General features: G+C 37.9%; 2 protein-coding genes across 5 annotated transcripts; one reads left to right on the forward strand and one right to left on the reverse strand.

Moving 5' to 3' along the window:
* Nucleotides 1-60,229: 60,229 nt before the first annotated feature.
* On the forward strand, nucleotides 60,230-151,323 carry SMARCAD1 (SWI/SNF-related, matrix-associated actin-dependent regulator of chromatin, subfamily a, containing DEAD/H box 1). 4 transcript variants are annotated; one of them, XM_036762778.1, is made up of 24 exons: nucleotides 60,230-60,443; nucleotides 60,978-61,253; nucleotides 76,344-76,521; nucleotides 79,076-79,226; nucleotides 82,906-82,969; nucleotides 92,895-92,998; nucleotides 99,795-99,896; nucleotides 102,310-102,394; nucleotides 103,681-104,072; nucleotides 110,783-110,982; nucleotides 121,285-121,375; nucleotides 122,432-122,531; nucleotides 129,529-129,588; nucleotides 131,259-131,334; nucleotides 132,909-133,044; nucleotides 133,607-133,744; nucleotides 134,531-134,626; nucleotides 134,721-134,838; nucleotides 135,027-135,148; nucleotides 137,687-137,875; nucleotides 140,225-140,343; nucleotides 141,588-141,770; nucleotides 149,159-149,268; nucleotides 149,959-150,369. In XM_036762778.1, the coding sequence occupies exons 2-24, from the start codon at nucleotides 61,025-61,027 to the stop codon at nucleotides 150,018-150,020; spliced, it is 3,105 nt and encodes a 1,034-aa protein (XP_036618673.1). In that variant the 5' UTR covers nucleotides 60,230-60,443; nucleotides 60,978-61,024; the 3' UTR covers nucleotides 150,021-150,369. The 4 variants fall into 4 exon arrangements, with proteins under 4 accessions (XP_036618673.1, XP_036618671.1, XP_036618672.1 ...); XM_036762776.1 differs by having other exon boundaries at nucleotides 60,389-60,443; nucleotides 102,310-102,463; XM_036762777.1 differs by lacking the exon at nucleotides 60,230-60,443 and adding an exon at nucleotides 60,624-60,707 and having other exon boundaries at nucleotides 102,310-102,463.
* A 684-nt stretch (nucleotides 151,324-152,007) lies between these two features.
* Nucleotides 152,008-194,375, reverse strand: HPGDS (hematopoietic prostaglandin D synthase). The gene is made up of 6 exons (XM_036762779.1): nucleotides 194,296-194,375; nucleotides 174,652-174,793; nucleotides 172,542-172,634; nucleotides 170,253-170,362; nucleotides 158,963-159,061; nucleotides 152,008-152,344 (listed from the first exon to the last, which is right to left on the reverse strand). The coding sequence occupies exons 2-6, from the start codon at nucleotides 174,782-174,784 to the stop codon at nucleotides 152,180-152,182; spliced, it is 600 nt and encodes a 199-aa protein (XP_036618674.1). The 5' UTR covers nucleotides 174,785-174,793; nucleotides 194,296-194,375; the 3' UTR covers nucleotides 152,008-152,179.
* Between the last annotated feature and the right edge of the window lie 93,983 nt (nucleotides 194,376-288,358).

Genomic DNA, 288,358 nt, shown 5'->3' on the forward strand with positions numbered 1-288,358 from the left:
TTTTTTCTTAGTAAGCTTATTTTTGGCTGGTTCAATTTCTTTTTCCAAAATAGGTTTATTTAGGTATTCTATTTCCTCTTCTGTTAATCTTGGAAGTTTATATTTTTGTAAACATTCTTCCATTTCACTTTAAATAGTTAAATTTGTTAGCATATAATTGGGCAAAGTGACTCCTAATTGCTTTGATTTCATCTTTGTTAGTGGCATATTCACCCTTTTCATTTTTCATACTTGTGATTTGGTTTTCTTCTCTTTTTAAATCATACTAACCATTTATCTATTTTATTGGGTTGATTTTTTTTCATAAAACCAACTCCTAGTTTTATTAATTCAGTAGTTTTCTTACACTGAATTTTATTAGTCTCACCTTTAGTTTTTAGGATTTACAATTTAGTGTTTAATTAGGGATTTTAAGTTTCTTCTTTTTTTAGTTTTTTTTTTAAATGGTATACCCAGTTCATTAGTCTGCTCCTTCTCTAATTTATTGCTATAAATATTCAGAGATATAAATTTTCTGCTAATTATTTGTGCTGTATCCCATAGGTTTTGATATATTGTCTCATTATTGTCATTCTCTCTAGTGAAATTATTGATTGTTTCTATGATTTGTTCTTTAACCAAATAGTTCCTTAAAATTCGGTTGTTTATTCTCCAATTAGATTTAGTCTATTTTTCCATTTTTCTGTTCTATTTTTCCTTTATTAAATATAATTTTATTGCATTGTGATCTGAAAAGGATGCATTTAATATTTCTGCTTTTAACTATGAAATTTTTATGCCATAATATATGCTCAATTTTTATAAAGGTACCATGTACTGCTGAGAAAAGATGTATTACTTTCTATCCCCATTCAATTCTCTCTAGATATCTATCACATTTAGCTTGTCTAAAATTATATTCATCTCCTTGACTTCTTATTTATTTTTTGGTTAAGTTTATCTAATTCTGAGAGGGGAAGACTAAAGTCCCCACTATTATAGTACTATCTATTTCTACCTGTAATTCATTAACTCTTCCTTTAAAAATGTAGATGCTATAGTATTTTGTGCATATAGGTTTAGTATTGATATTGCTTCATTGTTTATGGCACCTTTTATCATACTGTAGTTTCTTTGTTTATCTTTTTTAATTAAATATGTCTGAGATTTGTCTGAGATCATGATTGCCAACTCTGCTTTTTTTTTTTTTTTGCATCATCTGAAGCATAATAAATTCTATTCTGGCCCTTTACTTTAACACTGTGTGTATCTCTCGTTTTTTAAATGTGTTTCTAGTAAATGACATATCGCCACATTCTGATTTTTAATACATTCTGCTTTCCCCAATCTATTTTGTGGGTGAATTCAACCCATTCACATTAAAAGTTTTAATTACTATTTGTATTCTTCCCTCCATCTTTTTTTCCTCACTATTATCCTTCTCAGCCTCTCTTTTTGCCTTATCCCTCCCTATGTGTAATTTACTTCTAACTACTACCTCCCTAATTTTCATCCTTCTTAAAAATCCTTCCCTTATGCTCTCCGCTACCCACCTATTCCTTAATCTACTAACTCCTCTGAGAGTCTTCCCTTATCCTGTCCCCTACCCTCCTAGTTTTTAATCTACCCACTTCTCTAAAAATTCCCTCCCTTCTCCTGTCCCCTCTCCCTATTTCTTTATAAATTTAGAAGACTTTTATAACCTTCTTGATGCATACATTGTTCCCTCTTTAACCCAATTCCAATGAGAGTAAGGCTCCAGCATTACTAGCCCCCACCCTCACCTGCTACCTTTATATCAATTCTTTTTATACCTGATTCGCATGAGATAATTGTTCTTTTTTACCTCTCTCTGCCCAGTTCTATTTTTTAGAATATCTCATGCTCAACTGTAATGTCCAGCCCAAGCCTTTCTTTCAAATTACCCAAGTAATGATGACAGTCTTAAGAGTACTGGTGACATTTTTGCATGTAAGAAGTAAACAGTTTGTTTACTTCTTGTTGTTCTTTAATGTTTACCTTATGTTTTTCCATTCTTTTATATGAAAATTTCCATTGTTATGGTCTATTTTGTCACAAATACCTGAAAATCTTTCTGTTCCTTAAATGTCCATTTTAAAAATTAAATTTATTTTTAGTTTTCAACATTCACTTCCATAAGATTTTGAGTTCCAAATTTTCTCCCTATCTCATTTTTTTTAATCATTCAGTATTATACTCAACTTTCCTGGGTAAGTTATTTTTGGTGATAACCCCAGCTATTTTGGTCTTTGAAATATAATGTTCCAAGACTTATGGTCTTTTAATGTAGAAGCTATTATTCTTGTGTGATCTTGATTGTAGCTCTGTAGTATTAAAAAAAAAAATTGTTGTTGTGGCTTGTAATATTTTTTCCTTAACCTGGGAGCTTTAAAATTTGGCTGTGAAACTCCTGTAAGTCTTCACGCTGGGATATTTTTTCAGGTGGTGATTAGTGGAGCTTTTTCTATTTCTACTTTATTATCTCATTTTAGAACTTCAGGGCAATTTTTCTCAGTGTTTTCTTGTAATATTGTATCAAGAATTTTTTTTTTGAAATTTCATTTAGTCCAACAATTCTTATTTTGTCCCTCCTCAATATGTTCTCCAGATCAGTTGTTTTTCTAATGAGATGTTTCGTATTCTGTCCTATTTTTTCATTCTTTTGATTTTGTCTTATTATTATCTTAATATGGAGTTATTAGCTTCTCCTTGCCCAATTCTAATTTTTAAGGTGTTATTTTCTTCCATACATTTTTGGATCTCTTTTTACAATTGGTTGACTTTCTTTTCATAATTTTCTTGATTTTTTTTTTTGCATTACTCTTAGTTTTTTCCCTAATTTTTCCTCACCTCTCATTTCATTTTTAAAGTAATTTTAAGCTCTTCCAATAATTCTTTTTCAGCTTGTGACCATTTCGCATTTTTCTTTGAAGTAGAAGTAGCTGTTTTGACTTCACTATCTTCTGAGTTTGAACCCAAATCTTCTCTATCACCATAGTACCTTTCCATGGTTGGCTTTTTTTCTTTTGCTTACTCATTTGGGGGGGGGGGGGGGGGGGTGGATTCCTTGGCAGTTAACTTTATGTTAGAGTCAGGCTCTAGTCCCAAGGTGTGAGGGATAATGTCTCAAGATTCAGGTTGTTTTGTACTGTTGTTTCCCGAGCTCCATCAGAAGGCCTGACCTCAGGTATTCCTCTATGTCTCTGAGTTATGACCAGGGCCCTCATCAATGCTGTCATCACAAAGCCTCTTACTCCCTACAATCCTGTAGCTGTAAACTTCAGTTCACTCCTCTGCCCTGGAACCAAAACCAGGGATTCTGCTCTCCTTTGAATGCCCAGAGTCAATAGGGCCTCCCCCTCTGGGGGGGCACTCACCATTGTGTACTTGCTCCTCCTTACCCACACCCGTAGCCTAAGACCATGTCTGGTCAGCACACCTGGACTCCTATCCAGTGACAGTCAGAGAAGTACCCCTGTAACCTTTCTGTGATCAGCTGTGTGACCCCCATCTGACCACCATCCCCCTTACTGTCATGAGGTAAAAATTCCTGAAGCTGAGGCTGCTGGCAACACAGCTGCCCCCAGGGCTTGTTATTTGTTGATTCAGCATCTGCCCCAACATATCTGCACTTCAATCAGACCAGACCACCACCCCAGGAGATCAGGTCTTTCCTAACATCTTCCCAAGTTGTCTTAGGCTAGACAACTGCTTTAAACTAACTTTTAATTATTTTGCAACTCTAAAGTTCACTTTGATGCATTATTTTAAATTATCTGTGGAGGAATTTAGGAGAGCCAGGTAATTTCCTGCCTTCCATGATTTTGGATAAATCACTAGGAGTACTAGGTGGCACAGTGGATACAGCCCTGGGCCTAGAGTCAGGAAAACCTGAGTTCAAATCCAACCTCAGATACTTACTCTGGGTAACTCGTCTAACCTTTTTTTTTGTTTTTTTTTTTTCGTTTTTTTTTTTTTTTTTTGGAAAGCAATGGGTTAAAAGACTAGCCCAGGGTCACATAGCTAGTAAGTGTCAACTGTCTGAGGCTGGATTTGAACGCAGGTCCTCCTGACTCCAAGGTCAATGATCTATCCACTTTGCCACCTAGCTGCCTCAATCATCTAACCTTTGTCAGCCTCAGTTTCCTCAACTGTAAAATGAGGAAAAGGATAGTATCCATCTACCAAGATTGTTGTGAAGATCAAGTGAGATAGTGTTTGTTTAGAGGGGGGAAAAGTGCTTAGAACGGCGCCTGGCATATAGTACAAATGCTTATTTTTCCACCTTCCCTCCCCTCATAAGCACTAGTACAAGATATGCTTTCCAGGACCTTTAGGAAATAGGCTAATGGTTTGCTCCTGGGGGTTTGATGTTTGTATTGTTGAATAGTCAATAAATTTTCATTGCATCTATTGATGAGTTTAAGTTTTATTAGTTCACCATCAGCCCTATAAGAATACAATGAGGTATATTGGTTTTTACAATTCAATATATGTTACAGAGTGTAAATTTTTTCACCTGATGCAACACCCATACCTGTCTTTAGGAAATTAACTGGGGTTCAATTGGCACATTTTCCCATGCCCCCAATTCCAGAAATATCTCTTTGTACCTAGGAAGAATTAAGCTTTATCCTTTCAAGGGCCTCCAGATGTCTTACACCAGAGTCAAAATAAAATACATGTGTGTAAAGGCAATCAGTGAATGGAAAGATCTTCCCTGCCCATTTGAGTGGGCTTCAGCGGCGGGGCTCTCAGGGTCCTGGGGGAAGTGGCTAGGACTGGAGCCAATGGAAGCCTGTGGTGGGAGGAGCTTGCTGAATGGTTGGAGCAGAGCTAAGAGGCAGTTGGAGAGAGCAGTTGAGAGCTGAAGGAGAGAGGAAGCAGTCAGCTAGCTGGAACACAGCTTGGAGATTGTGGCAGGAGCAGTGGTGATGGCAGCAGGCACTACAAAAAGGCAGGACTGACTCTCGTGGATCCTGGAGAGTGCTGAGCAGGGGCTTGAGGCCAGTGGGTGGTCTTCTTGCTGGAGGGCCCTGCCATTGCAGGGGTGGGGGGAAGCACCAGTATGGCTTGGCTTGCTGCCATAATGTTTTTCTGTGGCCTCCTGGTCACTATTGTGAGATGGGCATACTGGTTTTGGAAGGTTCTTGCGAGGATGTCGAATTGGAGACACAGGTCCATGGGTCTGCTACTTTTGAGTTTCAATAAATGCTTTAACTCCTCTGCCTTCTACTTAGAGAATTCCTTATATCCTGCAATTCTGGACCATTCAGGCATATTCATGATTATCTTTGAAGTCATGAATTCTGCCTTACTGACACAATGTGGCCCTTGGGATGGGTTCTCAAGAGAAAAATTTTTTTAAAAAAATTCACTTTCTTCAGGACAATTGTTACAGTCCCAAAATTGCAGGGTTCTGCATTGAGTTGCATTTTCTTACTGTTGAATGTCCTCCTGCTACCTCTCAACAATCTAGTTATGTCCACTCACAGTTATATAACTGAGGACTACTTTTTCAGTTGCATTGTCACTTTTAAAAAGCCATTCAAAATAAAATGGTTCTTTCCGCAGTCACTCACAAATGTGATTCCCTTAAAGCTAGGAAGACCCTACTTTTAGCAGGCCTCCACCTAGGCAAATAGTTGATGATCACCATTAGCAACACAAAGACATCCAGTTCCAGCAAGGAAAGGGCATTTGCAGTTCTCATTTGTCTGTTTCTAGTAGGGAAAATTTACTTTCAATCCCCCGAATACAATTACTCCTCAAATTCCTTCTGGTAAACTGAGTTCCAAGGAAACTCCTTAGTAGAAATTGGAGAGGGTGAAAGTATGGGGCTGGAGGGCTCAGGGATGACACAGCTGTGTTTTTGTCCCCCAAAATCCAAACTCTCTTTTAAATCTCACCTATTTCTGTTAAGAATACTATCATCTTTCTAGTTACCTATATTGACCACCTCAATCTCATAGTCTACTCCTCCATCTCATTCACTCTACACATCCAATCAGATGCCAAATCTTATAATTTGTACCTCCAAAATATCTCTCATATCTATCCCCTTATTTCTATCCACACAGCCACTACTTTAATTTAGACCCTCATTGCCTCTTTTCTCATCCATTGCAATAGCCTTCCAGTTGGTGTCTCAGTCTCATTTCTCCATACTCCAATTCACTTTCCACCCAGCTGCCAGCATGATTTTGTATGTTACTCCCTTTTTCAATAAACTCTGATGTCTCCCTATTGCCTATTATATTGATCCCTATTGATCTTCTATTTGGAATTGTAAGTACTTCACAACTTGGCCCCAACTTACCTTTCTAGACTTATGCATTATTATTCACCTTCATGCAAAGGTCAGCCTTCACATAGAACAAAAATTCAATGTTTAATTCTTTTTAAAAATCAAATTAGTCAATGGTATATCTATTTTATTGTTTTTTTTTCATAAAACCAGCTCCTAGTTTTACTTATTAGCTCAATAGTTTTCTTCCTTTCAATTTTATTAATATCATCTTTGGTTCTCAGGATGTCCAATTTGGTGCTCAGTTGAGGATTTTTAATTTGTTTTTTTTTCTAGTTTTTTTTTTTTAGTTGCATGCCCAATTCATTGAACTGCTCTTTCTCTATGTTATTGATGTAAGAATTTAGAGAAATAAAAATTTCCCTAAGTACTTTGCTTTGGCTACATTTTTTGGTATGTTGTCATCATTGCTGTCATTCTTTTTAATGAAATTATTGATTATTTCTATGATTTGTTCTTGTTGCACTTATTCTTTAGGATTAGATTAATTTCCAATTAATTTTTAATCTATCTTTCCACTGCCTTTTGTTGAATGTAATTTTTATTACATATCATCCAAAAAAGATGTATTTAATATTTCTGCCTTTCCACATTTGACTTTGAGGTTTTTATGCCCTAAAACATGGTTGATTTTTGTGTAGGTTCCATGTGCTGCTGAGAAAAAGGCATATTCTTTTCTATTCCTATTCGATTTTATGCAGAGGTCTGACATATCTAACTTTTCTAAAATTCTATTCACCTCCTTAAATTCTTTCTTGCCTATATTTTTGGTTGGATTTATCTAATTCTGAGAGGGGAAGTTGAGGCCCCGTACCATTACAGTTTCGTTGTCTATTTCCTCCTGCAACTCACTTAGCTTCTCCTTTAAGAATGTGAATGCTATACCACTTGGTGCATATATGTTAATATTGATATTACTCCATTGTTTATGGTACCTTTTAGCAAGATGCAGTTTCCTTTCTTATCTCTTTAATTAGATCTATTTTTGCTTTTTCTTTGTACGAGATCATGATTGCTACCTCTGCTTTTTTTTTTTTAATTTCAGCTGAAGCATAATAGATTCTGCTCCAGCCCCTTACCTTTACTCTGGGTGTATCTCTCTGCTTCAAGTGTATTTCTTGTAAACAAAATATTGTAGGATTCTAGCTTTTGATACATTCTTCCATTTTATGAGACAGTTCATCCCATTCCCATTCACAGCTATGATTACTGTATATTTCCCTCCATCCTATATTTCCTCCTTTTTGTCTTCTCTCTCTTTTTACCTTTTCCCTCCTCACCAGGGTTTTGCTTCTGATCACTGCCTCCCTCAACCTGCCCTCCTTTCTGTCAGTGGCCCCCCCCCCAACCCCTTACTTAACCTCCTCCCCTCCTTCTTCCCTATAGGGTAAGATTGATTTCTATACCTAACTGGTTGTGTATGTTATTCCTTCTATGAGCCAATTTTAATGAGACTAAGTTTCAAGTGAGGCCCATTGCCCACCCTCCTATTTTCCCCTCCACTGTAATAGGTCTTTTGTGCTTCTTCATGTGAGATAATTTACCCCATTCTACCTCTCCCTTCCTTCTACTCCCAGTGTAATCCTCTTTCTTACCCCTTAATTAATTTTCTAGGTCATCCCATCAAATTCATCTTAGACCTGAACCCTTTATCTATGTATAGTACTTCTAAGTGCAATATTAATGATACAGTTTTTAAGAATTACAAATATCCTCTTTCCCATGTAAGGATGTCAACAGTTTAGCCCTATTGAGTCCCTTATGTTTTCTCTTTCCCTTTTTTTTTTTTAATTTTTTATGCTTCTCTGAAGTCTTGATATTGAAAATCAAATTTTTTGTTCACTCTGGTCTTCTCCTCAGGAAAGCTTGAAAGCCTTCTATTTCACTGAATGATCATTTTTTTCCCTCAAAGGATTATGCTCAATTTTGTCAGGTAGGCAATTCTTGGTTGTAGTTCTAGCTCCTTTGCCTTCCAGAGTATCATGTTCCATGCCCTCTGGTCCTTTAATGTTGCATCTACTAAATCCTGTATAATCCTTACTATGACCCCCCAACATTTGAATGGTTTCTTTCTGGCTGCTTACAATATTTTTTCCTTTACCTGGAAGTTCTGGAATTTGACTATAATGTTCTTGGGAGTCTTCATTTTGGTATCTCTTTCCAGAAATGGTAAGTGGATTTTTTTTGTCTATTTTAGCATCTGGTTCTAGAACATCTGGGCAGTATTCTTTGATAATTTCTTAAAGTATGATGTCTAGATCTTCCTTTTGATTATGGCTCTCAGGTAGCCTAATAACTACGTGATCCATTTTCCAAGTCAATTGTTTTTCCATTGAGGTATTTTACATTATGTTCTAATTTTATATGTTTTTTGATTTTGATTGATTCTTGATGTCTCATAGTGTCATCATTGCCCAATTCTAATTTTTAAAGATTTTCTTCAGTTAGCTTTTGAAATTTTTTTTCCCATTGGGCCAGCTCTATTTTGTAAAGAGTTCTTTTCTTTCTCCAAGCTGTTCACTCTTTTTTCATGATTCTCTTGCATTACTCTCATTTCTTTCCCCAATTTTTCTTCTACCTCTCTTATTTGATTTTTATTTTTTTATTTTTTTTTATTTAACATATTTAGTTTTCAGCATTGATTTTCACAAGAGTTTGAATTACAAATTTTCTCCCCATTTCTACCCTCCTCCCCCCACTCCAAGATGGTGTATATTCTGGTTGCCCTGTTCCCCAGTCAGCCCTCCCTTCTGTCATCCCAGTCCCCTCTCATCCCCTTTTCCCTTCCTTTCTTGTAGGGCAAGATAAATTTCTATGCCCCATTGCCTGTGTATCTTATTTTCCAGTTGCATGCAAAAACTTTTTTTTTTGTTTTTGAACATCTGTTTTCAAAACTTTGAGTCCCAAATTCTCTCCCCTCCTCCCTTCCTACCCACCCTCCCTAAGAAGTCAAGCAATTCAATATAGGCCACATGTGTATCATTATGTATAACCCTTCCACAATACTCAAGCTGTGAAAGACTCACTATATTTTGCTCCTTCCTAACCTATCCCCCTTTATTGAATTTTCTCCCTTGACCCCTGTCCCCTTTCGAAAGTGTTTGTTTTTGATTACCTCCACCCCCATCTGCCCTCCCTTCTATCATCCCCCCCTTTTTTTTATCTTCTTCCTCCTTTTTTCCTGTGGGGCAAGATACCCAACTGAGTATTCCCTCCTCAGGTCAAATCTGATGAGAGCAAGATTCACTCATTCCCCCTCACCTGACTTCTCTTCTCTTCCTACAGAACTGCTTTTTCTTGCCACTTTTATGCGAGATAATTTACCCCATTCTATCTCTCCCTATCTCCCTCTCTCAATATATTCCTCTCTCATCCCTTAATTTGATTTTATTTCTTTTATTTATCTTCCCTTCATCTTCAACTCACCCTGTGCCCACTCTCTCTCTCTCTCTCTCTCTCTCTCTCTCTCTCTCTCTCTCTCTCTCTCTCTCTGTCTCTCTCTCTGTCTCTCTCTCTCTCTCTCTATATATATATATATATATATGCACATACATATATACATACATACACAGTCACATAGACATATATATACATAAACATATATATATATGCATATTCCCTTCAGCTACCCTAATACTGAGGTCTCATGAATCATACACATCATCTTTCCATGTAGGAATGTAAGCAAAACAGTTGAACTTTAGTAAGTCCCTTGCAATTTCTTTTTCTTGATTACCTTTTCATGCTTCTCTTGATTCTTGTGTTTGAAAGTCAAATTTTCTATTCAGCTCTGGTCTTTTCACTGAGAAAGCTTGAAAGTCCTCTATTTTATTGAAAATCCATATTTTGTCTTAGAGCATGATACTCAGTTTTGCTGGGTAGATGATTCTTGGTTTTAATCCTAGCGCCATTGACCTCCAGAATATTGTATTCCAAGCCCTTCGACTTATTTGATTTTTAAACTCCTTTTTGAGCTCTTCCATGAGTTCTCTCTGGGTTTGAGTCCAATTCCAGTTTTTCTTTGTGGCTTCATTCATAGGCATTTTGACATTGTTGTCCTCTTCTGATTTTGTGTTTTGCTCTTCAATGTCACCTTTTTTCTATTGTTGGATTTTTTTGGGGGGGGGGAGGGGGTTTGCTCATCTTTTCCAGCCGTTTTCCTTACTTTTAAATTTAAGCTCTGTTCCTGAAGTGGAAGGGGCACTATCCCTTTGAGCTTTTCCATGAGTTCTTTCTGGGCTTGAGTCCAATTCCCATTTTTCTTTGGAGCTTCGCTCACGGGCATTTTGACATTGTTGTCCTCTTCTGATTTTGTGTTTTACTCTTCCCTGTCACCATAATAATTTTCTATTGTTGGATTTTTTTTTTGTTTTTTTGCTCATCTTTTCTGCCCTTTTTTCTTACTTTTAAATTTAAGCTCTGTTCCTGTAAAGTGGCCAAGAGAATTAAACTTCCCAAACTCAAGAAAGATAAAGAGAGACAGATCCTGAACCAAAAACCTACTCTCATTTGTGCATAAAGAAACAGAAGTCACATGTGTGCAACAGGGCAGATGATTGCTAGTCTTGCCCAACACTGGGTTGCTAAGGAACAGAAAGGTCAAGGGCATGCCAGTATCATTTTGGGATCTGGACAGAATAAATCTCCTGCTGATCCCCATTAAACAAGCTGTTAAATTCTAGGTCAAGGGGAAACTGTCACTTCAACCTGGAATGTCCAAAACTTGAGATGTAGTGCTCAGTTTAGATCAGACTCAGTACTTAGATAATGAAGGGGAACAAATTAGACCAAATACATTTGACCAGATAAATATGAGACCTTGGATTATTGTAATCTGTGTATGCTAAAAACCAGACTTGAAGAGCCTAGGCAAAAGGATTACTGGTACTGTGGGGTGCAACTTTCAACCCCCTCATTACCATGTCTATTAGAGGTACCAGTCAACCACAACAGATTCCTCAGAAACAAAGAGTATGGTACCCTTAAGAACCATTTTTGTAGGGAATAATCAGAGGAGAGTATGTGTTCCCTTTCTACCAGGAGACATTGTATTATAGGAGCAAGCAAATTCATCTCCTCAGATGGACCTAGTTACCATCATTAAGAAAATTAAGATCATCATAAGGGGCCACAACCCCACATGAGAAGATACTGATGAGTTATTAGTTGCCTCTCTCACAAAGGATGAGAAGACAAAGCCCTGCGCTATAAAATTAGAGGATGAACATAACAGCCCAGAACATGGCCCAGAGTGGCTTCTGATTGGAACTGTAAAATTGAGGGGGACTAGAGCTGTAGAGTAAGCAGCACAATAACCAAGAGGTTCGGAAAAGTTCCAAGAAACTACTCAAAATTCAGAGAAACACCCCAATGCTTTCTATATGTTTGTTTACTTCCACCAAGATTTGCTCAGTTAGATGCAGAAAATAAGAGAAATCCAAAGATCATTGCTTCAGCTTGTCAAGATATTAGGAGACTCCCTGTTTTCCATAGCTAAGGCCCAGCCCTGAGCTTGGCATAACAACAATCCCTTGTGCTTACCCTCTGGATGATCTCACCCTCTGGCAACATCATATAATTACGGTATTGTTTTGACCAGCACCAGATATTCCCTGAGCTCAGAAAAGTACCAGACAAGTACTCATGTTCTGGTCATGAAGCCCCTCTAAGAATCAAACTTGTTTCATTGATTACCCCTCATTGTCAGGGCTACAGTCCACTGCATAGCCATTGGTATAATTATTGAGATTTCCCCATACTGCCTCAGATCCCCCCACTAAGGGTGGGGCCCAGCACATGTGTCTAGATCCCCTCTTTGCTTGCAAGCTATTTTCCTCATTTTGAAATTAAACTTCTGTTTAATTCCTGACTCTGTCTCTAGTCTGTTCTGTTCAGCTCCAGCCATCCCCAGGCTACAGGCCAGCTTGGTCCAGTTGATATTAATTGGTGTCAGAAGTGGGATTGGACACTCAGGAGAATTGCATCATACATGTGTGATTAGGTGGAAAGAGAAGGACCTTAGAAAAGGGAAGGAAAATAAGGCTAAGGGAGCAAACATGTTGGTGGCTACCATGGAGGAGGTGATGAAGGCAGATTGAGGACAAAAGACAAAGGGCCAAAAAGGGAAATTTACAACTCAGAGCAGGAGAGGCTGTGTGTTTTTATGGTAAAAGAGGGGCTTTAAGAGGTATTGCAGGTAACACTAGTAGGATGAGGTCTCCAGCAGAAAGCAACATACCACAAGTTATCCAAAGTGAGGCATGAGGAATCAGCTGCCGTATGGAGTACCTCCCCTCACGTTGGTGCCCCCATCAGTATGGACATCTAACATTCCATACCCTGTTGGGGATAAAATTAGAAGTATTTCTTGGGAATGTTGAAGGGCACAGCAGTGCAGGTAAGGAGCCCTTACTCAGGATCACTGTTAATGGGAAACCTTTTGTTTGTTTGGTGGACACAGGGACTGCTTTCTAGGTCTCTGTGTCCCCCTGAGGGTTTCCTGGTGTTAAAAACTGAAAGATAATTGGCATCTGGGGGAAAGTGAACTGTGAGTCCCTGCAGCTTAAAGTTGCTATTGGACCTTTAATATGTTTTCACTCATTTCTATTAATGCCTAATTCCCCTATCTCATTGTGTAGAAGGGATCTGTTATGTAAACTTGAGGCCATTATTCATTGTGATCAAGGAAGGATTAGGTTAGAATACAAAGGAGTTTATTTGGCTTTTGGGGTGACTTTAAAGGAACCTAAAAGGCTTATGGGACCCCTAATATCTGATTGGTCTCCTTTGTTATGAAATTTAGCTGCCATTTTTGGGGGATGGAATCCCATGGACATAGGGTTCATGAAATCAGCTGAAGCTGTGTGAATCCAGACTAAGGACTAAGTGTTCCCCTGTATACAACAATATAATATTAATTTGGAGGCTGTTGAACCCACTAAAAAACTCATCAATGCTTACATTCACCTTGAGGTAATAGTGCCATACCAATAATCTTTTAGTACCCCTGTGCCGCCAGTGAGGAAAAATAAGGTGGATGATGAAGGCCTGCCTTCGTAAACCATGTTATTCAGGATCTGAGGGCTATCAATAATTTTATCATCCTGAGATCACAGTGGTCCCAAATTCTGTTTCTATTATCACCAACATTCCTCACCATATAAAAACATTGTTATTGAACTGTGTGCTGCTTATTTTTTAAGTGTTTAGGTTGACCCACACACACACACACACACACACACACACACACACACACAATACCTCTTTTTCTTTAGAAAGGATGCCTATACACGTGGACTAGGCTACCTCAGGGTTATTGTGAACCTCCCACCCTATTCACATTAGTGTTTCTCAAAGATCTAAGAGATGTGCATCTGCCCCAGGGGTCTGCCTTAATTCAATATGTAGATGGTTTGCTCCTTGCCTCCCCATCCCTGAGAGGCTACAAGGAAGATTTGGTTTTCCTTCTACACTGTCACTATGAAAAGGGTCTTTGAGTCTTCCCTCCAAAGTTATAATTTGTCCTTTCCACAGTACAGTACCTGGGATTTGAACTAGGTCCTAGGGCCTTGACAAATGATAGGATCCAGGGTATCCTTTAAATGCCAATACCAAAAACAAAATGCCAGGTTTGTGCCCTTTTGGGGAGCCCTTTTACCCTTGGAGCCTGAGCCTGGCCACACAGAATGAAAGCCTGATAACATGTGTGATCTCTCGGTCTAGTTTTCTTTCACCCATCTGAAAGGAGTCAGTCTTGATGCAAACTCTGCCTTTGAAAGAGACAGTGTATCTATTTGAGCTAGGAGACTACCTATTGGATCTGCAACTTCCATAAGATCTCCAGCCTACAGCCCTCCTGGAATGGACCTTTCCAGATGTGTGAGGTAAATAAATGAAATGTGAAGCCTTCACAGGGGAGGATCTGTATAGTATTCATATCTATTCATATCTATATACAGGAGTGTTTAAAAATCAAGATATAGGGAAGGGGAAGATTCTGAGGCCATGAGAGTCTGATGGCTCAGCCTCTGGGAAAGTTTACCCTAAAACTTTTTGTTCTTTCTTCTGGTTCTGGTTTAAAGATTTGCCCAGTGAGAACAGGGTCATAATTGAAGACGGTTTGGGGTGAGGGGTGCTCGACACCCCAAAGTACCAACACACCGGGTCCTGCCAAAAGAATTCGACTCAAGCTTTCTCAGCCAAGGGAAAAGACAAAGTTTATTAAGAGTTAGCCAAATAGGCCTGCCCCAAGAGATCCCACCCCTTGCAACGCCTGTAAGGAAAGCGGGCCAGATCAATCTGAGTTAGATTGGATCTGACCAACTTCATGGAGGCAAGATGGAGATTATATACACAAAGATTGTGGGAGGGATTGAGGGGTGGTCTGGGGTGATGGAAATGACAGACAATAAAGGGCTAGGGTAACAGAGCTAGGGTATAGATATTTTGATCAGGGTTAAGGATGGGAAACAGGATTAAGGGTGGGAAACAGCTGGACAATAGAGGACTGGGCAAGGTAGGCATTTGGGCTTAACGGTTATAGCCTCAGGCCAAGGCCAGGTCGAGTGGGAGGATCAAGGTAGGCATTTGGGCCTAATGGTTATAGCCTCAGGCCAAGGCCAGATCAAGTGGGAAGATTCAAGGAGAGTTCAAGGGGTTCCCCAGAGACTGTGCCCTCATCAATAATGACCTGTTTTTCTCTACTGTAAAGAATGAAGAGGGTCTCCCCCTCCCTTTATCCTATTCTCCTTTAGATTTATAGATGTCACCTCAGTTGTAATCATTAACTAAGGGAATGGGAATTGGAGTTTCTGTGCCTCAATTTCCCTGTTCTTTGTTTAGCTTTCATGCTCAGATTGTAAGCCCATCTCACAGCCATTGGTGAGAAGGGTCAGAGGTGGGCAGGAATTCTCTTGTGTTAGGCATAATTATGGGTGCCTAGCCTCTTGTAAAGCGCTTCCCTTGCTGGATTTGTTCTAGCAGGGGATGCCCAATTCTCGAGAATTGAATAAAATTTATTTCTGTTCCCACTCTGAGATGGCTCCTTATTAACTTTTAATTTGTGAGGGTCTTTCATCCCACACACAGATTCTGCCAACTAAACATACTGCCATTAGAGTTGCCAAACAGATAACCTGGTTACATCACTCACATGTGAAACCTCCCATGATTGACCTCAGCCCAGCAGAGGAGGCAAGCCCTGATCAGCCCCTGGACCCAGTTAAGCTGAAAAGGGACCTCAACACTAATCAGTGGTCTTTGGTTACTTATTTGTTTGAACCTGCTAATTAGGACCAAATCCCTCATCTGTTACCTATTATGCATTTTTTTTGTTCGCACTTTATGCCTTGCTTTGTACCCTTGGGGTTGGGAGAACAGGAGAGCCCAATACTTATGTGCAGCTGATCCAACATGCCAGCTGTATCTTTAATTGGTGTGACTGCTGGATATGTGCTAATGCCCCTTTGTCTCTGGGTGAAGGGATGCCCTTGGTGGGTGTGGGGGCAGACAGCCAGGACTTGTGTGATTATTATTTTGCAATCAATAAGACAAACTTAGACACAACACAAAATTGTACTGCCCTGGGCTGGAAGAATGAGTCCTCCCACTCATTTACTTTTAATTGGGAAAAGATCACTAACCTTTCTCAGTTCTCACCTCACCTTGAGCTTGTGACATATTGTCAGGCCACTGGTCCTGTGTTGTGAGCAGAAAAGGGCACAAAGTCAGCAAATGGGATGACAAATAGGATGCAATTATGCCCTATCCCTGAAATGAAATGTGACCATTTAGGAGGGAAAAGGGCCTTCTGAGAATTTTTCTTAAGCCAGGAGGCCTGGCACACAGGAGCAGATTTTTTAGGGTAGCCCCACAGGGATTTTATTTCCTGTGTAACAAAAAAGCTCCTCTCAAATTGGACCTGAAGATGTGGATTGAGGCAGGTGCTTTTTGACCTCTGGTGTACACCTGCCCTGCTTCCTAGCACATATTTGTGAAGCAAATGTGTAGTCATCCAAGTTTCTGCTACACTTCCCCTTTAGGAAGTGAGAGTCAATGTGCCTTTCCTATCATACTGCTGATGTGTGAAACAAGCCAGTCTGGCACCCTTAAATAAAATGAACAAAATTTTACAAGTATTTGTTAATGAAACCATAGGCAGAGTGGAGGACCTTAATGCTGAAGTCAACACACTTAGGGTGGTGGCCTTACAAAATAAGCTTGCTCAAGATTTTCTCCTGGTAGAGAGGGCAGGGATGTTCACCTCTGGCTCATCAGGAGTGCTGCACCTGAGTTCCTGACAACTTCGACGACATTCATACACATATGGACTTGGCCAGAATCCCTGGAACAAGTTCAAGCAAGATGCTAAGGAACCCTAGTCCCCATGGGAATGGCTAACGTCTTAGCTCATAAATCTCTCATAGCTGAAGTATCTATTGTAGGTTTTCTCTTGAGTGTCCTCATATGGATCATGTGTTGCTACCTCCCTTTGTGCAAAGAACTGATTCTCAAGTCAGCTCTCAAATTATAAGCAACAGAGATTATAACAATACAGTTGAGGATAGAGGAACAATTTAGGTCCAGTTATGGTCCTATACCATGAGTATAGTTAGCACCAAAGTGGGGATTGCAAAAAGGTCAGCCTGAATGATTCCATGTTTAAATCTCATTTAGGCTTTGGGTATATGCACAGCAGCCTGCAAGGGATGGCTGTTCAAACTACCTTCTGCACTAACTCAATTTCCTTATGACACTGTAATTGAGGAGGAGTTGAGGCAGCACTAATTTCATTTCCTAATTAGAATCTGTGTACCATTATATGGAAGTTGTTTACTCTTGTTTATGACAGTTTGAATTTGGAGCCACCACACCCAATGGCTTGCTGCCTTGATATGCTAAATAAAACACTTTACCTTTCTCTTCCTGAATTTACCTCATAGACCCGGACAGGGCCCAGAATCAAGATTTCTTTCAATAGTTCAGTCGAATTGGCCTTCTGACTGTTCCTCATATGTGGCATTTTATTTCCAGTCTCCATGCCTTTGCAATGGCTGCTTTCAATCTACTCCCCTTTTTCTTCTTCAAATTCTTGCCTCTTATAAGACTCACATTGATTGTCACCTTCTAAATGAGGACTTCTCTGATCTCCCAGCTGCTAGTGCCTTTCCCACCAAAAACACCTGGCATTTATTTTGTATATAATTTTTAGATGTCTATATATGTTGCCTCCCTTGATAAGAATGTAAGCTTCTTGAAGGTAAGGATCACTTCACCTTTATCACCTCAAACAACACAGGACACAAAGCAGGCATTTAATAAATGCTTGATCGATTATTTGATTTCTTTTAAAGTGTTTTACTTAATAGGCCAAAATGAAGGCTTAATGTTTCTCCTTCAACAATTTGTTTTCCATAAATATTGTTATACAAGATTATTTGGTTGATGCAAACACAAAGATTTCTTTCAATGATCCTCTGATTGTCAATATCAAATAAGGCATGAAGGAAGACAGCATAAACTCACCAAAAGTGTTTAGCTGTGTCAAAGAGTATGTCCTTTATATACTTCCAGATTAAAGAAGAATTCCCTACAGAAGGTGATAATGTCCAGATACTGCTGTTTGCAGCTAACATTGTTCTGATTGCATTGATTCCTAGAAAATTGTTGCATCCTCTCAGTGAGGTATATTACTGCTCAGAAAAGAATGGTTTACTAATCAATGTAGGTAAATTCAAAAGGATAAAGACTGTATATTGTCCAGATTATTAAATGGAATTGAATGTCCAGTATATTGACTTAACAAGCTGCAAATGGGTTATGAACTAGGTCTCGCGTAGACTGAGCAGAATTGGATCATGATTTTCAATTTTAGTAGTGCTTCAAATTTTACCAAACTAATCCCTGAGATAAAAAAGCATGTTTTAAACATAAATATTCTTCTAATGATGCTGAATAGATTGTTGTACAAGAGAAGCAGCACAGAACATGTCATGAGAAGGTGTATGACTGGGGAAAAAGAGGCATAGTACAGGAGACATAAAATTTCACAAAAATAACAAACTAATTGTTGCTGTTTTTGTTGTTCAATCATTCAGTCATGTCCAGCTCTTCATGAATGATGGGGTGCTTGAGTGCCTGTGCTTGGATCCCAATTCCAAAATCACATTTCTCCCTTGGGTGCCTGTGCTTGGACCCCAGTTCCAAAATCACCTCTCTCCCTAGCCTCAAAACACTGTCTCTAGCAATTTCTGTCTAGCAAAACAGGACAGCATGCCCTAGCAAAATACTTATCTCTCTGTTCCCAATACAATGACTATAGAATTTATTAGTTTGAACTAGCTGTGTACTTGCTGAACTGGCTGTGTACTGGGTCATAACGATATTTACTACTCACTGACCTCTCATATGCATGCTACACCTAGACGTATGTATATTCCCTTACATTTATCTGTTCTAACAAGACATTGATGGGAGCAGCCTGGGTGTTTCCCAGTCAGCCCTGACTATTGGTTGACTTAGTGATCTTTTAGGCTGAAAACCACACCTCCATGTAGCCCCACCTTGGGCTATTTCCCAGTGAACTCTGGGTAAGATACCTGCACAGTAGATACAAAAAATGTATGTTCCTTTAAGAACTGACCACTCCTTAACCACTCCCCAGTCCCACCCTGAATCACCTAATTATCATATTTGGCACATGTTTTATTAAAGTTTAACCTATATAAACTTTACCTGTACCTCTGTAAGGTTGCAGGTTCCCTAAGAACTCTTGCCCACTGAAAAGCATAATAAATCTTTGCCACCTTGACTTAAAGAATGCTTGAGTCTGTGAATTCACTCCAGATGGCCCCAACCTTCTCCAGTACTCTGGTACTTGAGGGGTACTCCCCCCAATGACCCTGGAGTCTGGGAACCCCAGTCTTGGGGTTCCTGGACTTCGTCCCACTCTCAACATGACCATAGCACATCAGGTCCTTCTATCCTCCACTACCTCTTGAAGTCTGTTCAAGTTCGTGTTTGTTGTTTCCATGACACTATCTGTCCATCTTATCCTCTGCTGTTCCCTTTTCCTTTTGCCTTCAATCTTTTCCAAATTCAGTCTTTTCAAATGAGTCCTGTCTTATTATGTGTTAATATTATTATTAGTCTCATTATGTGGCCAAAGTATTTAAGCATCAACTTCAATATCTGACCTTCCAGTGAAAAGCCTGAATTAATTTCTTTAAGTATTAACTGATTTGACCTCCTTGCTGTCCAAGGGACTTTCAAAAGTCTTCTCTCTAGCACAACAATTCAAAAGCATCAATTCTGTGGTGCTCAACTTTCCTTATAGTCCAAATCTCACAGCTATACACTGCTACCAGAAAAACCATATCTTTGACAATCTGGACCTTTGTCAGCAAGGTGATGTCTCTCATTTTTAGCATGCTGTCCAGATTTGCCATAGCTTTCCTTCCAAGGAACAAGCATCTTTTAATTTCATGGCTGCAGTTGACATCTGTGCTGATCTCTGAGCCCAAGAACATAAAATCTGACACTGCTTCCATTTCTTCTTCTTCTGTTCATCAGGAAGTAGAGATGAACCAAATATAAATAAATGACTCCTTGAGAAAATGAGAAATATTAAAATTAAGTTAAAAGACTGGAAAAAGAATGAAAATATAGGATATTTCTAATAAAAAATTACCCATAAAAAAGGTCAAAGGAAAAATAATCTAAGAATCACTGTACTACCAGAGGACCATGAAAACTAGAGGCAAAGAATAGAAAGAATAGACAGGAGCCACAGTCAAGATGACCCAAGACTTGGCTGCTACCACTATAAAGGACAGGAGAACCTTGAAAATTACATTCTAAAAGACAAAAGATAAATAAAGGTTTTAAATAACTTATCCAGACAAGCTGAGTATAATTATATAAGAGAAAAAATAGACCTTCTATGAAATAGAAGACTTCTAAGCATTAACAATGAATAGGTGAGAGTGGAATAGTCTATGAAATACAAACACAGGAGTCAAGAAAAACCTAGAAAGGTAAATTCATTTGAGCAGTTGGAAGGTGATTAATTATATTATGAGAAAGTATTCACATTCTAATGAAGGGAAGGAAACAAACAGATCCCTCAAAATCCTAATTTTGCTGAGGATCATAAAAGGATTTAAATGACAAAGGTTGTGGGATGGTTTTGGTATGCTCTGGTGATCTCAAGTGAATAAAAACAAAGGAAAGAAAAAGAAATACTTTAAGGAAGAAAGGGGGTCAAATTTACTATTTCAATTAATAAGGGTGAATAAGAAAAAGACTATACAAATATGGAAAAAAGGGTGTGGGGAAACAGTCATCACATGAACCTCACTTTCATCTTAACCAAAGAAGACTGTGTGTGTTGGTATGCGTGCGTATGTGCACACACACGCACGCGCGCACACACACACAGAATATTTGGTGTAGAAAAACTATCAAACTCAACAGGGAATCAAGAAAGAATGGAAGGGAAGAGGAGGTATTAAGAAATAGGGTAGAATAAGAAACAGATTAATTATAAGCAAAACAAACTCCAACTGTGGAGGGTGGATTATAAAAGAGAGACTACAAAGAAGGAAAGAGAAAGCAAGGGTAAAAAATGTAATTGAGATTTGGGCAAGGGGAAGAAAAGAGGTACAGTAGAGTAGAAGCAAATCACTTATTAGTTTCAGCACACTCTTCTTTTCCATTATATTCGTCTTCCTTGTTTTGTTAGAATAAGCATATTTATTATGTGGATTTTCTTTTTTTATTGTTCACTGAGGGATCTTTGGAGGGAGAAATAATAAATGCCAGTAAAAATAAACAAAATTTGGAAAATTGATTTTAAAAAGTTTTAAGTTGAAAAAATAGTGGGGTAAAGAATAAGAAGATAGAAAAAAAATAAGGTTTAGGAGGGAAAGATACAATTAATAGTCATTACCATTAACATGAATTGGATGAACTACCTTATCACAAGGCAAGAAGAATGAATTAAAATCAAAGTCCAACAATATGTTGTTTATAATATTCTTGTGAAACAGAGATTAACTGAAAATTAAAACAAAGGAAAATGAGAAAAGGCACTCACAATAAATGGCCCCAATTTTTTCAGTCCAAGTGTTCCATGGAGAAAGAAGGAAGTAAATAAACTCATAGAATGGGAAAATTCTGAAGTATATGACTGTCATTCAGCAGCTGCATGGAACGGGTATCATGGGAAACAAGGCACATTACCATTTTTCTCAGATCTCTGGAAGTGCCAGTCCATGGCAGTCCCACCCTTCCTCAGGGTCTGGGTAGGTGCTTATAGCAGCAAAAGCATCTATTCTAATGCCAAATGACACTAACCACTCTAGTCCCCTGATCCATCCTTCCCTCTCCTCCCCCTTGAGCACAATCTTGCTTGACTCTTATCCCCAACCATAAGGGAAATTGAAAACAAAAATGCAGCCTTGCTGATTTGCAGTTCAAGCTCCCAGGTTCAGCATCTTTAGGCCTCAGTTCATACTTCCTTGCTCTGAGTCTCTTTTCCTCACAAAGGTATGACATTACTATAGCAACAACAGGCAGAATCCACATCCCTCCTCTCATTCTTTACCACAGATGAGGGTGGGGGGTAGGGGTGGCAAGTTTAGACATTTCATAGATTTCTTTCTTTTTTTTTTTAACTATTCAAGTACAAACCCATCTTGTGCCTGAGAGTGCATCTGGATGCTCACAATTTATAACAATCCAGAAATACTTTCCTCTAGTGCTAAGCAGGCCCTGACATATGTGTGTCATGCACACAAGATCTGGTAGATTTCACACTTTCATTGTACCCAGGTTTATTCCAAACAAGAACCAACTAGAATCCAACCCAGAGAGTCAGCCACCAGGATAGTAGGGCCTATTCTGCATGGGCATCTTGCCATCTACTCTCTTATGTGGGTACTCTGCATGCAGACACACAATTTCCACTTCTTGCTCTTGCAACAATCGAATAATCAAATAAATACTAGTACTGTTGCTACCACTAAAAACAGATGTGACAATCTAATGTCCAATCTGACATCACAAACCTTGTGACTGCCTACTTGAAAATTCTCTTCTTTGGTCATGCTTCCCTATGTGTGTTGTATTCCCATCTTAGAATATAAGCTCCTTGCAGACAAGGATTGTCTCACCATTGTATGTGCATCCCTATACAAATCTAATGTAATGTAATGTGTTTAAGAAATGTTTGTTGATTCTTCTGGGAGAACAAAAGGTCAAGAATATCAAGGGAATTAATGAAAAAAAAAATGCAAAGAAAGGTGGCCTAGCCATACCAGATCTAAAACTATATTATAAAGCAGCAATCATCAAAACTATTTGGTACGGCCTAAGAAATAGAGTGGTGGATCAGTGGAATAGATTAGGTACACAAGACATGGTAGCCAATAACTATAGTAATCTACTGTTTGATAAACCCAAACACTCCAGCTTCTGGGATAAGAACTCACTATTTGACAAAAATTGCTGGGAAAACTGGAACATTGTCTGACAAAAATTAGGCATAGACCAACATCTTACACTGTATACCAAGAAAAGGTTAAAATGGGCATATGATTTAGATATAAAGGGTGATATCATAAGCAAATTAGGAGAGCAAGGAATAGTTTATCTGTCAGATCTATGGAGAAGGGAAGAATTCATGACCAAACAAGAGACAGAGAACATTGCAAAATGCAAAATGGATAATTTTGATTACATTAAATTAAAAAAGATTTTGCATGAACAAAGCCAATGCAACCAAGATTAGAAGGAAAGCAGAAAGATGGGAAACAATTTTTACTACCAGTGTTTCTGATAAAGGCCTCATTTCCAAAATATGTAGAAAATTGGGTCAAATTTATAAGAATACAAGTCATTCCCCAATTGATAAATAGTCAAAGGATATGAACAAGAAACTTTCTGATGAAGAAATTAAAACTATCTATAGTCATATGAAAAAATGTTCTAAATCACTATTGATTAGAGAAATGCAAATTAAAACAACTCTGAGGTACCATCTCACACCTATCAGATTGGTTAATATGACAAAAAAGGAAAATGATGGGTGTTGGAGAAGATGTGGGAAAACTGCAACACTAATCCATTGTTAGTGGAGTTGTGAATTGATCCAACCATTCTGGAGAGCAATATGGAACTATGCCCAAATGAGCTATAAAATTGTACATGCCTTTTGATCCAGCAATGCCATCTCTTTTTGCGGTGGCAAAGAAGTGGAAATTGAGAGGATACCTTTCAATTGGGGAAAGGCTGAACAAGCTGTGGTATATGAATGTAATGAAACACTACTGTTCTATGAGAAATGATGAGCAAGCAGATTTCAGAAAAACCTGGAAAGACTGAACTGATGCTGAGTGAAGTAAGCATAACCAAGAGAACATCGTATACAGTAACAGCAACATGGTGCAATGATCAACTTTGATTGACTTGGCTCTTCTCAGCAATACAATGATCTAAGACAATTCCAAAAGACTCATGATGGACAATACTAACCACATCTAGAGAAAGAACTATGGAGTATGAATGAAGATTGAAGCATATCATTTTCACCTTTTTTGTTTGTTTTTTCCTTCTCTTGGTTTTTCCCTTTTGTTCTGATTCTTCTTTCACAACATGACTAATGTGGAAATATGTTTAATATGATTGTACATGTATAACCTATATCAGATTGTTGCCATCTTGAGGAGGGAGGAGGGGATGGGGGAAGGGAGAAAGGGAAGTAGAAAAAGTTTGGAACTCAAAATCTTCTAAAAACAAATGCTAAAAAAAGATTAAGATTGGAAAAAAAAGAAGAGAAAAAACAAAAAGAAACAAAAATAAATTTAAAAAATTTTTAAAAATAAATATAAAGAAATGTTTGTTGATTGAACAACTTAGAACAGTCATAGCCAAATGACCAAAAAAATGATCATTTGAAAGAAAGAGCACCGATTATATGCTAGCGAATAGTAAAGTGGCTTTCTTTTTTTCTTAGTTATTCTGGGATACTGAACCATAATGAATTGTATTTTGAAATATTAAAGTATCTTCATTTTAAATAGTTCAAGGTGCTTTTTCTAAAATTAGATTAATTTCCACAACATTCCTTTGGGGGAAGGGGCAAGCATATGAATATATGGGAAGGAAAGTAATTTTGTTTGTGATAAGGTAAATAGAGGTACAAATAGGTGGTAAGATTTTCATATGGAAAAGCAGTTAGTAACATCTATACATTGTCTTATATAGCCATAGACTAGGAAAAAAATTGGGAAGATAAACAGGACCTCAGAGCTCACCTAGTCAAAACTTCTAAGTTTACAAATGATTAAACTAAAATTCAGCAATTAAGAGGCTGGACTAATAGTCCAGCCAAAGATTATACAATCATATTCCTAGAATTAGAATAGATCTCAGTACCTAGGTTTATTCCAAACAGGAACCAACTCAAATCCAACCCACAGAGTCAGCCACCAGGATAGTAGGGCCTATCCTGCATGGGCAACAGTCCAATATTCTTTTCATCTTTCAGATGATGAAATAGAGACCTAGGAAAGTTAAGTGATTTGCCCAAGGTCACCCAGCTAGGATTTAAAAGAGATTCTAGTGATCTCTGTTTCCACCACAGCATCCATTTAACCAACAGCCATATCACACAGGAATATGCAAATGTTGAGTAAGTGTTTTAATCAGTGTCAGAAACTCCTTGTGATAGAAACTCTTTCCATCAACACAGGATGTAAGTTATCTATGATTTTGTAGATTATAGAATTAATATTATTTAGAGTCTGAAGTGAACTTACAGTTAGTTATCTAGTTCAGTTCCCTCATTTTACAGGTAAGGAAACAGAACCAGAGAGGTCGAGTCACGTTGATGTTTGTGGCATTTTGGTCAAATGATTTGTCCAGGGTTACATAGTAACCGTGTAAGGAAGGATCTGAATCACAATCTTCTTGACTGCAAGCTCAGTCCCCGATACTTTTATAGACATATCATATCTCATGTAAAGAAATAAAGGGGAATATGAGACAGTTTGGCTTGCAGAAAGAAAAAAATTCTTCTGAGTAACACTTTAAATGTGTAGTAGTTTCCACTCACTGCCTTGAAGAATCAGTTCTCTCAACTTAAAGTTTTCACATTTAATTTCATGGTTAGGAACTGGAATTATAGCATCATTAAAGCCAGGGACAGTAAAGACCTGTCCTGGTTTGTTTCTCATAACAAATTCTAGGCTTTGGGTGGTTTGTTGCCTTTGGCTGTTCAAACCTGTAACAACAAAGTCATTGCTGAAATAATGATTTTTCCACCGTTGGAAGCCTTCATCAAAAGGATAAATACATTTAAATAGCTTAACTTCATTAGGCTGATCATTGTGTGAATAGCTTGTAGGATTAAACTAGTATATACATTGCCCATATTTTTAACGATGATATTAGGTATTTGGCCATTTATTTTATGATTATTTGTAATTTATATTTTAATCCCTTAATATTTTTCTTCTAAGAATTTCAGTTATGAGATAGAGCTCATTGTTAAGAGAGCAGTCCTCCTAATGTAGTAAAAAGAGCCCTGGAGTCAGAACACCTAGGTCAAAACCCCCCAAACCTCTGCAACTCTATCTGTTTGACCTTAACCACTCTAGACATCAGTTTCAATAAAATAAAGGTACTAAACTAGATGATGTCTAGAATTCTTGCATCTCTAAATCCTATGAACAAGTCCAGAAGAAAATATTAGATTTAGAGTGAAAAGGAGAAAAAGGATAGAAGGAACAGTATAAAAGGTAGCACTGGATTTGGAATCAGAAGACCTGGGTTGAACTTCTGACTTTGCCACTTATTTACCAGTGTGACTTTATATAGTTTCCTTAACGGTAAAATTGGATCACTCATATGCTAGCCCTAAGCCTGATTCTGTGATACTTGCTTTTCTGTATTGCATTTTGAAGAGGTGAGTACCTTTCTAGAATCTCTCTGTACTTAATTAAAACCTTCAGTTTCTCCATGTCTACTGGCTCATTTCCCATGCCTATGAACAAGCGAGGGTCTCAGTGAATGTGAATAAAAAAGGAAGATGACCAAGACAGTAAAGGACTCAAGATGATGCCATGACAAGATATACTGAAGAAACTAAAGATAGTCTGAAGAGATAACTTGGGGAAGGGTGGGGGGAGGAAGATGGGTATGTATGACAGCTATCAAGGATTTGAAGGTCTGTTCTGTGGAAGAGGGATTACACCTGTCCTGCTTGGCCTGAGAGAGCAGAATCAGGATCCAAGGATCATAGATTTAGAGCCAGAAGTCCCTTGCATGAAATCCAACTCCATTTTTCAGATAAGAATACTGAGGAAAGTTCACACAGATAATGAGCTCTCCCTCATTGAAAATCTTCAAGCAAAGGTTTGATGACAATTTTCCTCCAAAAAAAAAAAAGGCCTTCCCTTGACACTACTAATCTCTTTTCCAACAATGTCCTCTCTTTTACTGTATATTATTTCCACTTTTTACCATTTTTTTCTCTGTATTTGCAATGTCCTTCCTATCTTTACCATTCTATTCTCCAAAGTCATCTTTTAAATGCCAAATTCATAGACACTTTTTCAGACTTCACCCTCCTTTACCTTTCTAGCATCCTTTAATGCTGTTTAACACATTCTCCTCAATACTTTTGCTTTCCTTGATTCCAGGTTCTCTTGCCTATTTTCAACCTACTTAATCGATCCCCTTCTCCAGTTCAACTTCGTCCTCCTTCCTTCTAGGTGTGGGTATCCCCAAGTCCCTATTCTTTGCTCTCCTCTCTGTATACCTTGTTTTCTCGGTGATCTCATCCACTCCCACAGATTCAACTACTACTTCTATATAGATGACTCCCAAATATACATCCAGTCCATGTATCAGCTCCTCTGATTTTTCAATTTGCTAATTGCCTTCCAGATGCCTGGTTGTCCCACTGGTACTTTAACTTCAACATGGTTAAAATTCCTCATCTTTGTTGAATTTGACCCCCTTAACCATCCTTGCTCAATATATCCACAACACTGATTTCTCTTTGTCCTCCTACTTGTCTTACCCTTCCTTGTCAGTCTTCTTTACTAGACCATCATCCTCTCTTGGGTACTCTTCTCTATATATCCTTTCTCCCAGTGATCTTATTAGCTATCAGTTTACATGGTTTTAATCATTTCTCTCTCTCTCTCTCTCTCTCTCTCTCTCTCTCTCTCTCTCTCTCTCTCTCCTCTCTCTCTCTCCCCCCCCCCCCTTACCCCTACTCACCTCATTTTCATATCCAGTTCTAGTATCTCTCTTGACATTCAATTCCATGTTACCAGTTGCCTAATGGATATTTCAAAGTAGATGTCCCACAGAATTCTCAAATTCAACACATCCAAAATAGAACTCATCTTTATTCCAATACCCATTACCTTCCCAAACTTGCCTATTTCTGTCAATAACATTATGGTACTTTCCTAGGTTCAAAATCTCAAAGTCATTCCAGACTATATATACACTTTCCCTTATCCCACATATCCAACTAGTTACCAAGTCTTGTTGATTCTACCTTCATAATGTCTCTTATATCCATCTTCTCTCTATTCATATAGTCACCTGTATCAGTAGGCAAGATTCATGACCTCGAGGATGACCATGAACATGCTATATCAGTAAGGCAGAATTCATGACTTCAAAAATAACCATGAATATGCCTGAATGGTCCAGAATTGCAGGATACAAGGAATTCTCTAAGTAGAAGGCAGAGGAGTTAAAGCATTTATTGAAACTCAAAAGTAGCAGACCCATGGACCAGTGTCCCCAATTCAACATCCTCGCAAGAACCTTCCAAAACCAGTATGCCCATCTCACAATAGTGACCAGGAGGCCACAGAAAAACATTATGGCAGCAAGCCAAGCCATACTGGTGCTTCCCCCCCACACAATGGCAGGGCCCTCCAGCAAGAAGACCACCCACTGGCCTCAAGCCCCTGCTCAGCACTCTCCAGGATCCATGAGAGTCAGTCCTGCCTTTTTGTAGCGCCTGCTGCCATCACCACTGCTTCTGCCACAATCTCCAAGCTGTGTTCCAGCTAGCTGACTGCTTCCTCTCTCCTTCAGCTCTCAACTGCTCTCTCCAACTGCCTCACCAACTGCCTCTTAGCTCTGCTCCAACCATTCAGCAAGCTCCTCCCACCACAGGCTTCCATTGGCTCCAGTCCTAGCCACTTCCCCCAGGACCCTGAGAGCCCCGCCCCCTGAAGCCCACTCAAATGGGCAGGGAAGATCTTCCCATTCACTGATTGCCTTTACACATGCCTATATGGTTCAGAATCGCAAAGTATGAAAAACTTTCTAGGTAGATGGCAGAGGAAGTATAACATTTATTTAGACACCAGAGAATCCAATCCCAAGACCAATGACTCTAATTCGATATAGCAGTAATTCTATTCCAAAACCAATAAGCCCACCTCAATGTAGCAACAAGGAAATTATAACACAGTATTACAGCAAGGAACCAAGTCATCCTGTAACCTTGCCCCTGCTAAAGCCTTCCCGTAAACAATCACTCACGAATCCTAACTGTCTGCTTGCCTGAGTCCTCTCATGCAGTTCTGAAAGCCCTTTCAGTTCTCCTGAAATCTCTGGATTCTCAGTTCTCCAATCTCTGATGCTGTAGATTCTCAGCTCTTTGATCTCCACAACTCTCTGGTCTACACTCTGCTCTGCAGTCTCTCTTGACAATGGCTCTCTCAATGTCTGCTCTTCAATGCCCTCTTGATGTTTGCTGCCTCAATGTCTTCTTGATGTCTGCTTCTCAATTCTGCTTCTCAGTTCTGCAGCTCTCAGTTCTGCTTCTCTCACACTCTGGGCTCTCTTTATATACAGTCCTAGCTGGCATCTGATTGACTAGAATTCAGTGCACATACTATTGGCTCTAGCACCTCTCCTTAGGGCCCTGAGGGTTTCACACCTCTCCTGACCTAAACAGCAAATGAGTGTGGGCCTGGGGCCTCCAACCTAGTAAGTAATCAAGCCTTTCCTACTCAAGTTTCCCTTAACAGGCTCCACCTGAGAAACTTCCCTTAACTAGCTCTACCTGAGGCCTATTGAATGGGTGGGAAAGATTTTAATCACATTATCACCACATTACCACTCTAGTTAAGGTTCTCATCACATCTTGCCAGGAATGCTGCAATAGCCTCCTTTTGGAATTTTACATCCCCAAATTTCCTTTCCTTTATATTGGTAGGTGTCAAGGCTTACGTAATCCTGACTCTGGTTCCTTGGTAATTGAATTCATTCTTTGTGCCTGCTGCTTGTATTATGTTTTTCTTTGGCCAGGAAACTCTAGATTTGAGTTATGACATTCTTGGAGTTTTTTGTTTTGGGGGTTCTTTTAGGAGGTGAAAATGTAGCTATAAAATGAAAGGCTTAGATATTGAATCATTCAGATGCCAGCTCAAAGTCTAGAATTCTGTGATTTTTCCTTTTCTGGACTGTGTTTTGAAGAAGTGAGTGCCTTCCAATATCTATGCTTAATCAAAACCTTGTTATATAAATTGTTCTTTCGATTCTGCTCACTTCTCTATCAGTTTATACAAGTCTTCCCAAATTTCTCCAAATCCACAATTTTTGTCATTTTCTTATGGTGCAATAGCATTCCATAACCATAATTTGTTCAACCATCCCTCAACTGTTTGGAATCTGCTTTGTTTCCATTTTTTGTTATAACAAAAAATATAGCTCTCATTTCATTTAAATTACATTTTTTATGTCTTCCACCAGTTCTTCTCATCTCATGATTATGCCCTTCTTTACTCTGAGGCACTACTTGAACTTGTGGAATTATTCTCTTCTTAGAAGTTTGCCTTTTGGGCTTCTCTCAATCCACACTATTTCTTCATTATGTTCTATATTTTCTTCTGTTTACTCAAATCTCTAGTCTATACTTTTCTAACTCTGTTTTGTCCCATTTTTGTGGATAGGGTTGGCAGGTTCTTGTTCGTTCTGGAGGTGGTAGTTAAGAGTAGGCCCTGCCTTTGCAGGAATCGCTGGATTTTAACTCAGTTTTACTTAAGTTTGGCTTGAGCCCCTTCTCTGTCTCCTTCCTCTTGCCCAGACCAGAAGTAGTTGGTGGTGTGGCCCAGCCACCTGAGCTGGGTATAAGTATAACAGGTATCAACTGTTCAGATCTTATACTATCTGGGCACTTGTTTGGCTTTATCTCCCACTGTAGTTCTCTGTAGGTTGTGCTTTACATCTCTCTTGTGTTATAATTTCTCAGAGCTTGGCTGTCTGTGTGTGAATTCCTGTGGAACAAAGAAGCCAACCTAAAGGATACAACAAAGGCACCCTGATGGGGAGCACCCTGAGAAAGTAGCATGTTCCAGATAATTCTAATTACTTTCCCCACTACCTCTTCAGGACCTGATCAGATGGTCCACGACCCTCAGCCCAAGAGCCCTTCATATCACCAACTCTGCTTCCAGCAGTCATTATCCACAGAAGCAATCTCTGTGAAATGCAATCTGGATGATGCTGCAGCCTCTGCCTCCTCAGCATCCACAGTGACTGAAGACTGGGGAAAAAGTTGTCACCCCCAAAGTCCTTGGTTCTGTCAAATTTGCCACCCTCAGAAATAGACCTGACTTTATGAGTGGTAATGACATTGTTGCATTTCTTACTGCTTTGCCACTGTATCAAACTATCTTGTATTAAACTATGTTGCAAATATTATTTTATGTTTGTGTCTTATATACATATATATTTGTTTAGACTTGTTTTCTTCCCTGTGAAAAATATAAACTCCTTGAGAGTAAAGATTGTTTCAGTCTTTGAAATTGTATCCTCAGCATCTAAGATATAGGAGACATTTAATAGATGCTTGATTGATTACACACACACACACACACACACACACACACACACCTACATGTAATATTTCAAGACACCATAAATGAAACTGCCAAGAACCATTAGAACCAGAACCAGAAGGCAAAGTGGAAATAGAGGAAATCCACCAGTTTCATCTTGAAAGAAACCCCAGGAATGTCATGGCCAAAATCCAGAGCTCCCTAGGTCAAAGAAAAAATAGCAAAAGCAGCCAAAAAGAAAGAATTCAAGTTCCAAGGAACTATAGCCATGATCACACAAGACTATGTTGCAACTTTTATAAAAGAAAGTCTTGGAAATCAATATTATAAAAAGGCAAAGAGAAATGCCCACAATAAAAAAATTTACTTTCAAAACTGAATATAATCTTATAGGGAGGAAATGGACATATAATGACATAGAATACTTTCAAACATTCCTGATGAAAGGATTAGAGTTGAGTAGAAACTCTGAACTGAAAACACAGGAGTCAAGAGAAACCTAGAAAGATAAACACATTTCAGCAATTAGAAAGGGCTAAACATTTAAGTCATGAAGAGATTCCATTCTAAGAGACATTCTAAGAGTTTCTTCAAAATCTTAGTGTCTTCAAGGTCATAGAAAAAATTAAATGAGAAAAGCAGAAGGAATGGGGATGGTTTTGACCTTGTAACACTGACTACCATGGCCCCTACCAATGATGTTTCCTCAATTTGTGCAGTATAGATCTCCTGCACCCAAGTTCCACTAAGCCACCAACAGTTGGATTTGCTTACACAAGAAATACCTACTTCACAAGATATGATTACAACTCTAAAAATTTAGTGCCCAAAGCACAAGCTTTAATCTCCCTTGCCACTTGTAGCATCTCAGTGGTGGGCAGGGATTAGGTTCATAGCTTAGCTCAGTTCTTATAAGGCAAAATCCCAGTTTCAAGTCCAAAACTTTCTTGGGCTTGAGTACCAGCCACCCTAGTTTCTCATGGTTTCTTGCTGGGTGGCTGGCTGTACCATCTTGCCTGCAATCCTATCTCTAAGGTTGCTATGGCTCCAACTCCTTGGTTCAGTGGGCTTTGCTACCTGTACTTGAAACTGAGGACAAACAACACAGAATAGAAAAAAAGATCCCTAGGCCCATTTCTCAGTCAAGGTAAAAGAAGGAGTACAGGAAGGTCTTTTTTCTCACTGGTTCAGTTCACAGAGCCCAAATTGTGGGTATCTGTGATCTTCATTTTCTGGGTACAACAGGAAAGAGTATAAGGCACAAAAAGTGGCAGAAAGATAGAAATCATCTCAGTCTCACCAGTTTTGAAGATGACACCTGGTTCAGTTAAACAACCAATAAAAAGTGGCTCTGCCCACCCACATGTCAGGGGATGCAGAGGCCTCCATATTAGGCATCTGTACATCTTCCAAAGGCTCTTCGGGGTGCCTCTATGTTAGGTGATTAGTGCATGCCCAGACAAGCCCAGATTATATTCTGTTTTGATGGGCTTGAGAGGAAAGAAAAAAAAAAAGAATACATTAAGGAAGAAATGAGTAAGAAAAGAAATAGGACTTAATATGTCTCATAATATGTGAGAAGATTAGAACTCAAAAAATAGAAGAGGTAGGGGATTCAGAATCACATGAACTTTACTCTTATCTAAAATAGACAAAGGAGAACTAGTTAGGCAGTCAGTTAACTAGCACTTATTAAGCACCTTCTACCTTCCTTGCAATGTGCTAAGCACTGTAGATATAAAGAAAGGTTGGGTTTGAATACACACACACACACACACACACACACACACACACACACAGCGAGACACACATAGAACATAGCATACTCATACGTTAAATTCAATGAGGAAATATCCAAGGATTGGGAAAGGTAAGAGAGATATTTAAAAGGGAGGGTAAAGTGAGGGAAAGAATAGTCACAAACAAAACAAACTTTAACCTTGGAGAGTGGATCATAAATCAAAGTTTAAAAAGAAATAAAGAGTAAGAACCACTAATTAGGTCACGGTGAAGGGGAGAGAAGAACAATGGAGCAGAAGCAGAACACTTCAATTATGGATCATTAATGTTAATCACATTCCTTCTCTTTTATCATCCTCTTCTTTATAAATTGAGGGAAAGGGGGAAAGAGAGGACAAAGTATGAGAGAAAATGATGTGAGGAAATAAAAAATGAACAATCATAACCAAAAGTGTAAATAGTATAAACTAAGTCTTACAAAGGAAGTAGAATACAAAAATATGTTTACAAGAAACATACTTGAAACATAAAGGTTCACATCGAGTTAAAATAAGGCATTGGAGCAGAATTTATTATGCTTCAGGTGAACTAAAAAAAGCAGGAGTAGTAATCATGACCTCAAAGTAATCGTAAAAATAGACATGGTTAAAAGAGACAAATTTTTAATGCTGAGAGATAAGCTACATCTTGCTTAAAGACACCACAGGTAATGAAATAAAATCAGTTTTTAAAACATACACACTCAGTGGTATAGCATCTAAATATTTCTAGGAAAAATTCAACTAATTGGAGAAATGGATGGAAAAATTGTGCCCCTCTCAGACCTAGACAAATCTAATAAAACATAAACAGAAAAGAAATTAAAGACCTGAACAGAATTTCAGAAAAGAAATACAATAGATCTCTAGCAAATACTGAATGGGATTTAAAGGAAATATTAACATTTCCTAGCTATATATGGCATCATTACAAAAACTGAGGCCTAAAACCCTGTTTCAACAATCCAGCTAGCAGCTATTGTGGGAGGGTGAAAGACCAACACAAGCCCAACAACAGGCATGCTGCCAAAGCCCAGTTTCTTTTGATCTGCTTTACTAAGGAAAGCAACGTTAAGGGGTTGACAAGCCTATTTTAATCCAGCATACAAATATCACTCACTTAGTTCAGGGGAAAAAAGCCAGCACACTGAACTTCATAGCAAATACAAACAAATTACAAAGAGACCAAATACAATTCACAGTTACCAAGAAAACCAAGTCCAGACATCCAGCTGCCCGGAGACTCCATATCAGCACACCACCAAGAGTGAGAGCCCCAAGCAAAAAGCTCTCTCTTCTCTTCTTATACCGTTTCAGACATCATCAAATGTCATCTGAATGACCAGAACTTAGGCTGCTATGATTGGCTCTTGAGTTAGCACCTCCCCTTAGGACCCTTGGAGCTTCAACACCCACATAGGCTTAGCACCTTATAGGAGTTTGGGCCTGGGACTTAGTACCTAGTAAGACTCAATGAAATACACTGAATTAATCAAAGGAAACAAAAGCCAAACTCTTCAAGGGCACTTGGTTGAACCGAGTGCTAAGAGCCCATTTTGCTTACCAACACAAACCCTTACAAACAAATGCAGAAAAACATAAATATTAAACACATACTTTATTAACCACAGTTCAAAAAATGTCATAATCAATAAAAGCTCTTAGAAGAAAGGACTCAAACTGAATTGAAAACTAAATAACTTAATGCTAAAGAATTCATGGGTTGAAGAACAAATTATAAATATAATAGATAATTTCATCAAAGGAAATTACAATGAGGCAACATACAAAACTCTTGAACTGAGGTGAACAGGGATGAGAGAATGGGAAATAGCAGCAGAGAAATGAAGTTTTCATCCTTGAAGTCTGCAACTCAGAATCATAAGTATACAGAGGCAAGACAGAGAACAGACTAGCGATAAGATGATAGGACTTCCTTATTCTCTTCAATAGGCAGCCCTAGCCTTGCCCCAAACTCTGTCTCTGATATCATGGATAAGTATAAGGTTGTCGATTTTTTTCACCTTCTTTGGTGGTTGAGGCTTTGTAGCATCAATGTGATACCCACAGTGGCTGCGGCTGCTATGAATATGCCAGTGTAGTTGTAATAATAATTTGGCTAGCAGCTACTGTGGCTGTGTAAAACCAACAACAACCAGCAACAAGAGCTGCCAGGACAGGTCTTTTTGATCTGCTTTACTAAGGAAAGTAACTTTAAGGGGTTAACAATCTCACTTTAATCCAACATACAAATATCATTCACTTAGTTCAGGAGGAAAAGCCAGCAACCTGAACTTCAGAGCGAATACAGACAAATTACAAACATACACAATATAAACAGATCAAATCACAATTCATAGTTACCAGGAAAGCATCAACATCTGGATTTACAAGCAGGGGGCTCTTAAAATGACTGCCCAGAGTCCCACACCACTCTTACAGTGACTGTGAGCCCCAATGGAGAACGCCAACCTTTGGGTTTATGTATCTTATTCAGGGTCAAAGGGCGTCACAATGTGCAACTCAAACCCACGTGACCCAAAAGTGTCACAAACCTGGGAATCAAACTCACATTGCCTAAAGGCCTCTGGTGTCACAAACATGTCACTCAAACCCATGCAAACCAGGCTTTCCCTTGAGGCAAGGAGGTCATAAAGACTCCTAATTTAATCAATGAAACAAAGGCTGGACTCATCAAGGGCACTTGATTAAATAAGTGCTCCAAAAGACAAAGCAGTAAAAAAAAGTCCCACCTTAATTAATAATACAGTAGTTCTTAATCACAAAATATAACAGACTCTCTCTATGTCAAACAAAACCAAAACATTTATTCAAACATCAGAAAGCCAAATCCATCATAGCAACGAAGAAATCAGTACACATTATCAATGCGGGTGGCACCGAAATCCCCAAGCCTTCCCTCTACTGGGCCTTCCCACAGACAAATTCCCTTAAGCAAAATCACTCCCTCTCTCACTCATGCTAGCGGCTGCTCTCTGTATCTGCCTCCTCTCTGTCCAAGCTGCAACTCCCACAGTCTCTCTCCTAGCTCTGCCGCACTCCAATTTCCTGTTCCACCCATTCAGCAAGTTCCTCCCACCACAGGCACCATGTGACTCAAACTCATGTGACTCAGACAGGTCACATGGGTCTATTAATGTATGGGAAACATTTTCCCATTGCATTAACAACACAGGCTTTGATCCTGGATTGGAACCACAGCTTGAGACCTGGCATCTAAGGTGCTTAAGGAGGGCTGAGATATTGTAAATCTCTCTTTTTTTCTCTCTTTCTCCCTCTTCCCCTGCCCCAATTTTTCTCTTTTTTTTTATCACATTACCATATTAAAATGTGTATTACAGTTATATGTATTTGTGTCTTTTCCCCTCATGTGACTATAAGCTCACTGAAGGCAGGTAATGTTTCACCTAAACTTTGTGCATCCCCCAGTACCTAGTACAGTGCTCTGCACACAGAAGATGCTCAATAAATGTTTGTGTAGCATAGGTGTGGTACCAATTCCATTTCTCTCTACATTTTCTATGCTAGCTTACTCACACCAGCCTGCACTTGCACTCTAGTAGATGGGGGATCCCAAGAGGAGCCAACCATGGCTACACCTCACTCTCTCAGGGGTAACCTGGGTAGGGAGAATGCTCCTAAACCCCTATCTGTATGTTTTTCCACTTAGCAAGTCAGACAAGATGAATTCTATTAATTCCTAATGAGAAATATTTGCTAAACAGAAGACAAAGCAAGAAAAAGAATAACAGCATTTCACCAAAACTTTGGATACATTCACCCAATGACGTACACAGCATTCATGGGAAGATAGTAGGCATAAACTTACAGAATCATAACAGAGAAGAACATATGCAGGGAAAACATTTTCCCAAGCAACTTACAACTTGCCTGCCAGTTTTGATGTCCTGTGTCCTTTGCCACAGTTTACTCGATTTGTTTCCTTCTCCAATAGTTGCCCTGTTCAGACCACTCATCTTCTGGGTCTCTTTGGTCTCCTATTGGACAAGGCCACTCCTCTTTTGGACTGCTGGGGTAGTATTACACTTTTTCGGCAAAAGCAGCAACCCTCAGTCTGGGATCTGAAGAGCATCACCAGTTCTTGGCTGGCCTCTGAAGGGTTTCTAAGTAAGGATAATGAAGGATGCATACTTGTACAAAAGATGAGGAGATGAAAGATAAAAAAAATTAGACCAGGGGTGAGGAACATGGAGGTTTGGGCCTCTAGGTCCTCAAGTGTGGCCCTTTGACTGAATCTGAGTTTTACAGAAGAACAATGTTCTATGAAGTTTGGATTCAGTCAAAGGACCACACTTGAGGACCTAGAGGGCCATACGTGGCCTTGAGGCCCCACTCCTGGCTTAGACATATAGAAGAAAGAATAGAAAACAGAACCTTTTAGGGGTGGAGCCAAGATGGTGGCTGGAAAGCAGGGACTTGCCTAAAGCTCTCCCCAAGGACCCTCCAAACATCTATACAAAATGGCTCTAAACAAACTCTAGAACTGCAGTATGAATGAAATAGCAGAGGGAAGGTGGGCTCCAGCCCAAGAAAGCCTAGATAGTCACTAAGTAAGGTCTATCACACTGAGCTGGGAGCGGAGCAGAACAGAGCCCAGTGTGATCCGCTCCATGTGAGTGGAAACAACCAGATCAGGACCCGGGCAGAACAGGCCCTAGCGCCCTGAATCAGAGAGCTGTGGTACTTACCAGACTTCTCAAACCACAAACACCAAAGACAACAGAGAAGGTTAGTGGGAAAAGCTGCTGGGACAGAGTGAAAGGAGTTTGCAGTTCAGCCACCACCCCAGGAGCAGCAGAGGTGGTGCAGCTCTGAGGACAGAACTCCCGCTGCAGTTGTTTCTGGCCCCAGGGCCACCTGGTGGGAGGAATGAAGAGGCAGATCAGAGTGGGAGTGCAGAGCCTGCTCAGATCTGAATTGCGGTCCAGATTGGAGGTTCTTGGGGGAGGAGGAGTGCTGGTGTGGCAGAGCTTGCTGTGTAGAAAAAGCTCTGAAAACAACAGTGCAGCCCCTCGAGCTTGGGACAAAGTATTCTCTACTCTACAAGCAGTCATACCCTGACAAAAAACTCAAGGGTCAAGTAGTTGGCTGGGAACATGGCCAGGCAGCAAAAACAGACTCAGATTCAGACGTAGACTTGGGAATCTTTCTTTGGTGACAAAGAAGACCAAAACATATAGCCAGAAGAAATCAACATAGTGAAAGAGCCTATATCAAAAGCCTCCAAGAAAAACATGAACTGCTCTCAGGCCATGGAAGAGCTCAAAAAGGATTTGGAAAAGCAAGTTAGAGAAGTAGAGGAAAAATACTGAAAAAAAAAAACATCTTAAAAACTAGTCTAACTCAAATGGCAAAAGAGCTCCAAAAAGCCAATAAGGAGAAGAATGCCTTGAAAGGCAGAAATAGCCAAATGGTAAAGGAGGTCCAAAAGATCACTGAAGAAAATACTACCTTAAAAATTAGAGTGGAGCAAGGGGAAACTAGTGAATTTAGGAGAAATCAAGATATTATAAAACAGAACCAAAGGAATGAAAAAATGGAAGACAATGTCAAATATCTCATTGGAAAAACCACTGACCTGGAAAATAGATCCAGGAGAGATAATTTAAAAAGTATTGGACTATCTGAAAGCCATGATCGAAAAAAGAGCCTAGATATCATCTTTCAAGAAATTATCAAGGAGAACTGCCTTGATATTCTAGAGCCAGAGGGTAAAATAGAAATTGAAAGAATCCAATGATCACCTCCTGAAAAAGATCCCAAAAAGAAAACTCCTAGGAATATTGTTGCCAAATTCCAGAGCTCCCAGATCAAGGAGAAAATACTGCAAGCAGCCAGAAAGAAACAATTTGAGTATTGTGGAGACACAATCAGGATAATCCAAGATCTAGCAGCTTCTACATTAAGGGATCAAAGGGCTTGGAATATGATATTCCGTAAGTCAATGGAGCTAGGATTAAAACCAAGAATCACCTACCCAACAAAACTTGGACTCATGGTCCAAGGCAAAAATATGGATTTTCAATAAAATAGTGGACTTTCAAGCTTTCTCAGTGAAAAGACCAGAGCTGAATAGAAAATTTGACTTTCAAACACGAGAATCAAGAGAAGCATGAGAACGTAAACAAGAAAGAGAAATCAAAAAGGACTTACTAAAGTTGAACTGTTTTGTTTACATTCCTACATGGAAAGATGATGTGTATAATTCATAAGATCTCAGTATTAGGGCAGATGAAGGGAATATACATACATACATGTATACTACACATACACACACACACACATATTGACAGAGGGCAGAAGGTGAGTTGAATATGAAGGGATGATGTCTAAAAAAAAATTCAAATTAAGGGATGAGAGAGGAATATATTGACAGAGGGAGATAGGGAGAGATAGAATGGGGTAAATTATCTCACATAAAAGTGGCAAGAAAAAGCAGTTCTGTAGGAAGGGAAGAGGGGGCAAGTGAGGGGGAATGAGTGAATCTTGCTGTCATCGGATTTGACCTGAGGTGGGAATAACATACACACTCAATTGAATATCACCCCACAGGAAAGAAGGAGGAAGGAGATCAAAAAGGGGGGATGATAGAAGGGAGGGCAGATAGGGGGAGGAGGTAATCAAAAGCAAACACTTTCAAAAAGGGACAGGCTCAAGGGAGAAAATTGAATAAAGGGGGATAGGGTAGGAAATAGCAAAATATATTTGGTCTTTCACAACATGAGTATTGTGGAAGGGTTTAACATAATGATATACATGTGGCCTATGTTGAATTGCTTGCCTTCATAGGAAGGATAGGTGGAGAGGGAAGAGAGGAGAGAATTTGGAACTCAAAGTTTTAAAAAGAAGATGTTCAAAAAACAAGTTGCTTTTGCATGCAACTAATAAATAAGATATACAGGCAATGGGGCATAGAAATCTATCTTGCCCTACAAGAAAGTAAGGGAAAAGGGGATGGGGGGGAGTGGGGTGACAGAAGGGAGGGCTGACTGGGGAATGGGGCAATCAGAATACATGCCATCTTGGAGTGGGGGGAAGGGCATAAATGGGGAGAAAATGTGTAATTCAAACTCTTGTGAAAATCAATGCTGAAAACTAAAAATATTAAATAAATAGAATGTCAGATCTGAAAAAAAAAGAAAAGAAAACAGAAACTTTTGCTTTTTCTTCTGTAATACTTGACTAACCTGACCTTAAGGCAGTGGAGGCAAGATAGGTTACATTCTCCCCCAAGGTTCTCCCATAGCCTTAAAGAGGTTGGAAAGAGGGTGTCTAGGTTCTCTGCAAATGTCTCTAGTCCCTTACTGATGGTGTTCTCCCAATTGTAGGGTTGTGGGTCTCCTGTACCCATTTAGCCATTAACAGATAACTTTTACAAAAGAATATTTGCTTCAAAGTCATATCAACAAAGAGAAAAACATACTCTAAAACGTATAGGAGGCATAATCCCCAACTCCTATTCCACCTCAATCTCTGAGGAGGGAGAAAAGATCAGGTTCACAGTTTAGTTCAGTTCTCATAGAGCACAGTCTCAAGTTCTAAGTCCAAAATCCCCTTTGTACTTGAGATCATGGTTTCTCCAGGTAGCTGACTGACAGCAGCATCCCACCTGGAATCCTGGCTCCAAGGGCTCCATGGCTCAAACTGCTGGGTCTGGTGGGGATTGCTACCTGTACCTAGAAACTAAGAACAAATGAAACAGAACAGAAACCAAACTACCTCAAGCCAGGTAGCCGAAAAAGAGAGTGGGGGGAGGTATCTCCCCCTTCCCATTTCAGTTCATGGAGCCTATGCTGTATATAAGTTTTACCCTCTGGATGCAGCAGGAAAGAACAATCAGAAAAAAGGTGAGTGTCCCAGTTTGTCAGTTTTAAAGACATAGCCTGTTCCAGTTACACAGCCAAAAGATGGAAGCTACTCCCTCCTACGTGGTAGGAAAATGAATAGAAGCAAGGAATCTCTGTGTTATTGATCTGGCCCCATTACAATTCTGTGAAGCTATTAGAAAAAAATAGGGAACATATATTAAGCAATACAGCTTCAAGACAGGGAAAATATAATCTGAATACATTTTTTCTTGGCAATGACAGTTAATGAGTTTGACAGTTTTGAAAGAAAATATATATGGATAGAACAGGTACAGATTCCTTCAGAGTTATGAGGGCAGAATCCCTTTTATGGAAACTGGTATTTACTTGCAAATAAATAATATTTGGCAACCAGGGAAGAAAATAGTATTTACTTTGGTTTTATGGTATCTAGGTCTTTTCCATTTTGTGACTCATCATAGAGGCTGTATTACATTATATTTCTAAGATATCAAGCAGTTGTGGAATCCATTTTCAAAACACATTTTTTAATTTCCATCTTGCTATTTTCCACCCACAATCATAACACATCAAATATGGGGTATGGGAGGAATTGTCCACCCCCAGTGAATTGACTCATGGTTTTTAAAATTAATTACAACATTTTTCATTTGAAATCACAAGGCACACACATACAAAATTCCCTCCCCCCAACCAGATCGATTACTATACTTCAGCACTCTAGCAGCTATTTTTTTTTCACTGTCATTCTCTGAAATGCTAATAACTACAAGGTAGGCACCTTAGCCAAAGCACCCTTTCAAAAAATTGACCCCTTTTGTTTTTACATCATGTTTTTATTTCTTTTTTATAATCCTAATATGCTGAAATCATTATAATTCATTATCATAACCTACTTAAGAAATTAAATTGAGAAAAAAATTGGTTTCAATTATAGTTTAGGTGTGGGGAAAGGAGCATGGGGTACCCATTTTTAAGAAGCAAAATGCTAGAGTTCTAGGAAACTATTCTCAAGTAGCACAGGAGTTTGGAAAAGGGAAATTATAGTGCTTCTTGTTCAAAGTCGTCAGCTAAGTTACCTTCATCTTATTAGAGAAGACTGATGTTTACGCATGTAGCGACAACACATATTTGGTTGACTTTTCTGAATAAAATGGAGTTCACTTTGTTTCAATGCTCCAATGTGTCTATGTAGGTAGTGTTACATCATCTGAATAACCCACTATTTTATAGTATAACTATCAAATAACTTGATAGTTGTAAGTATCAAGATAGGCTTAGCATTTTTTTTCCTCCTATACCTGAGCAGCAAACACCTTTTGTAGTATGAGATCCTTGAGAGCAGGAACTGTCTTTTTTCCTTTCTGTGTAACCCCAACACTTAACACAATGCCTGACACATTGTAAGCACTTCCTTATTAATAAAAGCTTGATGATTTGATTTGATTTCAAAACCAAAAAACAATGCACTTTACAACTTTATAATTTTAATGCAACTTAAATCTAGATCATCTAGATAAATGAAAATGGACTTCGTTTTTGGTTCATTAATAAAGACATGCTATCTGGAAAAGATTAGACATACAGCAGACAGAAGCAAATAAGCACAATAACCTAGTGTTTGATAAACCCAAAGATTCCAGCTATTGAGGCAAGAATTCACTATTTGACAAAAGCAATTGGGAAAACTGGAAAGGAGTCTGTCAGGAACTAGGTATAAACCATCATTTCACATCATATACCAAGATAAGTTCAAAATGGATGCATAATTTAGACATAAAGAGTGACATCAGAAGCAAATTAGTAGTGCATGGAAGAAATTACTTATGAGGGTTATAGATAGGAGAAGACCAGACAAGATATAAAGAAGTTCATAGCAGGTAATAAGGCCAATTTTGATTACATAAAATCAAAAAGGTTTTGCAGAACAAAACTAACACAGCTAAAATTCGAAGAGAAGCAAGAAACTTGGGGGGTGGGAAGCTTTGCAGCAACTTTTTCTGATAAAGATCTCATTTCTTTTTTTTCCTTCTTTATTTAATATTTTTAGTTTTCAGCATTGATTTTCACAAGAGTTTGAATTACACATTTTCTTCCCATTTGTACTCCACTCCAAGATGGCATATATTCTGATTGTCCCATTCCCCAATCAGCTCTCCCTTCTGTCACCCCACTCCCCACCCCCATTCACTTTTCCCTTACTTTCTTGTAGGGCAAGATAGATTTCTATGCCCCATTGCCTGTATATCTTATTTCCTAGTTGCATGCAAAAACAACTTGTTTTTTGAACATCTTCTTTTTAAAACTTTGAGTTCCAAATTCTCTCCCCTGTTCCCTCCCCACCTACCCTCCCTATGAAGGCAAGCAATTCAACATAGGCTATATGTGTATCATTATGTAAAACCCTTCCACAATACTCATGTTATGAAAGACTAACTATATTTTGCTCCTTCCTATCCTATCCCCCTTTATTCAATTTTCTCCCTTGACCCTGTCCCTTTTTGAAAGTGTTTGTTTTTTATTACCTCCTCCTCCTATCTGCCCTCCCTTCTATTGTCCCCCCTTTTTGATCTCCTTCCTCCTTCTTTCCTGTGGGGTGATACTCAATTGAGTGTGTATGTTATTCCCACCTCAGGTCAAATCCGATGACAGCAAGATTCACTCATTCCCCCTCACTTGCCCCCTCTTCCCTTCCTCAGAACTGCTTTTTCTTGCCACTTTTATGTGAGATAATTTACCTCATTATATCTCTCTCTTACTCCCTCTCTCAATATATTCCTCTCTCATCCCTTAATTTGAATATTTTTTTAGATATCATCCCTTCATATTCAACTCACCCTCTGCCCTCTGTCAACACACATATATATACAAATATACATATATGTGTGTGTATATACATATATATGTGTGTGTATATATGTACATATATAGTATAGTATATATATATATATATATATATATATATATATACACATATTCTCTTCATCTGCCCTAATACTGAGGTCTCATGAATTATACACAGCATCTTTCCATGTAAGAATGTAAACAAAACAGTTCAACTTTAGTAAATCCTTTATGATTTCTCTTTCTTGTTTACGTTCTCATGCTTCTCTTGATTCTTGTGTTTGAAAGTCAAATTTTCTATTCAGCTCTGGTCTTTTCACTGAGAAAGCTTGAAAGTCCTCTATTTTATTGAAAATCCATATTTTTGCCTTGGACCATGATACTCAGTTTTGCTGAGTAGGTGATTCTTGGTTTTAATCCTAGCTCCATTGACTTACGGAATATCATATTCCAAGCCCTTTGATCCCTTAATGTAGAAGCTGCTAGATCTTGGATTATCCTGATTATGTTTCCACAATACTCAGATTGTTTCTTTCTGGCTGCTTACAGTATTTTCTCCTTGATCTGGGAGCTCTGGAATTTGGCAACAATATTCCTAGGAGTTTTCTTTTTGGGATCTTTTTCAGGAGGTGATCATTGGATTCTTTCAATTTCTATTTTACCCTCTGGATCTAGAATATCAGGGCAATTCTCCTTGATAATTTCTTGAAAGATGATATCTAGGCTATTTTTTTGATCATGGCTTTCAGATAGTCCAATAATTTTTAAATTATCTCCCCTGGATCTGCTTTCCTGCTCTGATGTTTTTCCAATGAGATATTTGACATTGTCTTCCATTTTTTTATTCCTTTGGTTCTGTTTTATAATATCTTGATTTCTCCTAAATTCACTAGCTTCCCCTTGCTCCAATCTAATTTTTAAGGTAGTATTTTCTTCAGTGGTCTTTTGGACCTCTTTTTCCATTTGGCTAATTCTGCCTTTCAAGGCATTCTTCTCCTCATTGGCTTTTTAGAACTGTTTTGCCATTTGAGTTAGTCTATTTTTGAAGGTGTTACTTTCTTCAGTATTTTTTTGGGTCTCCTTTAGCCAGTCATTGACTTGTTTTTCATGGTTTTCTTGCATCACTCTCATTTCTCTTCCCAATTTTTCCTCTACTTCTCTAACTTATTTTTCCAAATCCTTTTTGAGCTCTTCCATAGCCTAAGACCAGTTCATGTTTTTCTTGGAGGCGTTTGATGTAGGCTCTTTAACTTTGTTGACTTCTTATAGCTGTATGTTTTGGTCTTCTTTGTCACCAAAAAAAGATTCCCAAGTCTGAGTCTGAATCTGAGTCTGTTTTCACTGCCTGGCCATGTTCCCAGCCAACTACTTGACCCTTGAGTTTTTTGTCAGGGTATGACTGCTTGTAGAGTAGAGAATACTTTGTCCCAAGCTCAAGGGGCTGCACTGTTGTTTTCAGAGCTTTTTCTACACAGCCAGCTCTGCCACACCAGCACTCCTCCTCCCCCAAGAACCTCCAACCTGGACTGCAATTCAGATCTGAGCAGGCTCTGCACTCCCACTCTGATCTGCTGTGGCCAGAATGGCCTTTGTTTTCTTTGAGTGACTCAGCTTACCTCACTGAGCCTCACTGGGCGCTGGGGTTTCTCTTCTGGGGCAGGAAGCCCAGAGACCATGCCAGGAAGAAGAGAACTTCCTGTGTGATGAGTCATGGGGCTGGCTGAGGGGAGGTGTTAACTCCAGAGCCATGCCCTATTGGGTGTTAACCTAGTCTCCGCTAGGTGGAGGGGCCAACTCAAGAACCAGTCAGCCCTGGTCATTCAGGTGGCGCTTGATGATGTCAAGAACTCTATAAGAGGGGAGAGGACAGCTTGAAGAGCCCTCTTTCCTTTTCCAGTTGCTGCGGGAGCAGTGGCGCGTGTGACTCTGGGCCAGCCCTTGCTCTCAGGCTGAGCCCAGATGTTGGTAACTATGAATTGTATTGGGTCTGTCTGTTGATATTTGTAATTTGTTTGTATTTTGTTCTGAAGTTTAGGGTGCTGGTTTTGTTTTCCCCCAAACTAAATGAATGTTCTGAACTTCAGGGTGCTGGCTGTTTGTCCCCCTGAACTAGCTGACTATAATCTGTATTTGGTCTGTCTGTTGATGCTTGTAATTTGTTTGTATCTTGTTCTGAAGTTCGGATGCTGGTTTTGTTTTCCCCCGAACTAAATGAATGTTCTGAACTTCGGGGGGCAGGCTTTTTCCCCTGAAGTAAGTGAATGAATCTGTATTGGGTCTGTCTGTTGATATTTGTAATTTGTTTGTATTTAGTTCTGAAGTTTGGGGTGCTGGCTTTTTCCCCCAAACTAAATGAATGTTGCCTGTATGCTCCCCTGAACTAACTGAATGCTGGATTAAAGTAAGCTGGTCAACTCCTTCACCGTACTTTCCTTGTTTAAGCAGATAAAAAGAACCTGTGCTTTCCCGGCGTACCGGCAGCCTCCTGGGTGCATCTTATGCCCCCACAGAAGCTGCTAGCTGGATTGTTAAAACATCTGCCACTTCATTCCTCCCACCAGGTGGGCCTGGGGCCAGAAACAACTGCAGCTGGAGTTCTGTCCTCAGAGCTGCACCACCTCTGCTGCCCCTGGGGTGGTGGCTGAACTGCGAACTCCTTTCACTCTGTCCCAGCAGCTTTTCCCACTAATCTTCTCTGTTGTCTTTGGTGTTTGTGGGTTGAAAAGTCTGCTTCACTGCCAGTTCCGTGTGATAGACCTCATGCAGCGACCATCCAGGTTGTCCTGGGTTGGAGCCCTGCTTCCCTCTGCTATTTCGTGGGTTCTGCAGTTCTAGAATTTGTTCAGAGTCATTTTGTATAGGTGTTTGGAGGGTCCTGCGGTAGAGCTTTAGGTCAGTCCCTGCTTTCCAGCCACCATCTTAAAGATCTCATTTCTAAGATATAGAGAGAACTGACTCAAGTTTATAAGAATAAGAACCATTCTTCAACTGATGTCAAAGGATATGAATAGGTAGTTTTCAGAGGAAGACATCCAAGCAATCAATAACCATATAAAAAAAATGCTCTATATCAGAGGTGTCAAACCTAAGGCCTACAGCACTCCCAGGTGTGGTCTGAATAAGATTAAATGTACTGTAATTGGGAAATATCTAATAAAATTAATTTTAAAATATGATAAAGCAGATAAGGGTAATATATTGTTTTCTAGGTCCTTACATAAGTTTTAGCAGTCGCTCTTTCTATTTGAATTTGACACCACTGCTCTAAATCTAAGAGAAACACAAATTAAAATAACTCTAAGGTACCACTTGACAACTACCAGATTGGCAAAAGTTAACAAAAAAGGAAAATGACAAATGTTGGTGGGGCACAATGGGAAAACAAGTACTTTAATGCATTGTCAGTGGAGCTGTGAACTGGTTCAACCATTCTGGAAGGCAAGTTGGAACTATGGCCAAAAAACTGTATTAATCTACACATACCCTTTTATCTAGAGATATTGATATAAGCTCTATATCCCAAAGAGATCAAAGACAGAGAAGGGGATTAATATGCACAAAAGTGTTTATAGCAGCCAGCTTTTTTTTTTTTTGGTGGTGGCAAAGAATAGAAAATTGAAGGGATGTCCATCAATTGGGGAATGGGTGAACAAGTTATAGTATGAAAATATGATGGAATATTATTGTGCCATAAGAAATAATGAAAGGAATGGTTTCAGAAAAACCTGGGATGACTTTTATAAATTGATACAAAGTGAAATGAGCAGAACCAGGAGAGCAATTTATACAATAACAATAATATAATGAAGATAATCAATTTTGAAAGACTTAGTAACTCATCAACAGGATGATCAATCACAATTCTGAAGGTCTCATGAAGATTCAAACTATAGATTAAAGCATATTTTCTTCTCTCTTTTTTTTGAGGGGTAGGGTGGCTAATTCAGGAATTTGCTTTGCATAACTGTGCTTGCAATGTGTTTTGCTTTTCTTGGCTTCTCAATGGGTGGGGGAGAGGGGTAGATGGAGAGAATTCAGAACTGAAAATAAAATTGTATTAAAAAAAATAAAGACATGAACTTGAGTTTCTTCCTTCTTTTCTCTTGTTCCCTTTGTTGTGTAGTTCCTGATGCCAGTGATAATGCCATAGGTAAATCAGTTTCTGAAGATGAAACTTTTCTTAGCAGAGGGGACAGTCAGTCTAGGTGTTTTATCATTCAGTGATTAACTCCTAGTATAATAGGTGGCCACAAACTATGACTATTACAAATACACACAGAACTCCTAAAAACAGATTGCTTTTCCATGTGACTCTTCTGGTAGGAGAGGTTGTGGCATACTTTGCATACCTTCCATGCCCTACTGCCTTAGATTAAAGACATAGATTTACACCCCGACTTAAAGCATCAGATGCAATAGAACACCATTCCCAGGAGCTAATTACTTGAACTATGGTCATCTCCAGGAAAACCACACACATGTGTAGCCAGAGTGGCCTTTGTTTTCTCTGAGTGACTCAGCTTACCTCATTGAGCCTCACTGGGCTATACCTGGGAGCGGAGAACTTCCTGTGTGACCTCTCCTGGGGCAGGAAGTCCAGAGACTCAAGGCCTGTGAGCAGAGAACTTCCTGTGTGATGAGTCATGGGGCTGGCTGGGGGGAGGTGTTAACTCCAGAGCCACGCCCTGTTGGGTGTAAACCTAGTCTGCCATAGGGGGAGGGGCTAGCTCAGGAACCAATCGGCTCTGGTCATTCAGGCGGTGCTTGATGATGTCAAAAACTCTGTAAGAAGGGAGAGGACAGCTTGAAGATCCCTTTTCTTTTTCCAGTTGGAGCCAGAGACACCTATAGCCGAAGCTGAGTTGTCGGTAGCAGAGCTGACCCACTGTGGAGCGAAGACTGCTGAGCAAGGACTGGAGGCCAGTGGGTAGTCTTCTTACCGTAGAGGGGAAGCATGTATACGATTTTGCCTTATACCATCTGGCTTCTCTGTGGCCTCCTGGTTACTCTTGTAAGACGACTTATTGAGCCTGGAAGCTTTTGATCAAAATATCAAAATGGGGACGTTGGTTTGCGGGCCTGTTACTGTGGAGTGTAAATACATGCTTTAGTTCTCCTGCCTTCTGCCTAGAGAATTCCTTATATCCTGCGGTTCTGAACCTTTCAGGCACATATGAGATTCTCTTTGAAATCATAAATTCTGACTTCCTAATATAACATGGTGACAAATAATTTTTGTGAGGTTTTGCCAAGGTGATAAGTGGTAGCATCAATGTAGACTGTGGCAACGTATAGCTAATGCTTACTTTTTAAGGAATATACCAGGCACAAGAACGCTCATATAGGAGTCTGACCCATCTGCAAACCCACTGCAATGAGCATTGACCTACTTTGGAAGTACTTTGGATTTCTACCTGCAGTTCTTTTTTTTAAATAATATTTTATTTTCCTCTAATTACATGTAAAAACAATTTTTAACATTTGTTGTTGTTTCTTTTCTCAAGTTTTGAGTTTCAAATACCATCCCTCTCTCCCCTCTCCCTGAGAAGGTAAGCAATCTAATTGGTTACCCATGTGCAACCATGAAAAACAGTTTCATATTAGTCACTTTGTGCAAGAGGACTCGGAAAAAAAAGAGAAAAGTAGTATGCTTCAGTCTGTATTCAGACATCAATTCTTTCTTCGGAGGCAGATAGCACTTTTCATCATGAGTCCTTTATGATTGTCTTGGATCACTGTATTGCTGAGATCAGCTAAGTTATTCATAGTTAATCATCATACAATATTTCTATTACTATGTACAATGTTCTCCTGGTTCTACTCATTTTACTTTGTGTTGGCTCATGTAAGTCTTTCCAGGTTTTTCTGAAATTATCCTGCTTGTCAAGTCTTATAGCACAATAATATTCCATTATAATCAGAAAGCACAACGTGTTTGGCCATTCTACAATTGATGGGCATCCCTTCAATTTCCAACTGTTGGTCACCATAAAAAGAGCCAATATAAATATTTTTTTGTACAACTAGGTTCTTCCTCTACCCTTTTTTTTAATCTCATTGGGATACAGACCTAGTAGTGGTATTGCTGGATCAAAGGCTATGCACAATTTGATAGCCCTTTGGGTATAGTTCCAAACTTCTCTCCAAAATGGCTGGATCAGTTCACAACTCCACAAACAGGAATGAATGCAATTCTTACTCTAAATAAATGTACTAGGGCCTTATCAAGCACATAGGGCACAATGGTGTGAAAAGAAATCAGCTCTACCCAGAGAAACCAGAAAGATTTTCTTCTTGGATGGGTTGCCCTAGATGGTGTCCACATATTTGTCACCAAGAGGTTGCTGTCTTAAAAATGTGGTAAGAGTAAAGAATACTATGTCCTACAGTATATTGATTTCATTCCTGCATTTCAACCACTTTTTAGCATACTCTGTGCTGTGCAGGCTACTCTGATCATCTCATCCTTCTGAAGTGGATAGTAAAATTTACCTGGGTGGGCTTACAGGCAAAAGAGCCATGGCCACAGGTTATTCACAGACACATACACTACTTAGTACCCGGGATAGCAACTCGTCCATGAGGCAAGATCTGTTTCATCACATTATTTCCAAATGCACCCCTCTCTACCCACCTTGCATAGCAAGCAAATCTTGTAGCAAACATTTTTTAAAAGAAAAAGGGAAAAAAAACAGTTCAGCAAACTGACAAATCAACCATATCTGATAGCATATACTTTATTCCACGTGAATAGTGTCCCACCTCTGCAATGAACAAAGGGAGGGTCATTTTCTTAACTCTTCTCCTAGACCATACTCACTAATTACACAAAATTCAGTTGTTTTATGTTTTTTCCATGGATACTGCTGTTATCATTTTGTAGTTATTTCAGTCTACATTAGTTCATATAAGCCTTCTCATGTTTCTTTAAATTCTTCATGATCTCTTAATTACCAAATCAAATGGCTTCTTCCTAACCCTTATCAATCTTGACTTCCCTACTTGTGACCACCCTCTCAATACTGAATACTTTCCCTTCTTCGGGTTTTTATGACACTATTGTCTTTTGGTTCTCCTTTTACCTGTCTGAACAGTCCTTCTCTATCTCCTTTGCTGAATTATCATCCATGGAATGTTCCACTATGGATGTACCACAAGACTCCATCCTGGCTGTCTTCTCATTGCTAATTATATTTTCTCACTTGGTTACCTCGTCATCTTTCAAGGGTTTGATTATTATCTCAACACTAATGACTTCCAGATCTATACTATCTTATACTTAGTCTCTCTCTAAAGGTCCAGCCTCACTTCGTTAATTACTATTGGACATTCTAAATGGCATGTCCTGCAGATATCTAAATCTCAAAATGTCCAAAACAAAACTAACATATGCCACATTTTATTGTACAACACTTTATTGCACTTCAGAAAAATTGCTTTTTTTTTTTAACAAATTGAAAGTTTGCAGCAACCCTTCATCAAATAAGTCTATCAGCACCATTTTTCCAACAGCATATGCTCACATCTCATGTCTTTGCATCACATTTTGGTAATTCTTGCAATATTTCAAACATTATTATTATTATTGTTATGTCATGGCGATTTGTGATCAGCGATCTTTGATGTTACTATTGTAACTGTTTTGTGGCACCACAAACTACACCCATATAAAACAGCAAACTTAATTGATAAATGTTGTCTGTGTTCTGACTGCTCTATTGACTTAGCCATTCCCCCATCTCTCTCCTTCTCATTGGGCCTTCCTATTCCTTGAGAAACAACAATACTGAAGAATATTACATAAACTTGGTTAATACTGCAGCATCAGAGTTTGAAAGGATCGACTCCAATATTGAAAGAAGTTCTATTGTGGGTAAAATACTATCAAACAGCATCTCATGCTACAGAGAACTTTTTCGTGGAAGGAAGACTCAACTGATACGGTAAACTTGATTGTGGTCTTATTTTAAGAAATCGCCACAGCTTCTCCAACCTTCCACAAGCACCATCCTGATAAGTTAGCAGCCATCAACTTAGGCAAGACCCACCATTAGCAAAAAGATTACACCTTGCTGAAGGCTCAGATGATGTCTAGCATTTTTTTTGGCAATAAAGTATTAATTAAGGTATGTACATTTTAAAGATATAATAACTATTGTACACTTAATAGAGTATAGTGTAAACATAACTTTTATATTTACCAGGAAACAAAAAAACTAGTGTGATTCACTTTCTTGTAATATTAGCTTTATTGCAGTGATCTGGAACTGTACCCACAATATCTCTTCTGAAGTATGCCTGTATTCTTCTCTCCTAAACTCATCCCTTTCCCATGCTTCCCCATTTCAATCCAGGGTACCACTATCCTTCCAGTTATCCAGTTTTGCAACTTCAGTATTATCCTCAACTCCTCACACTTACTCACAGATGTCTAATAGTTGTCATATATACTTGTTTCTATCTCTACAACATCTCTCACATAATGATCTTTCCTTTCTACTCACAAAAGTCAGCACCCTAAGCTCAGGCCCTCATCACCTCTCACCTGGATGATTTATAAAAGCCAACTAATTACTACCTTTGCTCTCTCTAAATGAGCCTCCACATAGCTGGAAAAGTGATTTTTCAAAAGTACACATCTACTCATGTGGTCTTCCATACTCTGTAAACTCCAATGGCTCCATATTACCTTCTGAATCAAAGCTAAATTTCTGTCACTAAAAGCTCTTCACAATCTGGCCTCATCCTATCTTTCCTGCCTTATTACTCATCACTCCCCTTTCTGTATGCTACAATCCAGCCAAACTGCTCTTCTTGCTAATCTTCCATCTCTAAATATTTATAGTACAAATGGTCTCTTTAGGAGAAATCTAGAGGGTTTTTTTTTAATATTCCCAAATATGCAAAAATGTTTAAAAAAAATAAGTTTACAAACTTAGTCAAAAACCCACACCATTTTAATCCTAGTCTAGAAGCAAAGATCAAGCATGAACACACTCCATCCCACCCACCCTTGGAATGTCCTCCCTCCTCATCTCTACCTTTTAGAATCCCAGATTTCCTTCAAGATTTAGCTCAAGTACTATCTTTAGCATGAAGCCCTTCCTGATCCCCCAACTGCTAGTGCCTTTCTCTCAAGGTCACATTGTATTTGTTTGGAATATACCTATTCGTGTGCAAGCTATCTTTCCCACTAGATTGTAAGTTCTAGCAAGGACTTTTTTTCATTTTTGTCCTTGTATTCTCAGTGTTTAGCACAATGCCTGGTACATTATAGGTTCTTAATACATGCTTGTTGATGGATATTCAAACTCTAGTAATATTTGATTTCACTCATATGTCACAATTTGTCCAGCCATTCCCCATTTGATGGGTATTTATCTTTTCAGTTCTTTTCTATGATAAAAAAAATGCTGTTTTGAATATCTTGCTATATATGGTATCTTTCTGCCTTTGACCTCATTGTAGCATAGCAGTGGAATCTCAGAGGGACTGATTTGATTTTGGCAATGGACGTTTTAACAGTTTTTTTAAGTGCAATTCCAAATCTAAGCACTGATTTTTATTGAGGATATGACTCTTGTCCTCATGGTTATCAAGGGACCAATGATCTGTTCTGGAATCCTGATAACCATAGGCGAGGTTTTGCCTGACATGACTTCCAGATATTTGTCAGAACTGCATAACAGAAAAAGCACCCTTATACTGAATAGTTAGGTAAATGAATGTTTTTTTTTAAATAAAGGAGAGGGGAAAAAATACTGTTTTCTTATATCTTAATTATTTGTTGAGGATCAAATTAAATGTAGAACTCCAGTTGTGTTTCTAAGGAAAAAAATAAGTATTCTTGGAGAAAATTATTTTTCTCTTAAAAGCAGGAAGGGGAGTGGAGAAAGGAGAGGAGAAATAACTCTGTTTAATACTTTTAAGACCCTATGATCATAAATATCAGGTGAAGCATTAAACAGGAAACATCAGCTAACTGAAGATGTTAGCTAGTTTTGGGAGAAAAGAAGTGGGGAGAGGATGTCTAGTGATAGAAGAAAAGGAAGGAGAAGGAGAAGGAGGAGGAAGAGGAGAAAAAGGAGGAGGAGGAGAAAAAGGAGGAGGAGGAGAAGGAGGAGAAGAATGAGGAGAAGGAGGAGGAGGAGAAGAAGAAGAAGAAAAATTAGAAGGAGGAGAAGGAGGAGGAGGAGAAGAAGGAGGAGGAAGAGGAGAAGAAGTTACTAAAGCTTTTTTTAATGCACAGAAGAGAACAAGCTAGGACAGAAATTAACACAGATACAACTACAACAGTTTAAAAAGTTACATATATTACATACTAAAAGGGGGAAAGCAAGTTATACCTAAGAGATTCAGTTTTATGTACTAACTTCCTTTTATTTGGAAATACTCATTTTATTTAGTGTTTAAGTTCAAAATAAAAATGTTTTTTTACAAAAGAAAATAATAGGTTATATTAGTTGGCATGCAAGCAGAGCTATGCAAAGGGTAAAGACAAAAGTTTGCTGTTTCAAATCAAATATATTCTGTAAAATATGAATTTATATCTCAAATCCTTTGACTTCCTAAACAATAACAAGAAGGCTCTTAAGATTAGTGAAGGCTTCCAGGGGGATTTGTTCTGTAAAACTTGGACTCAGTCAAAAGACCACACCCAAGGACCTAGAAGGCCTCATGTGGCCTGGAGGCCACAGGTTCCCCACCCCTGGCTAGCTCAAAGTATTTGGAACTTCAAGGTAACTTTATGGTTCTGGTCAGGTGCCCAGTTAATAATCTGATCCCCCTTGGTCCTGGACACCAAATGTAGGTTCAGGATACTGAAGTTGGGAGCCCTAGCCAATGATTGAAGTATACTTGAGGCTTTGCTGAAATTAACCTGGCCCCCTTCAGAGAGAAACTTTACCACTCAGTTCAGGGAACTAATGCCCAGACTTCTCATCAGCAATAATGGTAATGCCCATCCACTGACAAAAACGTCAAGATTTCACCAGGGCATAGAGATCAGGAAGATAAGCCAGGATGAGAAAAGCTCCAAATATGGCAGTGATGTGCATGTTAATGAAACAATTCTGAACGATTCTAGAAATATTTCACTTTGCTCCACCCTCATTTTTCTTTAGTTCTCCAGATGATCTAATTCTGTTTTCTCCCAAAGAGATTCTTCTTTCTAATTCTTAGCTTTTGGGTTTTTTTAACATTACTTATAATAGGTGTGACTCAAAATCTACAATAGACATTGAGGTTGAGTCAGTCATCTACCAGGCGAAAGCACTTATAATACTAGGTAATGGGTGCAAAGTCATGAAGTCAGGAGATAGAATATCCTGGATAGGGAACAACTAGTAGGCCATTATGGCTGGAATGTAGATTTCTTGAAGGTGAATAGTAATATGTAATGTGGGAAAAAAAATAAGTTTGAGCCTAAATGCCAAAGAGAAGTTTGTATTTTATTATGGAGGCACTTTAGCCTTTTAAAAACAATTAAGACATAGTCATACCTGTTCTTTAGCAATATCACTTGAGGAAAGAGGCTAAAGACGGGGAGATCAATTAGGGAAGCTACTGCAATAAATCAGGTGAGGGCATAAACTGGTGGTGGCCATGTGAATGGAAAGAATGGGTCTGGAACAAGAGACATGGAAGTAGAAATAGGAAATACTGTCATGGTAGACGTGACAAGACTTGAAAATTGTTCGAAATGAAGGATGAGGGACACTGAAGAGTGGAGAATGACTCAAAGCTGCAAATCTGGTGACTGGAAAGATGACAGTGCCTTGATAGTGATAATTATTTCAGATCATTTGAAGCCCAATAAGGGCCAAAGCCTGAACTAATCAACCAGACATGCTTTGCTTTACTCTAAAAATGCCCTTTCCTGTGTCAGCAACTTGAAGACCAGATGAGGCTGAACAGAAGCATGCTTCCTGTTTCCAACCACCAAAGGACAGGATGCATAGGATCAGACTTTGTCTCGAATAGTGGAACTTCTCTTATCTTGGTATCCTATGGATATATGCTATACAGGGGAAACACAGAATTGTAATTTCCAATTGACACTTTGTCAGTTGTCCTGTCTTATGTATTTACAACTTATTCAACTAAGAAACTTTCTCTCTCATGGTGTGGTTAAACACATATGGAGACCTGTAATGGTAAACAGAATGGTAATGTAAATGGAAAGATCTATCCTATCCATTAACAGGCTCATGTGACCTGCTTAAGTCACATACAAGCCTGAGTCACATAAGTGTGTGGTGGGAGGAGCTTGTTGAAAGGGTAGAACCAGAACAGGGTGGAGTAGGAAGAGTGGAACAGAACTGAGGAAGTTGGTCAGAACAGTTAGAGCTGAGAGAGAGAGAGAGAGAGAGAGAGAGAGGAAACAGACAGCTAGCTGTGAACGTTTGTGGGAAGGCCCTAGCAAGGGAAGGCTTGGGGATGGCGGTGATGGGGTGCTTGTGCTTGGACCCTAATTCTAAAATCACATTTCTCCTTAGCCTCTGCTTGGGTGCCTGTGCCTGGACCCCAGTTCCAAAATCACATCCAGTTCAAAATCACATCTCTCCCTAGCTTCAAAACATTGGCCCTAGCAGTTTCTCTCCAGTTCAAGCACAGCATGCCTTAGCAAAACACTTCCTCCTGATACTGCAGCCAGTTGCACACATAGAATTTATTGGTCCAACTCCCTGTGTAGTGCTAATTGGCTGTGCACTGGGACATAATGATATTGACTACTTACTGACCTTACTGATATGTATCCTAGACATAGTCAAATGTATACTCCCTTACATTCATCTTCTCTAACAAGACATTTGATGAGAGCAACCTAGATATTTCTAGTCAGCCCTGACTGTTAGTTGACTTAGTGATGTTTCATAGTCAAAACCACACCTCCAGGTTGCTCCCTCTTGGGGGCAGTAGATACAAAAAGCGCATGTTCCTTTAAAAACTGACCATCCCTTAACCACTCCTTAATCCTACCCCAAAACACCTAATTAACATGTTTCACCCTAAAATATCATATAAAAACTTTACAGGCACCCCTCCAAAGTTGCAGGTTCTCTAAGATCTCTTGCCTGCTATAAAGTGTAATAAATCTTTGCCACCTTGATTAAAGAATGCTTGAGATTGTGAATTCATTCCAGATGGCCCTACCCTCTCCAGTACTCAGGTCCTTGAGGGGTACTCCCCCTCAACGACCCCATCTGGGAACTCTAGTCTTAGGGTTCCTGGACCTCGTCTCCCTCAACCCTCAACAGCGGTGCCCCCTCTATCGTTATTGTGTATATATTTCTTTGTTGCTATGATGGATTTAGCTTTCTGGTGTTCGAATAAATGTTTTGGTTCTGTCTTCCATGGAGAGAGTCTGTTATATTTTGTGATTCAGAACTATGCCAGCATATACATAGCCGCTGTAGGCACTGTCAATATTTGTTGGCGCTGCAAGACTATAAAGCTGAGGGACATAGACATCCTTGGATTGTCCTAAAACATATAAAAAGCTTGTCATCCTTTTATCAGACATTTACAACTTATGTTTTGGCTTCCTGCATGCATGTATCTGCTAGCTTTAAGGGAATAAACTATGAATTTATATATCACCTAGCCTGTTTGCCTCTTTTAACCAAACTTTCAGGTCAACGATAGAAATAAATAAGTCTAGAGAGGGGACCCACTTGCATTCCTAATTTCCTGATTTCCGTTCTGAGTGCAATCGCCCTTTCAGCCCTTCCAGTTTGCCTATACCTTAGAATTCCTCAATTTTTTCTAGGCTCAGTTCCAGGAAAAATTGGCTGCTGTTTGTCCTTCATTCTCAAAGAGGACCATGACATCAGGGACGTGATGCCATGATGACATGCAAGTTGTGCAAGGCAGTAAGAGAATAAAGTGTGAAGACTTTATAGGGAATATGTATATATGTATTTATATCTAAAATGTTTGAGAATCAATATTTAGGTAAAAGGGAAATGGGATAAATTTGAGTCTGTGGGAATCTGATTATTTAGCCTTTGGGAATGTCTTTCTCCCCCTCCTTCTTTAGATTTATAGGTGTCACCTCAGCTGTGAATCTTGTATTAGATTGTGAAAGCTTCCCTATGAATAGATCAGGCAAGGCAATATTCAAATAGAGATAGTACAAATTTAGTTAGGATGTGAACCTCACCACGCCTAAGTTTCATTTTCCTGTAAATCATATGATTTCGGGGAAACCAGGCGATATTCCCCTCTCCCTCTCCCCTAGCCTACTTACAAATGGCCACCTTAGCACTAAAGTTTCCCTATAAGATAATTCTGCAGTTTCTGTGCTTGTATTGGGTAAAAACTTATTACTGGTTGGATTGTATGGCCACTTGTCTCCACAAATGGGGATGGGGGTCCAGCCTCTGGGGTGGGATTTCTTAGAATTGTTTGTACAAGGGTATGTATCTCCCTCCTTGTCTTCTCCCCCTTGCCTCTCTTCACTGCTATCTCTGCCCTGGTAGTGAGAGATGCCCAATTCTCGAGACTTGATCAAATAAAGCTTCTTTTTTTTTTCTGCCTTGAGAAACCAAGACACCTCTGGTTTTTTTTTGTCCCACACAAACTGAACTGCATTTAAGTGAGGGAGGGCTGTGCAAAGTCACCAGCCTCACTTTCTCCTCCAGAGCCATCTGGGTCTTGTGGCTAGATAAAGCTCAAGTGGACTGGGCATGGCCCCTGGATGCAGTGGGGAACCTTGGCCTTTTCAAGTTAAGGTCTTTAACAGGTCTCAGTTTGACTAAGGCAAGGCCTATGCAGTGATTAAGGTTTAATAAGAAATGAGGCAAAGAATGGCTTCTTTAAAAAAAAAAAAAAGATCTGGGAGGGGAAGACCCTCAGGATTTTTGGCCAAAACAACAATTGCTACTTGAATTCATTCTGAGCCAAATAGGGCTCAAAAACTTACCAACTACAAGAAGCCTTTTTGGATCCCTGCTGCAAGTATTCTCCCACTTCTAATCACCTTTCATCTAATTTGTATATACCCACAGAAAACATGCTGGCAGCTAGATCGCAGAAGGGTGAGTCTCGGGAAGCATTTTCCTTAGTCCCAATCTGGCCTCGGTTACTAGCTGTGTGACCCTAGGCAAATTACTTATCCCTGTTTACTTCAACTTTCTCATTTACAAAATGAGCTGGAGAAGAAAATGACAAACCACTCCAGTATCTTTGCCAGGAAAACCCCAAATTGGGTCACTAAGAGTCAGACACCACGGAAAATGACTGAACAACAAAAACAACAGAAAAACATGGGTAGCTAGCTAGGTGGTGCCGTGGATAGATCGCTGTGCCTTCAATAGGGAAGAGAGTTGTTCCAATTCCATCTCAGACACTAGCTGTGTGTGATCCTAGGTATGTCACTTAACCTTGTTTGCCTCAGTTTCCTCATCTGTAAAATGAAACACTCCAGTATCTTTGGCAAGAAAACCCCAAATGTGATGAAGAAGAATCAAACACAACTTGAAACCACCGAATAGTAGATAAACTCGTCTCCCTTCACTCTTTTCCCCACCCACCCTAACAAACTTCGTGGAAGGTAGGGGTGGAGAAACATTGTATCACTTTTGCCTTTGTAGCCCCCGGGGCACAGCGGGGAGCTGATATAACAAACCACACACTTGCCTTTCCTTAGAGAATCCTTCCAAGGGATCAGATAGCTATCTTTTTTGTGTGTTTGTCCTAGCTGTTGGCTGGTAGACTTCCCCATTAGAGAGTCAGTTCCCTGAGGGTAGGGATTATCTTTTGCTTTCTTCTCGCTCTCAGCTCTTGGCACACGTGCCATAAGCGTTTAATAAAAGGTATGCCGACTTGACTGCATTCTTTCTATTTGTATCCCCTGCACTTGGAACAGCTCCAGATCACTGGATCATCGCTTTAGAGCTGGAAGGGGCCTCGGAAGTAACGAGTTCAAACTCTTTTAAAGACCTAGGCCCACGGACGTTAAATGATTTGTTCGAGGTCCAACAGTACGCGCTTAATGTGCATTTGACCCCCTTTGCGGGGGAGGGGAGGGGAAGGGTGTCACTGAACAGTTAAGTGAGCTGACCTCGAGTCCATGGTCAGTAAGTGTTAAAGGGGCAGGATTTTAAACCCAATGGGTTGCCTAAACACGGAGACAGGCGCAAGTGGTGTTACTATTATTTCTATAGATGAACAAACCGAGGGTCAGAGAAGCCACGGGCCTCGAAGGCACCACGCGCCTGGAGCTCCTTCCACACCCACAGACTCTCAAGATGAAGGAAATCAGCCCTAACAAAGAGCATTAACCGAATGGCTTTCAGCAGAGTCGGGGTGCGGTGATCCCCCCACCCCACGAGCCCCAGTAGCCGCAGCCACCCCGGCCAAAGCAGTGATTGTCCGGGAGGGAGCAGCGCCTGCGCTGACCGTCGCGGAGGTGGGGTGGAGCGGGGTGTGTGAGGGGAGGGGGGGGGGGGCGGTAATAGTGTCATGGCAACGGCGCGCGCTCGGGACTCTTTCCGCTCGCTGTCGCGGGTGAAGCGGGACGCAAGGGCGGCGCGTTGCGTCATCAGGACGCGCACGCGGAGCTCCTCACCGCCTTCGCCGTTTCTTTAGGTCCCCTCCCGGCTGCCGTCGCCTATCGCCTTCGGTGTTTTAATCTCCCCATTCTGCTTTCTTTCCTCCCTCTCGAGGCTCCGAGACCCCACATAGTGCGGTCCGAGAAGGAGGACACGGCCCCCGTGCCTCCCTCGCCCGTTCCCCGACCTCCCCGGGCCAGCCTCATGTAGGTCTTCTCGTTCCTGCCCGCTTCCTCTCGACCGGGTTTGCGTTGCGTCAACTTCCGGGCGGGTCCCCGCCAGCCGCCGCCGGGCCTCTGCCGGGCCGAAGCCTCTTTGTGTCCCCGCGGCCTGTGGCGGCGCGGGCCCGGCACGTCCCGCGCGGGGCGTAGGGAGGCCGGGGCGGGAGAGGTCGCGCGCTCGGTCTCGGCTGGGAGTCCGAGGGGAGGTCGGAGCAGGGAGCGCGGCGGCGGGAGCCCGCGGGGCCAGAGGTGCACCGGGGTCAGCGAGCGCGTGCTGCCGGGGAGGGTGATGAAAAGAGGTGTGCCCGTCCCCTCCCTTGTTCCCCAGTCCCCGGCGAGGCCCGGGCGCGAGGCGGTGGAGGCGGCCCCCGCGCCGGCTTCGCGTCCCCTCCCCCCAGGCTTGCTGCCCATTGTCCCGCGCCCCGGGGGGGGGCGGGGGGAGGGATTGCTGGACCGCCCTGCGGGCTCTGGGTCTCACGGCCTCTCTTTGTGTTGTGGTGGTGGTTTTGTTTCTTGTAGATTATCCGGGCTCGCTCCCGCAGGGTGGTCGGTAGCTCCCCATCACCATGAGCCTCTTCAACCTGGACCGGTTCCGCTTTGAGAAGAGGAATAAAATTCAGGAACAGCCTGAGCCGGCCCCCCAGCCGCCGCCTCCTCCTCCTCCTCTTCCTCCTCCTCCTCCTCCTCACGTCGAGCTTCCTTCACCCGTTTCCACTATCATTGACGATGACGATCTCGACGGGGGCAAAGGGAGCAGGCCAGGAACGCCAGATTCAGATATAACAGAAAAAACAGGTGAGTCACACCTTGCAAAATTATGTAATGTGTTGAAAAGAATGGGACCTTAAGCAAAGGAAGGGCTGCCATTTTTGTTTAATTTCTTTCCATTGACCTTAGTTAAGTACATCATAGACCAGACCTTGGTGCTGCCTTAGGAGTTGCAGATCTGTTCATGATTGTCCATCTTCACATTGACCTCTTGACTTGACGCAGGGGGTGAAACCCTATTCAGGAGAACTGCCAGATCAGTGACAGGGATGTGTGTTCTTGCTTTGTCTCTACTATTTGGGTCCCTTCGTTGAGAGAGCGCTGGATTTGGAGTCTTGAAAACCTGGTTTCAAGTCTCTTCTATCACTCTAATTTCTAAGATTCTTTTCTCACCTGTAAAATGCAAATGATGATACTGCAGGGAAATACTTGGGGAGAAAGCTCCGTAGAGGAGATGACGTTTGAGGTGTCACAGACTACAAGCCAACCCCAGTTGTGAACCAGAGAGGACAAAAATTCAGTCCTAAAACTATCTTTCCTCCTAGACATCCTCTAGAATGCGAATGAAGTATATGGTCCCTTGTTGGATTTTTTAGGGGATATAAAAGAAAAAAAGTCACAATATTGCTAACTTAATATAGATGACTGTGAAAGAATGGAAAGATAAAAGCTGATGTTTTTCTTTATTCTTTTCTTCATTGTCCTGAAAATCATCTCACACCAGGCGAGAGGGCTCTTCTGGTTAAATCTAGATGGCAGAACTGGGATCAGTGAAAGTTGCAGGGAAACAGACTTTCCCCCCACCTTACCATAAAGAACTAATGAGTATGTAGTTACTGGACATGTACATACGTCCAGAGACTGGATGAATAACATTCTACTAAAGATGCTGTAGAGAGGTTTCTTGTTTTGTGTTGAAGTGGGACAGGATCACTTCTGAGATCTCTCCTAATTCTTGATTCTATGATTCTCTTGTTTTGGAACAATACGGTTCTGAAAGGAAGGAAGCTAGAGGTGGAGATGGGTTTTTAGTTGGATTGTAGATTGGATAGAAAACGAAGAAAGAGATGAAAGCTTTCTTATTTACAAGAAACTCAGATACTAAGAGTAAGCTTCATACTGCACTGACCATTAATAATGCTGTATACTTCTTCAGGACTTGTATCTTTTTTTTCTATGTGTATTTGTAGCCAGTGGCACTCATTGGGCCTATTTTAGGCAGCATTAGCACTGAAGATTTTGGTTTGTTTAAATTATTCTCCTAGCCTCACTTTTCAGTACTCAGGAATAGATGATAACAGACAGATAAAATTCAGTAATAAACGCTTGGTATAGTTATAGGGGCAAATTATTTTAGACTTAGGATAACAATTTCAGAACTGTAAGAGCTCTCATGATTCATTTAACCTAACCTCCTCTTTTTATTGATGAGCAAACTGAAGCCCAGAGAGGTTAAACAATGTATTAAAGTCAAGTATTTACTCATGTGGAGAACCAGGACTAGAACCCAGGTCTAGATTCAGTTATTTCGCAATGATTTATTAAGTCTCCGCTCTATTTAAACACTGGGAAAGTGATGGTAATGATAAATAAGACACTGTTGACCAGTCTTGTGGAGCCTATAGATGAGTTAAAGATTTAGCTCCATTGCTTTTTTCATTTATCTGTTTACTACACTCACTGATATAAGTGACTAACTTACTTCCCATCCTAGTTCCTAATTGATAGTTTTTTCTTCTATCAAACGTTTGTCAGAAATGTTTCAGTGATTTCAACTTTGCATCTCTATGAAGGTGAGTATCAAGGCAGCTGGTTAGCTTTATCTCTTCATTGACGACTCTTTACCTTGCTAAAGACTGTTGCTTAGTTCTTCAGTTTTCAGTTCAGTGTTTATGTTTGTTGTGTGTAAGGTACTGTGCTAGATTCTACAGACAGAAATAAGCAAAAGTTTCCACCCTACAAGATGCTTAATATCAAGTGATATGGGGAGTTGTATTATATTTTTTATACTATGTTGCTATTTGCTTTATTAATGGTAGTCTTAGATTCCAATAGAGAAAATTTTCAAGAACTGTTCAGGCTACTTCAGTAGAGACTTGTTAATATGGTATAGCGGGAATCACTGGATTTGGAGTCAAAGGATCTAGGTCCAGTCCTAGCATCTGTGTGACCTTGGTCAAGTCATTTTCCCCTTTTGGCCTTAAGTTTCGTAGTATGTAAAATGAGGAGGCTGGACTAGAGAATTGCTTTTCCAATGCTAAATATGTCTGTATGTGTGCTCTTTATGTGGTTGACAGCTAATATATGAAAACAAGTAATTTATTTAAGTTAGAATGCTCTGTGTTCCACTCTCTCATATTTCTCATGTCTTGGAAGTCACCAGTAAATGGAATGTTCTGCAGCTAGAGGACTTTGGGCACATACTGTGGGACAACTGAAGTGACTGGGCACAATATCTGTAGTAAATGTGATAGAGACAGGGAGTGGACCTACAGTGTCGTTGGCATGGGGAACTTCCCAGGTGAGCAAAACTTCCTTCACCAGTGCTGGTCAGTACCTTCTTTATACTGAGACGTGAAGTGGATTGCCCATGGTTGTGACCAGGGTATGTTAGAGACTGGACTAGGGGCTTCTTGGCTTTGAAGCTTGCTCTATCCGTTAGACCACACTGCCTAGATGTGATGGTTGGATAAAATGATTGTCATCCTTGAGGATATGGTGGTAATCCTGGATTCTTCCTGTTTTACATCTGCTGACATCCCAGGTGTTTTCCCTAATCTTTCCACACCAAGTTGGTGACTCCAATATTCTCATTCCTTTCTAACACCTTGAGGTTTCAGTTCCTTAAATCCTCTCAGCTTACCTCTCATGCTAGCTCCTAATTGATACAGTTGATGCACAGGGATGGTCATACTTGATGTTACCATGGCACTAAACTGTTCCATGTCCAGGATATAGTACAATGGAAAGAGCACTGGATCTGGGGTTGGAGGCAAGACCTGGTCTCAAATCCTGACTCTGCCACTTAATATCTTATCATGTTCCCATGTTCTTGCCCTTTCCACACCTTAGAGTTTCTGATTTCCTTTAAACTGAGTTTGATTGACCTTTTCTGTTTCTAATACTGCTTTCTGTACTCTGCTTCTGATAGTGCCTTACACCCAAAGTTTATCTTGTATCTGTTTCTCTCTCTCTCTCTCTCTCTCTCCCCCAACCCCTCTCCCTCTCCCTCCATATATGTGCATATATATGTAAAATACATTGTACATGCACATATTATGTATGAGTGGGTTCATATGTATACATACATGCACACATTTTTGTTTGTATGTTTTCTTTCCCATTAGGATGTAATTTCCTTGCAGGCAGGAACTTGGACCTTTGTTCTTATACCCCCATCACCTGGCAGGGGGCATCTTGATAAATGCTTATTGATTGATTTATATGACTAAGGGCAAATCGATTAACTTCTCTGGGTCTCAGTTTCCTCATGTGTCCCCAGCCCTTTTCTCCTTTACTGTCTCACTGAATGATCTTATCGGCTCCCATGGCAGTTCATCTCTATGAAGAGTGATTCTTAGATCTCTTTATCTAGCCCTAATCCCTCCTGAGCTCTGGTCTCACACCTCCAGTTACCTTTAGAACATCTCATAGGCATCTCAAATTCAAATTCATCTTGTCTAAAATAGAACCTATTCACTTTTTTCTCAAATGCTTCCCCTTTCCCCAACTTTCCTACTGTTATTCAAAAGGGTACCCACCATCTTCTCAAACTCATCTTCAACTCTTTACTGTCACTCACTGCACATATCAAATCTGTTGTGAATTCTCGTCATTTTTACTTTTACAACATCTTACATATCCTCTTCTTTCTCCTCACTTAGCCCCCACCCTTATACCTCCCTTAATGCCTCACATCTAGACTATTTTTGTGCCCTTCTGCTTGGTCTCTTATCTCAAGTCCTTCCTCTACTTTTTGCTGTCAAAATATTTTTCCAAAAATGAAGGTCTAACCTGTCAGTCAACAAGCATTTGTTAAAAGCCCTTGTTATGTACCAGGGATGTTAGCCGACTACTCAGTAAATTGAAGCAGTTCAGTGTTACATCCAGCAACCAATTTAAAATTGTCTACTTGGCATTTAAAGCCTTTTACACCTTTGCTCCTTCCTCCCTTCCTAGTCTTCTTAAACTTGACTCCCCTCCATATACTCTGATCCAGATATTCTGGCCCCCATGCTGTTCTTCTGGTGTTATTTTCCATCTCCTTACTCCCTGCTTTTTCACTAGCTATCCCTGATGGAACAGAATGCTCTTCTTCCTCACCTCCATCTCTTAGCTTCCTTCAAGACTCAGCTCAGTTCCCACCATCTGCTGGAGTCTTTTTCCCCTTTCTAGTTCCTTCCTTTTGAGATTACCTTCCATTTACATTTTATTCATAGATCGTGAGCTCCTTAGGTAACTCTAGTGCTTAGCACAGCACTGTTTGGGACATAATGCTTGTTACTTATTGGAAAAATGAAGAATTTGGATTCCATGGAAGTCCCTTCCATCTCTAAATGTATGTGCCTCTGAAATTCTCTTGTCTTCCGTTCTACCATTTCCCCCCCTCCATCTCACTTTGGAGCCCACTTTTTTACATCATCATGATCTCTAGTCCCTGTTCTGCCTAGTTTTCACCTCTAGTCTCACTTCATTTTTTTAATAGTCTTGACCATGTAGTCACCCATTTCAGAAGACACCTGACTTCTTTTGTCTTTGGAAACTCTTGCCTTCTTGTGTTTCAATCTTGGACCACCACTAGCACACACTTTCTCTACTACTTGCAAACTCCCAAATGCTACTGGAGAAAGATACAGAAACTGCTGAGTGGGTTCGTTACAGCTTTATCCTTTTTTTTTCATTTATTTCTTTTTTTATCTTCTTGCTTGGCCATTCCAAGCTCCTCTGGAGCCAGCAACTCCACCCTTATTCACCTATCTTTGAGCAGGTGAGAAGATTGAGACAATCCTTCTCATTTCTTCTCTATAGCTCAAAACTTTTTTTATGTCCTTGCTCAACTTTTTCTGCAACCTCTTAGGATCAAGTAGGCCCCCTTGAAAAATATACCGTTACTTGTGTCCTGTACCAGTCAACAAGCATTAAATACCTACTGTTGTCAGGCATTGTGCTAGACTGTGGGACTACAGAGACATAAGGGAAATAGTCTTTGCTTTCCGGGAGGTCGTTCTGTTAGGGAATATGTGTATGTATTTACATATATAGAATAGACATAAGATGTTTTGAGGTGGGGTGCGGGGTTTGGGCGGGGTGTTAAGAAAAGCTTCATGGTCATGCTTTGAATTAAGTCTTGAAGGAAATTAAAGAATCTGATTTGAGAAGGGAGTTCTTTCCAGGCATGGAGGCATCAGTCCAAAGACAGAGGTGGGAAATGGAGTATTGTAGAAGAAATAATCAATTAACTGGATGATAAAAGAGTGCCAGAAGTGGCATAATACATAAGTCAACAAGCATTTATTAATGGCTTACTGTGTTCCAAGCACTAAAAGATAAAAACAGCTCTTGCCCTCAAGGACCTTAATCTAATGGAGAGATACATGCAAACATGTATTTACAAGAAAGAGATATACAGGATAAAAGTGGGAAAGGTAGATTGGGGCCAGGCTGTGAAGGACTTTAAATGCCGCATAATTTATTTTTGTTACTAGAAGTAATGCATGGCTTCAGGAGTTTTAGAACATGGTTGATAATCATCATACCTATGCCTTAGTGGTATTGCTTAGCCAACTTTGGAGAATAGATTAGAGAGGGAAAAGATGAGGCAGGGAAACCAATTTGGAGGCACAGAGAGATGTTATAGAACTGAAAACCACAGGACTTGACAACTGATTAGATACATAAAGTGAGGAGTTAAATGAGGAGAGATGAGGTGAGTAGAAGGATCATGGTGACCTCAGTAGTAATGGGAATGTTTGGAAGAGGAATGGGTTTTGGTAAAGAGATGATAATTATTTTGAAGAAATTGAATTTGAGATGGGTGGAACATCCAGTTTGAGATGTCCACTAGGCAGTTGAAAATGTGAGACTGCAGCTGAAGAGAGAGAGAGTAAGGTTGGATATATAGTTATGGTAGTCATATGTAGAGATGATAATTAAACCCATGGGAACTGATGAGGGCACGAGGTGAGGAAGGTCTGTACCAGAGTGGTGGCAGTATTAGAGTAGAGAAAGGGGTGTATTACAGAGATTTTGCTAAGGTTAAATCAACAGACCTTGGCAACAGCTTGGGTATAGGAGGTAGAGGTAGTAAGGAATCTATGAGGACTCCTAGGTTGCAAGCCTGAGGGACTGCGAGGATGGTGTTGCCCTCTACAGTTATAGGGAAGGTAGGAGCAGGGGGAAAGATAATGAGTTCTGTTTTGGACACATTGAGTTTAAGATGTCTACTTGACATCCAGTTTGAGGAGATTTTGAGATTGGAGGTTAGCTGAGAGCCTGGGACCTGAAAAGTAGATTTGAGAATCATCTGCTTAGACATGGTAATTTGGTAATCATGGGGTCTGATGAGATCACCAAGCAAAGTAATTATATAGAGAAAAAAGAGGGCCCATGACCAACCGAACCCTTATGATTAGATGACAGGATCTGGATGAGAATCTAGTAAAGGAGACTGAGAAAGAGTAGGTAGAAGAAGGCCCAGGAGGAAGTGGTGTCCTGAAAACCTAGGGAGAAGAGAGTTTCAAGGAGGAGAGAGTGATTAAAAGTGTCAAAGGTTGCACAGAGGTCAAGAAGAATGAGGATTGAGAAAAGGCTGTTGGATTTGGCAACTCTAAGATCACTGATAACTTGGGAGAGCAATTTGAGTGTAATAATAAGGTCAGAAGATGGATTGTAAGGGGTTAAGAGAGAGTAGAAGCACCTGTTGTAGACATCAAAGAGTTTAGCTGTAAAGGGCAGAAGAGATAGAGGACAATAGTTAGTGTGGGTGGAAGAAGGATCAAGTGAGTTTCTTCAGGAGGGGGGCTGTGTACAGTAAGGAATGAGCTTAGTAGATGGGGAAAGAATGAAAATAAGTGAAAGACTTACAGTGGGGAAGATGGGGCATTCAGTTGGAGGAGATGGGACGGAATAAGATCACTTGAACAGAGTAAGCCTTTGATAAAGAGTAAGGACACTGTCACATCAGACAGAGGTGGAGGAGGAGTGACAGAAGGCATCTGAATGATAGGAGGTGAGGAAGGGAGCTCATTTGGCCTCATTTTTTCCTGTAAAATAAGCCTCAAGGCTATCACCTGAGAGTCTGGGGTTGGAGCAGTCATGTTGAGTTTGAGGATGGATGAAAGTAGAATTGTCTAGCACAGTGAGGGCCTAGTTGAGGTTGTGTACCATAAAATACTTCACTTTCAATATAACAAGCTCACTTGTTTTGTGAATCTTATCTTTCTAGCTGAAATCAATCTTTCTCCTAAAAGTTTTCTTACAGCACTTTATCTGGTTTTTTCCTTTATTACCCTCATTAGATTTAGACTATAAGGTCTTATATTTTTCACCCCCATGGTCTTACCCATCATAGATATTTAATACACAGTTGAATGTTGTTATAAAGCTATGTGTTTTATTGATTTAGTCAGGAGGGGCATTTTGAATTATGGCCAAACATGATGATAAATTTTTTTTTTAAAAAGTTTTCATTGGTGTCTTTTTTACATCACTATAATTTCCCCTAGTATCTCCCCTCTCCAGTTTTTAGCAGATGGAGGGTAGCTGTTCTAATCAATTAAAAATATACTTTTTGCCTGTAACTATTTGACATTATGGAGGTAGAAATGCTTCTGAAAAGTTTTTTTGCATTTGAAGTTAGTATAGAGATTTAGGTCTGTAAGATTATTTCTCATGGGTATTATCTTTGCTTACAATTAGAGCAAATTTTTGCCAGGTAAATAGTAGTGCCTTGTTTCTGAGGTTCATGGTCAGAGCAACCTGACCTCATAGACGCACTTGAGAAATATCAACATGTTTTACTATTCAAATATTCTTTTTTTTCCAAAAGGAGGTCTTTATTAAAATAAATATATCAATAACCTGAAAAATAAATGACATTGTAGAGCAGGGGTTTTTCTAGTTTGTTGGGTTTTTTTAAACTTTGAAAATTAGAAATTTCAAATGATTTCAAGTTGCCCTGAATCCTTATGTTGAATCCCCTTCTTCCTTAGGTGATTGTTAACAGTGTTAAAGTCCAGCTTTGTGCAGAAAGCCTTTTTCAGTGATTTTTAGCACTACAACTTTTTGGCCTCACCTTTAGTCCTCCTGTTTACTGTCCCTGGGGACAGCTAGGTAGCTAGGTGGCACAGTGGATATAGTTGGTCAGGAAGACCTAAGTTCAAATGTGGCCTCAGGCATTTACTAACTGTGTGACCCTGGGCAAGTCACTTTATTCTGTTTGCCTCAGTTTCCTCATCTGTAAAATGATCTGGAGAAGGAAATGGCAAACCACTCCAGTATCTGCCAAGAAAACCCCAAACAGGGTCACAGAGAGTTGGATGCAACTAAGAACAACTAGACAACAAAATTACCCTCTGATTCAAGCAAGCTGTTAGGGATTTTTTATTTACTGGCTTTTTCCTTCCTCATAAACAGGAGGTGCTAAAGAGGATTACATTTTTATTAAGATTTGGAAAAAATACACTAAGAGTATTTGTAGCTTGGAATTAGTCAGTTTTCCACCATTCCACACAACTTCCTTTTTGGACTTGGAAGTTAAATCTGCTTAGACTTTGGTGCTGACTAGGTATGATGTAAGGCAAGTCACTTAACCTCTGGGCTTACCTTTCCTCATATAAAGTGAATTATACTAAGTGTTCTTTCAGTTTCCTGCTATAAAATTACAGTTTTGTGACTTATGGAATTAGATACAGAATTTGATATTTCTCTACTACTAATTTAATAAATCCATAGCTCAGTCTTTATACAGTGTTTGTGTTACCCACTTTTGAAGATAAATGTGTATATAGGATCTGTATACAAAAATATTGAGTTGTCATTTTTATGGGGAGGTGTTATGATTTCATCTGTCAAGGGATCTCCCAGTGAGAAAAATTCCCTCTACATTCTACACATTAGTAACTTCTTTGAAATTTATAATCTTAGAGAGTTACCTGGGGAATTGAAAGGTTATGTATCCTGTATATGTCACAGGTGAGAACTCAGGGTATTGTGATTCGAAGATAAGCTCTATCCATTTTTCCATGTTGCCTTTCATTTTTAGATTTCCTTGAAAATAGTGTTGCTGCCATTCTGGTTTTTATATGTACTTTAATCTTGGTCACAAAATAGTACTTAAATAAAGTATTAATATTGATATGTAAATGTATTTAAATGTACTTTTTGTCTCTGTTTTTATTTTCATTTGCAATTCTTCCTATACTGAGATCCAGTAATGTACCTGAAAATGAATTAATCTTACAAACTAGATAAAATGATTTCACATCTTCACAGTGATGCTTCACGTCGTTGCTTTTTTGTGTTGGTCAGGTCACTTGGTGATATTTGAATGGTTACTTCTTAATAATCATCCCCCATAAGCCACTAGTCTGGATAACAGTTCTAATTTCCAGAATATGATTATAACTCTTACCTTCTTCAGAGTTTTAAAGACTAAGCAGTGTGTTAGTTTTAGGGTCTTTTACAAAAGAGAAACTTAATTTATTTCACTTCTATAGTTACATTCAGATATAAGCTAGTCTGCAGTTCGGATATAGCTAATTATATTCTTTTTATGGCTGTCTTCTGAACATGTTGCTAAAAGGGAGAATTAATGTCCTCTCTCATTTGGTATTGCCAAACTGCCTGTGAAGAAGCCATACTAGAGAACCAGATCATGGAATCCTAGAACCTTCAAGTTGGAAGTGACTTTAGCAGTCATCTGTTCCAGCCCTTCTTATTTAACAGATTAGGAATTTACAATTTAGAAAACAGACCCAGTGACTAAAGATTAAGTGACTTGCTTAAAGCCACACAACAATTTTAACTGGAGAACCAATTCTAGAATCCATGTTACCCAGTCCCAAACTAATATCCTTTTCACTCCCATAACTGCCTTATTTGAACCCAGTAGTGCATCTGTCATCTTCTGGGTAGTCCTGGAGACCCTCCACATTCACATAATTTGCCTTTTGTGTTGTCATAACCACCTACTGTCTAAGTAATGACTTAATAACTCTTTGTTTTTACTAAGCCCCGAGGGTTACAGAGCTCTTGGAAAAGCTTGGAGGAATGGGTGTGGCTACCTGCAGCTAAACTTTGCTTAGTTCAGGTATTTTTTTTCCCCAGCAGTTTGGTGTTTGGGGGGCAGCTGGGAAGGATTTATCTAGGAATCTAGTAACACCAGAAAGCCTCCTGTCCAAAAAGAGTATTTCAGTTTGAGGTTCATTTATTTTGAAAAGCTCCCCTCTTAGGATTGGCTTACCAAGTGTTCATCAGTCAGGACTTTCTGTCTCTTTCTTTTGTATAGATAAGACACCCTCTGTCTTTGGTTCGTGCTGCTTTCCTTACGCGTATTTTAGAATCCCTAGCTGCTTTCATTGTTCTGTTCAGATGCTGTCCCCCAAAATGAAGCTTTTCTTGATCTTGTCCCATCCAGGTTGTCAGTGTGCTGACAAATACAAATACTTTGTATTTATCTGTGTACCTGCTGTATCATGTTCCCTTTTCTCCTCATCCTCTGTATAACACTTTCCCTCCCCCACCGCCTTTAGAATCAGGTCCTTAAAGGTAAGGAAGGTTTCTTTTTTTGTCTTTGTATCTCTTTGCTGGGAGAGGGGTGTTGATTGCTCTGTTGAATTGAATTTTTAATTTATATAAATTCTCTCTGAAGTGTTAAGTTTATTATCATTCATGCTTTAAGTTGGTTCTAGGTCTACACCTAGAAATCTACTCTAGTTTTTAGTTTTTTGAGGGGGAGGGAGGTGCAGAGTAAGGAGAAAGGTAGGAGATATTTTCCAATTACAATACCACATCTGCTTTAACCAGTTACATAGATGTGAGTTATGTCGAGCTTCTGCTACTTTGACTAGACCAAGCTAAAAAAGTATTTTTATAATCTCATCTCATTTTATAATCTCATGTTTATAATTTCATCTCATTTATAATCTCAGCAGCTGTTTTCAACATGACCAAAACCCAAAACCACAACTTAATTTTGGCCTTTTTTTTCCCTTAGCAAGTACTGATAATACTTGGGCTCTGCTGTGAATATTACAGTTCTTAATGTTTCTCAACTTAGATACTCAGATGGATCTGTGATTTCATTGATTCTAGATTTCTCTTTATAATGTCTATAGTAAGGACTTTGTAGAAATCTTAGCAAACTCTAGAAACTGAAGTTTAAGGTTCTCCATCTAGTCTAGATTTGCAGAAATCACTCAAAACCTCCATTCTATCAGATTGTATATTTCTTGAACTTCTAGTAGTTGGTCATATTGGGATTTAGGTGAGAAGCAGAAAGAAATGTTTCATCGTAGAAAGAGCACATTGGACTTGGAGTTAGAACTGAGTATGAGTGTCTGCTAGCTGATGGGCCTTTTTGGATCTGTATCAGGTTTGGGCTAGATGATCCTTCTAGGCTCTACCATTCTATGATGCCAAGAAAATGAAGATTTATGTTGTGAATTAACCAGTGTTAAATGATGCTTGAGTAGCATCTTTTCTGACTCGTGTTGGGTTTATTGGACAAAAAGAAAGGATGACTTTATATACTAAAATAAATAGACAAATCAAAAGAAGGAGATGAAGGAAAAGATAGCACATAAAATAAAGGATTTCCTGAATTAATCAGCTCTCTCCAGTTTGAAAGGTTTTGTTAAAATATAGCACTTTGCTTATTATAAAAAATAAAATGCTTATGTGCAACCATTGTCTGGAAATTAAAAAAAAACTGAATTAACTGAGCTTTAAGTTTTGAAAAAGGAAGTGAAGCAGGGAGCGTATATACTCCTGATCAAAGAGACATTGGTCCCATGTTGGTCAGCTTGAAACAAATTGGTGCTACCTGCTTGGGTGGAAGACTTGTTAGTCTCTTCTTCAGTGGGGAATCCTGTACAGCTGGCCTTGTCTATAGTGTTCATAAACAGGATGGTGCCTGTGGTCTGTTTTTGTACTTTCTTAACTGTATGGGATGAGACCACCCGACAACAATTAATTAAGAGTCAGAGGTCTCTCGAAGTACAAACAGAAAACTTCTTTATTATGGTCTCACAAGAAAGGACGTCATCCCCGCTAGCAGCGAGCTAGTAGGAGAGGCCTGGTACAGGAAGTGAAGCATGATTATATACCTTAGCGGTTCCATCCTCCTCCCACCACTGACCTTCACCCTCATTTGTGGAGTTCAGGCTCACAATCTCACGAGAAATCTAACCCAGGAACAAGGAAGTGAAAAACATCTTTTTCCTTATTTGGCAAGGCTTCTGTTGAGGTGGTAGGGGGGAGGAAGTGGGTCCAGCCACTCTAAGATCTGGATTCCTATAAGTCAGGTGATTTCTCAGTAAGTTGAGACTTAGGCCTAGATGCCAACCAGAAGCCCTGAGCCATGCTGATTCCATTCAGTTTACAGAAAGGTTGAGATTTAGATTTCATGAGAGGTCTTCACAATCCCACTCATTACCTTAGAATTTTTAGTAGTTTAGAACTACTTCTCTCAAAAAAAAAACAGTTAAAATATATTTTGATAGTTGAAGGGCCACGTTTCAGATAAGTAGAAAATTTGGTTACATGGACCCCAAAGAGCATCCTGGCTCTTGATTTGTAATCTTAGCCTTTTCTTTTTACACACACACATAGAACCACCATTGCCTAGTTGCAGTAGTTGGTGGCGTCCAAAGTTTTCTGGTCGTTCCCCCCCCTTTTTTTTTTAAATCCAGAGGGAGACCATGAAAAAGGTCTGCCTTTGGTTATGCATAAACTAAACCTGATTGAGTGAATGTAGGGGATGGTTTGCACACAAAGCCCCATCCTTTACTGGTCAACTCACTTGGTGCCCCCATAGAAAACACCTACTCTTTTATGCCCTTACTTCCTTCCAGAAGTCTGGAGGCTGGGGTTCCAAGCCCTGCCTTAGATTCTTACAACTCTGGCCAAATACTGAGGTGGGGGGGGGGGATAATGCTTGGATGTCTTCTTAGGGCCCTTTCAGCTATTAGCTAGGAGAAATTTCTCTATCTTCTATTTATAAATCAAAGAAAGACCTTTACCATGACTGATAAGGTAAAGTGGTTGTCATTTCAGTTTTCTTGTGAATCAGGCTTGAAGCACTGCTGTGATGTTGAAATTCTTGTCCTTTTCCAGAAGTCTCTTGAAACTTCACATCTACCTCTTTCTCCTCCTCTAATTAAATTTTCTTTTCCTCAAGCACCAATATTCAAGTTGAATTTTAAAAAGTCATTTTTTTTTTGTGGTTTAATGAATAGTATGGTAATGTTTATAGTTTTTTCATTTCTAATATATAGTAAATATCTTAGATTATGGATTAAATAGTACTTTTTGTACCAGCGTGGAAACCTAACCACCATAACATTGTTTCTTTGGGAAAATATGTTCATTATTCAAAATAGCTGACTTAGAGATGAACTTTGGAATATATAACCCGTTTATAATTTCCTATGTACTGGATTATGTGATATGGAACTTCCTGTATCCTGAACATAATAACCTGTCCTTTTCTTGTTGATTCATGGTCACCATTTTGAAAATGTTGTACTTGTGCTTGTTGCAGATATTATTTGTTACTGGGTAGTGGTGGGACATAGCTGACCATCATTCCTTTATGTGCTTTGCACACCACGTTGTTAGAGAATCTCTTGGGCATAGCACAATTTCTGACTGTTGTGGATGCTTAACAAATGTCTTTTCATCTATGAATAGATTGATTTTATTAATTTGGTAAAACTGTTTAAGGGACAGAGTGTGTTCAGAAATTCACTGGGCAAAGGACCCATATGTTCAAAGGTATAGTAGCTCTTTTGTAGTGGCAAAGAATTGGAAACTGAGGGGATAGTCATCAATTGGGGAATGTCTGAACAAGTTGTGGTATATGATTGTAATAAAATACTACTGTACTATAAAAAATTATGAAGGGGACAGTTTCAGAAAACCTGGAAAGATTTATATGAACTGATGCAAAGTGAAGTGATTAGAACCAGGAGAAAAATCTATACAATAACAGATCATTAACTGTGAAAGACATAACTGCTCTGATCGCTACAGTAATCCATATCAATTCAAAAGAACTCGTGATGAAAAATGCTTATCTACCTCCAGATAGGAAAAGAGATGACCTGAGTGCAGATTGAAACACATTTTTTTCCTCTTTATTTTTCTTGCCTTTTTTTCCCCCTGCGACATGGCTCATGTTGAAATATGTTTCATGTAACTTTGTATGTTTAGTGGATATCATTTGGATCAAAGTTGGGTGGGGAAGGGTTAGTGCTCTCTATCTGAGATCCTATGACCTTATGGTTCTCTTCTTAAATGAATCTAGTAGAATAAATATAGTTTTAGAAACCTTAGTTTTGAGGTGGAATTTTGACATACATGAAGAGGTCACAGAGCAGGAGGGCTGGGAGTTTTCATTGTAAGGAAGGAAGAATAAAAGGAACTGAGAATTTGGGAGACAGGAGATGTTGGTGAGGTGCCATAGTAGAAGGTTTGGGAACATTGGAGTACACCATAGTTGCCAAGAAGTAGAAGAGTAATACAGAAATGGGAGGGTTTCAAGGACAAATTTCACAATTTTGCTTAAGGCAAAAAAATAATCTTTGCTCTCTTTTGTGATATGCCCAAGTCCTGTAATTTCTGTTTTAGTAGAGAAGCAACCAAGTGAAGTTTGGGAAATATTTTAATCATTATTAAATAACAAGGCTCTTGGAGACCTTTGGACACTATCTAGCCCCCACTCATTCTGTAAATGAGGAAATGGTCTCAGATGTGAAATAATTTGCCAGATGCCACAAAAGTAGTGACTTGGATTTGAATGACTACATTGTGCTGTCTCATTTTGTTATAAATAGAAATGTAAGCTTTGGGATCTAAATGTCCTTAGTAAATAACTTTCTTTTCTTCCTCATACAGAAGACTCCAGTGTACCAGAAACTCCAGAGCCTGAAAGAAAGTCAGGTGTATCATATTTCAAGAATCAAAAAGGAATACAGTTTATTGATTTATCTTCTGACAGTGAAGATTTTGGCTCCCCAAATTGTTCCAATAGAAATCAAGACGAAATTTCTGGAAGAGAACCAGTGATTATAGTGTAAGTAGAATATTTTATTTTACAGTTATGAAATATTTGCAGTCAACTGTGAATGATCCAGGTGCCACACATGTCCTTCTTTTTCTTAGTTTGGCCATTTCTTTGATTTAAGATAGACATTAGACCAAATTTCACTTTTCTTATTTTAAGTAAAGACTGCATTTCCCTACCTCACCCAGGCTGCAAATACAGAGGCCACTTATGGGTCCAGTCCCACTATTAATCCATGTTGGAGCTTTGACTTTCCCTTTTTCTGACATGGGCCAGTTCTCACTTCCTAGGGCAACCTGAAGCCCTATTCTCATGGACTTCATCATATTGATGACAAATTTAGTGAGGACACTCCATCATCTTAATCTACTGCAGCTTATGACTCCTGAGTTTGAGACATGCTGTACTCAGCCACTCTGGTAGTTGGGATTGCAGATGTGCATTGCTGTGCCCAGCTACAAGTTTTACTTTTTAGGGAAGTTTCATGCATGTAGTCTCTGAAGAAATTTAATTACATATTTGGCTTAAAAGTAAATTTCATATTTAGTTTGAACATTATAGTTACTTATTTTACTCTGCATGTATGTAAAATAAGCATTTTAATAGACATTCTTTAGGAAAGCATTAAAGTGATAAAACAGATCATGAACTCATTTGGATTAATTGGGGAGGGGGGATGTATACATGCACACATACTTACGTTTTGTTGTTTTTGTATGTTTAGATGTAGACTAGGATATCCCTTCAGCTCCTTTTAAGAAGAGCTAGGTTTTTCAATAGAACTTTTTGTGTCCATTGAATAATTTTTATTAGACTATTAAATAAAATCTCAGTGATTATCTTTAAAAATACTCTAGTAAGAATACTTAGATAAAGGAAATATTTCCATATGGAGAAAAGTTTTCAATTGTGAAATCTGATATTTGGGGATAATTGTTACTTAAGTTTTTTTTTTTTAAATCTGTTTGCTTTGTATACTCAAGTGAAAATTTGTAAATTTTTTGTGAAAAGACATGTTATATTTTACTTTTCTGAAATAGATATCAGTTTGTTGGCCTGAGGATGTCATATAAAAATAACAGACCGTAAGAATTGGACTTATTTTTAGGAGGCAGAACTCTCAACATTTAAAGTTAAGAAGAGCTATCTGAATAGAGAACTGTTTTAAAATAACATGGTAGTGAGGCCTACTTTACCAGAGTTGTTTCTGCCTCAGAGGCTGGGAAACTAGCTATGAGTGCTATTGTAGACTTGATTCTTATTTTTGGTAAAAGTTAGACTGGTGACTTGTGAGTTCCCATCCCTGCAACCTGGGATTCTGTCACTCGCCTTTCACTAAGAAGCAGAAGTAACTGTCCCAGGAAAAGAAATGATGGCAATTTTTTGGCCAAAAGTTTTTTTAAAGCCATATTTTTGTGGGATGCTTTTCTTAGTTGTTTTATATTTCATATTATATATTATAAGAAAATCTGATTTCCATAAAGAAACCTTCTTATATATAGGAAAATGTTCCTGACCCAGTATTTGATGCCTTCTTTATAGAAAAGACCTCAATGGATTCATTATACTCCATTATATGTTTTATATCTATATAACTAATTGGTTAGACAAAAAGAAGTAAGATGACTTGTGGTTGTTTTAAGAATGAAGGTTCATGTAGCAAATAACAGGCTGACCTAGGGAAGTCACTGGGCTTTGGTTGCCTCTTGTAAGATAATGAGTTTGGACCATGTGATCTCTGGGATTCTTTCCAAGTGCTAATGTTCTTTGGTTCTAAATGCTGTCACACTCCTTGTCTTCCACCCCCCAGGCAGACATAATGTCTTTTTCTTTTGTCAATGATTCAGAATGAAATGGACATTCAGAGTGAGCATTTGAACCAATCAGGAAATCTTCAGCTTAGGTAGACTTTACTCATCTCCCTTCTAAAAAATCCTGCTATCGTAGTCTTAGTCTCCTCAAAGCAGTAGGACAGGAAGCATTTTATATAGAAAGCTTGAGGGGAAGGGGAGGAAAACATGCTGGAGGTAGGCAGCATGGTCAGATTGCATAGGCTTATTCTTCCTCCTACCCTGCACTTCTAATGAGCAGTTTAGAGAGGGAAAGAAGATTGAGAGAGAACACTAGGCAGAGTTCTATAGGCCTCATTCACTATTCCCCATAGACGAGCAAATTGAGTCAGTTTTAGTAGTGGGGGGGCAGTGTTGATTTATACACTTAACTGTTCATTTATGGAAAAAGTTCTTACCATGTTTCTGTTAAGTATAGACTGATTTTAATATTGGCAAAAAGAGAATTTTTTTTGTATTTTACGGAAAGCATTATAGGGAAAACTCTTTTCTTCAACTGCTAATGCCTTCGCTTTCAGACCCTTAACTATGTTACACATATTTGTATTTATTCTCGTTATACCTGTAACTATCCTTGTTGTCGGGAACCGTTAGCATGTTTCATTGTATCTCTAGTGCCTGGCACGTAGTAGTTCATTGATAAATACTTGTTTATTATTTGAAGTAGCACTTTTAATGAATAGAAATGTCTTCTCTTCTGAAAATGATGCCAGTTCTGAGCAATCTGAAGATGAACAGACTGAAGAGTATCCTGATATGACACGAAGAAATGATGATATCTCAGAATTGGAAGACCTTAAAGATGCAAAGCTTCAGACTTTGAAGGAACTATTTCCACAAGGAAGTGACAGTGATTTAATTAAGGTAACAATTAGTTTCCTTGAAAAAAAGGCCTCTCGCATGACTGTTAGAGATTGTTGCTGACCATTTTTAAATATCTTATGTTTGGGAAAGGCAAACAATAAAATTTATTAACTTTTGTATTTTGGGCAGATATCATTGCATTATGTAATAATGCTATCGTGTAATATATAATGGGTTATATTGTAACACACAATACAATATCGTGAAATAATAAGTGCCAATAATGTACTTGTCTACAGGTAAATTATCTATATAATCCCAAGTATTTTTGGCATATATAGTGTTCCTTTTTGGTCCAGTTGTGTGATTTCACTGATGTAGGGAAAACCTGGTGAGAAAATACCAGCTACGGACTTAGATCAGTAACTTGTGCACCTTGGAACACTGAGGGGCTTAGTGACTTGCCCCTCCCAGAGGGACATATGGCCGGGTGATGTTAGATACGAGGATGGAAAAGCCAGGTGGTTCTGACTGAGAGTGGCTCCCCATCTCACCCTGCCCCCACTGCAAGTACACTGCCTTCTCAGTGAATTGGTTTAGTGATTTCATTATATAGGTGCCCCTCATTAGACAAATCATTTCACTTCTTTGGGCTTCAGTTTCTTTATCTGTAAAATGATAGCATCGGACTAGATTGCATCTAAAATTCCTTCCATTTCAAAAGCTGTGATACTAGGAATCAATATGTTTTAATGGACAAGAGTTAATACAAGTATCTCACATTATAAGAAAAAGCAGAAGTCATAATGAAGTCTGTTAAGCAGGGAATATATATTGCAGTATAGTGGGGAAAGCCCTGACTTCGGACCCAGAGAACTTAGGTTTGACTTCCAGCTTTGCCTCTTTTTATCTGTGTGACCCTGGAGAAGAGACTCTTTACTTCTTTCGACTTTATTCTCCATATCTAAGATGATGGCAGAGCTGAGGTGGAGGATGTCAAAGCTTGGCTTGATGACGTTTAAGTCTCCTTGAAGCCCCAAATTTTTTTGATTCTGTGTTATATGTTAAATGAATCCTTGTTACTGGAACTTTTTTCAGGTTCCATCAGTGTTATCTTACTGCTGGCTCTGAGAATGATGGCAAAGTAATTAGTGATAGGAGTGTGGTTGTTTAGACAGCGCTGCGCCGCCGCACCCCCCCCCCCCCCCCGCCCCCGGTCTTGTCTTTAGCTATTTGATGGTGCAGCAGTGATTCAGAGGCAGCCCAGCTTAAGACTCCAAAGTAAATTTCTGCATGAGCTCCAGCTTTCCTATATGACTAATGTGTGGAAAAAATAGTATAAAGCATAATAAAGGTCCAGGCCCCCTCTTGTGCTGCCTTGCCAAGGTTTTATATTGGTTCATTAGAGGGATTTGTTTTCCATTTCTGGTTTTATAGTTTGTTGGTAAAAAAATAGACTTTAGTGGATGAAATTCCAGTTCACATAGGATTTTTAGAGTACTCTTTATTTTAAAGATGAGATAATGTACATGATAAAAGAGCAGAGTCAGTTATGAAGGCCTCAAGATCGTGTAGTAGATAGAGAGTTGGGCCTGGAGTTAGGAAGACCAGAGTTCAAATCCTGCCTGGGACACACTGGCCATGTGACTCTAGGCAAGTCACTCAACCTCTGATGACCTGAGCTGCTTCATCTGTAAAACTGTATCTACTACCTATTGGCCTTGATTTGAGGTTCAGGTGAGATAATTGTGAAGGGCTTTTAAACCTCAAACTGCTAAGCAATTCCAGCTATTATGTTAATGTTTTAGATGGGTGCATTAACCAAGTAACCTGTATATCTGTAAGTGGCCTTGGTAGATAGAGAGCCACCTGGCCAAGTATCTTAGGAACTGCAGCTGCAGAATATGTAGAGAATGTCATGGGTTTATGTTAATGGTTTATATACAATGATAAAGCATTCAGTAAGAAAGAGGTTTTCTTTAATTTTTAAACAGAATGCCATATACAATACAATAATTCAAGACAATTCTGAAGAACTTATGAGAAATGCTATCCATCTCCAGAGAAAGAGTCATGGAGTCTGAATGCAGATTGAAACATAGTTTTTCTTATTTGGTTTTGGGTTTTTTTTTTTAGTCTGTGTTTTCTTTCACAACATGACTAATGTGGAAATATGTTTGCATGACTGTACATGTATAATGTAGATCAAATTGCTTGCCTTCTTAATAAGGGGAGAAGGGAAGCAAGAAAAGAATTTGGAGTACAATTTTTTTTCAAAGAATGTTAAAAATTGCTTTCACATGTAATTGGGAAAAATATTAAATAAAAGAAAAAATGCTTTATATAAGTAGAAAATTACTCAAGCTGACACAGCAGGAAATTTGACTTTTTAGCATTTTTTGAAGGTGGTAAATAAGGTGGTAGGTTTCAGTATCTTTTAAAGGTATTTTGAAAGGCATGGGCTATGAGATTGAAACAGAACTGATTATGCTTGTAATAAAGAAAAAACTGCCAGGGGTATTTCATGGGTTTTTTGGATTTCTTTTCTCTTTATGCCACCTTCATTTCCAAATATATCCTTTCCACCTCTCCTCCTGCATTCCCTAGAACAGAGAACGAAAAAGAAGGAAACGAAGTTCTATACCAGACTAGCAAATCCCCTGAATCCGATGGTATAGTCAGTGTTCCCTAGCTCTGCAAAGAAGAGGTGGTGCTTATGCCATGGGCATTAAAGAGATGGGGAAGTACTTAAGACAAATCCTAAAGTTGAACATGTAGAGTTTGAACTAGTTGGGAAGAGATCGGAGCTTAAATTTGAATCTTGACTATTTCATTGAACACAGAATAAACTGCGCAGATAAATAATTTTTTAAAAAGCGTCTCATTAATGTTACTGTGTGGATAAATAAAGCAAAAATCTTAACATGTTGAATCTTTTAAAAGTCTAAAATATTAACTGTGCTTTAAGAATTAGTTTGGCGTTTTTATTATTATCAAATCTCTGCACTGGTGTGATTCTGACCAAGTCGCTTCATTTACCTCGGTCTATTTTCCTTATCTGAGAAGTAAAGAGATCGCACAAGAGTTATATATAAGGGCCTTTCCTTTTTTTAAATTCATGATCCTATGTGAAAAAAATAAGTACATTGAAATATTTAAATGATCAGGAAAAAATAAGATTATTGACTTTTTTTCTCTCTCTCTCTCTCACACACACACACACACACACACACACACACACACACTGCTTAGGCACGAGGCAGAGGGGTTTTGGTTTTGGGTTGTGTTTTTTCTTTTGGTTTGTTTTTAATACAATAGAAAATTTCTCATGCTACCATGGTAGACAATTTCACTTTTAAAGTTTTAACTTTTATGAAGATAGTGGATAGTAAAATGGGTAGTTTTTGAGGTCTTTGTGTTTTTGTTGTATGGCCCATCACCTAGCATAGTAGCACCATGTCTGGCATATAATAAGTTGCTTCCTAAATGCTTAGGGACTGAATGACTATTTTTGAACATTTTTTTCCCTCATTCTTGAAAAAGTGTCAGGAACCAGTAAACTCAAAGCTTTGGCTTATACTGTATATCCATATGCTTTTATCTGTCTGTGGTGTTCATTCTTTTTTTTTTTTTTTGGTGTTCATTCTTTAAACATCTCAAACGCTGTTACTTAGTAAACTTGACTTTAGGACTTCTGCTTAATTCTCACAATTAACTTTTTCTCTCATTTTTTTATCAGTTGATTGAATCAACAAGTACAATGGATGGAGCAATAGCTGCTGCATTGCTGATGTTTGGTGAAGGTATGTCTGACTTGCTGTTAAGTTGGGTCAGTTAATAAACTGTGTAGGAGTAAAGAGCTCTTCTCTGAAAGGATCTGTCATGGCCGCAGCTGCCATGCTTTGAATCCTGTTACTTCTGTCAACTCCCCTTCCTTAGACTTACGGTCTCAGCTTTTGCTCTCTTCCTTGTTTTCCAAAAGGTCGTACTCATTCCATATCTCTGAAACTTAGAGTGTTCTCAGAACAGTAGTTTTGCATTTATTTTTAATCAATTGTTTGCTTTAAAAACAACTTGTTCTGTTGTAAGAATTACTTTATTCTTCTAGTGTCATCTTTAGCTTTCAGTATTTGGGGGGCTTTGGGAAATCTTACCATATTAAAGCCTCAATTGACTGAAATATTCCTAGCTTCCACCTGTCCTCAGCATATATACATATATATGTGTGGGCGTGTATACACATTTTGTTTTTGCTTTTTTATGCAGAACAATGTAGATCAAAAGGAAACAATCTCAATTGGATCACAGATTTAGAGTTAAAAAGGACAGTAGGGATCATCTAAACTAAACTTAGATTTTACAGATGAGGAAATATGGGCTGAGGCCCAGAGAGATTAAGTGACTTCCCAAGGTCGCATAGATCAAATTCTTTCAGATGCTGGCTTTTTTTTTGAGGGGGGAGGGGGGAGGGAGAAGGCAAGTGGGCTTAAGTGACTTGCCCAGAGTCACACAGTAAGGGTCTGAGGCCAGCTTTAAACTTAGGTCTTCCTGACCCCAAGGCCAGTGCTATATCCACTGTGCCACCTAGCTGCCTCCAGATACTTATTTTTAAGCAAGAAAGGTGGCCAAGGAACATCCAGGGTCATGTTTTATACATTAATTGTCTATATCTGCATTTCAGATTGTTGTTTGCATAATGATCTTGAGACACTGAAAAATCATCAAACCCAAATTGTTATTCTCATTAAGTAAAGATAATGCACTTGACATTTTATGAAGATTTTCTATGAATGGAAGTAAAACAAGTTTTTCGGCCTCAATGGGGCTTTGTGGGCTGTATGATAAATTTCTTTAGATTTTGGTCATCATAAATTACATAAACCATAGCAAAACATTGGTTTCAGGCAAACATTTATTAATATCTGCTTTGTACTAGACCCTGCAGTAATCATTAAGGATACAAAGAAACGGAAAAGATGATTCCCTGCTTTCAAGGAGCTCACTCACAGGACAACAAGCAAACAATCATGTCCAAACCAGATATATGCATAGTAATGGGAGATAATCGCCAGAGGGAAGACGCTAGAGTTAAGGGGAATTAGGAAAGGCTTCATGTAGAAGGAGAGCCTTTAGCTGTTCCAGAAAGGAATCGAGGAGGTAGAGATAAGAAGGGAGAGAATTCCTATTATAGAGGATAGCTTGTGAAAATGCCAGGAACAGTGTCTTGTTCAAGGAGCAGCAAGGAGACCGTGTCACTGGTTCACAAATTATATGGGGGAAGAGGAAGTCTGAATGGTCTAAGGGGTAGGAAGATGGTAAGAATCTTTAAATGCCAAAAGATTTTATATTTAATCTTAGTGGTGAGTGACAAGGAGTCAATGAGTTTATTGAATAGAGGGTTATGTGGTTGGATGTGCACTTGTGGAAGATTATGTTAGTTGATGAGTGGAGGATAGACTAGAGTGGGGAGAGATTTGTGCAAGGAGACCAGGCAGCAGACTCTTGCAGTAGTCCAGGCTTGAGAGGAAGGCCTATACTGGGGTGGTAGCAGGGTGGGAGTAGAGAAGGGAGGCAAATAGGAGAGATGTGATAAAAGATAAAATCTGCAGGCCTTGTCAATGGGAGTGAGAGAATGATGGATCAAGGATGACACCTAGATTATAAGTGTGGGTAACCAAGAAGCTAATGTTAACAATAATGGGAAATTTAATAAGAAGAGGAGACTTTAGGGGAAAAGATAATGAATTCTGTTTTGGACAAGTTGAGACTTCAGTTCAAGAAAGAGGTGGTTGGAGATGTGAGCCTGGAGGTCAGCAGAGAGGTTAGAGCTACTGTCTAAGTAGATTTGAATTCACAGGAACTGAGATCATGAAGTGAAAAGTTTAGAAGAGAAAAGGGCCCAGGTTAGAGCTGTGGGGGACATGTATGACCCAGATGAAGCTCCAGTGCAGGAGACGGAAGGGGTGATCAGATAGCTATGAGGAGAACCTGGAAAAAAGTGCTGTCACAGAATCCTAGAGAGAAGAAAGTGTAAAGAAAAGAATAGTGGCCTCTTCTTTGATAGTGTCAGGCAGTATCAGGCTGCAGAAAGGTCACGAAGGAAGAAGATTGAGAAAAGGCCATTAGATTTGGCAACTAAAAGATTGTTAGTAATTTTCAGAGAGCAGTTTCATTTGAATGGTGGGGTCAGAAGCCAGATGGTAGAGAGTTAGAAGGGACTGAGAGGAAAGGGAGTGGAAACATCTGTTATAGATGGCCTTCTCAAGGGAGGAGAGCTGTGAGATGGATCAAGTGGAGGGTTTTTGAGGACTAGGGAGACATGGGCATGTGCTTAGGCAATAAGGAAGCACCTAGTCTACACTAACTAAATTGGAGCACAGCTTGAAAAGTGCTGTTGTACCTTAGGTAGAGTGTATGTCGCTGTTGTCAGCATGAACCTCCTCCAGAGAATATACTTAACACCATTACAGTGTCATCATAAACTTTTCACTTAATATTAAGGATTCACTAAATTTATAGACTTATTCATACAATGAGATTAATTATGCTTTTTCTTTGTAAGTTAACACTATGATTTAGTTGTAGCAACTAGTGTGTTTTTTTTTTAAATTTTAAACTCCTAACACCAGAACTCAAATACGGAATAAAAAAGGAAACGTATCTTAAACTTAATATTGAAACTTAAATACAAAGTGAGAAAAGAAAAAAAAGGGTGTCTTGTGCACAGCAGAACATGAGAGGATTCAAAATATGTAGCAGTAAATTTTCATTTCCAGAAGGCCTGTATGATAAATAACTACATGTTATGTTGAGAGTTTTCGTCTTCGCTTCCTTGTGAGTTTTCTTTTGTTGTCTGCTTGCACTTGTTACTTTGTTCTTTTTCTCCCCTTCTTTTCTGCCCTACCCCACCACAATTAAGTGTGGATATAGTTTTATGTATACATACGTACATAGATACATATGTACATATATAGACACATACTTTCCCTAACAAATTCTACACCTGATCTTTGTTTTTATGTTTCTGCATCTTATTTCCTTTTCCTCCTGACTTCTAATTTGTTTCTACCCGCTACTTCACCCTCCTATTACTTAGCCTACTTCCCTTGCCCCAAACTAGTGTTTTTAAAGTAAAATTCTGTGCGTGCTCATCTTTGATATTTTTATACTGAGATAATAATTTTGAACTTTGTATATAGTACAGATTTTGCTTGTTAGCCATTTTTATGTACTTGGAGGAATCGGGCATCATACCATTCCCTAAACTGCTCTGAGAGCAGATGTTTAAGGCAGTAAAACTCTTTATGAACAAAAAATGCAGCTCTTGCTTTTTTTAGGCAAGAGTAAGCATGTCTAGGTGAATTGGCATAAATCATCTGACTTGAGGCACGTTTTTTAGACATGGAAATGACAGTGAACACCTGCCTTCTTGCCTCAACAGATATATTTCTTTTTATAAGAGGAATTCAGTAGATGAGGTGACGAAGAGGTGAAGTCTCCTTTAGTAAATTTTCTTTTTATCACATGAAGATCAGGAATATATCTCAGTACATTAATTAGGTTAGTGCAAGAGCCTGTAACAGTCTTCAAAATTATCATGGTATATTGAAGTGAACAGTAGGTAGTTCCATCAAGAAACATTTGTTAAGTGCCTGCTATGTGCCAGGCATTGTGCTAAGTGGTAGGAATAGACAGAAATGCAAAAACCAGTTTCTGATCTCAAGGAGCTCACAGTCAAATGGAAAAGGCATCATACAAACAATGGTGTACAGGTTTTAGAGTTTAAAAGACCCAGGTTCTAGTATTGATTGTGTTAAAACCATTGTGACCTTGGCAAGCGAAAAGAGGGACATATGAAACTGAGTTGGCTAAGATCCCCTATAACTCAAAAGTTCTCTGGTCTGATAAGAAATGTTATTGAATTAATAGTAGGGAATATACTCTTCCTTCTCGTAAGATTACATTGTGGAGCCGGGGAGGGTGGACCAGTACTGTGACCATATTAGGAGTTCTTGGTGATTACATATGATTCTGAAAAGTGTTGTATAAAAAAATGCTTAAAAATTTTGCAGTTCATTCTCCTTATATAATGTTGCTACGATATTTTTTTTAAAATGTCACTTTTTAAAAGGTCATCCATATATATCACATTGTGCAATTGTTCATTCAGCATATTTCTTTCGGTTGTGAATTTTAATAGGAGATGACAGTTGGGCTATTAATAACCTCTTTCTATTTTAACATGGTGCTTCTGTTTTAGCACAGCTAGGACTTGTGGCAGTCTTTGCCTTTATCAGGCAAAAGTGAAAACTTAGATACCCCATATTCAAAAGAAGAGCAATTATATAGCACTTATTAGCAAATTAAGATCTTACTTTTCTGTCTTCAGTGATTCTTTATTGGTTGCATTACTCTGCCCTTCACTCTTGAAGTATTTCTATTACTGTTGACACCTTCCACCCTCACCCAATGTAGCAACATTCAGACCTCCTCTGTTTTAAAAATCAAGCAAACCTTCCCTCTACCTTATGATACATTTAAGCTCTTGTTTGTGCTTCTAAATTTTGAGGAGTCTATGCTTACTTCATTCTGCCCACTTCTATTTTTTTTAAATTTTCAATCTATTATTTATTTTTAGCGTTCTTCTTAAATTTTGAGTTCCTAATTCTCTCCCTCTCTCCCGCTCCCACTGAGAAGGCAAGCAATATATCAATTATATGTGTGAAATCATGTAAAACTTTTCTATATTAGCTGTATTTTTTTTAAAAAGCAAGAAAAATAAAGAGGAAATTATGCATCATTTTGCACTCAGTTCACTAATTCTTCCTCTGGAAGTAAGTAGCATGTTTTCATCATGACTCTTAGAATTGTCTTGGATCATTGAGCAGAGTGGCCAAGTATTTCACAATTGATCATCATTAAAATATTGCTGCTACTGTGCACGGTGATCTGGTCTTTTCACTTCACTTTGCACCCATTCATATAGGTCTTGCCATGTTTTTCTGTTATTATTCCCCACAACACAACGGTACTCCATCATAATCATATGCCAGAACTTATTCAGCCATTTTCCAATTGATAAGCATCCCCTCAATTTGCAATTCTTTGGCACCACAAAAATTGCTGCTAGAAATAATTTTGTCTACATAGGTCCTTTTCCTTTTTCTTTCATTTCCTTGGGATACAGACCTCCTAGTGGTATTTCTGGACTACGGCTTTGCTTCACTAGTAGTTCATTAGTGTGCTTATTTTCTCCTCCTCTGAGGTACTACCTCAGAGTTGTTTTAATTTGCCTTTGTCTAATCAGTGGTTACTTTTAGAGCATTTTTTCATAAGACTATAGGTAGTTTGATTTCTTCTGAAAACTGTCTACTTACATCCTTTGACGATTTATTATTTGGGTAATGACTTATTTTTATACATTTGATCCATTTCTGTACTTAGTACCTTTTTGAGAAATGAGGCTTTTATCAGAGAAACTTGTAAAATATTTTAATATTGCTTCATTTTCTGTGGTACCATTTAGCAAAATGTGGTTTTTCAGATTATCCCTTTTAACTGGATCTGTTTTTACTTTTGCTTTGTCTGAGATCGTGGTTGTTACGCCTGCCTTTTTATTTTTTAATTCAGCTGAAGCATATTAGATTCTGCTACACAGCCTTTAATTTTAACTCTGTGTGTCTTTCTGTTTCAAGTGTGTCTTTTATAAACAGCATCTTGTTGGGTTATAGTTTGTAATCCATTCTGCTGTCTGCTTCCATTTTATGGGTGAGAGCATCCCATTCCCATTTATAGTTAGGATTAGTTTCCCTCCATGTATTTCCTTTTTTCTCTTTTTCTTCTGTTTCTTCTTTTCTCACTCATCAAAAGTCTGTTTTCCTTCCAACCACTGCCTCCCTTAATCTGTCCTCCCTTTTTTTTATTTCCCCCTTTCTCTTATTTTCTTCCTTTCCTATCTCCTTTTAGAGTAAATTAAATTTTTATACCCAACTGAGTGTGTTTTTGTGTGCGTGGGTGTATTTTCTTTCCTCTTTGAGCGAATTCCAGTGAGAGTGAGGTTCAGACATTGCACACACCCTCTACCATTTTCCCTTCCACTGTAAAAGCCCTTCCTTGAGTGACTCATTAATGTAAGAAAATTTTCCCCATTCTACCTCTCTGTTCTCCTTTCTCCAGTACATCCCTCTTTCTCACCCCTTCATTATTTTGGAGGTATTTCCAACATAATCGACTCACATTCATGATCTCTATATACATTCCTTTTAACTAATCCAATAATGATAAAGTCTTTAGGAATTACATTTATCATCTTGACCATACAGGTATGTAAACAATTTAACTTTATTGAGACCCTCATGATTATATTTCACATTTACCTTTTCATACTTTCCTTGAGTCTTGTGTTTGAATGTCACATTTTCTAGTTAGCTCTGGTCTTTTCATCAGGAATTATTTTTTCCCTAGAAGGATTATACTCAGTTTTGCTGGGTAGGTTATACTTGATTGTAATCCATACTCCTTTGCCTTCTGGAATATCATATTCCAAGTCATCCCCCCTTACTCCCCTTCTTTTACTTGAAAACCCCTGAATAATGTGTTGTTCTCACTGTGATTCCACAGTATTTAAATTATTTCCTTCTGGCTCCTTGAAATATTTTCTTTTTGACCTGGGAACTCTGGAATTTGACTCAATTATTCCTGGGAGTTTTCATTTTGCTATCTCTTTCAGGAGGTGATTGGTGGATTCTTTAAATTCTTATTTTACCCACTCATTCTAAGATACCAGGGCAGTTTCCCTTGATAATTTCTAAAATACGATAGTTCTTTCTTTGATGATTGTGGCTTTCGGGTAGTCTAATAATTGTCAAATTTTCTCTCCTTGATCTGTTTTCTAGGTCAGTTATTTTTCTGATAAGATATTTCACATTTTCTTCTTTTCATTCTTTTGACTTTGTTTTACTGTTTTCTTGATGTCTCAAAGAGTCATTAGCTTCCACTTGCCCAATTCTAATTTTTAAGGAATTAATTTTCTTCGGTGAGCTTTTGTACCTCTTTTTCCATTTGGCCCAATTCTTTTTTTTTAAAGAGTTCTTTTCTTCAATGAATTTTTGTGCTGCTTTTACCTTTAGGCCAATTTTCTTTTTTAAGGTCTTATTTTCTTCATTTTCTTGTACCTCTTTTACCAAGCTTTTGGCTCTCTTTTCACAATTTTCTTGCATCACTTTAATTTCTTTTCCCAATTTTTCCTCTGCCATGTTTTTCTTTAACTCTTCCAGGAGTTCTTGTTCAGCTTGAGTTCAATTACCATTTTTCTTTTTAGATTTGTTTGTATCTTTTTTCACATTGTTGTATTCTTCTGAGTTTATGTCTTCCCTGCCAGCTTAGTAGCTTTTTTTGTTGTTGTTATTTTTGGGCAGGCCAGTTGGGGTTAAGTGACTTGCCCAAGGTCGCACAGCTAGTACATCGGTCAAGTGTCTGAGGTTGGCTTTGAACTCAGGTCGTCCTGACTCTAGCACCGGTGCTCTACTTGCTGCGCCACCTAGCTGCCCCGGCTTAGTATCTTTTTATGGTCAAATTCTTTATTGTTGTTTTTTTGCTAATTTTTCCAGCCTGTTTCTTGACTTTGAACTTTTTTTTAAAGTTGGGCTCTCCTTACCTAGAGGTGGGGAGGCATTGTCCCCAAGCTTCAGGCTTTTTTGTACTACTGTTTTCAGAGCTAGTTCCGAAAGGTGTTATGATCATGAAAAGAGGTGTGGTCACTGCTCTCCTGATCTGTATTCTGGTCTTTAAGCAGAAAGCACCCCTGGCCCCCTGCAGTTGCAAGTGCTTTGGAACTGTGAACAAAGTCCTTGCTTTCTGGTGACCAATCACCAGCATCTCTCTCCACCCTGGGACCGTGACCCAGAACTATGTAAGGGCAGTAGCGTTGCTAGTCAGTGCCAGCAAAGACTCCCCTAAAATCTCTTTCTAACCAGTTGTCCTACCCCTCATCATCTCTGGCCTGAGAACCTCCACCCTAGTGTCACAATCTTCTACTGAACTCCTAATATTTCTTAGGCTGGAAAAGTATGCCACCCTGACCTTTTATTGGCTCTGGCACTCCAAAATTTGATGTGAGGTGTTATTTTAGAGTTGTTTGAAGAGCCATGCTGAGAGAGTTCAGCTGTGTTGCCTCTAATCCTCCATCTTGGCTCCAGGGACTCTGATCATTTACTTCTTAGTCCTTGGAATCTGCCTTTTAGCCTTAATATTTTATTGAAACTATTCTAAACACTACTGAAACTTTATTTTTCCCTTCATTGACTATAGCGTTCCTCAAAGCTTTCTCTCTCCTTCTTCCCCTTCCCCCTTTTCCCTTCCTTTTCTGCCTCCTCTCCTTCTTCCCAAATTCCTCTTCTCCTTACCCCTCCCTCTTTGTTTTCTCTTCTCCACTGTTTGCTGATTCTCCACCTGAATGTCCCACCGCCATCTCAAGCTTTACATCTTTACTATGTAACTAAGCTTTCTTCTGCTTCTTTGCTGAACTTAATACTCGTCAATAGTACTGCCATTCTCCACTCATCTATTCCAGTAACATAAGACATCCTTAACTCTTCTGTACTTCCTTTCATATGTCCAAGTCCTGATTTCATCTCTGCCATCTCCCATCCTTCTCATTATCATCCTTAATGGAAGTAGCTTCTAAGCATATCTCTTTCCCCATCCATTTTATCTTACGTATTGTTGCCAAATTAACTGCCCTCATGCACAAACCTAATAATGTCAGTCTGCTCTTCAGAAATCTTCAATTCATTAAATTTATTGTTATTCCTTATTGTCTACTAAATAAAGCCTAGATTTCTGGCATTCATGATTTGGTTCCATCCTGCCTTTCTATCCTATATTACATCACACATCCTGTGCTTTTCCACTTACCAGATTTGGTCATACTTCTCTCTATACTTAGAGTGGTCTATCCTTCTGCTCAAATGCTTCTGTGCAGCCTTCCATAATTCCCCCTACCAAAAAAGATTTCTCCTTTAACTGATCTGATCTCTTTTTGTCTTAATGTCATATAGCAGTTAGTTTGCAGTGTTTCATCTCTCCACATTAACATCCTTGGACTCTGGCCAAGAAAACACAAAACACTGAAATGAACCACAAAATGGCCCCAAAAAGTAGGAGAGAGGGCGGGGAAGTGGAATGTGTTGCTGACATCTCTGTTTAGATACTTCTTTTCACTTTATTAATTAACCATTAAGGTCAAGAACTGCAGACAGGATATTTTTAAAAAGACCTATCTAGTTAAAAGGTCTAAGTTAAAATTGATCAGTGTCATGGGTAGAATGTTCTATTCTTAGTGTTGAATGTTATGAAATACGTTACTAATTGGTTAGTGACTTCACTTGTCTCTGTTATAATAGTAATTTAAGATATGTATACAAATATACACACATACGTACAATTCATAATGGCTTTTTTAATTTTTTTTTTTTAACTTTAACCGGTTTCAGGGATTTTATACGAGCCTTTGTTACTCAGGGGCTGCTTGTTGGCCCGTCTTATTAAGAGTAGAGAGGAATTAGAAAAAACATTATTGTATTTATCTGTTACTTCTAGTAGAGGGAAATAGTTTTAATAAAGAAGACCCTTAATTGTAATGCAATTTTACTCATGTTTGATAGTGTTAATTGTGTAGTTTTGTTACAGCATTACAAGGTTTTAGTGTGGTTTTTCTGTTTCTTAAAGGTATACCTCGGAAAAGAAAATTAGATTCATCTTCCTCATACACCTCTGAAGATGATGAGGATGATGATGATGATCAAACTGTAAAAAGGAAACGGTTCAATCCTGTAAGTTATATTTTACTCGTATTTTTTTGGCTCAGAATACTATAATAGCTTTTGCTATTTTTGAAAACATACCAAGTCTGAAATGAGCAATTCCTTAGTAAACCTTTCCTTGGTTAATAATCCCATAAAAAAGTTTCCCTTTCCCCCCCCAATCATTTGTGAGACTTTTTTATCGTGTATTTTTTTGTTGACATTTATTTGTTTAGAATTCTACCAGTATTCTGAGTTACAAAATGTTTTGAAGACCCCATAGTGGTTAGAAACATGGCAACAATTCATTTTCAATAAATATTCTTTGGGAAACTAACCACAGTTTTGACAGATTGTTTTTTAAATTGGAACTATGAATGAAGACATTAAACGGCATCTTGGAATGATCCAAAGTGGTCTGAGTCTTGAAAAAAATTCTGAAGCCTAACTGATCAAATATCTTAACAGGTATAAGAGCACAGGTAGCAGCATTAACATGGTACTCCTGTTGTTCCTCATTAACCAGTCATTATGTTGTGCATGGCTCTCACTTTTCTAAGTTTATAATGTAGCTGCCCCCACCTGGTAACTTTTCTTTGCTTTAACAGACTTTTATGAAGTAAGGCTTTAGCACCTTCAAACTTGTATTTTTTCTTAAGTTTGTTCTGAATTTAACAAACATCAAATGAAATGGGCATTTTCATATATATGTATATTTTTGTAGTAGAGCAGAAAAAAGAATTACATGTTTGTAAATGAAACTTCAGATCACTATTGTGTATAGATTTTTTTAAAATTTATAATCAAAGCATCCTGTACATTTACAATGCATTAAAAAAAAAGGTGCCTCAATGACCCACTCATTTTTTCCCTGACTTTATCCATTTCTCTCCATTACTCCCTGCTCCCATTGAATAAAAAAGATAAAAACTTTTGTAACAAATATGCATCATCAAGCAAAACAATTTCCCACATTTTCTGTGTTGGAAAATGTGTGTGTCTTAAATCTGCTTCTTAAATCCATCGCCTTTCTTATGTTGGGTACCATGCTTTATCATCAATACTCTGGAAATAAAAGTTTTCTGTTCTTTGTGAAATCAGTTCTTACGAGGTATCTGGTAAGATAAGAAAATAGCAATTTGATCCTGTGATTTTAATCATAGGACACACTGAGTTAATTAAAAAAAAAGATTAAAATATTTAGAAATCAAAACATAGAGCAAAGTCTAATATGCTTCCACTTATTTTCATCCTAGTAAAATTTGTTGTAGAGAAGAAAAACACTCCTCAGTTCTTACTCACTGTGTGCAGTGGCTGGTGACAAAGGGACAAAGGAAAATTGTCATCTAAAGTCTGCTTTGTCTTTTTGAAATCTTCATTGAGTTAGGAAATGAAAACAAATGTCCTGATTAGGGCATAGGTATTTTTAGGCACACTATTAGAAAGTCCCATCAGTTTATTTTATAAGAATTGAATTTTGAATTTGAGGTCTATAGGTCTTTCACTCCTTTCTAGAGGACACCTAGTAAAGGATTAATCAAATGTTGTGGATCTTGATCAGAAAAATAGCAGTCTTACTCTCATTGCTTGATCTTTATTGGAGGAGAGTGATTTGCAGAATTGTACAAATTCCATCATTAAATAACCAGTGGAACTCCTCTCATCAGTAATAATGATAATAAAATGGTTACTGCTGAGGCTGTGTAAAGTCTGCTTTTGAAGGATAGCTAATAAGTTTATATTTGTGTAGCCAGACTTTTTTGTTGCCCATACCATTTGTAGGCATTTGTGTGTGCAGTTAGTCAGATCAAAGAATGGAATAAGTGGATAAATTTAATTTTCTCTTTCTTTGTGATCATGATTAAATTTTGAGCCAAGACTTATGAAAATCTACCACAGTTTAGGGAATTCCCTCTTCCTCTGCTTCCCAAAAGCTGAATTCAAATAAAGCTTTTACAAAGTGATATGATTAGAACTAATAGCCTGTTGAATGTGCCTTCTTAAAATGTATAACAGATTAATTATTTCCTATTTTCTTTTTGATTAGATTCTTTTGTTCTCCAGAAACTATTGGATTTCCTGAAATAATTAATAATACCAAATATTCTGAACAACAATGTTAAATTTAAAAACCTCCGATAATACTCCTAACTTCCTTCATGTTCTGTGGGTGTGTGAATGATATGTGGAGAGAGAGAAATATGCACACACATTTATATGTATATTTTAAATCAAGTATCAATTTATACCATTTTAAACCAACACTGTTCTAAGTGCTTTGGAAGGCAAGAGAAATATAGTATAAAATAGATGCCTAGTTCTGGGACTACTGGTTCTCCTAAATCAGAGTGTACACTTCACAGAATCGAAAAATTTGAGAGTTGGCAGGGGCCTCAGTGGCCTTCTAGCACAATCCACACCTGAAAGAAATCTCTACCATAACACACCTGACAAGTGGACATGAAGTTTCTTCTTAAAGATTTCCACTTAAGTGAAAACTACCACCCTTGAGGCCTGTTTAACCTTGGCACGGTTCTTGGTGTTATGAGGTATTTCCTGATATCTAGCCTAAATTTGTCTCCATGCAACTTCCACACATTGCTGCTGGTTCTGCCCTATGGGCTAAAAAGAACAAATCTAATTCCTCTTCTACATGACATGCATCCAAATACTCAGACAGTTTTATATCATCCCTGAGTCTTCTCCAATCTGAATATCCCCAGTTGCTTCATTCAATTGCATATGAAATAGAGAATAAAATCAACCTCTTATACTAGTCTAAAATGGCTGTACCTTTCGCCAAATTATCTGTCATATAAAATTAAAATGCAGCATTTAATTGATAGTGTATATCTACACTACACTACACACACACATACTCATTTTACCTTTGAAAGAAATCTCATTTTAATGGAATAGACAATATAAACAATATGTATGTATATACACATATATACCTGTTATTAATATATCTGTGCTGTGGATTTTCAGGAGAGGAAATGAACATTGTCATAGGATCATAGATTTAGACCTGGAAAGGTACATTAGAGATCTCCTTGTCCAATTCTCCTATTTTCCAGAGGAGGAAATTTGGATCCCAAGAGATTCAGTGACTTGCAGTACAGGTAGTTAAGTAGCAAAGCTAAGATTGGAAGCCAGAGCTCAGATTGGAGAGTAGGCATGTATTAAATACGCTTTTAAAATGGTATTTCTTTGGGGGATCTGTTTCCTTCTTTGACTCATCATTCCTTTTGTCCTCTTTGTGAACATTCTCCAACATTATGTTGTAAGTCCGTCTTACTCTCTTTACTCTCTCTTGGTAATCTCATCAGTTCCCATAGTTTTAAGTCTTCTAGGCCCATAACCTTGCCATAACTCTACCTTTGCCCACATATCTAATCCAAATCTTGCTGTTTCTGTTCTATAACATCTCTCTCTCTCTTCTGACCCCATTTCTCCTCACAAAGCCACCTCCTTAGTTCATCCTTACCTCTGACCTGTATCATTGCAACAGCCCTCTAGTTCCTAGTCACAGGTCTCTTTCCACTTCAGACTATCTCATGTGATGCTGCCAACAATGAATTTCACTAAGGGCAAATCTGGCCATGTCACTCCCCTATTCAGTCAACTTTAGTGAATTCCCCCTTGCCTCTAGGATAAAATAGAAACTCCTTTGAAACTGGCCCCAACCTATTCCCCACCCTCCACCCTCTAATGAAGCCAAACTGTTCATCTTTTCTTACACACAGCACTCCATCCCATCTTCGTGCCTTTGCACTGGCTTTTTTCCATACTTTGAATACTTTCTTTTTTCACTTCTGCCTTTTAGAATCCCTTTCCTCCTTCAAGTTGCAACTTAAACACCACCACCTCTATAGAAGTCTTTCTCAATTCTTCCAATTCCTCTCCCTCCCAAAATAACTTGTAATTGATTACTTTGTACTTAGTCTGTATATACATATATATTTTTTAAAATAATATTTATCCAATTACATGTGAAGACACATTTTTAACATTTTTAAAAAAATTTGATTTCCAAATTTTCTCTCTCCCTCACCTTCCCCTTCCCCTGAGAGAATAAGCAATATGATAAGAGGTTATACATGTGCAATCATGCAAAACATATTTCCATATTAGTGATGCTGTTAGAGAAGACACAGACAAAAAAAAAGGCAAAAAAAAATAAAGACAGTGAAAAATAGTATGCTTTCCTCTGCATTCAGACTCCCATCAGTTCTTTCTCTGGATGTGGATAGCATTTTTCATTATGAGTCCTTTGGAATTGTCTTGGATCATTGTATTGCCGAGAAAAGCTAAGTCATTCATAGTTGATCATTGTGTGGTATTTATTCCTGTGTAAAATGTTCTCCTGATTCTGCTCATTTCACTTTGCATCAGTTCATGTCTTTCCAAATTTTTCTGAAATCAACTTGCTTGTCATTTCTTAAAGCACAATAGTATTCCATTGCAATCACATGCTGTAACTTGTTCAGCCATTCCCCAATTGATGGGCATTTCCTCAATTTCCAGTTCTTTGCCACCACAAAAAATGCTGCTATAAATATTTTTGTATATATGTGTCCTTCTCTCCCCCTCCCCCTTTTTTATAATCTCTTTGGGAAACAGACCTAGTAGTGGCATTGCTGGGTCAAAGGGTATGCACAGTCTTATAGTCCTTTGGGCATAGTTCCAAATTGCTCTCCAGAATTGTTGGATCAGTTCACAACTCCACCAGCAGTGCATTAATGCCCTAATTTTCCCACATCCCCTCCAACATTTATCATTTCCCTTTTTTATCATATTAGTCGATCTGATAAGTGTGAGGTGGTACCTCAGAGTTGTTTTAATTTGCATTTCTCTAATCAATAGTGATTTAGAGTAGTTTTTCACATGATTATAGATAGCTTTAATTTCTTCATCTGAAAACCTCCTGTTCCTATCTTTTGACCATGTATCAATTGGGGAATGACTTGTATTCTTACAAGTTTGACTCAGTTTTCTGTATATTTTAGAAAGAGGGCTTTATGAGAAACACTGGCAGTAAAAATTGTTTCCCATCTTTCTGCTTTCCTTCTAATCTTTGTTGCATTGTTTTGTCTCTGCAAAACCTATTTAAATTTAATATAATCAAAATTATTTTACAACTTGTAATACTCTGTCTCGTGTGGTCATAAATTCTTCCCTTCTCCGTGGATCTGACAGATAAACTATTCCTTGTTCTCCTAATTTGCTTATGGTATCACCCTTTATGCCTAAATCATGTAGCCATTTTGACCTTATGGTGTGGATGTTGGTCTACATATGTATTTGTATATATATTAAGTCTGTATGTACTTATATATTAGAGGTAGGATAGGTGGTGGATGAATGCATGCTTCATGCTTTGAATGCATGAATATCTGTGTTCAAGTCCCATCTCTCTGGCACACCCTAGCTATGTGACTTAGAGAAGGACGGAAAGAAGGGAAGAAAGGAGCATTTATTAAGTGCCTGCTCTGTGCCCTCACCATGCTAAGTCCTTTACAAATATTATCTTAACTGATCCTCACAACAATCCTGTAGGTAGCTGTTATTACTATCCCTGTTTTTCAGTTGAGAAAATTGAGGCAGATAGAGGTTACTTGACTGGTCCAGGTCATAATAAGTGAGTGAAGTCATATTTGAATTCAGGTCTTTCTGATCCCAGGCTCAGTGCTCTATCTACCATGCTCCCTAGTTGCTCAGTACAAATTTCTTAACCCATCTGTAGGAATCTCTTTAAGATTATAAATTGCCAAAAAAAAAAAAGATTATAAATTGCACAGAAGGTGCTTACCTACATTGGTAGAAGGAGTTTTCTCATCTGGGATATCCTATACCAGTTTAATCACAGGTTCAGTCCTTATTTAGGTTTACATATATGCACACATGCACTCCTCCCCCATTAGAATGTAAGCCTCTTGTGAATAGAGATTGGTCTATTCTTTGCACTTGTATCCCAGTGTCTAGTATGGTGCTTGGCACATAGTAGGTGCTTAATGAATATTTGTTGATTGAGTGCTAATTGAGTTTAAACACCCATGATAAAATCGAGCAGTTGACTGCAGTTTTTGAACATTTTCTTTCCTTTTCTCTCCATTGACACTGCCTACTTTAGTCTGTCATTAAAGTAAAAAAAATTATAGCCACTTTGCTTCTCTCTTTCTCTGTCTCTCTCTCTCTTTCTCTCTTTCTCTCTTTCTCTCTCTCTCTCTCAGTGTAGCATTCTTTGAATCATTTATATGTGTAATTAAGTCCCATGAAAAAATAGACAGAGGAGGTAAAACTGAACTTAGTTTCATGAGTGATTGAGACTGAATGGAGGATTCAATTATGAGTAAAATAGAATGTTTGTAATTGTAGGTTTCATTTATCCATACTGATTTTTTCTTGTATTATCATGGATCTTCAAGAATTTGTTGTGGATTGGTTTGTTGGGTTTTGTTTGTTTTTTAAGAATATCTGAAGGCTTATCATCATACAAAATATATCAAATTAACTTCCTGTAAAATAATCCAGTTGGAATTATTGTAAACATCTAAAAGAACTGTTGATAAATAAATTGATATTTTTATAAGTAAATTGATATTTTTAGCACCTGACCAAGATATTCTAGCAATTTTTAATTACCCACTTTGTTTTCATTCATACATTAAAAAAAAGCAAAAATAAACTTATATTATCTTTACCATTTCTGAGATCTCTAAATGTTATGATTTCCTAGGCAGGTGAGAACATTAATGCCCTTGATTAAAGGCCATTACATGCCTGCTTTCTTAAAAACCTCCTAATTCTTGATCCCAAACAGCTTGAAGAGTCTAAGGATTTTGAAGAATCAGAAGATAAATGGGAGAAGCAGGAAGCAATAGTAGCAAAGCTGCAGACTGAGTTTCCCAGTTTGGCTAAAGAGGTGAGTAGGCCTTGAAGGAAATATAACAGATTCATGTACCACATGTTCACATTTAAATTTTAGAGGGTTTTTAAAAATATCATTTTAATTCAGCTTCTATAGATTACATCATCTTTATCAGTACCGCCTCCCCAACTGTTAGTTAGAACCAAGTATAAAAAAGGGAAAAAACCCAATTTAGAAACATCAGCCAGGTCTGACATACACAGTGAGAAATTGGGAGTTTGAGGTTAACTGTGGTACAGGCTTTAAGGAGTGAAATCAGCATGTGAAATGTATATTAGCTTAGCTATTGGTATTATTGTACTATTAAATAATTTTCAGTATGGCTGAATACAATATTTATCTGTATTATGTAAATAACAAAGAGTTAACTAGAATTAATAGTTAGAAATCATTGTGGATTATATTACAGGTAAGAAACTATTAGTGTCTTCAAAAGGCATATTTTCCATTTAGAATCTCACTGTGCAGAGTAAGAATAATTTTGTTAAATCAAGAAATAGTGGAATGTTTTATGAATGCATACTAGTAGTTTATCAGGCAGCTAGGTGGCATAGTGGATGGAGCACTGACCTAAAGTCTGAAAGATCTGAGTTCAAATATGACTTAGACACTTAACTAGCTGTTTGACTCATGGCAAGTCACATAAATTTTGTCTATTTCAGTTTCCTCAACTGTAATATGGGTATAATAATAGCATCTACCTTACAGAGGTGTTTTAAGGATCAAATGAGATAATATTTATAAAGTGCTTAGCACAGTCCTGGCACAAAGCAGGCATGTAATAAATGCTCCCCTCTCCTTTTTAGATTCATGAGAAGCAGGGACTTTCATTATCTCAGTTTTAGTACTCTCTCAGTGCCTAGCAAAGTGTATTTCCCTGAAGTTGTAAGAAAATGTTTTTATTTATATTTGGGTGAAGATATGAAGTAATTTTAATAAATGTGCTAATTATTGCTTTAAGTGGACCATCTTATCATCCAATATGGAAATTAACCACTTTAGCATACATTTATAGATTATGATCAACAAATTTATCCTAAGTCAGCTCAACTTTACTATTCCTATGCCAGTATTTGTAACACCTATCTGGGTGGCATTTTAGAAATAAATTCAATGTAAGTGGAGAAGTAAATCATTTGTGGAAATTATGTAACTCAGTCATGGCATTATAAGTTTTTATGGGATTTTGCTTGTTTGGGATTTTTTTTGGCATTGTGAACAAAGAAAATGAAGCATAGATGTAAAGTGATTGTGTAATCATTACTATACAGCTAGGTTTTGATTGGTGCCAATAATGAATCCCAGATGTTATACTATTTAGAATTATAATTATGTAAACTATGGTAATTGTTTCCAGCCCACTGGAAATATGAAGTGTGAATTCATGCTTCAGGGGATACATTATTTGCATTAGCTGTAAATGACCGACAGAACTAATGCTGTTTTCTATCAAGTTACTGATGATACTCATTCCTATCAGAGAAATCATTTCAGTGACAAGCGCAAAAAACAGATGGCTGTATTTTTTTTAGCTGTGTCTGTATATATATTCATACACTTTAACCACACACACACACACACACACACACACACACCCACCCACACACCCCTCCCCTGCCCCGGACTTTACTCTGACACATTCTTCAGGGTATTATTACCAATTAATTATGTTACTCCTAAAAAGGATTACAAGACTTACACACAGTATCATAACTTTGGACCATCTGTCTGCCATATGTGTTGAAATATGAAGTAAGATATGGTCTTTTCCTCCCCATGCAGTGAAGGCACTCCTGAGGACCATTCACACGGAAGTTCCATGTGTGGGGATTGCCTGGGCCTAGAGAGTTCTCTGTCTTTCAACATTTAGGCTAGAATGGACCCTTAGAGTTTTCGGTCTACTTCCTGTGCACAGAATATAAACTAAATTTTAATTCATACCTTCAGCAAACCTTTTTTTTAAGTGTGCATTTTATGCAGCATGATATTAAATGTTCCATGGGAATTTTAAAGATCAAAAAAATAATACTTGGTCCTGAGGAATCCTTTGCTTTCTCCTTAAAAAGAATTTAGATGTGAAATCCTGCTATGCTTTTTCTTTAAGCTTTAAAAGTTTATCCTTTTATCTATTGTCAGTTTTTAAATGTCTGGACAATTACTGAACTTAACTGAATGCCTTCTTTAAGTATAATTATATGTGAGGTATACAAAAATTATGTATAAGGTATATAAAAGTTAAAAGCATGTTTATTACTCTTAGGAGCTTACCCTTTCTCTGATTTAAAACTAACATGGGAAACAACCCTTATAAACATCAGAAAAGTAAAGTTAAAAAGTCAAAGATATAAGCTGATGTTTGTAGATTTTATAATTAGGATTTTTGAAAATGCACATGCATTTATTCTAGGAACTAAGAGAAGTACTTAAGGAACATGAATGGATGTATAATGAAGCTTTGGAATCTTTAAGAGTATTTGCTGAAGATCAACAAGGTAAAAAATCTCTGCCGTATACCATGATGAAGCATACAGATTTCACAACTACAAATAAGGTTGCAATGGGTAAGAATATAAGAAGTAGTTTATTTTTCATAGGGTTCATTCACCTGTGTAAAGTTTTTTTTACATCTTATAAAATCTCTTTTCTACTATAGAGATAACTGGTATTAAAACAAATTAAGCAAACACAATTTTCCTCTTTTCCCACATAAGCTGTTAGCCTACTGTAGCAGATGAGTAAAGTACTGCTTCCAACAGAAGCTAAGTGAATAGAATAGCTGATGCCTTTTCATCTGTGCTGTTAAATCTTATAATTCCTTTATAAGGGAGTAGAGATGAAGCTGTCACTATAGAGTTGATCTTGGGAATAGTACTCGTTTTGTTCAGACAACTGCTGCTTTTTCTTCAGAAGTAGAAGAAAGTTCTCTTATTCCCATCAACGACAGCAGTAATCATAAGTGATAGCTAGCATTTATATAGCACCTACTATGTGCCAAGCATGGTGCTAAGTACTTTATTATCTTATTTCATCCACACAACAGTCCTGAGAGGTACTTTTTATCATCTCCATTTTGCCATCGAGGACACTGAACAAACAATTTAAGTGACTTGCCTGAGGTCACAGAAGCTAGTAAGTGTCTTGAGCAGAATTTGAACTCAGACCTTTCTGCCTCCAAGCTTAGTGGTCTATTTACTGTGCCACAAGCTACCTCAAGACACTATTATTGCTTGACATCACAGATAGTTGGGAGGGAAATAGCTTGTGGGAATACTGGCACATAGATACCATTTCTCTGCTGCTGGATCCATCTGCTGCCAGTTGAAAGCAAATGGAAAGTAAATAGGGACTAAAAATGGCAAAGTGGATCATCTTGTTTTACAGAGAATTTCATTGGTTTTAGTTTGAGTTGCATGACTCAATTTCCTTTACGTTCATTAGCCAATTCAGCCCAATAAAATTATGCCTACTATGTGTGAGGCACTTTGTTTATAGTATTTATCTCATTATATTACAGAGTTGTTACCTAAAATATTTAACACCATTTAATATTACTGAATTATTGTTCATATTTAGCAAAATTTTGCTCATCCTTCACCTTTAAAAACATAGGTTGTCAGAACTCAACAATAATAATTTGAAGTAGAATCCTTTTATTCAAATGAAAAAATTTATATTTAGATGTTTGCATTCTTATTTCTGAAAAAGCTAAAGTTCAGTGATATTTGTATTCTTAGTTTATAGTGTTTCCAATAGTTGTTTGTCTTTATTACATTTACAGATGTTCAGTATCCTTCAAAAAGTGAAGTTTCAAATGGAAAAGCCGTCTCAAGAAAGAGTCAGAATCACCTTAAAAATACTCCTAAAACAAAGATGAAACAAAAATGTGCTGTTAAAGCACAGAATGGTTTTAACAAGAAAGGCAAAAAAACTTTTTTCCATCCTAAAAAGGAAATGCAGGACTCTGAATATGATTCCGGCTCTGATGCCGGGAGCTCTTTGGATGAGGACTATAGCAGTGGTGAGGAGGTGATGGAGGACGGCTACAAAGGTAAAATACTTCACTTCCTGCAAGGGGCTTCCATTGGTGAGCTCACTTTGATTCCCCAGTGTTCTCAGAAGAAGGCTCAAAAGATAACAGAGCTCCGGCCCTTTAACAGTTGGGAAGCTCTGGTAAGTCTACATTCTTTTTTTTCCTGCCTTTTTTTTTATTCACTGTACATTTATAGTCAAGGTATCTTTAGCCCAGAAAAGCATAGATGGGTGGCCTTATCCTGAGTAGATTCACACACTACATTTGTTTTAAGCCAATAGCATTTCAAATAGTGTCATATGACCTAATTTTGAATGAATTAAGGGGTGATTTTCCTGAAAAACCCAAGCTGATTGGCCAGCAACACTGTCACTCATTCTTTTGCATAGAAACTTGGTTCATTTCACTGCAGAAGAAAAAATTAGAGCTTACATTTAGGAAGGAGTTGTTTGCTAGCCTGTTCTGATCTGTTTCTGCTAAAGAACCATACAGAAGGCAAGAATGTGGCAGAATTTTTACAGCAATTTCTTGAGGAGCAGCAACAACACCCAGGGGATCTCCATGATTCAAAATGCCAGCCTAAGTGTTTCAGGCTTCACCATAAAAGAAGCAATTGTTTATTTTATTTTTCTTTATAAAGCAACTCAATCTTTAATATGTTTTTCCTGGTTAAACAATACAGCCATTTAATGGAGCCTAACAAGCTTCAATGTTTTTTTAATTCAAAAGATAGGAAAAAGTGTGTGGAAGTCTAGAATTGAAACTTTAGGTGAGGAGAAGACATAACCACTGGTAAGTACACTTTACATTTTCATTTTCTGAAATTTCGCTTCTTTTTCATTTGTTTTATACATTGTATTTGTGCTTTTGAGCTTCATGTGTTTCAGCAAAATGTCTTCAAATCTTATTCATGGCAGAATGCATAAAAGAAAATCTTAAGGCTTATGCTAGGTTTTGCTTAAATTTTTGTGAGAACTTGGAGTCCTGTAACATTTATCTTTTAGGCCTATACAGCAATAATACATATGATTCAGTGAAAACTTACTATCTTGTAATAATTTAATTTTTTTTTTAAAAAAAGAAATAAAGCTTTATTTTCTAAGATGGAAAGCAAAAGTTATAACTATAATTATGTCTAATCCATGTGAGCACAAGTATTCTGAGGGGCTTTAAGGGGGAAAAGTGATTATTTATGTGGGAAAAAAATGGAAAAATAGTAAAAAAAAAAAAGTATTTGAAAAATACAGAAATGCATCATTATAAGTATTTCATAATGAAATTCGTTTTGCCTGAAGCCTTAGCTTTTGAACAGAACATCTGTCAAAGCAGATCCTTTCAAAACTTGTTTGGTTTTGCCTGAGTGATTTCTTTACAAAAGTATTTGCTAAAGGGCTCCCTTTCCTCTCCTTTACTGTTTTCTTTTTCTTGAGAGTAATAGGTTATTATAGACCTAAGTTGCTTGGGCTTGTCAGGCCATTATTCATTATTTAATAAAGAATGCAATTGTCAGCACCCATATGTTTAGTTGTTGTAGCCACATGCCCAAATATACCAACACAGAAAAATAAATCGTACTATTGTGGCAGATGTGGACATGCCAGATACTGTTGTATATTTAAAAGATACACAGCAATCCAAAAAGTAGAAAGCATCTCTTCCTTACCAATTAATTGGCAATATTGATGCTACAAGAGAATTAAGTAATGCTTTAAAATTCTGTGTAATACTTTCCCCCTGTTTAAAAAATTGAATACAAAGGGTGTTATATTACATTACGTATCTACTTAGGTTGTGATTTTCTTTCCTAATAATTTTTAATCACCTTTATCATAAAATTAACATTATGCTTCAAGGGATAATACTGTATCTGACCAAAGTCAGCGCAAAAATGTTAATGATTATTTCTGCATGTATAATTATTAAGGTGAAATGTGACAATTTCTAGATTTAGGCAGATTAAACATCTTCATATTGTAGAAAGCAGTGGGTGAAAATCTAAGGGGTTCTAGTTTGTTTATAACTTTTAGAACCACCTTAGGAACACTTGAAAAAATTATCTCATTATTGAACTTTCATAGAACAATTTAATCTAATAAAATCATCAAGAGATTTTTTGTTTGTTTTAGTTTGGACTGATTTCATCAGTACAGAAACTACTTCCAGTGCAGATAAACAAGTCATAGCATATAGAAAGCACAGAGAGAGTTCATATAGTATGGCTTGAAAGTTCTGAACCTAGGGTTCTGGACTCATATCTGCCTCTATGCAGTGTACCACATGTCTTCTCTAAGAAAAATGTAAACTACTGTATGGCTTTTCTAATGAGAGCCGGATTGGCATAAGAGAGAGCTGTTTGTGTGACCCTGGACAAGTTACCTTTGTCTCTTGGGGTTCCCATGCAAGTTTGGAGAAGAGTTACCAGTCCTTATTGATAAAGGCAGATCCCTACGGCAATAAAATCAAAAGTCCAGCTTTTCCTTTCTTTTCACTCCCTTCCTTATAGCTCCCCTTAATCCCCACAAAAATCTTTTTAAGTTCTGCATAATTATAGTCCCCTTCCAGCTTTAAATCTTATATTTTATTACTTATAAAAAGGAGGGTGGAAAAGCAACTTGTTACTCCTATTCCATAGTTGCCATAAAAGTATATAAATTAGAGGCCAGAGCTCTATTATTAATTTTGATTAAAACAGTACCTACAGTTTGATTTCATGCTTGAATCATTTCTGTTTCAGTGAATAATAGAAAGCGCTTCATTTCAATTCAGTTTTTTTTTATTATTATTAAAAGGTATCACTGAAACTGAGTATTAGTCATTTTGAAATCTGCCAGACCCTTAAACTTGTAATACTGCTAGGTTCTAACTAGGAAAATTATTTTCATCCTCTTGTTTCATATTTGTGTACATATACTATTCCCCTTTTACCAATTCTGAATACACATTTTTAAAGTAAAAATTTAAATTAGTATATTGTGTTAATTCTTTTGTATAGATTTTGTAAAGCTTATTGACCTATATCCCTCATTTTAGAAAAATACATGAATTATATGTTGTCTTGATCCCCCTTCATGATTACAGCTCAAAGTATTTCTCAGAATCATGAAATTTTAAGCTAGAAGAGACATTAGATCATCTAGTACAACTCATTTTTTAGATGACAAACTGTGAGCTCTTTATTGGAGAAAATATGACACGACAATAAGATGCATATTTATTTTAATGATTTTTTAAAAATTCCGTTGGTTTGCTGTCTTCCCCAAAATCAGTAATTCATTTTAGTGCCTTCATAATATTTAAGTGCCTTTTTTATGATGATTCACCATTAAAAATAAATTTTTCTTAGTTTTGAAAACTGAATTGAATTTCTTTTGTCTCAGTACTCATTTAAATGAAAACAAAGCAAGCTATGTGTCAAAGAATTTTGAATCATTTTACCACATGGCAAAATTTAAATGGAAATTTTTTTTTGTAAATTTAAGTATTTTAAATCATTATTACAAATTTTAGTAGGGCTTAGATAATTTCATTGGAAATGAGCAGTCTTTTATATTTCTAAAGGTCTACCAACTTCGTACATCATGCTTGACTTTAATGAGTTTCGAGCTTTCTCTGCAGAATCTTTAACAAACTATGTGTTCTTGGTCATTGCTCATTTATGAGGATTCATGAACTAATAAGAATATTTTGAAGGGTGCTAAGTTAATATGAAGCATTTTCAGTACATTTAATGTATTTGTCAATATTTAAAAATGAGTTTGCTTTAGAAATAAACTGTGTCCAGAACTGTTGGTTTACTTTTTTTATAAATTAAAATGTTCTGTTAACTTAGTAGAACCATAATTTTAATCTTTGATTTCTTCTAAACCACTGTCAAAAGATGAGTTCATTGAGAATATAATCAGGTTAAATGTCTTTTATCAAGAAATAACTAGTGATTAGCTCAGTTTGGTAACTTCTCATATGTTTATTTAATGACCTACTCTTTTGACCAAAGTGCTTTAAGTCTTGGATAGAGCATTTGGTAAACAGCAAGGCCACTTCCAGTGACTCATATTTGACTCACATTTGACTCACTTTATACTGTGTATTTCATGCGTACCAGGTTGAATTGAAATTCAGCACTAATCCCAACAACATATCTGCATTTGCTGTGGACTGACATACAACCAAAAGTACCTTTTCCCAATGAAACTATGTAGTTATTTTTGTTCTAGAATCATAAGTACTATTTTTATACTTGTTTAGCTCTGGATTGAAAGGTTTAAGAAAGGACCATATTTTTTAAGAACAGTTCTTTCTTAGAGATACTCGATATTTTATGTAGAAATAGTGACACTTTGTGGCAAGAAATGAGTATTTCAGTTACTTGATGTTACACCTGTGTCTTTTCAGCCTTAAAAGTTAAGTGAAGTTTGTTGCAGTTGTGTATATTTTTTTTTCTTCACAGCAATCTTTCGAATTTGGAGCTTGGAGAAGTTACATGGGTTAATGTATTTAAATACAAAACTGTAGAATTTTAAAATTGATAGAGATCTAATCCAACAAGGGTTTTCAGAGGAAAATTAAAGTGTTCAAACAAGTAGTTTTGGACTAAGACTGGAGTGTTCTGACTTGGCTTTCAGTCCAGTGTTTTTAGAACTATGCCACATAATGCCTCTGATTTCACTGGTGCTAATAATGGTCATTTCTCAGCTCTTTATGGTAGATTTTCATGTTTAAAATGGCTGCCAGATAAATTTTCATAAGGGTAATATGCTTAATAAATATGTTACTAGACATTAAAATTCTATCATTTGAACTTTTGCATGAAGTTGGCCATTTCATGATCGTGGATTACTCTAACCCACTAATGTGCTTCTTGCTTTTTCTTGAAGGAATGTGTTAAATGGGCTGACATGAATCACAATGTTTTTATCACAACAGATGGTTTCATTTTACTTTCATTTGTGCAGTTATAGATTATAGGATTTTCATTTTTGCCAACCAAGATTCTTGGCAATCAAGCCTCTTTTGGGTCTTTTTTAATTTTGTATCATAATAATGTTCTTTATATTATTTTTGTTTTCAGCTAAGTTGCTCAGAAATTTTTTTTTTTGCAAGTATCTACATGCAGGATCTAGGATCTAATAAGTCTCACTTAGCTTTCATAAGGTTTTCATCGTCTGTTCTTAAAAACAAAGTATGTACTATTCTTGTAAAAAGAATTTTTAAAACTTATATTCAGTTTTTTCATTTAAACAAATACAGATTCAAATGTTATCTCAAACTTGGTAAAACAGCTTATCTATTTTATTATTCAGTGATTCTTCATTTTTACTATTAAACTGATCCATTGCACCACATTTGAAAGCTATTTTATCAACCTCAAAGCAAAATATAATAAATTGAAATGAAGAATAAATTTAAGATTCATGAAGAATCATGATCTTTTCATAGCATAGATGTTTTAGAGTTCCATGCAGCAATAGGAAAGAAATTAGCAAACTCATTTATTACAGTTGAGCTTATGCTCATTTTGAGTGAAAATTATTTGTCAGTCTAAAAGACTTTCTTGTTTTAATTAGAGGTATCAGCATATGAACGTATTAATTTTTTGGGCTACCCAATGTAAGATGCAACAAAACACGTGAAATTCAGATGCATCAAATTTATTAGCATGATCTCACTGTGTTTTTTTCCTCCTTTCACCAATGTATGTAGTTAATTTGAGCTTTTTGTTTTTGCTATTAATCATGTAATTTTCCCTTAGAAAAAGGGTTGTAGGAGGAAGGACAAAGTAACTGTTCTGACAGTTGAATCATTTTGAATCCCTAAAGGCTTATGTTAGTTGAAAAGGTGTGAATTCTTTTAGAATTAAAATGTTTTTGCTCTTCGATACATTTCTAGTTAGTAGAATTTGATGTGAGCATTAACCTAAGTCATTCAGCCAGTCACTATTTTTATATGCTTACTGAGGTGTTTAGTATTTTCTGTGTTTGATTCAGCACAGATTTATTCTTGGGAGATATGAAACATAATAAATAATCTTTGGTCTTGAAAAGCTTATTTATTTCCAGAGGGATTGCTCATTTCTTTTTACCTGCCCAAGAATCGATAACCTGGTTTCAAATCCTGTTCCTTTACCTTATGCACTTATTCTCCTCAGACAAATTAGGCTATATGTTAGACATGAACGTTTTTTGCTGGTTCTTGTGGAGAAATTTTAATTTAGAAGCTAGGTGTCTTAGTATATACAATAAAGGCTTTAGGAAGTCATAATAGACAAATCATTGTAGGCTGGAAGGCTTTATGGAGGCAGTGGGACTTCGCTTGGGCTTTGAAAGATGAATGGATTTAGCTTAGTTTGTAAGCAGAGAAGGGGAAAGGTCATTCACTAGGGAACAGCAGGAGCATGGGAATGTGTTGTATGGGGTACACAGTAAGCAGAGCTGTTAGAGAAGAGCATTTGTGTTAAGAGGAAATTAGGTTAAACAAGTAAGGTGATACCAGATCACAGAAGCCTTGAAAAACCAAAGAATGACTGGGAGAGAAGTAAATGCGAAGACATTTTTGAGGGGAAGAGTTCAGTTTTGGACATGCTGAATTTTATGACAGTTGTGTATCTAAGTATATGTGTCCAGAAAAAAATGGAAATAGGAGAACTAAAGTTGAGTTGAAAATTTGGGATAGGAGTTTTTGTAAGTCTTAGAAAAATCTGTGTCATTGCACTTTAGGACATAATGAAAGCTGAAACTAATAAAAGTACGAAAAGTACTTTGTTATTCCTGGTAAGGGAAATAAAATAGAATTTGCATTTCTTCTAGTAGTCAGACTGTGCTGTTGAATTATTTTCTCTTATTTCCCCCCACAGTTCACAAAAATGTGCAAGACAAATGGGCTGTCAGAAGATTTGATATGGCACTGTAAAACATTGATCCAAGAAAGGGACGTAGTTATAAGACTTATGAACAAATGTGAAGACATTTCAAATAAATTGACAAAGCAGGTGACCAGGCTTACTGAAGGTGGAGGTGGATGGAACATAGATCAACCTTCCATTTTAAACCAAAGGTAATATCTGTTGTATGTTGCAGTCTAATTGAGAGTTTTAGAAATGCAATTTGAACTTTCTGTTGTTGGCCCCAGAATTAGAATAATGATGCTTGAAAATAAACCTAATACTGAAAACTTTATAGTAATTATCCCATAATAATGTTTGCAGAATAATTATACTAACTCACAAATTATAGTGCTTTAGAGTTTACAGAACTCTGTATTTCATCTTATCTAATATTATCTTTTTAAATTGAAAATTAATTGTTGATATAGCCTAGGTAGAAGACCTGAAGAAAACCTGTTTCCTGGTTCTTCTCATCTACATATGATTTGTATTTTTAAAAAAATAAATAATTGCATCTGTTTGAAAACTTCTCATATTGAACCTACATTTTAAAAATTCTGTTACATATAAATAAAAACTGAGGTGCTGAAATAGCATTTATCTGTGACTTTAAGCCCTTTAGAAGTAAATTAGACTCATGAGAAATAGGGGAAACAGGACAAGAAATAGTGAGGAAAAATAGGATAAAGAAAAATACATAACAAGTAACTAAAAATTTGAACATGAATGGGATGAACACACCCACAAAATGGATAAATTTGACATTTTTTATATATGAAGAACAAGACCTTTATCTGAGATACTATCTAAAATTTTTCCCCCAATTTTCTGCTTTCCCTCTAATATTGGCTACATTGGTTTTGTTTGTACAAAACCTTTTTAACCTAATGTAATCAAAATTTTACACTTCTCAACGCTCTTGATCTCTTGTTTACTCATAAATTATTCTCCTATCCATAAGTCTGATAGGTAATGTTCCATGTTCTTTTGATTTTCTTTGTGATATCTCCCTTTATATCTAGGTTATATATCCATTTTGACCTTGTCTTGGTAAATGGTGTAAGATATTGGTCTATGCCCAATTTCCGCCAAACTGCTTTCCAAGTTTCCCAGTAATTTTTACCAAATAATGAATTTTTATCCCCAAAACGTAAATCTTTACATTTGTCTAACACAAGTTTTTACTATAATTGTTTACCACTGTGTATATTATATGTCTATTTTCTACTGATTTACCTTTCTATTTCTTAGCTAATACCAGACAGTTTTGATAATTACTGCCTCATAGTATAGTTTAAGATATGGTACTGCTAAACCACTTTCTTCTACCTTTTTAAAAATTAAACTAGTTTTTTTGAAATTCTTGACCTTTTGTTCTTCCAGTTTGTTTGGGTTTTTTTGCTTCACTTTCTTCTTCTGAGTATGAACCTGAATCTTCTCTGTCCCCATAATAGTTATCTACGGTTGGATTCTTTGTCCTTTGCTTTCTCATTGTTGTTGTTATCATCATCATCATTATTTTAACAGCTTATTACATTGTTATTGTTATCATCATCATCATTATTTTAACAGCTTATTATTATCATCAGGTTCTAGTCACAAAATATGGGGGATGATTCCTCCAGCTTCAAGTTTTATGTACTGTTCTTTCTAATCTTTGTCTGGGAGCTGAACCTCAGGCACTTCTTTCTGCCCCTGAGTCATCGCTGGGGCCCCTAGCTATACAGACACTACAAATGCTCTTGCTCCCTGCAGTCCCTCTCACACTTGTGAACTTTAGTTCACAAGATGTGCTTTGAATAGTAAAATACAGTTTCTCTCTCTCTCTCTCTCTCTCTCTCTCTCTCTCTCACTCTCACTCTCACCATAAATACGGTAGTGTGGGATAATGTAGAAAAATGTGATTGACTTTCCAAGAGAAGTTACTGTCTCTTTTGACTAGAAAGAACTGTAGCTGTATCAGCAAACTTGCCTTATAAAAGTGTAGTTTGCACCGCTATGTTTCCTTTTTCTACAGCAATTTGAGAATGGAGAGTCCTTCATTTGCCTAACCTCCCCAGTTGACTCTACTCTGTGATGATTTGTCACCAAAAAACCCTCATATAATTTGAAAAAGTTTAACCTTTAAAATACTTAAAGTTCTCTAGCTGAAAATAAAATACCAAAGTAATTAAAATGTCCTTTTGGTTTCATGGATGAACTTTTTTACACTCTGCACCTATCTCTTAGGGTATATTTTTCTGGTTGCCTAAAGCTTCATTTTTTGGCCTGTTATCTCCTCTTAGTCTTTCATGCATCAAAAATTTTTCACCACATATTTCTGTTCAGTTAAAACTACCTTTACTTAAGTGTAGCTGATTTTAGGGATTATTGGGATCAAAAGATTGAGAGCTGAAAGGGACCTTAGAGATTATCTTAATTTTACCAGTTAGGAAATTGGAGCCCAGAGAGATTTAAATAATTGCTCAAGGCCACACAGTAACAAGGTCTGTATTCTTGCCCAGACTTTAACTCCAAATCCATTGCTCTGAAAGAAGTAACCTTATTGAACCATACTGTGTGAATGATTTAACCCTTTTACCTTTAAAAAAAAAACACAAATTCCACATTTATTCCAAATATAATCTCTCTTTGGTGGAATTTCAGGTGGCATAAAAAAGGAAGTTAAAAAAAAATTAGTTAAAAAAAAAATAAAAAAAAAATTAGTTATTGTGGGACCAAGACAGGCTACCACTAAGCAGTCCAAACTTCCCTGGGTATTTACTCAGAGTCATCTATCGTAAGTGGTTGTTTATTTTCATAGGTTTTATTTCTGAAACCACAAATTTTCTCAAAGTACCAAGTGTTTACAAAATAGATCTCATGTTAGGGGTGAATGAGCACCGACATTTGATGATGATAGCAGAGAGAGTGGAGGTAGTCAATGGTGGATGTGGGGATGTGTGTGTGATATGTTTACAGATTTGGTGTTAGGAGCTGCCTGTTGAGGTAGCCCAAATCTCTGGGATAATGAGTTGGAATTATTAAAGTACACTTTTGGGGTATAAAATCTATCATATGATTTTATTTTACTGGCCTTGGACGTATGAGTGGGTCAGTGAAGTCATCTTGACTTAATTTTATCCTGTCAAATTTTTTTTTTATCTTAGAGAAAATTCATTCATTCAGGTTTCTAAGCTGCTTGTGTTTTTTTGAGTGGGTATTTTATGTTGACTCTTATGAATTATAAGATCCTCCAAGACCCTCTGAATCTTTTTCATGTAAACTACTGGTCACCTGTTTTTCATATTCTCTTTGAAACATGTAGAAATTTACATTTATCCCTACTAAACTTACTTTAGATCTTCTGTGAGTTTCAGTACAATTTTCCAAGCTATTCAAGATTTATTTGAATCTTGATTCTGTAATCTGATATACTAGCTCTCCTGAGCTTTGCATTATCTACACATGTGTTGTGCGGGAAGATCATCAGGCAAAGGATAGAGCCGTTTTGCCTGCTCTCTTTCTCCAGGTTGACCAGCAGGGCCAATTGTCTAGGGTTGTCTAGCCAGACACAAATTTCCTTAGCAGTTTGGAGTTTACTTTAATAGTTATACCAGGAGGAAGAATGAAGGCTAATTGAGACCTTGGCAGTGTAGCACAGTTCTGGAGAGTTGGATTATTTAAATAACTTTCCATGAGTGTTACTCATAGGTTGGTGTGGGTTTACATTGCTAGAGAAAATCCTATTCATTGGCTTAGTCTCTAAGCTCCTCCCAGGCATTCTTGGTGAAGGGTCGCAGGTTCAATGGCAGCTGCATCCTTATTGAGAGATGAGCCATTCCCCTTTGTCGTGAGTATGCAGTTGTCACAGGTTACAGGTGTGGTCTTGTAAAGGTTGTGAGACTTTTACAGATAACACCAGCATGTAAGGTATTTTCAACTTTACTCTGTCTTCATACCCTTAAATCCTATGTCTTATACTCTAAGAGACATAATAAGCAGACTATTTTACAGGCTGTAACAAAGATGTCCATTGCTTGGCAGGCTGTCCTGTTGATGGGGGATTGAGTTAATTTGTGAAGAATCATCTAATATGTTTCTGAAACTTAGTTTGCCTGATATGCCATAATCATTCATCACCCCTCTTGAATTTGCTGTGTTCTGTCTTCCATGTAGTGCAGGCTTTGGCTATGGACCAAAATCCTGTAATTCCTGAGAGAAACACAGATACACCACTCAAAAGTCTGATGGGTCTTCCAGAGGCCACATATAACACCAGGGAAGACAGAAAGGGAAAATCAAGGCTACCCCTGGATGAGTTTCTCATAAATTCCTCCTCAGTCTTGTATGTTGTCTACTTCTCTCTCTTCCATCATGCTGAAACTCACAGGGGTTGGTCTGGTCTGGTTAGGATACATTTCAGTGCTATTGAAGACCATGCAAGTTGGTATTAATATCTCCTTGAACCTGAATGGAATCCCTTATGCTCAAAGTAACTGCACAACTCTGGCTAAGCATCTTGTATCTCCTGCTTGTTCACAGCACTGTAGAGCAAGAACTGAAAGTGATTCTTGATAATGGGGTTTTTCAGGAGGGAGGGGGTTGGTATAGAAGGAGCTTCCCAAACAGTTAAATGAGTCAGGTTCTCCCAATAGCAATCTCCAACCGTGATAGTATTCCTTTTGCCTGAACTTGTTATTTTTTCCACTCTTCAGGGTCCCAGCTTGGGGGAGCAGTATTTTTTCTAGACCATTGTAAGCTAGCTTTTCTAGTCTGTCTAAGCTGCTTTTCCAAAAGACATGGTGAGGATGGTCTATATTTTGCAAAAAATGGTAGGGGTGACAACCTTTGGTTGAGCAGTTCCTTTGATATAAGGAAATCCTTTCTTTCTGAAAAACTATAAGTAGGAGTCCTGATTTTTGGCAAGTGGAATGTACATACCGCATGTTGTGGTTCCAAATGGGAGGATAGTCTTTTATACCATATAGAAACTTGGCCAAGTATAGAGGCTTTTTCCCCACAGAGGAAACATTGCTCATAGAAGTATTTTTAAAAGGCTTAAGTGAGAACTCAACCAGAACTGTTTACCCACAGTATTCTTTATCTAGGAATCTGTTGGTTTCAACTGATATCTAAGTTCAGTTGAGTAACTGCCTGCAAGGCAGGAAGATGAGATGGGCTCATCACCAAAGAGATGAACAGAGTCTGTGGAGCAACAAGAGATCTCCTGATCTGTGCCATCCGTGGGATAGCCAGAGACAACTTTCTCAAAGAGGGAATGGATACGGCTAGGCCTGGGGGGAAGGATGGAGAGAAGTGGAAGGGGAGAGTTCTGAGCTCTCTGTAGCCACTGCTTCTTTCCTAGAGCTGTGATCAAAAGTGGGGTGGTGAAGTGTAATGGATTTTCTCATGATTTGTTATTGAAGTAGATGCTAGGTAAATTAGAAATGTTATAGAAAGGATTTTTTTTCCCATTGGATTTGGTGATCTCTAAGGGTTCTCTTCCAATTCTGATGCTTCATCTACTATTCAGTCTTTTTGCTAAATCATCATCTATTTCTCCAAAGCTGTGTCTTTGGTCCTCTTGTATTTTCTCTCCACGTACCATTGCTCTGAACTCGATCAGTTCTCATGGGTTCAATTACCATATCGATGGATAAGTTTCAGTTCAGTATATCAGATCTTAGGCTTGTCTCCTGAACGTTACCAACTAACTACCTTTTAGACATTTTCCACTGGATGTCCCATAGCAATCTCAAATTGAGTATGTTCAAAACAGAATTTACTATTTATCTGTTCCCTGGCATGACCTCACTCTGTGGAAGCCCCATTTGTTTTTAGTTACTTAGGCTTACAATCTTGACTCATCATGCTCCTTGGCCCTGATCAGTTGCCAAATCTAGTTGATAACATCTCTTGCATAGGTCTCCTTTTCTCCATTCGCACCTAGGTTGTTGCAGTTGCCTAATTGATCTCTTACACCTCTAGTGTCTCCCCTCTCTAATACATCTATAATCTAACTTCCAAAGTGGAATCCATAAAACACCCCTCTGGTGAGGCCACTCTCTTAAGTTTCTTTGGCTCCCAGCTGTAACCTTGAGGCAAAAACAAAACCCTCTGTTTGATATTTCAGACCTTTCACAGGCTACTTCTACTCTGCTCTTCCAGGCTAATAAGCCATTCCTTTCTCTCATGCATCACATGTTCCAGTTATACCTACTATCCATAGTTTTATTCCAGCAAGACAGAATTTAGTTAAAATAACACTTCTTTCTTTTAATTTGTTGCTTTTCTAAGAACTAATATTTTCAACAGATTAAGTTAAGGATATTTTAGGTGCTTTACACTTAGTAAAGTTATTCTTTGAGCATGTGATGTTCATCAGCATATATAAAAATCTATATTATATTTTATCTACATGTTTTATGGGTTTTTTTTTTCCGGAAGAATTACATGCTGTCTACTCCCCCAGACACTGCTAGTTTTGTTGTTTTATTCTGTCCCCCCAAATAAATACCTTCCAACATTCTCAGGCTGCTAGGCATAAGGAATAAGGAGCTGGCCTGCAACCAGGAAGACCTGGGTTAAAGCGCCACTTACATATTAGATATTGCATAATTAGATATCACATATACTAGATATATGTGATATCATATACTAGATATATGATTCTGGGCAATTTAAGCTCTTAATCTCTACTTCAGAGGTGGTTCATAGGCCACATACAGCCCATAGCATTCCTGCATTCAGCCCAAATCAGATTAAAATTTAATTGGGAAAATATTTAACAATAAATAAAAAAAATAAAACATAGAAAATATTACATTTTAAAACTGAGTGATTGTATGACCAGCAGAGATCCTTATTTAGCTTAGTGGTTTATTGGTCGCCATTTTTATTTGAGTTTGACACCACTGTTCTAATCAACTGAAGATGACTATTAAGATGCAAAAGAAGGTGCTGATTAGTAGTAATAATAGAAGGAATTTTTCTACTGGAAGTTTCCCATGCTAGTGACATCACAGGTCCAGGCTCTACCCCTGTTATTAATTAAAAATGTTTTTTGCAAATGAGAAAACTGAGGCCCTGACAAGCAACCTGCAAGAAATGGAAATTAGGCCTACAAATCTGCTCTTTCCACACTGTCTATCACTTAACAGAAATTAGTTTTAAAAGAGTTTCCAATACAGTTTTTTTTTAAATTGTCTCAAATTTACTCATACATAGAGAACTATTTTAGGAGTACCACATATCAGGAACAGATTGGTGGGATGAGTGCATCTTTTATTCAAGTTTTTGCAACCCTGGCAGAACAGAAAGAGATATTCTAATCAAATAAAATCATTCATCTGAGACTTTTAAAATGTCTTTTCCAGCACATTGCCACTGTTTTCTTTGCTATGGGGATACGTTAAATTCAGTTTGAGAAATCACGTTTAATATGCTTTCAAAATGCCTGTCTGATAATTTAACCTGAAAGGCCTCATTTCTCAAATACATATAGAGAACTGAGCCATATTTATAAGAATATAAGTCATTACCCAGTTGATAAATGGTCAAAGAATAAGAACAAGCAGTTTTCAGAAAAAGAAATCAAAGCTGTCTATAGTCATATAAAAAATGTTCTAAATCACTGTTGTCTAGAGAAATGTAAATTAAAACAACTCTGAGGTATCACCTCGCACCAATCAGTTTAGCTAATATTACAGAAAAGGAAAATGATAAATGTTGGAGGGGATGTGGGAAAACTAGTACTCTTTTGCACTGTTGGTGGAGTTGTGAACTGATCCAACCATTCTAGAGAGCAACTTGGAACTATGCCCAAAGGGCTACCACACTGTGCATATTGATCCAGCAATGCCACTTCTAGGTCTGTATCCCAAAGAGATTAAAAATAAAAAAGAAAAGGACCTATATGTACACAACTATTTATAGCAGCTCTTTTTTGCGGTAGCTAAGAATTGAAAATTGAAGGGATGCCCTTCAATTGGGAAACTGGCTGAACAAGTTGTGGTATATGATTGTAATGGAACATTATAGTGCTCTAAGAAATGACAAGCAGGGTGATTTCCAAAAAACCTGGAGAGAGATACATGAACTGGTACAAATTGAAGTGAGCAGAACCAGGAGATCATTGTACACAGTAACCCCAGTATTGTACCACAGTCAACTGTGAATGACTTAGCTATCTCATCAGTACAGTGATCCAAGATAATCCCAAAGGACTCATAATGAAAAATGCTGTCCACCTCCTGAGAAAGAACTAAAGTTGTCTGAATACAGACTGAAGCATACTGTTTCTCTCTCTCTCTCTCTCTCTCTCTCTCTCTGTGTACACGCACACACACACACACACGTTGATCCATTGTGTCTGTCTTCTTTTTCAAATCTTCTTGTACAAAATAACTAATATGCAGATGTTTTACATAATTGCATATTTTTAACCTATAACAGATTGCTCACTGTTTCAGGGAGTAGGTAGAGAAGGGAATGAGGGATAGAATTTGCCATTCAAAACTTTAAAAAATATGTATTAAAATTGTTTTTACATGTAAGTGGGGGGAAATAAAATTTTTTAAATGCCTGTCTATTTTAATAGTCTATGTAACCAGCCGTGCTTGCTTTTTATGTATGTGATTTTATAGTATAAGTGGTTTAAATTAGGTGTTTTTCAGGCTTTGTGGATTAGTAGGTGTGTGTGTACCTATGTGTTTTGGTGGGAGGGTACACAAATACATAAACATGCTTAAGCATGGTTGTTCATGAACTTTTTTTTGCCTTTTGTTTATAGATTATTGTCTTAGAGAGTTGCCTCAGTGCTCAAAATGACCTGCCCAGGGTTGAGCAGTGTGTAGAGGAAGTAGAACTTCAGCTCAGGTCTAATTGATAGCACAGCTGATTCTTAGTCCACTGGGCCATTGCTGCCATTCTTATTTAGAAGTAGGGGAAGCTCAGTCCTGAGCAAAAGGACTGTGAAGTTACACTTATGCTTTTTGAATTTCTTTTTTTTTAATTAGTCAATTTTTTTTTTTAGTTTGCAACACTCAGTTCCACAAGTTTTTGAGTTCCAGATTTTCTCCCCTCCTCCCCAAGATGGCATGTGATTTGATACAGGATCCACATATACCTGCACATTAAACTTATTTTCTCAATAATCAAGTTGTAAAGAAGAATCATAACCAATGAAATGAACCATGAGGAAGACGAAACAAAAACAAAAATTAAAAAAAAAGAGAGGCAGCAAATAGTTTGCCTTAATCTGCATTCAGACTCTATAATTCTTTCTCTGGATGTGAATAGCATTTTCCATCATGAGTCCTTTGGAGCTGTCTTAGAACCTTGCATTGTTGAGAAGAGCCAAGTCTATCAAAGTTAGTCATCACAGAAGCAATGTGTCTGTGGGTGTGGACAATGTTCTCCTGGTTCTGCTCCCCTCACTCAGCATCAGATTATGTAGGTTTTTCCAGGTTATTATGAAGTCCATATCTTCCCCATTTCTTAAAGTACAATAGTATTCCATTACATTCATATACCACAACTCATCTAGCCATTCCGCAGTTGATGGGCATTCCCTTGATTTGCAATTCTTTGCCACCACAAAAAGAGCTACTATAAATATTTTGTACATAGGGGTCCCTTTCCCCCTTGTATGAACTCTTTGGAATACAGCCCTAGAAGTGGTATTACTTGGGTCAAAGGGTTGAATTTCTTGCATATGTTTAACTATTAGATTTGACTTCGCAAGTAATCGCTTTTTGACCTGCAGCTGGAAACATAAATGCCTTGGCCCCCAGAATGTTTGAAAGTGGCTATCAGGGCTCAGTCCATAATGTGGGTGTAGACAAAGTAGGCTTTGTCATTCCAGTTTTTTTGTAGCAGCTTTATGACTTTATTTTGAGCCTCCAAAGTTTAATGTACTTGATTTCAACTTCATTACCATTCCAAAATGTATTTCTTCATAATCTTCAGACAATTCAAAGAAAATGTTTTCTTTGTTATATAAAAATTAGTAAGTTAAGAGTACTTATGATAAGTGCATTTCAGTGAACAATCTGAATGTCTATTCTCAATTACTTTAACTGTGTTAATAATTAAGAAAATCAGTGGCAACTCCCATCATTATCCTAATTATTAAATTAATCTGGAAATGTGATATTTTGTCTTTAAACATTCCATATATTTAAAATTAACTTTTTAAGGATACCATCTTAGGTATAATGACTGAACTTGTTATTGCTAGTGCTGAAAACAAATTGTTAAATAAGCAATAAAGCTTGTAAAAGATCCTAATGAAGACTGTTCTTTTTTACTTCATTTTCTTTATTGTAATTGAAGTATTTAGAGAGGGAATTACCCAAAGTAACACAAGTATTTGAGAAACAATAAATTAAAAGTTAGAGAAGGATACACTACAGGAATAGATGTGTCTGAATCTAAAGTTTATGTAAAGAAGAGATAGTTCCATTATTAATCACTCTTTTTCTTTTCAGTTTGTCTCTCAAGCCATATCAGAAAATTGGTTTGAATTGGCTAGCACTACTACATAAACACGGACTAAATGGTATTTTGGCTGATGAAATGGTAAGTAGCATGGTGGTTTTTACTTTTAAATTTTATTATGAGTTGAAATAGTCATTTGAAGCCTGTCTTTCCCCATAATAAGTATTTATCTCCACCTTAGAGAAATTTATTTTTTCATTTTGCAGTTTTCCTCCTATTCTGTCACTAGATTGAAATTAATTTTCTGCATCTTTTAATATTCCTGGTTTTTCAGGTGGCCATACCAGTGGGTTTGAGCTCTCTTTTGTTTGACTCTTCAGCTAACTACCTATGCACCTACTCTAATCCCCTCCCTTTTTGTTTTGAGACTACTGACATCTTAAAAATCAAACTAAGATTAGTCCTAAGCATCAGTAATAATAATCTAAGTGCTAATGATCAGAGAATACTCCATGACATTTTCTTAAGGTTGGAAAAAAGGAGTGAGGGGAGGATTATATAATTTTGTAGCTGGACGAGTTTTAGTGATAGTGTAGTACAAACCCTTTCATTTTACGGATGAGGGACTGAGATCCCAAGGTTATAAAGCTAGTTAGTGGCTAATCTACAACAAGAGTTGAGGTCTCTAAATACCCAGTGAGATGAATTTTTAAATTATTACTCTCATCCTGTGAAACTTGCCACATTTATCTTCTTCTTACAACAATCTGTATATTTATACTGTAGAGTACATTCGGTCCTGAGATCAGCATTTGTAAAGGATATATATTTCTGGTACGAAATTAAATGAAAATATTCAGATGTACTTGCAGACTAAATAATGAATACTAACAGAGCAGATAGACATGGAAACTTCTAAATACAGCATTTGTTGCTCCTCTGTTTATTATTTGAAAATATAACATGGGTCTTGATGTTAATGACATTTGACTGCAATAAAGCAATTTTTATGTCCTGTTAAGCTCTCTACCTTGATCATTGTTGAAAAAGCCATTACCAATTAGATTTATCTAACGTGAGGAAAAAGTAGTTAGTTTGTTTCTGATGACTTGATGCACTGTAAGGAAAATGAAGTTAATACCATGCATACTAGAAAGCTGTATTGATAATTTTTCCTTTTTAACTATTACCTTATAGGGATTAGGGAAAACAATTCAAGCCATTTCCTTCCTGGCATACCTCTACCAAGAAGGTAATAGAGGTCCTCATTTAATTGTTGTGCCAGCTTCAACTTTAGGTACGTATTACTGGGGGAAGGGAGATCCACCATTTTTGTTTATTAGCCATCTTGGTTTTTTAAAAAGTCTTTAATATAAAGTGATTAAAAGTGGTGCTGTTTCTACCTACATTCTCTTGTTGTAAAATGAATCTTAATATACTAGATTTTATGATTCTACCTTTTTGTTTTCTCATTTCCTTTTTCCTTTATCATGTTGCTCCTGGTATCTTTGAAACAAAATAATTACCATTTTTAAGACAGAAGTACTTAGGATTTCCATACTTTGGTATCATTGTTAAATTAAAAGTTAGTTTTAAATACATAATTCTTTTGATTTAATTGCTTTAATCTTAGTTCCCTGGTTGGCTAAACATTTTCTTTGACAAATACTTATAAACACTAGTTTTGGTTTCTGGTTTAGTATCTAGTAATATCCATCTTTTTTGATAATTGTCTAAAAGTAAAAAATAATTTTATTGCAGTAGTATCTGAATTATAGGCTATCTATAATGGATATGTATGGATATGACATATACATGTATATTATGTATATATGTATATATGTATGTATGTATATGTATATGTATAATAAGATATATAGAATAAATGGGAAGTAAGCTCAGAGGAGAAAACAGGAGCCCTGGAGGGTCCAGGAAAGTATAACATGGTTAGAACTACACTTAAGGAAGATTACTTTGATAGTTTTGTGGAAGACTGGTTAGATTGGTTTGAAACCCCTGAGGCAGGGGGGAGAGAAGAGGTGGTGAGAACCCGAGGTAAGGTGGTGGCTGTGTGAGCAGAGGGCCAGGCATCAAATGCAAGAAATGTTGTGGAGGAAGGAATGTGGGGGTTTATTGGCTATGCAGAGGGAAGGCGAGTGAGTAGTGAAGGATAACACTGAAGTTACTAACTTAATTAGGGAAGTCTGGCTGAGGGGTGGGTTTGGTCAGAAAGATAATGAGTTGTTTGGATTCCACGACTTTGATATGTCTGAGGCATCTAGTCTGAAATGTCCAAAAGTCAGTTGGTGATGTGGGACTGGAGGTTAAGAGAGAATGGGACTATATATACACATACATACACATAGATATATACACACAGACATACATACATATATATACATACTGATCTGGGAATCATCTGCATAGAGCTGACTGCTCAAACCCATGCACCCTGAGAGGGAGTATAGAGAAAAGAGGGCTCAGGACAGAGCCTTGAATTATACCCTCCTAGCAAATGAGAAGCTTTCAGTAGGTAGAAGGGAGGCCATTTCACCCCCCACCCCCATTCTATCAACTCCAGTGATTCCCTGTTGCCTTCAGGATTAAATATAAAATCCAGCCCCTTCATAATCTGGCCCCTTCCTACTATTTATACTTTGTATTCCCCAAATCCTCTGCAACCCAGTGAATACTGACCTCCTTGTTGTTCTTTGAATAAAATACTGCATCTCCCAACTCCAGGCTTAGTCTTTGACTGTCCTTCACCCCTCTAGTCTGGGAATGGAGCAGTGGTCTTGGAGACAAGACAAGACAAGACCAGGCTTCAATAACAAGTGGTCATGTAGCCTTTACTCGAAGAGCTTCTTTGAGAGGAAGCTTTTCCATGCATCAAGACTAAATTTGCTTCTTTTAAGCTTCCAACTGTTTCTCCTAATTCTGATCTCAAGCCAACTATAACATAACAAGACTCTTCCATACAATTAAGCCCTTCAGAGATTTGAAGCCAGCTATCATATCCTCCCTCCACTTCACCCCATCCCCTACATTTTCAGTTTTCTTTCCATCTTATGTAACACTATTCTCCTAACTGCTCCTCACACAAGAAGCCCCATCTCTCAGCTCTAGGCATTTCCGCTAACTACCCCCATGACTAGAATGTATTCCTTCCTCTGCTCTACCTGATGACCTCCTTGGCTTAAGTCTCAACAAAAATCCTATCTTTTGGAAGCCTTCTCTCTAGTGCCTTCCCTCTGCTAATTGTTTCCTATGTATCCTGTACATAGCTTGTTTTGTATATATTTGTTCGCATATTGTCTCCCCCATTAGATTGTAAGCTCCTTGAGGGCAAAGTTTGTCAAACTCTTGTCCCTTTTTGTATTCCCAGCAGTTAGCACAGTCAGTGCCTGGCACATAATAGGTACTTAATAAATATTTATTGACCAACTAATAATTTCTCTTTAGACCCAGTCTCTTAAAAAGTTCTGATCGACCTGGTTGTGTTATTATCTAGCTTGCACTCCTTTGTACGTAAACTATATCTACAGCATACCATTGATTCACCCATTTCATCACTTTTTTCCAAAAAAAGGAAATAAGCATAGATTGGCATGACTTGTTCTTTATGAAATAGTGTAAGCAATCACCTCGTCTCTATAGGTGTTCTTTAACAATCCCTTTGATAATAATTCTAGAATTTTGTCACAAAAACTAGGCTCACAGATCTGTAGTTTGCAAAATCTACTCTCTCCCCTCCCTGAAGTCAGTATTTCTTCTACCATGTCATCCATTTATCTGTGGCTTTCCATAAGTCTTCCGTACAGGATCTTCCCAGTACAGTAGAAATTGAACTGTGGTGGTTTCAGTGTTTGTGACTACCAGTAAATCATCTGTTATTCTTGACCTTTGCTAAATGATAGCTTACATATTTTTTTCTCATCGTATACTTTCTTTATGGCATATTTTATGTAACTTCTCTTGGTGATGTATTTGTAGCCTGTTTATACTCCCATGTGTTTCCACCATCCTTTGGGTCACCAGTAATGTTGAATCTCTTAGAGTGTATGGTTTCGTTATTTGCAACCATATATCATCTCCAGGAATATATTGTTGATGAGCTTTTACAATAGAAACAGTTTGAAATTAATGAAAATACTGCCACTTTCGGAATGTAGTAGAGTCCACTCTCTTTTCCAAGTTTAGATTCAGGTCACTGTTCATCAGTGCTTTTCCAAGAGACATGTACTCAAGGGATAAGTCAGTGAACAGCCCATATGACTGCTTGTCATATTGCCAGTAACATACATTCTTTATTCTCATGGTATTTTCTGTGTGCATTGTTAGGCAGATCTTTTAAGTGATCATGGATCTCATTGAGAAACCCCGATAGCATTTTAGCACTTGCTGCAGTCCAGACAAAGCCATCTGCAACCAAGAGCATTTAAAGATTTGCTACCTAGTTTGACATTTCTCAGAACCTTTGAACAAAGCTCACTTTGGTTGTGTTTTTCAAGGAATCTTCTGTGTTCTAAACATCTGCCCAGAAGGACATCTTGGTGGAAAGAAAAGACTTCATGTTTTACTTTAATACCCCTTTACTCCCTTTTTAAAAATCATCAAACACATGCTGTAGGTTCTTTATTCTGTTTACCACTCCATCAGTTGTGTGCTGACAATTGTGAAAGTGACTATTGCTTGCACAATTACATTGGTTACTGAGGATAAATTGGTAGAGAAATCATGTGAATTTTATAAGGCCCTTCAATATTTTTTTAAAAGTACAGAGGTAAGAATGCTGAAAAGTAAAGTGGGAAAACGTAGTTAAGGAAGAAGAAATGTGAGAAGGCAAAGACCTATGGATAACATAGAAACCTCGTGCCTTTAAGTCATGAATTTAAAAAAAAAATTGGAAAAGAATTAATTGGTAGACCCTGACATGGTGAGTACCTGCTAACACCATAACAGATGAAATAGATTATACTTTAACTGACAGGGAAAAACATGTTAATGGTGTGGTATTATTACTGAGCCAGCTGTACTTTTTAGAGCTGAGATCAGAATTAGTTAAAAAAGAAAACCTAGAAGAAATAACAATGAGAAAAAGATATGGCATAAATTGAAATAACCTAACCCTGAGTTAAACAAGTAATTAAGAATGAAAAATGGACAACAGAACCATTGACACATCAGTGACATTGACTAATTTTATTGAGACATTTAACCAGTAATAAATTAATTGCCATAGCTGGGAGACCAAAAGAGCCTAGAGAGGGCTTTATTCAGCAAACGTCTGACTTCTTTGCTACACCAAGATGTTTGCCAAAGACAACAGCAGGTCAGAACATAAATTTGTTCATAAAATCTTATGATGAATAATGATGCATCATTATGAGTAGTATTGTTTCAAAGCAGAGAAAAACAAGGAAGGATAAAATGAGTTTAAAGCAAGTTTAGCAGGTGTCCAACTAAACAGCCACTCCAAGGGCATTTAAGGATGAAAATGGAAGCAGGACAACAACCGGAAGAAAAATGAGGAAAAAATTATAACAAACTTTTTTCCTTTAAGGACAGTGGAACTCTAATGTCACATTGGTTGAAATGGCACTAAAGAGAACAAAGACAAGAAGAAGAACTATATTAGACTACGTATGTATAGAGAAGATCTGTGTTGGAGGTGACACAATGGTGAACATGTTGAGGGACTGGTATATACAAGGTTTCTCAGAAAGGAGGGGAAGATACCAAAGGTATATTGGACCTTATTAATACTGAAAAGGGCTACTGAGAGAATATCAGCAACTACTAACCTTTATAGCTTCTCATCTAAACAGAATCCTTGAGAGTCATCTATGTGAATTGAGGGAATCCTTGATGAGAGTATTAATAAGGAACAAGCAGATTTTTGCAAATGATGTTCAACAGTGTAGCACATCTTTACCATTTTATAACTAGAAGATGTAGAGATTATAAGATCTTATTGTTTGTTGATTTTGAAAAAAATATTTCATTTGGTAGAACTAAAACACTGCTTTACAAATCCCTACAAGGTCTTTTGTTCAGCAGAGTCGTTCATAATTCCTTGAAAGGTGGAATAGAACCTGGGTGTGGCTATAATCCCTGCGGCCAGGGCAGTTAAGACTGGTGGGTCTCTGAGTTCTGAGCCTATTAGATGTCTGTACCTAGGCCCCAAATAGTGAATCCCCAGGAGTAGAGGGCTGCCAGGCTACTAGCCCATGAGTGGACTGCACTTCCAGCAGGGGCTACCCAAGGTAGAAGGAAGAAGGGGGAATGACTGATTATAAGCATCAGGCAAGGTATAAAGCAGGGAGATGAATATTTGTCAAAGATGTTGGCCACTGTGGTGGAGGAGGTCAGCACAGATACCACATTTTAAAACAGATTTTCCTACACAGTGCAGTCCTCCAGATGCTCTTTTTCTTGCAGATGACATCATGCTGATTGCATCAAGCCTTGAAATATTGCAGTCTCCTGTAAGATCTGAAATCACTCAAAAGAATTTAGCCTGACTTTTCACATAGAAGTACCAAGGTGATTAAGACTCTCTGTTGCCTGTATATGAATGGACATCCTACAGAACTTGTCTAACATTAAATCTTGAGGCAGACAGCACAAATGGACAAGTTGGGCCCAGAGTTGAACAGGAAGAGAATGAGCTGAGATGCAAAACTTCATATTGAGCAAAGGACCATCTTTTCAATAACATTCTATTATTGTTACTATGTAGTATTCTCCAAAGAATGAAAAGGATGTATAACTCAGAGGACAATAGAGAGGCCCAGGGTGAATATGCAAAGACTGCTACATAAGTAATGAGGATTTCTGAAGAAGAATAAGAATAAAAAATGACACCAAAGAAGTGTGTAATTACAAGAAAAGATGGGCTGCTCAGATATTGACAGTGAGGGATGATAGGTAGATGACCAGAGTGTCTCACTAGCACCCTTGCAATATCAGAAGAAAATGAAGATTGCAGCACATTGGATGAATGTGGACAAACACTGAGTAGGAAATGACAGGCACCAAAAGTTTGTGTGTACTCCATTGGGGGAGAAATCCTGAATGCATTGAGATTATAGACACATATGAATTGAGTACAGAGAAAAGTTTAAGGTCAATATGAAGTAATAAGAGTAAAAACCTGAAGAATCAAGATATTATATGCTAACTTCTACCATATTTAGAAATCCATCAAGAAAATCTGAAAAATACACAGCAGTAAAAAAAAAAAAAATGACATGTTTATTTGTTTAAATTAATATACATGTTTTTAAAAATGAATTTTAAATAATGGAGTTTGTGGTTTTGTTTTGTTTGTATGTTTGAATATTTTGGGTTTTTATAGTTATAGAATTTAGAATTGACTAGTGACCTAATAGCATAAGCATCTTAGTAGTATACAGACCTCTTTAATACCTTATTCTCGTACCATATGTCAACCTTTGCATTTAAATCACTGAGTAACAAGGTACTTTCAGTTAATTTGCAAGAACTTTCCACTTTATTTCACTATTTCTACTATATGCATTACAAAGGGTGTTAGTGATAAGTTGAAATTAATCTTCATTTTTAACAGTTTTTTTTTGTTTGTTTTACGCTCATCAATTAGCTTTGCAAGGCATAGTTCTACATGTCCAGTGAAATTATTTTTCTTATCTTTGAAAATCAATTGCTTTGTCACTAAAATGTAATTGGGTGATTATAAGTACAACTCACTTACAATAATCTTGTATCACAATATTATGTAAGTTAATTGTGAAACTTATTACTGAAAGTAAACAGAGTCCAAGTTTATAGACTAGTGTGTTCAAAATTGGTTTTTCTGTATTTTCTATCCCTTTTATGGTCAACTTATTGATATGATTAGTCTGCTAATGAACAAAGCATACAAAGTTCTAGGAGTTCTGCTTTAGTCCCTGTTAATCTTGACAAGATTCCTAGAACTTTGGTTGAGAGAAAAGTCTTGAAGTTTTGTTATCTTGAAGCACTAATGATTTCTTTTGCAAGGCAAGTCTTTATGTTGTCTATCTGATACATTAAATTTAATCACCTATTTCTTGGTAAATATTTTAATCATAACAAAATTCAAACTTGTAAACTACTTTTATAGAATGAGGTTAATAGTTTTCATCTGTGTATAGTAAAAATTCCTATTTGATTTCATATTATGGTAGAATGACTAGTTTGATGACTTCTTAAATTAAGTGGTAGTTAGACTTGAATTTCTTCTATGCATATCATGTGGCCGGAACAACTAACAGCTACTTTTTTTTTTATAGACAACTGGATAAGAGAAGTTAATTTATGGTGCTCTAACCTAGATGTCCTCTTTTATTATGGTAAATATACTTTTATATTGCTTCTAACACCCAGAATGAAAACTTTGAAGCCACCTTTGACTCTTCCCTTTCTTCCCCTCTCCCTTCTATTTCTGCTGCCGCTTAGCATAAGACCTTGTTACGCTTTGCCTGGATTATTGTGGTAGCCTTCTGTCTCCAGCTTTCACACAGTTGTCCAGATAATACTCCTGATGTTCATATATAACTACATTACAGTCAAACTCCAAGCTCTTCAGTGTTTTTCTTTTGTCTATATGACAGTACAGAAACTTCTTAGACCATTCCATTTGAAGCTCACTGCAGTCTGGCTCAGACTTGATTGCATTTTCATTCCTGCTCCTTTCCATGCGCTATATTCCAGCCCAGCTGGACCAATACCTACTCCCTAACCTAGTCCTGCACTTGCTTGCTTTTAAGCATTCACCAGCCTGGCCCTGTGTCTAGATGTGCTCCTTCCACATCCCTGTAAAAATCCTTTTTGTTTTTCAAGGCAATGTTGCAGTGTAATCTCTCTATGAAATTTTCACCAGTGTCCCAGCTCAAAGGGGATTTCTCCCAACTCAGACTTTCTTGCAGCACTTTTGTCTAGAATTCTCATGGTAAAGTTTACCTTAGCTCACGCTTGCTGGTATACATGTCTTCTCTCTCTCCCTGATCCCATAATCAGATTCTAAGTTTCTTGAAGATAAGAACTGCCTCAGCTTTTTATTCTTTGCATGGTACCTCTTATATTTTTGAGTGTGTAAAGTGGGGAGGAGGTCCAGACCTATAATTTAATTAATATAGGGAATTTCCCCAGGAAGGAAATTGATTCCACCAAAGTAGATCAGTAGCTTATCTCTAACTGCTAAAAGATTAAGTGCCTTTGCTTTCATTCCCACAGGCAATATTTGTACATGGCGTGAAAAGAACTTAGGCCTTCCTGATTCAAGCTCTCAATTATATGCTGCTCCCTCTCATTAAGCTCCATATAAAGTATTTAATAAATTATTGTTGAATTGAAGGCATGGAATCTTTTTATAGTCTACCGTAACACTACCTGTTGCCTGGACTATTCTAAATTTCCTAACTCATCTCACTGCTCCTGTGCTTTCCCCTCTCAAACACTTTCTTCATTGTTGTTGTTAAGTCATTTTTCAGTTGTGTCCCATTCTTAGTGACCCCTTTGGGGGATTTTCTTGGCAAAGATATCGGAGTGGTTTGCCATTTCCTTCTCCAGCTCATTTTACAGATGAAGAAACTTAAGTGACTTGCTGTGGGTCACACAGCTATAAGTGTCTAAAGCCACCTTTGAACTCAGGTGTTCCTGACTCTAAGCCCAGTTCTCTATCTCTCAGAAACCTTCAGCCTGTGGGCTGCCCCTTTCCATGAAGACTTAACTGTATGCCTCTCAGTTGTTAAGTCTCCCTCTTCGTATTCCTTCCTCCCTTACTCTGTATTTCTCTATTTTTGTCTCTGTCTCATTTGTATGTGTTATGTCCCCCAGTAGAATTCCCTATTGATTCCCAAGGGCAAGGACTCTTTGATTTTTGTCTATCTCCAGAGCCTAGCACAATACCTTGTACAGCCTTGCCATTTAATTGAATATAGGGAATTAATAATATTCATAATTTATATCCATTGCATACAATTTGAAAAGATAATTTTTCCAAACACATTTTTATTTCTAGGTTCTCAAGAAGATCGCAAACAGCTTAGATATGATATTCATAATAAAGTTGTAGACTTCAATGTGATTGTGACTACGTAAGTACTAAAATTATTAGGGAAATTGACAAGAAATAAAATATTTCTTAGTAATATCTAATAAGAGCAGCAGCAGTTGCTGTGTTTTTGGTTTATTTGAGAATTTGAGGTCATTCTCAGTTGTGCTTTATCCATTCTGGGTAGGACTTTTTAACCTCATCTTTCAGGTCAGCAATTATTTGGTTACATGGATATTCATTCAATCAACGGCAGACAGCCTATTTCACTTTACTCATTGGACTACAATTATTTTTTGTCTGTCTGCTCTCATAGCTCATACACTCACTTAAGGGCATGTCTTTGAATAGATGTTTATGCCCAGTAATCAGATTTTTAAAAAAAAATGCAAATAAAACATTTAAGGCAGTAGGAATTATTAAGCAATGTGGTTATTAAATATATAACATTACTTTTTTCATTGATTTCATTAGTGAGTATATTTCTCCCACCAGATTTTAATACTTTTTCATCTCATTCAAGTCCTATCTAGTTTTCCATAACAACTCTTTCAAGGTTCTACCTAATATGCCAGGGACATTTCTCTTAATAATTTTAGTAGACAATACCTGGCACACTAGTGTAAAAAATTAGGCTTTTAGTAAATTGTTGGTTGAATGTTGATGATCTTGGGGTGCCAGTGTAGCATTTGAGTCATCCATCTTTTGTTAACCAAATATTGAATATTCATTTATTTAATTTAACTATTTGGTGCAATTTTGTTGTGTTATATTTACTCCATCACTTGATGCCCAGCTGTATACTTTCTCATAATTGGTTAGAACTCACTCAGTTCTTTAAACAATTGTTCGTTTTTATCATAAAAAATATTTTGTCATTTCTGAATAAAACTCTCCTACTCAGTAGAAGGATGTTCTCTTCTTGTCAAATTCTGTCAAAATTTTTTGAAGTAATTCCTGTCAGTTTGTCCTTAGAATCAAACAAGAAATCTTCTAATCTGATCCTGTATTTTGTCATTTCTGAATAAAACTCTCCTACTCAGTAGAAGGATGTTCTCTTCTTGTCACATTCTGTCAAAATTTTTGATGTAATTCCTGTCAGTTTGTCCTTAGAATCAAAAAAGAAATCTTCTAATCTGATCCTGTAGCAGTATGCTCCTATTTTCTAGGTACCATATGATTTAAAAATTGTACATAAACACTATTAAAATGTATATTTCAAAGAAACAAAATCTGACTTTGTCACAGAAATACAGAACTGTCTTTACCCTGCCAGATAAAGCCTTTAAGTTGTTCAAGTTTTTTTTTAAGTTTGTTTTACGTTGTCCTTAGTTTTTTCTTTCCATTTCAGACTGACTACTCGTAGCAATATACTATATAATTTGAAGCATTATTGAACAAATTGTGTGCCTAGAATTTTCTTTTTCCCCTTTTGTTCTTTTATTAGTATTTTTTGTCTTTATCATAGTCACTTCTGAGGGGAATCCTTCCAACTCCTTTCTTTCCTAATTAATGCAAATTAGTCATTGCTTTTGAGTGAAATGTTTTATGGGATTTACAGATCTCTAGATTGTCTAAACTCTTAGAATACTATCCTACAATTTTTATTTGCAATAGGTACAATTGTGCAATTAGCAGTTCAGATGACCGCAGTCTATTTCGACGGCTGAAACTTAACTATGCAATCTTCGATGAGGGCCACATGTTGAAGAATATGGGCTCTGTGCGCTACCAGCACCTCATGACCATTAACGTATGCAATTCCTTCTCTGTTCTTAACAAATTACAAAATTTTAAAACTTGCAAATCAAATGTATGAACTCTTATGTAAGATGTAACATAAGAACATCAAATATAAAACCTCTTCCCTCAGTACATGACAGAAGTGCCATACCTCCTTGGAAGAAAAGTGCAGAAGTGGAAATGTTCGATATTTCACGTGGTCAGCTTAAACACAGGACAAGTTTAGACATAAAATGTTGATCTGAATGATTTCTATACTGACTCCTTTTAGCAGAAAAGGAAATATTTATGTGATGGTAGAAAAACTACTGGCCAGAGAAGCTAGAGTCTAGAGTTTTTCGAATTGTCTGTACTACCAATTAGTTGTATGACCATGGGTAAGTTATATAATATCTTTTGGAAGCTGGAACTAGGTGATCTCTGATGTCCCTCCTGAAACAAATTACTAGCATATTTACTCATGAGGCTTTAGGGGGGTGGTGTTTGTGCATGTGTTTAGTAGGAGGAGGGGGGAAATCTCTGTGTGTGTGTGTGTTTAAAATGCCTTATTTCCATTTCTCTCTTTGTCATAGGCAAAGAATCGTCTGCTACTTACAGGCACTCCTGTTCAGAATAATCTATTGGAACTCATGTCTCTGTTGAATTTTGTCATGCCCCATATGTTCAGTAGTAGCACCAGTGAAATCAGAAGGATGTTCTCTTCCAAAGCAGTAAGCAGAGAGCACATAACACATACACACATATATATCCAGGGCCAATTTTCATTCCTTATCTCTCTTAATTTGTTGGGGGGAAAGCTTAAACCATTTAGAAGTGGTTCTTGGTGAAAAAGATCTATCAAATTGCACTGTTAACTATGGTTTTTCTGCCTAGTATGAACTGTAACTGGGAAAATGTTGGCAAATGAGAAGTCTCTAGCTAGAGGAACAGCATATTTTTACCAATAATATGCAGAACCAAAAAAAAAGTCCTCGTTGCTTGTCCTTATTACTGAAGAAAAGTGCTGAGTTGGCACATAGATTTGAAACATAGGTTATATAACGGAAATATCAATTGCTTGTGGTTCTTGAAATATAGTTACTCAGAAGTTCAAACTATAGGGGCAGCTAGGTGGCGCAGTGAGTAGAGCACCGGCCCTGGAGTCAGGGGGACCTGAGTTCAAATGCGGCCTCAGACACTTCACACATGTACTAGCTGTGTGACCTTGGGCAAGTCACTTAACCCCGATTGCCCTGCCAAAAAGCAAAAAAAAAAAAAAAAAAAAGTTCAAACTATAATACTTAACCAAGTCCTCTTCAAGAAGCAAATTACAATCTAAAAACTAAGTCTTGCCTGTGATCAGTTTAGGGTACTTGGAGAAAGGGGGAAGGCCCTCTTAAAATGTAGGTGTGGGAGAAGTCAAGAGGCTTATATCCATGAGTATATTTTGAATGCTTATAAATAAGCTACCTGTATTGTTGGGATTTTCTAAAAGTGATTATTTTTTCCTCCATTAGAAGTCAGCTGAAGAACAAAGTATATATGAAAAGGAGAGAATAGCACATGCTAAGCAAATTATAAAGCCATTTATTCTGAGAAGAGTAAAAGAAGAGGTAATCTCTTCCTGTGTATATTGGTTGGCAGTATTATATTTTGTTATGTTTAAATTAGGAAAAACTTTTCTTAAATTCTGTTTTATTTTCTTAGGTCCTTAAGCAGCTACCTCCCAAAAAAGATTGTGTTGAGCTGTGTGCAATGTCAGAAAAGCAGGAACAACTGTACTTTAACCTTTTTAACAAAATGAAGAAATCCATCAATGGCATGGGTATAACCTGATTTTGACCGTGTACTTTATATACTGGTTTATGGATGTTTGTTGCTTTTATAGTTGCAAGATGGCTCTTTTGGTTTGTTCTTTATCTCGCTAAACTAAAAGTATTTTTTAAAAAACTGAATATTTGCTATCATTTAATTATTAGATTTAAATTTCAGTATGCACTTTTTGACTTGCAGAGAAAAGCTCAGAAATGGGCAATGTGATGATGCAACTAAGAAAAATGGCCAATCATCCTTTATTACATCGTCAATATTACACAGCTGAAAAGCTCAAAATAATGTCACAGCTGATGTTAAAGGTAAGAACGAATGCATGATCCTCTTTGCTCTCCAGCTCGCAGCACTTAGCCTAAACTACAGATCCCAAATTTGTTTACTCTGTGATCTTAGGTAAAAAATAAGCAGATGAGCCACTAAAGCTTTATTCTGCTTCCCTTCCCCCTGTAATTTAGATGCCCAGTCAGCCCGAGCTCTAGCCTTCTCTCTACTTCATACAGCCAACTATAAAATTTTTAACAGATTTTTATTAATATCTTTGGATTTTTGGTAATCACTTTGATTCTCTTGGTATCCCACCTCTTCACCTTCCCCACAGTCATCCCTTATAACAGAAAATTTTGAAAAGAAAAAAAATTCAGCAAAACTAATCATTACATTGAAAAATCTGATTTATGCAGCGTTCCAGACTTGTGGCGCCCCCACCCCATTTCTGCAGAAGAGTACGGGAGGCATGTTTTCATCTCTTCTTTCGAGCCACCCTTGTTCTTGATAACTTTCGTAACCTTCATTTTTGGTTGTTTTGTGGTGGTTCTTTACATTTACGTTGTTGTCGTTGTTTGCAAGAACGGCTCTGCTTACTTCACTTTGCACTAGTTCATTTATTTTCCTGCTTCTCACTATTCAGTATGTTTCTAGGCAGCTAAATGGGTCAAGGGATAGAGTCAGGAAGACCTGTGAAACCAGCCTCAGACACTGTTTGCCTCAGTTTCCTCAATTGTAAAATGAAGGCTACAGCACCTGCCTCTCAGGATTGCTGTGAGAATCAAATGAAATAATATTTGTGAAGCACCTAGCACAGTTCCTGAAACATAGTAGGTGCTACGCAAATGCTTATGCCCTTCCATCTTCCCTTTCCTTTAGGGTTTCCTATAGAACAGTATTACTCTGTTACAGTCATGTATCACACTCTGTTTATCCTTTCTCCTTTTGATGAGTATCTACTTTGTTTCAAATTTTTTGCTACCACAAAGTGCTACTGTAATTATTTTGATAACATGTAGAGCCTTTTTGTCAGTGACTGTGGGACAAAGGGCATAGACATTTTAATTTATTTTGCTTAATTCCAGGATGGTTTTATTAATTCACAGAACCATCTACAATGGATTAGTGTACCTATCTTTCAGGAATTCCTATAGAATTGACTATTAACATATTTTTTGTCATTGCCACTTTGCTGGGTGTAAGGTGAAACCTTAAGGTTATTTTCTCTTGTTATTAGTGATTTGAATTTTTACATGATTGTTAGTAGTTTTCAGTTCTTTTGAGAATTATTCCTATCCTTTGACCACTTAGGACCAACTTCTAAAACATAGGCAAACATTTGCTAGCAGAATTTAACCAGAAATAATTTATGTGTTAGTTTAAGTAAACTTTATTATCTAGCTTGCTTATCCTATTCCTTTTCATTACTAGCTAACACATATGGCCTTTGAGCATCTGTCTTCTGGGTAGATTTATTTACTCCTGTTAAATATTCTTCAACTTTGTACTTTTTCAAAGTTCTATATTAATGAAAAATATTCTCATCTAAGTCTCTTTTAGTGTTAATGTTACTAAAGATTATTGTCTTGGTTTTATGAAGGAAGTTCTTGACTGAGTGGCTTCATTGAATTCATCTTGTCTGTTTGTTTCTGCCTACCTGTAGGCATTGCTATTTCTTTTTACACCTCTGCCAGAGAAGAAACAATGGAAATGAACACTTAGGACTTATTTTACCTTCTCTTAGCTTTTATAAATGCTAGTGAAAATGATGGATGAATTCAGAGTTATTGCTCTTATTGAATTTTGCTGTTTTTCCTTCTGCCAAGGGAAGTTGAACATTGAGGAAAAACTAGCAAAGTATTTTTGTGTTTTTGAGGAGTTTTCACAAGTTTAAAACACTTTTTTTCATTTTATTTAGTTTTTATGACTTAAAAAATCAATTAGGTATATCCAGGTTCCAAGGTATAACTATAATGGTTATTCGGTGATTGTAGTCATCTTAACTTTTACTATCATTAGGTCATTAGTAAAATGTAATCTAAAAAGGTCACTGCTTAGTGTTCTTATATCAGTGTGCAAAATTGCATCTGAAAGTTGTGCTTTGAAAAACATTGTCTAAATGTCTAAACGGAGAAATAGGTTACAACTGAAGTTTCTACTTCCCTATTCTATTAACAGTGACTCGTTTGAGGCACTAAGCCAGTTTTTCTTTATCTGATCCTGAATGAGTTGCATTAGAATGTTTTATAACTTAATTAGTTATCTGCAATGTACTTGATAGTACACCAGTATTAGTCTTAATTGTTTGATTAATGTAATTAATTTAGAGCTGGCACACACCTTAGAAGTCATTGAGTCCAACCTCATCAATTTACTGATGACAAGGCTGAGGATCAAGATTGTGATTTACCCAGTGCCACACAACTAGTTGACATCAGAGGCAGGATTTGAACTCACATCTTGTCTCTGTAGTCCGCAGCATTCTGCCTTTCAAGGGATTGAAGAAATAATTAAGATTAGTTTCATATTATCATATTTTAAAGTATACTTTGAAATAAATTTTCTTTTCTTTTGAGGAACCTACACATTGCGAAGCTAATCCTGACCTGATTTTTGAAGATATGGAAGTCATGACAGACTTTGAACTACATTTACTTTGTAAACAGTATGCACATATCAATGACTTTATGTTAGACATGGATCTCATTTTGGACTCCGGAAAATTCAAGAAACTAGAATGCATTTTGTCTGAATTAAAAGAAAAGGTATTATGCAAAAATTAGTTGTTGTACACTTCCTTATTCTCCAGCCTTCAGTATTAATATTATTAGTTTGATTTTTAAAAATAAACTCTGCCCTGCTTTTTGTAAGATAATGGGACATTACTGATTACTACAGACTGTTTTGGTAACTGTAGTCTTAGAATTTTGTTAAAATGGTAAAATTATTTATGTGTTAGCAAAAGTCAAATTACTAATAATGTAGCATATGGTGTATAAGTTAAAAATGAGAAGCAGATAAAATAATTATATGATTTTCACAGTTTTTCAATAACTGAAAACAAGCATAATTTAAGTAAGATTTTAAAAGATAAGATTTAAGAAGGCAAAACCTGGTGTAAAGTAACCTGGTTTTGCTTTTGGAAAATTTTACTTATGCACTTGACTTTTTGCCAAAAATTCTGTCTCCCGTCCTCCTCCATTTCCTGCAGATGCTTTTCCTTCCTCTCTCACTCTCATTTTCAGCATCTCCCTGTCTGCTTATTGCCTTCCTATTGCATATAAAAATGCTCTGAGCTATCCTTTGTTGAAAAATTAAAATTAAAAAAAAAACCCTTTATTTGATCTTGCCATCCCCTCAAGCTGTTGTTCTGTTTCTCTCCTCCCTCTTGCTGCTAAACCCCTAGAACCATCTACATTTGCTGCTACTTCTTTCTCACCTTCTACCCATTTCTCACCCTTGCAAGCATAAGTATATTAGTTTAGGTAGTATTGTCATTTTTTTTTTATTGGCTTGCCTTAGGTATGAGTAATTACTATTTCTCCATATCCAGTAGAGATCTATCCAATATAGATCTGTCTTTATTGTGTTCAATATAGTCATGTAGGAAGACTGCCAAGTATTTTATATTGTCCTTTGTTATTTTTAATGGAATTTCTCTATCTCTTTTGCTACATTTCATTGTTAATATACAGAAATGCTAATGATTTATGTGGGTTTATTTTATAGCTTGCAACTTTGCTCAGTGGCAGCCTTTTCTCAACATTTATCTTGCTCTCTTTGGTTTTGACTTTCAGCTATCCTTTTCAGGAAACTTTTTCCTTCTTTGGCTTTCATGACACTTCTTTCTTGGTTCTCCTACATGTCAGATCATTTGCTAGATCATCATCTTGTCCCCCAAGCATGGGCATTCCCCCAAAGCTCTGCCCTGGAGCATCCTGTCTATGTCTCATCTTGGTGATTTATTTAATCAGCTTCTTTGGATTCAGTTATCCCTGATACATGACTCCCAAATGTCTTAATTTTCCTTTGGAACTACACTTCTTGCTGAGTGTCCCCACCTGAAAGTCCTATAAGTGTCTCAAATTCACCTTCTCCAAACCAGAATTCACAGTTCTCTCTATCCCAAACTTAACTATTTCCATTGATGGTCCCTCTAGCTTGTCTGTCACCCAGGTTTGTAAACTGAGCCCTCCTTGACTCTCATCGCTCTTACACTCCCTTCCATTTAACTGAGAGCCAAGTTTTATGGGTTCTCTTTCAATAATGTACCTTGGATTTAGCCTGTTCTTTCCCTATCCATATGGCTACTATCCTAGTTCTTTCCTCATCTGTTCAGGAGCCTAGGCAAATAACTCTGTAATTGACCTTCCTGCTTTTGCCCTTTCCCCTCTTCTGTCAAAATAATCTTCCCACACTACAGATAAGTATGTCACTCAGAAAACCCTAAGTGTTTGCCTGCTATTGCCTCTAAGGCAGTCCAACTACCTATTATTTAAGGTTCAATCTGGCCCCAGTTAAGCTTTATTTCATGTCTTTACAAATTCTACATTTCATCCTGACTGGACTAACTGACAAACTGTTCTCAGACCTTGTGGTGTCATCTTCAGCATGTGTTTATTTACATAACCCTGAAATACATTATCCTCTTTAATTTTCAGTCCTTTTTCATTCTTCAAACTCAGTTGTCACTTTCTGCATGAAGACTTCCCTGATTCTTTCCTTTCTCCTCTCTCCTCTTCAAATTACTTTGTTTGCTATTTATTTGTATACATGTTAAATCTCCATAGCATCACCTACCCATACCTACTCACCTTGTCTCGGGAAAATATAAGTTCCTTGATGGCAAACTTTTTTTTTTTAATACCTAGCATTTGTATTATCAAGGAATGTTTGTTGAATTGAGATAGATCATGTATTCCCACTTTTTTTTTTTAACCACAAAGGAGAGGGAAAAGCTCCAATAGACTTAGTATTATATTCCTTAGATATAAAAGGTATGTGCTATCAAACTGCCTAGTGAGTACAGTAAAAATCCAGGTATTGCAAATCTTTACATGCTAATAAGAATTATAATTATGATTTATTAATTTGCATCTGCTTTCTCTTCATAGGGTGACAGGGTTGTATTATTTAGCCAATTTACAATGATGCTGGACATCTTAGAGGTTCTTCTAAAACACCATCAGCATAGATATCTTAGATTGGATGGGAAGACTCAAATTTCTGAAAGGTTGGCATTTTTACTTGTAGAATTACTAATTTATTTTTTTCACAACATATAATCTAGTGTGTTTTGAACATTTACTATGCATTTTGTTATTTCTAGTCTTTTAAAAACTTTAACTATAAAAATATTTCAGATTTTTTGACTTTGTGCTATTGTTAATTTCAAAACTTTGCTCATGTCACTTAACTGCTTTTTGGAAAAAGATTTTAGGAGGTATTCCAAGCATTTCTAGAACTTAGAATATTTTCCCCCAAGTTGGAGTCATTTTTCTAATAGTAATTATTAAACCTTTTCAGGGTATTTTTGTCCTTGGCAGCCTACTAGTAACATATTTATGAATGATTGTTGTATTGAGGATACTACTATTTCTTATAAGTCCTATGGAATAATATTACTACAAAACTAAAATCTGAACTGGAACTTAGTGAAATTTCCTAACAGTGCAAACTTTGGAATAGCACCCAAGAAACAGTTAGTTCTGGAGAAGGAGAACCCCAGGACCCAATGAAAGAATATTAACAGATGGCCTTTATCTCTGTCTTGTATCCAAGCCCCTGTGATTGTGATTATATTATCCACTAGCAATATCTTGACCGACTCATAAAGGAGAATATCTTGGGCTCTATCATCACTGAGGACAAGGCTTTTGTCCAACTCTTTGTTAAATGTCATGACACTATCCCTGGGTGGTTGAACTGGCTTGATCCTTTAAACTTGAGAAGTTGGAGTTTGAATAAAGGGGTAGGGGGAGGAGATGGGAAGTGGAGCTCAGGGAGTTTGCAGCATTAAGAGTTTTGACTACTAGAGTACATACTTAGTTATGCAGAGTTAGTGTCAGAGCTTACTGAAATACTATGTAATATCCACAAAGCTTAATATATTAAAAAGATGTTACTGTGTGAAGATGACGCCAGTTAGTCTGTGTGCTTTGAGTTGTATTTTTTGGTAGAGCTGGATTTGAGTTTATTCATACATCCTTAGCTATTTATCCCCACCTTTGTTTCATGCGATACAATATCTTTTGAAGTAGCCAGTTTACAGTATGTGGCTCATATCAGTAATAAATTCTTATCTTTGGCTTCATTGGTACCATATATTAATCTGTTGCAGGCAAAAATATTTTTTCATATGTACTATTATAAGAATTTCAGAATTTTTCATCATTTTTCAGAATTTTACATAAATTTTCCTAATGTAATAGTGTTATTTTATATTTTTACATCTTAACTTCATGATTTAATTTTTAGGATTCACCTAATTGACCAGTTCAATACAGACATGGACATCTTCATATTTCTGCTATCAACAAAAGCTGGTGGACTTGGGATAAATCTGACTTCTGCAAATGTTGTCATACTTCACGATATTGACTGTAATCCATACAATGACAAACAAGCTGAAGATCGATGCCATAGAGTAGGTCAGACTAAGTAAGTGTATTGAATTTTCCCTTCCCTGCCCTGTACTCCCCTCCAAATCGAAAAAAAAGAAAAAATTATTTTAACAATATGTATATTCAAGCAAAAGAAATTCCCATGCTAGTTGTGTCAGAAAATTTTATGTTCTATTTCTGCGTGCTGAGTCTGTTAACTCAGTCAAGAGGTGGGTAGCCTGCTATTGCACAGGTCATTTGGAATCATAGTTAATGGTTACATTGATTAGAGTTCTTGAATCTTTGTTGACAATGTTATTTTATTCTATTCATTTCACTCTGCATCATTTTATACAAATCCTTACGGGTTCCTCTGAAACCATTTTCTTTTATCATTTCTCATTATTTAATATTTTAGTTTTCAGCAGTAATTTTCACAAGAATTTGAATTACAAATTTTCTCCCCATTTATACCTTCCCCCCAACTCCCAGATGGCATATATTCTGATTGCCCTGTTCCCCAGTCAACCCTCCCTTCTGTCACCCCACTCCTCCCCACCCTCTTTTCCCTTACTTTCTTGTAGGGCAAGATAGATTTTTATGCCCCATTGCCTGCATATCTTATTTCCTAGTTGCATGCAAAAACTTTTTTTTTGTTTGTTTTTGAACATCTGCTTTTAAAACTTTGAGTTCCAAATTCTCTCCCCTCTGCCCTCCCCAGCCTCCCTCCCTAAGAAGGCAAGCAATTCAGCATAGACCACATGTGTATTATTATGCAAAACCCTTCCACAATACTCATGTTGTGAAAGACCAACTATATTTTGCTCCTTCCTATCCTATCCCCCTTTATTCAATTTTCTCCCTTGACCCTGTCCCTTTTTGAAAGTGTTTGCTTTTGATTACCTCCTCCCCCATCTGCCCTCCCTTCTCTCATCCCCCCTTTTTTATCTCCTTCCTCCTCCTTTCCTGTGGAGTAAGATACCCAATTGAGTGTGTATGTTATTCCTTCCTCAGGTCAAATCCAATGAAAGCAAGATTCACTCATTCCCCTTCACCTGCCCACTCTTCCTCCCCAACAGAACTGCTTTTTCTTGCCACTTTTATGGAGATAATTTACTGTATTCTATCTCTCCCTTTCTCAATATATTCCTCTCTCATCCCTTAATTCGATTTTATTTTTTTAGATATCATCCCTTCATATTCAACTCACCCCGTGCCCTCTGTATATATACACATACATATATAGATTCATATTCCGTTCATCTGCCCTAATACTGAGGTCTCATGAATTATACACATCATCTTTCCATGTAGGAATGTAAACAAAACAGTTCAACTTTAGTAAGTCCCTTATGATTTCTCTTTCTTGTTTACCTTCTCATGCTTTTCTTGACTCTTGTGTTTGAAAGTCAAATTTTCTATTCATCTCTGGTCTTTTCACTGAGAAAGCTTGAAAGTCCTCTATTTTATTGAAAGTATGTATTTTGCCTTGGAGTATGATACTCAGTTTTGCTGTGTAGGTGATTCTTGGTTTTAATCCTAACTCCATTGACTTCCAGAATATCATATTCCAAGCCCTTCAATCCCTTAATGTAGAAACTGTTAAATCTTGTATTATTCTGATTGTGTTTCCACAGTACTCAAATTGTTTCTTTCTGGCTGCTTGAAGTATTTTCTCCTTGATCTGGGAGCTCTGGAATTTGGCTACAATATTCCTAGGAGTTTTGTTTTTGGGATCTTTTTCAGGAGGCGATCGGCGAATTCTTTCTATTTCTATTTTGCCCTGTGGCTCTAGGATATCAGGGCAGTTCTCCTTGATAATTTCTTGAAAGATGATATCTAGGCTCTTTTTTTGATCGTGGCTTTCAGGTAGTCCAATCATTTTTAAATGATCTCTCCTGGATCTGTTTTCCAGGTCAGTGGTTTTTCCAATGAGATATTTGACGCTGTCTTCCATTTTTTCATTCCTTTGGTTCAGTTTTATAATGTCTTGATTTCTCATAAAGTCACTAGCTTCCCCTTGCTCCAATCTAATTTTTAAGGTAGTATTTTCTTCAGTGGCCTTTTGGACCTCCTTTTCCATTTGTCTAATTCTGCCTTTCAAGGCATTCTTCTCCTCATTGGCTTTTTGGAGCTCTTTTGCCATTTGAGTTAGTCTATTCTTTAAGGTGTTCTTTGCTTCAGTATTTTTTTGGATCTCCTTTAGCAAGTCATTGACTTGTTTTTCATGGTTTTCTTGCATCACTCTCATTTCTCTTCCCAACTTTTCCTCTACTTCTATAACTTGCTTTTCCAAATCCTTTTTGAGCTCTTCCATGGCCTCAGACCAGTTCATGTTTTTTTTCTTGGAGGCTTTTGATGTAGGCTCTTTGACTTTGTTGATTTCTTCTGGCTGTATGTTTTGGTCGTCTTTGTCACCAAAGAAAGATTGTGAAGTTTGAGTCTGTTTTCACTGCCTGGCCATGTTCCCAGCCAACTTACTTGACCCTTGAGTTTTTCATCGGGGTATGACTGCTTGTAGAGTGAAGAGTACTTTGTTCCAAGCTTCAGGGGATGCACTGTTGTTTTCAGAGCTATTTCTACAGGGCAAGCTCTGCCACACCAGCACTCCTCCTCCCCCAAGAACCGCCAACCTGGACTTCAACTCAGATCTTAAGCAGGCTCTGCACTCCCACTCTGATCAGCCACTTCGTTCCTCCCACCAGGTGGGCCTGGGGCTAGAAGCAACTGCAGCTATAGGTCTGTCCTCAGAGCTGTACCACCTCTGCTGCCCCTGGGGCAGTAACTGTGAACTCCTTTCACTCTGACCCTGCAGCTTTTCCCACTAACCTTCTCTGTTGTCTTTGGTGTTTGTGGGTTGAGAAGTCCGATAAGTGCCACAGCTCACTGATTCAGGGCGCTAGGGCCTGTTCTGCCCGGCTCCCATTTCTGGTTGGTCCTGGCGCAGCCCACACTGGGCTCTGCTCTGCTCCGCTCCCAACTCTGCATGATAGACCCTTCCCCGCCACTATCCAGGCTTCCCTGGGCTGGAGCCCTGCTTTCCTCTGTTATTTCGTGGGTTCTGCAGCTCTAGAGTTTGTCCAGAGCCATTTTTATAGGTTTTTGGAGGGACCTGGAAGAGAGCTTTAGGCAAGTCCCTATTTTCCAGCTGCCATCTTGGCTCAGCCCTTTCTCATCCCCCCCCCCCCCCCATTTATCATTTGTTACAACTTCATGATATTCTGTTATATTAAGAAAGCATGATTTGTTCAGCCATTTCCCAGTTAATAGGCACCTCCTTAAGTTTCCAGTACTTTGCTATAACAACGAGATATGGTGTAAACATTTTTGTATTTGCACAAAATAACAGTTTAGTCCTTTTTCTTTGATTTCTTTGGATTTTAGACCTTATAGTGGTATTGCTTGGTCAAATGGTAAGCATAGTCTAGTGACATTTTGAGCATCGTTCCAAATTACTTTCCATAACTTATAGACCCATTCACAGCCCCACCAACAGTGCATTAATATGCATTTTTTTCCTGTAGCCCCTACAGTGGTTGTTTTCCTTTTTTGTCATCGTTGATAATCTGATAGATGTGAGGTAGAACTTTTCGGTTGCTTTAAAGTTCTCCATTAGTGATTTGGAGCATTTTATTCATAAGGTTGTTAATAGCTTGAATTTATTACTTTGAAAATTGCCTGTTCATATGCCTTGACTGTTGGGAAATGGGTCATCTTCTTGTAAATTTGTATCAGTTCCTTAAATGTCTTTAAAATCACTCTTATCAGAAACATGCTGCAAAAGAAAAAAAAGCATAGTGCAAAGTTGTTTTTTTTCCTCAAGTTAATTGTTTCCCTTCTAATTTTAACTGCATTTTGTTTGTGCAAAACTTTTTAAATTTTATGTAATCAAAATTGTAATATTTTATCTCCAGTATTTTTCTCTGTTCCTTTTTTAATCATGAAATTTTCCCCTCTCCATAATTGTGAAAGGTATTTTTTCCTCTTCTAATTTGTTTATGATGATGTGACTTATATATATGTATATATATGGTACAAGATGGTCTGAGCACCATTTTCTGCCAGACTGCTCTCTAGTTTTCCCACTAATTTTTGTCAAATTTTTTTTACCCTAATAGTGAGGATCTTTCAGTTTATCAGACACTATGCTAACGTGCTCATTTGCTTTTTTTGGCTCTACCAAGTAATCTTTTGGTAGCTTGGTATTTCACTGAATAAGTAAATTAGGTATAATTGCCATATAATTAATTGATTGAAACTTTATCAACTAGTCATCTTATGTAAGAAAAAGTCTATGTACTCTTTATCAGATTTTTTTTTTCAAAACAGGTATCGTTTTACTGTATATACACCACCACACCTAAGGTTGTTAGTTGTTTCTGTGAAGAAGTGTCACATCAGCATTTAGTTCCATAGAAATAAAACTTACTAACACAGATATGAGCACTTATTTGTCATGTTGCAGACTAGTTTGTGTCAGATGACAGCACCAGTTTTTTTTTTTGTTTTTTTTTTTCTTTTTCAAGAACATCATGGATGGACTTTTTCTATAATATACCAATGATCTTCCTAGCAAACTAGCATTCGTCAGAGCAGTATTGCCTGTGGTTTGACTAGACAGGTAGCCTTGATATAAAAATGCTACAGTTGTTTGTTTTGATTTAATTGGTTAAAAATACATTGCTGTAGATTGCATTTGTGGCCTGCAGAAATTGAAGATGAAATACAACATATAGCCTGAGTGGAATATTAACTAAAAATAATGTTTAGGGCCCAACAGAGTTTAGGGAATTTGTTATACACTAATCCATTTTGTTAACTCTTCTCTCTTCTGAAATATGCTTCAATTTATTAATGTAGGTTTTGACTTGAGAAGTACTAAGAAAGTTAAATTGTTTCTTTGAATTACTGGGCAAAAGGAGCATAAAGAGTAGGTAGAAGTTACAGACAGGAACTTTTATGGTTAGAGTTATCTAATAAATAAACTTATGTGAGGTGGTAACTTCACCATCACTGGAAATGTTTAAGCACTGATGGATGGGATGATGACTTCTCAGAGAAGTTTAAAGACCACCTTAGAATTCTTTGCACAGTACTTTGTACTTCATGGAGTACTTTCATAGATCATATCAAGTACCAGGTGAGATTATTATTGCAAATGAGGAAACAGGGATATACAGAGGTTCTGACTTGATCTTACTCATGTAGCTAATTAGTGGTATGATTAGGGACTTGAAGGCTTAGTGGATATAAAGGGCTGACTCGGAATAAGGAGAATCTAAGTTTGAATCCCTCCTCAGACACTTGTTAGCCATGTGACCATGCACATATGACTAAACCTCTGTTAGCTTCAGTTCCTCATCTGATATTTACAGCATTTGTCTCTGGTTGTTCTAAGGATCAAATGAAGTAGTATATGTAAAGTGCTTTGCACATCTTTAAAGTGTCAGATAAATGTTACCATTCATTATTCTTTAGATTCTTTTAGCCTCTTCATCTATTCCCCTTCTTACTACACTATTCTTTCTTAGTATTTGTGTAGCATTATTTTCAAATGTTTTTTATTTGATGCCTTTTTTTAAACTTTGCTGTCATTTTCCAACCCACTGTACTTCTTCCCTGAAAGATCCATCCCCTGAAACAAGGAAGTACAGTACAGCAGAAGCAGTTGACACACAATATCTGACAAGGTATTCCTATTCGATACCTATAATTTACCACCTCTCTACTGAGAGGAGGGAAGTATGTTTCATCATCAGTCTTCTGCAGTCAAGACTAGTTCTTGTTTCTGATATATTATTGGTTTCTTATAGTCATTATGTGTGTTCTTTTCTTCCTCATTTTCCTGTGGGTCAGTTCAAGTAAGAAATCATATTTATGATCTCTCATGCCTCATAATGTTCCATTAAATTCCTATACTACAAAAATTTAAGATAAAATATTTCTTTTTCTGAACCATTCCCCAACGGAGAACTTTAGATCTCTTTTTGTTACATAAAACTTAGTCAACAAACACAAACATCCCATAAAGTACACAAAACAAAAAATGATTGTATGTATGTATGACAAAAAGTTTGAGAAACATAATTTCTGGGTAATCAATCATTTCATTAATTATGGCTAGCAAATAATTAATAAAAGAATGGGTCATTTGGCCATCTCTTGTGAGCCAAAGGGTGACCTATTGAAACTTATATGTCCTTGAAAGAGTGTTCCCCAAAGATGATAATCAACCCTGATTGGTTAACAATTGAGAAGAATGAATATTATAATGAGAGGTGGACCTGTTCTAATGTGTGGCAGGGGGATGTGACTTTGATGTCACTTCTACTCCCAGACTACCCCCAGCTCCTGGCATCTAGACCCCTACCCCACCCCCAACCCTGAGTAGCACTCAGTGGGCTTCGGGAACTTGGGTCGAGTCTTAACAAGTTTGAGGAGAAAATTAATCCAATCTCATTGTCAGCTGTATTCTTCAGGGGCTGATTTGACCTAATAGAGAATTGAGGAAATAGGAAGGGAAAAAGTACTGCATCTCCCCAATAGTAAGTGGTAAGAGAGAAGTAATCATTTCTCTCATATATGAAACCATGAACTTCTGATAAGGGCATTTTATTTTAAAAGCATTAATTAAATTTAACATAGTAATGACAAAAAAATGCCTAGTTTATATACCCTTTTGAACTTTTTGTTTTCTTTTTATTTTTTAAAGTTTTAGTGATGGTTTTTCTTTCTGCTTTTTTCCCCAATCTATCACTTCCCACTAACATATCACTCCTCCTGCCCTACACCTCACCTTGTAAAAAAAAGGCATAGGCAAGTAAATGAAACTGTTGGCCACATCTGAAAACATTTTCCTCATCTTACACTTCTTCTAGTATGTTGTATGTCTACCAAGAAATCAGTCCTAAAACCCTTCACAGTTTTTTTCCTTTAAGTTATTGTCAGCATCATGTAACTTGTCCTTCTGGTTTTGCTTGTTTCACTCTGCATCAGTTCATCTAATTTTTCCCCTGAACTCTTCATTCATTTTAAATAGAATTTGCCAACTATTTGAAAACGTTTTATTGAATTGTTTTTAGAAATAAAAAGAGCTAAATTTTTCATGAGTTCATGTTAATTCAAAGATTTAGAAGAGACTTTAGATATCATTTAGTCCTTTCCCTTCTCACCTTTCCCCCTCCCCTCCATTTTAGAGATGGAAAACTAAAGACCAGTGAACAGGATGTGGCATGTGACTATCTAATGGGTCGTTTTTGGCCAAGACGGAACTAGAACCTAGGTCTCCTAGGAATATCTGAATTCTATACCTAGATTGGTCATGGAATTTGAACCCATCTATTATGAGAGCTCTAAAATGACTTTTATAATAACATATGCTATGTGCCAGTAACTATAAATGTAGATAATAAAAATCTATTGTCCTTCCACCCCTTCTGATTTTAGAGAAGTACAAGTCATAAAATTAATAAGTCAAGGGACAATAGAAGAGTCCATGCTAAAAATCAACCAACAGAAATTGAAACTAGAACAAGATATGACCACGGTAGATGAAGGTAAGTTACTAGTGTGCTTCATGAAAAATTGTTTGTTCCACGTGGCTAGCACCTTAGATAAATAAACTAGTAATAACAATTACAAAAAAGTACCTTCAGTACCATTTTCTACTTTAGTAAATTTTGTACTTTGGACTTTTTGAGTTATAAATTGAAAACTTTAAGTGAGCATTGCATAAGAACGTAGTTTAGTGATAAAAATTTTATAAAATTTTAGCATAATTCTGCTTATTGTACATCTTAACATAGTTTATAATATGTAATTAAAGATAATGTCTGTTATTTATTTAGCACTTTAAGGTTTTCAAAAACACCTTATTTGATCCTCACAACAATATTGTGAGGTAGGTGCCATTACTACCTTTCTTTTGCACATAAGGAAAGTAAGACTGAGACAAGTGAAGTGACTTGCTCATAGTCATGTAGCACGTGCATGTGTGTATCTGTGTGTTTCAGTTGAAAGGGAGAAAAACAAAAGCATAACATGGCATTCATTTGCGTTGAGAATGTTATTCTCTTTCTTCTGTCTTTCCTTGTCTAAGTCAAACATAAGCAGTCATAATCTGACAGACCTCACTTTTCAAGGGCCAGTGTGGTGCCACAGAGAGGCCTTTGCCTACTTAGGTTATTTTTCATTGTACAATGATAAAATGTTTCACTTCTGAACATTCACTTTCTTTTCCTATGTAGGTGATGAAGGAAATGTACCTGCAGATATAGCTACATTACTAAAGACTTCATTAGGTCTCTAAAAGAAGGATTTCTGATTGAGGAGAAAATACCAACTTGGTGCACCCAAGGACATTTACATTACTGAAGACCATGGGATTTATGAACATTTATAACTTTTTATAATATCCATATTGTATTTCTCATGGTATGAAAGATTTTTGCCACTAAATGAATTCTCCAAATGCTCAAACCTGAAATATATAATTGCCACAGAAACGTAGTCCTTAAGATGTTGAATAATCATATTTTACAAAGCAGTTTTCCAAATGGGGATTAGTTGGTGATTGTTTGTAACAGATCTGCTAATGCTTTAGATATGTCAGTATTTTTGTAATTATTTCTACCTCCAAATATATATAATACTGTCTTTCACTGGATAATGTGTGTAGATTTTTACATGTGCCTTATTTGACAATGCTTATGTTTTGTTTTGCCTGTCTTAACTCATTTGAAGTACTGTTTTTATATTAACTTAGTCAAATAAAACTGTATAGCTTATGTAGCTTTAGTTTTCTTACTGTTTGAAGCAGATGCTCACCATTGTCACCGAGAACTCTGACCAGAATTTCAAGGTGGTGATCTCTTACCAACATCCCCCTCTGCCTCCCCTTGTTTGCCATGGGACTGTTTTGTTTTTCTATGAGTACTAATGAAAATAATCCCCATCTTGGATTCTTTCCTAGGTGGTTGGATTATCACGCTGGATTACTTCTTTTTGTTCCTCTCCTTAGCCTCGCACTAGTTATACACATCCCTCTGGCTAGCCATGTGCATGCCTCCTTTGATTTGCTTCTCTCAGCATTTGCTGCCCTGATATTCTTGTTGCAGCTTTCTTTTGCTGTGCAGATCGTTATTTATTCCTGCCCCATGTCCATGCATCAGCAGAGCATTGATGGAATTATTCTAGGCTGGCAGAACAAATTCACTTTGGCTTCACAGCAAATTGAATGTGAACATAGATTGAGGCAGCATTAGGTACTGCACAGGAATTAAGTCTAAATCCTGGATGGAGGCAATGTGATGGATAAATCCATCATTAACTCCACGGCACTATCGAGATGTAATTCACCAGTTTCCAGGATAGTGACTCTGAAGAGATAGAGAACTCCAGTTCAGTGTGGGTAACACAGCAAAGAGTTGGAAGAACTCAAGTTGGCTTTTGGATACCATCGTCCTATGAAGTCTTTATAAAATTTTGCCTGTTGTCAGTCAAAATTGCTGTTTTTATTGTACATCTATTTCTTTGTGTAACTCGTGAGCTTCATGTGTTTTTGTTTCTATTCTGTAAATATTATTATAAATAAACTTATTTATAAATGGAAAGTGTTAAAACCTATAGGATGTTAATATTTTGCAAAGGATTGTACATTTACAAATGAAAACAAAGTTACGAAGTAATAACTTGCTATGTATGCTGAAATGATTTTGAAATTGACTGAAGCCCCTCAAAATTGTTGATAATAGGTTTGTAAAAGGCTCATAGTAGTGAGTTACATTATGGGAATTTTGGTCATATTTTGGTTTGGGTGTTTGTTTAGACTTGTTTTGTAATAGAAAGCAACAATTTTCAACTTTTTCAACTATGAGAACTTCCTTTTAACATTTAAAATGTTGTTGGCCCCCACATGATAGTGGTTCAACTCATAATGCATGTTTTGTTGGAGCTAATTAGGTCTAGCCAGTCATACTTGATGTACATATGGATTTAAGGAGGAATGGAAGGAGAGACATTGATTTAAAATATCTTAGTGTGATGTCAATTCTAAATGGAGTAAAGTTATTTAGGATCATAGTTTTTGGTCTGGAAGGGACCTTAGAAGTCATTGAGTTCAGTTCTTTTGTTTTACAGATGAGAGAACTGAGGCACAGAGAGGTGAAATTATTTGCCCAGGGATACATGTCTAGCATCACGTATGTAGTGTCAGATACAGGTTTTGAGCCCAGGCAGCCTTGGCTCTTTATGTCCAGTGCTCTGTCCACTACAACATGGAGAAGGTATTGGAAGCAAAATACTTTTTTTATTTTATACAGTATATGGCATTAATGTAAAAAAGTTCCACTAACAGAAAAATGTTACATTTACAGTTATTTTTGTAGAAGGCTTAATCTAGCATAAGCAAGAATGACTTTACATGGTTCAGGCCAGGGAAAAAAGAATAACCCCAGACCAATCACTGGTCTACATTCTGGTGTCTGGCCTCTGTCTTATCCAGTCTGCAATCACAGGAATGCTTTGAACTTTTTTTCGTAAGGTCACCAGTTTAGGATGCTTGTCCAACAAGTCATGTTTAAGGACCAAAAGTGTGGTACTGCAAATGTCCCAGTAGAAATCAGCCCAGGTTACCTAATTAAAGAAGAAAAATATTGCTTAAGGTTTTCATTTGTGTATAAACTATTAATTTAACTGAACTGTATTCAAAGGGCTAAACTTTAAATGTGGAATCATTCATCTTCATCTTGTGTCTTAGTGAAAACCAAATAATTCCTCCCCATAGTTCAGGGAGAAAATTACAAGGAAAGCCAATGTTGTGAGGAGAAGAGGAGTGAGAACTTCAGAGTGAGAAGTGACCATTACTTATTATTCTTTGGGAAACAAATGGAGATACATGTACAGAAATGAAATCCTTACCCCTCATTGGTTATAGGTCCTATTTAATCTCTAGAAGAGCCCTTAGATCATAGTCTATATATGTAATGGGACCTTGGGATCACAGGATCTAGAGCTGAGACAAACCATAGGAACTAGTCTGTTCTCTGTATTGTACAGATGAGGGAACCAAGATTCAAAGGGAAGTGACTTACCCAAGACTCCATGCCTAAAATAACCCAATCCAGAAAATGCAGTGTCCTTTCCACCAACTACTCCCTTTCCCTGCCTCTCACCAATTACTCATGTTTCTTGAACTTGCTTCCTGTTATCTTTGCTCCTTAACCAGCTAGAAGTTAGTTGATGGCAAGGTTCTCAAAGAGCCTTTAGCTATTTTTCTGTAGGCCTAAATTCCTCAGTAAAGGCATTCTTGTTCCAAGGATGGTGAGAGGGGCAGAGTAGAGGGAGCAAAATGCAAAGGAATCCATGCGTAGAGCTAAGTGGCCTCACTTTTCAGGGCGTTCATCTGCCAGGTAAGAGTTGACCCTATAAGGTCCTTTCCGGTTCTAAAATCCTGACTGAAGAGGGAACAGGAGCTACTATGGGTTATGAAAGGACAGGGGTAAGGGAGAAATGTGATGATAGTAGATAGTAGAACGATGTGAGCAGAGAGGTGTGCTGAAGAAGAGAATAGGCTTAAAAGGAAAGCAGAGCAGACATTAGGGTCATTTGTGCAAGAGTGACTAACGATGTCTGAGCCCGTACTTCCCTAGTGGTGGCTCTGGGCTTGGCTGCCTTGGGATTTAGTGGTCCCAGGTCCCAGCATCGGCAGCCCTCACGCTATGCCATATTGTGATGTTAGATTTTTTTTCTATAGCCTGACTGAAAGGATTTTCAGGACAACTCTAGTAGCAGATGGAACGAAGGGGGTGTAAACATGTGGTTTGGATTAAGTATAAGTTAAGTATATTCTGAAATATACACATTGAAAATGTTCTTAAATTGTTGTTAATGTCGAGGCAGTTGTAGGCAACAATTCTATGACTGGTCCATTACAATAGTTTTATTTGTTGAGTTCTCAATGTTGTTGGGTATGATTGTACTCTCAGTGTGAGGATTTCACTTCTGTTCATGAAAGTTTTTGGTGTATTATTTTGGCCACTTGGTTGTATCTGTCTAGGTGTTTGGTAGGTGTTGAATAATGATTTCTACTGCTTCCTTACATAATCTGCATTGATCAATAAATCTTACCTCCTCAAGGATAACCTTTGTGTAACTGGTGGGAATGATTTGGTCTTGTACCCCTCATTTCAGTACACAAATGTATATGACTATTGTGGTTGAATTCATGTTAGTTTTCCCCCATGAAAAGGGCTGTTTCAAAGGCTCCACCCAAAGCTCTTGGTTATATGCGATAAATCCGGTGGCATATACATCTAATCAGCCTTTACTATTGTTCTGTGAAGTGATTTCTGTTCATTATTCCAGAAGGATTTCTGTATGTTTTTAATCTGTTTATCTTGTGTTCTGAAAACATCAATCCAGAGCCTGTATTTCATTAATATTGTATGTATTTTTATTTGGGTACTTTCTAAATCTGTTGTCGTCCGTCTTACTGTTCCAAAAGTGTACATTAAGTATTGTGTAGGTTTTAATATTTCTAAATGTGTTCTTCCCATTGGGCTTTTTAGGCAGCTAGGTGGTACAGTGGATAGAGTGCTGGGCCTGGAGTCAGGAAGACCCAAGTTCAAATATGGCCTCAGACACTTATTAGCTGTGTGACCCTAGGCAAGTCACTTAACCTCTGATTGCCTCAGTTTCCTCAACTGTAAAATGGGGATAACAGCACCTACCTCCCAGGGTTGTTGTGAGGATCAAATATTTGTGAAGTCATATGTGTTCCTGGCACATAGTAGGCGCTATATACTTATTCCCTTCCCTTTGACTTTATAATGCCAGTAAGTCTCTTGACATAGAGCTTTGTGCTTATGTATCTTTCTTATCACCTTTGTCCATTGGTTCAATTTGACTTCAGGATTTAAGCTCAAAGCCATTAGTCTTCTTCCTTGGGCATACTTTTTTAGGGGGTGGGGGTAGGGGAAGGACTACACCTGTTATTTAATCAGTGAGGGAACTGAAGAAACTCATGTTGAGGAACTTTCTCTAGCAGTGAAGATTGGCACCTCCACTCGAGATTTGCCGAGGAAAAGTGATTTGCCCAGGCCCCCATAGCTATTATATGTCAACAGCTCTTTCTCCACTATGCCATGTTGTGCCTCTGACAACTGTGAAGATTATTAATCTCATTACCATCTTTTTCAATGAAGAGTTAATCCTAGGCCAAGTCTCTACCCTGCTATTATTCTTTTAATATTTAATGTTCGCAGACTTCCATGGGTAGGTAAGATATCTTTATTGTAACTGAATAAAAGTATTGGGATGTAAGCTCATCTTATGTAGGCTCACTGAAAACATCTTTGGAAAAATTCCAAACTCATATATTGAACTTAAATGCTTCAAAAGAGAAAAGTAAGCTGTATGTTAGAAATTCAGTTTTCATGTAAAACCCTCTCTTTATATTCTTCTGTATATATGGAAGTTGCCTTTTTATGTTTGTTAAGTTCAGAATAAAAAAGAACAAAAAAAACCAGTAGAGGACAGGAAAATGGGGGTATATACCTCATCCTTTTCCTACATGATTATGATTTCTTCCACTGGGTTTCTTTTTGCAAGTTTTTCATTCCATGTAACTTGGAGGTTATGGGCATTTTTGTATGGTGACATCTATTAAAAATGGTCTTCAATTTTTATGGATCAATGTTACATTCAAGCGATTGTGGGCAAAAGTTCTATTTGTTAAAGTTGTCTGGGTCCAGTAGTTTATTTTTTGAATTCTCAGATACTTTAAGGCCTATGTCTGTAATACGAGGGTTTGTCTTCCATTAGTTTATGAAAATTAGTGAGCTAATGTATAATTCTAGTTGCCAGGTCATGTCTTCCTATGTATTCAGTAGGAGCTAAATTTTTGCATCCTGAAGTGTTGGGTTGCAGTTCCTATTTCCTGGCATCATGTGAAGTGACTAACAAATCCATCTGTAATTTCTAGTGGCAATGAACTGGTCTGGAATTGCTAGCATAAACACCTGTTTTTATGAACAAATCTGCATGCCTTGGCCATAGGTTTGATGCTTCTTTTACTGACATATTTTGGGTTGGGTTTTATGAGAATGGTGATCATGGAAGGCCTTCTGATTTCACTGTTAGGTCTTAGCCATTTTAAATCGGCATAGGAATTACTAGCAAAGCACTTGACTAGCTTCTCTTCAGGTGGAAGCGTGATATCCTAGCTTTTTGAAGAGCAAGCATTACATATCTGCTCCCAAAAGATAACACCAGAGACCTGTATATATCTTGTTTGTACAGATTTTTTTTTTGTATTTTGTCTCTTCCCCTGCGTCTCTTCCCCCTAACTCCCATTAGACTGTGAGCTCTTTGAGAGCAGGGACTGGGTTTTTTGGGCTTTCTTTGTATTCCCCTCGCTTAGCACAGTGCCTGGCAATTACTAGGCATTTAATAAATGCTTGTTGACTTGACTTCTCAAAAATAGGCCAGTTATGTGTTTATGCACTTTATACAAAACATTCTTGGCTTAGTTTCTTTTTTTCGTTTGTTTTAAAGATTATTAACACTTGAAAGGAATATGTTGAGTGAGAAAAATGTGCCAAAAATTTCCCAGGTCAGTTCAACAATTACTGGAAAAGGCTGAGAGTATCATAACATCTATTCTTTCTTTGTTGGTTATTGTAAAGACTGGCTCTGTTCCACATTCATGGCTTATATGTGCACACATAAAATAGACCCAAATACAAAGGGAACTTAAGTATTTGGTATCCACGTAGAAAATTGTCTCTTTAAAACATGACATCAACAAAATACTTTTTAAAGAATGTATAAAATATGGCATCACAGAGACAGTTAAAATCCAGTATTGTTCTTCTGAGCCTTAAACTCCATTATCTCTCTTAAATAGAATTGAGAATGGCTTCCAAATTATTATTATATAAATTTACATTAAATTATAAAATTTTATATAAATTTACATAAAATATCACTTGATGTGGATAACATCAAGTTATAATGGCTCCACCAAAAAACACAAGCTTCTTGTGGAATCTCCGCAGTAGTAATTACTATGTTTACAAAGCACTTTTAAGATTTTCAAAGCACTTGAAATGTTATTTCATTTGATCTGAGCAAAACCTTGTGTGGTATCCCCATTTTACAGATGAAGAAACAATTTGACAAATTAAGTGAGTTGCCCAGGGTTAAGTTATGTAGCTAGTAACTGAAGCAGGATTTGAATTCAGCCCTTCCTGACCCCAATTCTAGTCTTCTATGCACTATCTTCTCTGCCTCTATATCAGACTACCAATTATATGAAAATGTCATTTGGATTTTTCTAAGAATAAAGTTCTCAGGACAGCTAGGTGGCGCAGTGAGTAGAGCACCGGCTGTGGAGTCAGGAGGACCTGAGTTCAAATCTGACCTCAGATACTTCACAGGTGTGCTAGTTGTGTGACCTTGGGCAAGTCACTTAACCCCAATTGCCCTGCCAAAAAGCAAAAAATAAATAGAGTTCTCTATGTCAAGAAAAGGTAGAGACTCTTCAAGCTGGAATCCATAAGTTAATTGGACTATTGGATGAAGATGACAATTACAAGTATCTTGTTATCCTACAAGCAAGATACAGGGTATACCAGAAAGCTCAGGCTGTGTATGCCAAGAGACTTTCTAGCCTCCAGAAATGAAAGCTCTATTGGAAGGACAGAGTTAGAGCTGTTGATACACATGCAATACATTGTACATTTTAAGTCCTATAGAATGGACCAAGACCAATTCATAATTTTCCAACTTTAAAGGAGTGGAGATACATCTTTTTTGAGAGGCCAAGTTTGAATATCATAATTTTACAACATTAAGTCTTGATGGGTTTGTTGATGCTGTCCTTTCTATTTACATCATTGTAGTCCTTGTGTATATAGTTTTCCTGGCTCTGTTTACTTCACTTTGTTTCAGTTCATATAAATCCTCCCATGACTCACAGTATTCATTGTAGTCATCGCTTCTTTCAGCATGGTAATATTCCATTATGTTTGTGGACCATAGTTTGTTTAGCCATTGTCCAATTAATGAGTATCTTCTTTGATTCCAATCCTTTGCCATCACAAAAAATGTTGCTATCAATGTTTTGAGTATATGTGGTCCCTTGGTTTTTATCATCAGCCCTTCTCTTTTTTTGGTGGAGTTTAAAGGGGAACAATCCAAAGACAAGCTAGTCATCTGCTGTTCTTATATGTTTAATGTTTTGCAGACATTGTCCAGCAGGATAACATGACTTCTGTGTCACTGATAAAAGTATATTGGACTTTTAAAGCTCATCTTCTGAAGACTTAACTGAAAGTAGTTTCAGGATAATTTTAGTAAAAATAAAATAATAGAAAATTAAGTTCACTATTATTAATAGCAAACAATACTAAGCCAATTAATTTTAAAAGCCTTGCTACATACGCAGTAGCATTCTCATGACCCACTTCCATGTTTTATCTAATATGAAGCCTCCATAGTCAGTACTGGAAGGTAGGAATACTCATGTGACTGAACAAGTTAGTTTCATTCTCAATCTCATCTGTAAAATGAGGATATTAAGATCACAGGATTGTGATGAAGACGAAATGAGGTAATAAGTAATAATAAAGTGCTTTGTAAATCTTGGAGCATTATCTAAATATTACTTATTACCATTATGTTGGCCCATTAAGCCACAGTTGATATGTGCATTCAGTAAGAGACAAGAGTTACACGGAAGTACAGTAGAGGGACCCCTTATTCCAGAGTCAGAACACTAAGGTTCAAATCATGACTTGGGCTACTTCCTATGTATTTCACCTTGGGCAAGTACTTTGCCCCAGTTTTCTCATCTTCAAAAACAGGCATCGGGATCCTTAGCCAATATATCTTATAGGAGTTGCCAAAGCTTAAAGAAGCATATGAGCTGCTGTTCTTATACATCTGAAGGTTCTATGATTCCTTAGCATAGAGAGCTCCTTCAGTGGGAGCTACAACTTTTTAGTAGTTAAGTCCTGGGGAATTGCCCAAGGCCCATAGTGGTTGAATGGCTTGTCCAGGACACCATAGCTAGTAAATGTGAGTTGGGATTTGTATCCAAACTTTACTTGTTTACTCCACCTCTAACAATCTAGCCAAGGTCAGGCTGCCTATTAATATAATTATTGTTACTATTATTATAGTTAACAATAATAATAAAATTTACCTTAAAAACATGACCACATTGATATTTTAAATTAAACTACTTACAGAGTTGCCAACAAACCAGTCTCTCTTCCCTAAATAAAGGTCTAAATCTTGTAGTAAACCAGGAGCATCATTTGTGAGCAGCTCATTAAACACCTGATCCTAGGAGAAGGAAGAAAAATACTATTATTAGGGTTTAGGCCAATCTATAACTGAACAAAAATTTTATCTACATCAACTCCTCCAATTGGTCATTCAGACTTTAGATGTTTGTATGTACCCCTTATCTCCCAAAGGACAGTTCATTCTACTTTTGATAGCACTATTAAATCTAGGCTAAATCTAGCTAGTTGCAAGTCTGCCTATTTCCACCCTAGCTCTGTTCTCTGGGGCCAAGCAGAAACCTTTCACATTAGAGCCTTGTTTGTAGCTTGGTTTTTAGTCCTCTCACCATCAGGTTTAGCCTTTGGGCATGTTCCAATGTAGAGCTTCAAACAGAAGTCCAGATGTGGTCTGATTAGGGTGGAATATGATGACCTGGCACCTCCTTTTGAGACACAACATTTCTATGGCTACACCTGAAGATCTTAGTAAGACTAGGAAATTTGAAGAGGTTACCATATCAATCTGTCAACTCATATTGAACTTGTAGCTCATCAAAACCCAAAGCTTTTTCCATGCTAACATGCTACATAACCTTTTTACCCCACCCCCAAACAATACCAGCCACAAGAACCTCCATATTTCTCCCTTACTTGCTTTCTGGGCTTGGGCTGCTGAGTCACAAGGTCTCATGGCCACAAAGTCCCTCTCCTGGGCCTCTTTCCCTCCAGGAGAGGGATGTAGTGACCTGGAAACATGGGCTGAGTATATAGCCCACTCCATTTTGGAAGCACAGGAGATCCAGTGGCAAAGAAAGCAGTGGTTCTACTGCCACTCCATTCCCTCCCTCAACCCCATAGTAAAATCCGTATTAGCACTCTTTAGTGACGCCTAAAAAGTTATTAAAGGTACTCTGCCCCTTTTCTCCATTGTGCCTCTAGAACCCTTTTCTATTATGGAGTCTACTAGATTTTAAAGGACTTTAGTTCAAGTCTTGACTCTACCAGTTGTTAGGTGTGTGATCATAGGCAATTTACCTCCTTGGGCTTCGGTCTCCTCATCAGAGAAATAAGGAGATGGAACTAGATGAACCCTAAGTTCTCTTCCAGCTCCAAATCCATGGCCTCATATTCTTCCCATCTTTTTGGTGCTCACTGAAACCTGACTTTCTGTAGAAAACACTAACACACCCCTTGACCAACGGCTCCTTTTATATGCCTGATACAGTGTCCGAAGGAGGAGTTGGCACCTGCTGCCTTCTTCTTCTCCATGAGTCTGTCAGACCCTCTGACAGTTTCTCTCTCTCTCTCTTTTTTTTTTTTAACAAATTCTTGTTGCTGTTGTCTATGGACCACTCTAACCTACTCAGTAAATTCATATCAGGCACATGGTCTTTTTTCTCTACCTCAACCCCTAGCCTCCTTCAGACACTCCCGATTCCCAATGCCTATTCTTTCTCAAGACCTATCACCATTGTCTTCAGAGTTTCTGAATCATGAACTGATGTGAACCAAAACTTTTAAACATTGTACATGTATACTTGCACCATGGTGTGAACCTGTGCATGTGTGTCATTGCACACACACATATACACACACACAAACACACACAGACTTTATCCCTATCCTGCCCCTCCCTGGATTTGCCCCAGGTGTTGGAATACCTAGTTACAGCTCTGATAAGATCTAAAAATAAAAAGGATGTAGGATGCTTTCTTGTGCTGGGAATGAATCTGAGAAGTGACTCAACCATTCCTGGCCTAAAGCTGGGAACAAGAAGCTTTCCAGATATTCCTTTTTCTGCATGGGATTTGGGTGAAGTACTGTATGAGGTTCCATGGCATAGTGAATAGAAGTCTGACTGAAGAATCAGGAAGACCAGGGTTAAGGCTCATTTCTTAAGTGTAAGCCAACTTCTCTCAAGGTGCCAGACTATTCCCTAAAATGATAAATTACTGGGAGAAGGAATTCCTTCCATCCTCTGGTCCCCAAGTTGAAGGATAAAAAAGAGGTTGATAAGAAAAATATATGTATATAATATAATAAAATTCAACACAATAAAACACAATCAACAAAAATCCCTTATAAATCCAAATAGATTTGATTTTTATATTATGTATGACAAACTTCTCATTAAGATAGAGGAAATCCCTTTGTGGATATTGAGAATAGACTCAGTCTAATGATATTTAGCAAGAATCTAGGCGACTAGGCATCTTTAAGGTCCCCTCCACCTCTGGAATTCTGGGATTCTGGGCAGGGGACTATGTCTGAATTAATTTTAAGTCTCACTATTTAAAATTGTATCATAAAGGTCATTATCTTTGCTTATCCATTCACTTTTTCACCATTAAATTTTTGCATTTAGTAGAGCAGTAAAATGAATACTCTGACAAACCCATAGCACCTTGTTTATTAACTGTCTTCATATACTACTTTGTGATATTATATGATCTCTTAAAGTACAGACTTTTCAGGTTAATGAGATGAGGACTGTCACCTAGTGAAATAATTTGTAATAGTACTCTCTTTAATTGCTTTGAGGGATGGCAGAAGAGGGAGAGATTTCATGTATTTGTCTAAAAGTATCACATTGCTAGAGCTGTGTTCTGCTGTCCAGCCAAACTGGCCTTGTCATTGCTCAGATTCCATCTCCCATCTCCATACTTTTGCACAGGTTGTCTCATACCAAGGGTAGGGAATCTGTGGCCTTGAGGCCACATGTGGCCCTCTAGGTGCACAAGTGTGGCTTTCTGACTAAATCCAAACTTCACAGAACAAATCCCCTTAATAAAAGGATATGTTCTGTAAAACTTGGACTCAAAAGGACCTAAAAGGTCACATATGGCCTCAAAGTCGCAGGTTCCCCACCCCTGTCCTATACCCAGGAGAAACTCTTGCCTTACCTCTCCTGCTTAGGATCCCTAGGTCTCCTGAAAGCTCAATTCAAGCACCACTGTCTCCTACATGAAGCCTTTTCTGATTCCTCTCAGTCACTGTGTATGTTTATGCATACATATAATGTATATATATACATATATAGTATACACACATATATATGTGCACACCTGTACACAGTGTATGCCTGTTATGTGTATATATATGCATTATATATGTGTGTACATATTATAATATTCTTATATGTATTATATATTATATTCTTATATATAGTCATATTCTCTTACACAGAATGCATATATTCTTTGAAAAAAGAGAAATAATTCATTTTGGTCTTCATATCCTCAATGCCTGGTGTGTAGCAGGTACCTGATAAATGCCTGTTAATTGATTGATTGAATGGATGGGTGGGTGGGTGGATGTTAGAGCTGGAAGTCAGTCATGTAGTACATATAATCCTCTCAGCTTAGAGAGGTCACTGAGTCCCAGAGAAGGGAAGTAAAGTTTCAAAAGAAGTTTAACAATCTGCCAAATTGTTACAAGGGCCATTTGACCTTAAGAAAGTATTTCAGTTTTTGCTTTTTTTCTTTAAAAATTAGGAATGAAACTTTGCATCCATTTTTTGGCTTATGAAATCTTATTAGGAAAGATACTGGGCCACCTGGAATCTAATATCTGAAATTCATATATGGTAGTTTCAGGAACCTACTATAAGGGAGATATTTTCATAATCTATTTGAATGTAGCACTTTTTTATGTCAGCCCTTTTAAAAACATGAAGGCAATGAACTGTGAGTTGATTAACTAGTAACTTTTTTACACTGATGAAATTCAGTAGGAAAGTTTGTTGGAACCATAAGGTGGCAGCAGTGTAACCCATAATAGAAAAAAAGAAATGGTAGAGATCAAAAGATTTTTTCTTTTTATTTTTTGCATGAGTAAGAGTTACACACTATTAATACTCGAAATAGACATGGGCGATGTAGTCATCAATAGGCTAGGCTGAAGTCATCCTGGGTCCCCAGAAACTTGGGGATAAAAGACAGAGCTTGAGAAAAATAAATGGAAATTAACAGCCTACAAAGTTAGTGAAGCCCTTCCCTTTTCTTCCCCAGACTCTCGGCAATAATCAGAACTAATAGCTTCTGAGTACTTCTATTAATTCTATTCCTAGAATATTAGAGCTGGAAGAAAAGTAGACAATACAGTATCCAGATCATGCAAAAATAGCAATAGAAAACTATGTGAGAACAGTTATTATTTCTGCTGTGTCTTTATGAGCACAGTGCCTGGTACAGAGTGGGTGCTTAATCATTGCTTGTTGATTGATTTTTAGTATATTGGTAGAAAGACCTATCAGCAATATTTTCCAACATTTATCTGCATTTTTAATGTGATTAATGCAATAAGCTTGGTTTGTATTATTTACTGGCAGCTCATGCTCCTGAGGTAGGTATTACAGTAAGAACATTACGACCTGATAAAGGAGTAGGATCATTTAACCTTCAGCTGCAATTCATCTCTTTCATACACTAATATGGCTTTGGATGTGTATTTTATTTCCTTACTGGTGCTTTTGTTGACCGTTGTGTTTATTTACCTTTTCTGTGTTTTTGTCATCTAAGGTGCTTGAGAACAGATAATCTGCCTCTATCTGAATGGTTTCCACTGCCCCACCCTCCATAGGAATATTTCAAATGCCTGTCTTTTATGAAATATCCATCTTTTTGCAGATGTCTCACCTTGGGTTACATCTCGAGTTCCATTGTTCTTTGGAATATATTATTCTCCTCCTTTCTGAGGTTTCTGGTGAATGCACAACAGTCTGGTTTTACTTGAATTTCCTTATGGTTGAAGGTCTTTTTCTTGTTCGTTTGTAGAATTTGCTGTCATTTGAATCGTTGAATTTAACCAATGTGTCTTGACATTGTCATATGGGGATTTTCTTTTTTTCTGGAGGTGACCTGTGAATTCTTTTGATTGGTACTTTGTTTTTTATATTCAGAAGTTCTGGGCAATTTTCTTATATTACTACTTGCATTGTGGTTTATTTTTTACTTGTCATGTTGTTCTGGGAGGCCTATGATCCTTAAGTTGTCTCTACTCATGATGTCTTCAAAATCATATGTATTTGCTTGTTACATGATCTTGTGTTCTTTCTTCTTCCAGGTTGCTGCTAACTTCTATGTATTTGCATTGCCAATCAATTAGTTCTCTACTTTTATTTCTTTGGTAGGGTTCAGTCACTAAATTTTCAAGTATTTCTGTTCTGCCAATTATTTCTGCTCCGTAGGCCATAAATTCTGCTTCTATGATTCTGATTTCTCTCTTAAAATGAAGAGGTTTTTGTAAATGATGATGATTGTAAGGAACTATATGTTTCTAGGGGTGACCGCCGCGGCCCCAAAATACCTACACACCGGGTCCTGCCGAAAGAATTCGACTCAAGCCTTCTCAGCCAAGGGAAAAGAGAAAGTTTATTAGGGATTCACCATAATGGGCTGTCTTAAGAAATCCCCCCCTTTGTGATGCCTGTTTCCACAAACGGGCCAGATTCAACCTACTGAATTAGATTGAATCTGAGCACCTTCATGGAGGCAAGATGGAGATTATATACACAAAGATTGTAGGAGGGATTGAGGGGTGGTCTGGGGTGACTAGAGGAGGGGTTTAGGGAGGGTCTTGAGGGGAAGTCTAAGGAAGACCAGGTGAGGTCAAAGTCCAGGAACCAAGAGAATAGAATTAAGGACAGGAAGTTCCTGAAGGAATATCAAAGGTTGGGAAGTAACTGAAGGCATGCATATCTAAAGTAACAATAGAGGGAGAGATCTGGGCCCAATGACAATGTGAGGCTTGTGGCCTTAGGGGAAGGCCAGATCCAGCCTGAAGACTCAGGGACAGCTCAAGGGGGCTCCCAGAGACCGCACTCCAGACACAAGGGGGTTCCTAGATACTGTGCCCTCATCAGAACTACTTGGAAACATCCTGGTGTCATTCCGTTCTCTTGGGAATCCATAGTGTCCTTACTTCATGAGGTATTGATTTATTTTCCTTTGTCTGGAAATATTTATTCAGAAAAGCTTGAACTTTTTAAAATGCTTTAGAAGACATCTTCCTTTCTATTTTATATCTTCCCATTGATTTAACTGCTTGAGTTCCAGGTTTTTGCAGTATCTCTCAAAGCTGTCTCACATTGCTGGAGCCTCAGCTTCTGCCTCAAGGCACTGCTGAGGGGACAGAACTAGTCCCAGCTGTATGCCAGGATTTCTCCTACTTTCCTGGTGTAGCCCCACACACCCTTGGTCAGATGCCCCAGTTTCCTCTGTTCCTATTCATCTACCTCCTTTGAAAGTGGGAGGGAGAGGGAAAACTTGTTGCAACAGAATTGTGGGCTGAGATTAGGAACAGGGTGTGCTGGCAGAGACAAACAGTAGCAAGGAAGGAAATTGCTGAGTGGATCCCAGAGAACAAGCCTTTGGGTCACATGTCTGCCATTCCAGAGTTGATGGAGGAGGAAGTATCAAATGAGTGTCTTAGAATTAATCTTTTCTGGTATTAATTCATCAAGTTGTTAATGCATTCGATTTCTTGTTGGCTTGGCCTATGGAGACAGTTGTAATTACTTTGCTTCTTGTGCATATTTCTTATTTTGAGTAGTTTTGAGGGTTCAGGAGGGTAAGAGAAAAATGTATAGTCCTCCTTCTTATTAATCACATTGCCCTCCTTCCTGGCTATACATTTAAAAAATTTTTATCTTTAACATTTTATCTCTTCTCCAATTACATGAAAAACAGTTTTTAACATTTTTTTTGAAGTTTTGAGTTCCAAATTCTATCCCTCCCTTCCCCCCATTCCCTGAGATGGTAAGCAATCTGATATAGGTTACACCTGTGCAATCATGTAAAACATTTCCATATTGGTCATTTTAGGGAAGAAAATAAAATGAAAGAGAGAAAGAAAGTGAAAAATAGTATGCTTCAGTCTATATTCAGGCAATATTAGTTCTTTCTCTAGAGGTGGATAGCATTTTTCATCCTGAGTCCCTTTATGATTGTCTTGGATTATTGTATTGCTGAGAATAGCTAAGTCATTCACGGTTGTTCGTTATACAATATTGTTGTTACTTTGTACAATGTTCTCCTGGTTCTGCTCTCTTCACTTTGTATCAGTTCATGTAACTCTTTCCAGGTTTTTCTGAAATCATCTTGCTTGTTATTTCTTACAGCACAGTAGTATTCCATTACACTCATATCCCACAATTTGTTCAGCCCTTCCCTAATTGATGGGCATTCCTTCAATTTCCAGTTCTTACTGACTATGCATTTCAAGTAATAAATGTTTCTCTTCTTCACCTGTTATGACTATCTCTCTGAGAATGATGTCTTTGGAAGGTTTAGGGATAAAAAAGAGCTAACAATGGCTAATTAATATGTCAAAGTTAAAAAGACTAAAGTCCAGTTGAACATCAAAGTATGACAAAAAGTAATTACCTTCAGAAGTCACTTGAGAGACAGTGGGACATAGTGGGCAGAGGGTCAGGCTCTGCACCAGTAAGACCTGGGGTCATGTTCCACATACAGGCTGTGTGACCATTTGCAAGGCACATAAGCTAAGTGCTCTTCAGCTCTCAGGGAAGGTGACTATCTCCATTTATAGTTTCCTTACTCAGTACTTCCCTATACTAATGAAATCACGAGTACAATCCCTACTTCCTAGCCAGAACCTATTCAACCCCTTTGCTCTTACTAGACTGCAACTACTTCCCTCTTCTAGACTGTTACCTCTTAGAGGGCAGAGATGAGTCTTATTTAAACTTTGTAATAGCCCCATAATCTAGTGTGGTTCAGCATGCAACATATGATTAATATAGGCTTGTTGTGTTGCTAGAATGTATTGATCTAAATTCTTTCCCCTTCTCTTCCTTTCAGCATAGATGAATGAAAAGAACAATGGATTTGGGGTCAGAAAACCTGGGTTCAAATCCCAACCTGTGCTATATTGGGCAAGTAGTTTAATCTATCAAAGCCTTAGTTTCTTCACCTATAAAAAGAAGTTGGATTTGATGATTCCTAATGTCCCTTCTACCCTTCTATGAGTTAGTATTAAACAAATAGATGCTGCAGCAAATAATGAAGGCCACAAAACTGAAGACAGATCAACTATGTTATCATCACTGATTCCCTATCCCACTCCCCACAGAAGCTCTTCCAAACCTATTCTCTCCTCAAGCTTCCCATACCTTTTTTACAAGCTGAGGACTTCACCTCTTGCTTACTGGGGAAACTGAGCTCCCACTTCTCCAACTTCCCATGAACTCCCACTTTTTCCCTTCTTTTGACATAATCTCCCACTAGCTATTTTTCTTTGGTCTCTGGTAATGAGGTGGTCCTTACTCTTGCCAAAACCATCTCCTCTTTACATAAACTCTCAATTCTTCTTTCTCCCTCAGTAGATTACCTCTTCTCTCTCTCTCTCTCTCTCTCTCTCTCTCTCTCTCTCTCTCTCTCTCTCTCTCTCTCTCCCCCCCTTTCTCTCTCTCCCTCCATCCCTCCCGTTCTCATATTCAATTTCTCTCTACATATTAGTTTTTATTCCTTCCTTACAAACTTTCACTAGATTCTACAATTTCTTCAAGCTATCATTCCACATCTCTTCCTTTCTCAGCTAAACTCCTAGAAAAAGCCATCTACACAAGATACCTCCACTTCCTCTCTTCCCACTCATTCAACCCTTTGAAATATGGCTTCTGACTGCGTCACTCAACTGAAATGACTCTCTTTAAAGCCAGTCCGTGTCCTTCTTGACCTTGCTGCAGACTTTGACATTGTCAAGCGTCTTCTTCTTTTTGATGCTCTCTTCTCTGTGGGTTTTAATCACATTGCCCTCTTATGGTTCTCGTACCACCTGGCTGCTCCTCTTCAATACCCTTTGCTGGGTCTTCATCCAGATCCTGACCACTCCCCATATGTATCCTATGCAGCTCTTTCTTAGGTCCTTTTATTTTATTTTCTTCCTTTATACCATTCACTAGGGGTAGCTAAGTGGCACAGTGGATAGAGCTCTGGTCTTGGAATTGGGAAAACTCATCTTCATGAGTTCAAATCTGGACTCATAGACTTACTAGTTATGTGATCCTGGGCAAGTCACTTAACCCAGTTTGCCTCAGTTCCTCATCTGTAAAATGAACTGGAGAAAGGAATGGCAAACCACTCCAGTATCTTTGCCAAGAAAACCTCAAATCAAATCATGAAGAGTTGGGCACCACATTATGTCATTTGGTGATCTCACCAGCTGCCATGGATTCAGTTATCAGATCTATGAAAATGCTTCTCAAACCTATTCATTCAATCTTAATGTCTTTGCTGACCTCTTGGATTTTCAACTCTTAAGTCTTATTATTAGAAACTTGAAGAGACTACACAAAGCTACTGGAATGTTGTTTCATGACTATTGCTAAAAAAAAATAAATGGATCACCACCTTGGACACGTGTGTGTGTGTGTGTGTGTGTGTGTATGAGTGTGTGCACGTGTGCGCGCAAATGTATGCATGTGCATGTCTACACACACACACACATACACACACACAGGGTTGGACAGCAACATTGCCAAACCCAAAGCCCATTGTTGAGTCTATGTGTCTTCTGTAAAAACAACTTCAAAAACTGTGGCTTCCAAAAGTATATGTAGGAAGTATGACAGGAACGAATGGCTGATCAGAGAGATCAGCAGTGCAGTCTGAAAGGGAAAAAAAATTCTTTTATGAAGTCTCACAATGAATGCTCACAATACCTGTTATGTAGGGAAAGAAGTCAATTGAAGGGAGGGGAAAAGAAAGAAAGGTGATGACCAGTGCACACCCTAATGTTGCTTCAGACATAACTCCATGCAGTTGGCCTAAGGGTAGCTTCACTCTTTTTTTTTTTTTGGAGGCGGGAAGGCAAAGCAGCTGGGGTTAAGTGACTTGCCCAAGGTCACACAGCTATAAGTGTCAAGTGTCTGAGGCTGGATTTGAACTCAGGTCCTCCTGAGTCCAGGGCCAGTGCTCTATTCACTGTGCTATCTAGCTGCCCCTAGCTTTACTCTTAATGAAGAAGTTCCTCAAGATCTTTCCTCCACCAATATTCTGCTCTGCACTGCCTAAAATCTTTTTAACAGGAGACAAAAATTGTCATTCTACATTTATAAAGAAGAGGCTTAAAACATAGGTGTCCTCCTGAGAGAATTTATACATCACTTTGAACTTCCTGTAGACAAAGAGCACCAGATAGCAGAATCTTTCTTATTCTGGTGGGGGGATCTGTCAGCAAATAGAAGAGTATTGCCTCTAAAGGGTGCCTAGGGAAGAAGAGACCAGGAGAAGGAGACACCAAAGAGGCTACCCAAGGCCAACCCTGGCCCACTTATGTCTGGATAAAAAATTGTTTGCTTTGCATGTTCACTCTGTGACACATTTTGTGGGAACTGTCCACCTGAGCAGAATGAAAACTTGTCGAAAAGAAAATAGGAAGCCCAGATCCCCACTGATGCAACAGAGTTTTCCTATCCCAACCGCCAAATCAAGAGAAGGTGGTACCCTGTATTCTACAATGGGAAAATGGGAAAATACACTGGATGCAATAAGCTCGAGCCATAACTCTAAACCAGCATGTCAGGTAGATGACTCTCAATGCTTGTGAAGAATGCAAAATATGGGGAATATTTACAACAATTGGGAATTGATGGCCTTTGAATAAATTTCATTGCATCATTTGTTATGTAACTGAAGATAGGAACGGCATGGTGCATGTGTGGGACACCTAGGATTTGTGGGTAGCACCCGGTGTGTGAGTGGGGTGAGTGGTGGGCAAGAGGAGAAGCAATGTGATGGATTGATGAGAGCCTAGAGAACAATAGTCATTTCACCTCTTTCTGGGGCCTATTTTCTTCATGTATAAAATGAGGGAGTTAGGTAGTCTAGCAGATTCCCCAGGTCTCTTCCTGCTCCAAGTTATTTTGATAACTTAAGTTGCTTAACTTTCACATGTTCACATATGACTTAGACTATCATATGAACATAATATCTTAAAATTTTCATTTATATATGTCATAAAACATACCTGTATACATACATATATAATGCATATATATATATAAATACATAGCTATCTGTATATGTATGATGTGTTGCATAGGTGTGTACTCAGACCAGTGATTCCATTAGGTTAGAGAATTCCCAGTGACTTGCCCAGGGCTATTCAGCCGATATGTGTCAGAGGTGAAATCTGGACCCTCTGAATCAGAGGCTAGCCTTCTATCTACTATACCATGCTCCCTATACATAGTGATTATTTTTGCGTGTAATTCATGACATTACTTTGATTTCCTGTTTTTTCTCCGCCCAAGGAAACCTTGACATGAAGTCATCCAGCGTATCTATGATGGCGTCAACTTGACATTGTTCCAACTCTGTCTTCCCCGCCAGACCTATAAAACAGAGAAAGCTTGCTACAGCTCCAGAAAATCAATTGCTATAATTTATTCTTTTGGGGAAAGGGATACATTGAATATTTACAAAGTTTTTCAATGGTGCCTCTGCCTGGATTCCAGGGGTTTAATATAATTTGCATGTGTGTGGGAGGGAGCAAGGAGTGATCTTTAAAAGAAAATTTTCCGTACTCTTCGTTGGGGAAAATAAAGCAAACTGTCATTGCTAGTCCTAAAAGCTTTTGACATCGAGGCTAATTTAGCGTGAATCAGTAGTTAGAATATCTCTCTAGAGTGTGCCTATTTTTTAGAACAGGGATTCTTTACCTAGGCATCCTTGGATAGATTTCAGGGAGTCTGTGAACTTGGATGGGGAAAAAATGCACATCATTTTACTAACCTTTGGTTTCCTTTGCAAACCTATATATTTTATTTTCTGCATGCAAATACATTATTCTGAGAATGGCTCCATTGGTTTCACCAGCCTGCCAATGGGGTACATTATACAAAATAAAACAGTTAAGTTCCCTTGACTTAGAGTATCAATAGCAACCATTTGGCCATGGCTGAAATCCAAACATTCCATGCTCAGTGTTGGTCCCAGCGACTGCTCTCTGGAGGTATGATCTTCAGTCTTTATCTTTGATTTTCCTGCAGAAGTGCTCTGGCACATTGCTTGGGAACCATTCCCCTTTTACATGAATCAATCAATACATTGCCAGGCTCTTTAGCTTCACTTAACACTTTGACCCAGGGGTGAAGTTTGGATTCAGTCAAGGGGCCACACTTGAGGACCTACAGGGTCATACATGACCTCAAGGCCACAAGTTCCCCACCCCTGCTTTGACCACTACTCCCCAGAATGTGCATTCCCATCTCCTGCTAACTAACCTCTTACTCAGCCTTAGAAAAAATACTTTAAACTACTTATCCTTGAATCATTCCCCTCCTTCTATGGGATCCCATTTTCTTATACTTTTCCTTCTCCTTCAGATTATTCTATTTCTTTCAATCATTCTCCCCCAGTCACTGAATCATTGTCCTCATCTTTCTTCAATTCCTCAAATCTTTCTAAATATCTCCTCCCTAAATTCAGTTTCTTAGTCTTCTTTACAAATCCCAAACCCTTTGAGTCACACTCACAGATTTGTCTCTTATTTATTTCAAATACTTCTTTTTCCTTTCCCCTCTCTGTTAGAGGCTGGGAATAGAATGATCATTACTGCTTCCCTGTTCTGGTGACTCACACAGGCTTAAATGATACTGCCAGAAAAGACCTAGAAAGCATTACTGACATAAAATTGTGAACAGGAAACCAAAGACTTTAGGGGAACTGATAGTATTTTATTTAATGTTGCCCATTAAGCACAAGGGATTCAGGAAATAAAGGCAGATTTTTTTTTTTTTTGAAATAAACTAAGAAGCTGGTGTATGAAAATGAGGTTTTGATTTCTACACCAATGCTTAAAATATAGGAATTACAGGTTCCTGACCAGGGACCTAACAAGGACTAGTAAGAATCTATTTGCTTACAATATTGCAAATCTATTTTTTTTTAAAGAAAAGGCTTTGAACTAAAATGTAAAGGAAAGGGAAAAAACTGTTGAAACATATCCACTAATCTACATATGACAGAGAAAAGCTACCATAATGGATGAAGAATGGCAGTTGAGACTTCCACGTATTCAAAGGAGACAGAATCCAAAAAAAGGACTAAAAACAATAAAAACCGTAGGACTTAAACGACTATACACAATGTACAAAATATGGCTACCAGCACATGAAAGACACTTTCTGCTCTTGGGGATTTTTTTTGGTGGGGTGAGGCAATCAGGGTTAAGTGACTTGCCCAGGTTCACACAACTAACAGACTCCAGGACTAATGCTCTATCCACTGTACCACCTGGCTGCCCCTACTTGGGGAATTTTTATGAACAAGTAGCAGAATGCAATTAATATTTGGATCAAGAGACTATAAGATCTTTAAAAGCAGTTACTTTATTTACCTCTGTAATCTCCACTGTCCCTAGCACAGTATTACATTTGTAGGTTCTCAGTATATATTCTTCCAATAAATAGACTTTGGTATTCTTATTCAATACAGGACCTAAATGCTAGTGCTTTTTATTGCCCAGCCAAAACAAAATGCCTATAATAGCAAAAATCTTAAATGCATTACCTGCTTCTCTGGCCAAAAACCTTCCTATGGCAAGACTTTGGTGAAGGGGAACTCCATCAACTTCTAAAATTGGAATTTTCCCAAATGGAACAGCTTTAAATAAAATAAAATAAATCAATAGTTAATGTACAAAGTGAAAGTACAATGCAACTTTTTTTCAGATGAGTCATGGAGATTTTTTCAATATAAGTCAGTAGCGATGAACTCTTTAGCAAAAGGTATGAGGGAAAGCTCAGAAGTTTTTAGATCTGATCCCAAAGCTTCACTTTCATGATGGCACCACATGTGCCAGGAAAATGACTAGGTCCCATTCTTGCAGCTCTTACTACCTCTTAAGCCAGCCTGGTATCAACTAAATGAATAAACATTTATTAAGTACCTATTTTTTGCCAGGCAGTATGCTATAGGACTGGGTTTACTAAGATAAAAATGAAATAGTTCCATGCCCTCAATGAGCTTATAGTCTGCTATGTATTGAGAATGGCAGCCAGGAAAGGCAATCACAGGAATTATGAGTAGGACCAAAGAGCATCAGGTTTTCATGCCCTTTCCAGTACCAATGGTAATATTGCTTTGATTATCAGTGAGCCACCAAGAGTAGTTGTCCGTTTGTAGTGGTTGTAAACGTGCTTGTCCATTTGCTTAGATACACCATATCAGGTAACGGTTTTTAATTTCAGGTATTTCAATTTTTAAAAATTTCTAAGATACAAGCTGTTTTGTTTTATTGCTTTATTTATTTATTCATCCATTTATTTATTTATTTAATTGAGGTAAAGACTCTTTATGTATTTGCAAGATTGTTCTAGTAAACAAATCTTTCACATAGCGTACAAGTCCCTACTCCCAACTGCTGAAAATGGGTTGGGACAAACTCCAGCTCATATCCTGGGGCAGGCATGGCGTAGTAGACAGAGTATTCTTGGAGTGAGAAAGAACTGAGTTAGAAGCCCACTTCAGGTGTGACCAGTTAACCTAATCAAGGTTTCATCAACTCTAAATTGTAGAGACTAAAATGAAATAATGGCCTTGCAGTTGGAATATGAATTATGGCATTCTGAGAAATTAAAATGAACTCTTAGTTCTTTGATTTATATTAACTGAAAAAAAAATCCCACTGACTAAATGCCAACATTAACACTTAGTCCACAAACTTGCTACCTAAAAGAAAGAGTCATGGTGTAAGAGGAAAGAGGGCCTCTCTTCTCTGCTTACTCTCTTCTCTGTCTCTAACTTCTCTGGGCCTGAGATCCTCATCGGAAAAAAGGAAAGAGTTGAGTTAAATGATCAATAAATTCCATTATAACTCTAAATCCCAAGTACTCAGTGAGAAGTTTTGCTGAATTTCAGCCTTTAAACTTGGGGTTACACATTTCACCTACATAGTTTTCATTTCTTCATCTGTAAAATAAGGATTTTATAACCATGAAGAGACAAGCAAAGCGCTGATTGTGGCATGGTGGATAGAGAGCTGGCCTTGGACTCGAGAAGATCTGGGTTCAAGTTCTGCTTCTGACATATACTGGCTCACCCTGAGCTCACTTAATCTCTCAGGGCTCTAGACAACTTCCAAAGACTTTAAGTTTCCACAAAGGTACCAATCTGCATTGCTAGAAGTAGGTCCATACAGCTAATGAAATATTATGTATGGCCCTAAAAATGAAAAGACAAAGTCTAGCTAAGACTAGGTATCAGCTTCAGTAGAAAACCAAAATGTCAGAATAAGAAGAAACTTCTTTAAAAATATTTTTCAAATGAAATATATGCAAACTCTCTGGCCTTTATGATATTCATCTGAGCATTCTTTAGGACTTGAGGGATGCTCTCTGTTATACCTACTGGCTTCTCTTTCCTGGCACAATATTAAACATATGTGTGCTAATCCAGTCCAGTGGTCAAAAATAGCCTCAAAAAAGTGAGATTGTGGGTGCTGATAAACTGAATGAATAATCAGCTCTTGCCATTACCCAAAAGTTGGAAATCATTTTTTACAATGTTTACAGTATTGCCATGTTACCATTTTAAATATAGGAAGAAACTATCATGGTTCTAATCCCCATTGGTCAAATCATTGGTCAAGAGGCATCAATGTCTTACTTATTTCACTTACTTCCTTTGACTGCCGGCCAGTCATCTTGACTTATCCGATGGTCCTCATACTGTATGTCTAAGTAGGCAAAAAGGTAGCGAATAATTTCTGCTCTCCCTCTCATGTTAAAATAAATGAGTTTGTAGTGTGGCATGGTACAGTTCTGAGAAAGAAGAGCAGGAAAGTTTATTTAAGTAGTATTCTAGAGAAAAAGCAACACACATAATTCAACAGTACATTTGATTAATCACTTCATTGCCTCCTTTTGTTTTTTTCCAGAAACCTCTTAATTTATTGTAACCTCGGCCATGCTGTAAATCCAGTGTTCTGAGCATTAATAAACATTCATTTATTAAAAAAAAAAACAAAAACCTCTAGTGTCTTGTCTCTCCCATAAAATTTTATGTCATAAAAATAGGTTTTCATGTTTTTGTCATTTGTAAAACTGACATTCTCCTGATAGAATTGACAATGTATTTGACATTGACCTTGATGGGGTGAAGTAGGACTGGCTGAAGTCCCTAAGAGCTCGCCAAGGTGAGGGTTGGGGCTTCACAGACCACGGACGCGTCCAAAGTCGGCTTCCCTCTGAAGACGTCCCATTGCGACCATTACAAGATGGCGACCGTTCCCATCCTCACAAGGAAATCCTGGGGGGGGCGGATATTGGGATTCTACTGGCGAGTCCTTGCCCTCCAACCAATACAGCAGGGAGTGGGGGGGGGCTCACACACACTCAGCACTACCCCATCCTCCGGCTGGCCGTGCTGTCACCCAAAGCTTTTCCTTGACCTGATGGCTTTTTACTCACACCCTTCTATCAGGAGATACATCCGGACTGCTCGACTCGCAGGGGGTGATGTCAACCAAGGCCACAGGGAAACCAGCCCGGACTTCTGGCTTGGGGAGTCTGGGGCTGGCAGATTGGCTCTCTTTTACATCCACGATCAAATACAAACTCTGCCATTTACAATTCTTCATAACCTGGTGCCTTCCTACTTTTCCAGACTTCACACACATCACTCCCCTCAACATAGTCTATGATCCAGCCACGTTGGCCCACTTGCATTTCCTCCAACATTCAGCCCTGGTTGTCCCCCATGTGTGGAATGCTTTGCTCCTTCACCTCTACTTCTTGGTCCCCTGGCTTCCTTCAGCATTCAGAACTATACCACCTTCCCAGTCCTTCCAGATGCTAGTGCCTTCTCTTCTCAGACTACCTTTCATCCACTCTGTATATATCTTCTTCTTCTTGTTTGTCCTTTATTCTCAAAGAGTACCATGACATCAGAGAGGTGATGCCATGACATGCAAGTGAATTGGAGTTAAGTGAGGGAGGGCTGTGCAAAGTCAGCAGCCTCACTTTCTCCTCTGGAGCCGTCTGGGTCCAGTGGCAAGATCTAGATCAGAACAACTGGAGGTGACCCCATATATCTTGTAGGTACACGTTTATTTATATGTTGTCTACCCCAATGAATGTGAGCTCCTTGAGGGAGGGTATGAGGTTTTACCTTTCTTTGTATCCTTAGCACTTAGTACAGGGCCCAGCACATAGTAAGTGATTAACAAATGCTTGTTGACTGACTGACACAACAAATCATCCCTCCATCCCCTTTTCTCTAATCACTACCTTAATTTAGGCCTTCTTCACCTCTCAAGTTTGAAACCTAGGTGTCATCTCTGACTCCTCACTTCTCTCAACCCCACCCACCCCTTCAAACCCCCATTCCCTGCCAATTTCCAATCTGTTGCCAAGGTCTATTGATTTTACCTTCATGACATCCCTTACCTATACTGTCCTTTCTCTCCTCTGACACTGGGGGGCCATCTCCAGTTGTCCTGATCCATATCTGGCCACTGGACCCAGATCGCTCCGGAGGAGAGAGTGAGGCTGGTGTCTTTGCACAGTCCTGCCTCACTTAAATCCAATTTACTTGCATATTATGGCATGACCTTCCTGATGTCATGGTCCTCTTTGAGAAAGAAGGACAAACAACGACAACCTCTGACACTGCCACCACCCTGGCATATGCCTTCACCACCTCATGCCTGGATAATTGCAACAGTCTGCTGGTTCTTTTCTCTGCCACAATTCTCTCTCCACTCCAGTTCTTCCTCCACTCAGCTGTCAAAGTGATCTTTCAGTATAGATTTGACCATGTCACCCTTCTACTTAATAAACTCCAGTGGTTCCCTATCACCTCCAGATTTTGTTTGGCTTTCAAATGCCTTCATAACATGGTTCCCCCACCCCCACCTTTCCAGTCTTCTAATACGTTACATCCCTCACACCCACATACTTTATGATCCATTGACACTGATTGATCCTCCAACAAGAAACTCCACCTCATAGTGTTGGGCGTTTTCACTGGCTGTCTCCCATCCTGGGGTGCCCTCCCTCCTTATCTCTGCCTCCTGGCTTCCCAGGTTTCTTTCAAGTCCCAACTAAAAATCCTACCTTCTACAAAAAGACTTTCCTGATCTCCTATAATCTAGTGCCTTTCTTCCACTGATTACCTCCAATTTATTCTGCATATAGCTTATTTGTACATAGTTGTTTGCATGTTGTCTCCCCCTTTAGATTAGGAGCTTTTTGAGAACAGGGACTGTCTTTAACCTTTCTTTGTATCTCTAGTGCTTAGCACAGTGCCTGACACATAATATGTGCTTAATAAATATTTATTACTAACTGACAGTTACCAGAGCTGCTTCTTTGGTGTCCCAGAGTCAAGTTTCTCCCTTCCTCAATCTGTCATCTACACAGCTGCTGAAGTGTTTTTCCCAAAGCTCTGGTATAACCATGCCCCTCATGGACTCAAACAACTCCAGTGAATCTCAGGATTAAATAAGAACTCTTCTGTTAGAAATGTAAAATCTGACTCCAACCTAACTTTCCAGCTTTGTTGTACATTAACTCCTCTGCACTCTCTGTGGTCCAGCTAAACTAGCCCGGCCATTCCTTCCACACAAGTTTCCTATCTCTCCGTTTTTTCACTGGCTGTATTCCACGTATGGAATACCCAACTTCCCCACCTCTACCTCTTAGAATATCAAATTTCCTTTCAAATCAGCTGAAGTGCCTCTTTTTTCATGAAGGCTTTTCTGGTACCTCAGCTGATTGTGACTCCCTGCCCCCCCAATTATCTTGTATTTATTTGCATATATTTTGTGTATCTTTGTATGTAAGTTGTTTCACCAGAGCAGAATATAATTTCCTTGAGCACAGACTTGTTTTATTTTAACCTTTATACTGAATTGTGTAGTACAGTGCCTGACATATACTTGGTGTTTGATAAGTGTCTGCTGTTCCTCAAACAAGGCACTGCATTTCCCAAGCTCTCCCTCCTTGTCTCTGCCTGTTGGCTTCCCTGACTGCCTTCAGGTTGCAGTTAAAATCCCACCTTTTTCAAGAAGCCTTTTCCAGTCTTCCCTAAATGTTTTCACTCTGAGTTTTTATAACTATAGCTTGTTTGTACATGTTGTTCAGTCATGTCCAACTCTTCGTGACCCTCTTTGAGGTTTTCTTGGCAGAGATTCTGGAGTGGTTTGCCTTTTCCTTCTTCAGCTCGTTTTACAGTTGAGGAAACTGAAGCAAACAGTTAAGTGACTTGCCCAGGGTCACACATCTAGTCTGAGACTAGATTTGAATGCCCTAAGATGAGTCTTCCTGACTCCAGACCCTACCCACTATACCACCTAGCTCCCCCTGTCTGCACATAGCTGTTTGCATGTTGTCTTCTCCATTAGATTGTGGGCTCTGTGAGAATAGGGACTGTCTTAGCCTTTCTTCATAAGCTTGGCACACATAAGCTCATGGTAAATACTTAGTAAATACTTGTTGACTAACTGATGTAAATAGGTAGTTCCCTCAAGGGAAAAGTGAACTCTAACTAAACAACAAATGGGAATTCCATGTTTTGAATTGTTAGTGTTAGTATGAGAAGCCAAATTCCTATCACACAAATTTAGATTTGGAAAATTTCCCATTAGTGTCCTCAAACATACAAAGAATTTACTTCCAATTTATAATTTTGACCCAGAAAGGCTAAAATTGGAAGTATCCTTGGGTGGGCAGAGTCTCTAGCTACACTACCTCGGTATTTGCTGGAAATAGTAGAAATAATAACTCATATGAACTTCATTTTATCCCTCAGTTTTCCATTTAGACTAATACACAGTGATGTTACATACCCCTGTCACTCTGGTAACCCCTGCTGTTATCACTGCCATGTCAACAAAAATAGCTTATTCTGCTGGACCTAGTCTGGTGTGGTGGCATGAAGAGAAATGGAAATAAAGAGCCTCTCATGTGGTCCACTCCTCTCTTACCCAGAGCATCTAACTATGCCATTACCATTTAATTAACAATTGGAATTTGCCAGCCAAACTAAATACAGATGAATGGCAAAGACTATATAATAAGAAAAGCATTAGCAAACGCATTTGGGGGAAGAAGGGGGTGAAACCAAGATGGCAGAGTAAAGGCAGAGACTTGCCTGAGCTCTCCTCAAAAACCCTCCAAATACCTTTAAAAATGACTCTAAACAAGTTCTAGAGCAGCAGAACCCAAGCAAAGATGGAGTGAACCAAATTTCCAGCCCAAGACAACTTGGAAGGTTGGCAGGAAATATCTGTTGCACCAGGCTGAGAAAAGAGGGCAATCCAACAAAGGACATGTCAGTGCAGACTGGGCCCCCCCGCAAACCCAGAGCAGGCCTCAGGCAACTGAATCATTCACAGTAGTGGTGGTTTCCAAACCTCTCAGCCCACAGACACCAGGGACAACTTAGAGGGTCAGCAAGAAAAGTCTGTCATGCCAGGGTGGGAAGGGAACTAGAGCTCTCAGCCCATAGACAGTAAGGGGATCAAACAACTTGTCAGAAGGGGATTACAGGGGTCTCTTTGCTAACACTGAGACAGGACTCTGTTGCTTTGCTCATACTTGGATCTAGGTCACAGTCCTGGGTGACAGACCGAGGTGAGGAGGAGTACTAGCATAGCAGAGCTCGCAGCCACAGTGGAGAGGGGACCCTCATCACATTTCCAGGACAGAAAAGAATGCTTGTGGTTGCTTGTAGACCGGAGCACAGGCCCGGAGAGTAGAAAATACCTCTCATTAGAACATACCACCTTGGAAAAACTGAAAACTTACAGGTCCCTAGAAGTATCTCTAAAAACAACTGCACAAAAGCTTGAGACAGTGTACTTTCCACCCTGGAAGCAAAGCCCTACTTTAAATAAACTGGCAAAATGAGCAAACAATGGAGGTGGGGGAGAAGAAAACTCTGACTATAGAAAGTTGTTATGATGACAAGGAAGATCAAAACACACACTCAGAATAAGATAGAAAAATCAAAGCTCCTACATCCAAAGCCTCCAAGAAAAAATATGAATGGTCTCAGGCCATGGAAGAGCTCAAAAAGGATTTTGAAAATCAAGTAAGAGAGGTAGAAGAAAAATTAGGAAGACAAATGAGAGTGATATAAGAAAACCATGGGAAAATAGTCAACAGCTTGGTGAAGGAGACAAAAAATACTGAAGAAAATAACACCTTAAAAAACAGACTAGGCTAAATAGCAAAAGAGGTCCAAAAAGCCAATGAGGAGAAGAATGCCTTAAAAAGCAGAATTGGCCAAATGGACAAAAAAAGTCCAAAATCTCACTGAAGAAAATAATTGCTTAAAAAATAGAATGGAGCAAATGGAAGCTAATGACTTTATGAAAAACCAAGAAACACTAAAACAAAACCAAAAGAATGAAAAAATAAAAGACAATGTGAAATATCTCATTGGAAAAACAACTGACCTAGAAAATAGATCCAGGAGAAATAATTTAAAAATTATTGGACTACCTGAAAGCCATGATAAAAAAAAAGAACCTGGACATCATCTTTCAAGAAATTATCAGGGAAAACTGCCCTGATATTCTAGAACCAGAGGGTAAAATAGAATTGTAAAGAATCCACTGATCATCTCCTGAATGAGATCCCAAAATAAAACTGCCAGGAATATTATAGCCAAATTCTAGAGTTCCCAGGTCAAGGAGAAAATATTGCAAACTGCCAGAAAGGAACAATTGAAGCATTGTAGAGCCACAGTCAGGATAACACAAGATTTACCAGTTTCTACATTAAAAGATTGGAAGGCTTGGAATACGATATTCTGGAGGGCAAATGGAGCTAGGATTACAAAAAAGAATCACCTACCCAGCAAAACTGAGTATAATCCTTCAGGGAAAAATGGATATTCAATGAGATAGAGAACTTTCAAGCATTCTTGATGAAAAGACCAGAGGTGAATAGAAAAGGTAAACAGGAAAGGGAAATCATAAGGGGCTTAATAAGGCTAAACTGTTTACACTCCTACATGGGAAGATGATATTTATAACTCATAAGACCTTTCTAATTATTAACGTAGTTAGAAGGAGTATATATAGACAGAGGGTACGGGTCAGAGTTGAATATGAAGGGATGATATCCAAAAAATAAAATTAAGGGGTGAGAGGGGAATGTACTGGGAGAAAGAGAAAAGTAGAGGTAGAAAATTATCTCACATAAAAGTGGCAAGAAAAAACTTTTACAGTGAAGGGGAAGAGGGGGAAGGTAAGGGTGAGTGAGTGAACCTTACTTATCAGAATTGGCTCAAAGAGGGAATAACATACATAGGCAATTGGGTATAGAAATCTATCTTACCCTACAGGAAAGTAGGAGGGGAAGAGGAATAAGGGAGTGATAGAGGGGAGGGCAGATTTGGGGAAGGGGTAGTCAAAAGCAAAACACTTTTGAGGAGGGACAGGATAAAAGTAGAGAGAGAGAATAGAATAAATAGAGATAGGTGGAAAGGATGGAGAGAAATACAGAAGGGGATTACAGGGGTCTCTTTGCTAGCGCTAAGGCAAGACTCTGTTGCTTTGCCCATACTTGGATCTAGTAACCGTGAAAAAAATTCAAAGCAAGTTTCTCTGATAAAGGCCTCATTTTTCTAACATATAGAGAACTGTCAGATTTTTTAAAAAATAAGTCATTCCCCAATTGATAAATGATAAAAAGATATAATCAGTTTTCAGATGAAATAATCAAAGCTAGCTATACCCCTGTGAAAAAATATTCTCACTATTGACTGGAGAAATGGAAATTAAAACAGTTCTGAGGTACTACCTCATACCTATTAGATTGGTTAATAGGACAGAAAAGGTAAATGGCAATTGTTGGAGGGGTGTGGGGAACAGGAGACATTAATACACTGTTGACCAAGCTGTGAAGTGATTCAACCATTCTATAGAGCAATTTGGAACTATGCCCAAAGGGCATACCCTTTGACCTGCAATGCCACTACTCAGTCTGTATACCAAAAGATATAAAAAATAGAAAGGAAAAGAACTTACATGTACATAAATATTCATAGCAGCTCTTTTCTGTGGGTAAAGAATTAGAAATTGAGGGGATGTCCATCAATCAGATAATGGCTGAACAAGTTATGGAATATAATTATGATGGGATACTATTGTATTATAACACCTGATAAGCAGGATGCTCTCAGAAAAACCTGGAAAGACTTGTATGGACTGATGCAAAGTGAAATGTACCAAGCACAAAGTAATAGCCATATTGTAAGACAATCAGCTGTGAATGACTTAGCTATTCTCACCATACAATGATCCAAGACAATTCAGAAGGACTTGTGATGAAAAAGGCTATCCATCCCCAGAGAAAGAACTCATGGTGTCTGAATACAGATGTAAGCATATATTTTTTAATTTTTTATTTTTCTTAGTTTTTTTGCCTATGTTTTCTTTCAAAACATGACTATTATGGAAATGTTTTGCCTGACTACATAAGTATAACCTATATTGAATTGCTTGCCTTCTCAATGACGTAGGGTGGAGGGGGAAGAAGAGAGAGATTTTGGACCTCAAAGTTTTAAAAACAAATGTCAAAAATTGTTTTTGCATGTAACTGGGGAATAATTAAATATTAAACGAATACAAAAACAAACAAAAATTTTTAAAAAAGAAAATGCATGCTGGGAAAAGCCCCTGCATTGTATGACATATCAACACCTCAGAGGGTGATATCAGCACTCATGGGAAGGCTAGGAGGCATTTCAAATCACTTACAAATACAGTCATCACTTCCACATCTGACTTTCCTCATTACAGTTTCAATATATGTTGGGTCAGCCAACGAAACTAAATGGGAATTTGGGGGAAGTTTTGTGGAAGTCACAAACAACACTCAAAGGCCAGCAGACAACACAGAAAAGGTTTAGAAACTCAGAAATATATGTATAGTATCATGTAATAGCAACATATTTTATCTTTATTTATTTATTTTGGGAGGGGGGAAGGCAAGGCAATTGGGGTTAAGTGACTTGCCCAAGGTCACACAGCTAGTAAGTGTGTCAAGTTTCTGAGGCTGGATTTGAACTTGGGTCCTCCTGACTCCAGGGCCAGTGCTCTACTCACTGCACCACCTAGCTGCCCCATATTTTATCTTTTAACACCATAAATATGCACAATTTTTCATCTTCTCTCTTATGAAGGAAAGGCCAAAAAACTTTATGTGGATTTTCCAAATCGTGGGTTCACCATGCCCTGAACCCATGCAATGTGGAAGGGAAAACTACTGTCTATAAACACAGGTGATGGGAAAGATAAATGACAATGAGAAAACAAGTGAGAATTCTATGGTGAAATAGAAAGTGATTGATTGAAAATGAACACTTTGTTCTATAAGAAGGGGAAACACAATGGAGCCCAACTCTCAGTGGGGGAATAAATGCCTAGAGAACAGGATCTGGGCTGCATTTTTGCATCCCCATCACCTGGCTCAAGAAGCTTATGGTCCGATGGGGTAGGGAAGTGGGGAAGGGCCGGAAGGATGGGCACCGTGGGAAGAGGATACTGAAGGGAGGCGCAAAGAATGTAGCTTTTACCCAGATAGGAAAATACGAAGTAATTTCCAGAGGGAATGGCCACTAATAATTAATCAACAAGCATTTATTGAGTACCTACTACATGCTAGGATAAAAAAGACCCCCCCCAAATGTCCCTGCTTCTCTAGGAGCTTCCCTTCTCTTAGGTAGATTGGAGGGATGATTATTAAAAGCTTCTGGAAGAAGTCAGCAACTGATCTGAGTCAGAAAGCCTAATGGATGTAGAGCTGCCATACAGTTACTACTAAATTTGTTTTTCATTTGAAAGATTTTTAGTAGACTGGTCAAATGGGTGGGTATTTTTTTTATAAATAAAAATATGTGGCACAGGATGTCAGAATTGGAAGAGACTCCAGAAATGTTCTAGTCCAAGCTCACCAAGAATCCTGTCTATAATGGACCAAACAAATGGCCATCCAGTGTTCACTTGAAGGCCTTCAGTGGGAGTTAGGGGGAGGGATGTTGACTCCCCCCGAGGTGGACTTTTCCACTTTCGGATGGCTCTAACTATTCTTAAATTTTTCCTTACATTTAGCCTAAATTTGTTGCAACTTGCACCCACTTCTTCTTCTGCCCTCTAGGACCAAGCAAACCAAGGTTGGTCCCTCTCTCATATGGCAGCCCTTCAAACATTTTTATACCTGCACTGCTGCCCCCTCATTCCACCTTTGCCATCCTGGATATGGCTATTTTCATTCAGTCATTCATTTTGGTATGGCTTTTTTTTAAATAATGAGATATTTATATATTTTATATACTTTTTCAATTCTTTAAAATGGGTGGGTTGTACCAAACCCACATTTAAAGCTTTTCCAATCTATGTTCCTATATCTACTCACACAATATAGAAATACACAGAATGACAATTTTAAAAACAGTTGGTCATAGACCAGATAATAGCAGTTAGTGCCCAATGAACTCTGAATGCAAATGAGAAGTCTTTAAGTTGGTGGCGAGGAGGAAACATAATTTACTCTGGTAAATTACTTACCATTAAATTACTCCCTGAAATGTTTCCATACTTGAGTAGCTCTATATAGGCACTCCATTGTCTTATACAGGTCACAGCCCATCATTCTATGCTAGGCCAGTCCACATTTTTCTGTAAATCTTCCCTAGAGGATCCCCTCCAACCAACTGGGGGTCTTTCTCTGCTGCTTTTAATATTTCATATGAACTACTCCATTGAAGTCAAAAGGTCTGTTTTGAAATTCTTCACATAGCTAGGCAACTATCTTTCTCTAACATAGGAACAATCTCTATATCTAATCTTGGTAACTGTCCCAACTCCACAAACAGAGGACAAATACTTATCTTTTCTGCAGAACATCTTTTCAACAGTCACAGCTCATTAAAGAGGTGGCACCCTCATACTGCATTCCTGTCATTATTTGTATAATTATCCTTCCTGGGAAATATCTCTGTTCTTGGTTCCTATAGATACCAAAATCCCCGACTGCAAGCATTTTTGTTCCTCAGGTGTTCGTGTGAGCACGTTCATACGTGTTTTCAAACCCCAAACCAAATAGGCTAAGGCAGGCGTGGGGAACCTATGGCCTTGAGGCCCCATGTGGCTGTCTAGGTCCTTAAGTGCAGCCTTTTGACTGAATCCAAACTTCCAGAACAAATCCTCTTAATAAAAGGATTTGTTCTGTAAAAAGTTGGACTTAGTCATAGGGCCACACCTGAGGACCTAGAGAGCCACATGTGGCCTTGAGGCCACAGGTTCCCCACCCCTGGGCTAAGGCATGTGTTGCTTAAAACAATCACTAATACAAAAAAAAAACCTTTATGTGTCACAATGTTCTTTGTTAAAATTTAACAAAGACAAGAATTCCAGCTGAGGATTTCCATAGTCGATTTCATGTACAGTAACAAACAGCTGGTGCTAACAGCACCAGAAAGCATAGAATTCAAAGAATTTTCTATACATTCTCTTTTGTGCCTCCTCTTTTTGAGAAAGGAAACTGAGGCTGAAAGGTAAAGTAACTTGTCGGGGGTGCCATAGTGATCGGAAGAGCAGTTTGACCCCAGATCTATGTGACACCAGACCCAGGAATCTCTCCACCACTCTACACTGCCTTCCAAGGGTAATAAAACATTACTACTAAAGTACATCACACTTTAAAAATATAGCCCATTCCTATAGTTGTATCAGATCTTGGTCCAAATCCTCTTGGCATTACATTTGCAGATGAAAGAGAAGCCTGGTGTTTCTCTAACACTGTAACAGAAGCTTTTCTCCATATTTTCTTGGGTCTTTTAAAAAAAATTTTGGAGGGGGGAAGGCAGGGCAATTGGGGTTAAGTGACTTGCCCAAAGTCACACAACTAGTAAGTGTGTCAAGTGTCAGAGGCTGGATTTGAACTGAGGTCCTCCTGACTCTAGGGCTGGTGCTCTACTCACTGTGCCACCTAGCTGCCCCCACATTTTCCTGTTAATAGTTAAAATTGACTGGTAATATAAAGAGGCAGCTAGGTGGTGCAGTGGCTAGAGTGCTGGGCTTGGAGTCAGAAAGACCTGAGTTCAAATCTACTTAAAGACATTCACTAGCTGTGTGACCCTGGTCAAGTCATTTAACCTGTTTGCTTTAATCCACTGAAGATGGAAATGGCCAACCACTCTTTGTGGAGAAACTCCCAATGAGAGTGTGGTCCATGTGGTCACGAAGAGTCAGAAATGACTGACACAACACCAGTAATATAAAGAGTGTCTTTCATGAGAGTTTATGGTAATAGGAAAATATGGCAGGAGGAATCTTTGGATTGACTGATCATTTCCAACAAATAATTAAGTGATTTAAATATTTTAAAACAAAGTTGTAGAAATGTTACTAAATTGTCATTAAAACTTTACATCCAAAAAAAAAAACCAAAAAAAAACTTTACATGGGTTAAGGGTACTATAGTTCATAAGACCTTTATGACTTCTTTAGATGAATGTATATTCACATTAATCCTAAGCCTTCAATTTCATTAATAGATTTTTTTTTGTTTTTGGTGTGAGTTTTGTATCTATCCCCTAAACTCATGTGCGGTAACATCAAACTCTGAACACAGTAGATAAATGTTTGTGGAACTAAGTTGTTATTGGGACCCTAAACCTACACATGCCTTTAGCTAGACAAACCTATAATACCCATTTACTGTGGCCTAGTAGCTAATTTGGTGTGATTCTGGTTAATCTGTTAGCCTAGTGACCTCCAGGATGCTCTCCTCCCCTTCTCAGTGAGTCCAATATACATACTACTTACTAGTCCTCATACACCATAACTTCCTCATTCTTTAATCCACTAATTTTTCGTGGCCTACTTCTCACCTCCACCTCAGTCCACTCAGAGTTGGTCATATCTTTGATCTTGCCACACCAAAAGTATTCCACTTCCACATTCATGAACTCTGAAATGCTTTTATCTGGGCATTACCTTCTGTCGTTTACATCTTTTCCTTTACTATCCAGCTCCTAATCCCCTTCATCCTCACGGTGACTTCTAGTCCCCAGGCCATCACCCCTGCACTGGCTACACTCTCTTCATCTCAACTCCTGGGTGAACCAGTTCAACTCTACCCTTTCATCTTCCCTCAGGTTCCTTACCTCCTTCTCCTATTGTTAATCTTTCCCTGCTCAGTCTTAACCTTGGATTATTCCCTTTAGGCAGTGCCTTCATATTCACCAGCTGTTGAATGAAGCTGGAGAAAATTACAAAACCATGTTGACTGGATCCACTACAAATTTGTGTTACATAATCTCAACTGGGCTATCACTGTAGCAAGGCAATTTTTTATACTTCCTAATTGGTTTATAATCCCATTCACCACAATAGCTGTTCCACACCTTTTCATCCCTCTTCAAGCCTCCCATGTCATCTTTCTCCACTATCATATCAGCTGAGGACTTTGCCTCATATGTCACCGAAAAAATTGGGTCCATCCATTTAAAGCTTTGCCTCATCTCATGTCATTCAGATGTCTTCCCCCACTATCTTCACTCCTTTTCATCACAAAGAGATAGTCCTCCTTGCTAAGGCAAACAACTCTACGTGAATCTTTGATTCCATTTCCTTCCATCTTTTCCAGGAGATCTCTCCCTCCATCATTTCCTCCCTCTCAGTATCTTCAATCTTTTCTTATCTATGGGCTGTTTCCTGCTGCCTACAAGCATTCTTTTTAAAAATCCTCACTCGATCTGACCATCTCCACTAGCTACTGTCCCATATCCCTCCTCTCCTTCATGGGAAAGTTTAAGAGGCTAAGAGAAGAAGTGAAGGCACCAATTGTAGATGTCTTTGGTCTGGGCCTTTGTTTTTCTCCCTCTACCCTATCTTGCCTGATGATCTCATTGTCTCTCATGAGTTCATTTATCATTTCAATGCAGATAGTTTTCAGATATATTTATCTAGCCCTAAACTCTCTGTTGATCTTCAGTCTTGAATAACCCACATTCTGTTGGACATTTTGTACTAGATGGCCTGTAGACATCTAAAACTCAACATGTCAAAAACTGAACTCATTATCTTTCCCCTTCAAGTCTTCCTTCCTTTCTAATTTTCCTTTTACTGTCAAAGGTACCATCATCCTGCAAACCATTACCCTAGGCTGATAATATAAACGTCATTCTTGACTCCTCACTCTCTCTCACCTCTCCTATCCAATCTATTGCCAAAATCTGTCTATTTTACCTTGATAACACCTTTTGAATATATTCCCTTCTCTCCTCTGACCCTGCTGCAACCCTGGTGCAGGCCCTCATCACCCCAGCCTAAACCTCGGCCTGAGCCTGTTGGTGCGACTGCCTGCCTCAAGTCTCCTCCCACTCCAGACTAACTCCACTCAGCTTCAAAGTGATCAAAAATCCTAAAGTGGCTCCCTGTTGCCTCAAGGATCATGCTTGGCTTTTAAGCCCTTCCTAACCTGTCCCTTTCCTACCTCTCCAGTCTTTTTACACATATTCTTACTCTCCTTCACATATTCTAAAGTTCAACAACACTGGCCCGGCCCTCTTGCCATCTTCAGACCCCGTGCATTTTCACTCGCTGTCTCTCATTCTTGGAATGGTATCCCTCTTCACTCCTGGATTCTGACTTCCCTTGGTTTTCTCCAAATCTAAAATCAGACTTTTCTTGGGTGTCTCTTTTCCGTATTTCCCCCTGCTAGTGTCTTCCTTCTGAGATTTTCTCCCATTGATACAGCATGAATCTTGAATGTACATAATTATTTGCATGCTGTCTCCTCTCCATTAGAATGTGAACTTCTTGAGGGCAGGCACTGTGATTTTACCTTTACCATAGTGCTGGCACATAGTAAGGGCTTAATAAAAGCTTAGTGACTGACTAATTAAAAGCACCCCCACCTCCAAACCCCCTGCCTTTATTGATGTATCCTCCCAATCACACAGTCACTCAGGCTGGAAGTTTCGGAGTCATTTTCCTAGAGACAAATGTTCCTGGAGATGACGCAGTAGATACTTAGAGTCAGGAAGATTTGAGTTCAAATACAATCTCAGATACTTACTAACTGTGTGACCCTAGGCAAGTCACTTAACTTCTGTCTGCCTCAGTTTTTTTTAACCGTAAAAAAAAAGGAGCAGGGGGGAATAACAGTAGCACTTACCTCACTAGGTTGTTGCAAGGATCAAAGGAAATAAGATACTTAGCCTGATACATAGTAGCCATTTAATAAATGTTTATTTATTGATTAATTAATGAATGCTTGTTTCCTTCCTTCCTCCTTCCTATTTTTGACCACTCACACGCTTTCATCCCCCATGTCCAATCGGTTGCCAAGTACTACTGATTTTACTGCCTCAACCTTTCATGTATTTATGTCCCCTCTATTTAATGTTTCTGTCACTAGTCAGCACCTCATTACCTCTCCCCTTGACCATTATAATAGCTTTCTAATTTAGGCCTCTCTGCCTACTGCCATCTCTTTCTTTTCCAAACCATCCTGCTTATTGCTGCCAAAGTATCTTTCTAAGCCTTATGTCCATGTCACACCCCCATTTAAACTTTCAGTCTTCCTGTTAGCACTCAGATAAAGTGCTTCCTTACCCTGTCACCAAAGGCCCACCACAATCTGACTCCAGCCTATCTTTCTAGCCTTATTCCACATTACTTCCCAACATGCGGTCTACATTCCAGTCATACTGGGCTATTAGCTGTTTTCCAACCTCAACACACTGCCTCCTGCCTGGATAGATTACAGGGCGTTCCCCAGGCGTAGAATGTTCCCTCTGAAGAATGGGATCTTCTTGAGGGCAGGGATCACTTCATTTTTGTGCCTATAGCCCAGTGTTCAGCATAGTGCCTGACCCACAGTAGGTGCTTGTTGCTGTTCACTCGATTAGTCCTGTTGGACTCTTTGTGACCCCATTTGGGGTTTCCTTGGAAAAGATACTGGAGTGGTTTGCCATTTCCTTCTCCAGCTCATTTTAGAGATAAGGATACTGAGGCAAATAGCATTAAGTGACTTGCCCAGGGTCTCACAGCTAGTAAGTGTCTGAGGCCAGATATGAACTCAACTCCTTCTAACTCCAGGCCTGGCTCTCTAACCACTACTCCACCTAGCTGTCCAGTAGGTGTTTAATAAATGCTTTATAATGGATTGATTAAATAATTTGTTTTTTTCCTGTAAAGTGCAAGAATTGGGAAATCTAAACACATTTGTGAAATTCAAACACAGTTTTACTTATTAACATGTTTCTTGGCCTACAAGGATGTAATAAATTGATGCCTTGTTATTTTGAAAGGTAAAAATAAAGATAATTTGTAAAGCTGACAATTGTTTTTCCTTGCTATGCTTATCTTGCTAGTGATATGAAGATGTCAGATATATCCAAATTCTTGGATCCTATCCACATATACTATAGCATTTCAAATGTGCCTGTGCCCTGTTAGGTAGGCATAATGTTTAGTTCTATGCTCTTCCCAGGGCCTAAAACAGGCAGTACTGAATCAAATGAACTGGACTAGGGTTATGAGTTCAAGGCCTACTAGTCAGTGGAAAGAGCATTGCTCAGGGTTCAAATCACACTTCAGATACTCTGTCTGTGTGACTTTGGGAGAATCATATAACCTCCCGAGGCTTCTAGTTTCCCATATAAAAAAAGGAGAGGATCTCTGAGGTGCTGTCTGCTCTATTTCTGTGAACCTTAGGACCTCTTTGGATTAAAATATCCATATTTATTGTGACATATAAAAAGTTCAAGAGACATAGTTTCTGGGCAATTAATCATTTTGTTAATCATGCTAACATATAATTAATGAACGGGTTAGCAGCACTCTCAAATGCCAAAGACCCCTCATGGAATCCACTTAACACTTATATGCCCTTGGAAGAGTGGGTGTTCCTGTGGGTGGCAATCAATTCTGATTGGTTAACAATTAATGAGAATGAATATTACAAGGAGGGGTGGGTTTATTCCAATGAGGGGCTGGGAGACTGCCTCAGACTCCTGACTAGATCCCTCAGTCTTGGTCAAAGAGACTTGTCTAGGGGGTAGCTAGGTGGTACAGTGAGCAGAGCACGGGCCCTGGAGTCAGGACGACTTGAGTTCAAATGTGATCTCAGACCTGACACATTTACTAGCTGTGTGACCTTGAGCAAGTCACTTAACACCAATTGCCCTGCCTTCCCCCCTCTAAAAAAAACCAACTCCCTCCCCCCACCAAAAAATCCAAACAGACTTATCCATAGGCATATCACCCTGACTAGGGTAATCTAGACGAAGGGGAGAATTCACTTTTCCCTAGACCTGTGTGAGCAAAACACAATGGGCCAGAATACATCAATTCACTTAACCTAAAATTTATTTACCTTTTGAACAGATCTGAGTTTTCCCTCTCATTATCATCCTGCACTTCAAAGGCTGCCTGAATAACTTACAGGGGCTGATTTCTGAATGAGGAAGTAGAAAAGGAGAAAAACCTTAGTTCTAATTCAATAATTGGCTATCAATATAAGAGAGAAATAATCATTTCGCTCATTATAAAATGAGGGGATCTCCAAGGTCCATTTAACCCCTAGCAATAACTATATACTGACTTTCAATAAACAAGACCTGATCAGAGCAGGTAATAAAGAATCTTAGTTTCTCCTATTGCTTTTCTGTACACTTAGCTGACTAGGCTGCTCCCCATGTTTGAGATATGGGGTCAGTTCTGGTCAAATCATCAGTTTAGAGATAAATGCTTACTGATCAATAAAAACATATGGGTCTTTTGCCAGATGTAGACCCTTACATTTGTATAGGGAGTCAGATTTTTTTTTCTGGGATTTTGCTGCTGACAAAGATGTATTATAAAGGCAGTGAAGCTGGCTTGGGGGAAGAGATAGGGAGGGGAGACCAATATTTATCTCTGTAGCTTAGATTTTGTTCTGGCTCAAATTCATTTACATGCTAAGCCAGGGAGGATCTTGGGAATTTCTAAGACAGTTGTCTGCAACAGAGGGCTATGATTTTTTCCTAGACATTGGGTTCTGAAAAGAAATGACTTAATATTAGTTTAGAAGCATTCTACTTTGTGTAGTATCTGTGTGTGGTACTATAACTAATGAGTTGCGTCTGCCCTTAACAGGAAGAGATTCTAGCCACTATACCTTAGGAGACTGGTGAGACAGTGGACGGGTAATCTATTGGCCTCTGTTTTCTCAACTGTAAAATGGGGATAATGATATCATCTATTTTCCAGGATTGTTAGAAGGATCAAATGAAATAAAAATCATAAAGCTCTTAGTTAGCATGGTACCTAGCATATAATCAGCATATATAAGTGGTGTCAGCTGTCATCATTATTATTATATTATTTATATATATATATTGCATATATTACATATTATCACTATTATTATAGCGTGTAGTAAGCATACATAAGTACTAGCTGTCATCACTATTATCATATTATTTATATATATATTACATATATATTATCACTATTATTATAGCATATAGTAAGCATATATAAGTGTTAGCTGTCATTATCATTATTATTATATTATTTTTATATCTATTATATACTATCATTATTATAGCATATAGTAAGCATACATAAGTATTAGCTATCATCACTATTATCATATTATTTATATATATATATTACATATATATTATCACTATATAGCATATAGTAAGCATATATAAGTGTTAGCTGTCATTATCATCATTATATTATTTATATATTATATATTGTCATTATTATTATAGCATATAGTAAGCATTCATAATATTAGCTGTCATCACTATCATTATATTATTATATATATATTACATATATATTATCACTGTCATCACTATTATCATATTATTTATATATATTACATATATATTATCACTATTATTATAGCATATAGTAAGCATATATAAGGTTAGCTGTCATTATCATCATATATTATTTATATTATATTATTGTCGTTATTATTATAGCATATAGTAAGCATATATAAGTGTTAGCTATCATTACATCATTATTACATTATGTATTGTCATTATTATTATAGCATATAGTAAGCATATATGTTCCTTTATCATTATTATTCCCAACATTAAATTGCATCTGACACTAAATCGTGACCTAGAAACAAATCTAGCTGCATTACAATAGTTTTCCTCAAAACCCGAGAACAGAAAGATATAAAATTCTTGGCAAAATGCTTAATCATGTTCTTAAAATATACCTCTTAAATATACACATTGTTACAAAGTGCTTAAAAGAGAAATAAAAGAGAAGCCAATGGATTGTACTAGTTTTCAGTTATGCATACCAAAATGTCAAAGGGAATATACCAGACAAATTTCTATAAGAGGTTCCAAATGAGCAAAGTAGGATTTCTTTTTCAATACTAAGTTTCTAAAAACAAACCAAAAAACTCCTACTGTCAATTGTTTAAAAATTTAATAATATTTTATTTTCCCAATTACATGTAAAGACAATTTTCAACATTCATTTTTTGAAATATTTTGAGTTCCAAATTTTTCTCCCTCCCTCCCTCCCTCTCCTACCTCTTCCACAAGATAAAAAGCAATGTGATAATAGGTTATACATGTGCAATCATTTAAAACTTATTTCCACATTAGTCATGTTGTGAAAGAATAAACAGAACAAAAGGGAAAAAATATGGAAACAAACAAAAGAAAGTGAAAATAGTATGCTTCTGTCTGTATCGAGATTCCATCAGATCTTTCTCCAGATTACTGTCACTTTGAATATTGATTGGATAAAGCACCAGGCCAATAGTGAGGGAGACCTGGGTCCAAATTCAGCCTCAGATACTAGCTATGTGACACTGGACAAGTCACTGACCCCTGTTTGTCTCAGTTTCCTTGTCTGTAAAATGAGTTAGAGAAGGAAATAGCAAACCACTCCAGGATCTTCACCAAGAAAACCTCAAATCAGGTCACAAAAGGTCAGACATGACTGAAACAACTAAGTGACAAATTTTTAAATGAAAGTCCAGTTGGGGAAAAGTATCAAAATTTAGTTTTGATAAATACCTTTCTCCCTGAAATGATCAAGGAGTTCTATTTATGCAACAATGTGGAGAAGCTCAGGACAAACCTAGACATACTGAAAATCATGACATAAAGGGAGAAAAATTCAACAAGATATTTCAAGAATGTTACAAAACGATTGAATAATCATAGACAGAAGAATGGAAAAAAAGAGAGAAGATGCAAAATGAAGAGTGAGAAGCGTATTTCATTCCTTTTTTACCCATAGCCTAGGAATATCACTTACTTTTGTTGTGTCTTCCTTCTAGACCGTTTTCTCCTGCACTTCAGACACTACAGATAAGTGGCGGTCAAACTCACTCTGACAGCAGACCACTTCCATGTACGTCTTTTCATTTCCTTAAAAAGAAATAGTGTGGCCAGACAGCAACAACTCTGGGGAGACTTCCTGTTGCTCAGGGCACTTTCTAGGACCTTTGCATAGATAACATTGATGTTAATTTGATAGTCAAAGTTTATGGGAGCTTATGAGTATGCATTACTGTGTCATTCCTATTTTAATTCTTAAGCTGTTAAGTTCCAATAGAAAAGAGATGTACTGTAAAATTCCTTGTTTCCAGCATTGAAATGCATGTTTTGGTACTGTATGCTATTGTATATGTGTATGTATGTGTATATATATATATATATATATATATATATATATATATATATATATATATATATATATATATATATATATGTGTGTGTGTGTGTGTGTGTGTGTGTATGAATAACATAAATGTATTAATATATTTTCTCAGACTTTTTACATTTTTAAGTTATAAATGCAGTTTGGCATAGGAATGGTGAACTGGACTGCGGGTGGGGGGTCAGGAAACCACTAGTCAAATCCCACCTCAGACACTTACTATCTGTGTGATCAAGTTCCTTAAACTTTTATTTTATTTTATTTTATTTGCTACAGTTTATGGAAAAGTATAAATATAGACCTGCTTTTAACTTCAAGGAAAAATACATTTGCCTGCAGTAAATAATAATAAAGATAATGCTAATAATTATAGACGGCAAAGCAACCACATTTCTGTAGTGCTTTAATCTTTCAAAGTGTTTTTATATTTAATTACTGTGCATACAGGGAATTAAAGTTACATTTACCATAATTTTCATCTTGGGAATTTTCATCTTGGGAAAACTTAATTTGGAAACTAAATATTCTATCTCTGAGATATAAGGATATATTGTAATAATTACATAATATTAACACTTTAAATTTCAAAGAATCATAGAATCTCAGAATTAGAGGGGATCCAACTTCTAGTCTGGCATCTCCAAATGCCTATTGGACATCTCAAACTAGATGTGTCATAGTCATCTTAAACTGAACATGTCTAAAACTGGATTCATTATCTCCCCCTTCTGGCAAATCATTCGCTCCTTTCTAATTGTCCTATCACTATCACTGTGGAAAGTCCTCCCAGTCACCCAGGCTTGTAACCTAGGTATGATCTTTGACTAATCTCCCTCTTTCACCCCACCCACTCATAAAGAATCAGTTATAAGGGGCAGCTAGGTGGTACAGTGAGTAGAGCACCAGCCCTGCAGTCAGGAGGACCTGAGGTCAAGTTTGACCTCAAACACTTGACACACTTACTAGCTGTATGACCTTGGGCAAGTCATTTAACCCCAATTGCCCTGCCTTCCCCCCTCCAAAAAAAAACTGATCTGTTGCAAGTTCTGTCATTCTTACCTTCAAAACACTTTGTTCATATTCCCCCCTTCTCCCCTCTCTCATGCTGCCACCATTTTGGTACAGATCCTCATGACTTCATTCCTGAGCTATTTTAATAGTCCGCTGGTTGTTCTCTCTTACTCAAGTCTCTCTTCATTCTAGCCCATTCTCTATCCAGCTTGAAAAATTGATCTTCCTAAAGCTCAAGTCTGAGTATGTCACCTCCTATTCAATCAATACCAATGGCTCTCTGTTGCTTCCAGGATCAAATATGGAATCCTGTTTGGCTTCAAAGCTTTTAATAACTTGGGCACTTCCTACCTTTCTAGTCTTACACTGTACACCTTCCTTCCCCACCCCCACCTCCCACCCCATGTACTCTATGATCCGGCCACACTGACCTCCTCGCCACTCCTACTAAACATTCCATCTCTGGATTCTGGGTATTTTCATCTGTCACCTATGCTTGGAATTCTCTCTTTCCCCACCTCTGCTTGACTTCCTTCAAGTCTCAACAGTTCCACCTTCTACAAGAAACCTTTACCCATCCCTCTTAAATCTACTCTTCCCTTTGTTGATTATCTCTATCTTGTCTGTATCTTTTCCCCATTGGCCTGTGAGCTCCTTCAGAGCAGGGACTGTCTTGTACTTCTCTTTGTATTCCCAGCATTTAGCACAGAGCCTGGCTTGCACTAAGCACTTAATAAATGCTTGTTGACTGACTGATTGTAGAGGACATCTGGTCTAACTCATGCCTGAACAAGATTTGCCAAGTGGCAATCGATAATCGTCTTGAAGACCTCAATTAGAAAGAGCCCACCATCTCCTGAGCCAGTTCATTCGACTCTTGGCTAATTTTAATTATTAAGAACTTTTCCCTAATGCTTGGTGAAATCTGACTGTGAAACATTGCTCTTTGTTCTGCCTTCTAGGACTAAACAAAATAAATCTTCAGTCTTCATATTACTGTCCTTTAAATATCTAAAAACATATAGTACTTTTAAGTTCTTTTCCTCTTACTAAATTGGGTGTTCCCTGAGTTTCTGTCCTTTTTTGTCTCCATTTATCATGATTTTCAGTCTGACCAGTTTAGCCCTGAGCTTCTTCTTGTTGCATATGCAAAAATTTCTTACCTTTCCCTTTGACTCCTTACCTTTCCCCCTTAGCAAAAATCCAATGTCTTTAGCTTCTACTTCTGAGTATATGACTTCCAAATGCACATCTCCAGATTGGATGAATCCGGCCTCAGAGACTTATTAGCTATGTGACCCTGGGCAGGTCACTTAACCCTATTTGCCTCCTCATCTGTAAAATGAGCTGGAGAAGAAAATGGCAAACCACTCCAAGAATCTTTGCCAAGAAAACCCCAAAAAGCATCAGAGAGTCAGACATGATTGAAATGACTGAACAACAACACTTGGATGTTCTAGCAGCACCTCAAACTCATTATGTCCAAAATAACACTTATCATCTTCTCCTTCTCCATTTCTGTCAGTGATTGGTATCATCCAATCACACAGGCTTGAAATTGCCATTGTCAGTGTCTTCTCCTCCTTCTTTCTCTGTCTTTTTCTTCTCTCCTGCTTCCTCCTTTTCCCCTCTCTCCTCCTCCAATCAGTTACCAGCTTTATTGATTCTCTCCAATACCTAACGTAGTCTTTGAACAAAGAAGGAGCTAAATAAATGAACGAAATCAATGAATTAATCTTTCATATTTAACATACTTTAATTCATTTGACCTTTGAAACACTAGAAATATCTGTATTTTACATATGGAAAACTGAAATACTGAAATAAGTGAACTGCCCTAGGTCCTTGGGAAGGAAGACCTGAGATGAAAGCCTAGATCTCCTGATAGTCAATCCAATGCTGCCATCCACCATGCCGTGCTGGCTATCGATACAATTTTGGGGGCAACTAGATGGCGCAGTAAGTAGAGCATTGGCCCTGGAGTCAGGAGGACCTCAGTTCAAACCCAGCCACAGACACTTGACACACTTACTAGCTGTGTGACCTTGGGCAAGTCACTTAACCCCAATTGCCCTGCCTTCTCCCCTCCAAAAAAAAAAGAGAATACAGTTTTTATCTTATTGGGTCATTTCTCTTCTCTGTCATCATCAGGGGTTTCCTGTATGGGGAACAATGATAACAAAAGGCAACAAATAGAACTCAATCTATATGTTAACTTTAAAAACGTTATTATTTGATTGACTATATTTTTTTTCTCCAACTGATCAAACAATTTATATATCAAGACTAGATTTTGAAGGAGTCATATTGAGAGACTCTGAAGTTTATTTAGTTCCTAAATTAAGGCAGCATGATATAGTCCAAAGGACACTACATTTAGAGTCAGAATACCTGGGTTTGTCATATGGCCATGGCCTTTAGCCATATGACAATGGGAAAATCATTGTACCTTTCCATGTCTATGTTTTCTTATCGATATAAGTAAAATAATAATCATCATACTACCTATCTCTTAAAGTTGTTACCAGGATCAAATATATGCCTACAGGTATATAAAGATAGCTATTTATAAATTGTGAAGTGTCATAGAAATGTATATACAATGTTATATAATTCTTCTGCCAAATCTTATTGTCTAAGTTCCACTTCTATTAATTGTTTAAAAGGGAAGTTGGTTGTTGTTTTTTTAAAGACACCAACTTTATCTTGGCCATTCTGCTGATTTAGAAAAGGACAAGAACATAGAGAAATTTCCTTTGCTTAGATTCTCATTTTCCACTTTGTTCCTCATTTATTTAACTGCCTGAGAACTTAATAATTTTTTTGTTTTTATATAACAGGGTCCCAAAATACTACCTCAGAAATATCCCCAATTTTGAGTACAAAACTATTGACAATAATGTTCATTAGCTCCCTTGCACTGCATTTCTCCCTTTAGACCACATAGTATTTGTCCCACGACCTCATAAAATTGTGATAACAATTCATCAGAATGTCATCACCCTATAGTATAAAGTTAGTGTCTATAAATCATGGTGGGATGAGTTGGTGATGTTAATTTCTGTGGCCATTTCCTTCCCCTTGCTTCTCCTTTTGTCCTTTTTCTCTTAAGCTTTGTCCTTCTCAACCTTGTGTTTACTCATGTGAATTTGCAAGAGTTCTTCTGGCTAATTCCATGGCATATAGACATGAAGCATCTACTAAATGGGGCTGATGGAAAAGGTAGCTAGGGTGGTTACATGTCTCCCTTCAAGGTTCTAGGGGGTATAGCTGAGGGGCTGGGGGTGACTTTCTCTAATAGCATTGATTCAAACCCCTACAGGTGTGATACCTCCCCAAGATTACTGGTTGAGAATCATTTAGTTAGCCAGCCTCAAGCAGCTTTTATAAATGGGATATTTACTAAGGTGTCATAATAAGAGCAGTTATTATAAAACATCCCCCAAAAGTCTGTGACCCATTCTTCTACAAGCACTTACAGAGTTCAAGGGAAATGTGGGTTCAGGCTTAGAGTGCACAAGTTCTAATTTCTTTTCTTTCATCTGTGGGCTAGAGATTCCCCATAAGGAGTGCTCCATAGGCATGGTATGGCTTTTTTACCCATGTATATCCATGAGTACAGTCAGTTCTTATTTCCTTATGATGCAGACACTACCACCAATTAATCTGATGATGCCATCTAGGACACTGGTGGGAGGATAAGGATGACTGCTATCCTGGGATTACTATTAGGCCACTCAAGGGATCAAACAAGATTCTTCTCTTGCCAAAACTAGGAGGCAGGGAAGAGGAAGAGGAGAGCTGACCAAAGCTGAAGACAAAGCCTTTACTTCATCCCCCAGGCAATCGCAGGGGTTTCAGCAAGAACTCTACATTCACTCCAATTTCTAAAATCTTCTTTCTCAACCCATTTGATAATTCAAAGACAATCTGTAGGGCATAGCCAAGTTTCTTCAGCCTATTTGAACCTTTGTGTAGTGTCAAAAGTCATTTAGCATTTACTCCAAGGACTAGCCATGATTGATTGAGTTACAGTTGCTTAAGGTATAATGCTAAAATGGGGTGGGGTGGTTTCCCTAGGCCCTTTCTTGAGCTTAGTAAGCAAAATGATATGGCAGCTGAGGACAAAAGAGGTTTAGAAAATAAATTCATTTTTAATATCTTTTGGAGAAGAATTATAGAAGATTATGAATAGTATCACATCATAAAATAGATAGAAGCATTGGATGGTAGTGCTAGTTCAAAGTCACTTGCAAAGGAAAAGTCTAATATGGAACTGGGACAACAAACAATAAAGATGAAAAAGAACTACACAGATTTTTATAACAAATACTTCTCATTATCAAGGACAATGAACCTGTCACATATAGACTGCAACTTCACAGTCCCAGAAATGCTTATAGAGGAATTAGAAATGGCTCTAAAAAGAACAAAGATGGAGAAATGCGTCTGACTTAGATTAATTGTGCAAAGAGATCTTTGCTAGAAGCCACATAATGGTGATGATATTGAAGGATCAGTTAATTCATAAGAGCTCTGACAGAGGAGAAGATACCAAAGGCATGGAAAATTTTAAACCTAATTAAGACCAAGCAAAGCTTACTGAGAGATCAAAAATCACCAACTTAAATGTCCACTAACTCTCTTTGAATGTGAATGGAATAAACTCACCTATAAAACAGAAACAAGTAGTAGAATGGATTAAAAACCAGAATCAAACATGTTGCTTATGAGAAACACATTTAAAAATGAGAGATACACACAGTTAAAATAAAGGGCTAGAGTAAGATTTATTATGCTTCAGCAGATACAAAAAAAGCAGGGGTAGCAATCAGGTAAAGTTAAAGCTAAAATAGATTTAATTAAAAGAGATAAACAGGGAAACTTCATTATCATAAAAGGTACCATAGATAAGAAGGCTATGTCATCAAATACTGTAGCATCTAAATTTTTAAAAGTTAAATGAATTACAGGTGGAAATAGATAGTAGTACTATAATAGTGGGGGACTTTAATATTTTCCTTTCAGAAGTAGATAAATCTAACCAAAAAATAAATAGGAAAGAAATCAAGGAAGTGAATAGGATTTTTGGTAGTTAGATATGAGGAATATCTGGAGAGAACTGAATGGAAATAGAAAGGAATATGCATTATTCTCAGCAATATATGGTACCTTTACAAAGACTGACCATGTAATAGAGCATAAAAAATTTTATAGCTAAAAGCAGACATATTAAATGCTTTCTTTTCAGACCATAATACAACAAAAATTATATTTAATAAGGGACCATGGAAACAGGAAAAAGAACTTAATGGAGACTAAACAATCTAATCTTAAGACTGAGTGGGTTAAAGAACAAATCATAGGAACAATCAATAATATCATTAAAGAGAATGACAATAGGGGCAGCTGGATGGTGCAATGAGTAGAGCACCAGCCCTGGAGTCAGAAGAACCTGAGTTCAAATCCGGCCTCAGACATTCGACACACTTACTACCTATGTGACCTTGGGCAAGTCATTTAACCCAAATTGCCCTACCTTCCCCTCACCTAAAACCAACCAACCAACCAACCAAAGAGAATGACAATAATGAGACAACATAGCAAAATCTATGGGATACAGCTAAAGCAGGAAACAGAGGAAAATTTGTATCTTTAAGTACATCAATAAAACAGAGAAAGAGCCGAATTGTAATTTTAAAAAAACTAGAAAAAAACATATTAAAACTCCTCAAACAGTAATTGGAAATTCTAAAAATTAAAGGTGAAATTAATAAAATTGAGTATAAGAAAACAATGGAATTGATAAATAAAACTAAGAGTTTTTATTATAAAAAATAATAAAATAGATAAACCATTGGTTAATATGATTTTTTAAAAGAGAGAAGAAAACCAAATCACTACTATTAAAAATGAAAAGGGTGAATATGCTACTAACAAAGATAAAATCAAAGCAATTATAACAAGTTATTTTGCCCAATTTATATGCCAATAAATTGAACAATTTAAGTAAAATGGAAGAAAATTTACAAAATTTAAACTGCCCATTTTAGCAGAAAAGGAAATAAAATATCTAAAGGTATCTATTTTAGAAAAAAGAAATTGAACAGGCCAGAAATGTGCTTCCTAAGAAAAAAGCACCAGAATCAGATGGACTTACAAGTAAATTCTATCAAACATTTAAAACCAACTAATTCCAATACTAAATAAATTATTTGGAATGACAAATATTAAATAAATATGATATTGTTACCTACACCACAAAGAATATAAACAAATAAAATTATAGACTCATTTCATTAATGAATATGGGTATAAAAATCCAAATAAAATACTAGCTAAAAGATTACAACCACATGTTACAAAGATTATATATTATGACCAAACAGGATTCATATCAGGAATGTAGAGATAGTTTAAGATAAGGAAAACTATTAACATAATTGATTATATCAGTAATAAGAGTAACAAAGATATGATTATATAAATAGAGTAGAAAATGCTTTTGATAAAGTACAATGCTCATTTCTATTAAAAACACCTGAAAGTTTAGCTATAAATGAATTTTTTTCTTAAATTGATAAGAAGCTTTTACCTAAAAGCATAAACAAGCATTATTAGTAGTGGGGCTAAGTGAAAAGTCTTACCAGTAAGATCAGGTGTGAAACACAGGTGCTCCCTGTCACCAATATTATTCAATATTGTACTGGAAATTCTAGGGGAGAAGAAGAAATAGAAGGAATCAGAATGGGCAGTGAGGTAATAAAACTATCTCTTCTGCAGGTGATATGATGATATGTTTGGAAAATCCTAAAGACTCAACTAAAAAATTGAAATAATAATTTCAGCAAGGTAACAGAATATAAAGTAAACCCACACAAGTCATCAGCATTCCTATATTTCACCAACAGAAAGAGATAGCTAGAGATACTCCATTTAAAATACCTTTAGATAGTATAAAATACCTGGGAGTATATCTGTGAAAACAAACCCAGGAACTATATGAACAAAATCATAAAACAAACTTTTCATACAAATAAAATCAGATTTGCATAAATGGGAAAGTATTAATTGTTCTTGGGTAGGAAGGGCCAATACAGTAACAATGACAATTTTATCTAAATTAATCTATATATTCAATGCCACCCTAATTAAATTGCCAAAAAAAATTTTACTGAGCTAGAAAGAAATAATAAAATTCATTTGGAAGAACAAGAGGCCAAGAATATCATAGGAACTAATGAAAAAAATGTGAAGGAAAGAAGTTTAGCAGTACCAGATCTTAAACTATATTATAAGGTAGTAATTATAAAAACTATCTGGTACTGGCTGGAAAACAGAAAGGTAGATCAGTGGAACAGAGTAGACATTTACAGTAGCAAATGAATGCAGTTACCTAATGTTCAACAAGTGTAAAGGCTCAAGTTTTTAGGACAAGAATTTATCATTTGGCAAGAAAAGGAAATTATCAGGAAAACTGGAAAGCAGTTTGGCAGAAACTGGGCATAGAGCAATATTTTACACCATTTACCAAGATATGGTCAAAATGGAAGCATAACCTAGATATAAAGGGAGGTATTACAAGAAAATTTGAAGAACATGGAACATATTACCTATCAGATTTATGGATAGGTGAACAATTTATGAACAAATAAAAGACAGAGTATTGTGAGGTATAAAATGGATGATTTTGATTACATTAAATTAAAAAAGCTTTTATACAAATAAAAGCAATGTAACCAAGATCGCAAGGAAAATAGAAAACTTGGCGGGGGGGGGGGATTTTGTAGACAATTCCTCAGATAAAGGTCTCATATCTCAAATATATAAAGAACTTTGTCAAATTTATAAGAATACAAGTCATTCCCCAATTGATAAATGGTCAAAGGACATGAACAGGCAGTTTTTCCAATGAAGAAATCAAAACATTTATAGTCACACAAAAAAATGCTCTAAATAATTATTGATTAGAGAAATGCAAATTAAAACAACCTTGAGATATCATTTTACACCTCTTAGATTGGCTAAAATGATAGAAAGGGAAAATGATGAATGTTGGAGGGGATATGGAAAAATTGGGACACTAATTCATTGTTGGTAGATCTGTGACCTGATCCAACCATTATGGAAAGTGATCTGGACTTACGCCCTAGGAATTATTAAACTGCCTCTACCCTTTGTTCTGGTAATACCACTACTAGGTCTATTTCCAAAGATGATTAGGGGAAAAGGAAAAGAACCTCTATGTCCTAAAATATTTATAGCAGCTGTCTTTGTGGTAGCAAAGAACTAGAAATTGAGGGGATGCCAGTCAATTGGGGAAGGGCTAAACACGCTATGGTGGAATATTACTGTGCTATAAGAAATGATGAGCTCGATTATCTTAGGAAAACATGAAAAGACTTGCATGAAACAATGAAGAGTGAAATGAGCAGAACCAAGAGAACATTGTATACAGTAATAGCAATGCTGTTTTAAGAATAACTGAGCAATCAAGCCATTCCATTATAAAATACCCAAATTAACTACAAAGGTCCTATGAAGGAAGATGATATCTGTATCAGAGAAAAAACTGTTATATAAATGCAGATATAGATATGTGTATGTGTCTAATGGTAGCCGTCTCTAGGGTGGGGGGTGGGGGAAGTAAGGTGGGGAAAGAACATTAGGTGATAACTTTGTTGTATATTTAAAAGGAATAGCAAGTTGTACATAATAGATCTACAGTTTCAGGTACAATCCTCTTTTTTCCTATTCCATTTTGTTATGGAAATGCTTGTTTTATTCCTTAAGTTCAGAATTTTAAAACACATGTATTCTGTCTTATCTATATATATATTTTTATGAGGATAATATATACACATATCAAGGGCGTCTTTGATGAGGGTGTTCTTAGGGAACAGACAAACTTTCACAAGTGATATTCCATGAAACATACATGTTTGAATAAGACCAAAGGAATTTTTAAATCTATTAATATTTCTTACATTGGTTTTCTTTTTCTTTTGAGGGAATGTGGCAGGGACAGAAAATAAATTCTTGTTAATTGAAAATTAAAATTAAAAAAATTTTTAGACAGTGATGTTCCACAATAGATAAAATCTTTACCATCATAGAATTTATTGAAATATTCAAAGAATGCAGAATAACTTGTACTCATTATTTCTTTATCACAAAAAATCTTTTAATTCAGTAGAGCAGAATGCATTTTATTGTGGTGGGCTTGTCCCATTTTTCTCTGATTATTAATATGAGAAAAGGCATAAAGCAGGCAAGACTTGTGCTCACCAAGTGTATTTGCTACTGTTATAGAAGAGAACTCAGAGCTCAGAGATGGAATACTGTCAGAGAAGAACAGAGAAGACCAATTTGTGGGACATGGGGGAAGGTGAGTAATATATAAGGAGAACGGAAATATAGGCTGGGGACATGTTGCAAAGGGTGTTAAAAGCCAAATAAGGGAATTTATGCATTTATAATAATATTTTGGGGAGATAGCTTTAATTACTTCATCTGAAAAATGTTCATATTCTTTTTTTTTGGAGGAGGGAAGGCAAGGCAATTGGAGTTAAGTGACTTGCCCAAGGTCACACAGCTAGTAAGTATGTCAAGTATCTGAGGCTGGATTTGACCTCAGGTCCTCCTCACTCCAGGACAGGTGCACTACTCACTATGTCACCTAGATGCCCCAACTATTCATATTCTTTAACCATTTTTCAATTGTGGAATGGCTAGGAGCTTATTTTTTAAAAGGGAAAGACAACGATTATAGGGGAATGGTAGCCAAGGAAGGTGTGTTGTACTGGGAAGTCATAGGAATAGTGAGTACAGTCATAGAACAATTGATTGATACATCCTTTCCAGGAATTGATGGTGGTGATTTGATTATTGTCATCAGGGTAGAGGTGGGATGAGAACTCTCAGCAGTCCAGAAGAAAGAAGCTATAGTATAGGGTGAAAGGCTGAGGGTAGAGCAAGATGGCACAGCTTAAACTGATTAGAAGTTGTCTGATTAAAAACACAATATAAACCCTCACAATTACAATAATAAGGTCATGTCCCTGGCTGAAATTAATAAAACAACATGCCTACCTCTTAAAAGTATGAGGATGGGAGTGATTTGAGTTAAATCGACTAACCAATTCCCCACTTAAAGTAACCAGCAAGATACTTTACACCTGACACCTTTATCAGGTGAGAACATCTCTATGAAACTAACCAATCAAAGGTGGTAAGCTAACACATCTTTGTCATGCTTGGTGGATCTTTTATAAAATCATAAGTCAATTCAAAACCTGGTATCCAGACAGCTCAGTGGAAAAAGCTGTTGCAGCCAATCCCTTGAGAAGAAATTCCATGGGAGGGGTGGGCAGAAGAGGAGAACAGCCTAAATCTTTTTTCCCCTCTCACCCACCGTGTCCAGAAAAGTACATGGTGAACTTTGAAAGGCTTTGAAGTCACCAGCATCCTAACAGCACTCTTGGGATAGCAGTGTCTGATAGCAGTGTCTGATCAGGAGCTGAGGAAAGTCGACTTTATCTACAAGCAGCCCAGCAGAAATCTACAATGTGCTAAAAGGGAACTTCATGAGGGTTCCATGAGAAGGAGAAAAGGATTTCCAAGAGCTGCACATATGCTCTAAGCTTAATCTTACTTTCTCCTAAATTCTGTATATACTTATAAGAGAATATGTCCCTGCTTTGGAGAGATGTTTCATATCACCTGTCCTTACAATACCATCTTAGTAAATATTTTTCTTTCTGTTTTTAAATTTAAATTTTATTTTTATTTTCAATTCTAAATTTGCCTACCATCCATTAGAAGGCAAGAAATACAATACCCATTTTACATATGAAGTTATGAGAGACATATTTCTTCTTTAGCCATTTTTTCCACCCCACCCCCTGTCCTAGTCCCCAAAAGCAAGGAAAAAGTATGCCTCAATCTGTGCTCTGAGGCTATCAGTTCTTTATCTGGAGATCGATAGCATTTTACATCACAAGTTGTGGTAGATCAGTGTACTAAGACTTTCATACTTGACTTTCTTTACAACATTACTGTTACTGTGTATTGTTCTGATTCTGTTCATTTCACTTTGCATCAGTTCATGTAAGTCTTACCAGGTTTTTCTGAAACCATCCCCTTTACTAGTATGTAACTTTTTTTTTTTGGAGAGGGGAAGGCAGGGCAATTGGGGTTAAGTGACTTGCCCAAGGTCACACAGCTAGTAAGTATGTCAAGTGTCTGAGACCGAATTTGAACTCAGGTCCTCCCGACTCCAGGGCTGGTACTCTACTCACTGGGCCACCTAGTAACCATTTCTAAAAGCTAATTTAGTCTGACTAATTGAGATCGGTGGATAGTCAGTGGGGGAAACACACTACTGGGGGCTTGTAAAGCTATAGCATTAGGAAACTAATCCCCAAGATAGATTTGTAGGCAGAAAGGAGAAGAGAGCCTAGGACAGAGCCTTGGGGAATTCTCACATTTAAGGGTGTGTGATTGAGCCTGTAAAGGAGATGGAGGAGTGCTTAGATAGGTAAGAGGAGAATTAAAAGAGAGAAGTATCTTGGAAACCCAGAGAGGACAGAGTACAATCATTAGTGTCAAATGAGGCACATAAGTTGGGAAGGATAAGGATAGAAAAGACTATCAGACTTGGTAATGAAAAGATGGTTGCTACTTAAGAGACAGCAGTTTCAGTGGGTTGATGAGATTGGAAACAGATTACAAAAGGGAGTCTGGAATGGAAGAGGACAAGAGAAATTAGGCAATAGCTTGTTGTTCATCCCTCATTCTCATTCTCCTTGAAGAAAACCAGTGACATCACAAAGGTGATATTTTGACTTGTATCTGAATTGGATTTCTCCTAAAAGCCTGATTCACATTTTCCACAAATACACACTCAAAGCACATGTGTAAGAAATATGTGTGACAAAGGTTTAGCTCACAACGACTGCTCTGGAAGTCCTCTCAGTATAGAGACCTTATGCAGCAGCCTTTGCTGTTGCTGTTGCTTGTCCTTCATTCTCAAAGAGGATCAATGACATCTGAGGGTGATCTCTTGACTTGCTTGTGAACTGGATTTAGTGAGGCAGAGCTGTGCAAATAGCTTGAGGAGATGTGAGAGTCTAATGAATAAGAAAATATACCCTCTCCCTTCTTTGCAGAGATGAAGACTATGGGTGTGGAAACTCAAATTCAGGGGGTATGTAAGTTTTACTGAAGTGCTTTTCCCTCTTCTTTTTCTTTAATTCTTTGTTACACATAATGTAAGGGTGGGAGAAGAATGTGCTCCATAGTAAAAATTATGTAAAAACAAAATATAGCAGTACTAAGGAAATTAAGCTAGATGTCCTCTAAAGTCCCTGAAAGCTCTAGGATTTATGATCCAAAGAAGATTTTCAAGTTAGAAACAAACAAGGAAAAACACAACTTGTGCCCCAGAAACCTAAAACCTCATTAAGTGTAGGCCTTTTCTCCCCATCCCTTAGTTCTTTCTAGTGACTCTATATTTAACAAGAAACTCATTCATTCATAGGCTATAATTTGTGGGAAAACACTGACAAGCCTGTCTATAATTTTAAAAAGAATAGTTAAATAAAAATTAATTTTTATAAAATCAAAATGAAGTAAATATAAATAGCAAAACAGAAGTTATATGTACTTACTGTCATATTCCCTGTTTCTAGTTCATTCAAATGAAAAAAAGAAGAATTTGTTTAGTGGGATTGTGGGAGTTTTACTCTTTCTAATGAGAAGGCAGATGTTCCTAGTCTTCATTTTTATGTTTAAAAATATATTCTGGGATTTTTTTCTCCCTGCTTACTAAGGATAAATCCAAACTACAAACTCTGTTACTTCAACATTAATTCTGATTTTATTTTAGAGGCATAGGTTTGCTAGGTAACTTGCCTAAATTGGTTAATATTGGATTTTCAATGTTACTGTAAGAGATTTCTCACATGAGGGTTGTGTGTGTTTGAATAGATTTTTATAGAGCTATTTCATCAAATGAGTCACTAAGTACTTATTAAACAGAAATGCAGAACAATTCTACAAAAAAAGCATGTCTATTCCTATCCGTAAGATATAGTGCTATGTGGAAACTTTGATCAGCTGGACATTCTCTGTCTATAAATCCAAAATGCCTTTAAAATATTTAAATTGTATTTTTTTAAAGGTTAGAACAGTTACTGAGAAGAAGGCTAGTAATTGGAACTGGACCTTTGATTCATTGATATAGAGAACTTCCAGGAGAGGAAATTTACTCTGCCAATGAAGAAGGTCATTTATTTAGATTTTAGCAAAGCATTGTAATAAATTCACGTTTGCAATTTTTGTAGGAAAGGTGAGAGACATGGACTAGAGTACCTCTGTGAAACTGGAAAAGTATTTTGCTATAACTATAGTGACAAATAAAATAGGCACATGAATTTTAAGCACGTGTAAAAGAAGAATCTGGTACTGGCACAATCAAACATGTTTGGAATTGGCTAAGTGGCTAGACTTCCTAGTGGTTCAGTATAAACCTAGGAGAGCTTGAGTAGCATAATGGAGTAATTTATGTCTGGCCCTAAGCTATTTAGTCTTTTTCTTAATGACTTGGATGAAGATTTAGACGATGTTCTTGTTAAATTTGCAGAAGACACAAACTAGAAGGATCATAGGCTCATAGCATTATAGATCTAGACATGGAAAAGACTTATGAGGTTATATCATCCCAACCCTTCACTTTACAGATGAAGAAACTGAAGCCCAGAGAGATATGACCTGCCCAAGGTCACATACATAGTAAATGACAGAGCCTGTATTTGAACTGAGGTCCTGTGACTCTAAGGTCAGCTCTCTGAGCTTAATTTCCTAACAAATGGATGACAGGTTCATCATTAAACATGATCTTGATAGGCTAGAACATTGGAACAAATGAAATAAGGTAATATTTAATGGGTGTAAGTGTAAGGTCTTATATTTGAGTTTCAATAATGGCTTTACAGTTACAAGATAGGGAATGAGAGGAGGGTCAAAGAAGAGGGTATAGTTAGAGAGAGAAGTTTTCCAGGAAAAGATCTAGGGGTTTTAGTGTACTATGATATGGGAGCCAAAATACACCTATTTGTGTCTAACGGTGGCCATCCCTTGGGCAGGGTGAGGGGAGGGAGAGGAGGAAGAAAAAAAGAAATTTACATGATAACTTTGGTACATATTTAAAAGGAATACCAAGTTGTACATAATAGATTTAGTTTCATGTGCAATCATCTTTTTTTATTATACTGTTATGGAAATGCTTTTTTATCCCATAAATTAAAAATGAAATAAAGTTAAGAAAATTTTTTTAATTTAAATTTTTTTAAAAAACAACAACACATAGTTAATGGGATCTGGGCTGCATTAAAAAAGAGGCTGAGCTTCCCAGAATGCACAAAGAACAAGGTGATATAGTAGGGAGTATGCTTCCAAGGTACTGGGGAAAATGTTTGCACTTTGTTCTTGCTATATCTTTGAAGTTAATATCTCCTTGTAAAAACTATCCGATATTAAGTCATTAAGCCAATCTTCCTCTTCAGCAGCACCAACAACTACTAACCAATTGTTACTGACAGTTAGACACAAGAGCCCTGGGAAAGGTATTACCTTCGAGGTCACGTAGCCCTTACCATCACACCCACCAACTGCCCACCAGCTGGTACACACAGGGTGGGCAAGCCAGTCCCCTGAAGTAGCTCAGCACCCTGAGTGAGAGACAAGAGGCAGCATATACCAGATGACTCGAATTCAAAAGCACTTAGCTTGGACCACCATCTTCTCTCAGAGGCAGCTCAGAGCCTGACCTCAAGAGCCTTGGGAATGGCTACAGCAGCAGGAAGGCAGCAAAGGGGCTGGACTCTAGGTGCTAGGGAAAGCCAGGGGAAGCAAAGTTGTTATACTACTTATCAGGGAATCTGGGAGTATCCCCGCTGCCCAGGCAAGAGGCCAGAAACCTCCTCAAATAGCTTGAACTGTAAAAAAAAATTACCTTGATATATTGGTAATATAAGGAACTTTTATTTTGAAACTCCATTTTGATGGTTTGTTATTTTTTGAGAAACTATTTTCCATGATAATCAAACAGATTAATTCCAGGAACATTTGCCCCCCCTCCCAATTTGCTAAAGAGTCTCATCATGAAACCCTTTGAAATAGAAAATCTGCCTACTTGAACATCATTACCTGCTTCTGTACCTCAGATTGCGAGCATTCAAAAACACTCTTGGACTGATCCCAGCACAGGGTAGATGGGATAGGATTGGCACTGCAATGAGTCTTGATGGGGAGCTTTGAATAGGGAACAAGAGTTGGTAAGAATGTTTATTAATGCATATTTCCTCCAAATTAGAGGGGTAGGTAGGTTTTTTTCCCCTAAAACAGACTGCAAGTCTTCTTCTTCTAAGGATAATGTTTGTCTAAAATGGAGAATTAAATGTGTTCTTTGGTGATTATCACTGAAGCTCTTCTCAATTTAAAATAGAATTAAATGAGTTGCTGAGTCTAAGTTTTTAATGAACTCTTTAGAATGATCTCATGCAGGAGACCATAGTTTATTTAAAATCTAATACCTTAACATACATTTAAAAGTACCATGTATCCTTTTATCTGAAACATAGCATTGTACCTATAGGGGAGCACAGATTTAACACCTGAAAGGACCTTAGATATCACCCCTCCCCATCTTATAGATGAGGAAAGAATTTCAGAAAAGTTAAAAAGGTCTGCCCCAGGATGTACAGCTAATACATGTCGATGGTAAACTGCCCTCAGGGAAATATTCAATGTTCACCATATAATCCTATCTCATAAGCATATTACCTCGGATTTTCTTTGTGGACAGACTAGATGCCCAGATCACAATTTGCATATTTTTTAGAGGCTGTGCTCTTTCATATGGCACTGTGGTGATTTTAGGGAACCCGTTGGCTTTTTGTTCATTTTACAGGTATCGACCTTAGATCTTAAACATAATCACTGATTACCTTCTATTTAAACTGGTGTGTTTTTGCTACAAAGCACTTATATAAGTTTCATTATAAGAATATCAGTTGTTAAAAAGGAAAACTATTCCCATATTTTGTTTAACTCCTTAACTCTGTGACTAGTAAGTAGTGCCATATCAAACTTTTGGAATTATTTTAGATTTAAATTCAAGTTAGGCTCTAGGATGCATTTGTGAATATTTTTCATGCAACACAAATTAATGTTAGTATATTTATGGCATAATGGAGAAGGTATTGGATTCAAGAAGATGGGTTCAGATTCTGCCCCTGACACATTCTAGCTATGTGACCATGAACAAGTCACTTGATTCTTTAGTTTCCTCATTAGGAAAATATGGGAAATTATATTTCTGGTAGCTTTTCAGAGGGCTATTGTAAGATTCATATGAGATAATGTATATACGGCACTTTGCAAATGTGAAATGTGAAATGATTAGTTGACATAAACTATAGAGATGAACTTTTCTGAAATCCAAGCTGCTAATCCCAATCCAGAAATACTGAGATTGTAAAACCATCATTGAAGGTTTTAGAGGGTTGAAATTGGTCATTTTATGTCAAGCACAGTATTTTTAAAAAGAAACAACAGGAGGTGATAGGAAGCAAAGATGAAAATCTGTGTCCATTCAGTCTTAATTATTCACTAAGCAGGGGTTCTTAATCTGGGGTCTGTGAACTTGATTTTAAAAATAAAATTGACAATGACATTTCAGTAAAATTAGTTACCTTTGTAATCCTGTGTATTTTATTTTATGCATTTAAAAATATTTTTCTGGGAAGGGGCTCTAGGTTTTCACCAGACTTCCAGGGGGTCTATGTACTTAGCCAAGCACCAAGGCATCTGGAACAAGTTGGAGAGTCAGGTTTATTAGACCCTGAAAATATGTGTGAGGAAATCGAATATTTCCTTTTTATTGCAAGATTTCATTTGGAATTTTAGGCATTGTGATAGTCACTCCATGAGTGTTTATAGTTACAGCTATCTAGCATTTATATAGGGCTTTAAGGTTTGCAGAGCACTTTATGTGTGTGTACATATATATATATGTGTATATATATATGTATATGTATATATATATGTTATATGATCCACACAACTACACTATGAGGTAATGTTATTATCCCATTTTACAGATTAGGAAATAAACAGGTAAGTGACTTGAATAGTTAATGAGTATCTGAGGTGGAGTTGAACTTAGGCCTTCCTGAGTCCAAGTCCATCATTCTATCCACTAGGCTGCCTAAATGCTTATTGAATTTAACGAGTCCAAAGGAGCAGAAGATTGAGCAAAGATTGAAAATCAGAGCCTGCCATTGCCTTGCTTTAAATTTGGCTGGGTTTGTTAACTTATCTTTTTTTGGAGGGGGCAGGTCCTTCCCCATCCCCCAAATGGGCATGATGAGAACATACTCCCTAAGCTCATAGCAAATCTGTCTTGGCATCACCAATTGCTGGTGTGAGGTTGGCAAAAGCAACAACTTAGTGACTGTATGACAGTGCAGTGATTCTAAATGTCTTGGATTAAGAAGCAAAAGAATTTGAGAAGATTTAGGAACTGACTTCCAAAGAAACTGGAGTCAGTCAACAGCAGGAAGTTCAGAAAGATGTATGTGGAACCAGTTCCCTATTTATCTGCATGGAAGATTAGTTAGTTCTGAAGACTTCTGTAACTTTCCCCTTTGCTACTTAAACACCTGTAAATGCAAATTTCCCAGTAAATGAAACCTATAAAAAATTCTTAACACACCTAAAGAAGGATTAAGTGTTTATTCAAAAGAAGGGGAAGTTAAAATAGAAATATGGGGAAGGAGAATCCAGAATTGGAGAAGTGGTCATGACAGTAATAAACATAGCCATAATGGGGTAGGAAGGAAAGGGAAGGGAATCATCTCTAAAGAGCCTGCTAGGCACTAAGTGCTTTATAAAAATAATCTCAGTTGATGATTGCAACAACACTATAAGGTAGTGACATGGAATGACACTGGAATGACAAGGAATTGTTTCACTCAAGGCAAAAGCAGTTGTAGTTATGTGTTGCTCTGCATATGGGTGTATGTAGGAGACGGGGCGGCAGGGGTGTGTGTGTGATGGGGAGGGATTGGGTAATACTGAGGATAGTCTGAACCCAGGCTGGTGATGTTATTTGTCCTTCATTCTCCAAGAGGACCATGACATCAGGAAGATGATGCCATGACTTACAAGTGAATTGGATTTAAGTGAGGGAGGGCTATGCAAAGTCACCAGCATTACTTTCTCTTCTGGAGCCAGTGGCCAGATATAAATTGGGAAGACTAGAGATGGTTCCCCTGAGCTCAGGTGAAATCACACTAGGAGAGGAGCTTATTCTATTTCAGAGAACCTCGACCTCCTAGAAACTGGAGGGGGGTGGAGAAGAGAAGAGCTGTTCTGGAAGTGAGGTATCATCCATGGAGATGGGATCCTGGGGGTGGGGGTAGCTCAGGAAGCAGGCATCAGGGTCATCCCATACAGAGCAGGCTTGTGGAGAACCAGGAGATGAAAGGCATAGGGACAGTGGAGGAACCACATGAAGGAAGGATCACCCCTCCCCCACCCCCAGGAAAAAATGGTTACATCTGAGGAAGAGTTAAGCATTAATTATAGTTCTGGTGATAAGTAAGTGGAACTCTGGGGCTCAGCAGAAGAAAAATGAGGAGCCAATCATGGACCAAATGTAGCAGGTCCCCTCACTGTGGAAGCAGAGCATGTTGTCTAGCTGAATCCATTCATGTGTCCTTCCAGGGTAATTTGGTTGGTATGCAATCAGTGAGGCAAATTATTTCTACCTTTGATGATGCAACCCATCTCTATCTCCCTTCTTACTGGCCATTCATTACTTTGGAAACTATAGGCAGCTTTAGAGGGAATTTCCACTATGGGCAATGATGGATTTTGTATCTGTTTGCAATTCTGTTTGCTAATTCCAACTTTGAGTGTAAAGTATTTGAGAAAAGAACTTTGCAGTTCTTTCTACTCATCATCTTTTTCCTGTTTATAGTGCCTACATGTGACTATATTGGATAGAGCTAAAATTTATGTTTTATTTTACTCTAAAATCATCTAGATTGTGAACTTTAAAGAATAATGTTTTCAAGGTCCCTAGGAGGCCAGATTGCTATGAATCACAAAGCATTTATATTATTATCTCTCTTTTTAAAGAATGAACAGCTGGACATGTTCTTAAGTAGGCAACTGGTTGTGTTTAGACATTAATGCACAAAGTTTAGGCAATTAGGAAGTTAAACTAGCGGTCCTAATACAAAAAGACAAATTGGACCCCACAGGCATCACTGAGTTCGTAGAATGAAATATGGCTCTGGGTGGGTACACCTTATTCAAAGGAAACAGAGTTTTGAAAGGGGGCTGGTATAGAATTACATATCAAGAAAATATGCTGATGTGAGAAAATTTAGTATGATGAAGAAAAATTTGTGTGAAACAATTGGAGGAAAAAAAGTGATTTTCCCCCCAATTGGAGTATAGTACAGACTATCTGGACAGGAAAGGGAAGAAGACAAATTCAGACAGCAGAACAGAACAGATTACAGATAGGAACAGAGGCATGAGGGCCATTATGGGAGAATTTAATTATTCAGACATCTATTAGAATTCTTTCTATGTGTCTGTCTGTCTGTCTCTGTCTCTTTCTCTCAATCTCTGTCTCTGTCTCTTGATTTGTCTTAAGGATAATTTCATCTTTTGAAAGTGAGAGAGAACATTAAGTAGAAATTCTATGCTGCATCTGATCCTCATGCACAGAGAGGAACTGCCTGACTTGGATAGGAAACATAAGAATCTTGGAAGGATGTGACTGCTCCCAATCATATCCTAGAGGAAGGAAAGGTGAGATTCTAGAGACTAGAACTACATTAAGAAAGTGAGACCAAGATGGCTCAGAGATACTGAAGAATGAAATTCTGAGGACATATAAAAAGAAACAGTTCTGCTGAGGAGAAAAAGAGATGGATATGGAGGATGGACTTACATTTTTAAAAGACATAGAGAAGAGGAAAAATGAGACCAGGCAAAAGAAGCTAAATATGGAAGTTTAGTTCAGTTCTATCAGAATTGTGGCAAGACTATTCCTGCCTTTCAGACCAAGGCCATTCCAAGCCCACAGCTGAATTCCCAAGCCAACTTCCAAAGTTAGAATTGTGGGTTCTACTTACTTTCTCTTTTTTTTTTAAACATAAAATGGCAAACTATTATATATAGCTTGCTATATCTTTTAAATATATAATAAAGTTGTCATGTAATTTTCCTCTTTTTCTTTTTTTATCTCCCCCTCCCATGGCTATCATTTGGTACAAAAATGTATGTATGTATGTATGTATGTATGTATATATGCATGTATGTATATGTGTATTTATGTAAAACCATGCTATACATACTTCTATTGGTAAGTTCTTTCTCTGGATGCAGATAGGGTCTTCATATTTTCTTTGTAGTTAATTTGGGCATTTATAATAGTCAAAATGACTTGTTCGTTCAAAGTCTTTCTTAAAACAATATTGTTGTTGGTGTATACAATGTTTTCTTGGTTCTGCTCACTTTGCTCTTCATCATTTCATGCAAGCTTTTCCATGCCTTTCTAAAATCATCAAGCTCACCATTTCTTACAGCACAGTAGTATTCCATCACTGTCATAGATCACAATTTGTTCAGCCACTCCTTCCTTTCTCAAAGAATTCAGTGCCTAGCTCAGTCTATTCCCCTCCATCTCCTTCCCTAATTCTTGATGTTCCTCAAATACCCTACCTTCTCAGGTTCCCCATTTACTCAACATGAAAGATTAATTCCTCACTGCCACCTTAGCTACTTATGGGTATATCCTTGGTCTTGCCATCACCCACAATTGTTATACTCCATGTTCAAAAGCTATGAATTTCCTTTATCCAATCTAAATCATTTAGCTTTCCACCTCTCTCTATGCCTCAATTCTCCTAAACCTACTCTTCATCTTCACTATGACTTCTAATCCCTCCCTCCCTCAATACTATCCCAGGCCATCATTCCAGTTCTGAATATACTTTGTTCTTTTCCCAATTGTATTCCCTTGGTGAACCAGTTCAACTCTGTGTTATCCTCTTATCTTGAATACCTTTGTCTTACTGCCTTGCCAAACCTTATGTTTGGGTTGTTCCTAGCATCTGGCCACTTTACTCTTACTTGAATGTTGTTGAATGAAGTTAAAGAAAAATCACAAAACTATGTTGATTGGTGTAACAACAATATAACTTGCAGCTGCTGTGGAGGTATAAAGCCAATAACACCAGCACACAGGAGGGCTGCTAGCATAGGTTCTTTGATATGATTTTCTAAGGAAAACAATTTTAAGGGGTTTACAATCTCACTTTAATTAAACATACATATATCATTTACTTAGTTCAGGGGGGAAAGTCAGCACCCTGAACTTCAGAGAAAACAGAAACAGAAATTACAAGCAGAAATTATATAAACAGAGCAAATAACAAAAATCAGCACACAGGGCTTCTGTCTGTCCATAGCAATACATACATAGGTTACCAGAGAGAGAAGCACCAGCATCTGGGTTTTCAAAGCCAGGGGGCTTCTTCATGGCTATCCAGAGTCTCATCTGGTGAAATCACAGGAACGCTTTTCCAATGAGTGAGCCCCCCAAAGCAAAATGCTAACCTCAGAGTATATATATGCTTCTTCAGGGTCAGAGGGCATCACAACCATGTGACTCAAACCCATGTGACTTAGGCTTTCTTGTGACTTAAGCAGGTCATCAAAGACTCTTGATTGAAACAAAGGCAACACTCAAAGGCACTTGATTGCCTTAGTGCTAGGAAGCACTACAAAAGAGAAAACAGCAGAAAGTTCCCACTTTGCTTGCCATTGCAATTGGGTCCACTACAGATTGTGTCATGTGGTCTCAACTGGACCCTCTCTAGAGCAAGACAATCCTATTACTCCTTCCTAATCAATTCCCTGTCCTGCTCACCATTGCCACCATTCCAAGAATTTTTTTTCCTCAGGCCTCCTTTGTGACTCCTTTTTTTCCCACCATCTCTGTTGAGAACCTCATCTTGTACTTAACTGAAAAAATGGAGACCATTGACTGAAAGATCACTCAGTCTCTCATAATGAGGCATCCCTTCTTGCCAAGGACAACCCTTCTACCATTCCTTTAATTCTTTGATTCCCCTCCCCTCCCACCTTATTCAGCAGTTTGCCTTTCCTATCATTCTCACTCTTTTTAATCCTCTATTTCTCCCTATCTCCCAGCTCCTTCCCTAGTGCCTGCAGTCACACCCAAGAAACCCTCATCTTAAAAAAAAAAACAACCTTATTAGATGATGCTACCATAGCTACCAGCTACCATCCTATAGCTCTTCTTCTCTTCTCACTAAAATCCTTGAACAAAAAAGTCATCATAATTAGAGTTTCCTCTTCTCTCCTGATCTTTTAACCTTCCTTTAATCTGGCTTTTCACTTCATCATTCAATAGAAATTGCTCTCTCTCCAAAGTTGCCATTGAGTCCTTACATCTCTGAAAGCTCCTCTACCCTCATACTGTCAGTGGAAGCCTTTTTGTCTTACTTTACAGAGAAATTCACTTCAGAATCCCTCTTGTCCCCTACTCTTGAAACTATATCTCCCCTATATCTCAGAACTTCTTGACATCATTCCCCATTCTTGGCTCTGATGAACAGATTGCCCTTATGTTTAATGAGGGCAATATCCCTCCTTGAATAAGTAGAAGAATGTCCTCACTTCTCCTCCAGGAGATCACCCCTGCAATCTCCTCTCTCACTTTCTAGTCTTCATTTCTCCCTCTATATTGGCTCATTCTTTGCTCCTTCCCAATATGCCCAGGTCTCCCCCGTTCTTAAAAACATCTCTTTTGACTCTCTTATTTTCTCCAGCAATGGTCCAATATTCCCCCTCCCTCCCATTCCAACCCTTTTTACAGCCAAATTTCTAGAAAAATCTGTCGATGCTTGCTATTTCCACTTCCTTTCCTGTTATTTACTTCTCGACACTTTGCAGTCTGGCTTCCAAATTTATCACTCAACTAAAACTTCCTGCTGTAGAGTTATTGGTCATTTCATAATTGCCAAATACCACAGAATTTTCTGAATCCTCAGACTTCTTTACTGAAAGGTCTGACACTGTTAACAACTATCTCCTTCAGCTTCCTCTCTCTTCTCTATCATTCTATTTCTCTCTTGGTTTTTCTCCTAAATGGTCTAAATGGCTTCTGAGGTCCCTTGTGGCTCTGGATTTATGATCTTATGACTATGGAAAGACTATGATCTATATTGATATATGTAAAACCCCAACAATGAAATCATGCATCTGTTATAATGCAAACAAGTATTATTTAAAACATGCATTTATACATTTATATGCCTAAAGAGTTATTAAACTACCTAAACCCTTTGACCCAGCAATACCATTACTTGGTCTATTTCCAAAGATTATTAGGGAGAAGGGAAAAGAACCTATATGTTCTAAAATGTTTATAGCAGCTCTCTTTGTGGTGGCAAAGGACTGGAAATTTTGGTGATGCCTGTTGTAATGGCAAGCAAAGTGGGACTTTTTGTTTTGCTCTTTTTTCTTTTGGAGTTCTAGTTCTCAGCACTAAGGTAATCAAGTGCCTTTGATTGAGACTTGCCTTTGTTTGAATCAAGAGTCTTTGATTAATCAAGAGTCTTTAATGACCTGCTTAAGTCACAAGAAAGCCTAAGTCACATGAGTTCAAGTAACATGGTTGTGATGCCCTCTGACCCTGAAGAAGCATATATATACTTTGAGGTTAGCATTTTGCTTTGGGGGGCTCACTCATTGGAAAAGCGTTCCTGTGATTTCACCAGATGAGACTCTGGATAGCCATGAAGAAGCCCCCTGGCTTTGAAAACCCAGATGCTGGTGATTCTCTCTCTGGTAACCTATGTATGTATTGCTATGGACAGACAGAAGCCCTGTGTGCTGATTTTTGTTATTTGCTCTGTTTATATAATTTCTGCTTGTAATTTCTGTTTCTGTTTTCTCTGAAGTTCAGGGTGCTGACTTTTTCCCTGAACTAAGTAAATGATATATGTATGTTTAATTAAAGTGAGATTGTAAACCCCTTAAAGTTGCTTTCCTTAGAAAATCATATCAAAGAACCTATGCTAGCAGCCCTCCTGTGCGCTGGTGTTGTTGGTCTTAAACCTCCACAGATGCTGCTAGCAATATGGTTGTCACACCTGTCAATTGGGGAATTGCTGAACAATTTGTGGTATGTAATTGTGATGGAATACTACCGTGCTATAAGAAATGATGAGCACAATAATTTCAGAAAAATATGGAAATACTCACATGAAATAATAAAGAGCAAAATGAGCAGAATCAAGAGAACATTGTATACAGTAACAGCAACATTGTTTAAGAATAACTTTGAGCAAATATGTTATTTTGTCTATTATTAATACCCAAATTAACTCTAAAGGACTTATGAAGAAAAACGCAATCTGCATCCAGAGAAAGAACTGATAAATAGAAGTGTATGTAGAATAAGTTTACATAAATATATACCTATTTATGTCTAATGGTAGCCATCTCTAGGGCAGGGGAGGTGGGGTTAAGAAAAAAAATAACTTACATGATAATTTTGTTGTAGATTTGGAAGGAATAGCAAGTTGTGTGTAGTGGATTTGCAGTTTCATGTACAATTGTCTTTTTTATTGTACTATGTTATGGAAATGCTTTTTTTTAATTCCATAAATTAAAAATAAAATAAAACAAAACATACATTTAGTGATATCAAATATGCAGCTAAGGATATAACGACAAAATTGAACTATAATCTGTGGCTCATGTTTAAAGAAGGGGGGATTTGCTTCCTTCCCCCCAGGTCAGTTGATGTAGTCACAGGATATAATCACAGATTACATTATATAGAAAGTGTTAATATGCTGACAAAATGTGATTATCTTCTAGAGTTTTATCCAAGTTATCTTTTTGGTTGTTGGTGAGTGGTTTCAGCTGTGTCCAACTGTTCATGACTCCATTTATTCCTTCTCTAGTTCATTTTACTGATGAGGAAACTGAGGCAAACAGGGATGAGTGACTTGCCCAGGGGCACACAGCTAGTAAGTGTCTGAGGCCACATTTGAACTCAGGTCTTCCTGGCTTGAGGCCCAGCATTGAGACATCTAGCTGCCCTAAGTTATCTTAGACAACTTCAAGTTATAGCTATGATTACCTCTTTATTGATAAAAATGTAAAGTTCTGTTCCTTTTCATGGCATGTCTTAAGTAAGAAGAAGTTTGCAATCCAGCTTGAATGAATAAATGCAAAAACATTTATTAAGTGCTGTGTGCCAAGCACTATATGTTAAAATGCTGAAGATACAAACAAGAAAGCAAAACTGTCCTCATTTTAAGGATCTCACATTCCAATTCAGGGAGACAGCACAGTAAATATGACATCAGTAGTTGTTTGATGTAAATTATTTTCTGCTCCCATTTATATTATTAACAGACCCCACAAAGGACAGATGCACAGAGATCAGGTGCTTTTGAGTATGATACATATTTACATACAAGCTACATGATATGCCTAGTTTTTGCTTATTTAATAAAATGCAAAGTAGTGTCAATATCAAAAGGTGGCCATGCAAATTAAGTGTCATCTGAAAAGTCATTGTTGTATTTAGGACTGGATGGATATTTCCCTTTCACAATAGGGACATACCCTCCTCATGGATCTGGAGTCTAAATTCCAATCTCAAAATTAAGGATTGTTTCTCTACCCTCTCCACCTCCCACTCTACAATTAACATTCAGAAAGGTTTAAAAGAGCTGTTTAAAAAAAAACACCACCAAGTACCACTGTTAGAAATGGAACCAATTGTTTTTGGTTTTCTTTTTTCCCCATGGTGTGGTGTTGAAGGAAGAGAAAATAAATGTTTGTGAACTGAAAAAAGTAAAGTCGTTGACTTTCAGAAAAAAAGGAACCAAACCAAAACTACGTATTTTCTAAAACTGTTTAATCTAGGAAAAGTTAGAATACCAAAATAATATTCTATGGAACTGCAGAATCTCAGAGTTGACAGGAACGCTTGAGGTCATCTGATTCAGCCCCTCCTCACCCTCCCTCACCTCATATGGCCATTGCTAAATCTTGCTGTTTCTTCACAACATCTCTTGCATCTACATTCATACAACTACCAACTTTGTTCAGGTTCTCATTTTCTCTTTCCTATATTATTGTAACAAGCTCCGATCTCTCTGCCTCAGGTATTTCATCCCTCCGGTCCATTCTATTCATTCCTGTCACAGAGACAGACAGACAGAGATGAAAACAGACAGACAGACACAGAGAAACAAAGACAGACAGAGGGAGGGAGAGAGGGATAAAGGGAGGGAGGGAGAGAGGGAGGGAGGGAGAGAGAAAGGTAGGGGGAGGGGAGAGAGGGAGAGAGAGAGAGATTGAGAGAGAGAGAGAGAGAGAGAGAGAGAGAGAGAGAGAGAGAGAGAGAGACCGGCGTTTATGATAGGAAAGCTAGTTTTGACTGGCTCCAAGACATCTTATATATTGATCTCAGAAGCAATTCAAAGGCAGGAAATAAGGGAAAGTTTTCCGAGAATGTAACAGTAGTAGAACAGCCCCACCTGGGGAGACAAATGATAGAAGTTGATAGAAGTGCCACAGGTCAAGGACATATATGTCAAGAACAGATCTAGTAGAGGCCCAACTGTATTCTGCTACAACCATGAATGGCTATGCACGCTGGGTGCATTCCAAAGCCAATAGAAATGTAGTTTGGCAGAAGCTGATCTGATGTTGGGAAAGAGCAATGGAACAAAGGCTGCCCCAAATCTAAATGTTAAACACCCCAAATACTAAGCCATATATTTATTTGCATGCCCCTCAATAATCTTCCCTGGATCCTTTCCCTATGGCCTCATAGGATTTCAAGCAGCTGTGGAATGTTTCATCCCACAATAAATAATGGATCCCAAGTAACAACTAGATTCCAGTCTCTTTATGAAAAGAACTTTAAAATGATACTTCAAAAGTTTATTCAGGGGCTAAGCTTCTACGGACTGGGTAAGAAAGATTCTATGTATATTAACTATATCAGCACAAGCTTGGAATTCCTGAGGTATGTCATGGGTATCAGAAAAGAAAAAAAAAGAGATTAAAAATTATGGCTCTGTATATTAAGATCCTTACTATAGGTTTGGTTTGTCAGTATTAATTCAGACCAACTCCTGTCTGTTTGAAGCAGTAGCAAAATATTGTAGGCAGTGAGTTGGAACTCAGTGCCTGACAATCCAAGCCCCTTATCCAGAAGATTGCCAGACGATAGAATGCAGTGAGATGAGAAAGTATTCACCTCAAGGCTAGATTCGTAGATGCTCTTTTCTTCTTTCTGTACACTTTCTTTTGGTGATCTCATTGGCTGATCTCAGTTACCATCTTCTAAGCACATGACTCACAGATGGCTGTATCCAGCCAAAGTCTCTTCCATTCCTGTATCACCAAATGCTTAACAGACATTTTGTCTGAGTGTTCCACAATCATGTTTACTACAGTGGGTCTGAAGAACAACTCATTGTCTTTTCCCCAAACCCAACCCCTGTCGTCAAAATACCTTATTTCTTATTTTCTATCACGTGAGTTAGCAACCTTAGCTTCAACCTCAACACCTCACTTCTCCTCACCCCTCATATCTAATATGTTGCCAAGTCATGTTAATTCTCTTGAATCTTCTCTTCATTCAAACCACTACCATCCTACTTCAGGCCCTCATTTCTCATCTGAAATATTGTAAAAGCCTCATAGTTGTTCTCTCTGCATCAAGTTTCTCCCCTTTCCAATTTGTCCTCCAGAGAACTACCAGGGATTTTCCTAAAGCATAGGTTTGACCAAATCACTCCCCTGAACAGTAAACTCCAATGTCTTCCTATTAGCTGTATGCTTGAGTCAAGATTCAATGTCTCTGACTGTGGCTGATCAGGCCAATACAAGCTTGGAATGGTCTACCACAGGTTGGACACAAATAGTCTGCATGAACATTTAGGGTGGATACTCCAAAGTTGTGCATCCTGCATTTCCTTTGAGCTCTTTCAATTCTGCTTTGCTCATAGAGCACAGAACCCTCTCTGATGTGGGCATGCCATGCTGAGTGGTCCTGTGCCAATGTCTCCCATGTCACATAGTCAATTCCAAAGTTCTTGAGAGAGACTTTGACTCAAGCAAAGGGATGTCATTTTGGCCCTCTTTGAGAACTAAGTACAATAACCATTACCTGTAGGACAAAATGTAAACGTCTCTACCATTTAATGCTCTGTTTCAGGTTTAGTACACATCACTCCCCCTCATCATTCTCCAATTCAGACAAATGCCTTGATGTTCTTCATAAGTGACATTCCATCTCCCACATTTATGTCTTTGTGTTGGCTATCCCTCATATTTGAAATGTTTTCCCTCCACATCTCTACCACCAAAAATCTCTGATTTTCTTCATAATTTAGTTCAAAAGCTACCTTCCACATGAAGCCTTTCCCAATTTCACCAGCTGCTAGTACCTTTCCTCACCAAATTACCTTGCCTTTATTTTTCATATGTCTGTATGTTTATATCGTGGTATCAAACTCATATAGAAGCAGATCCTTGTAGGCCACATACTGACTTAGAAAACCACAAATAAACATTATCTACACTGTACTCAGGAGGGGAGTTTCCTGAAGCATGACTTTGACCCCTCTGGTATACATGATACTCTCATCAACAGAATGGTTAATTTTTATTTTTGTAGTGTTTCCTAGCAGAATGACTGGCACATAGTAGATGACTAATAATTGTTGATTGAGTGATTGACAGGTTATTTCCAGGATCTATGAAATGGAAGGATCATTTGAGAAAGAAACTTGTCATGATGACACTACGTGCATGATTGTATGAGTGAGATTCATGGTGTACCTGAGGAGAAAGGGAACAAATCCATTTTGATTCACTGTTTTTTCCAAGGTGGAAGATTTCTCTCTCTGAGATGGAAGCTCTGAAGAACCATCTAAAAGAGCTATTAGTCAGTGGAATAATCATGGAGTCCCACAGTCCACATTCTTTACACATGGGAGTAATATGCAGAAGGGATGGAAAATTGTCACGTGGTCTAAGGGTAGCATGCAGTGTGCAATACTCCTGAGTGTGGCCAGAACCAGATTGAAATGTAATTGGAAAATATTTAACAAAATGAATAAAAATACAATATAACATAGATAATGTTCATATTGGGGCAGCTAGGTGATGCAGTGGATAGAGTGTGGGGTCTTGAAGTCAGGATGACCTGAGTTCAAATCCGGCCTCAGACACTTAAGAGCTGTGTGACCCAGGTCAAGTCACTTAACCCTAATTTCATTCATATTTACAATGACTACATTAGGCATAGAGGCATCTAGTTGGTGCATTGGAAAGAGTGCTGGGCCTGGACTCAAGAGGGCTCATCTTTGTGAGGTCAAATTCAACCACACTGAAGATACAGTGACAGAAGTGAAGTAGCCCATGCTATTCCACTGAGGCGGAGGGAAGAATAATATGTGTACAGATACAGATAAAATACACATGAAGGATGCATGTTTTGAAAGGGGAATACTTGACAGTTTGGAGGATCAGGATAAGCTCTGTGTGTGTGTGTGTGTGTGTGTGTGTATGTGATAGGTGACTCAGGGTTCAGACAGTAGGGCTGGAGCCCCAAGGCATGCGATGATCTCCCTCTTCACTTTTTCCTTGCAGAACCCCTGACTATGTTCAGAGTCCAGCTCAAGTGCTCCTCCTTCAAAGAAGCCTTTCCTGATTCCCCAGTCGTCCCCTACCCCAGTTACTTTGCATTTATTTTGCATATATCTTATGTGTATTTGTTTGTGCACGTGTTATCTCAGACAATAGAATACAAACTTCTTGAGGGCAGATGCTGTCTCACTTTTGTGTTCCCAGTGCATGGGACATTGTAGGTGCCTAATAAATATTTGTCTGAGTGATTTAAAGTTCACATGCTATGTCTGTAATATTCCTCTGATCCACTAATCTAGTAACCCTTCAAAAAAGGAAACTAGTTTCCTCTGGCATGATCTATATTTTATGAACCCATATTGGCTCTTAATAATCACTTGACCTTATGTGTTCACACATTATTCTTTTATAAGGCTATTGCCAGAAACCAGTCCTGTCCAATCTTCTATTTAAAAAAAAAATGAAAATGTTCCTAATGGTATCATGCTGGTTTAATTCAACTAGTCACTGAGGCATTTAGGTCATATTTAGGACATTATAACACCACATCATCTTCTAAAAGGTCTCCTTACAGCACTGAGGAATTAATGCAATTTCCTTATTGCCAGAGGGGCTCTTAAGCATTGTCCAAAATTTGTCTCTGTATCTATTTGTCTTGTTTGTTAAATCTTGAAATGCAACATTTATTGGAACCAAAATTCCATTCATGTTCTGAAATGAAATAGGTTTGCTGTCCAAAGGGAGTTCAGTTTAAAATTAAATGTCATATTTCTAGTTGTAGACAATGCCTTTTGCTTTCTCAGCATGTGTGTTCAATATTGTATTCAGATTTTGCCAGGGAATCCTCTCCCTAGAGATGGTATATAATAGCTTTTAATTGAAACCTTTTTTTCCTGATGTCCAAGCTCTGTTGATTTATTTGGAAAACTGGATCATGAGTCTTCAGGCCAAGGTATGTACCTATAAATTCAAATTCTGATTCAATCTGACTAAATGAATTTTTAAAATGCAGAACAGACATTTATCAAGTCCAGGAATCTCTGGTAAAATATCTCAGCTATTACTTCGAGACAAACACCACTTGTTTCTACCTCACGCAAGAATTCTTCATAAATTTGCATTGATTATAACACTGGCTGCTCCTGAGGTATCCTCTTCTTTTCTTTTCTTTTCTTCCCTTTTTTACTTCTTTCTAATAATAAACCTCTACACGTACCCTTGATTCCATCCCTTCTTATTTTCTGCAGCAGATTACCCCCACAGCCCTTCTTATGCTGATGTTCAGTCTTTCTCTTGTAACAATAATAGTAGCTAATATTAATATGGTACCTATTATGTGCCAGGGACTGTGCTAAGCATTGCACAATTATTATCACATCTGATCGTCACAACACTCCTGGGTTGTAGGTGCTATTATTATCCTTGTTTTATAGATGAGGAAACTGAGACAAGTGGCTTAATCAGGGGTCACACAGCTATTAAATGTCTGTGGTCCAATGGCCAAGCGTGCTAACCTCCTGCGCCACCTAGCTGCCCTATCTATTGGTTGCTTCCCAACGGCCTACAAACATGCCCAAGTGTCCCCCATCCTAGGTGTAAAGAAATACCCTCCCTAAACTCTATCTCATCAAATCTTAAATCTCTCTTCCTTTCACAGTTGATTCTAGGGAAAAAGGTGTCTCTTCTCTAGTTCATCTCTGTCTCTTGTAAACTAGCTTCCATCCTCATCACTCAACTTTGACTTTTCTCCAAAGTTACCAGTGATCTCTCAATGATCACTTCTTGTGGGCTCTTCTCAATCCTTGCTCTTCTTGATCTCTCTGCTTCTTTGGTGCTGTTGTCTATGTTCTCCTTCTGGACACTCTCTCCCCTCCACGTATTTGTGACACTCGTTTCTTGGCTCTCTTACCCACCACTCCTTTGCTGGTTTGCCATCCATATCATGCCTCCTGATCGTCTGTTTCCCAACTCTGCATGGGTCAACTCCTTTATTCTTTCTCTACCTACTCAATGATGTCCATTTTTATAAAAGCTGCTCTAGTCTCTTGAGTTCCACTTATGTATCTCCATCTACCTCCAGAATATTTCCAATTAACTGTTGTGTAGGCATCTCAAGTTCAAAAAATCCTATACTGAGCTAATTTTCTTTTTCTCCAACCCAGATTTTCTCTCAAACTTCCCTCTTTCTATTGAGAGTACCACCATCCTTCCAATCTCCCACATTTACAATATTGGCATCATCCTCGACTTCTCACTCTCTAAGCAATGCCTTCCCTCTTGGATCCAAACCCTTCTTTATACTCACATGGCAATCACCTTTGTTCAGTTAGGTTCTCTCCACATGCAACCTGGATTATTGCTCTAACCTCCTCATTGGTCTCCTTCTCTCAAGTCTCTCCATACTCCAATCCATCTTCCGCTCACCTGCTGAATTTCTTTTCCTAAAGGGAAGGTCCTGTCCTATGACTCTGCTACTCAAAGTATTCCAATAGCTCATCTTACCTCCAGGTTTGATTATAAACCAGCCATTTGGCTTTGAAAGCTTTTATGACTTGACCTCCTCCTACCTTTCTGACTTTCTCATACTTTCCCCCCCTTCCTGCATTCTTTAGTACAACCAGACTGGGCTTCTTTACTGCTATTCACAGAGGACACTCCATTTCCCATCTCTATACGTTTGCCCTGGTGGTCCCACTCACCTAGAATGCCCTCCCTGCTCACTTCCCCCCCTTAGAGTCCCCTTTCCTTCAAAATTACTCCACTGCTACCCTTTCCATGAAGCGTTTCTTTATCCCTGATGCTACTGGTGCCTTCCCCCACCAAATTACATTGTATTTATTTTATACGGATTTTGTGTATACTTATTTATGTAATGCTGCCTTCCCTGACACAATAGAAGTTCCTTGACATCGGACTGTTTTTACTTTTGTCATCGTATCCCTAGCACTTAGTAAGAAGCTTATTAGGTGCTTAATAAATGTTTGTTTGCTGGATTTTCCATGATTGCTGGGTTGACTAGATTTTCTTTATTACAGTTTTTCTATTGATAGCAACTGAAATCTATAGAGGTAGAAATTTTAGTTAATATAAGTGAAAATTTAGGCTAATTCTGATGACATTGATTTAATTACCATCCACAGACATTTCAAATCTCAGCAGCAAAGGTTCTCTTTAATGTTATCCACTAAGGAGAATGCTTCATTGGCATATTGTAGAGTGGGGGCCATCTCTAGTCATCCTGATCTCTATCTTGCTACTGGACCTAGATGTCTCTGGAGGAGAGAGTGAGGCTGGTGACCTTGCACAGCCCTCCCTCGCATACATCCAATTCACTTGCAAGTCATGGCATCATCTTCTTGATGTCATGGTCCTCTTCAAGAATGAAGGACAAATGATAAACAATAATAACATTGTGGAGCAGATTCATGGATAGGCCTGGCCCAATGTTGACTGGACTGGATGGGATCCATTCTGGAAGTCCTTCCCACTCCGACGTTCTGTGATTCAAGAGCCTCCATTTTAACTTTACTTTTTATAGCTAAGATAAAACTCCAAACATCACTCTTTTTACTTTTATTTTCTGATTTAATTTTAGGTAGCAGAGGTAAATTTAAGGAACATTTAACCAACTCACCTAGACAACAATACTACACACATTTACGAAGCCCTTACTGTATACAAAGGTGCTCTGCCCAGTCCCACCAAGAGTAAATGATGTTTGAAAGAAAGTCACTGGTATTTCATCAACTATTTCAAATAATCATTAACTACTCTATAATCATGGAGCCTTTTCCAGATGACTTGCAGGAGACAACACATCCAATAACCATCCTTTTGAAATGTTTCTACATAACCAGAGAAGTAATTAAAGGCCTAGTTCCAAAATAACTGGAAAGAAGAATCAGGTCTCTATGAATGCTGTTTTATAGTTTTATTCCTATAGTTCATGCATGTGTCTTGGCAGATACACTCCCAAATATTTTATAATTTCTATACTTATCTTAAATGGATTTTGTTTTTCTATCTCTTCCTTCTGGGTTACAGAAGTACTGATGATCTTTGTGGATTTATTTTTGCAAACTATAATTTTGCTCATTCTTTCAATTACTTTCTAGCTGCTCCTTCAGGGTTCTCTAAATAAACCATCATGTCACCTGCAAAAAATAATGCTTTTCTTGCTTCTTTGCCGATATTTATTCTCCCAGTTTCTTCTTCTTGTCTTATTGTTATATCAAGCATTTCTAGGACTATATTAAATAGTAGTGGTGATATTGGACATTCTTGCTTTATCCCTAATCTTATTGAAAAGACTTCTAGCTTTTGTCTGTTACAAATGATGTGGGCTTTTGGTTTTATATATATATATATATACATATACATATATATATATATGTGTGTGTGTATATATATATATTTGTCATATTCAGGAGAAATCTATCTATTCTGTTTCCCTAAAGCCTCTGACAGTAATACCCAAAAAAATGCAGTTTCAAAAGTAACAAATGCCTTGTTCTGGATTTTCATGTGGCCTTGATTAAGACACTCTTTCAACTTCAATTTTTTCATTTATAAAATGGGGAAACAATATTTATACTACCTACCTCACTCACATAGTTGTTGTGAGTCTCAAATGAAATAATATGGATAGGGGCAGCTAGGTGGTGCAATAGGGTGGAGCACCGACCCTGAAGTCAGGAGGACCTAAGTTCAAATCTGGCCTCCGATGCTTGACAAATTTACTAGCTGACCTTGGCTAATTCACTTAACCCCAATTGCCCTGCCTTTTCCCCTCCAAAAAAAAGAGAAATAATGTGGATGAAAGCATTTATAATCATATCACCTTCACTGAGCATTAAAAAAGGCCAGAAGCTTTTGGGAGCCTATCATGATTTAGGCTTTTTAAGACTAGAGGGTAACTCTCATCTCTCCCAGCCTGCACCCATCCCCTTCATTTGGTGCCATTTTCAGAAACAGAATACTGCTCTGGGGGACCAGGCAGTGACACAGCATTGATTTTCTTATGTGCAGTTCAACTTTTCCCAGAAGAATGACTGATCCTTTTAAACTCTTCCAGAACTTTTTTGTCCTATCATTTTCCACAAAGCCAGCTCCTTCTAAAAAACAGTTTCTTCCTCAAGGCAAAAGAAAGGATTTATGGGGAGTGAGGCACTTATAAAACCTTTCTTTCTTTCCTCAGGTAAAAGAGCCAGTTGGTTCAAATGGACCTCTGAAAGACAAATTGCTTACCAGCCCAGGGAACTACTCTTCCTCAGAAATATGCATTAAAAACTGATGATGGGGAATCACATTGTGAAAATTCTTCTGGGATAAAGAATTTCAAGTGGCCCATCTCTATTCAGCGTTTTCCTGGCAGAATATTTCAGAGGCTATTACAAGTCTGGGTACCACGAGAGACTTCTTTTCTATTCTCATTACATAAAAAGTAAAGAATTTGAAGCAGTTTGTGAAAGTTTGATTAAACTGGATATAACTCAAAGAACAGGAAATTATGTTAATTCCAATGTTCAGTCAAACACACACCCAGAGGATGTTAGACAATCATTCTCTTGATATGGGTTGGCCACAAATGGTGAGTTGTGTTGAGCCTTTTTGTTTCTATAGTGACCGTGGAAGGCAAGCAGAAAGATGTAGGGAGGGTAGTAAGAATCACAGTTTTTAGACCATGAAACAATATTAATTTATCTCTTGGTACCCTAAATAAATGTGCACTGTCTGACTTGTGCCTCAGTTCACATAATACTGGAGGAGGTGAACCACATCACAAATCATATTCTCACCTTGAAAGAAAGCAAAAAATAAAGAAATAAATCTAATGGAAAGTAGCTCCCAAGTATTCCAGAGAAAATAAAACAAAGGAGGCCATGAATGTGGTTTCATTATATGCCCCCAAATAATGAGAAGTATCATGTTGTAGAATATGTAACTATCTATCTTAGTGGACCCATGAATAGCATAAGCAAAGAGTTTCTGCCCTCAAGGTTCTTGCATTCTATTGGAGGGAAATAAAAATTTACAGTTCTTTCTTCTTCTTTGTACCCACTACCCATCTTGCTCTGAGGCAAGATCCCCCAAGGTGGTGATCAAAGATGGAACAATTGGCATCCCAAACTCTGCAGGGGCTCTGCAGTAGAGAGCTGGGAAGGGGAGGCATTACAGAAATCCAAAGAACAACTAAAAATGACGGTAGAAGAATTCTTAATTCCACCCAGCTAGGAAGTCATTTGTGTGTAGGACAAATGTCCTACAGATATACAAGCAGATAGAATGTTCTCCCAATACCGTTTACTTATTAAAATTATTTTTAGGCATTTAAGGAAAAAATATATAAGCTATCAAGGGAAACTTTAGGGTCTCTGCGTTTCAAAATTACAAATATATCTATTGCATTTACTGCCAAATCTTTTTTCTTAACTCTCCAAGGGTCTCTCAGGAATGTGAGATACTATGAATAAGAGGTTTTTCTGGTTTGTTTTTGGGGGCTTAGCGTTTGTTGTTGTTGTTTCTACACAACCAGAGAAGTAACAAAGGCTTAGTTCCAAATAACTGGAAAGAAGAAGACATGCAAGTATTCAGAAATGTTCCTGCCAGTGCTTCAGAAAAGCACAACAGTACACAGGTTTTTCTTTTTTAAAATAGATCTCTAATGATAACTTTAGGACAAGAAAAATGTTCGGTCTGGGTTTTTCATTCCCAGTGTTTTTGTATTGAAAAGTTATTTCCTCATAGTCTCCTACAACATGAAGGTGAAGAAAAAGAAAGTGTAGGTTGGGGTCCTCAAATACAGAAAATCCCATTTGCTTATGCTCTGGAACCTCCCTCAGAACCTAGGGGCTTCTCACCCTAGAACATCCATCCTAACCAGCCCCTTACTCCCATTAGTGAATTTTCATTGGGCTTCCATTTTGGAGAGGGAGCTGGGCCAGCCATCTTTCATTGTCCTTCATAGCTCCTCTGTTACTGTCTGTCTAGACCTTGCCACTGCGTAAGGTAAATAAAATGTGAAGACTTCACAGGGAAGATATATATATATACACACATACATACATACATACACACACACACACACACACACACACACATATATATATATATATATATATATATGTATGTATGTATTAAGAAATGTTTAAAAATCAAGAAATAGGGAAGTGGAAAAATTCTGAGGCCGTGAGAGTCTGATGGCCCAGCCTCTGGGAAAGTTTACCCTGAAACTTTTTGTTCTTTCTTCTGGTTCTGGTTTAAAGATTTGCTCAGTAAGGATAGGGTCACTGTGACCTGCTTTCCCTCACTGTAAAAGTACTGTAGAAGAATGGAGAGGGTCTCCCTCTCCCCTTATCCTATTCTCCTTCTTTGGATTTATAGATGTCACCTCAGTTGTAATCATTAACTAAGGGAATGGGAATTGGAGTTTCTGTGCCTCAATTTCCCAGTTCTTTGTCTAGCTTTCGTGCTCAGATTATAAGCCTGCCTCCCAGCCAATGGTGAGAAAGGTCAGAGGTAGGCAGGAATTCTCTTGTGTTAGCTATAATTATAGGTGCTTTGCCTTTGTAAAGTGCCTCCTTTGCAGGTTCCATGCTGTGCTAGCAGGGGACGCCCTATTCTCGAGAATGGAATAAAATTTATTTCTGTTTCCACCCTGAGATGGCTCCTTATTATAAATTAACTTTTAATTGGTGAGGGTCTTTCATCCCACACACCACCTTCCTTACTCCTTCTCCCCATACTTTTCAGCTTCCTTTTGTGTATTGTCTTCCCTCCATTAAATGTAAGCTCCTTATGGGCACAAACTGTCTTTCTCTTTTCTTTTTTTGCATCCCTAGCACTGTACCTGTAACACAGTAAAGACTTAATAAATACTTGTTGCTTTTTGCCTGTTCTTGCCTGCTTGTATCCATATTTTCCAAATCTATTTGTCTTAATGACTTTTCTTTATTGTTGTACCTAAACTTTTAGAATCAAGTTTGCCTTTACTTTCTTCCCAAATTATTTTTAATTCTTTTTTTTAACATTTCTGTAAAATTATGCTTCTTTCATACTTTAAGTGGCCAACTCTGCAGGTTGTAAAAATGGGAGGCAAAAAGTCCTTTCAGATATCTAGCGGCTTTATTTGCATATGAAAAGACTAGGAATTCTACTGAGATATAGTGACCCTGCCCCTTGAATCTTCTGTACCTTTTCTCAATCCATTCATTTACTGGGGTAAACCAGGGAGATGTAGAGTTAGAAAAGCAACAACCGTGGATTCCCAAACTCCAGAAGCATCTTAGAATGACCAGGCAAATAAGTCTTATGTTGATGGGGTGTGGACCCTGGACCCCCCCCCCCCCCCGCACCTCCACACACACACACACACACACACACACACACACACCCCTTGAACTTTCCCCTGAACTCTCCCTTGAACTTTCCTGCATGGTCAAGTCTCTGGCATTCACCTGAGGCATCGACCCATCCCAATAATCTTCTTCTCAACTGGCCTTTCATTGTGGCCTACCCCCAATTTCCCAATTTTCTATTTCTATTTCTAACCTAGCTCAACCCTTCATTGTCTGTTACCTCTGCATCACTCCCAGCTACTTCTCACCCTTGATTCCATCTAGACCCCATTCTCCCTTGGTCACATGATCCAGGTCCCTGGCATTTGCCTTCTAGTATACCCAGTCCTCCTCTATTAACCTCCCAGTCATCCCAAACTATTTGACCACTCCTAGATCATTCCCACAGTCTTTCTATTTATAAGGTCCATCTTGCCTCCATTAAGGTGTTCAGATTCTTTAAGAGTCTAGCCAATGGTTCAGATTCAGTCGGGCCAATATTGCAGATTTTTAGAATCATGCTCACCCTGATAATAATAAACCTTGTCTTTGGCTGAAAGATGTCTTGGGTTGAATGCATTCAAAGCAGGACCCACATGTTGCTATTTTGGGGTCCCAGCACACCTAAACCTCAACAATCTGGTTTATAGCCTGCCCTGCTGAAATTAACATTTGCAGTCACCATAAATTAGGGTAAGGTTTCTGACCAAAGAGAACCAGCCCTATGCTATGGAGAATGGTTACATAAAAAAGCTAAGCCAAACAACATTAGCTTTCCGGGATTATACTCTTCTTTGTTCCAAATAACTTGGTCCTCAAAGCCAAGAATCTCTTGCTTGACAGGCCTCAGAGCTATGACTCTTAAACAACAGAATTAGAGAAGCTTCTGAAGATCCCATGATAAGAGTGACTGTTTTTTCTTTTTTTAATTTCTTTTTTTCTTATTTATGAAATAAAACAAGCATTTCCAAAGCCAGGCACTATATAAACAAAATTATAAAAAAAACTTTTTATACAAATAAAATCAGATGTAAATAAGTGGAGAAATATTTATTGTTCATGGGTAGGCACAGCCAATATAATAAGAATGACAATTTTACCTGAACTAATTTATACCTTCAATGACATCCCAATTAAATTACAAAAAATTATTCTACTGAATTAGAAAAAATAATAAAAAAATTCATTTGGAAGAACAAAAAGTCAAGATTATCAAAAGAACTAATAAGAAATATAAAGAAGGAGGTTTACCAGTACCGGATCTTACACTAGAAGGCAGTAATTACCAAAACTACTGGCTAAGAAATAGAAAGGTAGATCAATGGAACAGAGAAGACATACAATTTACAAAATAAATATAATAACCTTGTATTTGATAAGTGTAAAGACTTAGGATTTTGGGATAAAAATTCATTATTTGCTAAAAATTGTTGTGAAAACTAGAAAGAAGTATGACAGAAACTGAGCATAGACCAATATCTCACACCATTTACCAAAATAAAGTCAAAATGGTTATATGACCTAGATATAAGAAGAGATATTACAAGAAAATTTGATGAACATGGAACATATTTCTTATCAGACATGAATAGGTGTACAATTTATAAACAAACAAAAGAGAAAGAGCAAAGTTAGGTATAAAATGGAAAATTTCTATTACGTTAAATTAAAAAGATTGTGTACAAACAAAATAAATGTAGCCAAGATCAGAAGGAAAGCAGAAAATTGGGGGAAAATTTTATAGATAGTTTCTCAGATAAAGGTCTCATATTTCAAATATATAAAGAATTTTGTCAAATCTATAAAAAATGTGAGTCATTTCCCAATTGATAAGTGATCAAAGGATATGAACAGGCAGTTTTCCAGTGACTGCTTTTTCTAAAAGAGAATAGTAACCCTAGCCAAAATGGGAGGAATGGAGAAGACAGCCAAGCAGGGACTACTGGAGATTATGAGAGCAGAGGGAACAAGGTCAGACAAAGAAGTGCAATGACATCTGCAACATCAGAAGCATGAGTTTATCCCTTTTTGCATGTGCCTTTGCCACACATGTTCCCTACATATGTACCTCTGTATTTGTGTCCTCTAAGTACACCCTATTCTCTCCTCTGATGAGAATTGTATTTGTGGGAGAGCATATTCCAAGTTAATAGGAAAGGTATTTCATAACTATTTTTCTTGCTGTTATTAAATGATTTTGCTTTGAGTTTATTGTGTCTTCTGTCTCACTATTAATGTAAACATATTAGTTGGATGGGACTTGTGAGCTATAGTTTTAGAAGTATGCACCTTCTAAGTACCTTGAATCTGGGGTGGCTATCTTCAGGGAGACATTGGGGGGGGAGTGGAAATGTCCTTGAGTACTATGCTTGGCTCGTTAGACTTTTTTTTAAAGACATATACATTATTAAAATAAAATTTTACTTTTCTTACTAAAACCACAAAGTATCATTTGCTTAATTAAAGTGCATGATTCTATTTAATAAGCAATTTAATAAGCAATTATTATCTGTTTCATCACTTAGTGAAGGTGATATCGGGTTCTCAAGTGCTATGCCAGCAAAGTTTGAGGTCTGATGGGTTTTTCCATGCTGGAAAGGCTTTGATATAGTTCTAGCAACAGAGTGACTCTATTGGACATGGTATGTACCAAACATCACCGAAAGGGAAATTGACTGTATCTTAATGAAAAAGAATTGGTGGAATTGTTGTTGTTTATCATCTGCCCACATACTTATTATTGATGATGGAGTAATGTCAGAATCAGCTGTTTGGATGCAACCAAGCCATCAATTGTTTAGAATGTTCAATTAGAAAAAAAGCTAAATAGGAGAACAATTACAACAATTTTAACCTAACATTCAAAGGAGAAAAGTGGAAAATGGGAAAAAGACAGAGAATCATTTGATGCACAAATTTAAACAAATGTAAAGCAAACACCACAAGGGGGTGTCTATCAGAGCCCAGAAAACTGCCTTAGCCATTAAACTCTTGATGTCCTAGCAAAGTAGAGAGATATGAATACATTCATACATTAATGAATACATTAAGGTCATATAAGATTCCTAGACACATGCTGCTACAGAAATAAGTCTGTGCTTTGATTATTAATGTCAGATGAGCCATAAAACAAGGAGATATACGCCTGTCTTAAGTGTTCAGCATTATCATCGAAGATGTCTTTTACAAAACCAAAATAGCAGAGGGATTCCAGAGAGATGGAAAAGTCCTCCAGAAACTACTGATTACTGACAACATTGTAATCATATGGTAATGTAAAAGTGCCGTATTGGTGAACTTATGCAGCTTAATGGAAGCAAGAAAAGTGAGCATATTTTCTTGTTTGTATGCCCTCCCTCTCCCCTTTAAAAGATACCCCACACACAAAACTTAAGAGTTGAAAGCAAATCTATTGGAAAGATATTTGGAGCTGCAATTGGCAAAGGCACAAAGACATGGTTATTGGGGGGCGCTTGAACATTTTCAGAAGGGAAAATGCCCTTTTAGATCTGGCTTTGAGCTTCCTGATCATCCCACTTGTGTAAGTACTAATACCTGGGAAGCATACCCACAAAGAAAGTAGCTCTTCCTTACATGTAAAAGAGTTCATCTTGGAAAATTAACATTCATAACAAATTTTCCCACCTCCAAGATTTCTACAATATTGTATCAAGGAGTCAGAGTCAAAGTTTAGCTTTCACTTTATAGTAATTCCTTCAGCATTGGTCTTTGAAGAGACATTCATATCTGTTCACTATGCTCAGATAGCAAGGAAGATTTCCAGTTAGTTACATATGAGCCCGTAACTTTTGTGAATAGAAAGGGCTCCCTAGGCTTTAGAAATTTAAGGTTAAGGAGGAACAAGATCCATGCAGCATCTTAGCAGAAGTAAAACATAAAGAAATATGTATTTTTATTCCAGTACAAATGTTTTCCTAACTAAAATCTTACTTCCAAGTAAAAGATAGAGACAAATAAGGAATATGATAGACACAAATTCATAAAATATTTGGCAAGACACTGGCTTACTTTAATAATTGCTAGTAAGATAAGCCTCTGGTCAAGAGGAGCTTACAGGTTTGCTTCTCTCTCATTTTGAGCTAGGCTAATTTAATGGAAAAAAACAAAGAAGATGTCTTAAAAATTGACAAAACAGATATAGCGTTTCTTATACACACAAAGAATCTTGGGGGAAGAGGGAAATATACTTCAGGAAATCTCTCCAGAGTGGGGAACTTGTATTTATATTGCTTAATAGGGATGAACTGAACAAACAACTCTATAATTGCAATATTTAGTATGGAAAGAGGTAATACTGATTTACAGAAAGTTAAGAAAACACAAGTGTACATTAGTGTTTATTGAGAAATACCTTTGTTTTGGTTTTAGTGAGAGTAATCTGGGGACAAAATAATGCAAGTCACCCATTGGAGGGATTGGAGTTTTTCTTTGTAAGTAGTTTTCATTCAAGTGATAGCCTTAGAGGAGAGAAAATACCTGAGTTTAATGTATGAAAAGAAAAGGTTTTGACTATTAGCTCATTTAGCCTATTGTTTCAATAGGGGGATTTTAGTTCCAGCACATGCTTTTCTCTACTGCTCTTAAGAAAAGAGATGCTTTTTATCTGGAAGGACTTTTCCTTTGTCTATGATTTCTTTGAAATCTCTTCCAGGGGAAAATTACTAACAGAATGCATCCTGGATACTTCTTCATTTCTCTTCTTAGGGTCCCTGTTCAATATTCTGGCTCCCAAGAAAATAGCTAAATGTAAGTCTACCATTGAGAAGGTCTGGAAAGCAAAAGGTAGGGGTCATTTGGAGAGGACATAGGAAGAGTTATAGTTTGCTGTCAGAAGATAACACATGAAGAGAGACTAATAAAAGGAGCTTTTCTTTACTTTTATCATCCCAAGCATCTCTGATTCTGGTTTTGTGACATGGTCTTTTCAAACCTCAAGGTCTTTTCCCAGGATTTTAAACTTAAAGTTATATAGTGCAATTTAAAAAAGGTTTTTAAAATTTATTTTTGGTGCTAGAACAAGGGAGTTCCTAAATTGAGACTCATCAAGCATATACAGGAAAACTAGAAAAAAATCAAATTATAAATGATTCCTTAGAGATTCCTCTGATTATTCAAAATAAAAAGTCTAACAAGCTATACAGAAAAAAACAAAAATTTTTTAAAATGTCTATTGTCTTGAGGACACACAGTTGGATGGCCAGTCCTTTGAGTTAGTACTTCAGTAGATATATGTTGGTTGGAACAGACACTGCAGATGGAAAATGAATTGGGCTTAGGACTGAATAGGTGGAACAGAATGGGTTGAATTGCATTTGGCAAACTGTACTATCCTTTCAACAGTCACAAGCTGCTTTTTGGTATAAAGATCCATATTTTAAGTGCAAATGAATTCTCAGTGGTGCCATAGGCTGCAAATCTTGGAATACTAAAATCTCTATGTAATGCAAGTCGTGGGATCCAAAAGTCAATAGCAAGACATGTGCTGGATACTAGTAAGCTTCAGCACAATTCCAATGATGACCTACAAGAAGAAGTAGGACACTCCATTCGATCCCTCATGCCATCGACGTGGGTATTTCTTCTAACGATCCATACTGCAACACCTCCATGCCCACTATTCTGTGTGACTATCATTCTTGTTCTTCCATAAGCATGGCCCAACATACTACAGGCCTTCCTCACATTCTCTTTGCATCACAAGGCTAGCAGTGGATCACACAAGCTGTCTACCAGTTATCCCTCAGTATGATGCTATGAGAAATCGCTTGGCAATCCATGAAACAAAAAAGTGTGACACCATTGAGGAGATAAAAGATAAGAAAAGGAGGTGGGCTGGTTATGTGGCAATGAGGGAAAAGAGATGTACAACTCAAACGTTCCTTGAAATGTAAAAAAATATAGAAAGGAAAACCTTTAGTATACTGGTCAGATTCTTTTTGGAGGTTGTATAGAACACAGACAAAAGTCCCACAAAATGAGAAGGTATGGATGGATTGCAATCATCACTATAGAGGAAATACATACATTGATGAGTCATTATCAGAATTCACACTAAGAAACTGAATAGAAATGGAATCTAGAGGATTCCATGATATCCATTTTGTGGATACAGTACAAAAGGGCAAGGGAGTGGTTCAGATGAATGACAGAGTCACATAGGCATAGTTAACAAAATGTTTTTGCTGCTCACAAGGGTAGGAGGAAAACATGCTAATGGGTAACAGTATAGGAGTGGGTTCTCCATTGTCCTTACTCTGACAGGTAGCAGAGTGATGGCTCAGGTGTTCAGCAGGATACACTCTCCAATAAAAGGCCCAAAGCCACTCAAGTCTCAAACTTATATAGAGTTTTGAGACAAAGAATTGATTCGTCACTAACAGGAGCCTGGTCAGTCACAAATGAGGCAGGGCATGGAGTAGTAAGGGGCACTGTATTCTCTGAATTGCATAATGAGGACTGAGGAGCAGGAAGCCAGGAAACTTAACTCAAAATGTGCCACAGTATAAAAGTGGCTGGGGTAAGAGGAAGAATGGGTCTCCCAGGTCAATTAAACCTTCACATACATGCAGATTTGGGGGGCTGGAGCCAAACCACTCAAACAAGGTTTCACTGGCTCACAATGAAATAGTGTAAGAGTTGTAGAGTTATCCAAAAGTAGGATGGGCTGAGTTGGGAAACATTGGGATCTCCACCTTGCAAGTGTTCAAGAAGGAGGGAGCTGAATGACTGGCTGTCAGTCGTATTATGGATAGGATTCTTCCTTGGATATAGATTGAGCTATCTGGCCACAGAGTACCTTCCAATTCTGAAAGTCTTTGTTTTGTGAAAATGTTACTTAGAATTAATAATGAAAATAATCAATATGTAAATACTTGAGGGAAACAGTAAAATAACCAGCATGGCTTTATAAAAAACATGTTGTATGGTACATGAGAGATGATAGATCAGAAAAACTGAATGAAGCAAGTATAATTTAACTTCATCTTAGCAAGGCTCTTGATTCTATACTATGTAGAATAATCATTAAAATTCAATATTTCAATGGATGCATGAGCTTATTAGTAAGGCTACAGATAGCAAGTTACCCCTGCCCTTTCATCTTGTGTGATTCTTGTCTATGTCCTCCAATAAATCTACTAAAATGGGTCTACCCTACATAATGAAGACTTTTCTGGGTCTTTTAATATTTTGTGAGAACTCTAATTCAGGCTGTCCATCTGTTATTACTTGTAATACTCTCTCCATATGACTAGCTCACATCCTTTCCCAGTTCCTGATAAGACTGTTTACTTCTGCATATGACTCAACAGCCTCTTTTATATCTGTTGTCAGCAGATCTAGTGTCCAAAGTGGAAGAACAGTTCTTGAGAGAACTTCATTTTTTCTTGTATATTTGTGTAGGGCCCCTTTGAGTGTATGTGATAGACGATTCCTTCTCCCCACATAAACTTCAGAGCAGGTATAAATATTTTGTGACTTCCTGTTAACTAAGAGAATTTAATTAAATTGAATTTTAAGCAAGAACTCCATGGATATATTAAAAGGGTAATCCCTGCCTTTCAGACCCCTTTTCCCCCTTCTGGCCATCTCATCCCCTCTTGACTAGTGATAGACAGCCCCTACTCAGGGAGTGATCTCATTGGCCCATGGAGGCTTATAGGAGGGACTACCCATATATTATGTGATTTTCTCTGCAAAATAACTCAAAATTCACCCTCCAAGAGGGGCCAGAGAACCTGGTATTTAGGGGAGTAAAAGGTAACATCTAGATATCAGTGGAAAAATAAAACAAGACAGAGGCATCTCATTATCTTTACAAATCAAGTCAGTCAGTTTGCCATACTTATGCCTCAAAAGTTAGTTAAGAGAGATACCAAGAAGAAGACTAAGGAGTGTAAAATTTGCTTTCTGAAAGTATGGAGGCCAAAGAGAACTTTGCTATGTCCTACAATGAATGCACTGAGTTTGCATTTCTGACAGTACTATGCAACAGCTATATATGTATAAAGTGAAAGTTGGTTCACTTCCTAAAACAGAAAATGAAGGGGCCAGGAGAATATATTTCTACTCTCTAGGTCACTGCTACTTAAACCTCATGGGGTTAGGACTCACATTTAAGAAGCACCGAAGGGGTCAGGAGTGGAAAAAGTTAAGAAGTCCTGCTCTAGATTGCCTAAGAGAATAAAGTGTTCCTTAAAAGAATGGAAGAGGTGCTTCAAAGAGAAAACAAAACAGAAAAGGGTCTAAGGAGGCCACAGGGAATTCTCACCTTGTATCTGGAGGCTGTAATTGGGAAGAAAGGTGGCACAGACAAGGGAAAGAAGAACAAGAAGCAGTGAATGTGTGAAGCCATATAATAGGTATGACTGAGGCTCTTCCCATATCAGGGAAGCTGAATCAGCTTTGCCAGAAGGCAGCTTATTGTGCTTCCAAGACTGATGATGGACATTGACAGGTGGCATCAGGTGATGGATTATCCATTACAAGTCAAAGGCAGCAGAGAAGAGAAATGGTGTTGGTGACTCCCTGTTGATCTTATATAAACAAGAGAAAGGTCTTCTGTCTTCCTGGGATATGTACGTGGAAAAAAACAGAAGCTCCGAATAGTCGTCAAACCCAGGGACTGCCAAGCAACTTCTTGCAATTGAGAGAAATGATTATTTCTTTCATATTTTAATAACTGACTATTTAATTAGGAGTAAGGCTTTCCCCTTTTCCATTTTCTCTTCCAGAAACCAACCAGTGTAGAGAATTTTGGCAGAAACTTACCCAGCCAAGACAGTAATCAAAGACAGTCAAAAAAATGCTAAGTTTAGGCAAATGGTGGATTCCTGTTCATTGTGTTTACTCAGGTCTGGGAAAATGTGGATTCTCCCTTCTGTCAGATGGGTGATATGGAAATGGATAAATCTCTTTGACTAAGGTTTAAGTGCTCAGTGTCATGTACCTCAAGACCCTTACTGGAATAAGCCCACCTCTCTTTATAATATTCATTCTCTCATTACTTTTTAACTAGAGTAAATTGCCATCCTCAGGAACATGCACCCTGCTAAGGGCATATAAGCACTGAGTGGGTTCCATGAGGGGTCTTTGGTATTCGAGAGTGTTGATGACCTTTTATTAATAAAATGCTAGCATTATTAATAAAATTATTAATTACCCAGAAACTATGTCTCTTGACCTTTTTAAATGTCATGCAATTCATGTGGGAAACAAATAATAACAGCCAAGAGCACCAACTAAAGCATTTCTAAAGGTTGTAAGTTCTGAATAAAGAATCAAAGATACACTCTTGGAGTTGAAAGAAAACTCAGAAGCCATCTAGCCCAACCCTTACATGAACAAGAAATCCCTCATCAGTATATTTAAAAGTAATCATCCACTCTTTTATTGAAAACCCCCAGTGAAGAGGAATGCAAGAGGCACCCAATGAAACAATTCATTCTATTTTTGGATGTTTCTAGTTATCGGGAATCTTTTCATGCATCTAGCTGAATGAAATTTCCCTCTCTGCAACATCGACCCAGTTTTATCATCCGGATTAAACAGAACAAACTGAATTCCTTGTCCATTAAACAATCTTTCAAATATTTGAAGATCATGTTCCCACTAAATATTGTCTTCTTTAGAATAAACATCCCCAATTACTTCAAATGATCCTCATATGAAATGCTCTTAAGGCCCTTCACAATACTAGTCACCCTCCTCCGAATGCTCTCTAGCTTAGGTGATCCTCATTATGCATAAACTAACTGGTGTCTAATTGGCAGAAGGGACATTTTACACTCTCCATTCTCTTCCCTTTTTCCAAATTAGAATGTCATTTATCCTCTAATGCTATGCTATCTCTCACTCTGTAATTTTTCAAACACCGCTGACTATAATCACACCTACCAGTTCTTTCCACACAGAAGTATGAAGTTCATCTCAGTCTGATGACTTGAACTCATCAAGGGCTTTCTTACTCCTACTCTCTCTCACCTGATCTTGCTTATCAACTCCTTATTAGTCATTTTTGCTTTTTCCTTTCCAGTTCAAAGTTCATTCTCCTTGGCAGAGAAAACAGAAGCAAAATCCGAGTTGAGTATCTTTGCCTTCTTTCCATTATAATATTTGTGCTATCCCCACTAGGCAACAGTCTTATCCCTTCTTTGACCCTCTTCATTAATCCCAATGCAGCTCAAAATGTTCTTTTTATTTATTGTCATTTATTTGCAGTTGTTCAGTCATGTCCCAACTCTTCATGACCCCATGGGCCATAGCATGCCAGGCCATTCTTTCTTCCACTTTCTCCTGAAGTCTTTCCAATCTCATGTTCATTGCTTCCATGGAACCATCTATCCATCTCATCCTCTGTCATCCCCTCTCCTTTTGCCTTCAATCTTTTCCCACACCAAGGTTCTGGTTTGTTTGTTTTTTCCAATAAGTCCTACCTTCTCATTAAGTGGCCAAAGTATTTAAGCTTCAGCTTTAGTATTTGTCCTTCCAGTGGACAGTCTGAATTGATTTCTTTAAATATTGACTGGTTTAGTCTCCTTGCTGTCCAAGGAGGTCTCAAAAGTGTTCTACAGCACCATAATTTGAAAGCATTGATTCTGCAGTGCTCAGCTTTCCTTACAATCCAACTCTCACAGCCATACATTGATACTGGAAAAACCATAGCTTTGACTATACGGACCTTTGTTAGCAAGGTGATGTCTCTGCTTTTCAGTATGCTGTCCAGATTTGCCATAGCTTTCCTTTCAAAGAGCAAGTGTCAAGAGGGAGCCAAGATGGTGGAGTAAAGGCAGGGACTCACATGAGCTCCCCTCCAAAACCCTCCAAATACCTGTAAAAAATTATTCTCAACAAATTCTAGAGCAGTAGAATCTATAAAAAGATGGAGTGAAACTAACCTCTTGCCCAAGACAACTTAGAAGGTCAGCAGGAAAGGTTTCTTGCACCAGGCTGAGAGAGCAGTGCAGTCAAGCACAGACCAGGCCCCAGAGATCCAGAGTAAGCCTCAGGGCGACTGAATTACTGGCAGGTGCAGCAGATGCCAGGGACAACTTAGAAGGTAGCAGGAAGGGTCTGTCACACAAGGTGGGAGTGGAGTGCAGTTCAGTGCACAGCACAGCCCCAGCAGGCCAGGAGCAGAGCTTGGGAGCCACTGAATCAACAGCTGCAGTGACTGCTTCCAGGACCCTCAGTCCACAGGCAATAAAGGAATGGAACTGGTCAGAAGGAGATTATAGGGGTCTTTTTGCTAGCACTGATGCAGGACTCTGTTGCTTTGCTCACACTCAGATCCAGATGCCAGTCCTAGGTGGCAGTCCCAGGGCAAGGAGGAGGCCTAGCACACCAGAGCTTGTAGCTACAGCAGAGGAGGGACCCTCCTCACAGTTCCAGGGCAGAAAAGAGTGCTTGTGGTCACTCACAGACTAGAATACAGGGCCAGAGAGTAGAAAACACCTCTCCTTAGATCATACCACCTTGGAAGAACTGAAAACTTACAGGTTCCTAGAAGTATCTCTGAAAACAGATGCACAAAACCCCTGAAGCTTGGGCAGTGTGCCCTCCACCCTAAAAGCAGAACTCTACTTTAAGAAAGAGCAAGTGTCTTAATTTCACGGCTGCAGTCACCATCTGCAGTGATCTTTGAGCTCAAGAATACAAAATCTGATACTGCTTCCATTTCTTCTCTCTCTATTTGCCAGGATGTGATGGGACCAGTTGCTATGGTCCTTTATTATATCACTTAATTCTGAAGTTTAATACTTCTGATATTATTTTTACAGGACTCTGTCATGCTTTTTTCTATTGATCCTATTACTTGACCTTGCCTTTATAATCTGTACTCTTACAGATCTAGAATGGAAATCTTAAAAGTCATCTAATTCAACTCCCTCATTTTACAGATAAGGAAACTAAGCCCAAAATAAATTAAGTGAATTGCCCAAGGTCATATAAGTAAAAAGTGTCTAAGCCAGGTTTGAATTCAGGTCCTGTGACTCCAAGTTCCAAGCTTTTTTAAACTTCACCACACTCCCTGTCTTCCAATGGATCTGTGACATCATCAGTGTGGGTAATACCTCCAATGATGCAGATCGCAACCTTTCCATCTTGTTTAGTTGTCATTTATGCCATCTTATAAGTTCACCACTGAGGATCTTCCCAGTATTTCTGGGAGTCTCCATTATATTCTCTTGACATTGTGCGAGAATGAATGAAGGACAGGGCTACCTGCCAGTTTCCCCTAATTTTATTCTACATGACTATACCCTTTCATCTCCAGTCATTTCTTGGATGAAATCCTTTACACCACTCCTCATTTATAATTCCTTTATAATGTGCTTTAGGTGATATCTCACTTCAGATTTTTGAAGGCTGAAAGACTGTATGACTCACAGCTGTACAATGTATGGAAGAGCTGAAAAAATGAAAGTACTGAAAGATGAACGGTTAGGTGGCACAGGTGGCCAGTCAGGAAGAACTGAGCTCAGCTCTAGCCTCAGACACTTACTAGTTGTGTGGCCTTAGGCAAGTCACTTACCTCTGTTTGCCTCAGTTTCCTCATACCTGAAATGGGGATGATAATAGCATCTACCCCCTAGGGTTTTTGTAAGGATCGATCAAGATGATATTCGTAAGCAAGGATCTAAAACAACTCCAAAAGACTCACGATGGATAATGCTATCCATATCCAGAGGAAGAACTTTGGAGTCTGAAAGCAGATGGAAGCATACTATTTGCTCTCCTTTTCTTGTTTTGTTTTGTTTCTTCTTTCTCATGGTTACTCTCGTTAGTTCCAATTCTTCTTTACAACATGACTAATGTGAAAATATGTTTAATATGAATATGTAAGTAGAGCCTATATCCATTGTGTGCCACCTTGGGGAGGGGAAGGAGAAGAAGAAAATTTAAAACTCAAAATCTTATGGAAGTGAATGCTGAAAACTAAAAATAAATAAATTTATATATATACACATATATAGGCACACATATGTTTACACATATATACATACATACACATGTATATATGCATATATGCATACACACATATATGATAATATTTGTAAGTGCTTAGGCCATGCCTAGCACATAGTAGACACTATATAAATGTTAGCTATTATTATTATTGGGTCAAGGTCAGCAAGACTGTAGTATGATTATTTATAATTATCCTACCCCAACAATCTTGAAACAAGAGGAAGTATGCCATATCAATAATACTTGAAGCTGCTAAAACAACTCTTGAAAAATGTATGTTATTCATTCTGAGCCAGGCTCTCACTGCCACCAGCAGTGTTTTCACTCCTTCCTAATTGACTCTCCTTCAAATTCTCTACAACTGCTCCAAACCTTTTCTTCTTACTCTAATCTTACCTAGGGGTGGGCTGGAGCCACCTCCAAATGGCTTATAAGAACCAATTATTAAATTTTTTTTGTATAAGAATTTGCACCCTCAATCCCACAAACAAAGGCTTGACATTGTCACGTTGATCATAGACTTGAGAAATTGTTAATAGATGCAGATTAAACTTAAAAGTGTTTTGTTACACCCAGAGAAAGAAATATGAAGTCTGAATGCAGATTGAAGCATATTATTTTCTCTTTTTTTCTTTCTCGTGGGTTTTCCCCTTTGTTCTGATTCTTCTTTTACAACACGACTAATGTGGAAATGTGTTTAATATGATTGTATTTGTATAGCTTATATCAGATTGCTTGCTGTCTTGGGGAGAGAGTTGAGGAGGGAGGGAGAAAAAAAATTGGAACTCAAAATCTTATAAAAAATGAATATTGAAAGCTTAAAAAGTATGTTATTAAACATTTACTAGCACACCCCTGACCCTACTTCAATACCACTTCCCCACTTTCTTGAAGCAAAGGACTTTGCCACATACTTTACTCAAAAAATTGAGGCCATTCACATCTTTCTATACTCTATATCTGAAAATTTCTTTTCATTATCCTCTATTCTGTCCTCTTTTATTCCAATCTCTCCCTCTCTCCTGTTTTTTGTTTGTCTTCAAACATATGGAAGTTTCTCCCATTCTTAAATAATAGTCCCTTAACCTCATCATTCCCTCAAGCTCTCATCATGTATTTCCCTTTCCCAGGCAAATTCACAGAAAAAAGGCTATACTGTATACATTCATAGCCTCAGTTTCCTTTCCTCTCACTTCTAAACTTTGCATTCTAGCTTCCAACTTCATCTCTCAGCTGAATCTGCCCTTTCTAAAGTTATCAATGATATCTTAATTGCTATCTCTAATGGCCTTTTCTCAGTCCTTGATTGGTGACAATTCAATTAGCCATCACTATCTACTTATCTCCAAACAACCAGCCCAGATTATGCTTTACATCCTATTTGGCCATTCATCCTGGCAATCTTGTATCCCTCCTCCCTCCGGACTCTCATAACCAACTGTCCTCCCTGCATGTATCCTTCTACCTTCTTTCCACTTCTAATTCTGGGTTTAGTACTCAAATCAATATTATCATCCTTTCATTTTTTCTGGAAAGGGCAATTCATCAACTCAGCATCCTTGTGACTCCCCTTCCCTGGCCACCATTCCCACACACATGCTATTTGTCCCCATCAGAATGTAAGTTTCTTAGGAAAGGAACTGCCTGTGTTCTATGTTTATATTCCTTGTACAGTGTTTGGCATATTAATATTTGCTGTTTTAATTCACTCATTCATTCACTGCAATAGCCTATTTATTGGCTTCCCTGCCTTATCTTCCCTTTTCCAACCCATCCCCTACACATAGCTGCCAGTGGTGTTCCTAAAGCACGGGAATTCCTAACCATGTTATTCCTCTACTCTGGCTGGAGGACACATACAAACTCCCTGTTTGACTTCTGAGGCCCTTCCAGGCTCATTCTCATTACCCCTTACTCTCCTTCACCTGCTCCACCTTCCAGCCAAACCAGGCTACTTGCTTCTCTGTACATGATATTCCATCTCCTATATACACACGTGCCTTCACACAGCACAACCAGAATGCTCCCACTCCTCCCCACCACCTTTTAGGATCACTAGCATCCTTCAGAGCTTAGCTCAATTGTCTCATCCTTGTGGGGGCCTTACTACCCCCACCCACAAATAGAAAAGGACAGCTTTTGTTTTTTATTGAATTTTATTCTGATGATTATGATGCCTTACAGAAATTTAAGCAGCATATTTAACAGCACTTGGCAAATCAGGAGGGTTCTCCATAATTAAAACAAGTAAAAAGGAGCCTGGGACAGGACTAGATCATTACCATCCACTTCCATGGCTCCCGTCATTTTCCTTTTGACACAGTGCCATCTGCTGGCAGTACGTTGGGCTAAAAATATCTCAAAACTTCACTTAACACTGGGTCATAGAAGGTGAATTGTGCTGCAAACATTTTTTTAAAAGGCACTCAAAAATAACTAACAATGTACAACAGGATAGAATTTTTGTTTTATTTTACATTGTCTATAAATGTGAGCATGGTGGTACTGAGATTTCTTTTTTTGTGTGCCATATGCTGTGGGAATTAAATAATGTTCTAAAGAGACCTAAACTTCATTGATTTTTATAGTTGTGTTTACTTTAAAAATTCAGAATAAAAAATATTCAGAATATTCATATTTGCATATTTGGAATATGCAAATAGAATGGTATAAGAAAATAAAAAGCAAGCTTTTCATAATATCTCAAAAAGTTGAAAATAAATGCCTGGTTTTTATTCCTGTAATTACCTAGAGAGCTTTACTGTGTTGGATTGCGATCTGTAAATCATTAGATTTACTCTAGGCAAAAATGATTTTCCATTTTTAAAATTATATTTTAAAATGAAAAGTTTATTAAAATACGATCTTTATAATAAGACGCTAAATTTGTTCCCTATATTTTAAAAGAAAATCTAGTAAAAAAAAACCTGCCCTTGAATTTTAGAGGTTTTACAGTAGTATAAATTGCTTATCTTTAAATGCCTGCCAATATATATGTGTGTATGTAACACATATATGTTGTATACTCACACCTGAAATTATAGTTTCATGAAATATTAATTTAAGCATATTTCAGCTGCTAAATCTCAGAAATGTACATGCTCATGCACATTTATGTGTTGACATTTAAAAATTAGTAGTCTTCATTTCTCAGATTATGTTGTCTAATACATATATATGACTACATATTACTAGAGGGGAAAAGGGAAGGAGGAAAGGGAAGGAGAGTTAGAGGATCAGAAAGAAGCAGTCATCTTTCTTATAGTATCTCTCCTCTCTCTCCATTTATACAGCTCTTTAATTATGTAACATATTCTTAGAGAGAGGTTTGTGAGTAGCACCCCTTTCCTGTTATTCTTCAAGCAGTGAAGCTTCATGTTCTACTATGTATATAGAAATGTCCATTTTATTTATGCTTATTGAGCTAAGGATAACAATAACCATAGTGGGGGGAAGAAAATAAAAGTCAGGTGAAGCTCCATCTAAGCAACAAGGTCCAGGCTTCATTAAATTTGTGCCATTCATGTCACTTGTCACATAGTGACTTTTTATTGTGATTTGCCTTCTTCTCCTGCTAGATTATAAACTTCTTGAGGGCAAGACCTTGGCCTTGCCCAGAGAATCCCAGAATTGGAGCATTGGATCTTTCTTTCAGCACACTTACCAAGCCTTTGTTTGAAGGTCTCTGATCTACAGGAATCCACTGCCCTCCAAGGCAGCCTATTCTAATTTGGGGTGTCTCATTGTAACAGATGTTGAGGGAGGGAAGTGGGTGCTCAGGGCAAACACAGTACTGGGGTTGCCAGAATTGTATCTACACACATCTGGCTCTTTGCTATTCCAGAGCTGAGGGAGTGTAGTGTAGTATATGGCCACCAGATGGCACTATGACTACCTAGGAGTAGTCTACTCTTTTCCTGCTGATGCTCTCCAAAGTCCTAAGGGGACTGACACCTACCCCACCCCACCCCCCAGTGTAGAATGTGCCCATATATTGCAAAAAATACATCTCTCTTATCTCTAATCTTTAATCTCCCATCCCATTACACGAGTGGCACAAATAGAAGAAGGAGGTAGTATGGGGATCCACTGGTACCTTGACAAGACCTTCTTGCTTAGATAGAGTTTTCCACCCCTTACTTTCTCCGCAACTCCACCTTCAATATTTATTGTTCTTCTGAGGAAGAGTTCATCCTTCCTCCTCGTTCACCAACCCCCAGTTCAACAGATTCAATATTTCACTCTTAATTGTCATAAAATTTATTGAAACTATCAAATCTCATATAAACAGAAAGTTCCCCAATCAGTTTCAACTCTTAACTACTCCCTCTTTCCCCTCTTCACGACTCCTCTCAGCCAGTAAAAGTTGAAGGCAAAAAGGATCCAGCAAGTTTTAGAACTCGCAGTGATTTCTCTTTTTTTTAATTTTTATTTATTTCATTTTTAATTTATGGAATAAAACAAGCATTTCCATAAAAGTATATATTTTTTAGAAAAGATGATTTCACATGACATTGAAGATCTGTTATGTACAACTTGCTATTCCTTTTATTTTTTTGCTTTTTAAATTTATTTATTTAATTTAATATATTTAGTTTTCAGCATTGATTTTCACAAGAGTTTGAATTATGAATTTTCTCCCCATTTCTACCCTCCCCCCACTCCAAGATGGCATATATTCTGGCTGCCCCATTCCCCAGTCAGCCCTCCCTTCCGTCACCCCACTCCCCTGCCATCCCCTTTTCCCTTCCTTTCTTGTAGGGCAAGATAAATTTCTATGCCCCATTGCCTGTGTATCTTATTTTCTAGTTGCATGCAAAAACTTTTTTTTTGTTTTTGAACATCTGTTTTTAAAACTTTGAGTTCCAAATTCTCTCCCCTCTTCCCTCCCCACCCACCCTCCCTAAGACATCAAGCAATTCAAAATAGGCCACATGCGTATCATTATGTAAAACCCTTCCACAATACTCATGTTGTGAAAGATTAACTATGTTTTGCTCCTTCCTAACCTATCCCCCCTTTATTGAATTTTCTCCCTTGACCCTGTCCCTTTTCGAAAGTGTTTGTTTTTGATTACCTCCTCCCCCATTCTGCCCTCCCTTCTATCATCCCCCCTTTTTTATCTTCTTCCTCCTTCTTTCCTGTGGGGTAAGATACCCAATTGAGTGTATATGGTATTCCCTCCTCAGGTCAAATCCAATGAGAGCAAGATGTACTCATTCCCCCTCACCTGCCCCCTATTCCCTTCCTACAGAAGCACTTTTTCTTGCCAGTTTTATGTGAGATAATTTACCCCATTCTATCTCTCCCTTTCTCCCTCTCTCAATATATTCCTCTCTTATCCCTTAAATTGATTTTTTTTTAGATATCATCCCTTCATATTCAGCTCACCCTGTGCCCTTTGTGTGTGTGTATATATACATATACATATATATACCTACATATATACATACATAGACACACACATATGTATATATATGTATACACACATACATATATATATATGCATATTCCCTTCAGCTACCCTAATACTGAGGTCTCATGAATCATACACATCATCTTTCCATGTAGGAATGTAAACAAAACAGTTCAACTTTAGTAAGTCCCTTGTGATTTCTCTTTCTTGTTTACCTTTTCATGCTTCTCTTGATTCTTGTGTTTGAAAGTCAAATTTTCTATTCAGCACTGGTCTTTTCACTGAGAAAGCTTGAAAGTCCTCTATTTTATTGAAAATCCATATTTTGCCTTGGAGCATTATACTCAGTTTTGCTGGGTAGGTGATTCTTGGTTTTAATCTTAGCTCCATTGACCTCCAGAATATCATATTCCAAGCCCTTTGATCCCTTAATGTAGAAGCTGCTGGATCTTGTGTTATTCAGATTGTGTTTCCACAATACCCAAATTGTTTCTTTCTGGCTGCTTGCAGTATTTTCTCCTTGATCTGGGAGCTCTGGAATTTGGCAACAATATTCCTAGGAGTTTTCTTTTTGGGATCTTTTTGAGGAGGCGATCTGCGAATTCTTTCAATTTCTACTTCACCCTCTGGCTCTAGAATATCAGGGCAGTTCTCCTTGATAATTTCTTGAAAGATGATATCTAGGCTCTTTTTTTGATCATGGATTTCAGGTAGTCCTATAATTTTTAAATTAACTCTCCTGGATCTATTTTCCAGGTCAGTGGTTTTTCCAATGAGATATTTCACATTGTCTTCTACTTTATCATTCCTTTGGTTCTCTTTTATAATATCTTGATTTCTCCTAAAGTCACTAACTTCCACTTGCTCCAATCTAATTTTTTTTTCTCATAAATTTCTTTATTTATTTTTAGTTTACCACACACAGTTCTACATAGTTTTGAGTTCCAGTTTTTCTCCCTTCCCTCCACCCTCCCTCCCCAAGACGGCATAGAATCTCATATAACTGTCATGTATAACTTCGCATTGAATTAATTTATGCACTAGTCAAGTCGTGGAAAAGAATTTTGACCAATGGAATGAATCATGAGAAAGAAGAAACAGAACCAAAAAAACCCCCAATTAAAAAGCCCCAATTAAATACCAAATTAGAAATACTGAAAATCAAAGGAGAGATTAATAAAATTGAAACCAAGAAAACTATTGAATTAATAAATAAAACAAAGAGCTGGTTTTATGAAAAAACCAATAAAATTGATAAACCTTTGGCCAATTTGATTAAAAAAAAGAAAGAAGAAAATCAAATTACCAGTATCAAAAATGAAAAGGGTGAGGTCACCTCTAATGAAGAGGAAATCAAAACAATAATTAGGAATTATTTTGCCCAACTGTATGCCCATAAATTTGACAACCTTAGAGATATGGAAGAATATCTACAAAAACATAAACTGCCCAGACTAACAGAGAAGGAAGTGAAATTTCTTAATGACCCCATATCAGAAAAAGAAATTGAGCAGGCCATCAACGAACTCCCTAGGAAAAAATCTCCAGGGCCAGATGGTTTTACATGTGAATTCTATCAAACATTTAAAGAACAACTAATTCCAATACTTTGTAGACTATTTGGGAAAATAGGTGAAGAAGGAGTCCTACCAAATTCTTTTTATGACACAAATATGGTACTAATACCCAAACCAGGTAGAGTTAAAACAGAGAAAGAAAATTATAGACCAATTTCTCTAATGAATATTGATGCAAAAATTTTAAATAAAATATTAGCAAAAAGGTTGCAGCAACTCATTACGAGAATAATACACTATGACCAGGTAGGATTTATTCCAGGAATGCAAGGCTGGTTCAATATTAGGAAAACTATTAGCATAATTGACCATATCAACAACAAAACTAGCAGAAATCCAATCTAATTTTTAAGGTAGTGTTTTCTTCAGTGGTCTTTTGGACCTCTTTTTCCATTTGGCTAATTCTGCCTTTCAAGGCATTCTTCTCATTGGCTTTTTGGAGCTCTTTTGCCATTAGAGTTAGTCTATTTTTTAAGGTGTTGTTTTCTTCAATATTTTTTTCAGTATTTTTTGGGTCTCCTTTAGCAAGTCACTGACTTGTTTTTCATGGTTTTCTCTCATCATTCTCATTTCTCTTCCCAATTTTTCCTCTACTTCTCTAACTTGCTTTTCCAAATCCTTTTTGAGCTCTTCCATGGCCTGAGACCAGTTCATGTTTTTCTTGGAGGCTTTTAATGTAGGCTCTTTGACTTTGTTGACTTCTACTGGCTGTATGTTTGGTCTTCTTTGTCACCAAAGAAAGATTCCAAATTCTGAGACTGAATCTGAGTGCATTTTCACTGCCTGGCCATGTTCCCAGCCAACTTACTTGACCCTTGAGTTTTTTGTCAGGGTATGACTGCTTGTAGAGTAACGAGTACTTTGTTCCAAGCTTGAGGGGATGTGCTGTTGTTTTCAGAGTTATTTCTATACAGCCAGCCTTGCCACACCAGCACTCCTCTTTCCCTAAGAACTGCCAACCCAGACCTGACTCAGATCTTCAGCAGGCTCTGCACTCCTGCTCTGATACACCGCTTAATTCCTCCCACCAGGTGGGTCTGGGGCCAGAAGCAACTGCAGCTATAGTTCTGTAGCTGCACCACCTCCGCTGCACCTGGCGTGGTGGCCAAACTGCGAACTTCTTTCACTCTGTCCCAGCAGCTTTTCCCACTAACCTTCTCTGTTGTCTTTGGTGTTTGTGGGTTGAGAAGTCTGGTAACTGCCACAGTTCACTGATTCAGGGTGCTAGGGCCTGTTCCGCCTGGCTCCTGGTCTGATTGGTCTTGCCACCACCCATGCTGGCCTCTGCTCCCCTCCCCTCCTCTATCACACTCTGTGCGTGATAGACCTCACCCAGCAACCACCCAGGCTGTCCTGGGCTGGAGCCCTGCTTCCCTCTGCTATTTTGTGGGTTCTGCAGTTCTGGAATTTGTTTAGAGCCATTTATCATAGGTTTTTGGAGGGACCTGGCAGGGAGCTCATGGAAGTCCCTGCTTTCCAGCTGCCATCTTGGCTCTGCCCCGCCCCCCATTCCTTTTAAATATATAACAAAGTTATCATGCAAATTTATCATGATTTCTTCAGCAGATAATCTGAATGAATCTAGATCAGGCAGATCTGCATTTGAATCTGGCCTCAGACACTTACTAGCTGTACTATTACTACTCACAGCCTCAGTTTTCTCAACTCTAAAATGGGGATAATAATACCTATCTCACAGAGTGGTGTGAGGATTAAATGAAATAGCATTTGTAAAGCACTTTGAAAATTTAGAGTTCTCTAAGAATGCTAGCTATTATTCATGCCACATGGGGCAGTGAAGCCAAATCAATGGCTCAAACTCAAATCTTCTGAGCTAGTCAAGCCACCTGCCCCCTTAAAGGGAAAACGATTTGCACAAAACAGGTGCCACTCTTATCATAGAACAATATACAGCTAATAGAAATAATATTGACATACAGCAGCAATATACAGCTAATAGAAATGATATCAATCGACCCACACGATATGTTTGTAATCATTAGCATATATGCAAAATAAGCAAAAAAAATGCCTAGCTAAGAGACTGTGGCAGGAGATGAAGTACATGCAGGACACTAGTTCACTAGCAAACAAACATGAACCATAAAATAGTTTAAAAACTCAGAAGTAATGGTTGAGATGCTCATCAACATTTATACACATATCTTCATCTTATACCCAAAATACACATTACATACTCAAGCATTAGCATTAGAAGCTACTTCTTTTGAACAAATAAGCAATTTTGACTATTATAAATATCCACATTAATTACTAAGGATATATGAAATCACTTTCTGCATCCAGAGAAAGAATTGATAAATAGAAGTATGTATAGAATAATTATGTGTGTATGTATACCCACACATACGCACATACATGCATATATTTGTGTCTAATAGTAGCCATCTCTAGGGTGGGGGGGAGGGAAGAAAAAAAGGAAAAAAAGAAATTTGCATAACTTTCTTATATCTTTAAAAGGGATAGCAAGTTGTACATAATGGATTTGTAGTTTCATGTGCAAACATCTTTTTCTTGGTACACTATGTTATGGAAATGCTTGTTTTATTCCATAAATTAAAAATAAAATAAAAATTTTTATAAGTTCCTTCAAAGTAGGGATCGTTTCAAGCATTATGTTTGTATCCCCAGTGTCTGGCATGTAGTTGATGCTTAATAAATACTTTTTAATTGATTGATTGTCTTCTGGCTGCATGTTTAACTACTTCTCCTGCTTCTACTGCAACTTCAAGTTACAATCACAGATCATAGGTTGAATGGTTTATCCCTTTTGTTACCTGCTATCACGGTGGTATGCTGGTAAATATTTAACAACCAGGTTCCCAAGGAAAACAAATGTATGAAGACATACTTTTAAACTTAATCTGTATTAACATTTTCTCCCGTCACTTTCTTAACTCTAAACCAGGGCTGTCCAACCTTAGGTTTTTATTGAAACAATAGACAATATATTTTGATTTTAGTGAGAGCTCTGTGGTAGCTCAGCTTTTTTTTACTAAAACATTTATGTAAATTTCTATGCTTATAGGTTGGCTGCATAAAGCTCTCTGTGAGCCAAATTTTGGACAGTCTTGCTCTAAACAATTAACAAAACAATAAATCAAACCTTGATTTGTAATGTTTGCCATTTTATCAGGTACAAATGCTCACACTGGAAATTTAACAATTGGCTCTTTAAAGCTAGTATACATTGGCTCAAGCACACCCCTGCCTGCTGAGCTTTCTGCAATTAGACTTGAACAGGTTGGTGTCATTGACCAATTGTCAGTGTCCTCTGACCTATAGGTCAGAATTTCCAAACCTCAACTTTTCAATCACCCAGCTGACTATCAACATTTCCAAATGTTATGGGTCATCCATCTCTGTACCTTGAAGCTCTAAGCAGGAAAGGAACTCTCTCTGGGTTCAGTCTTCCCCTCTTGACTAAACCAAGAGCCACCCTCCATCTAAGGTACTGAGTTATGGAGCCCAGTGTCTCTCTGGCTCAAACAAGCTTTCTAACACTTTGTTTGTAGTCTTTTGACCTCAGAGTCTACTCAGATTTAGAAATTCAGATTAGAAATTAATGATTTTCTGCAGCATATCAGCAGTCTAATTACTGTCCCTGTGGACTACAGGGAGCTAGGATGAATAGTCTTTATAGGGTCACCACTCTCTGAAGTGATTGTGAAAACCCACAAGTTGCTCAATTTCTCAGGTACTTGGTATGAAGTGGCTTCCATCAGCCAGCTAACTCATGCGCTACTTGAACACCAAGTTTTCTGAGCAAAACTGTCACTTTGTTGAAGTTTTTAACAAAGGATTCAAGTATCATACTGCAGTTTGCTTGTCAGAGCAGAAGTCATGGCTGGGTGGTAGACTGCTTTCAGTCAGTCTTTCAGTCAATATATGTACTGGTTGAATTTGCATCTTCTCTACCTCTTGAGATTTCAAAGCGTAAGTCAGTAGGTAGGCAAACATAAACATCAAGTATGGGGCAAAATCTGTGCTATCATTCACAATGGAGTCATATTCATGCACTAGAAATGCCACTTCTTAACTCCATTGATGTTTCTATCCAGGTCTGAACATGTTTAACAATGTTGAAACACTCAGAATGTGAATCTCCTAAAGTATATTTTTAGATGCCTTGCTACCTGTTAAAGCTAACATTTCCTCATGGAGTTTCCTCTGAAGTGCTTTTGTTGGGGTGGTTCCTGGCAGAAATCCATGTATAGAAAAATACTTCTCCCACACTACTATAGGAAACCTTCCTACCCCACCCCACACCCTGCCTTTATAGGATCTTTTCTGGGAGATAACTAGTGTGATATTTTTGTCTTTGTATGGTTTATAAACTTCTACACAGTACTTAATATAGAGCAGCATAGCACAGTAGAGAAAGAAAAAGGAGAGAAGAAAGAAAGAAAGAAAGAAAGAAAGAAAGAAAGAAAGAAAGAAAGAAAGAAAGAAGGAAAGAAAGGAAGAAAGAAAGAAAGAAAGAAAGAAAGAAAGAAAGAAAGAAAGAAAGAAAGAAAGAAAGAAAGAAGAAAGAAAGAAAGAAAGAAAGAAAGAAAGAAAGAAAGAAAGAAAGAAAGAGAGGGAGGGAGGGAGGAAAGAAGGGAGGAAGGGAGGGAGGGAGGAAGGGAGGAAGGAAGAAAGGAGGAAAAAGGAAGGAAGGGAGGAAGAAATAAAGGAAGGAAGAAAGAGAGAGAGAAAGAAGGAAAAAAGAAAGAAGGGAGGGAGGAAGGAAGGAAGAAAGGAAGAAAGGAGGAAAAAGGAGGGAAGGGAGGAAGAAATAAAGGAAGGAAGGAAGGAAGGAAGAGAGAAGGAAAAAAGAAAGAAGGGAGGGAGGGAGGGAAGAAGGAAGGAAGGAAGGAAGGAAATATTCACATTGGGCCACCACCATCTATGTTGCCCTACAGGAAAGACTCATCTGGTTATGGTTGCTGCTGCATAATTATTCCTAACTACCTCCACCCAAATTTTTTAACTCTCATTATTAAAAATGTATTTGTTATGACATCAATATTATTCATAAAGTCAAAATCAACCTTTCAGAAATCCAGATGTTTACAAGCTTGAGTTCTTGTCAGTGAGTCTCCTAAAAGAGCCAAACTATTTTTTTCTTTTACATTTTTTTAAATGTAGCAATGCACAATAAAAAAGATTCAAAACTCACAGAATATTTCCTCACACCAAACCTCTCTCTACAGAATTTCTCTCATCTTGAAAGAAGTATCTACAGGGGTCTAAAAATAAACCTTCATGGACATAGCCTGACTGAGTTTCAGAATGCACCTGGTTGGAATTGTTGATTTTTAACAATAGAGAATAAATTAATAGATAATTTCAGAAATCCTGCCAGGACCCCAACTCCTGGTCCAGGCCTTCTCCAACACTTAAACTTTGGTGTTTCCACATTTTATGGTAAATGAGTTTTAAATAATAATATATTTGGTTTTGTTCTATGCTGTAGTTATCCCCTGCTTGTTAGCTACGTAGAGAAACTCTCAGAGATATCACAGCTATAGAATTTATATATTAATAATAATTCCATAAATTAGGAGGGGGGTTATTGTAAAAAGGAAAGGAGATTGGGAAAGGAATTGGAAAACCTAAGATGAAGACATCTTGTATTGCTCAAGATCAAGAGCCTGGTATGTAACATTAGGCAAGTCACTTTACCTCAGGAATCATAGAATATTAGAACTGGAAGGACCCTAAGAAGGAACCTTCTAGTGAACTGACCTCACCACCTGCTCCTAATTTTACTGATCATGCCCAAGATCACCCAACAAATGGCAAAGTCAAACTTGAACCTAGCTCTTTAACTCTCACATGTTGAAAACAACAAAATGTTACATGAGAAATGCAAAATGTTTTCATGTGTAGTATTTTATTTGGTCCCTATAACAACTCTATAAGGTTGTCAGGACAAATATTTTCCAGATGAAGAAACTACCATATTTCACCACATAGTTGTTGAAGAATTTATGCCAATTTTTTTTTGCAAAAAAGTGGGGCATAACTGTTGAGGGAGAAATGAATCCCAAACCAAAGTTCCCAGGTTGCCTGGAATGAATTCGTGGACCCTAGAATTCTTTAAGTCAAGGAGGCAAAGATTTATTACACTTTACAGCAGGCAAGAGTTCTTAGGGAACCTGCAACCATACAGGGCTACAGGGGAAGTTTAAGTACAAGATTTAAGGGTGAAATCTGTCAATTAGGTGATTTGGGGTGGGATTAGGGAGTGGTTAAGGCGTGGTTAAGGAGTGATCAGTTCTTAAAGGATCATGCACTTTTTGTATCTATTGCGCAGGTATCTTATCCAGAGTTCAATGGGAAATAGCCCAACAGGGAGGGGCTAGGAGGGGATGTGGTTTTGACTGTGAAGCATCACTAAGTCACCAAAAGTTTACGGCTGACTGGGAATGTCCAGGTGGATTCCATCACATGTCTTGTTAGACAAGATTAATGTAATGGAGTATACATTTGACTATGTCTAGGATGTGTGTTAGACTCAGCGTATCATCCAGAATTAATCTATAATTGGGCATAGCTGCTTACTGAGGAAGAAGCAGAGATAATTTTGGGGCACGCTGCCCTTTAGCTAGAGAGACTGCTAGGGCCAGTGCTTTGAAGCTAGGGATAGATGCATTTTTAGAACTGGAGTTCAGGCACAGGCACCCAAGCAGAGGCTAAGGGGAAATGTAATGTTAGAATTAGGGTCCAAGCACAAGCACCCCATCATAACCATTATGTGAAGATTTTAATTGTGCCAGTATTACTTAAAAATAGTTTATTACTAATCTGTCTTTGGTACAAGATTAGGATGTACTGAATACTCATGAATATATGTTAAAATTACACAAATACTTCCTCATCAATTTGTGGAAACTTGCCTGGTTTAGGACCTCAAAACACACATCTAGAACGGTTTGTGTTTTTTAGCTTGTCTTTTAGTTTCCTTCCACCAGTCTCACACCAGCTTTTCACTCACTGAAAACTTTCCACTGAAAACCTATGTCTTTCTACAGCTGTTTCCATGCTGTTCAGGGAACACAATCACTTTCAGCTGGAAGCCCACAGGAATAGTTTTTATATTTACCCATAATCAGAATGAAATGCTTTGCACATGAGTGTTTCACTGGCAGATGGACTATGCAGTTTAGTTAGCACGGGAAGACACAAGTTTTACCATATCACATGACTTGCTCTTGGCAACTTCACTGACCAGCCCACTCTTTCTTGTGCCCATGGCTCTTATTTGGGTTGACTGGCCTCTGTTTAATACAGCAGCATTCTAAACAAACCACACAAGCCAGCTTTCAGAAATAAACTGACAATTCACATGCACTGAGAATTCTAGGCTCCCAGCTTGCAATGGGTGAGAGATAAATGCAAATAAGTATACCATTGGTCAATATGTTGCTCCTCTGTTTACCTCTCTAGCTGCATGATGAACAGAATTATACCATGCAATGTTTCCACAATGAAAGATTATAAACCAATTTTTGGACTGAAAAAAACAAAGTATGATGATTATGCAGTGAAATATGGTAAACTTAGGAGGAGATAAATGTTGCCTATGATCAGAGAATAAAGCCAGGACCAGAACCTGATCACATCAAGTAATCAGTCAGCAAGGATTTGTTAAGCATGTGTACTTTGTATCTGATACAGTGGTAAAAGCTGGGAATACTAATAAAAAGCAAAAATAGACCCTACCCTCAAGGAGTTTACATTTTAATAAAAACAACAACAACAACTTGGAAATAACTGGGAACACACAAGATACTTGAAGAGTAGATGGGAGGTCAGCTTAGAGAGGAAAACTCTAGCAGGTAGGGAGTTTTGACTCTGATTTTCCTGCTACAATAGTATATGCTTTCTCCCTTGTTCTGTCTTGAATAAGTTGCTGTAGTCTGAGCATTTTGTTTATAATTTTTTGAGTTAATATTCATTCATGATATTGGCCTATAATTTTCTTTCTGTGTTTTATCTTTCCTTTATTTAGGTATTAGGACTTCATTTGTCTCATAAGAGAATTATGGTAGGGTTCTTTCTTTCTCAATTTTTGAGAATACTTTGTGAAGTGTGAGTACTAACTGTTCTTTAAAAGTTTGTTAGAATTCTCCTGTGAATCTGTCAGGATCAGGAGTTCATTTTTTTTCTTTGTGGTTTCTTTACCCTTAGGTCTATTTTCTTTGATAATACTAGGTTATATGAGACCTCTATTCAGTCTTCTAATCGTTTTGGATATTTTGTATTTTTGAAGGTTTTCCTCTATTTCTTTTGTGTTCTCAGTTCTGTTTGCATGTATGTATAATGTGTTCAGATTGTTCTTTTCATTTCTTCTGGTTTTCCTCTTATTTCATCTTGCTTATTTGCTATTTTATTGTTTTGATTTTCTGCTCTCTTTTTTTAATCAGATTAGCTAAGAGTTTATCAATTTTATTTGTCTTTTCAAAAAACAGCTTCTAATTTATCATTTCTACATATTTTGTTTCCAATTTACCTATTTCCATCTAATATTTATTATATCCTCTTTTGCACTTATTTTAGGTTTATTAGTTGGCTTTCCAATTTTTTAAAATGCATAATCAGTTCATTAACCCTCTCTTTTTCTGTTTTATTAATGAATATTTGTAAAGATATGATTTTCCTTTTGAGGATTGTGTTAGCTGCATCCCAGAAATTTTATTATGTTGTTTCATTATTATCATTTTCTTTTACATAGTTACTAATTATTTCTATATGTGTTCTTTGACCCACTCACCATTTAAGATTTCATTTTTTAGTCTTCATTTGGGTCTGCATCTTTGTGGTCACTGAGATAATTTCTATTTGTATTGTGTTTTGGTCTGTAAAGGATGTATTAACTATTTCTTCCTTTTTACATTTGTTTGTAATAAGTCTGTGTCTTAGTACGTAGTTAATTTTTTTTTGCAAAAGTTCCTTGTAGTACATAGAATTATGTATATTTTTTTGTTATCCTATTTAGAAGATGCCATGAGCCTCTTAACACTAGCTTCTCCAGCAATTTATTCAGTTCCATGTTTTCCCTTATGTTTATCTTTCTGTTAGATTTATCCAAAACCGATAGAGGTATATTGAAATATCCTGTCTATTGTGTTACTGCCTAAATCTTCTCAAAGTTCAGATAATGTTTGCTTTTTGAATTTGGATGTTAAAGCACTCAGAGCACTAAGTTTGTTACCAATATTAGTTTGTTGCCCATAGATCCTCTCAACATAATATAATTTCTTTCTTTCTGCCTCTTTATTTTTTTTTTAGTGTTTGCTTTATCTGATAGCTTGGTTGAAACTCCTTTTTTGGATTCACTTGATGAATAATAAACTTTCTTTCCCATCCTCTCAGTTTTATTTTGTGTATGTCTTTTTAAAAAATGTTTCATGTAAGACACAGATTGTAATATTTTGTTTCCTTATTTAATATGTCACTTTTTAACTTTATCGTATTGTTTGATGAGTCACAGGGATGGGGAACCTGTGGCTTTAAGGCCACATGTGGCCTTCTAGGTTCTCAGGTGTGGCCTTTTGACTGAGTCCAAGTTTTCCAAAACAATTTCTTTTATTAAGGGAATGTGTTCTATGAAGTTTAGGTTCAGTCAAAGGGCCACACTTGAGGACCTAGAGGGCCACATGTGCCCTTGAGGCTACGGGTTCCCCACCTCTGGATCCATTCATATTTAAAATCGTAAGAGTTAGGTTTATATTTTTCTCCACCTGTCTCTAATGTGGGTTTTTTTTCTTTTCAACCCCTGCCTCCTTCTGCTATAAACACAGTGTTATGTTCCTTCAGTTATTTTACTCTTTTTTATTTCTTTTTTTTGGTGGCCATGTTTCTACTGGCTCTCTTCCTCTCACCCTTGATCCCCTTTTCTCATTTGTTCTCCTTTTTTCTTTATTGTTCTGTTGATTTTTTTTCCTTTTTCTCTCCTGCTTTTATCTGGTTATATAATTCTCTTCTCTCCATTCTCCTCTCAGTTGATCAAGTAGATTCTCACTTCTTGTCCTCTTCAACAAATCCTACTCATTAGTTGTTTTCTTTCTTTCTTTCTCTCTCTCTTTCTTTCTTTATTTCTTTTGTGTGTGTGTTTTTGCTCTAGAAGATGTCTAGAAGTAACATAATATGTCTAGGTGGGAGCTAGTTATGGCAAACATCTGATGTTAGCTGATTGTTTAGACATCCTTCCTTTTTTTGGAGTATAATTTTCAAATATTATGGAAATGGTTAAATTACACAACTGTATATTATAATTATATACATATAGGTGTATGTATATGTATGTATATATATATCATATCTTGGTTTTTCAATATTACCAAGTTCATAGAACCACAGGGTATTAGAGTTGAGAGGAAATTACAGATTGTTTAGTCCAGCATCTTCATGATTTGATCAAAGTCACATAGCTGACATTTTCTTTTTTTTTTTTCAGGGGAGAAGGCAGGGCAATTGGGGTTAAGTGTCTTGCCCAAGGTCACACAGTTAGTGTGTCAAGTGTCTGAGGTCAGATTTGAACTCAGGTACTGTGACTCCAGAGCCAGTGCTCTACTCACTGCACCACCTAGCTGCCCTGCCCCCGTAGCTGACATTTTCAAAGAAAATTACAAGAAAAAAAATTAAATATGTATATCTATAGATATTTGTACCTCACACAACTGTTAATTGTTATATATGATTATGTATTCCTAACAGCATCAATTAGTTTTGCAAAAATATGGTTCCAGGAGCAATGAATAAACAGGCAGTCAGCCATACATTATATGTGTTTATGCTGGGCTTTGGTCATAACCTATGGATCATGTTATTGAAATTGATCTTGTTTTGAGAACTTTTACTTATATGTTTTGAAAAGAGGCCTCTCCACTCTCCCTCAAAGGACAGACCAAGATTTTCTGTGTGTTATCTGTTTTCTCTAATCAATACTTTCATTATTTCAAAAAACTCAAACTTCTTTAAGGATAATCCTAAATTAATGATGTCTGTTCTCTTCCTTTGCCATTTGTCAGTAATCCAAAGTTACAACTTTAACTACTTTCCAGTTCTCTTGCTTCATGATCATCAAAAAGCAATTATTATGTTTTTGATCATATCATGACATTAGTAAGGGAGTGTGCTTTGTCAAATTTCTTTGTCATTCTCCTGGAATCCTGTGAGTATGCAGGTGTGCTCTAGGAAATATGCCTTGAAATTTTGTTTTTCACCTCTCAGAAAATGAGTTGTATTTCTCTCCTGGGTAGGTTTTTTTACTTTCCCTGTTGCCTATTTTTTGTTTAACTAGAAGGGTCGCAAATCATGAAACGCCATGATCTCAGAAGAATCTAAATTGAAGGAATTTGCATGGCCTAAGTTTCTCCCTGCCACAAATAGTTGTCATTTTTCCCATCTAAGTACTAACCATGCCCTAATCTTACTTAGCTCCTGAGTTCAGATGAGATTGGGTGCAGGATGGTATGATTGGAGAAAAAAGTTCATTATGTCCAAACTCATATTGTCCTGGCTATTAATCACTTGAAGGTGACCCAATTGGAACTAGAAAGATATATGTTGAGTAGAAACATGTTATAGCATATTACAAAAAATTACATGCAAGAGCGATGGTTTGAAAGTTATTATCAAGGATATGAAGGACCAGAAAAGAAGGTGAGCTGGTCATATCACAAGAATGAGGGGGTAGGTAAAATCAATCAACAAGACATTTATTGAGCATTCACTATGTGCTATGGAAGAGTATAGCACTAAGGCCTCAGCTGTGTATTAAATAGTAAGAAATGATATTTTGACAGAATTGTAGTCTGATGTCCTTGATCTGAATGGAAAACCTAATCAGTCTTTCTTGAATAGATGACTTAATTAGTCTCAAGGAGACAGTGTCCCATTCTGATTTCACCTGAAGACCTAATCAGACTTTCATGAATAAAAGACTTAGTTTCAGCAAGGAATCCTGAAGATCTAAGATTATTAATAAGAGTTTGTCACGTCTGTGGTGACCAAATTGAGAGAATATGGATTAGACAGATAAACAATGTGTTGGTATCCATAAAATGTGAAAAAAAAAATCTAGAACAGGAATTCTTAACCTGGAGTTTGTTGAATTTGTTTTTTCTTAATATTTTGATAAATACGTTTGGTTTCTTTTCTAATCCTATGTATTTTATCTTATGCATTTAAAAGCATTATACTGAGGAGGGGACTGGCCTTACCAGACTGTCAAAGGAGTCTGTTACACACACAAAAAGGTGAAGAACCCTTGTTCTAGAGTAGGCCTGCACAACCTATGGTCCACTAGTGGCTTAAGGCCCACAGGCCTGCCAAAGAATTTCAGGAGGCCCATGAAAAATGTAGAGGAAAAAACATCCTCTACATTTTTTTGTAGGCTGCCCTAAATCCTCTGGCCAACCACAGGTTGTACAGGCCTGCTCCAGAGGAAGGCCTCCAGAGATCTGGGTAAGACATATTTAAGAATCTTATGAAACAAGAAATCATGGCTGATTAACATCTTGTACTAGCGGAAAGGGTACGTGTGGTGATGAGATCCCAGATCAACTGAAGATTCAAAGTCTATCATAGAAAGTTAATTAGGGTCATTGTGAAAGTGATTCATTCTGTGAATTTAGCTAGGTTTATAAAGTTTTAACATTATTTGGCTAGAATATCCTTGAATTGTCTTTCTGGTTAGTCAACCAACAATATTCATTGAGTCTTGCCGAAAGGATGGGAGAATATTGGATAGTGGACAATAGCAGAAAGATGAGGAAGAGCATGGCCTCCCTTCAAAACTTCCAGAACCTCAGGGAGTTCACCTGCAGTCTTTTTTTAATCATCTCAGAACTCTCAAGAAATACAGCTGGAGTTCCCAGCCTCTACCAAGAGAAACACCAATGGGAAGCTTTTCAATTTTTATTAGTTTGTTATTTGGAGGATTGCTGTAAGGATAGAGATAATAACTGAACCCATGGCTGCTGAGGAGATCATCAGAGAGGGCAGAGAAGGGAACACTAAGGAGCATCTTCTGGAAATAGGAGATGGCTGATTTCACCAAAAGAGAAGGAGAAATGTGCTCAGAAGAAAGAGGAGGAGAAGAAAGCAGTGGGATGAAAATTCAGAGCGGTGAACGGTGTTATTTGGTGCAAAGAGGTTAAGAAGGATGAGAAAAGGCCGTTATTCCTAGAAATTAAGAGGTTAGCAACAATCGTCACAATTAGCATTTATATAGTTTTTAAGGGTTTGTTTTACAAATACTATTTTATTTTGTCTTTATAAACCACCTTGGGAGATTGATTATCCCTATTCTACAGATGAGGAAACTGAGGCAGGAAGCGATTAAATGATTTGCCCAGGGTCACACAGTAAGGGCATGAGGTGGGTTTGAAACTCAGATCTTCATGATTCCAGGTCCAGTCTATCTACTATGCCCCTGGTAAACCTGCAATTTACCAGTTTCAGTTAAGTGAGGTCAGAAGCCCGATTGCAAGGGGTTAAGAGTGAGTGAGAGGCAAGGAAGCAGAGGTAACAAGAGTAGTGAATTTTTTTTTCTAGGAAAATGGCTATGAAAAAAGGAGATACGGATGCTCCCTTACAGGGTCAAATGGATGATTTTATTGTTATTGGTTTTTGGTTGGTTTTTTTAGGTGTCACTCTAGATCCAAAGACAATTGGTATGAGATTGTCCTTATCACTAGAGATCACTATTCTGCTCCTGCATGGGTGGTATGGTATGGAGTTGATGAGCATGGGAGAGAGGCTCTTCAGTTTTTTCTAGTCTTTTTGTCCCTTCGGGTTCTGCATTTGGTTTGGGCATCTCTGGCTTCTACCTTTGAGAAAGAAGATAGACAAGGCCAGCCCCACTTCAGGTTGCCAAAGGAAAAGACTCTGGGAAGACATGAGAGGTACTGACTGTCTCCATCTTGTCCCTATCCCCAGTTTGTTATATTAGAGACTTCTGGGAAGTTCCCCTTGGGTGAGATCTAGGACTCTCTTGATTGAGCTAGCTGAGTTGTCTTGATCCCAATGGGAAAGCTCCTTCATTCTGTGTTATCTGGCATATACTCTCCCATATGTACTTTCTCTGATTTCTGTTTGCTATCAAATTGGATAAATTGATTTCTTTGATGATTCCTATGTGTGCTCGTTATATCACTGGTATTTGGTTAAAAAAAAAAAGCCTTGGCTATAAAGCTTGAAGTCCTGCTTTCCCCATTAATGAAAATGGTAATCAGAAGTTAGCATGAACCTGAAAATCATATCCCAAGACTAAGGGAGCAAACTAATATTATTCTATACCAATTTAGCTTCTCTCTCTGAGGAGAACAGAGTAGCTAAGCTTCTGGTCCCAACTTCCTGCTTCTATTGTTGGCAGGAATTAAAGTCTTCTTGGGAGAAGAGTGGAGGAAGAAGCTAGAGATATCTGTTTTGCTTCCTTTCAAGCCACACAATGATACCTCATGCTACATATGCAGGGACAGCCCTGGCCACATAGAATAGAGGAAATATTCGCAGGTGGCATGAAAATAGAGAGCAGACCAAGAAAATGAAAATTAGAAAAGGAGATAAGGTAGTCCAAGGGAGGAAATTGCTTTCCTGATGTTGCTTTCATGATGTTGCTCTCTCCTGGTTATTCTTATAAATTTGTAAGCTTGTGATAACCTCCTTCGTTGTATCATTATCCATACCCACCACCTCTGTACTGATGTGCCTCATGGTCCTGTCCAGGGCACCCTTCTGCTCTCTTTCTCTACACTCTCTTGATGGTACTACCACAGCCCCCATGTATTCAAATACTACCTCTATGAAAATATCCAAATCTATATAAACAATTCTTGAGCTATTGGCTCATATCAACTACAGCCTACTGTACGTCTCTATCTGCATGGTCTATAGGCATCTCAAATTCAGTATGTACAAAACGGAACTCTTCTTTCTTCCCCTAAACCTGCCCCTCCTGTAAACTTCTCTATTTCTCTATATATCACCATCCTTCTAGTCACAAATTTATAACCTAAGAATCATCTCTTTGCCCACATAACCAATTTGTTGACAAGCCCTACCATTATAAGAGATTTCGTATTCATTTCTCTTCTCTCCACTCACAAAGACATCACACTAGGTTAGGTCTTCATTACCTCTTATCTGGTCAATTGCAACAGCCTTTGATCCATCTCCCTGCCTGGATCCTTTCCTCCAGTCCATCTGCCATGCAGCTACCAAACTGAAATTCTTCTTCTTTTTTTAAGTTTTATACACTTAAAAAGTTTATTGATGCCTTCTGCCTTTATATCAGCCATAATGGGAATTACTCCTACATCTGTAGCATCACAAATAGAACCCTCCATTTCAACAAATTATAGCAAATACAGCTGACAAGGCATACCTTTGCCATAATCCCCCCACTTCACTTCAGTGAGGAGTTGTGTTTCCTTATCCAAGGTATACCATGGTTTTTCAATTATTCAGTTTAGCTTCCTTTCACCAATACTTTCGTTCACATGGTTGTAGTCATTCTTATTAATATCTTGCTTTCTCTTTCACTCTGTACTCCAAACTGATATTCTTAAAGCATAGGTCTGACCATATTGATCCTTTCCTGCAGAGGCTTCAGGGGTTGCCAGTTGCCCCTAAGCTAAAACACAAACTGTTCAGCTTTACAACGAAAGCCCTTCACAGTATGGTTCTAACTTACCTTTCTATAATTTTCACATTACTGTCCCTCACTCATTCTTACATTCTCATCCAAACTGGCCCGTAGCATGCTTGTGTACAACATTCCATCTCTCTCCATCACTTCACCCAGGCTGGCCATCCTCTCCATGTCTCCCTACAGGCTCTTGTTACTTATTCCTCTTCGAATGCCTCATTTCAATTAAAGTCTCAGCTCAAAAGCCATCTCCCACCTGAGACTTTGCCTGACCCCCTCCCCCCAGTCTGTGTCCCCAAATTACTTTGTATTTGTACATATACATATATGTATATACATGTGTGTATATATGTATGTGTGTGTCATCACCCTCAAGGAGGGCAGGTTATTTTGTTGTTATTTTTTTTTATTTTTGCATAACAATACTGAGTACAGGGCCTTGTGGACATGTAGATATTGAATAAATAACGATTTTTTGACTGAGTCATATTGTTTGCTTATTATTAAGGTTGTGGCTAACTAAAACTCTCTAGATCTTCCCCACCATAAAAATGGTACAAAGCCTCATCTAGTCCCCACTCTGATTCTGTATTTGCTTTCTGGGACCTAAGCAAATTTAATTCAAAGTAGTCTTCATCTAGGAAATATTTAAACATATATGTTTAAACAGGAATTATATAAGCATATATCCACACTGCATAAGAGGAAAGGTATCCCAGTGGTTAGAACATAGGAGCTGGACCCAGGGACCAATGTTTGAGTCCTCAGTTGCTGTGTGAACAGTTATCTGCAAAACAATATTTTTACTACCTACCTGAAAAGGTTTTAAAGATCAAATGAGATCCTCTTCTTCACCAACCGCCTTGCCACCCCCAGCAGAGACCATGCTGTGAGTTCTAAAGTTTTCTTCTCTGGAACTTCCTAATTGGTGACCATCTCTCTTGGTCCACTATTTCAGGAAAGTTTTGTCCTTGCTTCACTGCACTCTCTACTATTTCCTCTCCACCTGGTCCTTAGCCCTGGAACCATGGTCAAATCAACTTTCCCATTGTTTTCAAACAAGTTGTGTCAGAATATTCCCCCGTGGCCTCATTCACCTCCCTGAAACTTTCAGGTCCAAAGTGCCACTCCCTGGCCACCCATCCCTATGTATGCCATCTCCCCTATTAAAATGTAAGATTGTTGAGGGCGGAACCATCTTTGTTTTCTATATTTGTATTCTCAGCACTTAGCACAGTGCTTGGCACATAGTAAGTACGTAATAAATGCTTTAAAAAATTCATTCCTGGGGCAGCTAGGTGGTGCAGTGAGTAGAGCACTGGCCCTGGAGTCAGGAGGACCTGACACACTTACTAGCTGTGTGACCTTGGGCAAGTCACTTAACCCCAATTGCCCTGCCTTCACCCTTCCAAAAAAAACCAAACAAACAAAAATTTATTCCTTATGTTAAAGCAATTTGTAAAACTTAAAGGCCCCATCCATTTTTTTTAATCAGCCCTGTCATTTCACTGGCATAGGAATTTCCCAGTAAGGAAATTCCTTCTACCAATGCACAATGGCATTTGCTCTGTAATTTATAGGCTTTAAGGTGCCTGGAAGTCTGAAAGGCTGAGTGACTTGCCCAGGGTCACACAACCAGTATGTGCCTGAGGCAATACTAAAACTCACAGTCTCCCTGATTCTAAGGCCTACTTTCTATCCACTACAGCATGTTACCTCCTTTATGACTGAATTACTCAAAATGTAAAGGAAGCCAGTCATAAAGGGCATTATTTTTATTCATCAGACAAATTAAAGAAACTAAAACTTAAATCTGGTTTTTAAAAAATTAACAACTAGGCTTTAATTTTAAATAGAAACATCAAGTATGAGACACCAAATGCAAATTTTTCAAGATGTTGGGATGTGCCTGGGTATACTGGGCACACCTTGTATGCATGCCTGTGCTGACTACTTTCTTGATGCGGTCAGTAATTCCAAGAATACAGGGTGGAGCTTCACATCAAAAGCAGTCCTGCCATACAGACGTATTTTGACTTGTATTGTGCCAGCTTACTGTACATGGTCCTTGAATCTTCTCCAAATACTTCTGTTCTGTTCTTGACTGCTACCAATGGCTTAAGGAATTTAAAACCATTTGATCTGACTCCCCAACAGGCCAAAAATTTATTGGACCCACAAGCATATGACAATGTTTCCACCACCCTAGACAGTATCAGGATGATAATAAGTCCTATGGCTAAGGGGGTTTGAGGAGGGGAAGAAGTGTCCTTTTACTGACCTAGAAGAGGGATGAAAGCCATCAGCAACCATTTATATCAGTCTTTCATCTTCTGTCAAGCAAGGCAATGCTAACTATGACACTATGACAGTGTAAGAACAGGTGTGAGATATAAGGGTATGTGTGTAAGAGAGACTCTAGCATCCCTCCTCCTTCATGGCAACACACATATCCCGATTTCCCAGATCTGTTTTAACATGAGCAGTATCTGTAACACTCATAGCATTATACTTTTCTCAAAGTTTTAACATGAGCAATATCTGTAACACTCATAACTTTATACTTTCCGCAAGGTCAAGAATCCTTTAGAGACAGCCAAGTGGTGACTGGAGGCCCAGTGCCAGGCAAAGTAAGGCAAAAACTCATTTTTCAAAGGCTAGGGATCCAATCTCTAGACTTGGATACCATGCTTCAGCTGCCTTCTCCCTCCACCCCCCAGGGTCCCTTTTCACTCTGCTGGGTTCTTCCCCAACCTCTGTTTTGAGGAAGGGCCCAGGCCAGGCACCCTTCATTCTCCAGACTTCACCATCATGCCCCCCAAACAGATTTCTCCCATCCCCAATCTCTGCTTTTCAGCATTTATTAAGCACTATTTTTAAGTGTTATTAAGCATTTAGTAAGCACTTACAATATACCAGTCACTGTGCTAAGCAATGAGGATATAAATAAAGGCAAAAGACAGTCTCTGATCTAAAAGAGTTAATAGCCTAATGGAGGAGAAAATACGTAAACAAACACATACAAGTGAGGTGTATATATAGGATAAACTGGGGATAATCCCAGGAGATGCTAGCATTAATGGGGGCATCAGGAAAGATTTCCCATAGACAATGGGATTTTTAGTTGGGACTTAAAGGAAGCCAGGGAATACAGGAGGTAAAGATGAGAAGGGAAAGTATTCCAGGCATGGAGAGTAACCAGTGAAAATGCAGAGTTGGATGATGGAATATCAAGGAATGGAAAGGATGCCAAAGTCACTAGATCAGAGAGTATATTGGGGAAGTATGGTGTAACAACACCAGAAAGATCAGAGGGGGCCAGGTTGTAAAGGGCTTTGAATGCCAAATCACAGGATTTTATGTTTGATCCTGGAGGTGATAGTGAGCCACTGGAGTTAATGAATGACACGGTCAGACCTGATCTTCAGGAGGATCAATTTTACAGCTGAGTGGCAGATGTCCTGGAGTGGGGAGATAATTGAGATAGGGAGCCCGATCAGCAGGCATTTAAGGAAGGCAACGAGGCCAGCCAGGCTACACTCAGAAGGACTTCTTCTACTATGACCCTATGCTGGGTACCTTTGTCTCTCCCTTACCCCCAACTCCTTTTTCAGCTTCCTTTTCTTTTGTTTTCCCCCATTAGAATGGAAGCTCTTAGAGGGCAGGGACTGCTTTCTTTCTACTTATATTCTCAACACTTAGCATAATGCTTGGCACATGGTAAACACATTTTTAATATAATATTTTCCCCCTAATTACATGTTAAAACAATTTTAACATTTTTTTTAAAAAATTGAGTTCTAAATTCTAAACCTCCTCACTCCCCTCCCTGACACAGTAAGCTATCCGATATAGTTTATACAGCACACGGTAAACACTTAATTAGTAGATTAAATACAATATAGTTTTCTACAGGATGTTTTTATTAGTGTCAAAAAAAGTCAACTGTTTCATGTCTGTAGGTCATTGGGTATGGTTCTTACTGGAGTATTCATGAAAGATGCACCGAAGCTGTAAGGGGTTCATCTGACTATTGAACTGATTGCAAATGGTTTTCTAGGAGCAGCGAGGAGATATGGCCTCATGAAGGTAGTGGCAGGACTTCTTTGAAGAACCTGTTAATCTTCTGTCTTCCTTCAGGGACAATCGCCGTACAGTTACCAGCCTAATTGCTAAATCTCTTAGGTAGCATAAAGAAATAGATCATTGAATGAACAATAAACAATTTCAGTAGAACAAACCCTTTCCAAATCAAAATAAGATTGCAGATTAGGTCCAGTCAAACTATAAACAGGTCCCTGATGAGTAGTCAGCAAAATGCCACTTACCATGTATTTCTTCAGTGTTGCCCTCTCCTGTTCAAAGTAAGTTCATCTAGTTCATGAAGAAAATGCCCAAATGCTGTATGATGCTCATTAGTGCAGCTGGCTAACAGCTTCTATAGAAAAGAAACAAATGTTTCCAAGGATAAGGTGAAAAAGAAAAAAAAAAGATATAATGGGAGGAAAGAATATTTGGTGTTAGCTTGCGGAAAAGAGGGAGTATCCATAATATACATATATTTTGCAGTTTGAGAAGATATAGAAAACTGCATAGAAGAAGGGTTTGAATTGGTTTCTGATTTTGTGATGGTGGCATTGAAGGGTTTTTTTTTTTGAAAATGTCACAGACTGGAAAGGGAAGTTTTGTGTTCAGAATTTTCCCTCTCACTTAGAAAGACATTTGAACAATCAACCAATCAACAAGCATTTATTAAATGCTTACTAGCTTACTGTATGGAGGCAACTAAGTGGCTCAGTGGGTAGAGCACTGAGTCTGGGAGTCAGAAAGACGAGTTCAAATCTGACCTCGGACCTTTACTAGCTGGTGATCCTGGGCAAGTCACTTAACCTCTGTTTGCCTTAATTCACTGGAGAAGGAGATGACAAACCACTCCAGTATTCTTGCCAAGAGAACCCAATGGACAATTTTGGAGTTCTATGGTCCTCAAGGTCACAAAGAGCTGGACACAACTGAACAAAGACGACAACAAGCTTACTGTATTACAAGACACTGTGCTAAAATTTTCCCTTAATAAGGCTATAGCTCCTACTATGTGCCAGGCACTACGCTAAGTGCTTTTTACAAATATCTCATTTGGTCCTCAAAACAACCTTGGGTGGTAAATGCCATTATTAATCCTCATTTTGCGTCAGAGCCAGGAAACAGAGGCAACAGAAGTTAAGTGACTTGCCCAAACTCACACAGCTAGTAAGTATCTAAGGCAGGATTTTAACTCAGGTCTCCCTGACTCCAGGCCCAGTACAACCTTTGTGTGGGTTCAGAGGGGTTTCTCTCTCCATATCAGAGGAGACTCTATCTGTCTATCTCTACCACCTTCTTCTTCTCTTTTTTCCTCTCCCTCTCCTTTTCCCTTCCTTTCTGAAGCCAGAAGGCTCAGACCTCCCTTACTCACCTTGCCTAACTAGTAGATTCAATATATTCTAACAAGAAGAATCCAAGTAGACCCCTGCAGAAAAGTAGCTTTATTACTCTGTCCTATCTTCCCAGTAGTACTTTCCTTGAAATTTGTAGCCTCTTGTCTCTTTCCAAATATTTCATCTCTATGTATGAATAGTGTCTTCCCCTCCCCTGAACCATAGGCCTTCTGTGCATTACTATTCTTTTCCTGACTAATGCATCAGTTGTATATCAGCGTGTATATCAGCAAATTTCCTCAAGCAAAGTAATTATCTGATTGAGTCAATATTTATTTTTATGATCAATGAATTGCGTTGCTGTCATCCAACACATATTTCCCTCAGATAATCAAAATGTATTTTAATTAGGTATGCTAAATAAATTTAAACTTTTGTTTTCAAAGGGATAGTACAAGTTGTTGGATACAATCTGCCAAGATGTGGTATTGCAAAAATTAAAAGGTTCTAAGTTCTAGAGACTATTGGAACATTCAAGAAGCCAATGAATGTGGGAAGAAGCTCTTAATAAGGAATTTAAATGGAGTGGATTCTTGCTAATAATCTCTTGCCTCACCAACTAACTTGTAAGCTGATTATGAGCAGGGTCTTACACAAATATTATCTCACTTAATTCAACAACAACTCTGTGCTAGGGGCTATTATCCCCATTTTACAGCTGAGGAAACAGGCAGAAGAGGTTAAATGACTTGTCCAGAGTCACACAACTAACAAGTGTCTAGTATGAGCTCATAGTAGTTCCAGGCATCCTCTATACTCTATATCTATAGCATGATTCTTGTCAGAATCAGTCTATCCCAGGAGGTACCATGGAAGGAGGTACCATGGGAGGAGGGATCTCTTTGTGGATGTCAGCACACATGGCATAGCCCCGGCTACCCTGTGCTGTATCAGGCTCTGGGTTTAAGAAGTAAATGTGATGCATGATGAAGAATGCATATGCACTTGAGGGGTGTCCCAAGTGACTTCTGAGGTCATGGAGCAGCTGCAGCACCCCCACACTGGCTCAAGGCCTGCCTCCTGAAAGCCAATAAAAAGGGAGGGTATCGCTTTACCAACTAGCCAGCAAAGGGAGTGTAGTTTATAATTTTGTCCACCAAGTGTCGAGCTACTCCATCCACCCATCAAAATTTCTTAGATGCATATGCTAAATACACACTGTAGACGTGGGCACAGGCAATCAGTCCCTCAAAGACTCTTGCTTCAAAGGACCCAGCAGGAAAGAAACTCTCACTCAACTGGCTTGAATGAATCTAGAGGAATGCATTATTAAATATGGCTCAAGATTAATAAGATGTGAAAATATCTTACTCTAGCCCCAAACCTATCTCTGAGAACATTTTTTTAATTTTTTTTAAATGAAGATATACTTTCTCTCCTCCCACCTCCCTCTCCTGCTCCTTCCCCCCCACCCCGCCCCCGCCAAAATGAGAAAGCAAAAAAAAATCCCTATTATACACATGTATAGTCAAGTGAAATATATTCCCACATGGTTGTGTAAGTGTGCATATATATGTATGTATATATATGCATATATGTGTGTATATATATATATATATGGATAGATGGATGGATGGATAGATAGATAGATAAATAGATAGACACATATCCCATATATGTATGCATCCCAAACTGTGCTTTTACTCTATCATCTATCAAAAGGTAAGTAGCCTATTTCATCATAATTGTGATTGGTCATTGAACTGATGAGAGTATCTAAGTCTTTCAAAGTCAATTATCTTTATAATATTGTTGCTGTATAAATTATTCTCTTGGTTCTGCTCACTCCATTTTGTATTAGTTCATACAAGTCCTCCCAGATATCTCTAAAATCAATCCCTTCATCACTTCTTACAGCACAACAGCATTCTATCACATTCATATAGTTCAGCCATTCTCCAATCAATGGGCACCCTTTCGGTTTCTTATTCTTTGCCACCATAAAAAGAGCCACTACAAATAATTTTTGTACATTTTTAAGATATAGACCTAATGGTGGTATTGCTAGGTCAAAGGTTATATACAGTTTAATAGCTTTGGGGGCATAGTTCCAAATTGCTTTCCAGAATGTCTGGATCAGGGCACAGCTCCAAGAGTCCATCAATGTACCAATTTTTCCATAATTCCTCCAACAATAGTCATTTTCCTTTTTTTGTCAGTTTTGCTGATCTGAGAAGTATGAGGTATAAGCTCAGAGTTATTTCAACTCGCATTTTTCTTATTAGTGTTTGAAGCATTTTCCATATGGCTATTGGTAGCTTCTATTTCTTCCTTTGAAAACTATTCATATCCTTTGATTATCAGTTGGGGAATGGCTCTTATTCTTATAAATTTGAATCAGTTCCTTTTATATCTTAGAAATGAGACATTCGTTAGAGAAGTTTGCTACAAAGATTTTTTTCCAAGGACCTTTCTTAGTTTGTCTTCAACCCTGTTTATTCACATTATGAAGACAATTATTGTTCTGTGACATAAGCTTAGCAAAATTGCTAAACTAGTGAGGGTTGGATTGGGTTTCCCTTAATGGGACATTTCTGGGAATGGCCCCATGGGGGGGCATCCCATGGAGCATTCATAGAGTTGAGCTGACCTACTCAGGCCACTTTTAACATACTCAGGGCATATAGACTCTGGGATGATATAACAATTTCATGGTCCCCATGATGCCAGCAGGGACAAACATGCTACCTAAAAGAGGATTTGCCATTGAGACAGGAAGAATGACCAACTCAGTAGGACTTAAAAAAATGACTATGCCCTTTGGTATTCTCCATCTTCTCATCGGTTAAACATGTAGGGACCCTTTAAGCCTCTTGGTTGTGATCTCTTCCTGTGATTGGGGAATCCCAACTACATTATTCATTTAAGGCAACTATGAAAACAAACACATACGATACCCTGAATCTGGATCTTGGGCCCTTGGCTGCTTTGTTCTTCTCTTCTTGAGCACTGGTAGTCAAACAGTGATCCTGAAATGGACATTTCCAACCTCAGAGGCAGCCTCATGAGGTCTAGGGGTTCAAAACTCTAGGGTTATTCAGTCAGAGCTGCATACTCAGCAAATGGAGTCTTTGGCAGCTACTATCTACTTGAAGAAGATGACCACCAATAGAAAAATAGGCTTGCCAAGAGATATGGAACCTAAAGGAGTTGTTCAGACAATGAAAAGCCAAGGTGAAGGTGAAATGAATGTTTTGTTAGCCCTACTAAGTGTCTCATGTTTTAAATTGCAACTACCCAGGATAATTATTAATAGAAGTTGTAATTTACTGTATAATGTTTTATTATTTGTCAGTGTGAACTTAGCATCTTTTTGTGTTTTAAGCCTATCTATTATGTGGAGGAAATAAATAGCTGTTCTATACCTCCTCTAATGTGTATATTAATACTTTTTAATTCTTTTTCGGGGAAATTCTAAAAATGGTCCATACCTAAGATTTAAGTGATTTTCCTTGAGCCTCTCAGGTTGGAGTGTAAAGATCCAGAGACATCAAGAAAGAGTTTACTCCCTATCCCTAGAGGCTAATTTCCCTCAAGACTGAACCCAGCTTGACTAGGCACAAAGTTCAGGGGCCTTAGAGGTAGAATGTACCCTATAGTCCCCTAGGCCAGCATCAATCTGTGTTACACTAAGAAACTATCAATCACTGCTCTCTCTGGGGCCTTTTACCAATTTATCATCCAAACCTCCTACTGTCCCTTGAAATTGTAGGAAAAGAAATGGAAGGTGGGGGTGAATTGAAGGCAATACTGTGGTCTAGGACCCATCTCCACATCCTAGACTGGATCAGTGAAAGCAACAAAACAGAAGAGAATACAAGAAGTTGGATCATTCTCCCAGCCTTTTTACCAGATGCTGAGTTTTTTGTTCTCAAGTTCCATGTAGTTGAGACTCAGTCTCTGACTGACTGCTTTATGTCCCAATGGGATCTCATTCCTCCCAGAGTCAACCATGGTGGCAAGAAACCATTACCACTACCATTACCTTCTCCAATCCTTCTTTCCAGCCTAATAAAGAAGTTCTCAGTTACAAGCATAAATTGGCAGGAAAAAAGCCAGTTAAATAAATTTCTCTCTTGATGTCCATCATTAAGAACAATTAACTTGATCCCCAAACACATTCATTCTCTCTCTCTCTCTCTCTCTCTCTCTCTCTCTCTCTCTCTCTCTCTCTCCCACCCTCACTCCCTCTCTCTCCTTCCTCTCCATCTCTTACTATATATTATATATAATATATACATAAATATATATTATATGCCTACATTATATGTACCTAATCATATAGATACATATACAGAGGGAAGAGAGAAGGAAGGAGGGTGGGAAAAGAGAAGGAAGGAAAGAGTTTTCAGTTTTAAGCTTAAATTGGCCAAAAAATATATAAGTTAAATAAATTTCTCCCTTGGCATTGATTATTACAGACTATTATTTATTAATGTCCCTAGACATCTATTATTCATTAGCAAACAGTTATCTTGACCCCCCCAAACTTGTTGTCTCTTCCTCTATGTATGTGTGCATATAAGTATATGTAACATATACATAAATATGTGTGTATATATATATATATGTACATATGTGTGTGTGCATGTATACGTAGGGGTATGTGTGTGTAGAGAAAATGTGGGAGGGAGGGAAGGAGGGAGAAAGAGAGAGAGAGAGAGAGAGAGAGAGAGAGAGATAGAGAGAGAGAGTGAGTGCTTGGGGTCATGCCAATTATTTCATTAGATTTTGACTATAGAAGTCAAGGGGAAAAGGCCAGATCCCCTGTTAATTCTCCAGTGGGGTTTAGAAATACACCGCTGAATAAAGAATTAAGAACAATCGGCTATAAACTCTCCCACCCAGTCCAAAAATCCACAGAAGGAGTCCTGTGGAGACCATGGCTTAGCCAATCGCAGCAGGCAGAAAGCAGAGCCCAGACCAAGAGAACAGCTTTTCATTGTTACAGGTGAGTCTCACGTGAGTCCAGAGCCCCGCTAGCAATCTAAGGCCAGCAACCCGGGAGCTCAGACCAATCTGTCACAAAGCCTGTGACTACAGGAGCCCAGCCTAAGATCAAAATGTAGAACTACAGTAGATTCAAAAGGGAAATAGGGAAGGACAGGGACAAGGGAAGGGTAGAAAGGAGTGTAAGAAGGGAGGGCAGGAAGAGTAAGGAAATAGTCATAAGCAAAACAAACTCAAATGCTGGAGGGAAGAATGTGAGAGAGGATTAAAAGGAACAAAGTAAAAATTGGATCACAGGTGAGATAAGAAGAAAGAGAGAGATATAAAAGAGAGGAAACAGGCTAATTTACTTATAAGATCACATTGTCAGGCTAACTCCTCTTCTTGCACTTTCACAAATTATTTATAAAGTGGGAAATAGTAGTAAAGTTCAGAAAAAGTGGAATCATAACTGTGAACAGGAATGAGATCAACACATCCATAAAATCGAAGAGGATGATAGAATAGATTAGAAAACAGAATCCAACATTAAGTTGTCTACAAGAAACACGAAGATTCACAAAGAGTCAAGATGAAGGATTAAAGCCAAATCCATTATGCTTCAGTTGAACTAAAATAACAGGGGTAGATTTTTCCTTCCTTCTTTCTTTTTTTTTTTTTTTGGCCACAGCAACTCATGAAGACTATTTATGAAAACACAATGGGAATTTGATCTATATTAGTAAAAGGGGCACCTACATGATTATAATAATATCACCTCAAAGTAAATTTAAAAGTTCTCAAGTTAAAAAAGAAAAGGAATTTTATAAAAATTTACTTTACAATACAATTTTTATGAATGTGTCAAATTTGTATAAGAGTTTAAACCATGACCATGGGGATCCAAGGCAGTCTGTGCTATAGGAATAGTGTTAGATGGGCAAGAACTTGAATGCTTCATTCTGCTTCTGGACAGATTGTGATTTCAAGCTTTGGACAGAGCATGGTAGGATTGTGGCTTGGTTCACTCTCCTCCACTCTCCTATCTCCAAATGGGGTGTTGGACTAGAATTAAAGCTGATCCTCATTATTGGCAGATTTCATATTTGTAAATATGCCTACTCACTAAAATTTAGCTGTAACTTCAAAATCAATATTCACAAAGCTTTCTCAGTCATTTAAAAAATTTGGGTCCCCTATATGTTCCCAGCCGATGTTGAACAAGGCAACGCTCCACTTTCTTGTTTCAAGGCTCATACGGTAAACAAGTGTCCTTTTCTTGGACTATGAGAAAAAGGTGCCACATTTTTCACATTTTTGTGCTTTTTGTTGGTGATTTTGCTGTTTAAAAATAGCTCCAAGAACAGTGCAGAAGTGCTGTATTGTGTTCCTAAGCACAAGAAGGTTGCTATATGCCTTATGGAGAAAACATGTGTATTAGAAAAGCTTCGTTCAGCCATGAATAATAGTTCTGTTGGCTGTGAGTTGGATGTTAATGAATCAACAATACTCTACATCCAGATTAAGGAAAAGGAAATTCAGTGATATGTACATGAGTCCACTCCAGAAAGTCAAAGTAAATGTTGTGAACCAGAGGCCCACAGGAACCTCACCCTATATTTTCTCTAGGAGCAATGATTGAATATTAGCTAATTCAGTGTCCACAGAGACTTTATAGAGCATAATTACTGCAAATGATGAGAATCACTTTTAACCTAAGGTTACAGTGATTTTTCAGGGTTCATGATAAAAGCCACAATCTCTCATAACACCAAACAGAAAGTAATTCCAGTTGCTTATGAGGGCTATAGTTAGCTTTCTCTAAACCAGATTACTCTGGTTTACCAAGCATTTGTTACACAGAAGAAAAAGCATTGATGGTGAGTAAATATATTTATCAAGCAAGTAAAGAAATAGAAATTGGGGCCAAGATGGCGGCTGAAAAGCAGGGACTAGCATGAACTCCCCGCTGAGTCCCTCCAAAAACCTATAAAAAATGGCTCTGAGCCAATTCTAGAACTGCAGAACCCACAAAAGAGCAGAGGAAAGCAGGGCTCCAGCCCAGGACAGCCTGCATGGTCTCTGGGTGAGGTCTATCCCGCACGGAGCAGGGAGCAGAGCAGAGCGGAGCAGAGCAGAGCCTAGCATGAGCGGTGCGGACCAACCAGACCAGGAGCCGGGCGGAGTGTGCCCTAGAGCCCTGAATCAGTGAGCTGCAGCAGTTACCAGACTTCTCAACCCACAAACACCAAAGACAACAGAGAAGGTTAGTGGGAAAAGCTGCGGGAGTGGAAGGAGTTCAGGTTCGGCTACCGCCCCAGGGGCAACTGAGGTGGGGCAGCTATAGCTGCAGTTGCTTCTGGCCCCAGGCCCACCTGGTGGGAGGAATTAAGTGGTGGATCAGAGCAGGAGTGCACAGCCTCCTGAAGATCTAAGCCTAGTCCGGGTTGGGGGTTCTTGGGGAAGGAGGAGTGCTGGTGTGGCAGAGCTGGCGCATCCCCCCCAAACGTGGAACATAGAACTCTTTAGTCTATAAGCAGTCATACCCTGCTGAAAAACTCAAGGGTCAAATTAGTTGGTTGGGAATATGGCCAGGCAGCGAAAACGCACCCAGATTCAGTCTCAGACTCTGGAATCCTTCTTTGGTGACAAAGAAGACCAAAACATTCAGCCAGAAGAAGTCAACAAAGTCATGGAGCCTACAACAAAAGCCTCCAAGAAAAACATGAACCGGTCTGAGGCCATGGAAGAGCTCAAAAAGGATTTGGAAAAGCAAGTTAGAGAAGTAGAGGAAAAATTGGGAAGAGAAATGAGAATGATGAGAGAAAACCATGAAAAACAAGTCAATGACTTGCTAAAGGAGACCCAAAAAAATGCTGAAAAATACACTGAAGAAAACAGCACCTTAAAAAATAGACTAACTCAAATGGCAAAAGGGCTCCAAAAAGCCAATGAGGAGAAAAATGCCTTGAAAGGCAGAATTAACCAAATGGAAAAGGAGGTCCAAAAGACCACTGAAGAAAATACTACCTTAAAAATTAGATTGGAGCCAGTGGAAGCTAGTGACTTTATGAGAAATCAAGACATTATCAAACAGAACCAAAGGAATGAAAAAATGGAAGACAATGTCAAATATCTCATCAGAAAAACCACTGACCTGGAAAATAGATTCAGGAGAGATAGTTTAAAAATTATTGGACTCCCTGAAAGCCATGATCAAAAAAAGAGCCTAGATATCATCTTTCAAGAAATTATCAAGGAGAACTACTCTGATATTCTAGAGCCACAGGGCAAAATAGAAATAGAAAGAATCCACTGATCGCCTCTTAAATAGATCCCAAAAAGAAATCTCCTAGGAATATTGTTGCCAAATTCCAGAGCTCCCAGATCAAGGAGAAAATACTGCAAGCAGCCAGAAAGAAACAATTTGAGTATTGTGGAAACATAATCAGAATAATCCAAGATCTGGCAGCTTCTACATTAAGAGATCGAAGGGCTTGGAATGCGATATTCCAGAGGTCAGTGGAGCTAGGATTAAAACCAAGAATCACCTACCCTGCAAAATTGAGTATCACGCTCCAAGGCAAAATATAGACTTCAATAAAATAGAGGACTTTCAAGCTTTCTCAGTGAAAAGACCAGAGCTGAATAGAAAATTTGACTTTCAAACACAAGAATCAAGAGAAGCATGAAAAGGTAATCAAGAAAAAGAAATTGCAATGGACTTACTAAAGTTCAACTGTTTTGCTTACATTCCTACATGGAAAGATGATGTGTATGATTCATGAGACCTCAGTATTAGGATAGCTGAAGGGGATATTCATATATATATATGTATATATATATATGTTTATGTATATATATATGTATATGTGAGTGTGTATGTATATATATGTATGTGTGTGTATATAAATATATATATATGTATATATATATATATATATATATATATATAGAGAGAGAGAGAGAGAGAGAGAGAGAGAGAGAGAGAGGGCACAGGGTGAGGTGAAGATGAAGGGAAGATATCTAAAAGAAATAAAATAAAATTAAGGGATGAGAGAGGAATATATTGAGAGAGGGAGGTAGGGAGAGATAGAATGGGGTAAATTATCTCACATAAAAGTGGCAAGAAAAAGCAGTTCTGTAGGAAGGGAAGAGAAGTCAGGTGAGGGGGAATGAGTGAATCTTGCTCTCATCAGATTTGACCTGAGGAGGGAATACCATACATACTCAATTGGGTAACTTACCCCACAGGAAAAAAGGAGGAAGAAGAAGATAAAAAAAGGGGGGATGATAGAAGGGAGGGAAGATGGGGGTGGAGGTAATCAAAAACAAACACTTTCAAAAAGGGACAGGGTCAAGGGAGAAAATTCAATAAAGGGGGATAGGTTAGGAAGGAGCAAAATATAGTAAGTCTTTTACAACATGAGTATTGTGTAAGGGTTATACATAATGATATGCATGTGGCCTATGTTGAATTGCTTGATGTCTTAGGGAGGGTGGGTGGGAAGGGAAGAGGGGAGAGAATTTGGAACTCAAAATTTTAGAAACAGATGTTCAAAAACAAAAAAAAGTTTTTGCATGCAACTAGAAAATAAGATACACAGGCAACGGGGCATAGAAATTTATCTTGCCCTACAAGAAAGAAAGGGAAAAGGGGATGGGAGGGGAGTGGGGTGACAGAAGGGAGGGCTGACTGGGGAACAGGGCAACCAGAATATACACCATCTTGGAGTGGGGGGGAGGGTAGAAATGGGGAGAAAATTTGTAATTCAAACTCTTGTGAAAATCAATGCTGAAAACTAACTATATTAAATAAAATTTAAAAAAAGGAGAGTGCAGAATTGAAGAGGAACAGAATTGAAGGGGAGAACTGAGAGCAGAACTAAGAGCTGCAGAACTGAAAGCAGTAGAACTGAGAGGAAGACAGTGAGGCAGCAGACATCAAGAGGGCTCTGAAGAGCAGACATTGAGAGAACCAGCATCAGCAGAGCTGCAGAAGAGAGTGTTGAGCAGAGAATTAGGATTCATGAATTATTGTTTACAGGAAGGCCCTAGCAGGGGGGAAGGTCACAAGATGACTTGATTCCTTGCTATAATACTATGTTATAATTTGCTTATTACTACATTGAGGTGGGCTTACTGGTTCGAGAATAAAATTGCTACTATAACGAATTGGGGGTATTGGTTCTCCGATTTGATCCTCTGGAGTCTAAATAAATGTTATACCTCCTGTGCCTTCTAAAAAAAAGAAATAGAAATTGGGGGAAATTACACATATTTGAATAGACAATAGAATACACAAGAGTAAATGGGATCTTAGGCTCAGGAGAAAAGTAAAATCCCCGCTTAATCACAATCTTACCCACAAAGTTCATTCTTAGCATTAGCAGCCTCTGGCATTGCAGGCACTATGGCATCATGGACCTGTTGTAGAGCTGGCTTTCCCCATATGGCTGACAGGAGGTTTCCAAACCACCATTCAAAGTTCATGCCTTACCTCTTACCTTCTCTGGACCTCAGTTTCCTCATCTGTAAAATGGGACTATTAGACTAGATAACTTCATATAAATGATGTTGAAGGTGTCAAGACTAGATAATCCCTCTAGTTCCAAACAGTTCTAGGATTCTTTTAACAACTGGCTAAATAACTCTAACTCTTAGGTATAGTTCATGAAGTCATGAGGGTAGAAATGTCCTCTTATTCTTAACTTCTTTTCTTAAAATTTAATATTTTATTTTTTACTCAATTACAAGTAAAAACAATTTTAATTCTTTTTTCAGATTTTCAGTTCCAAATTCTTTCCCTCCCTCCCTCCCCCATCTCATTGAGAAGGCAAGCAATTTGACATAGGTTATACATGTGTAGTCATGCAAAATGCATTTCCATGCAAATAATGCTGTGAAAGAAAACACAGACAAAAAGCTCCAAGAAAAATAAAGAAAAGAAAAAGTATCTTCAGTCTTCATTCAGGCTCTACCTGTTCTTTCTCTGGAGATAGACAGCACCTTTCATCATAAGTCCTTCAGAATTGTCTTGGATCATTGTATTGCTGAAAATAACTTAATTATTCACAGTAGATTATCATACAATATTGCTGTCACTATGTACAATGTTCTCCTGATTCTGCTCATCTCACTTTGTATCAGTTCATGTCACCCTTTCCAAGTTTTTCTGAAATCATCCTGCTCATCACGATTTATAGCACAATAGTACTCATTACAACCATGTGCCACAACTTGTTCATCCCCAATTGATGGGGAGCCTTTTCCTTTTTGTTTTTTATGTCTTTGGGATAAATATCTCATAGGGCTACTGCTTAGTCAAAGGGTATGCATGGTTTTGTAGCCCTTTGGGTATAGTTCCAAATTGTGCTCTAGAAATGAATCAGTATATAACTTCACCAGCAGAGCATTAGTATTTTAATTTTCCCACATCCCCTCTAACATTTATCATTTTCCTTTTCTGTCCTATTATCCAATCTAACAAGTGTGTGGTGGTAGCTCAGTTGTTTTAATCTGCATTTTTCTAATAAATAGTGATTTAGAGCCTTTTTATATGACTGTAGATAGCTTTGATTACTTTGTCTGAAAACTGCCTATTCATATCCTTGGACCATTTATCAATTAAGGAATGGCTCTTATTTCTACAAATTTGACTCAGTTTTCTATATATTTGAGAGATGAGGTTGTTATCAAAGAAACTTGCTGTTTGAGTTTATTCTGTTCTCTCCTTTCACCCTATCTGTCCTCAAAAGTGTTTTATGTCTGACTACCACCTCCCTCAATCTGCCCTCTCTTCTATCAACATCCCCTCCTTCTCTTATCCCTTTCCTTTCCTGCATGGTAAGATAGATTTCTACACCCAAATGAGTATGTGTGTGTTATTCTCTCTTTGAGCCGATTCTGATGAGAGTAAGGTTCACACACTTCCCTCTCCTCTTCTCCCATCTGCCCCTCTACTGTAAAATCTCTTTCCAGCCTCTTTTATGTAAGATGATTTACCCCATTCTACCTCTGCCTTTCTCCTTCTCCCAATGCATTCTTCTTTTTTACCCCTTAATTTATTTTTTAGACAATCATCCCATCGTATTCAACTCATACCTGTCTATGTATACTCTTTCTAACTACCCTAATAATAAGAAAATTTTTAGGAGTTATAAATATCATTTTCCCATGTAGGATTGTAAACAATTTTATCTTATTGAAGCCTTTTTGATCTCTCTTTACTATTTAGCTTTCTGTGCTTATTTGAACCTTTCATTTGAAAGTCGAATTTTCCATTAAGCTCTGGTCTTTTCATCAGGAATGCTTGAAAGTCCTCTATTTCATTGAATATCCATTTTTTCCACTGAAGAATTATACTCAGTTTAGCTGGGTAAGTGATTCTTGGTTGTAATCCTAGCTCTTTCGCCCTTTAGAATATATTCCAAGCCCTCCAATCCTTTAATGTAGAAACTGCTAAATCTTGTGTTATCCTGACTGTGGCTCCATGATACTTGAATTCTTTCTGGGTGCTTGCAATATTTTCTCCTTGACCTGAGAACTCTGGACTTTGGCTATAACATTCCTGGGAGTTTTCATTTTGGGGATCTCTTTCAGGAGTTGATCAGTGGTGATCAGATCAATTTCTATTTTACCTTCTGGTTCTAGAATATCAGGTCAGTTTTCCTTGATAATTTCTTGAAAGATGATACAAAGGCTTTTTTTTTTACCATGGCTTTCAGGTAGTCCAATAATTTTTAAATTATCTCTCCTGGATCTATTTTCTAGGTCAGTAGTTTTTCCAATGAGATATTTCACATTTTCTTCTATTTTTCATTCTTTTTATTTTGTTTGATTGATTCTTGATGTCTCAAAGAGTCATTAGCTTCTGCTTGCCTAATTCTAATTTTTAAATAATTATTTTCTTTAGTTAGCTTTTGTGCCCCTTTTTCCATTTGGCCAATTCCTCTTTTTAAAGAATTCTTCAGTGAATTTTTGTATATATTTTTCCATTTGTCCAATTCTGCTTTTCAAGGCATTCATCTCTTCATTGGATTTTTATGCCTCTTTTTACCATTTGGCCTATTCTGGTTTTTTAAGGTATTGTTTTTTTCTCTATTTTTTTGTGCAATTCCTTTACCAAACTGTTGACTCTTTTTTATTGTTTTCTGTTTCACTCTCATTTCTCTCCCAAATTTTTCTTCTACCTCTCTTACTTGATTTTTAAAATCTTTTTTGAGCTCTTCCATGGCCTAGGGCCAATTTGTACTTGGAGGTGATGGTTAAACTTGTCAACAAGGTCAAGGTTGTGAAGGGAAGAAAATGCTTTGAGATTCATAGAGCTTTACATATATTATCTCAGATGATAGTGTTCTTCCAATGAGTAAGGACTGAGGTACTGTTGTTTCAGCTTTCTCTCCTAACATGCAGTTAGTGAGAAGAGTGAGAACAGAGGCCAAAAACTG

This window comes from Trichosurus vulpecula, chromosome 6 (genome assembly GCF_011100635.1).
Source record: "Trichosurus vulpecula isolate mTriVul1 chromosome 6, mTriVul1.pri, whole genome shotgun sequence".
NCBI lineage: Eukaryota > Metazoa > Chordata > Mammalia > Diprotodontia > Phalangeridae > Trichosurus > Trichosurus vulpecula.

Bases quoted from the DNA above. Each gene is read 5' to 3' on its own strand.
- SMARCAD1 (XM_036762776.1), top strand. From the start codon at position 61,025: ATGAGCCTCTTCAACCTGGACCGGTTCCGCTTTGAGAAGAGGAATAAA. The intron at 133,045-133,606 runs GTATGCAATTCC...TCTTTGTCATAG, and splicing joins AGCACCTCATGACCATTAAC to GCAAAGAATCGTCTGCTACT. The intron at 133,745-134,530 runs GTAAGCAGAGAG...TTCCTCCATTAG, and splicing joins GGATGTTCTCTTCCAAAGCA to AAGTCAGCTGAAGAACAAAG.
- HPGDS (XM_036762779.1), bottom strand. From the start codon at position 174,784: ATGCCACACTACAAACTCATTTATTTTAACATGAGAGGGAGAGCAGAA. The intron at 159,062-170,252 runs GTAATGTCATGA...TCCTTCTCCTAG, and splicing joins AGAAAAAACAGGAAATCAAA to GATCAGGTGTTTAATGAGCT. The intron at 152,345-158,962 runs GTAAGTAGTTTA...TTCTTTAATTAG, and splicing joins ACTGGTTTGTTGGCAACTCT to GTAACCTGGGCTGATTTCTA.